This window comes from Lissotriton vulgaris, chromosome 2_1, assembly GCF_964263255.1.
Source record: "Lissotriton vulgaris chromosome 2_1, aLisVul1.2, whole genome shotgun sequence".
Classification (NCBI taxonomy): Eukaryota; Metazoa; Chordata; class Amphibia; order Caudata; family Salamandridae; genus Lissotriton; species Lissotriton vulgaris.
The window spans coordinates 1,908,300,276-1,908,588,633 of NC_141687.1; the positions used below are offsets into that span (position 1 = coordinate 1,908,300,276).

At 45.0% G+C, this 288,358-nt stretch overlaps 1 protein-coding gene across 3 annotated transcripts; it reads left to right on the plus strand.

The window, feature by feature from the left end:
* The first annotated feature begins 35,238 nt into the window (after positions 1 to 35,238).
* On the plus strand, positions 35,239 to 198,249 carry FAM174B (family with sequence similarity 174 member B). 3 transcript variants are annotated; one of them, XM_086958090.1, is made up of 3 exons: positions 35,239 to 36,074; positions 149,383 to 149,520; positions 195,201 to 198,249. In XM_086958090.1, exons 1-3 carry the CDS (start codon positions 35,764 to 35,766, stop codon positions 195,202 to 195,204), a joined length of 453 nt encoding a protein of 150 aa, XP_086814216.1. In that variant the 5' UTR covers positions 35,239 to 35,763; the 3' UTR covers positions 195,205 to 198,249. The 3 variants fall into 3 exon arrangements, with proteins under 3 accessions (XP_086814216.1, XP_086814219.1, XP_086814218.1); XM_086958093.1 differs by having other exon boundaries at positions 35,253 to 36,074; positions 149,383 to 149,514; XM_086958092.1 differs by lacking the exon at positions 195,201 to 198,249 and having other exon boundaries at positions 35,633 to 36,074; positions 149,383 to 149,524.
* The last annotated feature ends 90,109 nt before the right edge of the window (positions 198,250 to 288,358 follow it).

Consider the following 288,358-nt stretch of genomic DNA (forward strand, 5'->3'; position numbering starts at 1 on the left):
TTAAAAAAGTTTGTTTTGTGAAACATTATTGGATCAATGATTGTAAATAGCAATGATATGAATGAAAGTATGTATGAGAGTGCTTGACTGAGATCTGTAGTGATAGTGAGTGCGATTGTTTGGAGGGGAATGTTTTATTGTACAGAATGTTTTTCATATATTGTATGTCATAAGTTCTTTTGAAATGTAAAAATTTGATAAAAAAATGATCTAAAAGTTCAAATGAAGTAAAATAAAATAAAACTCAGGATTGATTCAAGAAACTAAGGTCCCCTCACTTTATGTTCCAGTGAAAAGTAAGATGAAAAATAGACAGTGAATTGAGATAGGCAACTTCTAAAAGTGGCATTTCTCCACCAGTCACCATAAATCTGCGCACACCATTGCGCAGCATTTATCCTCACTAAACTCGATCCTGCACTCCTCTCCTACCAGGAATTACCATGGACACACGTATTCCACATGCATTCCTATGGGAGGGCAGGCCAATCTCACCACACGCACTGAGAGAGCGCACGCACTTTCCACTGGACCACAGAGCTAAAGCTGCCCAGAGGCCTAAAACCACTACCGCCATGTCAGAGCTTAAGGCAAAAAGTTCAGGGGTGAACCTGCCAAAAAGGGCCAAGTCTAACACAGCCTAATAGAAATCCTAGTGCTAGATGACCTCAGAAAGACTCCAGGGTCTGATGAGGTAGGTAGAGTTAGGTAGAGGGACTGTGGCTGTGGATGAGGACAGAGCAGGAAGTGAACACTTCTTTGATCTGGACTCAGCCACTGGCCAGGATGATCAAGATGATTCTAACCTGGACAATCCAACTTTGCCTTTTGGTTGTGGAGAAGGCCTCAGTGGCCCTCTCATTACTCCCCCAGGAAGGGTACAAAGTTTACCTAGAAGATCAAGATGTAGGAACCTCTGCGTCTCATAAAAAAGAATCCTCTTATGATAAAAATAGCCAATTTCTTGACTATGAAAGAGCTACGCTCAGGATCAAGAAGGAACAATTGGCCTTAGACAGGGAATCCTTAGAGCTCCAGAGAGCTTCCAGAAGGATGGGGCTAGAGCCCAATAGTGGCAGCAACAGTGTCCCTAGACCTAGAGAGTATACTCATGATCATAGGAACCCGAACAAGATAGTCTCTCCCAATCAGAGTGGGCATGACATCTACAAATGGATAACTGCACTGTAAAGTTCAGAGGGTCCCTCAAGAGCAGTGGGCAGCTATCTTGTGGCTCTCCTTTGCTGACAATGTGAAAGACAAGCTTGTCACTGTAAGAGAAGAGGATGCAGACAATTACTCCCGAAAAGTGTTCTCATAGATGGGTTTGGCTTAACCACTGAACAGTACAGGATTATGTTCAGAGATACCCAGAAGGCACAGACCCAGGACATGGTTGACTTTGTAGATGTTTCTACTAAGGCTCTGGAAGGCTGGTTACTTGGCAGTAAAGTGTGTGATTTTGAAGGATTGTACAATTGGATTATGAGGGAGCAATTCCTTAATAACTGTTAAAACCAGTTGTTGCATCAGTACCTGGTGGACTCTGATCTGACCTCTCCCCAAGAATTGGGAAAGAATGCAGACAAATGGGTCAGAACCAGGGTAAAGTAGAAAGCTCAGAACCAAGGTGGTGACTCTAAGAATCAAGATTTTAAAACCACAGATAAGGGTGTGGAGAAAGGTAAAGGCCAGAAATCTTCACAAGGGCCACAAAAGTCTTCATCTGGTGAGGAGTCACAATCAAACAAGGGTAAAGGCAAGAGGAAACCTTGGTGTCACATCTGTACACAGAACACACATTGGACAAATGATTGTACCAAATCCCTGGAATCTACTCCAGCCACCACTGCCCCTAAGGCAACTGTTCCCCTCAGTTCAGTCCAAAGTGGTCCAAAGTTGGTCAGAATAAGGGTATAGTAGGGTTAACCCTGGGATCTGAGATGGATTCTGGCCTAGTCAGAATTCCAACTCAGGCTATGGTAGTCTGTGATGGAGGCATGGATATTGCCTCCTTATTTGTCAGTCCCAGTAATCTGGGCAAATACAGACAGCAGCCGTTGATCAATGGTAAGGAGGCCATGGCATTAGGGGACACAGGTGCAAGTGTCACAATGCTGACAAAAGATCTTGTGGCCCCTGAACAAATCGTACTTGGTGAAATGTACCAAGTGACCAATGCAAGCAATGTCAAGATAGGCCATTTCTTGGCAGTTGTGAATTTCACCTGGGGAGGGGTAACTGGCCCTAAGACGGTTGTGGTAAGTGCAGTCCACCCTGTTGAATGCTTATTGGGCAATGATTTGGAAACTGCAGCCTGGGCAGAAGTGGAACTCAGGACACATGCAGAAATGTTGGGCATCCCTGCAGATGTGTTTGCTATGACTAGGTCACAGGCACAAATGTCTTTCACTGAACAGACCCTGAATCCTGGAATAATGGACCAGATGCCTTCCAAGAGAAGGAACAGTAGCGGTAAGGCAGTGTCTTCCCTACTGCCTCAGAATACAGATCAGTCTCTTGAGGGATATTATCTTAGTCCTGAAGAAGGAACTGTCTCAGAGGAACTTGAACCGGATCAGGTTTGGTTCTTGGGGACAGGGGGGCCTTCCAGGGCAGATCTGAGCTAGGAGCAGCTGAGCTGCCCCTCTCTTGAACCCCTCAGACAACAAGCTGCTGCTGAGGCTGCTGGGAGTGCCAGTGGGTCCCATAGGATATACTGGGGTGATCGACTTTTATACTCAGAGGGTAGAGAGCCCAAGTCTGGTGCTGCCAAGAGGTTGGTTATACCTCTGAGGTTTAGGAGTTTCCTATTGACACTGGTACATGATATCCCATTAGCAGGTCACTTAGGCCAAAACAAGACTTGGGACAGACTTGTTCCTCACTTTCATTGGCCACATATATCGGAGGACATAAAGGAGTTTTGTCGCTCCTGTATCACTTGTCAAGCCAGTGGTAAGGCAGGTGGTACTACAAAGGCCCCCTGATACCACTACCTGAGGGTTGGGATTGACATTGTTGGTCCCATCGATCCTCAAACTGCATCTGGGCACAGATTCATACTAGTGGTGATGGACCCACTAGGTATCCAGAGGCAATCCCTCTTAGGACTACCACAGCTCCTGTTTGGCTAGAGCCCTCCTGGGGATATTTTCCAGAGTGGGGTTTCCTAAAGAGGTAGTGTCAGACAGAGAGACAAACTTTATGTCTGGTTACTTGCCTGCTATGTGGAAGGAGTGTGGAGTAAATTACAAATGTACCACCCCTTATCTCCCCCAATGCAATGGGTTAGTTTAGAGATTCAACAAAACACTCAAGGGCAGGATTAAAGGTCTCCCTGAAAAGCTCAGGCGTAGATGGGACATTCTTTTGCCCGGCCATCTGTTTGCCTACAAAGAGGTTCCTCAGAAGGGGGTTGGTTACAGCCCTTTTGAACTTCTGTTCGGGCATCCAGTTAGGGGTCCTTTATGTCTAGTGGAGAAGGGATTGGAGTTACTTCTCATACCCCCTAAACATGATATTGTGGACTATGTACTTGGTCTCCGCTCCAGGATGGCTGAGTACATGAAGAAGGCATCCAAAACCCTTGAGGCTAGCCAGGAATTGCAATAGGCCTGGCATGACCAAAAGGTTGTGTTGACTGTTTATCAGCCAGGACAGAAAGTATGGGTGTTGGAGCCTGTGGCCCCCGCAGTCCTCGAAGACAAGTGGAGTGGCCCTCAAACAATCATTGAGCAGAAGGGAGAGGTTACCTACCTGATGGACCTTGGAACTCCCAGGGGACCCCATAGGGTGCTCCATAGGGTGCTCCATGTGAGCAGGCTCATACATATGTTGGTAGGGCAGACATGGGCTTGCTCATGGCTACGGATGAGGGACAGGAGGAAGAGAGTGATCCAACCCCCTGACCTGCTCTCATAAAACCCTGATGAGGGTTCAGTTGCTGGTGTAGCCTTGGCAGCAGCAAACTGATTGTAGGCAAGTCCTGAATCAGTTCAGTCATATGTTTTCATGGACTCCAAGTCAGACTATCTGGTGAACTCATGAAGTGGACGCAGGTGACAGCCTGCCTGTTAAAAATAAGATTTACAGGCAACCTGACCATGTCAGGGATTGCATCAGGACTAAAGTCCTGAAGATGTCGGATTTGGGAGTAATTGAGCCTTCAGATAACCCTTGGGCTAGCCCAGTAGTCTTGGTACCAAAACCTCACACCCAGAATGGCAAGAGAGACTTGAGGTCCTGTGTTGACTACAGGGGTCTGAATGCAGTCACTAGGACTGATGCCCACCCAATACCCAGGGCAGATGAGCTTAAAGATACTGCTGCCTCAGCCAAGGTTCTGAGCATATTTGACCTGGCAGCTGGCTCATGGCAAATCAGATTAGCTGAGGATTGAAAGCCAAAAACGGCATTGCCAACCCCTAGTGGGCACTACCAATCTGTGGTGATACCCTTTGGCTTGAAAAATGCACCTGCCACTTTTCAAAGGTTGGTGAACATAGTCCTTACTGGTCTGGAAGCCCAGAGTGCAGCATATCTAGATGATATTGCTGGGAGGATCACCTGCTCCCATTCTGCAAAGGCCTGGCTATTCCAAACAATTCATTGTTCAAACTGATGCATCCAAGTTGGGGGGTAGGTATGGGCTGTGTTATCACAACTGAATGAAGAGGGTCAGGATGAGCCATTAGCTTTTATTAGCAGAAGGCTGATCCCCAGAGAGAAATGTTGGTCAGCTATTGAGAAGGAAGCCTTTGCTGTGGTTTGGGCTCTGAAAAAGCTGAAGCCATACTTGTTTGGTACTCACTTAATTGCTCAGACAGACCATAAGCCCCTCATATGGCTAAAACAGATGAAGAGTGAAAACCCCAAAGTTTTGAGGTGGTCCATTTCCCAATAAACCAAAGGAGAGAGTGAGGGAATTTGTTCACAAAGGTGAACGGAGAGTACTCCTGATCCCCTAGGTATCAATAATAAACAAAACAAGAGAGGAGTACCATCAGAAGTAGCTTAGATAAAGCGGTCTAAATGGAATGAATGAGAAGAAAAAGAAGAGAGTCCTTCCTTTTTAAGAAACCCCTCACTCACCGACCTAGTCGGTGACATGCTTCATCATCGGGGTCCACCCTGACAGCCGAGTGCCATCAGGGTGTGCTGCGACACCTGGACTACAGTGGAGCGGGTATTTTGTGTGTGAAGTGAAAAAATGTTAAAAATTGTCCTGGTATACTTGTGTAGAAAGTTTTATTATCAAGAACTGGACAATATTAAAAGTATGTGTGTGGATACGTTTAGGTATTATGACCGTGTGTATCTCTTATGTGTGAGGTCTATATGTTTCAACCCGTTTGATGGAAAAGTGCCGGGTTTTCGTCAGGACCAAAAAGGAAAATGGGTGGTCAGGACACACTAACGCCCTGCCGGTCCCTATTTCCCTGTGCACAACTGACAAAATAGGTCAGAGTGAAAAAGCTCATAAACAACAATGGTTGAGCTGAAAAGCAAAAAGACTCCTATTTAGGATCTTTTAGGCATCACGGGGTGGAGGGAAGGTAAAACCACGCTGCCATATTAGTTCAGTTGGTCACAAAGTTCTAGGTACCTACTCGCCTCTCCCGGGGAGGCACGGAGAGGCGAGTAGGTACCTAGAACTTTGTGACCAACTGAACTAATATGGCAGCGTGGTTTTACCTTCCCTCCACCCCGTGATGCCTAAAAGATCCTAAATAGGAGTCTTTTTGCTTTTCAGCTCAACCATTGTTGTTTATGAGCTTTTTCACTCTGACCTATTTTGTCAGTTGTGCACAGGGAAATAGGGACCGGCAGGGCGTTAGTGTGTCCTGACCACCCATTTTCCTTTTTGGTCCTGACGAAAACCCGGCACTTTTCCATCAAACGGGTTGAAACATGTAGACCTCACACATAAGAGATACACACGGTCATAATACCTAAACGTATCCACACACATACTTTTAATATTGTCCAGTTCTTGATAATAAAACTTTCTACACAAGTATACCAGGACAATTTTTAACATTTTTTCACTTCACACACAAAATACCCGCTCCACTGTAGTCCAGGTGTCGCAGCACACCCTGATGGCACTCGGCTGTCAGGGTGGACCCCGATGATGAAGCATGTCACCGACTAGGTCGGTGAGTGAGGGGTTTCTTAAAAAGGAAGGACTCTCTTCTTTTTCTTCTCATTCATTCCATTCAGACCGCTTTATCTAAGCTACTTCTGATGGTACTCCTCTCTTGTTTTGTTTATTAGTGGTCCATTTCCCTACAGGGGATAGATTATACAGTGGAACATAGACCTGGGAGTAACCATGCCAATGTAGATGGGCTCTCAATATATTTCCACTTAGAACATGAAGACTCAACTGGTCAAGTTTAGTTTAATGTCCCCACATTTGGAGGAGGGGGTTATGTAGGAGAGTAGGATGTGCTTCCTATAGTTACCCCCACGTTTTGCTGATGCATCACTGTTTTCGACTTAGACTGACTGGGATCCTGCTATCCAGGACCCCAGTCAAGCAGATTTCTCATCTAAATTGATTGCATGTACCTTAGGTACACTCCAGATTGAATACTGGGGTATCCCTAGTGTATGGTACACCATGTACTCAGGGCATAGGTAGCCCAGAGGCGTCCCAGGTGTGCATGCGCCCCTTACATAGCTATAGGTTACCTATATCTCTTCTAATCACTGTACATATGAAATGAAAAGGAGTTTTATAACGCGCAAACTTAGCCCCAAAGGGCATCAAGGCGCGAGAAAACAAACATAAAATCTCAGACTGCTGAATGCAAGGCCACTAGTACGCCTGAGAAAAAAGCCAGGTCTTTAGGAGTTTCCGAAAAACCACCAGAGAAGACTGACTGGAAAGTTCCGGAGGGAGGGAGTTCCAAAGTTTGGGGGCCAGGGTGGAAAAGGCTCTACCTCCCCACCCTGCCTTCACAAATCTTGGAACCGAAAGCAGCTTCTTGGAGGAGGAGCGGAGAGTTCTACTGGGAGTGTAAACACACAAAAGGGACATGATACCCTCTGACCCTGAGCCATGTACAGCTCTGTGGGCCAGGCAGAGAAGTTTAAAGGAAATCCTGGAAAGTATCAAGAGCCAGTGGAGATCCTTTCTGGCCTGAGTTACCGAAGCTAGCCTAGGAAGGTTCAAGACCATCCTGGCCGCGGCGTTCTGCACCATTTGGAGGCGATGGATGGAGCTCTTTTTAATGCCGCTGTAGAGGGCATTACAATAATCAAGCCTAGATGAGACCAAGGCAACTGTTGCTTGTCTCCGTGCTGCATGGGACAGATACGGGGCAATCTTCCTCAGAGTTCTTATGATGGCACAACAGGTGGACACCGTTCTGTTGACCTGAGAGTCAAATGATAGAGGTGAATCGATTAACACTCCGAGGTTTCTATCGGAAAGAGTAGGATGAGGGCATTCCCCCAAGGAGGGAGGCCACCAGTCCTCAGACCACAGGTTCTGATTTCCGCCAAAAATCATAACCTCCATCTTTTCCCCATTCAATTTTAGGAAATTTCGCACCACCCATTGGGAGACTGCCTCCATGCATGCTCTAAATTTGAGGGCTGAATCGCTTGCCGACTGAGTGATGGAAATCATAATCTGGGTATTATCGGCATACGGTAGCACCTCAAAACCGAAAGATCTCACCACCTTAGCGAGTGGGGTAACATAGATGTTGAATAATAGAAGACTCAACGAAGAGCCCTGCGGTACCCCACATTGCACTGACTGAGAGGAAGAGAGAAAATTACCCATCTTTACTCTCTGCTCTATATTATGTAAAAAAGAGGAGAGTAAACTGAGAGCAGTGCCCTCTACACCAATCCCCTCAAGCCTGGAAATCAGGATAGACGGGGACAGGGTGTCAAAAGCTGCTGTGAGATATAGCAACACCAGCAGAGTCGAGTGTCCCCTATCAACCTCAGAACGGATGTTGTTAATCACAACCGTGAGGGCAGACTCTGTGCTGTGTGCGGTACGAAACCCGTGTTGAGAGATATCCAGCAGGTTAGAACTTTCCATAAAAGTGGAGAGATTTTGATTGAGGTGGGCCTCAAGTATCTTGGCCGGGGCTGAAAGTAAAGAAATAGGACAGTAGTTTTTTAAGACTCCCGGATCCAGAGAGGCCTTTTTGAGCAGAGGTTTAACAACAGCAGTTTTCCATGATAGAGGAAAAATCCCCCTGCTAATAGCCAGGTTCATGACCTCTAATAAAGGTGGAAGAATAACCTGTCAATTGACAAAGGCTAAACGCCGAAATGCGACTTTGATGTGCTAGAGGTTTTTAAATAAACTTTTGGAAAACCCATCCCCGTGAGTGCCGCTCATCTGTAGAGGCGTAATCCTGGTGGACGATTGGAGCTGAATATATATATATATATATATATTCACTGAAAAAACCATAGGTTATAGACCATATATAGTTAGGGATTAGCATTTACAAAACCTTATTTTACTCGCACAAAACCATTGAAATTCGCATATATAGTTAGTTGCACTAACTATATATCGCGCACCCGCAATCCACTGCTGATCATGTCACATATTACATCATTCATGACATGGTCAGTGACATCACTGATGACATCACTGATGACATCTCAAATGACATCACTGATGACATCACTGATGACATCTCAAATGACATCACTGATGACATCACTGATGACATCTCAAATGACATCACTGATGACATCTCATTTGACATTACTGATCACATCATTGATGACATCATTCATGTGATAATACGATGAACCTCTTCAGACTCTAATATAACCTTAGATACACTCAGTGTAAACAGACACTCACAGACTGTCACTCATCCATGGAGTTACTCACACACCTAGTTAGTCATGCAAAGAATCAATCACACCTCCATTTCCTCAACTATACAGTTATACACACCTTACTTATTCAAACATATACTAACACATATTTACTCTCTTATACAATCACTGATACAAGTTCACAATGATCCATATAGCCACTCACACATTCACTGGCTCTTATGCACAGATTTTTATATATGTCAACTCTCACATGTACTGTGTTTTACATATGTACTTACTTTGACATGTAGCACTGAGATATCCATTCACTCCCCAATACACTCATGCACATAGTCAACCGCCCATACAGCTGTTTCCACATGCACTTTTGAACCCATACATCTAGTGAATCAACTGCTCACACATCTATGCACAGAGTCATACACCTCCCAGCCACCCACACACACACTCAGTCTCCCATACAAATACTTGGGCAACCAATCAATAACCCATATAGTTACTCATATAGCTACTGATCAACACATGCAGCAGTTTACAGAACAACAGACATAATGATGCACAAATTAAGACAGTTTAGTCACTAACCCATGCAGTCAGTGAGACACATGTAATCACTCTCTCATACAGTCAGTCATGCACCTACTAAATCCTTCATCCAGACACTTATACATCCACTCATTCTTCAAAATGTAAGACATATTTTAACTTTACAGAAACATACAGTCACTGGATGATGTAATCCGTGATGTCATCAGTGATGTCACTGACCATGTCATGAAAGATGTAATATGTGACATGATCAGCAGTGGATTGCGGGTGCGCGATATATAGTTAGTGCAACTAACTATATATGCGAATTTCAATGGTTTTGTGCGAGTAAAATAAGGTTTTGTAAATGCTAATCACTAACTATATATGGTCTATAACCTATGGTTTTTTCAGTGAATTTTCAAGGTTTTGTAAATGCTAATCCCTAACTATATATGGTCTATAACCTATGGTTTTTTCAGTGAATTTCAATGGTTTTTTAGTACCAAATATCAAAACCTGTAAAATGTATTCTTATTCTAATTCAAAAATATATTTTATATTTTATTTTTTAAGCAAAGGACCCAGATGCATTTACAGTTTATCACTAACAATGTTCCAGGCTAATGTATTTTCACGGGAAATTAACAACTGTCCTGCAAGTAAAATATTCCTATTTTGAGAAAAAGGGCGTTTCTTCGTCCCATGAGGGAGCCGTTGAGCAAAAGAGGCTCGGCCTGCTGTCTTAGTCGCTGATAGGCCTGAATATCGGATTCTTATCGATCACTTTATGTTGCAGGAGTGGAAAACACAACAGCCCTTGCCCATTTATCTTTACAGCATTCCTGCGTATTATACCTTTTAACAGTCATGTAATCGGGCTGCTTTATTTCACTTGCCTTTTACTGATTCGAAAACAGTGGCTATTATTCAAAACTTTACCAATCTAGGTACTACTACCATGTTTTGTTTTAAAAACCTTTATTGTGAAAATGTCAGTATACAAATACGGGCATATAACCACGTGGGCCGGCCACGGAGCAAACTGGAATCGTATATGATGAGGGGACATTTACACTGTAGAAGAACGTAACGGGCGGGCCATTAGGTTGCAAGAACTAAGGTGTCTAACAGTTGCGTAATCGGTAGACGTAAATTTTATAATTAAAGTACGACAGGGCCAGTTACAATAAAATTATCTAGATATACATTTGCGGGCAAGTACCATGGGTGACGTTAATTCGAACTTTCAATAGTACAGTAATCAATAACACATCAGAACTTAATATCAATAGGGATGTCCAAATGTTCAATCAGTACTCGTCCCTGCCCGCCATGTGCTTCAAAACTGCATACGTATCTCGTGATATCAAGGCTGGGCAACCAGTACACAACAAGGAGTTGCGAGTCCCATTTATACCGGCGCCATTTTGGGCGAGGCCGAGCAGGTCCAGGATATAGTCAAAATGTCTCCGCCAACCAGCGGTCGGACCAGAACACCTTTCGGCAGTCAAAAAAGGTTCCGTTAAATGACAACAGAAGAGATAGGCAACAAGAACCATCAGTCAAAAGAGGCGAGGGCAAGTTCTTCCCTACCGGGTCACGTTGGGGCTCCACCGGAACTGATCAAATTGGTAGTCTACAGTGTTTCTGGATGTTTCAGACTGAAGCTGGCGTCAGCATGAGAGCACCACCGTCTCGTGGCTCCGTCGTGGCCATTCCACAAGCAATCATGGCAGCCGCTCCCCACCGGAAGCCTGCGGGAGTCGGAGGCCCCGGTGACTTTTGTAGAATCTTCAAGGCTGAGGGGATGCTTTCGGGAATGGGGCCCATGCCCTAGCAGGCAAGCGTCCGAGTTCCAAGGTGTCCCAGGGCCATTTTAGTGGACCAGGCCCAAATCCGAAGGATCGGCCGCCATTTTGAGAGTCCTGTGGCAGCCGCCTAACGCTGCACCGCAAGAGTGGGCGCAATTCAGCTGGATGGTGGGCGAGACGCTGTAGCCGCAAGAGCGGGCGCAACTCAGCTGGATGGCGGGTGAGGCACTGTGCCGCAAGAGCGGGCGCAACTTAGCTGGATGGCGGGTGAGGCACTGAGCCGCATGAGCGGGCGCAATTCAGCTGGATGGTGGGCGAGACGCTGTAGCCGCAAGAGCGGGCGCAACTCAGCTGGATGGCGGGTGAGGCACTGTGCCGCAAGAGCGGACGCAACTCAGCTGGATGGCGGGTGAGGCACTGTGCCGCAAGAGCGGGCGCAACTCTGCTGGATGGCGGGTGAGGCACTGTGCCGCAAGAGCAGGCGCAACTCTGCTGGATGGCGAGTGAAACGCAAAGGGGCGCCCAACTGCAGCTGAGGAGCCTCCACCTGGGGAGGCGGGGGAGGCCCGTTCGCGCCGCCTCCCCCCCCGGGGCACCCCACGCCGTCTTTCGGCGCAGCATTGTAGGATGGCCAGACCAGTGCAGAAACTTGCTGGACACCACCTCGGTGCCGTCCGGATCTCGGCGCGTTGTGCTGCCTTCGGCCTATTCGCACAACGGGCCGCTACTGACGCCGCCTCACAGGCCGACGGATTTGTGACGCGCGCGTAAGCGCGACGTATCACGTTACCGCGTAATGCGTCTTATGACGCGCCGCGTTAGCGCACCCGGAAGCGATCCGGGGCGCGGCGCAGAGCGCATAACGTAAGCATAACAGGTCATGTGACTTGTTTATAAAACTTTTCATTGGTTTGTTTTACGTTTGGTTTCCTAATGATGGAAGGCTTGGTCATATGACCTAAAAATAACACTTTTCATTGGTTTAGAACATTTTTTTTTCCAAAATGATGAAAGCCCCACCTTTTTTTTTCTCACTCTGACTTGTAAAGCAAAGGACCCAGATGCATTTACAGTTTATCACTAACAATGTTCCAGGCTAATGTATTTTCCCGGGAAATTTACAACTGTCCTGCAAGTAAAATATTCCTATTTCGAGAAAAAGGGCGTTTCTTCGTCCCATGAGGGAGCCGTTGAGCAAAAGAGGCTCGGCCTGCTGTCTTAGTCGCTGATAGGCCTGAATATCGGATTCTTATCGATCACTTTATGTTGCAGGAGTGGAAAACACAACAGCCCTTGACCATTTATCTTTACAGCATTCCTGCGTATTATACCTTTTAACCGTCATGTAATCGGGCTGCTTTATATCACTTGCCTTTTACTGATTCGAAAACAGTGGCTATTATTCAAAACTTTACCAATCTAGGTACTACTACCATGTTTTGTTTTAAAAACCTTTATTGTGAAAATGTCAGTATACAAATACGGGCCTATAACCACGTGGGCCGGCCACGGAGCAAACTGGAATTGTATATGATGAGGGGACATTTACACTGTAGAAGAACGTAACGGGCGGGCCATTAGGTTGCAAGAACTAAGGTGTCTAACAGTTGCGGAATCGGTGGACGTAAATTTTATAATTAAAGTACGACAGGGCCAGTTACAATAAAATTATCTAGATATACATTTGCGGGCAAGTACCATGGGTGACGTTAATTCGAACTTTCAATAGTACACTAATCAATAACACATCAGAACTTTATATCAATAGGGATGTCCAAATGTTCAATCAGTACTCGTCCCCGCCCGCCATGTGCTTCAAAACTGCATACATATCTCGTGATATCAAGGCTGGGCAACCAGTACACAACAAGGAGTTGCGAGTCCCATTTATACCGGCGCCATTTTGGGCGAGGCCGGGCAGGTCCAGGATATAGTCAAAATGTCTCCACCAACCAGCGGTCGGACCAGAACCCCTTTCGGCAGTCAAAAAAGGTTCCGTTAAATGACAACAGAAGAGATAGTCAACAAGAACCATCAGTCAAAAGAGGGGAGGGCAAGTTCTTCCCTACCAGGTCACGTTGGGGCTCCACCGGAACTGATAGAATTGGTAGTCTACAGTGTTTCTGGATGTTTCAGACGGAAGCTGGCGTCAGCATGAGAGCACCACCATCTCGTGGCTCCGTCGTGGCCATTCCGCAAGCAATCATGACAGCCGCTCCCCACCGGAAGCCTGCGGGAGTCGGGGGCCCCGGTGACTTTTGTAGAATCTTCAAGGCTGAGGGGACGCTTTCGGGAATGGGGCCCATGCCCTAGCAGGCAAGCGTCTGAGTTCCAAGATGTCCCAGGGCCATTTTAGTGGACCAGGCCCAAATCCGAAGAGCCGGCCGCCATTTTGAGAGTCCTGTGGCAGCCGCCTATCGCTGCACCGCAAGAGTGGGCGCAATTCAGCTGGATGGTGGGCGAGACGCTGTAGCCGCAAGAGCGGGCGCAACTCAGCTGGATGGCGGGTGAGGTACTGTGCCGCAAGAGCGGGCGCAACTCAGCTGGATGGCGGATAAGGCACTGTGCCGCAAGAGCGGGCGCAACTCAGGTGGATGCCAAGGGGCGCCCCACTGCAGCTGAGAAGCCTCCACCTGGGGAGGCGGGGGAGGCCCGTTCGTGCCGCCTCCCCCCCGGGGCGCCCCACGCCGTCTTTCGGCGCAGCATTGTAGGATGGCCAGACCAGTGCGGCAACTTGCTGGACACCACCTCGGTGCCGTCCGGATCTCGGCGCGTTGTGCTGCCTTCGGCCTATTCGCACAACGGTCCGCTACTGACGCCGCCTCACAGGCCGACGGATTTTGTAGGCTTTTTATAGCCAAAAGCCGACTAAAAGACAGCCCAAAGCAGCCCATTGTTGCTACTCCTGGGAGGGAGGGGCAGGGACAGTGTCAAGCGGACGGTGAATGCTTTGAGATGTATGTTGCAGCAGGCTGCCATGTAAATAGTTGTTTAAAATGTTTTTTTTTAACGTGTTTACTTTGTTGGAGCGTTGTATATATTTATAAGTTATTAAAGTGTTATAATCCTACTACTTTGTTGCAGTGCTATATATTTGTAATGTGGCAACAATCACAAAGATGTTACTGTATAACCAGAAAAAGACATAGTCCAATTGTGCGTGATCTAGTCCAATCTGGTGACGCCGATAGTCGGTATCAGCAGACTTTCATTTGTATAGGGTTTGTCGGTTATTGGGCGGGGTGGGTTGTAGGGCAGACATGCTTAGGCAGCGAGGGCGGCGGAGCCGAACTACCTCGTGGCCATCCCGACCGCGAGCTTGACTCCTCCCCCTGGTTTCATACTTTTGCGGAGGGCTATTTCCTGGTGTTTCTTGTTTTAGCAGGGTCAGAAAGGATCCTATCAGTGGCCTACTGATTTTGTTCGATTCCTTTCGTTTTGCAATAATTTGCTAGGAAGGTACCGTGGCTAATCCGTATTTTATATATATGTCCTCTTTATTAGGGGTGCCCTCCGGTGGGGCCGGAGGAGCTACCTCTAATAAATGGTCCGGGTAGAACCAATTACCAATCAGTGGGGAGAAGATAGGCATTACAGATTACAAAAGGGGGGACAAGGGTCCGCACTACCTATCTTACAGTGAGAATCACCATTGCTCCCCCCCCGACTGACACCCTCCTTTGCTTCAGCTTGGATCATCATTTGCTAAAGTGTTCGAAGACCCCACCGTGAGTATAACAACAACCGGGGCCTTACTGCACACCCTGAGAAAAACTACGCAGCAAGACAATCTCTACCTTCTCCCTTTTCCATGTTCCAACGCTTTGAAATGAACAATATATTTACTCGCAGTGACAAAATGGCGGTCAACACTTCCTGATTTCCTTTGAATCGAACGTTAACAGACGTCACGCAGCAAAAAAAAAATTCCGCTCACGCGCAGCCGCTGGAAGACATATATCAACATATATGAGCCTCCTCAGCCACCCTCAGAAAACCTAGGGGGTCAGGATACGTCTCCCGTGCCCCCTCATACCCATTTCCCACATTGTTTTTCATCCATCTTGTGATTTAATTAAAATGAAACACAAAATGGCGAACTCCCGTTACGCTACTGGTGAGCGACCCGGTTCGCGTACCGGGAAGCACTTCTACCGCGAAAAATCAAAAATTTATTTTTGCCCCGCATGACCCTTTAATAACACCAACATCATTCCTAGGGGGTCAAGAGGGGTCTACCTTGCCCCCTTTCATTAAATTCCCCCTTCGTTTTTCTCCTCCTCTTGTCTCTCAATCCTACCGAGAGACAAGATGGCGGCCGGTCCGGACTGTTTAGAATGTTGACAGACACCGGAGAGCCAATCAGCTTCGCTTCGCGAAGTTCCGTTACGCGTCAGGTACGCGAACCGGGGCGCTAACCGGGACGCTGTCACAGATATATATATTTTTTTAAACGTTAATTTCTCAAAATCCACTGGAGCACATATATTGAGACATAGCAAAGGCACATCGGGCTAACAGTCCCTACAATTTTACCAAGTTTCATGCAAATCCATTCAGCCGTTCGAGCTAAAAGTGAGGCCAACCGCCCTATGGAAATTAACATGGGAAAAACGCGTTTTGGGACCCCCCTTTTTTCTGGGCCCCCCCCCTTGACTAACCCCCCCAAATTTTCAGGGGCTGCTCAGAAACAAAATGTGCCATTTTCCTGAAAATTTCAGCCAATTCCGTCCACAAACGCCAAAGTTATTAGACATAGAATTTTCAAAAATCCCATAGAGAAAAAATCCTAACTATATATACCTACTGGTGACCGCCAGTAGGTAATATATATATATATATATATATATATATATATGTAAAAAATGTAAACATGGTAGAAACACTTACCTGTCTATTCAGGTCGTTCTTTACTCGCAGCGCATCATGTGATAAAGGCCGCAGTTCGGTGGCCGAAACATGTCATTTGGACCTTGTAATGTTGAAATAAACAATCTACTTATCTAATCAGAGTCTGTGCCCATGTGTTCCCCCAGTGCGGCTGAACCTTGGGATTTTGCTTTGGATATATATATCCAAAGCAAAATCCCAAGGTTCAGCTGCGAGTAAACAACAACCTGAATAGACAGGTAAGTGTTTCTACCATGTTTACATTTTTTCAACTTGAGTTTAGACCAGGTCCCGAGAATCACATGACTCATTGCTGACACACAGTTCTGTCCAAGAACATTGTAGACAGACTAAAGGAGTGAAATCAACACAACACAACCTGTAACCAAATGTAACGAAATGTAACAGGCTAATACAATTGTTTACAATTCAATTCACACAAGCAATATTAAATGTGTTTAGGAGGGTGAAACATACCAAGCCCCAGAAGGATAAACAGTGGAAAGAATAAAACCGGACTAATGTGTCCTAACGATCTTCCAAGATCTAATATAAAACACTTAATACAAGACAGCAATTGATTGCATATTAAGATGAAATATAAATGCTGCCATTTAGTGGATTAAGGAATGAGACTAGGAGGCTAGGCATAGTAAGAAAAACTGGTAAAATGAAATATCAAACGCACAAATGCGAGGCATACATGTCAGAGCTGGCTCCAGTCAAGCAGAGTTTAAAAAAGGTAGAGCATAAATGTATAAGGCAAAAAAATGCAAAAGTGCTCAATGGTAAATAGCCAAGTTAAAATGTGCAAAACTCACGCAAAGTGCAATTTAATGTGGGGAACTAAAACCAAAAAATACATGTGGGCAAATATAGGTTACCTGTGTGGATGTCACAAAATCAGGAAAAACCCTTCCAGCCAGAATAAGTTGTATACAATTGTACAATTAAAGTGTGATTACAGTACTACATTGAAACAATGGATGTACCATGAAAACATGGGAGAGACCAATCATGAGGAAGAGAGCCATATAGCTTATAACTGCTTAAATGCAATGCATATGGAGAAAATAGTACAACCAGGACTCGGAGACACACAATTGAAATTGCTTCATATATAAGGAGAAAAAAATGAAAGAAGAATATGTATAGAAGTATTGATACAGAAAGTACGAATCGAGAACAAGACTCAAGAATAAACAAAAGCCACTTTACAGATGTCAATAAAGCCTCATATTGAGTAGCACGCTGAACCCAGAGCAACAGAGAACTTACAGGATTCTATAGGTAATTGTGTAGGTCTTCACTCATGTTAAGACCTGCTGGTGATTTCGTGTTAAGCTCCAAGAAGTAACGTGTTTCTAGTTGCCTAAGCTTTATTTAACGGTTACCACCACGTCTGAGTGAAGGTACACTGTCAATAGCAAAATATTTCAAATGCTCTGAGTCATTGTTGTGTACATCCTCAAAGTGCCTTGCTACTGGGTATGCAGGGTCGTTATTATCGATGGCACGCAAATGCTGTAAAATGTGCAGGTGGACTTGAAGTTTGGTGCTGCCAACATATCTTAGAGCACAGCTACACTGTAATTGTAATTGTAATTGCATTTATATAGCACTTACTACCCATGACGAGGCGTCAAAGTCATTATTCGGCAGCTAGCACGCTACTCCGGGACCCATAGAGGATTAGTGTTGAATTAGTATAGTGAAACATGCAAGTACATTTTAAGTGGTGGATAGGTTAGTCAGTTATTTGGATTTGGAATGATCGCAGAAGGATAGAGGAAGAAAAAAGGTTTGTATTTATATAGCGCTTGTTACCCTAATGGGGTGTTGAAGCACGCTATTCAGGAAGCCCATAAAGGATTAGTGGTGAATTAATATGGTGAAATATGAAAGTAATTTCAGTGGTGGATACTAGTCAGTTATTTGGAGTGAGAAGGATAGCGGAGGGAAAAAGGGGAAGAGAGGTTTGCATTCATATAGCACTTGTTACCCCTGATGCAAGTTGAAGAGCTTTTCTGGCGAGTAGCACGATACTCGGGAACCCATAAAGGATTAGTGTTGAAAATTAGTACAGTAAAATATGAAGTAATTTGAGTAGTGGATATGTTATTCAGTTATTTGGGTAGAGAAGGGTAGGTGGCGGGATAGTGAAGGGAAAGAGGTTTGTATTTATATAGCGCTTGCTACCCCTGATTAGGTTTTGAAGCGCAAGTAGCACGCTACTCGGGAACCTATCAGGATTAGTGTTGAATTAGAATGGTAAACAATTAAAGTAATTTTTGTGGTGGATATTTTAGTAAGTTATTTGGATTGAGAAGGGTTGGGGAGGAGTAGAAAAGAGGGAAGAGTTTAAAAAGTTTTGTTTTGGGGGATCGGTATAGTAAAAGAGGTGTCAGATGATGCAAGGAAGGGTAGAATAGGAGACAGTCTAGAAAGGGTTATTTTGGGGATCATAGTAGTGGTATGGGGTTTGGGGTTAAATGAGGGAGTGGATGTAGAGGATATATTGAGCGAAGTATAGGCTGAGAAATGGGGAAGTGCATTGGAAATGCTAAATTAGAAGAAAGTGATAAATAAATCCATAAGTACATTCAAGTATATAGATGCATAACGGAGGTATGTATATTAGGCAGCATTTCTGGCACTAGCCCATATCCTGGTCAGTCTCAAGCATGCTCAAACAGGAAACTGCCCTTGTCCTCTCCGCCCTTTACAGGCTCAAACAGGCAACTGCCCTTGTCCTCTACGCCCTTAGCTGAGAAGCCCTAACCCTGGCCTTTCATAGCTCTAGTAATCAGGTGACCCCTGCAGCCAATGGGAACCCTAGCCCTAACACTATCCAATCACAAAACTAGCCCGAAAAATCTAGAACCAATAGGAGACCAGGACCTTACAGCCAATCTTAGCCCTAGTCCAAGCACCCAATCCGTTCAAAAACCCAGACCTCTATGTCCAATAGAGGCACTAGCCCTACCAGTAGTCCCACCCCAAGTCCAAGCAACCATGGCACAGGATGCCCTAGTCCCTACTTCCAATAGAAAGCTTAACCCTACTCTTAGTCCCACAACCAGTCCAGCAACCAATCACACCAGAAGCCCTAATCGCTACTTCCAATTAAAGGTCTAACCCTTGCTCTAGTCCCACCCTACTCCCAACAACCAATTACACCGGGAATCCACACTTTGGACTTCTGCAGGTAATGGCCTCACTAGCTTGAAATCTAACAATACTGTTTGAATAAAACGTTACTCCCTCTCCTGGCCAAAAAACGAAGTGCACAGTCCCTAGTAAATACAGTTTAAACAGCTCACAGAAGCACCCTCTGATGTAGAATATCCCTGTTGCTGGGGGGGGGGGGGCAGGGGGGCTGGTTTTACTGGCTTGTGAACACAAAATGGTGGCTGGGGGTGCACTATTTTAACATACAGGTCTTAGCACAGAGCAAATGAGAAATTTGGAGGGAAAACTAAATAGTCACCATGAATGAGAGTGGAAAAACTACAGAGTTTGGACTGCAAATCCCACAATTCAACATGTTAAATGGAAGCAATCATGGACAGGCAAAACCACAAGTTTAAAACACAGAACAGGTGATAAAATATGCAATCCCAGGCAGGTTAAAACTAACATGGTAAACTGTACCAACCACAGGCAAAGACAGTAATCACAGAAAGGGAAATCGTTATTTTTTAACTTTTGTTTTGGGGAAGAGACAGCACTAGTCTGCCTCCTTACCACTTCCTGGACTCTGCTCACTGCAATCTGGGGCACAGGAGGGTGCAACTCACAAGATGGAGGGGAATGATTTGGGGTGCACCGACCAAGGCCTTATGGGGCTTGGGCAAGTGTGAGGGGATGGCTCAGAGTTGCCTGGTAGTTGAATAGCCAATCCCCAGTCCTGGGTCTAATGGCCTGGGGGGCGGGGACTGGGGAGCTGCTTTTCTTGTTCAGAATCTCTTAGGAGTCAGACAGGCTCAATCCACACTTTGGACTTCTGCAGGTAAAGGCCTCACTAACTTGATATCTAACAATACTGTTTGAATAAAACTTTGCTCCCTCTCCTGGCCAAAAAACGAAGTGCACAGTCCCTAGTAAATACAGTTTAAAAAGCTCACAGAAGCACCCTCTGATGTAGAATATCCCTATTGCTGGGCAGGGGGGGCAGGGGGGGCAGGGAGGCTGGTTTCACTGGCTTGTGAACACAAAATGGTGGCTGGGGCTGCACTGTTTTAACATACAGGTCTTAGCACAGAGCGAAGGAGAAATTTGGAGGGAAAACTGAATAGTCACCAGGCAGTGGCGGCTGGTGACATTTGAAAGTAGTGAGGCGTAAAAGTTTGAGATGAGTGCTTGGTGGCTAGTGAGCCTAGTAAGTGAGTCTGACTGCCATAAGGTGGGTTTGTGGGGTCCTTCTTGCCATTTTTGTAATCACACTGACTATCCCCAGAGCTAAACTAACCCAGCCTATCAGTATTCAGATGCTTATGTCGGCCTGATGATGAGCAACAATCCATCACTGGTAATGCTTAGCCGTTTTCCCCACCTTACAACATTTAACTTAACTAGCTCCCAACAAAAGAATTCAACAACACTCTGCTATGTTATCCAAAGCGACTTCATCCCCCCCTTCACATAGTTTCCACTAGCAGTGTTCAAAACTAGAAAAAGACAAAAGAGACTGTTACAAATATCGTAATTTCTGTATTACAATGCTGGATATTAGATATCTGCAGAACTGGACAGTGCTCCAGGAAATGGACTTTCTTTTCTCAGCTGGCCGGCGTTTCATTTAATGCCACTTTACTGTCTATCTGCAACACCTTAGGCCTTGACAGGCCTTCTTAAATTAAGTATCTCCTCCATAATTCTATAAAGACACAACCTTCTCATTCTGTCTCCCAGAAGATCCACCGCATCGGTGCTGCAGCACACCTCAGCACCTCAGTGGGGGATCCTACTCTCGCCCCCGCGCTCACCTCCGCTCTGATCTCGCATGCATCTCTCTGTGCCCCCCAATCCCAAATGTGCACATTGCACAACCGTGCCCAAGGCCAATGTCATATTTCGAAAAGGCTAAAAAAATGCCTTGTGCAAGTAGGCCACACCATGGACTGTGAATTACCACATACCCGCACAGCACAAAAACCTGAAGCCTCGCACCCTTCCGGCCTCCTTTAATGCACTGGCAAGACATTTGACTTCACAGCTAGCACAAGTCTTCGGCAGGGCCATGCTTCCCTCTTCTGAAGAGGTGGGGGCCCAAGTCGATGAAACTACTATGGCCCGGATGGAGGGGTGCTATCACTCTCCTAATTTAAAATTACACTTTCTTGTAGGGCATTTTCACTACAGCTGAATTTCTTTTAAAGCTGGCAGCGGCTCCTGAGTACTGTCCAACGTCTTTGAGAAGACCGAAGCGCGGGAGAACTGGTTACAGCATTAATGAGGCCCCCTCATTACATTTTGCAGAGGACCCCCTCCCCACTCCCGGGACTCCCCCCACACACACTTAGCTCTGCGGCCCCTACGCAAGGGCTGTATCCCTTCTACATACCCAAACGAAAATAATATAAATAAAATAAAATAAACTTACTTACCGCCCATAGAGACTCCTTCCCGACTCCTGCCGTCCTGGTTCAAGTCCTGCAGGCAGCACGTCATCAGGAAGGCGGCGCGGCAGGCAGCCTCCCTCCCCTCCACCGCCGCGCCGAGTTTTTGATTGGTGCGGCCGGCTGCCCCAGGCTACGTCATTTTCTCTCTGTGTGCTGCTACTGCAGCATACAGATAGAACAGGGAGAGTTACTCGAGGGCAGGGGGGAATGGCTCGGGGGAGTGGCTTTCCCACTGTTGGTAATACTGTCTGTTTGGGCGGCCTCAGGCTGCCCAAACAGTCAGTATTAACAACAGTGGGCAAGCCACTCCCCCAAGCCACTCCCCCCTGCCCTCAAGTAACTCTAAACCAGGAAGTTAGTTCTGATTTCTCGTCGTGCGAGAAGGCAGAAGCAAATGGTAGTTATAAATAACTACCATTTGTTTCTGCCTTCTCGCACGGCGATAAAGCAGGGGGGGCGACGCCCAAACGGATGTATGACGTTACAACGCATACTTTTACCACGCATGCCTTTACAACGCGGTATTTACAACGAAAACCTTTACAACGCATAGTGCTTTGGGGGTGCTGGATAGTGAATAGTTTAATTTACTATTCCAACTCCAGTCCCCGTGGACACTAGTGAAGGTGTTGGATAGTAAATTAAACTTATTCCCTATCCTAGAGCGCCCCCCCAGCGCAATGCATTGTAATGGTTTGCGTTGTAAAAGTTGCGTCGTAAAGGCACTGCGTTGTAAAAGTTGCGTTGTAAAGGATGTTTCCCGCCCAAACGCCCCCATGGAGGAATCGCCACTGTCACTAGGAATGAGAGGGGAAAAACTAAAGAGTTTGGACTGCAAATCCCACAATTCAACACGCTAAATGGAAGCAATCATGGGCAGGAAAAACCACAAGTTTAAAACACAAAACAGGTGATAAAATATGCAATCAGAGGCAGGTTAAAACTACAATTTTGATGCCCAATTTAAACGCTCTGCAGCTACTGCATTTAAAGAACTGCTTGATGTTAGTGAGCGAATTAGATTTAGAGATTATTTCTGGGCTACTCTTAACCAGCGCATCATGCATAGAAAAAGCGCGTCGGTTTGTGATTCTTGGGCGCTAAGCTACAAGGGCCCCTAAGACTGCATGCCTGTCAAGTATCACACATTAGTATACACATCAGACGTGACTAACGCATTTCAGTGTGGTGTTCAGCATCACCGCACTGAAATGCATTGTCACGCATTTTAATGCCACTGTCTCACCAGCGCTAAAACTGACTTACGCCAGGCTGCTAGTGTACGCGCCGGTGCCTGTGATACCTGTGCGCCGGCTCTGCAGCTCCCGGCAGACTTGCCAGCAGGCTCAGTTAGGTTGCATTGCGTAAACAGTTAATGATCTTGTCTGCAGTGGCTGCTGAGTGCTTCAATGTTACATCTCTTTTAGGATGGCTGCTGCCATTGAAATTCCCGCCCGCAGCGTGGCTGTCAATACCAAAACCCGGGGCGGGGGCTTGCTCTCAGCAATGGTTGCATACTGGCTGGCACAGCGGGGGGAATATGACCTCTCATCCTTGAGGAAGTGTGGTCAGATTCAGGAGTGGCGGGGGATTCAACTTACTGCCACTGGAGTTGTACCGTCTGCGTCCCAGCCGGCGTTCACGGCCCAGGCCACATTAACTCTCTCAGCATCATGGCCCCGCATGAGAGCCTCGGACGCAGGGGGCAGCTGCAGTCTGGCAGTGCTGTGCGGCTGCGACCCCAGTGCGGCTCATCATCTGCCTGCGACAGGACCGAACTGGCGCTCAGAGAGTGCCAGAGGACTACTGACTACATAACAAATAAGTTGTACTAGTACTTTGGCCAGGCAGCCTGCCCAGTGGATGCCACCATTGACTTTAGTAAAACTTCAAGTTGTTGTCACACAGAGCCGGTCATGTGTCTCACACAGTAACACACTAGTGCCCCGTGAGTAACCATGGTGTAGACGATTAGTGATGCAGAGGCAGCGGTGTGTTCGGTAGTTCATTACACATTATACAGTTTGCCGGCTCAGGCTGCGGCATCGCCGGTCATTCGCATCGGACGGTGGAGCCTGCACTGCTGCAGAGCAAGCACTCACAGTCACTGCAAGATCATCTGATGCATTCATTTATTTCAGACAGTGCTGCAGACAGGGCTGCTCTGTTTCATCTCATCATCCTGCTGAGGTATATGTTAAGCACGGGGAACAGCTGCGACACTTCATCATGCAGGTGGTCAAGTGCTTAATGTGTGCATGCCGGTTCGTACTGTAGTTAATTACCACCAGTTGCAGGGTATCACATGATGATACTCTCAGCTCTCTATAACTGATTCCTGGCCAGCCAGTTCAACCAACGAAGTGAACTACAGCACAATCCAGCCAGATACAGCTGACCGAGCCGAGGAGAGTCGTGCACCTGCAGCTGCCAAGGTGGCGCCCGGAAGACCCATTCCCGACCGTGGAGAGAGGCCCCTGGATTCAGGGGGATGGTGGACAGACGTGTTGACAAGGGCCACTGTCCTGTGTACGATGTGCTTTCTTCTCTCCTTGAGGAATCTGGGATGGGCGGGGTCATGGGGGGGGACTCTGTTGAGGTGTGAGGCAACAACGGAGATTAGAGTATATTAGATTTTTGAGGGCTCATGAGGGAAGGGTTGTAGACTGGTGATGTCTGGTTGAGCACTACTGCAACTGTTTGTGTTGCATCCCAGCCTTACGAAATGCCTGTTGTCAGGGTGAATCTGCCGAGTTTCCAGGCCTAAAGTACATAAGAGGCAGCTGTGCTGTGGTGTCGTGCTCTAGTCATGCTGGGTATTCAGCGTCGGCCATTTTAGATGCCGAACGCGTGAGCCCGTGAAACGTTGTTCTCCTGGCGCTCGGGATAGTAAAGCTTGCAACTTAATCTTTACCGAGGCTCAGCAATTTATTCATTACGCCGCGGCCTCCTACAAATTGGCGACGACGCTTAGAGGGGTGCCGCTGCAGATCCACACACGGTGGCGCGCACCTCGTGACCCACAAAGCACCAGCAGCTCTCTAGAGGGCAGCAGAGGAGACGGCCGGACCCTGGAAGCGCACCGAAGAGCCCGCTGCCTGCGGGTGTCGGTGCAGAGTCCCCCCTACCTTCTCAAGCGTCCATCGGCACCAGGAGGACAGGCAGACAGGGCCCCTGGCCCGCGGCAGCAAGAAGGAAAGCACACGTTGTCCCAGAACTGGGAGGGAGGGGTGAGCTGGGCACGCACCGTCCAGCGATTAGGGGTTGCCAAACCAGCAGTAGGGCAAGTATGCGGCAGGACAAGCCAGTGCTGCAGGAACGAGAGGAAGGAGACTGCAACTCCCACACAACCGTGAGTGCCCAGCTAGATACTGCAGTGCCCAATTGCACATGCGAGACACCGCACTGTAAGGGGCGTATTGACCCCATCCAGCAACGGTCATCACACCCCACGACGGGCGCAGAATGCTGGAGCACCAACGCCCAGCCCAGGAAGGGGATAGCAACCCTTCACCCACGCAGGCACCAGAGTCCAGAGAGAGGTAAGCCCCAGGGAGCCCGCCAGGAGCTGCAGAACAACCAACCCCACAGTCACGCAACGCCTCCAACATGTGCGCACAAACTTCCTCCCTCACCAATCTAGTTCCCTTCTTGCCCAAAATGGGTGATCCTGCAATGCCATGGGAAGATTGGGAACGCATTTCTTAAATTACTTATCAGCGCTAGAAGAAGGGGAACGGACCTTCTCCACCTCAAGGAGAAAGAAAATCCTCCTACACAACCTAGGCCCAGAAGGCATCACAGTGTACCACAACCTCGTAAAGAAGTCCAGACCCCCAGAAGACACTGACGAATTCCAACACGCGTTGGAGGATCTAGACTCCCATTATCGCCCAGTAGTATGCACCCAATCGACAGGTGCAACTTCTACCAACGGAAACAGAACAGTGGAGAATCAATAGATGAGTACGTAGCTGCACTACAGAAGCGAGCTGTGACGTGCAAGTTCGGCGCACTACACGAAAAACACATCAGAGACCAGATCATAATGCATACAGTAAACACAGCGATCCAAGAATAGTTATGGGTCAACAGAGATGCTCCCCTCAAGGAAGTAGCGCTAGTGAAGAAATCAGTACTATCTAAGAGGTGCGCAGAAGCAGCGAAAAGAGAAAGCATCAACAGGACCCCGGTGTGCAGAATTTCGGACAGGAACAAACAAGAAGTGACGCAGCAACAGGGGCGGTGGGTAACATTTGAAAGTGGTGGGGCGCAAAGTCATTTTCATCCAGCACCGTAGTGAGTGAGCGCAGCGAGCTCGCCCGAACCCCAAAAGGGGGATTTGGGGGGGTTACCCCCCAAGAAAATTTTGAAAAAAAAGAAGAAAAATCGTGCATTTTCAAGCAAATTTGAGAACGCAGGAAGGTTAATAAAGCAATTGTGAAAGTGCAGTTATTACATTAATAGATGGCATAACATAGGTAGCTGCTTATTCAGTATAACCACAGAGCTTCATACATTCCGTCCTATTACGCTCAGGTGCTGAATTCAGACTATAAGACTTTCATGAAAATCTCAGCTCTAAGAGAAGAAGAAGTTACACAGCAGTTGGGAAACAGCCTTCACAAAGCATTGGGAACCACGCACCAACATACAGTTTTACTGCTCACAAACGATAATGTGTGGAAATGTCATCAACTACTGTAATGATGTGTTTTGATCATATTCAAATATTTGTTTTCATCCTAGTTCAGAATTACAAAGAAAATGTGCTTCATTTGTACTTTCCTAATTCCGATATAACATCAGCACAGATAGTGTTTGTTGGGTACAAGAAAAAAATAACATCCTACACCCTCTAGTCTCATATGGGCACTGTGCAGGATTGTCACATAAAAACATTTCTATCACTTTGAAGTCAGAGAAAGAAATGAAACACCAAACTCCCTTGGAAGACAGAGAGTGACATTTGAGCTCTGTCTTCAATGCACAGCAAACGTGACCAGATAAGATTTAAAGGCCTGTTTACAGAGAGGCAGGACTTGGAAGGATCCAGTAAACAAGGGATGGGCTTGAATTAGCTAAAAATGTATATTAACATGCAAAGTTGCCCCTAACTCTGATGCACACTGCTAATTCCGCTGTTTGGCTGATGCTCAATAAAGGGTGATTACCTCCCACCACCTTCCCAATTATAGATTATAGCACGCTGCATACACTTGATTGACTAAGGTTTTGTTGAGTGTGGAGGCTTGAGGTTTCATTCTGTGAACTGCACAAAGTACACTCTGCACTTCCAGGTGTGTACAAATGTACGAAAGCAACTAAACAATAACAAACAGGCGCTGAACCCTTCGCTGAACCCTACAATGTACTGCAACTCTCTAGGTGCTGCACCCCTCTGTGCACTGCCTCTCTGCTCTACACGCAGCGGAAGGTGATCTAGGGGCTACACTGTCAACTAGGCACTTTACGTACACACCACACATGTTATCAAATACAAAGAAACAAGCGCGCACATGTTCCATATTTGTGCCTCACACGAACGGACATGGTTGCCTTCTCCATCCTTTATTTGCTCATCGGACCGGAATCAGCTACCCGCTATGAATTGTTTTATGAAATGGAGGGGTAGGCTACCTAACAATTCATAGTGCAATGCGGAGCATGTAAACTCTGAACGTGTCCCCTGCCCGAAAACTGGCGCATCTATCTGAAAGTCACATGTAAATATCATTTGCGCACTAATGGTGGCAGTTGGAACAAGCTACTACAGCGTTTCACCTAAAAACATGCAAATATGCATCAAAATCCTGCCAGATTAAACAAGAACGTTTTCAGGAAACAATTTAAAGATTATTTGATCAGTCTGGATCTTTGGTTTTTCACCATAACCAGTTCAGACCTACTGCAGCACACGCCATCCCACGGTACAAAAAGCACAAAGCGAACACACCATCTGCCCAGCCAGAACTTGTAGAGATGAAGATCAACAGGTGTCTGCGCCTAAATCTCCCTTTAACCCCCACTCAGTGCAGCTTTCTAAAACTCTTTTCCTGTTGATCACACAAGGTACAGCAACAGCTGCCCTGTCCAGCCAGACTCAATGAAAGAGTCCCTACGTCAGCGGAGATGCTTGTCAACGAGAACAGATGTCAGTTCAGCGCCACCTCATTGGCCCGGTCATTCCTCCACCCCCTTTAATATTTCTACACGTGTACCCTCTGCCTAGAAATTCTGGCAGCAATGCAATGCCTGTGGCTAATCTCTAGAATTGTTGGAACCCTTGGGATAATTTGCAAAATGTCCAACATCTGCGAGCGTCTAAGAAGTCTGCCATCTCCAGCGACACCAGTTGTCCAAGTTTCTCTGGCTCGAGCTGGCCTTCCTTTCATAAACACACAGCAGCTGACTGGCGCGAGCGGTGCCTGCTCCCAACTGGGGTTCCACAATGACGGAGAGCTTTAACCACAATTTAAATACGCCTCTTTACCATTCGGGAACAGAAATACAAACTGAAAGCGTATGTGTAGGCCACTCAGGAGCCCAGTACAAACTGGTGGTTTCCCCCATTATCACCTTCACCAAGCAATTACTGATACCGGGGGATATACTGGTATATCTAGGTTGGCAGGGATGCTGGGATACAAGAACAAGTGAATGGGCATTTCTGCATTACTAATAAGTGATTGTGTTTTGTGCACCATTTATACACGTTTTTGCCAGGCGGGCCTGCGTTCCAATACCTTCGGGTCGAGTTCGCGCTATATAAATATGCAAAAAAAAAAAAAGAAAACCTGCAATCAAAATAGTTCTCATGTACATTACACATATTCCCACTTGAATTTACACGAGACGTCACACATGCATGCATGATTATATACACCAATACACATATTTACAATTGCAGTTGTTAACTTGCAGCCCCCAGACGTGCGTCACGTTAATGCTATTCTATGCCCCTGTGGTGTGGTTGACAATGCACACATTGTTCCACGCTCGGTGGCTCGTGCTGCCTCTCAGCCCCAGGGTCATATGGTCAGATTCCACTGCCTCCTTTCCTCCGTTGCGTTAGCTTACTCAGAAATCACTTTTAAAGCGATTGGACCGCATCACAAATTGTAACTGGAGTGAGGTGCTAAGGACGTCTTAGAACACGAGCTGCCGAGGATCAAGGGCTTGGCTGCAGGGAAGCAGTGAGGTGAACAGGCACGAGCGACACTCCATGACGTCATTCTTAGACTACTTGCCGGGGGATTACTTTCCAAACTCGAGTCTGGGCGGGAAGAGGGGAGGATCCGCCTGTGCACAGAGCTGTTGGGACACGTTACTTTGCCTGACGTAAACAAAACCTTCAGCTTTCAGTTGTTGGGCTGCAATAAACTGAAGGGTGTGGCAAGCAGGCCTGTCAACCATCCTTTCCGAGGAAACACACTACGGCAACAAACTGCGCCACCACACCAGGCCTTTTCTTTAGTTAAATTATTAAACTGATCCTAAAACGATCCAGAGTGCAGGAGGCCTGCAGCACAACATAGGGACTCCAACATAGAAAATATACAATGCACTGACAAAAAACAATAGCTTCCTTTTGTGTTCAGTTAGTGACGATTATATGACATATTATACTTAGCAGAAGCCTCTAGAGCTTCCCATAATCCTCAGAATGTCAAGGGTTATATAGAACAACAAAATACCTGATCAAGTAAAGTAACAGTCTCGAGTCCGAGAAAGGGCACACACAGGCTGGCTCATGCACACGCCGGTCCACACACGAGGCGACTGGGTGGTGACTGGCGAGTAGAGAGAGGCAGACTGGATCTGACGTCAGCAGCGCCGCGCGCCGCAAAATAGCCAATCACTGCATGACTACATGAAGTCACACACAGTGATTGGCCATTATGCAGTGCGTGTGCACCACCCATGCAGGGCATCCAATAATGGATTGCCCTGCCCTGCTGCGCGGTGACCGGCCAATCCTGGCGCTGCAAGCAGCGCCAGGATTGGCTAGGGGGGCTCATGACTGCTCGCCCTGTGTCGCCTTTGTAAAGCGGGGGGCTGCGGCCCGCTTAAACAAGCACCCCCCTATGGGGGAACACTGATGCGCATGCGCGGGCTAGTTTCTGCCCCAAACATCACTTGCGCACTAAGTCAGATACCTTGGCTGACTGTCTGCTGCTGCTGCTGAGTGCGTCACGTGGTCATGGGCTGTCACTCAAGCTGTGCAGCAATCCAGACCAGCCTCCCTGGACTCCCCACTCCTGGATCACTCGGGTGCTTCCCGGATTCCCGGCGGCGCTCGCTCGAACTTTTTTTCAACAAGTCACCAGTTTATTTTATTGCAGCAGCGCGCGTCCATGGGGCTTGTGGGGCTACGCCCCTACGCCCCAATGGACGCACTGCGGCTGCGCAGCAACAACCACCGCAGGCAGCGAGGTACCAGAAGAGATACCCTTCTAAGTTCTCAAAACCCCAAAGACCGCAAGGGGATGGCAGAAATACCTGCTACAGATGTGGTAGCTAGACACACGCAGGCAACAATAAAGGGTGCCCTGCCTTTAGAGCCAAGTGCTCATACTGTTGAATAATGGGACACTATGAAAAAGTATGCCGGCGCAAGCCCAGGAAAGCGGAAGTGAAGTAAGTCACTCAGGTATCGGACAGAGACGAAGAGGTCGCCGAAGAGTAAAGAGAAGAAGAAGTCTTGTGCATAGATGATCAAGTACTAGGAATAGACTGTACAAGATCAAGGAAGCCCGCATTACAAATGTCGATTGGAGGTGTACAGATGACCATGATAGAGGATTCCGGCTCCCCGTACACAATAATCCAACGCAATGTATGGGAGCGAGACTTTGAACCTAGAGTAGTTTCTCACCTGTTTCCCACAGACATACATCCAGTCACATTCACAGGTGAACCTATACCCATGGTAGGATATCGCCCACTGATGTTCGAGTTCAAAGGGCGAACAGCAGAAGGAAAATTGTATGTCTCAGAGAAAGGACCTTCAGTACTAGGGTGGATGATGAAGGAGCCCTCAGTATTCAACTGAACCCGGGGGGCACGACCCAAGTACTCATGACAGACACAGTCCAAACTTATGAGAGAAATGCATGGAAGGAAGAATTTCCAGAAGTCTTCAAAGGCACGATAGGCCGACAAACAAAATTCACCCTCAAAATCTACCTCAAGGCTGGAGCAAAGCTGGTGAGTCACAAAGTTTGCAATATCCCCTTCAGGAGCAGAGAGGCCATGCAGGAAGAACTACATCATCTGGAAAGAAACGGAGTTATCGAGGTCATTGAAAGAGCGGAGTGGCTGGCACCTTTGGTAGTCACGCAGAAATCAAATGGCAAAGTGAGCTTCTGTGTGGACCTGAGGGAGCTCAATAAGAACATAGTGGTGGACAAATTCCCATTACCCCGGATAAACGAAAAGTTGGCAAGTACAATGGGGGTCAATTGGTTCTCCACGGTGGTCCTTACTTTAGCATACCACCAAATTGCCCTGCACCCCTCTTGCAATCATCTAACATCATTCATCACGCCGTTTGGGTGCTACAAGTTCCTGAGGATGCCTTTCGGCCTAGCGTCTGCTGCAGCGGTATTTCAGAAACTCATGCACTGGTTGTTTCAGAAGATAGAAGGAGTGCAATACTTTCAGAATGACATCCTCATCATGGGGAAATCAAAGCTTGATCAAGACGCTAAACTAAAGGCAGTCCTGGCCGTATTGGCACAAAATGGACTCATGGCAGAGTGGGAAAAATGTAAATTTGGAGTGGGATCGGTGACATACTTGGGCCACGAGATTAGAGAAAGGGGGATAGAGCCTAAACGAGCAAAAGTAGCGGCCATCAAAGAGGCGCCCACACCAAAGCAGAAAGAAGACGTTCGTTCCTTCCTGGGGATGGCTGAATTTTACAGTAAATTTGTACCTCACTTCGCGTCCAAGACACACCACCTGCGACAACTCCTGAAAGAGAAGAATACCTTCAAATGGTCGGAGGAAGAGCAAACAGAATTCGATCTCTTGAAGCTAGACATCTGCGCTGCAGTATCCCTCAATGGGTTTGACCAGGCAGCGCTGTCTATTCTGACCACAGACGCCATCGACAAGGGCTAGGCGCGGTGCTAACGCAAAAATCCCAGGAAGGGGAAGTCACCACAATCAGTTTCGCATCACGGTCACTAGCACCCAACGAGGAGAAATTTAGTGTGATCGAGAAGGAGATGTTGGCAGCAGTCTGAGCCATGGAGCGGTTCAGGCAGTTCATATGGGGCTCGAAATTCTTGCTCCGCACGGATTACAAACCGCTGGTGAGAGTCCTGACCTCCTGCGGACACGCACATGCGACAACCTGCATTGCGAAGATGACCCTGAGGCTACTTGATTACGTATACGAAGTGGAGTACCTTCCCGGCACCAGAAATAAGGTTGCAGATTTCCTAAGGAGGTCAGCTGCTATGGAACCTGCGGCGTACCAAGAGCCTACGGAGTGGGAAGAATATATGGTCGCGCTCACGGAAGACTGCGAAGCAGTGATAAGTGCGCAAGAGTGGGAGAAGGCCTACTCGAATTATGACACACTTAATGCAGTAAAGAAATACGTGACACAAGGGTGGCCGGATAAGAAGCACTTAGGCAGCAGTTTGAGGAAGTTTTGGGAAGTCCGAGAAGAACTATCCATAGGAGCCAACCCAGTTTTCCTACTAAGAGGAGACAAAGTGGTTCTCCCCCAGCCCTTGATAAATCATCTTCTTACCATCTTACACGAAGGACAACTGGGAATAGTAAAAACCAAAGCAAGGACAAAGCAGGCGTATTGGTGGCCTGCCAAAGACAGTCAAGTGGAAGAACATGTCAGGATGTGTGAACAATGCAACAAAGCAGACAAGGCACAGGTCATGCTACGCCCACCACTAGGGAGATTCGCTTGTCCCTCCAGTCCATGGGAAGAGCTGTCAGTAGACATCCTGGGCCCCATTCTGGATACAAATGGAGTACCCAAATATGCGATTGTACTAGTGGATAGATACTCCAAGTGGCCGGAAGTAGATGTGTGCGAAGTGGCCGATACGGAAGCGGTGTTGTCCTTCCTCACCTCTACGTTCTTAAGAGAAGGAATCCCAAAAATCGTGACCTGTGACAGCTAACCACAATTCATATCGGCATGATGGAAAGCCTTCATGGAACACAACGGGATAGAATTTAAGCACACCACAGTGTACCACCCAGCAGGAAATGGACTGGCAGAGAGGTTCAATCGAGTAATCATGGGTTCGGTACAGGCAGCGATAAGCGCAGGAAAAGACTGGGAGAAAGAACTCAAGCGAATGCTTTGGGCCTATCGCATCACCCTGGCGAACACTGGGTACAGTCCCTTCAAGATCTTACGCGGGCGTGACCCCTTCACGAGAGACAACTTAGCGTGGAAACAACTCACCATCCAAAGCAAGTGGTCCCCGGCAGTGCTGAGTCGCAATATTCACAAAGCGCAGGCCTTATACACTGAATATTACAACAAACGACACAATGTCAAGGAAGTCACCCTGGAAAACAGCGAGTGGGTGAGGGTGAAACAGGGTGTATTAAAGAAGAAAGGAGACAGTAGGTTTAGTCCACCTTTACAAGTTGTGGAACCATACGCCAGGTCAGCCCTACTAAGTGATGGAAAAATATGGTCACAGGACAGGATGGCAAGATGCAACCGAATCATGAAGTGGGAAAACACTGCAGGAATGAGTCCAAATGTCCCGGAAGGAAGCAGTGCACCAGAAATGACACAGGCACCTGAAGGAGCGACGCAAGGCCCAACCACGCCTAGCCAAGGAAATGAAGAGCTGGACACCCAGGATAGGAGGTATGGCGTGGATGAAGCCAGACAGTCAATACCACAGAGCCCAGGTACCAATGAAAGAGAGAAGTCACAGCAGATCGACGCGACATGGGATAGAAGTCTCCCAGTGAGTGACCAGCAAGTGGACATTGCCCCGACACACTCACGCACACGTTTGGGTAGACTGGTCAAGTTGCCGAAGAGATTTGAAGACTTCGACATGAAGGTCAAGTAAGACTATTGATCCTACCCTCTTTCTTTTTTTTCCTTCCCTTTCCCTACCTGTCCTTTTCCCCTCCATTGTAAAGGGTGGAGATATGTGGTATTGCGCTCTAGTGTTTGGGCGAGGACACCAGTGCATGCTGGGAATTCGGCGTCGGCCATTTTAGATGACGAACGCGTGAGCCCGTGAAACGTTGTTCTCCCGGAGCTCGGGATAATACAGCTTGCAACTTAAACTTTACCGCGGCTCAGCAATTCATTCATTGCGCTGCAGCCTCCTACAGTTTAGACTGGCAGCCAGGTGAGGCAAGGCACATGCTATCACTGTTTTAAAATTGTGTGTTCACAGTTCACACATCTGATCGTCACTGCAGACTGTGCTTTAACTGTCCTAGGTCGCCACAGTTCCATTAAGCTTAAAGGCATGTTTTTCGTAATTAATATTTTTGACTCACATAGAGCATAGCCTAGTCACCCCCAGGCTCTTCCTGCCCAATGAAGGCACCCTAGTTATGAATGGGGTTAAAATAGCCTGGAAGAGGCCAGTACGGTCACATTCTGCATAGGCCCAGAAAAATAACATGGATTTAAAACCAACTGGTATTGGGGCTGAATTCCTTGTGTGCCCAGGTGTTTTCATGCAACAATAAAAATGTCAAGATAACTGATGAATAATGTAGTGCTAGAGCAAGATCAGCGTTTTGTCTAGTGATAGTTTTCACCAAAGAATCGGAATCCAGCATATTCACAAAACTGTATTTTATGAGGATTAGCTGTGAGTTCCTGCTTTTTTTACTACCTTAGTGCCCTTTAATTTCTGGTGCTTTGCAGCAGTTTTAACGGTCTTAGAGTATCGTGTTGCTTCAATGGATGTAATTTCTGATATGTATATGTTTCCCTTTGTCTTCATTGTATGATTTTGCTCGCAAGAAAGTGTCACGCATAGTCGTTGAATGTCACTCATAGTTACACTGAAATTATGACAATGTCACACATAAGCAGTCTGACAGCTTGGCAGCTATGAGACTGGGCCGGACAAAATGATCCTCCAATGTTTGTTGATAGATCTTATGACTCGCTCTTCCTTATTGTAGGTGATGAAGAGACAAGTATTAACCACCCCCTTGTTGGAATCTACAGGGGCATCATTGTCAGCATAAAGCTCGTATGCGGTCTCTTGAAAATGGCCCACTGAGAACGCTGTGTGAAACGTACGAACTGTTTTGAATCAGGCTCGGGGTATTTCCATAAATACTGTGCCATAGATAAGCTAAAAAACACAGCGCTGACGATGCCAGCTTGAAGCCTTGCCTAGTGCTGTGCTCCACACACGCGCTGCTGCTCGGGGCGGATCAGGATGCAGACAGTCAGCTTCCTGCTCCTGTAGCATTGTGTCCTCGGTCTCCTCCCTCCCTCCTCCCCCATAGGCGTCTTTAGATGAATCAAGTGACTCATCAGAGCATGCTGCAGAGAAAACTCTTCCGGGTTTGCAGGCTCATTTCCTGCAACTCTTCCAAGTGCACAGAGCAGCAGGCGAGACCAGAGCGCTTGGAGGACAGCCTCGTCTGTGCAGCACGACACAAGGGTCTGCTGAGCCCACGCCGAATCACAAAGCTCCAGCATGGTTTTCAGCCCGGTGCAAAGGCATACTTCGAAGGGGTACCTCTGACGCCACGTGTTACACACTCCGGTGTTTGCACAGTCCTGACAGCAACTCTGGACACATGACTTCTTGCTAATACTCGGGCTGCCATTCGAGACCCACTGAGAGGTCAGTGATCGGCTGGTACTAAGTTCCATCTTTGAGTAAGCACAGCTGCCGGCGGCGCCCCGCTCTGCCATCACGTTAGGGAGTGAAGGGGGCAGGGCGACTGGCACACCTGTCCTAGAGCCAGCGGCTGGGGCCGTAGATCCTCTGGGGAAGCACTTAGTCTACAGTTTCATCCCACCACTGCACACGGCTTTGGGACCACCTAGTCGCGGACACCTTGCTTCTCCCGGAATAAAGATGCCCGCTTTCTTTCTTGCCCTGGTCTTTGCCCTGCTTGCCCACGGAGGGCAAGTTCGCTCCTTGTCCAGCATTGCGGAGCCTCGGACACTAGCTCGCGGGAACCCTCAGGCGGACAGTAAGCCCGGGGACGCTGATAACACCACCGTCACCGCCTCCCCGGAGCCGCCCTTGGTCGAAGGGGGCAACGCCACCCTTGTGACTCGCATCTCCAGCATGTTCAAAGATCTCCCCACCATCAAGAATGTGGTGATCGCTGTGTGCGGCTTCACGGCCTTCCTCATCGCCTGCCTCATATTCAAAATCTTCAGGTAATTTCCACAATGCACAGGTGTAATGCTTTGGGCTGCCCGGCTTCGTAGCACTACACCTTTTACTACCTCATGTCATACACGGTGCTTTCTTTATTCCTTCCAGATTAACTGAGATGACTTCTTTTTATTACCTGGTTACAGTTTTCTTAATCTTTTGACGCTTGATTGCTGGCACTCTGTGCTGATCACCCGAGCTCACCCACACGCTCTAGTCTACTCTGTTACTAGGTTCACGTACCCCCCTCTCCCCTTTACTGCTTCAGTTCAAGTTGCCCTTTTAATCTTACTGTCTGAGTCTGCCCACCCCTTTGCACAGCTTCCAAGTCACGTCATGTCACAAGCAAGACCATCACACTGTCCTAAGTTTTAGCCAACATCACTTTTCTTTTAGGGGCGTTTGCGTTCTCTTTTAGCATTTAAAGCATAGGGTCTTAACAACAATATACAATGTGGTGGGGAGAAACAACCAAGGCTGACAGGGCCACGCTTGAGGTGGGGCCTGTAGGGAGCGGTGAGTGTGCAGTGCCGGATACTGTCTGAGATCAGGTACTTCAGCCTATGCACGGCCTGTTCTTCCTGAGATCAGATGCCTCAGCGCCGGGATGCTGTTACTTCCTACAGTCATGTGAGTTTCGAAATGTTCGATCATAAAAAGTTTTTTTCCTCGTGCTGTGCTCTGTGTGGCAGTGCTACTGGATAAGAGCATATTTAGGACCCTGTAGCATGTGTGCACCCCCCAGAGGCCCACCCACCGTCCCAGGACTTCTCATCTCTGAGGCAGAAATGTTTGACCCCCCCACATGTTTTGCCGTTAGAGAGGTTATTTTGTGTTACTCCGCTATACCCACAGGGTTGCAGATACTGTGCGTTTTACAATATATTTTTCATTATCACACATTGTCCAATCGTTGAATGCGTGGATCGATCAAGATTAGAGACGGGGGCGTGGGGGGCGCTACTTGGCTAAATATGTTGATTGTTAGCAGTGAGTGGATGAACGGATGGTAATGAATTAAGACTTTCAGCTCCATGCACTGATCAATAGTGGATGGTCTCATTTTCATTTTAACTTTCGCATTACAACAACCTTGCCCCAAACACTGCTACCAACAAATCCTTTTGAACCTTACATAGCCTGGCTGGGCTGTATTTAACAAAGTGCACTGCTTTATTAACTTAAAGAATTAACCCAGGTGCATTCAAGTTTGCTCTAAAATAGGAGAGAGAGTGAGATAACTGGCTGAATTCTAAAATGTGAAATCAGTAAACCTCTCATCAATCCTGGCTTCCACTTGAACTACATTGTGTGATTTCAGGCAATTACTTTTTTCAGAGTGCCTCCTTTTCTTTTGTCATCACGAGAATAACTTCAACTACATCAGTTCAGGGTGTGTGCTGCACAAAAGCAAAAGACTATAATGTTACTCCATCTATACTAAAACCCTTGCCCACATAAAGGGGCAGAACACAGCTGTCTTTCCTCTTAGTTGACTAATAGCTTTTTCGTCAGGGCTGTGGCGGTTGAGGCACAAATGTTTGTAAGATCAGGATTAGAATCTGTCACTTCTAACAAATGCCATTCAATACAATCGTATAATTGAATTTACTTACCCGAAATTAGTTGCAAAGATCACATTATGAAGAAATATACGGTTTTGAATTTAGAGGAGCCCTTATCATATATGTACACGACTCTCCGAGACCAGCAACAACAGACCCCCTCCCCTTAAATCTCTGAAGGCTAGTGCTGCTGGTGGGGACCCTGTAGGAGCCAGGAACCACCCAAATTGTTTTAAAGATCTCTTTAAAAAATATTTTTTGCATGGTTTATTTTTAAAGAGTAGCAGGCAGTAAATGTGGCCAGCCAGTCCCCTGTAACAAAACTGCCCCCCACAGAGTGGATTCTCATTTTATCCATCTTATAAAGATGACATGTAAAGTTAGTCATGCTGAGATTTGAATCAGCAGCCTACCGGCAGGGTTGCTAGAATCATGCGATGTTTGCAGCTGAGGCTTATGCTTCATAATTTATATATTTTCGGCATTTGCCACATAACTTTATCTGCTGGATACTCTGCAGAATTTAACCCAAAAATAGTTTTTGATCTCAAACAGATCAAAAGTTACTAAACTCACAATGATATGTAATGACTGGAACACGAAGAAGTCAAATTAAGTTACAGTGTCTGTGGACCATCACATTATGGTACCCCCTGTTACCTCCTATGATGTATTTGAACCTGTCAGTAACATAACCCACTGAGCTATGCTACCTGTTAACTGCAAGAACCCATTGTACTCCATGTTGTGTTGCCAATACAATTATAATGTGAGTGCAAAGCATGATAGACCACATTTAAAAGATTCCTTTTACGTTCCATTTCCTTGTGATAACCTTAGGGCTAATAGCCCACCCACACCCTTTAACGCTGTCTGCAGATGATCAGCTATTACTAAACTTGGTGATTTCACTCAGAGCAAAAACTATTCTGTCAGAGTAGAAATCCACCACTGAAACCCCATTCATTAAGTGGCTAAATATTGGGTGTCACCAGAAGGGCTTATAATGCGATGTATAAAACATTATATAACATCACACATGCAGCTCGTTGTTTATGGGATTCTTTTGATGCTTACCTGCAGAAGTCCGAACTACCCTAAAAAAGGTCCCGCTATGCAGTTCCAGCGTACAGTCTGATTACTTGGAGAATTCCGTAGACTTTTAATGTGCATTTGTCATTGGACTGCCGTCCAAGCTACACGCTACTGCCATCCCCTCTTCCCTCTACCCTGGTTCTTTTTTTGCTTATGCACTATGCATCTTTTTCTTTGCTTTCTCTTTTCTTTCTTTTTATTTGTTTCACAGTGCACTCACTGCTGTAATTAGGTTTACTACCTTTAAAGCAGGGCTGGCTGGACAGAAGATCTAGTTAGGTGCTATTGGCATACATTTAGGCTTGAGCCCGTGGCTGATGGAGTAATTTGGTTAGAGGGAGCATCTGTATATTGATCAAAATGGAGTCCTGAGCAAAATCACCACTTGGAATCTTTGCATTTGCTTGAAAAGGTGGAAGCGTCAGTTTGTTTATAATCTTCCAAGAAGGACTCGGACCGTTTCAAGTCTACTCCTGAGATACCCACATATAAAAATATGGAGATGGGTGTAGAGTGATTTTTGGTGCTGAACGCTGCCAACAGGTAGAGCAAAATCAGTGTCCTGACTCCATCTTTATCTGTTATTCTGTGTAGAACATCAAGGGTAGTCAAGACAACTAGTTTTGTTCATCTGTATGCATGGAAACTCACTTGATAACTATCCAAGATGATTGTTGAAGAAGTCCTTCTCCATTATTTTGCCCAAAAATGGTACGAGTGATATAGATTTATAATTACTCCGCTCTCCTGGATTTAAAAAATGGCCTTTTCAGGAGAGATTTAAATATTGCTGTTTTCCACAGAACTGGCATAACTCTGCCTAAATAGAATTACTGAAATTTTTTTTGTCAAAATGTTTAGGAAATGAGCTGATTAAAATTTGCAGCCTATTCGCAGGGCAGATGTTGCTCGGAGACCTAAAGGGATAAGAGTTACAGGTGTTAATTAGAGATTGAGCTGACACCAGATGCTGTTGGCAGATACATAAATGGAGGGACCACTGTACAAGCATATAACACATGGTATACGTTTTTAGTATATGGTGCTCAGGAAAGTCGACGGCGTTTCGATCCCACTATTTAGTCATGGGGATCATCATCAGGACATTAGTAATGCCTAAATAGTATAAGCCTCTATAGCCGAACAGTATGAGCCTCCATAGCTGAATGCGCCCAACCAAGTGAGTCAGGGCAAGGTAAAGGGGAGTAGGTTAGATGGCCCGGCAATCGGAAGCCTTGGGGAAACGCGTCAGTGGTGTGCTCGTTCGCGTTTTGTAGAGGGGAAGTTTCCGGGTCAGTCGGCAGAAGTTTCTTCCTATACTAAAAACGTATACCATGTGTTATATGCTTGTAATGGTGTGACTTGAATTTCTGTTACATTACTAATCACAGAAATCTGAAGCTTTTGCTAAAAGCCCTGTTCTGTTTGTTTGTTTTTTTCTTCACCATGCCAATTTGTATATGTTAGGGTACAGGCTTGTGCCCCACTACGGAGAATTGTTGAAGGAATTTCGTCTCTGATTTTTCCAAAAAGTAAAAGATTGGGACCTCTGTCCGGCTGGACATGTCATAACTAATATAGTATCCATTGTGTCTATATTGATTGTTGTCCGAATATTGCTTTATGCATGGGACCACTGTTGTTTTCAAAAATATGTTCCCCGAGGTCCTGTGCTGACTCGTATGGGCACCCTTGTTGACCTTTAAATTTAAAAAAATGTATAGCACACATTTGCAATGTAATAGGTATCCCATTTTTGAGAGTTAAAGCTATTGGCATTGTAAATGACAATGCCTTTTATTTATCGGTTTTAAAAACAACACATAAATAGAGGGAATTCTTATTTACAATGCTAATAGCTTAAACTCTTGTAAATGTGAGACCTTTTGCAGTGCAAATGCTTGTTGGATCAGCCTTCATGGCGGCGCAGCATTAATGTCTGATTGTCGTAAGTGCATTTCTTGAACTTGGCATGTGTCTTTCCGCTCAGTAGCTCATAAATCTTCTCTTACTGCAGCATAGCATGGGTCAGAAAATAGGCCTCTGTTCCAAAATAAAAGTACCTCCTTCTGCGAATCAGTAAAGACCAGCCATATAATTGGTTTGCAAGGCATGGGAGAATGAATGCATTTATGCTTGCTACAGGCTATGCCTGTCGTAATATTAGGAAAATGAACAGTAAAAAACGGCTTTTCAGACCATAAAACAGGCCCTGAAACAGCCAAAAAACAACCCACACACTGACCTGTCAGACCAACCCTTCCGGCACTTCCAGATTGCTCTATTGTCTGACTCAAGTGAACTGGTAGCAGTCAGTGTGAGTTTTTGTCACTGTGCAAACAGTGTAAGATGGAATAACTACCTAGGGAGAGAGCTGCATATTTGACTCCACCAGTCTGTTCACACTGTTATCAGTCCTCCATTATCACATGGCATTGAGACTGTGAGCCATACTACAAGAATTCACACACGTTTTTGCATGGGCTTCTAACCATTTTTGTTAAGTTCGTAGCGCACCCCATGGCCACACGTGGTGTCTTAGTTATGACTGAGCTCACATTCAGTCAAGATTGAGTGCATCCCACCCTTGGGTAAAAAGCCAGGTGTAGTTGTGAACTATTTATGCAACGAAAATACATTTTATCGGTCTGTGTGCTTTGGGCAGAAACCTGGAAAGAGAATGCTCTGTCCGCGAATATTTTTTCACTTGACTCTGAACATTCAACACCGGTTCAGTAGGACAGTAGTCTGCCTTTTTGTTGTTTTTATCACACAGCTTAAATGAGACTGGAAGAAATACTGGTATAGGCAAGGTAAGAAATTATGCCTTGCTCTGTCTGATGGACAGACTTGTTTTGAAGGCAGATGAGTGAGTAATGTGACAGTCCTTGATAGAGGTGAGGATACCCTTTCATAATTCATGTCTCCGGGATATAATATTTCTAGGAGCCAAATTCAGTATGGCATTTGAGAAGAACATTCAGTAATGTCCACGCTCTGAGGAAGGAAAGTCATTTCTCAGCATGCTTGACTCCTGGAGTAAGAAGTTCTTTGAACTAAAGTTTAAATATGACACTGAATATTTTAGGATTATACCTAGGATGGCAAATACTTATATGTAAATATGGGAAAAAAATTTTTTGCGGCTGTCGAATGTAATGCATACAAGCAAGTTAAACTAGATTCAGGTTGCTAAATAGAAAAAATATGTTAAAAGTGTCAGCAAGATTGCTGACTTTTCATTGGCTCATCTCGTTTGGTGTCAGATAAAGATTACAAGGCTTGTCGTCTACACTAGGAGGACAGGCCTGACTATGTCTCCAGCGTTACTCAACATTCTTCAAAACTCCCCTATGAAATCTGTTTCTCCCCCCACCAATGGACTACTCCATGAAACCCCTCGCTTCTTTTCCAGGACTCGGCACTCTCATCATTTCCCCCAAATCCAGTGGGTTGCAAACAGGCCTAGTCAGAGTAATGTGAGCTAGCTAAGCATTCCCGTGGGATAAATGTCGGGTGCTAGTGAAGTCCAGCATAGGCATGACGTCTAGCCTACCCAGAAAAAAAATGGCTGAAAATCCACTTTTAAAGCGCATTTCTGTAAATAATTTGTTACATTGCTACGTTTTACAAATGATTCTTTAGTGAAATGTTGAAGATTTATCACCGTTTCAAAGACAATAACATTCTTTTACAGCAGGAAGTACCTCGATGTATGCTTTTGAATGCTTTGTGCCTAGTCAAAACACTTGTCGCACAGCAGACATGTCCTATTAGGAAAAAAAGTACACACTTGATGCAGCAGCTTCATGCTGTTTTGCACAGAATCGGGATATTATGCAAAAACATATCCACTGCCCCAGGGTAGAAGACTCAAAAAGGGGTCATTTGAACCTTAGGTCAGATTATGTTTTTTTAGTGCAACATAGCTAAGGAAAAGTTCTATTTGAAAACCATCATAGAAGCAACAAATACGTTGAGGAAAATATTTGGCTTGGTAAGGGACTTAGAAAACCCAGACCGTACGAAGCAAGCCATTAAACCTTCACAGGTACTCCGTGACAATCTGAGTTTTTCAAAAACAATGGAGTGTATTCTACCATAGAGTTAAATCCACCCACAGAGGAGCAGGGCTCCAGAGAGACATGAATGAGTGGGAGTCCACTAAAATAGGAAAGATTTAAGGGCTGGAGGAGAACAAGGAATTTAGATCATTGGCCCTGTCTATCTCCTCCGGCTCCGGAGTACCGGATTAAAAACCTCCATCAAGTACAAACAATAGCTGCAAAGCTTGCTCTGAACAAATCCAGATGTGATTTATCCTCTAGCACAATAAGAGAGCTAGGTACATTGGCTTCCAGTCAAAGAGAGGATGACTTGTAAATCTATGGTTGTGGTCTATAAGGCCCTAAGCAAGACAGGCCCACTGGCATTGCAAAGACACTTTAGACACTACAGACCTCAGAGGATTTTACAATCTGCCTCTGCCAAACTGGTCTGTGCCCCGAAATTCTGGAGAGTTAGGTCAGGAGGAAGAACATTCCAGGTAAAAGCAGCCCAACTGTAGAACACACTTACAGCTTCCCTTCGAGGCAGTGCAAGTCTTTCCGGTTTGAGGAAGAACCTGAAAACATGGCTGTTTCTGGAATGGGTGGTAGGGCCATAAATGGTTTACTCGAAGTATAGTGATGCAGAAGTGAGACAACTGCAGGGTTGGAACCAGCAAGTGTGTATAGTGCCAAGATACCTGTCAGGTAAACGTATTTGCTTTAACAAATGTCTGTTACTTACTTACATGGCAGCAACCAAAGTTGCTGCACTGCGTTGTGCAAGGGGGAGGAAGCAGCGCATAGCCATCTTTATTAAAAATGGTCTGCTACTGCTTATTATCCCTATGCTGGTGTACTAATAGGCTGCTAAGCCCCATGTACAGCCTTTGCGTCATAGTGCAAAAGTGTATGTCTAGACACATTTTTAAACATTCCACTCATTTCTGTGTGGTGTACAGTATATCAGACATGAAATACGTGGAATGTTTGGAGAAACATTTCTTCTTATTAGCATCTGCTTCAAGGATGCATTTTTTTTAAGCAATGCATGGTCTGTCTTTCTTTATAGATTGGGCTTTGCTTCAAAAAATATGGGCACCCGCGCTGTTCTACCCAAGTACCAACCAAGTCACACCCCCTTGACGCAAGGCGGCACAAAGCAGTGCAAAATGCAATTTTTGCTGGGAAAGAGCACCTTTCTAGTGCAAAGTACCTTTTGCAATGGAAAATAAATACCCTTGCAAGAATTTGCACTTCTGTCACTGTACATGACCTGGCCCTGGTGCAAAGTCCTAGCAAATCCCTTAAGCCCAGAGAGCCTCAGAAGTTGCATAGGCAACTTCAAGAGGCAGCTAGGATTTGTGACCTCTGTGCTTCCCTAAATTATTTGCATGGGCTCTGTTGTGTGCAATGTAAGGACCACAGCAGAAGTAATTTCCCAGGCTCTGTTGGTGATAAAGCTCATTGGTTTGAGATCTGGCAGTGTAGCTCTCTGTCTTAAAGCAAGTTGTAGGTTTGAAGACCAGGAATGCATTCATGATTCTTCAGTCAATACAGTATGTAACAATGATTTGGTTAATAAACGTCTGTCGATTTTAGAAAGGCGCATTGCTTTTTCAGGCCTCGAAAAATCATAATGTTACTACATGTGCAGGTCTAGTAACTTAAATAATCTTCTCTGCCTAACTGTAATTCTCTTGACACATAAATTGGTTTCAAATTATGTGATTGTAGGTAAATATTTTAATTCACTGAACCACCATTTTCTTCATTATCACATATGAGAGTACCTTCAAAGATGCGAGTTCAGCCTGTCTGCTGGAACAAAAACTTTTGTTTAATTTAATAGACTAAACATTTGCTCCTTATAATAATACAAATCAAGCCACATATAGGATACACGCGACACCTTGACTTGTCTCTTAGTTCATTAAAAGCATTGTCATCAGGGTGGGGGCAGGAATGTTTCTCAAATTATGTTTAAAAGGATCGCTTTTAATAAATGCATAACTAAAGCATGAAGTGGTAGCACACTGTCATTTGCAATCTTTTGTTTGTAGATTGAAATGGCTACAGAATTTCCTACTGACATACAGTTTTACTGATAGAACTATAAAGTGTATAGTGTTTGGAAATTGAGTTTCTACAAACATGTGCCATTTGCACATATCAAAAGTGTCGTTATTTGTTTTGCTCTTTTTAAAAATCTTTGTTTGCATCACACTTCTTAATTACAAAAGAAAATGTGCTTTTGTATATCGTGATATATTTTGAAATATGTATAGTATTCATTTACAAGCTATTAAAATGTATTTGAAAAAAAATGACATCTTACAGCCTTTGTTTCACCATGATTGTCAGACAGCTCACTTGACAAAAACCTCTAACTGTAGTAAGAGAAAGGAAAAATAATGTCTTTAAGTTTTGCCTGCACAGCGCTTGCGCTGTTCTTGTGAAAACTCTTGTATTCAATCTAACTTGAAAGAGGGCTCCTATCATTTCCCATATCCGAATTATTGTACTAATTTGCTTTTGTGTGGAAACTTTTGTGGTTGTTCGCTTCCCCTGGCTGCACACATTTATGATACTTCTACCAAAGCTATTCACTTTTTAAGCCCCATTCACAGTCAAGATAAGATCTCTTCACACGGAAAAGGCGGACCGCTTCTAAAAGTATTATAGAATGCATGCTTTTTATGACTTAGGTGTGTAAAGCAGATGCTTTAGCCTTAGAACGTTTGTGGCATTTCCTAGTCATGCTTCAGTACCTTTCTTTTGCACTTTGTAGGCATTATTGGATTGATTTTGTTCAACTTAATCTATTTGGTCATTATAATCAAATTCTAAATGTTGAAATAAACATTGCACAATAAAAAATAAAGTTAATATACCACAGCTATGCTATATTTTACTACTGAATGGGAAACCACAAGTGTCTTAAGTGTGCAGACAACAGGGCCATGATTTGAATGTTGCTGCAGGTGCAGTAGTACCGGTCCCAAAATTTGTCAGAATTCCTCTAAGCACCTAATATTGCTATAGTTTACTGCTATACAGGCACACAATTGCAGTTATCTTTTAGCTAAAAGGGGCTTGATTTGAATGATGCTGCAGGTGCAGTGGCACCAGGACTAACAACTTTAGGGATCCAACTAAATGCAGAATATTGCATGATTTTACTACTAAACAGTCATTAATGCAGTTATCTAGCAGGCAGTAGGGTCATGATTTCAATGGTGCAGTGGGTGAGTGACACCAGGGCCCACAGCTCTAAAAGCCCCTCTAAAAACCAAATATTTCAATATTTTGCTACTAAACAGGTTGTAACAAGTGCAGTTATCTAGCAGGCAATAGGGCCATGATCTAAATGGTGCAGCAGGTGCAGTTGCACAGGGCGCAAACGTTTTCATAACTACTCTAAACACATAATATTGCTATTACATTCACTCTATTATTTCCTGTTTTCATTTACTTTTTCAAAATCTTGCTATTACTTACCCGCACTATACTACTAGTAACAGCACAATATTTTGCCTTTTTGTACATAAACAAGTCATGACACTCTAGCCCCTCGCTAGAGTTGCCGTCGGCCAACGGCTGACGCGGCCCCGCCCATTTTGCGGAAGTGCCGCACTGCCGCGAAATCGTGGCCGCGGCAAAGAGGTTAACAGACTTTCTGTAACTTATATTGTACAACTACTCAGCAAGCTACAACTTACAACAGAAAACAGCTTATTATTAATCACGTAGGGAGACCTTCATAGCCACTGGGGAGCAGAAGACTTCAACCCCCAGCCTTCTTTGCGATCAACGCCACACTGCCAATGCTGCCAGCGCGCCAGGAGGCGCTTCATTAGCAGCTTGGGGCTTCCACAGCACAGGACGCGCGCGGACGCACCCGGGCCAAGGGCTGCGGCGAGGCCAATGGCTTGCCCGTCCATGGTCGGCAGAGGCTGGCCCTGGGATCTTGGGCCCCTGATGCCACAATACAGCTGTGCTGAGCCCAAGGAATTCACTGCTGTCTTGTTACTCAAGGACAACACTCACCTTCATGTTAGTACTTGCCCATTATCTGTGACGTTGATGTTTTTTGCGACATGTTTTTGGAAGCAAGAGGTTTTTCAAGCTGATAAAGGGCAAAATGGGGAAGAGGAAAGCAGGACCTGTGAGCTTCCCCCAGGGTCCCAAACACTGTACCATTAACTCCTTCTTGGCAAAAGCTTTGGGTGCAATCGCACAAGAAATAGACAGGCGGAGAGGTGCCTTTCCTTGGATACAGGTGGAGCTTTGCTTCTCACGCCGGATGAGACCTTTCGCTCAGTAACTGCTAAATCATTGGATAAATCATTGAATGGCTTATGGGTGGACCTAAAGAGGGTGCAATCCTTTCTGGCCCTAGCTTGAGTAATGCTGCCCCTGGGCACAACATCAGCAATAGGGGTCTAAACGCCGCCCTTTAAAATGCAGATTTGAATGGCCCCCCTGCACCCAACATGTTGTGAAAAGCAAATAAGAAAATAGACTGTGAATTCTGGGGCGGGTGTGGTCAATGTTGACTTGAAGGGCACTGAAAAGTTTTAGGGCCTTTTAAAGCAAAATTTCGTGGAAGTTTTGTCTGGCTTATTTTCTGAATTTTGTAGTGAAATCACGAACAATTTGACAGAATCCAATATTACACTTGGTGGTGTTGAAAAAGTGTTGGTTTCCCTCAAGAAGGCCTCTCCGATAGCTGCCCGCAATTACAAGCAGCTCCACCTGCACACACTCTCCCAGGGGCCCCTTCTGCCGCCCAAATCCCCATAGTCTCCCTTAGTGCATCAGGGTCCTTTGTACAGGACTCTGTTTCCCCCCCCCCCCTCCCGACTACCAAGCATTCTTCAAAGTGTCCTGGCCCGAATTACCAATGTCCTCCCTCACAGCAATAAGCTGTAACTGAAGTTAGCTTATCTTCTCAAAACAGCAATGGCTTACCAGTATTAGACCTTTCACCAGCCTGCTGCCCTTACACTGTGGTCTTGGCAGGGGTACCAGGCCTTCGCACCCTGAGGGATGAGTCTACTGTCCAACTAATTAATAAGGCGAATCATTGGCTGAGTAAACACGCCAAGTTTAATATGGCAGATTATAGGCACATCCTGATGGCTAGGCCGGACTCTTAGATCGGACGTTCTTGGAATACATTTGATGGTGACTGTGTGGTAATCACGCTTAAAATTCTGGAATTGGCTCGCAAGATTTTACACCACACTTCTCACCCATTTTCTTTTGACTGCGGTAGAAAGCCATTTCCAGAGGATTTCTTTTACAGGCCCCCACAAGTCCTACACCCTGCCACCACCACATGAATCTTGAAGCGGGATTATCGATGTCACTTCACCGTTTTGGTCCCCTGAGGGACCGCAACGACATAGATTGACAGCGAGATGGTGTGGGTTGGGGCAAAGATTGCGAAATATCCATTGAGAATTGTGACATAAACGTAGGTGGAAACATAGGCCCCCAACCTAGTCTCAGGTGTCAAAGCTGCAGCTGGACTGGCAGCTTAGAGGGGCCTTTACTGCCACACCATATACACAGACACGGGTCAGTGGGGCTAATTTAAATATTATTTCTTGGAACGGGGCAGGACTAGCTGCAAAATTTTCCGATGGGCAGTGGCTCAATTTTATTAGGCACTTGCATATAATTTGTATACAGGAAACTTGAGAGACGGAAAATACTTTCTTTATTGAGGGATATATAAACGGTCCATTTATGTGTTTCCCTTTGTTTTTTAATTCCTGCCTATGGCCCCCCAGCCTTTGTTTTAATGTTTTAGCTGTTTTTGGATATCTTGTAAATGTGTATACATGGTTGTTATGCAGTCAACATACCAATTTGATCTGTTGCTTCTTTTCTAAATTGTTTCTTTTATGCCCGCATTCTCTGCTGAAATAAAGATTATTATTATTATATAGGCTAAGCCACCTAATGCTTGTACTAAGCAGCAGTTAGTAAAAAGACAAACTGACAATTGACCCCTTTACTTGAACAGACAGCAAATGTTTCAAGATAAAAACAAAATTTAACGGCATCTTTAGTGCTCATTCTCTTTCTGAATGAACAGAACATTGCTCCTTTCCAGCTAAAGGTCACCTACCAGAAAGAACAGACTAGTAAGTGCTAAAAATAGCACCACTTGATAAAATTCAACTGGTAGACTTTTCGAAGTCTATTTTTTACATTCTTTTAACTGGTTTGTGTTATTTTTAGGGCATCAATTATCTGCAGGCCTTTGCCTTATTTAGCAATTGATGGAGTGTAATATTTGCCAAAAACTAGCGCATATCTCTAATGACATCTTCATAATGCCACTAACATCTATGGACTCTGAAACGGACAGACAGAACATCTGCCACTTTTTTTTTTTTTTTTTTTTTGGCGGATGCCCTGCGTCTGCCTCGCTCTAAATAAGGCTCTTTATTTTCAAAGAAGTGTACTTCAAAAAGCCACCTTTTTGATTCAAATTTTAAAAAAAATGTTTTAGAAAAGAGCATGGAATGCACACATTCTCCCTCTAGAGCAGTGGTTTTCCAAGTTTTTTAATGTTGCCCCCCCCCCCCCCCCCCCCCTCTACCCGTGGGGGGAAAAAAATCCCTGGTGCCCCCTCAACAATTATTCTATTAAACTACCAATGTTTAAATATGCCCATACTTAAACATTAGAGTTAAGTTCTGATTTTGAAGACTATTTGGAATCCTTTCTCTTTTGTCACCTCCTCCCAGTCTCTTCCCTTTTGACACCTTCTCCCAGCCAAGATATAAATGACAAAAGATGTTCGTGATGGCCCATCACAGAGCGGCTTACTGGCACAAATTTTTTTTCTGCTGAAAACAAAGCACTGTCATCAGCATAATGGTTCTTTTGGCAACAGCCAGTCCTCCCACACCACCCATCCCAGGATCACTTGAGGACCCCCTAGGAGGGTCCACCTCCCAGTTTGAAGACCCCTGTCCTAGAGGAACGTTCTCTCACCCAGCAGCAAAAATAAAGCTGTTGTATAGAACCTTAGTACTCCATGATCTGAACATCTAGGAATTACACCCAGTACCTAGAACTGTGCAGTCATTCTACCATTCATATCCACAAGAGGCGCTATGTGCTAGTCTAGTCTACATTAAATGTAATTAACTTTATGCTTGCATATGTTGAAGACTTGCGGTTGAATATGGGCATGTTCTGACTGAAACTGTGGCTAAAATTGAGTTGACCCTGTGCACAGGGTCCGTTGCCCCACTCCTCCGATTTGCATTACCACTTTTGTAATATATTTGTCTGGCCAGTAATTAATAGTAATCACTAATTGACAATAAGGAGGAGCAAGTTCTTCTGCTTCTGCTTCTTCTTCCTTCATTGCTGCTTCTTCTTCCCCTTCCTTCATTGCTGCTTCTTCCTCTTCCTTCATTGCTGCTTCTTGATCATCTATGAGATTGTGTTTGGTTAGGTCTCCCGTGAGGCACTGTAGATTGTGTTATAAGGCCTTCATTGATATGTTGCGGAGCGTGTCAAATTTAAATTATTTGTTTGGGAATGGGGGTAATTTCTGTGAGTAGATTTATCTCAAAGACATTTTGGGCACCACTTGCCCTCTGTGTAGGAATTGCAGTTTAGTCAGTGTAGGAATTGCAGTTTAGTCAGTTGCTAGAGCAGGGCTCACAAGGGGTGCCAGTGTAGGTCCAGGAGAGCTGAATCCAGGGCAGATTTTGAAGTCATTCACTTGAAATATATTTTAGAATGAATCTAATTGAAAGCTGTTAAAAAGATAGTGTTTCTCTGAAAAACTCTGCATATCACACTCTTCTGCCGCTTTTTTGTACCTCCTATCCCCTGCATAATATCAAAATCTCACATTTCCCATGAATAAGTAGATCAATATCTGCATTTGTTGCTTGCATATATGCTTTGGGGCCCAGTGGCGAAAGGGGAGGGGGGGGGGAGAAAGCACCGACCCGTGACTCAATGTAAGTGTGATAAAGGCCGCTTTATTGGAAGCAGGTGCATTCTATGCAATAAGATCCTTGGCCTGCGCCGCACAATCTAAACCTCATGAATATGTAATTTCCTGCCTCACCCCCACCCCCTCCCCTAACTGATTCCCACAATCCACAAACAGTACAATTAGCATAACGTCAATTTGCCTCTCCCCCTGGCTAAATACTTTATTGTGCTTGACCTACCCCCCGATAATCCAAACAGTTCTCCTGCTCTTCCCCCATATATTAGGAATAACCTCCCCTACATACAGAATGCACCCCACACCTGCTCCAGCGACATGTGAAAACCCCCCCACCCAATCCATAAAACTCCCCGTTTGCACCAGCCTCCAACAAACACTGCCCCACTTCCCCGTCACCCCCAAAAACCACCGCAAAGGGGGGCTCCCCCGTAAGTAGCGATGCCTGCCCTCGGGCCCCCCCCCCCTCACCCCCCCCCAAATCATGACCCAGGGAGGGTGGGAGGGAAAAATTTGTCCAAAACGCCACCCCCCGCCCGGCGGCCGAGACACCTCACTTAAAATGGTGTCTCTGCCACGTGGCCGGGCGGATACCACAGCCCAGCCAAAGGAAGCCCAACCAAGCCCCGCTACCCAGCCCAAACGCTACCAAACTCAACCTGTCCCCCGGGCGGCGCCATCTCACCCCATTTTCCCCGGCCCCCAAATTTCCCCGGGCGGGGAAGGCCTCCCTTCGGTCCCCCCCCCCCACCCCCCCCCAGGACCCCATTGGGGCCCAGTGGCTAAAGGGGGGGGGGGGGAGAAAGCACCGACCCGGGACTCAATGTAAGTGTGATAAAGGCCGCTTTATTGGAAGCAGGTGCATTCTATGCAATAACATCCTTGGCCTGCGCCGCACAATCTAAATCTCATGAATATGTAATTTCCTGCCTCACCCCCACCCCCTCCCCTAACTGATTCCCACAATCCACAAACAGTACAATTAGCATAACGTCAATTTGCCTCTCCCCCTGGCTAAATACTTTATTGTGCTTGACCTACCCCCCGATAATCCAAACAGTTCTCCTGCTCTTCCCCCATATATTAGGAAGAACCGCCACTCGAGGGACGTGCTAACGGACCTCGACCCCCCCCCCCCTCTAGGACTCTCCCTCCCTTAACCCGGGACGTGTCGCATGACCCAGTCGGCAGGACCACCCCCCAACTATAAGGCGTGCCGCGGACCCCCCTCAAGCCCTGTGCTGTCCGGTCCATGTCTTTGAACCGCCACCGGTCCTCCCCCTTAACCACAGGGCCATGCCCTCCGTCCCAACGTATAGGGTCATGCTCTCCGTCCCCCCGGTATAGGGCCATGCCCTCCGTCACCATCGTATAGGGCCATGCCCTCCGTCACCAAGGTCTAGGGCCAACTGGGGAGACAGACGCTTCACCATTGCCACGGCCAAACTGTGGAACACTTTACCTCTCCATATCAAAACTGCCCCCACACTTCTAAAATTTCGTAAAAGCCTCAAGACATGGCTCTTCTCCTCCTCCTGACCCCCCTGTCTACACATAGCTATCCTCCACCTTTAACTCCGCTGTCACCTCTAAGTGAGTTTTGCGAACTTAGCGCGAGACACCCTTAGGGGTATTTGTTTGCGCTTTAAAAATTGCAAGAAATAAATAAAATAAATAAGTAAATGCCCTCCGTCACCAACGTATAGCGCCATGCCCTCCGTCACAGACGTACAGGGCCATGCCCTCCGTCACCAAGGTATAGGGGCCATGCCCTCCGACACCACTGTATAGGGGCCATGCCCTCCGTCACCAATGCATAGGGCCATGCCCTTCGCCACCAATGTATAGGGCCATGCCCTCCGTCGCCACTGCATAGGGCCATGCCCTCCGTCACCCATGCATAGGGCCATGCCCTCCGTCACTAACTGTATAGGGCCATGCCCTCAGTCGACGTCACCTCGGGGCGTGCTTCCTGGCCGCGGAATCGAGCTCCCAACAGGTATGCGGCACTAACGGGGCCGTGCCCCTCTCTGGCGCCCAGGGCCCCCCCTGTCAACCAGCCCCGAGAAGCCGCCCGGCGCCTGCAGGCAGTCCGCCGAAGCCGGCCGTCCCACCAGAGAGAAGCCCTCCGGATGCGTGTCCCACACCTGCGCCCGTCCGCCCGGAAGAAACCCCTGCCGCAGTACCCAACCCCCCCCGTCACCTACCCTATCCCGCCGCCCCCGACATGGCCGCGGCACCGTTCGGCGTCAGACCCCACCGCACGTTGCGACCCCCTGTCCTCCGGCGGGCGTGCTCCCAGACCACGGAGTCGAGCTCATTACGGAGAATGCCCACACCGACAAGGGACCGTGCTTCCTCTCTGGCGCCCAGAAAGAAGTCCTCCACACAGTGCGTCACCACCAGAGCCTGTCCGCCAGGAAAAAGCCCACTGCAAAGAACGCACCTCTCACCCCGCGCGACTTTAAGTGCCCGCGGCCCATTGAAACGTCAATTTTGTTCGCCGTATCCACCAGTGCAATTTCAGATATCTTGTAAGGTGTTGCACTCTAGGGCTTCAACCGTGAAAATTGTCACTTTTATAAAGTTTAAGAGCTTGCCTCCTTGTTCCCCACTAATAAAGTGGAAGAACGTACCTTCTACCCACGTGCGACTCGCAACGCCCTCGGCCCATTGAAACGTTAAGTTTCTGTTTGCCGTATTCACAAGTGCCTCTGCAGATATTTTGCAAGGTTGTTCACCCCAGGACTTCAACAGTGAAAACCGTCCCTTTACAAAAGTTGCACTTGCATCCGTCTTTCATACTAATAAAATGGTGCTACAGAAGACATCAGCGTGGTACTCCGCAATGCCCCTGCGCATAGAAAAGCTGAGCACTATGTAACTTTAAAGAAAGTATGTATAGAGTTTAGAGCGTGGGATTCTAACACAAAGCGCAAGACCCGTAACCTGGGCCCAGATTTAACATATGGCACTGAAACGAAGGCGCGAAGTGCAACTCCGCCTTGCTCACTAGAACACCGTGGAGCACCAAATTTACCAAGGGTTGCCTTTCAATTAGGTCTTCCATGGCACTCGTGCTAAAACAGACTGTACTTGCGCTACATAAACGCAAACCTTTTTGTCCCGCTACTAGCCTTCTGCTGTCTCCCTGAAACCAAAGAACTCACCAACCTATCCACCACTCGAAGGACCTTAATATTTCACACAAGTTTCCCAAACAATACAGATCAATTCCACCAGGTCATCTCTATGCGGCGCTTGTGCGCTGCACCAGGCTCGAACCGAAAAAACACAAAAGGGGGACAGAAGAGGAGGAGAAAACCGTAAAACAGTGATAAAGAAGGAATGCAGGTACGAAAAGAACCTGCAGGAGTAAAATTCAAGGTGCAGGGAGTGCCCGGTAGGTATGCTAGAGGGATGAAGTGAAATCATAACTATGCAGTCCTGCCATTCGACCCCCTGACATTTTGATAGTGCCAGTCGCTGGCATCCGAGCAAATGTGTGGGCACAGGCACTCTTGGCGTTCCCCATGCTGTGAAGCAGTAGTTGCGCCCGTTTGCAAATAAAAATAGCCCTTCAACATGTACGAAAGGCTTTGAGGTTGCAATGTTAGGAATTACAAAACTGCGATTACCCGACATTCCCCCTTTAAGGAATGAAAACAGGATTTTATGATAGATGTCCTTTTGCTTTACTAACTAAGCCCTGAATACGGACCTACTGAACCCCCAGTAAAAGCAGTGCATTAGCTTCCGGTGGAGTACTGTATCAAACAAAAGCCCGTTGCCTCTCACGCCTGGCTGCATGAAGTAGGATCCGGAGTATATGAGAAACTGTTTCTTACCATTGCTACGTACTCGCCAGGCTGCTCCGTGTGGCAGCACGTAACAACTCAGACAGCCAGGACAAAATGGGCAAATGCCGGCAGCAGCACCTGTGGTATAGAAACTATGGAACGCTCTCAATTCAACCCTGGGAGCTGAGCAGATCCACTAGTGTGTGGAGGTCACTCAAAACGTCAACTGATGACAACTACCAAGCAATGCAGGGCTGCTAACCACAGACCGTGTACACATTGCAGATGCCGGTACTCTATCCGTCCGTGACACATCGCATGAGCTTCACCCTTCCGCTTTCTTTCAATCAATGCCAAGAAGATGCAAGTCTTCCAACAATTTCAAAGCTGCCTTCAACAGGTCACAACTGCCCCGAAAACACAACTGTAGACCACTCCACATAAGACGCAGACTCCCGACCCATCCCTACCTCATAGTTTGGGACTGCTAACACTCTGTAGATTTGTTCGAATGTGTTAAAAGTACGGGCACCCCAAATGTGTAGTCGATGTGTGCGACAATAATAGGAAAGACTCATGAGTTCTAGTCACGCGAACAAGGCATGTAAGAAGCCGGTAGAAACTATTTTGCCTATTCGAAAGCAGCTCCATTTTACATGTTTTAAAACCCACTTTCCACACTGGCTACCTCACCCTTCAATAATGCCTTGAAACTCGCGTGGTCCGAGGGCAAAGAGCACTTTTGGAAGAGTCTAATATTGTTTAATATTTCCCTACATTAACAGGATACAAAAGCTCATTTCAATGTATAGCAGCAGGCCGGTGCAGGTAGCGTGGTGGGGCGGGGCGGGGGATGCGAAAGACGATGTTATAGGATTCAGTTATTTATTCAATTTCCCCTATTCTATTGTCTGTCAACTCGCCTCAACCGCCTCACAGGCGATGCACCGCCATGATCGCGGGCAGTCCCGCAGGACAGTGGCGCACGCCAGGCCGTGCCCGTGAGGAAAGGCGCGAACTGTGGCCATGTCAGCGTAGCGCCGCTCTCCCGCCTCTGGCAAGTGGCCGTCAAACCCCTGCCTCCACCTGGGCGGGCTGACAGCCCGGCGGCACTGCACAGCACGCCCTGCCACCAACTTGCCCCCCCCCGTGCGCAGCCCTAATACGCACCAGCGCTGTGGTAACGCACCTGCCCGCAACCCTCCCCCCCCACCCCCCCACTTTCAGGGATGGGAACCGCCTTTTCAGCCCTCAGAACACACCAAAGTCTGTGAGGGTGCCATCGAACTCCAAACTGGACTATGGGACTGCCACATTGGATGGATACGAAAATTCAGAGCTGCGGGCTGTTCAAAGTGCCGCTACTTGCTTGTGAAATTTGAAAAGGCTTTTGTCCTCTTTTGAAAAGGCTGAGCTGACCCTCTCGGGTGCTTCTGGCTATTAAAAGTGTTTTTAAGCGAACGACGAATGACGAACTGGCACCTTCACAAGTGACGCTCCCCGATCGTGAAGAGCAGGCCGGCCCCTCTGAAATCTGCAGCACATCGCACCATGAACGCCCCCCCGTAACGCCTATTCCTCCACCTCTAACACCACTAATCAGTCCATACCCCCGGCGTACACTCCCCAACATGTACACCCCCACTAAGAACATCATTAAAATACCTGAAGAACAATAACCACATTTCTTGAACCGCAACAATATCTGTACAACCATAAACCACATTGGCAAACCGCAAACAATCCCACGAAGGTTCTTTTAGAATCCCCCCCCCCCCACCCCCTGCCCCAAAGCAGAAAACCCGGCGGCCGTATGGACCCTTCGGGTAGGGGCAGAAAGGACTCACCTAGTCCCACGTTGTAGCCTGACCGCCCGCACTAGTCAGAACAGGCCCATCCGCTCGGTCGTGTGGAGCCGCATGCTGCTCTCCCGAGCTCTTCCTACGTTCAGCGAAGTGTCCCGCGCCGAGAAGTCCTCGTGTCAAGCCCAAACTGTCCCCTCGGAAAGCCTGCAATGTCCCATTGTACACACGCAATCGTGAAGTCCATTCCACTGCAGGCCGCGATGTGTCCCGCGCCGTGAAACTCTCCTTCAAGCCCGGATTGTCCCATCATACCGCCTGCCATGTCCGATCGTATACACCCCCGCGAAGTCCATTCCTCTGCAGGCCCTCCGCTCGATTCAAAAATTTGTCCAAAACGCCACCCCCCGCCCGGCGGCCGAGACACCTCACTTAAAATGGTGTCTCTGCCGCGTGGCCGGGCGGATACCACAGCCCAGCCAAAGGAAGCCCAACCAAGCCCCGCCCCCCAGCCCAAACGCTACCAAACTCAACCTGTCCCCCGGGCGGCGCCATCTCACCCCCTTTTCCCCCCTTTCCCCGGCCCCCAAATTTCCCCGGGCGGGGAAGGCCTCCCTTCGGTCGCCCCCCCCCAGGACCCCATTCTTCGGTGTAAGGCAGGACTTGGGACCCAAGTTGAAAAGCCATCTCTACTGAACTGTTGCATTAGTTTCCCTCCATAAGTGCTTTAATGCCCATGGCTGTAAATAGATGAGCAAAAACTCATGAAAATGAGGCAGATTAAACAATAGAAGGTGAAGAATTTATAGTCGACATTGGGCACTGCAAGAACCCTGATCAGATCAATTTATCTTTGTCCCTCTTTATGAGAGTCTACTAAGAAGCTGTAATTCTTGGTCCATTTTCCTGTGTAATTCCTCGTTGTGGCACAGATTTTCACCTGAGGATTTGGGCTGCTTAAATCTCGGGTCAAACACAAATAAAACATAAAACATTTAAAATACAGGTTCCTGGTCCATTACAAAAGCAGCACAGTGAAACGATAAAAATTACATTCTTAAAAGGAACAGAGAATTTCCTCATAAAAATACTTTAAGAACAGCAATAAAAATCAATTAATATCTTGGTAATATTAAACAAGCATTTGCAATGCAATAGGTCTCGCATTATTAAAGTTTGAGCTATTGGTGTTGCATTATTTAGCAATGCCAATAGCTCAAACTTTAATAATGCAATACCTATTGCATTGCAAATGCTTGTTTTTAAAAACATGCGCACACACGTTACATCACCTATGGCCCCCACCTACCTGAAAACAGAGATGGGACAGACTCATGTAAAGACTTCAGACACCTGCACACATAAGAACACTTCATCCCTACTGTTGCCCACAGCTAATCATAAACATAAGAGCATCATCCATCACCTTTGAATCACTACTGGATTTGCACATAAGGGAAGGGAACCCATAAAATCACATACATCATTAAAAGACCACACCTTCTCCACACAGAAGAGAACAACGCTCCAACCATGGCCTACACAGCCGAGCACTGGTACACTGAACAGAGCCACATACAAGAGCACTTTGCACCACATCAAGCCACAATCCTCAACACACAGAAGAGCATCTCACATCACATATAGGCCGCAATCCTCAGCACACAGATGAAGCCCTCGCAATACCAATGAGGCACAGGCGCCCGCACATAGAAGACCATTTCGTATTACTTATAAAACATATGGACCTAAACACAAAAAAACACACCTCTCTTCACTTAAGAACAACACACTCCACTCAAAAGGGCTGCCAGAAATAACTATAAACAACAAACACATCCACACACAAAAGTACCTCACACCACTGTCAGTACACAGATGAGGGTCTCACATCACGTACAGGAAAAGCAACAAGAGCATTTTGCACCAATAATAGCCAGAACCAATGTCACACAAACGAGCACTTGGAAATACCTGTGTACCAAAAACACCTACGAACATCAAGGTCCTGAACTCAGAAGCAAGTCTCATCATCTGTGGATCTTGGCAGGTACACTGTATGCGAGTAGATGTGTGCGTCGACACTGGAAGGTTAGTGTACTGTTATGGAAACTGATAATTTTCTGTGATTTTAATTATTGATAGAAATCCCCATCGGAGCAACCAAAGAGACCAAAGTTGTATGTTTCTTAAATTGTGGGTAGTAAAACAATTTGTTGAAGGGAGACCCATTTTGTCTTTTAATGAACAAACTGCTTATTTATCTGTGGGTTTAACTTTTGGGTATTGGCATGGTTTTGGGGACTGTAGGTTACATATGGAGGGAGTAAGAGATTGGTGGCCGGACAGGCGGACAGGAAAGCGAATGGATGGATGGATGGATGGATGGATGGATGGATGGATGATTCACAACATGAATAAACAAGGGAAAGTGAAAGAGCACCCGCGCGTTGTAGGCGCGGAGTGAGCGTGCACATCGGCGTGACCTGCAGCTTGTGACCTTGGCAGCGCTTGACTAAGTGGTGCGCGGCTGGTGCTGCCCAGGGAGGAGGCCGCCAAAGCGCCTAAAGCACAAAAAAAACCAATAAAAAAAACAGGAAGCGTACAACTCGGCGAAGAAGGCACTGCTGAGGTTCAGCAGGTGAGAGCGGACTGAGTCAGAGAGCGTAGGCTACGGACCCTGCATCAGAAGGGCACTTAGGTAAGAGCGTGGTCTGAAACACAAGAGGGAGGGAAAGCGGAAGGGGGCGTCTGGTGTGTGTCTCTGTTGTTGAGGGAAACAAGTACTGGTGCACTGGCTGGGGGCGGCTGGTGTGTGCATCTGTGTGTGTTTCTTGTCGCACTAACACTGCAGCGGCCTTGCCTGGAGGGAAGGAGGACTGGAGATGTGCACGCCACGTGGCTGTACATGCGCGTACACCTGAAATCGCCGAAAGCTCTGCGCGTGCCCATCTCCTGTCCCACTTCCAAGGCAAGTCCCTAACAATAGAGCTCGCTGGCGACAGCGCTTTCGCACAGCTTACGCCAGGCTCGACCTAAAAACATAGTCCACACACAACAGTTTGAGTTACACAAAACTGTTTAATGAGACCCTGTAATCCGGGGCAGCCTACGGACTGTCAAGGGAACACTTGGCATGCCTGATCCACATTGCCATTAGAAACTTGGCTGTTCAGAATACGGAAATATGAGATGTTTGTCTGCAGTATTCAGTATGCCTCCATATACTTGATTACTCCCAAGTTTTTACATAGTGGGACTATCCATTTGGATCAAGACTGACTGAACGAGGGGCAGAAAAATAAAACATGCTTGATTGACTCTAGTCCCGCTTGGCAACAGGTACAATTTCCATCCACCCTGTCTCCTGCTTTACACAGTTTACTTTAAAAAGTATTTACCAGTAGGCAGCCATACCTAAACTGAAGGTATAGTTTCCTTGCTAAAGGGGGAACAATTTCTTCTAAAGTGTCCTCGAATTACGATGTTGGTTTAAAATTGATAAAAGCAACCGAAAGGGTGAACATTTAGAATTCAGTGTTCCTGTGGATTTCATAATCCCAATGAGGTTGATGACTCCTGCATGCACCATTGGAATTAAGAGGCCATTTGTAATGACAGCATAGGTAGGAAAGCGCTAGGGAAATTATGCAATACAAAACACTTATTCCATTGTGTGACTGTTCTCAAACTCTTTTAGTTTGATGTTCCTGTTAATGCATTGGTGGCATTAAAGTCGCAAGTCACAAATATGGTAATATGACTATAGCAGTATGAATAGACTTTAGAATTTTAGTTATTTGCTTTCTTGCCTAGAACACACTTTTCTGTAGTCAGCAGATGCTTCCAAATGAAAGGGTCCATTTAACTAAGTCAACCATTGCATCTTGTCAATCAGTTGTTTCTCTGCTCAGTTTCAAAAGAACCAACCGATTGTTCTAGTATGAAGTCATTTGCAAAAGATCCGGGAAACATTTGGGTCTTGCCTTCAGCTGATCCAGAAAATCCTGTCCCCTGTGCAAACTTCTGTTTGTGAAGGGGTCAGTATAAGGATTTGCGCGGAGTGAATGTCATCTGTGATTAATGGGTGCGATAAAGCCTTCGCTGGCACAGTTTGTCATTGGCACGCATTGGCAGATCAAACCTGTCAATATTCACTGCGAAAAATGGCCAAAAAAGACCATATATCGTGCATGTAATGGCCCATTATGAAGAGCTTGACAACCCATAAATACTGGACCCTGGGATATCACATATATCCACTTGTAGTCAAGGAGTTATTGGTAACTGTGGCTCATTTCCTTTGATAACCGTCCGCATGTTGGAAATAGAAGTTGCTCTAATACACTTCAGGTGGTTCTTCATACCTCTTCCCATGGACAGTGTGCACCTGCCAATTGATCGGCTTCACCAAAACACACTTCTTGTTATTGCTGAAGAAGCTCCTCGGTGGATCCCGGTTATGGAATTCTCTTCAGCAAAGTTTTGTTAGAATTCAAACATTACACATAACATACATATTTAAGTTGATAGTGTTCTTCCCAATTGTTTTCCTACTCAAAGTGGCAAAATGTGCACATGCTTAATTAAAAAAAAATACAAAGAAAATGGACAACATTAGCACCAGGACCCATTCCAATTACTCCATTTTGAGAAAATCCATTATTAGAAACCCCCCTTTTTCGAAAAACATTTGACAAAAAGCCACCAAAAAGGAGGTGAACACGGAACAAGAAAAGTTCACAAAAATAGGCATTTAAAAATATATGGGAGGAGTAATGGGAAAAAAAGGGTGGAAAGATACCAGGCTGCAGGTAGGGATATTGGTACGAGGGTATTGGTGGCTATACAGATACCCAAAATAATTGAGTACACAGTGTATTGGGTTAAAGGTAGAAGTTCAGTGTTTGGGTAAAGAAAATCATACCTGAGGTGAGTAATAGATTTGAGTGTAAGAAAAGAGTTTGGGGAGGTGTGCCTGGTAGAAGAATAAGACTGGGAGAAGGAAAAACTGGCTTTACGGGGATTTCCCCTACTCTCCCAGGTAAAAATGGAACAAGGTTCCCATTTGATCCTGGGAAATTGATCTGAAGGGGCCTGTGGAAGCAACAGGATTTACCCATCATCCTGAAATTATCATTCATATGGAAAAGTTTAAGGAAATCGGTTTATGGAAGGTTTTTCAGAACCTGATTCCCTACAAGATGTTTCACCCATATCGCATGTCTGCCTGTATTGTGCCATATATAAGCTTACTCCCAACAAATGTTTGGTGGAGGTTCATTGAACACTTTGAACTTGTTTATGACCTTTAGAACCTGTTAGCAGCCTCTCCATACCGCTGGGTTTTCTGCTGTGTTGCCTCCTAGGTAGCTTTGTGCTACACAAATATCTACACAAATATACTACGCAACATTAGCGTGGACTGATTGCCACTGCAGAGGTTTGTGGGCAACCTACATGCTACAGCTTCAAAATCCTTGCATGGCTGACTCAGAGGTTCCTCTTTGTGGAGTCAGTCAGTTCAATAAAACTTTATTCGGTCTATTACAACAATCAAAGTACATCAGTAAACAACATACCACATAATAAAACCAGGATTTACGGCTTCTAAAATAATCTATACACATCTTAAAACGACAATCCTCCCATCCTTTAAAGGGAGAAAACATTTAAAAACTAGAAGGTTTAAAATTTCTAAAACACAGTTTCAATATAAAATCCTAAAATAAAATCTTTCTTACCACATGATTTTCATTCTTAAATATCTCATTCGCCTCATACACTCAACCTAAACTTCTCGATAGTCATACATTTTAGGAACTCCTTAACTTTTTTTTTTATATATTTCCCCATGGCACAGGCTATGTTTAAATTGACCATTTTCATTAAGAGGTTTACTGCTTGCGACCTATTTTTAATATCATACTTTTTAAAAATCTGGCACAAAAAATGTCTTCGCATTTCTAACAATTTCTGGTAATCCAGTAATCTATGTATGATATTGCATGTTGTTCCCAAAGTGCAGGAGCATTTCCCTTAATTATTTAGCATAAAGCTTTTTACCCATTTACTCGCATAACATGGATTTACCCCAATTCTTAGCCTTAACACTTCGCGCCTTAATTAGCAACTGGGTAGCCTTTCGATATAGGGAAAATGTTTCTCTTTTTGCCACACAGTGACCATATGGAGAATTGATTTTTTCCTAGAGAGATAATCTTGATCCTGTGCTCGAGAGGCTTCAATTCCCAGCATCTTAAACTCTCTCTTGTCAATCTCAAGTTGAGGGGACTGGGGGCTCGATTCAATCTTTAACAAACCACACGCTTTGCTAATAGTGGCTCTGGTTTATTTTGCCCATGTTAAATCACTGTTTGCAATTTCCTTCTGACACCATTGTGAGATTTTAAGGTCATGACCCAAACCCACATGTTGCCAGAAGCCTTGTAGGTCCATGCAATCTCTAATACCCTAGGAGTTGGTTCCCAGCTATAATACCCCATGAGGTGGTTCTTTGTGGAGTCGAAGAAACGTGAACTATGGAGTGAGGCGATAATCACACTGGTTATTGAGAAGAAGAGACTTGACAATTTGTTATCTGCATTAAAGAAAAGGGTGATAGTAAAAATATTAGGGCTGGTCTGCAAAGTTATTCCAGAGAGTAGGTGGTATTAGTCGTTAGGTGTAGCGTCTAGATTTGCTGGGCTAAACCGTATCTATTGATTCAAAACAAAAACCCCTAAATAAATAAAACCTAAAACGTTATTAATTCCACCCACGGTTATAGGATCCAAGCTGAAAAGAACTGGTCGGCAAATAGAATACGCGCGTTAGTTTTGAAAGAAACCCTTCTGTCCGGTGATCGAGCAGGCAGTAGTATCTCAGTGCCTGCATTCCTGCTAAGCCTGCCTTCCCGAGAGCCTTTTGGCGCTGAAAGCAGGCACTTTAGGCGTGCCGCCGCTAGAAGCACTCTTTTTTTCTGTACATGGTACAGAACAGCTTTGTTACATGCCACACCCTAACTATTGCAGCAGCACCGCTTGGAGTCAGACAGACTTAAATAAGTGCGTATTGACATACACTGCAACACACGTTTTAAATTAGCTTCATTTTTACAGGCTTTGCTCCCCTCTCCCCAGCAGAGAATAATGAAACAGAACTTCAGAGCAGGCAAAATAATTCACTATCTCAAATAAAGTTGAAATTGTGGGGCTGCATCACAAAGTATCTAATAGCCGGGGAAGTAGTATAAAAGGAGCACATTTTATGTACTATGACGCGCCTCTGAGGATTGACCTGAAACAGCCAAGTCTTTATTAGTGAAAGAGAGCGCAGTTCTTTCTGTTTGTACCAATTGTATGTGCATATTCACATTTTACTCCCATTTAATGTTTTGGGGTGAATTTACTACTTTAAATACTCCAAAATGCCTTTGTAAGTGAGCCCCTTTGGCTCCTGAAAGTAGCGGAAACATCAGGATGAATCTCTGGGAGATGGAACTCAAGTCAGACCTTCCCACTTGCACTATTAATTCCTTATAGTTAGTTGATGGAGGGAGCGCCCCTTCACTACAGGGGCAAAGACTCCATTATTCTGCATAACTAGTCCTACTTCATAAAACTATTGCATTGGTACACACAAATACATCTGCCAAAATGAAATCTATATACCTAATCGAAGTCGGTCTGCACAGGAGGAAAGGCTAATCCTCAGGGTGAAATATTCTGTTAAAAAACAGAGGCAGCTTGTGGGACTTGGTGGCGTTCAATCCATGCCGAGCAGCACTTGTCATTCTGGGCGATTAGGAATTTAGCCAGGTGCAGTGAGCAGTGCTTTAAATGTAACGTGACATCCATAAGTACGTAGTCAAATTGAAAACCAAACTTGTTGTATCGCGTCCAGTGCATGCTTGTACATTGCTTTTGCTGAGTAAGAGAGAAAAAGGTGTGAAGAGTGATGACATGTTTTGTCAAAACATTGCCCCATGGTTCGTCGGAGCCGCTTCTAGGTCTGCAGAATAGAATGGCCTTACTTCATGTTCTCTTTGACTCATCTTGAGTCACCACTCTGAAAACAAGAAACTACGTGACGATAGTGATTTCTTTCAGTTATAGGATTAGATTCAGGACATGGCATGCTTTTTCGCTAACTAAGAAGTTGCAGCCGACTATCTTCCCTTTTGACAGATACTGACTTCTGAACTGTTAAGGCACTCTTGTTGCCGACATTCAACATCCCCAGAAACAGCAACAAGTGCCACTGGATGTGAAACAGACTATCACCGGGTCACTGTATTCAAAGAGGAATAATCTTCAACGCCATCATTGTCGTATCTGAGGTCAAGCTCTGCGGAGAGTCGGCTCTAACAGAGTAACCAACTTGTTCGACACCAACTCCAGTGTAATTTAAATATATATAATGTACCTTCTCCCTTTCTGTTTGCGGGTGGTGCTCTAAACTGAGAAAGGAGACATCTTCACTTTATAAAATCCCTTAATAACTAATTAACCAATATTTTCATAATCAATCGTTTGTAACAGGTTGAGAATTAACGATGTTCGTGAGCGACACTACCAATGGGAAGAAATCCTAAACACTGAGTGGGTCACTATGGAGTTTTGGGGGAAGAGTTAGGACATTTTTACCAGGAAATGAGTGGGCACTCTTCTGACAGTCACTGCCCCCTTCTCTTTCCTACCCAGGGCACACATACGATTTTGCGTTCATGACTTTAAGAAAGTACATGTATGCGCAAAATTCTAGAACTCTATGGCATTATGGGTAGGCGCTACCCTATTATGGTTGTCCAAATGTCTGACTGAAGTAATTAGTTTAATCGATCACATCCATTTTGTGGTTGATGTATGTATTATATCTAAAACCACTCAATAACACGCATGCCTTCTTGTGGTATGCTTTGCCAATCGCCATCTTCCAGTATAAAAAAGACGAATGTTGCTTCTGGTCACCTTTTGTAGCCATGTAGCCACTGACCTACCAAGGAATTCATATTGGTGCCTTTTCCTTCCATGCTCCTAATGAAGGCAGAATGATGTACATACACCCTTTTCCAAATGTGAGTATTTAATTAAACAGTGGCTTGGAATTACATTGCACTTGTTTAATTGTTTTTTTAAATAAATGTAGTGGATAGCACTGCCGTGGAGGATCAGAGGTAGAAATGGGGTTTTGTCTTCTATGTCCTACAGCAATACCATAACGCAAAGTATTTGAATGTTCCCCCATCCCTTATGTGATTTAGAAAATGAAGCAGTGGTATCAATTACCAATAATGAGGATACTAGTGCTAGAATTGTTTGAGCTTTTGAGGGGTGCTCGTGGCTTCTCTTCCATTATGACAGGCACCTTCTTAGTGATAACTCGTTTCTATAAAAAAGACTAATGCACCCTGCTCACAGCATGTGCTGCGGCACAGTGCAATCAAATGGATACTCTTGTTTGAAGGTTCCACTATATGAGGCATTTTGTCACCTTCCGCCCCCATTCTTGTAATATTAACGCATTTGTTTGCCCATGCTGGCGCTAGATCACCATTCCATCAAAAGTAAAAAATGAAGAGAAGCGAGATAGAGGAGCCATCTCTGACAAAGCCTGCCTGCTTTTCAAATAATTTAATATAACCCTCATTTTAGACAATATTTGGCTGGCTAGGGGGACACACACATGCACGCGCACACACACCTCTACGTACACACACCTCTACACACACACACCTCTACACACACACCTCTATATACACACACACACACACACACACACACACACACACACCTCTACACACACACACACACACACACCTCTACACATCTACACACACCTCTACACACATACACCTCTACATACACACACACACCTCTACACACACACCTCTACACACACACACACCTCTATACACACACACACCTCTACGCAGACACCTCTTTACGCATACACCTATATACACACACACACCTCTATATACACACACACACCTCTATATACACACACACCTCTATACACACACACACCTCTATACACACACACACCTCTCTACACACACACCTCTCTACACACACACCTCTCTACACACACACCTCTCTACACACACCTCTCTACACACACACCTCTCTACACACACACCTCTCTACACACACACCTCTCTACACATACACCTCTCTACACATACACCTCTCTACACATACACCTCTATACACACACACACCTCTATACACACACACACACCTCTATACACACACACCTCTATACACACACACCTCTATACACACACACACCTCTATACACACACACACCTCTATACACACACACACCTCTATACACACACACACACACCTCTATACACACACACACACACACACACACACACACACACACACACACACACACACCTCTATATACACACACACACACACAATTCTACACACACACCTACACCTCTACACACACACCTACACCTCTACATACCTCTACACACACACCTACACCTCTACATACCTCTACACACACACACACACCCCTCCACACACACATCTACCTAGAGCCCGTCTTTTAAAGACCACTACTCCTTTCTTGGGACTTCTTGAGTTTATAAAAAAAGGTTCCAGGGAACTGGAAACAGTCTGAGGGGTTGTTTTTTTCTGTTGTTAGAGGTCCCCTATGTTGTCTGCATGAAAGAGAAAGCAGTTTCTGATTCACAACTGATAATTTTTAGTATATTATTAGCTATTTGTCTGAATATATGACTTCATGCGCGACTGTTGGGCACATGGAAGAACTTGGCAGTCACGACAGGACTGGCTGTTCTGCAAATGCTTCTCAGGAACCTGGGGTGTGTCAACATCCGGCTTCTTCTTCATATGTAAATCTACGCAATGTGTATTTTTTTTCTATTGGTGAACCACAATGCCATAAACAAGAGGACCAGATTTTATTTACCCCGTTTATGATTGCTTTACAAAAATGTGGTGGCTACATTTGTTAACACACCTGGATTACTTTTGCAAATCAAGTGGAAGACCTGGCATCACAATGAAAATTGCTGTTTGCTGGAGTTGGAAATCTGAGCCAGGCAATCGTAGTGCTTTGTATAGTTTTTTTTTCCTTATTTGAATTTTCATATTATATATGTATGTGTGTGTATATATATATATATATATATATATATATATATATATATATATATATATATATATATAGTGTGAACGTTTTGAAAGACCTAATGGAGTGTATACTACATTATAAGACTAGCCAAACGTTAGCAGGTAGAACGACTCACTACTGAACTTGTCATTTAAACCACAGACCTGGCTTGAATCTACTGAACTTTTCTTCAAAAACAACTTCATTCAGATGCGTAATTTTAACAAGTGAATTCCCACCTACCCCTTCCAAATAAAAAGATGTCCTTTTCCCTGCCCACTTTTCTTGTATGAAAAAGCATGTCAAGTGGCACGATGGGAAGAGTGGAGAGCTGTGCATAGACAATCCTACCATGCCTAAAGGTGTCTATTAGCTATTAAAGCATGCTTCTCCTCCACAGAACCACAGGTACTTGCAGGCATTGCATTGGAAAGCCAGTAGCTCACCTTGGGCGAGCTATTGGCTTTGGCAATCTGGTGTGGGTGGTGAATGGGAGATGGGGTGCCGGTGGTGAACGGGTGGGGGTGGTAAATTGGGTAGTGAATAGTAGGGCGTGTGTAGGTGATGAATGGGAGGGTAGGTGTAGGTAGATAACAGGATGGTTATACAGCACTATTAAGTTGTCAAGTAGGGTGACCAGCTGGCATGGGTGCAAATTCAGGATGGCCAGTGTAAAAATTCAGGACACGGGGTCAAACTTTAGGACAAAAATTCAGGACAGAAGGTCAAAATTCAGGACAAAAATTTAGGGCAAAATATAAGTTTTACACTCATCAGAGGAGGTCGCGCAATAGTACATAGGTAAATAGACACCCAAATAAGTATTTTTTTTTTTTTTTTTTATGTCCCAGGGGAACAGAGAACAAGAATAGCTTCCTATTGACAGGGTTTCTTCTTTGTTGAACTGAGTTGTAAACAGTTTATCAGACTTGGAAGGATGAATAGCTGAGCGAGCCCTTGACATGATTCAGACTTGTGTGCTGTATGATCTACGGAAGTCAGCAATGGGAATTTGACTCACTGAGTCATCCTACAGTTTACCCTGATATTGCACATTTTTCCATACTATTTAATAAAGTAGGAAATGTATACTTAGAGGACCATATGATCTTTGCCAAACTCCTTGGTGGCTATCCCACGGCTTGCAATACAGCAGTTGAATATAAATTGCACATTTAGCAGTTTGATCTCTGTACCTTTTTATTTCTCAAGTTTGCTTTATGCTTCTCTCTGTCGCTTGAACTCCTCTTTCACAGTTTGCTCTGTCCCAGACTCTTAGTCTTTCAATAGATTTTCGCGTTCATGAACTTGGTCTACTAATTACCTCTCAAAAACAAAATATTGTGTCATCAGGCAGCTCTAAGGATTGCAGCAATTAACACATCCCAAGCAGCCTTTCCAGCATTTGCATATCTTTGGGGAAGCAGACACCCTGGGCTTATTTCTTTTCAGCTGTCTGCCCCCGCACTCCACCTCCGGAATGAGTACAGGAGACTCCCTTGCACTGTAGCTGGGCAATCTAAATTATGTAAATAAACTTTTGTACTTTAGCTGAGAGGCGAACATTATAGACACTTGCTGTCCGTGAAGACATTCGTCACGGACAACGGGTTTAAGGGCTAATTTACGGACTGTCTATGAAAATTACCGGCGGTTGCCACCCTATTGTCCAGTATTGTCTGAAAATGTCGTGAAGAGGGTCTATATTGTGGTACTCCGTCTTTAAGTATTCTTTAAGTATTGGCTAAAAATGTCATGAACATCCTGCTAACATGAAGAAAGCCGCCAGGGAAGCTTAGGGCGATCTTTCCAGCATTGTGACCGCTTCACACTAAGAGCACAGCATTGCCAGTTAGGTCTAGGGGCGTTGTCAGTCATGATTTGACATGGCCGTTGCCTCGCTAATGATCACGTGACTACGACGCAACATCGCTGTCACGCTGTCAGGGACCTTTACACATTAAATATATTTGGCACTTTCTGAAACTATAATAATGCACATGGTTTAAAAAGCGTTGTAAATGCAATCCGCTTTCTGTTTAACATGAAGGAAAACAGCAGTTTTCTTGCTCATTGTTTGCAGGTCAACAATGTCGGTAGCAACAGGCCCACCCACTTAAGTACCCCTCTGCTGGAAATCTAGTTACATACGGGCACATGCATCATTGTCAATTGCATTCGCAAACGGTGCGAATCGCAATTTTCGGCCGTTTGCGAATTCAATTGACAAAATTGGGATGCATCGTTTTTCGCAATTTTAGAAATCGCAATCATGTTGCGATTTCTAAAATTGCGATTGCATTTAAGAAATCGCAATTTGAGATTTCTTAAATGCAATGCATGAACATTTTCAATTTGCGAATTCTCAAATAGGGCGAGGTAAATTACCATGAAGTTTGCGAAAACTTTCAAAAAAGCACAAAAGTGCATTTTTGAAAGTTTCATTTTACACACACACATGCCCTTGGGACATGTGTGTGTGAAAAATGCACTTAAAGTTATATTTCAGGGGTGCAAGGGGTGGGGGGGTCCCTGCACACTTGAAATTGCATTTTGAATTTGCGATTCACAAATTGCGAATCGCAAAATGAAATTGACTTCCCATTCATTCCTATGGACCTCTAGGCCCATAGGAATCAATAGGAAGGGATTCCTTAATTGCGATTCTCAAATTGTGAATCGCAATTAAGGAAACGTAAGAAACCACAAAAAAAATTGCGATTTCATGGTGCATAGCCGTTTGCAATTTCTTAATTGCGATGCCTTAATTTTCGCAATTAAGAAATCGCAAACGGCAACAATGATGCATGTGGCCGATAATGACTTGTGCGTCCCGCTGCCATACCGCACCTTTTGCTGCAGGGTTTGAAGTGTCCACAGTGCGCCCTGATAAAACATAGGGAAAAATTAACAGGGAGAAACACGAAATGCGTGCCACTCTGCTACTGGTAGTGTCGGATTGGGATCACAAATAAGCCCATGCACTCCCAAAAAACAAGTATTTGCAATGCAATAGGTCTCGCATTTGTGAGAGTGTAAGCTATTGGCATTGTAAATGACAATGCCTTTTATTTATCTGTTTTGCTAATTAACACGTAAATAAAAGTCATTGTCGTTTACAATGCCAATAGCTCAAACTCTTGTAAATGCGAGACATATTCAAAGAAGCGGCCGCCATTGTCCCTTCCTGCTCTGAAAGAGAAAGTGCACACGGCATGCTGAATGTTGCAGAAAAGCATATCGTGCCTGCAGTAGGAGAAACTCATTAAAGAAAATAGTGCTTACAAACTAAACAAGCATTTGCAATGCAATAGGTCTCGTATTACTGATAGTTTGAGATATTGGCGTTGCAAATAATAATGTAATGCCAATAGCTCATACTTTCAGTAATGCAAGACTTAGTGCATTGCAAATGCTTGTGTAGTGACCCAAGAACCAGCATTGTATGTCTTAGTGCAGTACCACAAGCTGCTCCTAGAGGTCCCTAGTGAGGCAGGAACCAGCATTGTATGTCTCGTGCAGTACCGCAAGCTGATCTTGGAGGTCTCTAGTGAGCAAGACACGAGCATTGTATGTCTCGATGCAGTATCGCAAGTTGCTCCTATAGGTCCCTAATTGAGCAAGGCACCAGCACTGCATGTCTCTGTGCAGTACCGCAAGCTGATCCTAGCGGTCCCTAGTGAGCAAGGCACTATCACTGCAGACCACTTTTGGTCGCGTATGGTACTGCACCCTGCAGAAGATGTGGTAAATCCACCCTACCCATAATGCATTGCTTGCAAGACAGTACTACTAGTACATTCAAATAGCTATGTCTGTATATGCAATTAGTAGCTTTAAAATGTGACAAAATAATTAATACATTTATTTCTGATTCCGTTCCACTCTGTGTGGAGCTGATGAAGGGAAATTTATAGACTGTCTCATATAAATGTTAGATGTTATAGTGAACGAAGTAACCACTGCCAGCCTAACTAAGGACCAAGTGTGTGTCTTGCCTGAAACCTTTTAAGAAAATAGTGCTTTAAGGCGGTAATTAAAACATAGGGAGTAATCACACATGTAGCAGAGGGTGTTCTCATGGCAGGTTGCAAGAAGAGACAAGGTGGTACTAAGGAGGGGCTATTAAGCCTATTGACCAATGAAATGCCACCATTTACAAAGGACAGGGAAAGGAGCCAAATAAAAAGATGGGTGGAAAGTAGTCTCAGCTTTATGCCCATATCCCGAAGAGACCGAAAATAAAGTGCAGCAGGAGTGTTGCCAAGCTGTGCCAGAGACCGCCAACAGAAATTGGCCTTCTGTGGCAGTGTACATGGGCATGTAGATACCGGTCAGCACGACATGTACATGCTGAATGGAGTGTGTTGCTGCCACTGGTGTCTATCATAGGGCTCTTCTCCCACAGGGAAGGTACATAAAGGAAACATTTATAACCAGCGGAAAAGCTTCAAGGATGAGGCAGTGTACCATCACTACTTGTGGATAATACATTATTACAAGTAGTGATGCAGTTTTCCAATTTCGTGTGTGCCTCTAGTAAGAACATAACCTAAGGAAGTTAATAGGGAGTAAGAGAGGGAAAGAGACAGATCATAATTAACATACCACTACGGAAATCACAGCTGTGTATGAACAGTATAGCCTGGGGAACCCTTACAGCACAGGGGGCCTCAATCCTTCAAAAGGGCCCTAACCCTTCAAGGGGGCCCATTCAGCCCAAGTTCAGTGCACTTCTGTGAGATATGGGAGACTCAGGGGCCCTCATCACATTCTGCAAGGGAGCCCCATAATGTTGCGCTGCGCCACTGCTATAGCTGACTAGGAAAGACAGTGTAGGAATGGCAAAGATTCATGAAAAATACACAGACCAATCTGAAATCAAGATCCAGCCTTTAAATGCACATACCTTTATGAAATGCGCAGATTTACTTAAAATTCACAATGCCAAATGCACTCTTTCATGAACTGCTCAGCACTGTGTGAAAACGCAAACAACTGTGTGGAATAAACGTAACTGGACAAAGCTGTAGGAAATAGAGAGACGTTTAATAAAACACATACTTGCATGCCATTCCAAACCTATGCATAATGCACAACCACAGGGGCGTCATTAGGCCCCTACTATAGCAGCTTGAGCAGGTGTGAGGGCCACAAACCTTTAAGAACTTGTTCATGGCTCCTTTGACTTAGATAGGAGATACTACTCTTCAAACAAGCCGAAAGTACCCCTGCAAGAGAATAGTATGATGGGGATGTGGAATGGGGGCACATGAGACAAGGGAGCATAAAAGGAGAGAAGGTGTTGACGTTGATGGATGGAGAAAGGAAGAATGGATAGGCGGAATTACAGGCTCGTCGCCCTGATGGATGTGGAGGCAAAACTCTACTCATCATGCATTCTGTCAGATCTACAAGCATGGACTGAGGCAAAAGCTATAATCCCCAAAAATCAAAACGGCTTCAGACAAGGAATGGACAGGATGACAAACTTGGCCGCACCAGCAATTCTCACGGAGAAAACTGCACTAAGGAACATAGGAATTTTCATATGTTTTATCGACCTCAAATCTGCTTTGGACCGAGTTCCAAGAGAACGACTTTGGATGAAACTAAAAGACTGGGGCCTTCCGCAATAATTATTGGACGCCATAGTAGCCCTTCATTCCGAAACTTAGGCAAGGGTAAAGTTGGTAGACAGTAGCATCTTATCCTCCAAAATAAACCTTCATAATGGCCTGAAACAGGGTTGAGTTTTGGCCCCAAACCTTTTTAACTTGTATCTTGCCAACTTGCAACTTTATTTGTCAAATATAAACGGGCTTCCTCCAAAGTTGGCAGAAGACCATATACAGTATCTGCAATATGCAGATGATATTGTGATCTTAAGCCAAACCCTGATCGGCTTACAAAGAGTTATTAACCACCTGACAACATACTTTGATGAGCAAGGGCGAGAGATGAATAAGAAAAAAACAAAAGTTGTGCAATTAGCAGGCTCCAGCCCAGGAAAACGCAGGTGGTTTGCCAAAATGGAACAAATAGAGGAAGTCAGTTCATATAGGTATTTAGGGATACATTTGTGTCGAGGCATGTCATTTAGGGAACCGAAAAGAACAATGGAAGCAAGAGCACAATCACTAATTTTTGCTTATAAACAACTGAAACAAAAACTGAGTTGCCCATCAGATAGTCCTCTACTGAAAGTAATGGCCTAACAATTAATCCCTGCTCTTGCATATGGTTTGGAAATATGGTACAGCGGGAATGTGAAGTCTTAAACCATCTTCAGACAAAAGTGTATAAAGCCCGTTTTCACCTTTTAAAAAGCGCATCACCTGCACAGATTAGTTTGGAATTTGGTCTACAAAACCAGGAAATCCAGCGTCAATCGGTTTTTATAAAATTATGCTGGAAACTCCGTGCAGCAGATCCTGGCTCATTGAACAGCCTTTGCTGGTCCGCAATAAAGGCTCAGTTGGTTTTGCAAAAATCGCACACATGGGGCGAGTTTTTACAATCGGCATTAACAACTTTAGACATACAAGAGGCATGGGATAGTAAGATGGAAAGGACGGCTTTTAATAAAACGTGTAATTGTGCTGCAAAAAATCTGTCCCTTGTCGAAGATAAAAGAGCCTTGGTAAAACGCAAACATTCCTGGTCAGTTATAAACTATTATGTCAAACCAAAACCGCAAGCTTATTTGGAGGCTCATTTTCGATTGTTTTAAAAAAGAGTTTTATGCTGTATCATTTTGGAGAATATGAAACCAAGGATTTGCGACAATCATGGAAAGAAACATTCCCAAATGAAAACTGCTGTTTATGTGGATACCACACCGAATCTTTGTCACCTTATGTGCGTTTGCCCCTCTTTGACGGAAGCAAGAATGAGACTCCTAAAACCAATTTTAAATGATCTTAACATCCGCACCTGTAGACAAACTGTGACTAGTTGGTTGGGGGGGCGCATCAACTAATCTTATTTGTCGTGGGGTTATATTTCTTACCTTGATTAACAACCTCTTATGTAAAGAAGATAAAACAAAATGAACTAGGCTATAAATGAGTTGGCAATATGGATGAACTGTAAAAAACTTTTAATTTTCAAGGATTTTTAATGTATTTTAGTTTTAAATCATGGAAATTTATTTTAAACAAATAATATATCTTTAGTACAATGCTTTATGGTTGTGATAACCAAATAAAGATTTCCTTGCACTGGATGGGCGGATACAAAGAGAGATGACCAAATTAATTGTGAACTGAGGTATGAAAGTCCCCATTTCGCTACATTTTTTTCCCGAAGTCCCTGAGGAAGCAGCCAAATAGGTGCCTGGCTCGCTGACCTCATTCTGAACATGATTCAAATTGGGAGTTATGTATTTTAAGCTGAAGATCTGGACACATTTATGAGACATAGCTTAATGTCTGATGAAACGTATGTTTAGAAGCCGTAGGAGCGCAGATAGCAAACGTTCCGTAATTTTAAAAACATATGTTGCTTTTGACTAATTTATAATGCCCCACGACATGAATGAGGTGCTTGTGGAAAAAGCAATTACCTGGGAGGAGCCGGCTGCCCCATGAAGGCTGTTCACTATTGCAAACACTGCAGACATGAGGGAGCCCGTGGTGACTAGGGCGCATGTGCTGTCGTTTACTGCCGTGTGACAGCGCGTGCAGGCGGAGGGGAGGGGACGTGAGGTGGCGAAACTACTGGTAGCTTACATCAGGGCACACTAGAACAGGTGGAGAAAGCAGTAGTGTCTGACCGCACAGCCACACACTCCACCCCCACCAAATTCTGGAGCCCCCAAGTGGGGCAACGTCAGAAGGCTTTTGTAGTGCGACCTGACCCCGGTGAGGTCGAATGCGGTGAGCATGTATGTTATTGGAGGCGAAGGGTGCGGGGATGGTGATAATCCTAATCCCCACTTTCTTTATTGTCTTGAGATATGTTGCATAGCGCTTGCACTACCCGCAAGCATCAGCGCTACACAAATACCACACAACATATAGCAGGGGAATTAAACTATACTAATGGCAATACACGTGAGCAGCAATCACTAGCACAGCACCTCCCCAACCCAACACGCACATCCCACTTTACACTCAGGAATGTGACCAGGTGCTTCCTCCAAACTTTTACATTAACAGTCTGCAATTGTAGACCACCTTGTACAGGAAGGAGACCGAGCGTAACAACTTATTGCACTTCTGCTTCCGCCAGAATGCTCTTCAAGTTCACCTACCTTATTCTCAACTACTGAAAGTAAAGAGAATCGTGTCAGATCCAGAGCCGCTGACTTCCAGTATGATCCGCATCACAGATAGATTCAAAGACAGAGGATATCCTACCGACATACTTTCCTCATCCACCAGGTCTCCAGCATGCAAACACTGACCACCCCAAAAACGAAAACAACATCAAACAGAATGGTTTCCAAGTTTTCAACAGAAAGCACTGGACTCAAGAAAATCATCCTCAAATACTGGCCGATGTTGCAGTTGGAGCCGACTTAGTCTCTGGGAACCTCACGCACAGTATCTAGCGCCGAGGCGCCTTCAAGCATTTGTTCGCGCTGTACAAATTGTAAAAATAGATAAATAAATAAATTTTAAAGGATTAGTCACAGACACACCACTATTCGCTTATGAAAGGAGGAACAACCTCACCCAGCTATTAAGAGCTAAAAGACCACACACTGACTGGAAACATACAAATGCACTGTTCTGTGCTTTAATTGCTATAAGTGCAATGCCATCATTAAAGGCACCATCATTAACCACCAACCAAAGGAAATAAAATCAGACTTTTCACCACAGCCACATGTGATTCAAAGAATTTAGTGTATCTACTCAAATGTCCATGAGGGTTAGCCTAGATAGACAAAACTGTAAGGATAATCAAATCAAGAATAAACTAACATAAAAGTAACATCTGAAACAGAAACGCCAAATCTGTCCTGGCCGTACACTTCTTGGCTCATAATCAAAACATCAGCCAACTGTTTTCCCTGGACTTGTGAAAGGTGGAACTAAAGGAAGGAAGAGACCACAGCTAATTCCTCATTCAACGCAAAACTTTTGGATTAAGTGGATGAACACTTTGATGCTTCACGGTCTCAATGACCGCATTGAATAGTTATTTCATATAAATTCTGCATCTTACTCCAACCTTATCCTCTATCTCAGGCTTGCTTACTTGGTGAGTGGTCCATAACGATATACACAGTAATAAAATAAACCACCTGATTTGGCTCCATGATTTCTTTCCCTCTTTTTCCTCTGTTTATTGCTTTCTAGAATTGTTTTTTATGGTGGTTTATTTTTTGTACTATCATTTAATGTTTCCCCACTTTCCGTGGGGCTTTATTTATATTTTCACAATTCATTTTTTTGAGGCATACATTTACGAAATGTGTTAATTCCTCTGCAGCACTTGGAATGTATAGCGCATCACTATGGGGTTCGTATTTGTACATGACTGATTGATTAAAAGATTTTTTCCAATTGGAATTTGGTAGTGCACCAAAGGGACGCTTCCCAGTGGGGCAGCACAACAATTTGTCATGTGTACATACGTCCAGGTTCGGAGGACAATACCTTACTGCACACCCACTAAACTGAATATTTGTTGATTAGGTTTGAATTAAAGCTAGGCTAACATGCGAAGTGTGTGATCCACACCCATTGACCCGTTCTGGTCTAGTGGAAAAGTTTCTGAAAGAGCCCTGACTGACCACTTGATCATAGTTATCTTTTTACTGAAAACAAAGGTTGTTAGATTGTTCCAGGGTTTAGCACCCTGACTAGCCAGCATCACACCTCTTGCTTTGATCCAATTAGTTCTTCAGATCACCAACTGACCCCCAAGCCTGAACTATACCACGTGGCCAAGTCGCGGATGCAGGTCAACCGTTTCCTTTGTATCGACAACTGTGCATGCAAAATGTTGGCATTATTGTGCCTTACCAACGTCACTGCTCTAAAACAAAGCATTTTTCAAGCGGGATGAAGATTCCATTATTGCCAAGACTTTTAAAATGATTACCGAAATGACCTTAGGCCTGACTTAAGGTTTATCAGACTGGTTACTCCGTTACAGTGACTTATTAGAAGTGCCATAGGATAGAATTCCCATGTAATAAGGTAGACTGGCTATCTTCCACATCTGTGACGGAGTAACTAGTCTGCCAAACTCTAAATCCATTCCCTTGCTTTATTTTAACCCTTGAGGGTCATATAAGCGATAGCCTTTGAATTTAAAGAGTATTCTGGCATAACAAGGCAGTGTCTGAATTTTTCAGGATCTTAAAATATTATATTAAACAATGACTCTAAAAATTAATTGTAAGGTTAAAATAGGTAGCAGTGCAGAAAACAGCAAAACCGGTTAAATAGCTTCTTCTGATTCATATCCAGCGTGGTTTGAAGCTGTAAAGGTTTCCGTAAAACACCATTCATTTTTAGAGTCATCTGGCTAGCTGTTCTTGTTTTAAAGTATGCGACTTTTACCTCCGCCTTTTTACACAATTCTAGTTTTGTACAGACTTCCTTTCCAGAGGAATTTCAATAGTATTTCATTAGTCTTCTTTAAGTTCTCAGTACAATGTCAGCATATGTTGGGTGCAGCTGCTAACCGTAATATTTGACATTTTAACTAGCTTTGTCCTTCTTTTCCAATATTTGGTTATCAGTGATCAATGTTCCTATAGTTGTCTTTTGCAGAAATGTATAGTTGTCTACTCTAGAATTCACTTACTATTACAACATTAGATGCCCAACTTACTGATGGAAGTGGTTTACTGTGTGCAGTAGTACGATCTTCGTTAAAGGGTGCAATTCTGACTCTATTGAGTATCCATAGACCACAGCAGAGGTTTGAAATGGTTTTATGACGTTACAAAGCATTTCCTTGCAACGCATGCCTTTTCCACCCTCCAGAAGCAAACACCCAAGAAGCATCTACACCACGCCAGGAGAGAAGACAGCGATGCCTGGTGGCCACAGGCTATCGCTGCAGCAGAATGGCGAAAGTAAGAACACCCCACACGAACCAACGATGGTTCTACAACCCAGCACCAGGAAGTGCGAAAGCGCATGACGCAATGCCCAAAGCAGCAAGTCGCAAGAGATCACCCGAAGAGCGCACCCAGTTGCGCACCAAAGCAATTGAACTGAGATGAAAAGGAAATGGTTGCGCAGACAACCAGCAGAACTGAAGATTCAGCACAGAAGCAACCTGACCACTCAGCCTGGTCACAAAGCACGAAGTCGACCAGCCAGATGGTCGCACCAAGAAGCCTACCTGCCGGACATCGGCAGAAGGGACCAGCACGAGGTCCAAGAAGCTCAGCACCACGAATCCTACCTGCCAGACCTCGGCAGAAGGGACCAGCACGAGGTCCAAGAAGTTCAGACAAGGCGCGGTCCGAGGACCTGGACCCACGAACTTCAACCACACAAATTAACGAAAGCAATAGGAAGAAGATGTGAAGGTCGTGACGCTAACCCTGGAAGAGAGTGACAAGAAGACAGTGTCCTAGGACAAGACCAGGAAGACACGTGCAGAGTGCGCGCGCTGCATGGGGAAGCCTGGCCAGAGAAGATGAAGAAAAGGGGACCAGGGTACGTCGCGAGGAGAAGAGAAGAAGAAAGATCGGAGTGGCATGCCGCCACCGAAGAAAGGAAGAAAAGAAGAAAGGAGAAGGAACAGAGTGGCCACCGCCACTACGAAGAAAAGAAGGAAGAAGTAATCAGAGTGGCACGACTGTCAGGTTAAGAAGAAGGAAGAAAGAACAGAGTGGCCGCCGCCACTAAGAAAAGAAGAAAGAAGTCACCCCTGCGGAAAGAAGGAAAGGGACAGGCACTGGAACACCTGAGTGCAATGGAAGACAAACCTGGCAAGAGCACCGGCAGCGCAGAACAAAGACAACCACCTACGAGCCGTCCATCCACATGGCGATCGCAGAAGAGAGCAAGATAGACTGTTGGCGACACCCACCTCTGGGGTTTGAGCGGAAGATTGGATGGCGAGACTACTCAGGACTCCGGAAGTGGAGGACCTGACCTACCTCACACCAGCCCGTGGCAAACCAGTATCAGAAGCCTCGAGGGACTCTGGTGGCAGCAAGTCCCGCACGAGAGACAGACCTACTGAAGCACGTCTGCAGGACCCAAGAGGATGCAAGCCTCGCGAGCAATGAAGATAGTCGACAACTCAACCTTCAGGTGGAACTAGGACACGACGGTGAGGCTCGTGGAGCGCCCTGCTCACGGCCCGAAGGCTATGGTAGAGCAACGCGACCAAAACACCAGTCCAGTGGAAACCTGGCAAAGAGGTCCTCCCGGACATCTTGTGGCAGAAGAAAACCGGCGAGAGGGGCATCCTAGTGAGAGGGATGTTCGCACCTACTCTTTTCACCTGCCAAGAAACACACTGAAGCCTGCCCGGAAACATCACGCACCCAGCATGGAGAGAAGAAGCCGGAAGACGAACAACCACCATGTCATCCATCTCTTTTTAACTATTCGTCACCAAGAGAGCAAAGCAAAATGCAGGGCTGAGAACAGCGGACAGACAGTATAGACAAAGAATGAACCCGCCGAACAACTGCGAACCGTGCCACCAAGAACTGTTAATCTAAAACGCAAGAACTATACTGCCTGCGGCTTGCAAGCAGCGAAAGAGACTCGTTTGAAAGCACAAGTCCAATGTTAAATTTCTGTGTTATCTTTCCCCCACAGGTTTTTGGACTTTTTCTGTTTGGGTTAATTTTAACCAATTTGGGGAGGGATGTAATGCCCAGCATAAGTCAGCAGTCTAGTGCTGAAGCCTGTATTCACACTGAACACCCACCCACCACTGATGTCACTGGTCATGTGACACAGCATCAATAAAAGAGGCCGAGCGCACGTGCTCTAGGCCAGTTGCACCAGACCTCCAGTGTGTCCTCCGTCAGTGTTTGTGTGCTTGCAGCATGAGGGCCTAGGGCCCACCACAGCCCTTTACACTTACAATCGGAATGCCATTACCACGCATATTGTTTCACCACGAAAATGCCTTTACCACGCATACCTTTACAGCGATTTTCGTTGTATAACTATGCATGATAATAGCATTTTCATGGTAAACTGACTGCAGGGCCGATTATTTATTTAAAATCTATAAATATATTTTTATTAAAGCCTAACCTAACAAATTAGTATAATAAAAAAAATATATACTCAGTTTCAATGGATGGAATTCTCCTTCTAACACTGTTTTAAGTGGTCCTATTTAATTTTTTTTGACAATGCAGTACGTAGACGCACGTACGTAATTATGTCGTTAGGAAGGCTCATCCCATGATGGACAAGAGGCACAGAAGAGCGTTTTTTTAGGTAATTTTTTTTTTAAAACCCAACCCCCCTCCCCCCCCCCTCCTTTTTTTAATTCGACCTTTAACTCGCATTCCTTTACTACGTATCTCGTAGTAAAGGAATGAGTGGTAAAGGTTATACGTGGTAACCATGCATGTGTTGTAAAGGATGCATGGTTAGTGTATTTGTGGAAACGGCCGCGTTGTAGTGGCTGTTTCCCGTTTGAAATGCGCAGAGGCAGACAGCAACTTATTGCTTGAGTGATAAACAGTGCAAACTATACTAAAGGGAATGCGGGAAACCAGAGGATTATTTTGGGGCAGTGATAGTATCCAGGTAGTAAACATGAAATATAACCACATTACAAAAATAAGCCCCTCATCATGCCAGTGAATGCATTTCCAGATCTAAACTCGGGAAGAGCACCATTGTTAAGAACTATCCTGAAGGATTTATTGTTACCAGTGTAATACTATGCAATGGGCTGCGAAGCTGCTGATGTTGAAGGAACAGAAATTACATGATTCGACGCCCCTCCCCCACCCCCCCCTCTCCATTCAATACAGAACTACAAGTATTCTTACAAGTTAAATAAAGTCTTTAGCCACTTTCATTCATTTCCTGTTTTATTTGTGTGTTTGAGGTTCTCAAACTTTGTAACAATAACCCGTTTCAGTGCAGAAGGCTCTAGTTTAAGAAACCGAATTGTCATGGAACATTCTTGGAGCCCTCTACATTTAAACTGAAAGTTAAACCTATTTGTCCAATACTTTTTATCCCCTAACTCAAATTTAAAACTTTGATATGAATCCGTGGTAGGGGTTTCTAGAGAAATGTAGAGTCTCCTAAATCACTGTCCCAAATATTATTTCGAGTGATTCTTTTCATTCCATTGGTGTTCAGAAATTATTATACAAGGCTCCAATTTAGAGGTTTTACAGTAAATTAGACATTGTATTCCTGATTTTATAGAGCCTTTGCCAGTGGATCTGTCCTGGAGAGGCCCCACCCTATGCAGGAAGAACAGGGGTGTCAACTTAGAAGGCCTCATTTTCTAGCTGACAAATGAAAGTGCTTTTCTTTGAATATCTGTCTGTACAGGATAGAGTAATGATGTAGACTAAATCTGTTCCTCCGAACATCATTGATTTGTCGTTTAACATGCTGCCCATGGAACCGGAGCAGCCCAAGGTTTCACCACCAACCTATCCTGGTTGCCTCTTGTCTGTGCTATGTAAACCTTCTTTGTATATAACAATTTCTTGTATACTGTAAACAGTGGCATATCTCTCAAGGAAGAGTGAAAAGGGCATTTGGCAGACATATATTAGAATGAAAATTTGCGTGAAGGTGAAAACTCTTGCGAATAAGGCGTGACTCCGCCTGGGCAGGAAAAAGAAACCGATGGTAGAGAACTGAAAACACTTTACTTTCATTGCGTTTTCAGTTCACAGTCTTTAAGATTTTAGAAATAGGGGGATCTTCAAACACTTTTGCTTTACATGTGGTAGTGGTAGGGGGGGGGGGGGGCGGGGGTTGAGAGGAGTGCCTGAAGGAACCCCGTTATCTTTCACACCAGAACCTTGTAAATGTAACATTTATTCTGAAGACTAGATATTGGAAGGCAGAAATGGTAACATGGCATTTTGTGTAGTTGGAGGCTGTACATTCTTGAAATAATTTAAAAAGCGCTCTATGATATTCCGTTAATAGTTAAAGTCTTTTAAAACTATGCATTAATCATTGATGCTTTATGGCAGAAAAAAAAGAAATCACAAGCCGAATTCTCTCTTGGCACCTGCGATTTGAATTGAAGTATTGTCACTACCTCTTCCTATTGTCCAGGGCCAGAGAAATAATGACAACTAATAAATCTGCCGAAAGAGATTTTTAAAGAGCATATGTATGTATGCATGAAGAATAAAAAGACATTCATCCTGCAAACTTCTTCCCTGGCCAAATCCTTGTTGTGTAGAGCCTGCCGTCCCAGGGAGGATAAAGAAATGGTTTAATGACCTGGTGAACGTGGCATCTCAGCACTACCTGGCTATCCGTGGTCCGTTCCAGAGCATATACCTTCTCGGACAACTGTGTGTTCTGTGGGCCATTTTCTATAAGCTGCATCATGAGCTATCTGTTGCAGATGTAAGGGCTGGTGCCAAGGGCAGGGAAAAGCCTGTGTTTTTCATTGGAAAAAATGCATGCTGGTTCATCATAGTCTTGTGCTCCGCACAGCTTCTGTTTTCGAACTTCTCAGCAGCAGCTCCATCTCCAAGCCGTGTTTGATGTTGGCTGCTTGCAAGCAGCGCCCTGCTGGTCCAGACTTTCTCAAGGCCACAAGCTCGCTGAGGCAAGATGCTCCAAAGAATGCGGTTGCGAAGGCCGCATTGAAAAGGTTTCGCTCAAATGTGTCCCTTGCTATTGACCCCAGTGTGTCCATGAGCAGGGTCAATCTTGTGAAGTCTATGGGTCACCTGTTGTCTGTTTTCTCCCCATTTGACCGCTTCAACCCTTTCATAGATCCTTAAATGTGGTGAGAGGCAGTGGGGTCCTGACCAGTGATTATATTAGCAAAGTGTGCTAGTGCTGACCGATGGGCCTGCGCCCAGGATCATTACCTTTTGTTGGTGAATGCCCACTGGATGAACTGCTTGACAGCCCTCTTCGTCTCGTCCGTATCTCCCAGTGTCTGGATTCTTCCAATTTGCATCACTGTTCCTGCGTATTCCTTTTAGCACTTAGCCGCTTCCGGTCTGAGAGCCTGGTTCACTAGTACCGGCTAGTCTGTCCCGCTAGGTCTCTTAACTGCTCTGGGAAGGGGGTTATAACCTGTTCCGCCCCTAGTGCCAAATTCCCTGAATCTTTTCATTTTGTTCTTGTGAAAGGGCGTCTGCCACCACGTTCTCCACACCGGTACATGACGTGCCGTCAGATCTATGTTCTCCTCCAACTGCAATTTAATCATGTGACGCATTAGTCTCAGCGTATCTGGGCATCTGGCTGTGCCTCTGTTGACTGCCTGTACTACCCCTTTGTTGTCCGACCAAAGCGTCCGCTTCATGTTCCTCAATTTCCTCTTCCAGCCTGTTGGGGCCACTGCTATGGGGAAGAGCTCCAGAAATGTGATGTTGTTGGTGATGCCCTGTTTATGCCATCTGTTTGTCCATTGGCCCACATACCACTTGTCACCCAGGATTGCCCCGAAACCTGTACTACCCGCTGTGTCTGGGGACAGGGCTATCTGCTTGGCTGTCGCCGAGCCCTCCCTCCATATCAGGAAATCATTAAACTCCGCTAGGAATGTGTCCCACATGAGCAGGTCCCGCTTGACCCCTGCCCCAGCCTGAAGTAGTGGTGCTTGTGAGGGAGCCCAGCTGTTAGCTGTGTGAGGCGCCTGGCAAATACCCTGCCCGCGGGAATGACCCTGGCTGCAAAATTGAGCTTGCCAATCAACCGCTGGAGCTCGCGTAGGGAACTACCTTACCTTCTCACTGGGCAGCCTGGATGTTCCAGCAACTGAGTCTAGCTCTATCCCAAGAAATTTGAGTTTGGTTGGAGGGGCCTACTGTTTTCTCTGCTGCAAGTGGAATGCCCAACTCCTCCGCTAACTTCTGAAATAAAGCCAAGGTGTCACCACACTCTGCTGACCTGGGGGACCTGAAAACAGGAAGTCATCAAGGTAGTGTAGTTTGCCCCCGAGCGGGGTGCCTGTCATCTAAGGCCTATTCTACAAAGGTGCTATATTGTTGAAAGTATACGCAAGACTGCGTACCCCATTGGCATTGCTTTGTCAAAATATATTGACACCTCCCACTGGAAACCCAACAGGTGGAAGCTAGCAGGATGAACATGGGAGGAGGCGAAATGCGGACTCAATGCACGCTTTTGCCATGTGGGCTCCTTGGCTTGAGGCCCTTACTAAGTTGATGGTGTCATTGACTGTAGCGTAACTCACTGAACATGCCTCAGCATTAATACCATTGTTAACAGACTCCCTTCAAGGAAAGAGAGGTGGTGAATGAGTCTGAACTGACCTGCCTCCTTCTTGGGAACTACCCCCAGGGGGGAAATTACCAATCCCTTCACAATCGGGAGGGGAAGGGGATTTTTCTTCTCTAGTTTTTTGCGACCCTCCTCTGGGTGCTGTAGTGTCGATTTTAAGTTATTTGCGCTACACTGTAGTAGGAGACCCTCAAATGGTATAACAAAACCTTCCTCAAAACCTACCACAAGCAGGGCGGCGCCTTGCTTGTTGTGATATTTGTTGGCTAGATGCCTGAGCTGTTGTGTGTTGATGGGGGACTTGGCTAACCTCTAGTTGTGCACTTCAGTTTTGACTCCCCCCCCCCCCCCCCACCTCTTTTGTCTGTCCTAATGTTTTCTCTTTTTCTCTTTTTTGTCCCCTCACGGCTCTTTCTTGTATTTGCACCCTGCTGATGGATGTCCTCCCCCACATGTGGAGCATATGTGCTGGAATTTGCTAGAGGCTCCCCATGTGCACTTGTTGGAATCGTACTTCCAGTGGATGGGCGCCGGCCCTCTGGTGGCTGGGGTTTCCAATTATATGTTTTAGGTCTAAGAAATGACTTGCCTCTTTCCCTTTGTTAAAAGAATCCCAAAAGGGCTGCTCACTTTTCCCTGTCCATGTTTTAGGCTCTTTCGCCACCATAGTTTTGTTATTGAAATCGGACACGCTCTCCTCATTCCATTCCATTCCTGGGTGTGTCTGCATTTTTAGCCTAAAGCCCTTGTCATATTCCAAACACGCATCCCCTGGGAATTGCCTATGTGCCCGTGAATGTTGGCCATAGGTCTGCCGTGCAACATGGGAACGTCTCAACAATAAGGCAGGCAATGATTGTAAATGCTTTTAACCAGTTATCGAAATTACTTTCTTTCGTCTCCCTTTTCCTTCCCCTCCTGTCCTCATCTTTTTTTATCGCACACCATCTGGTCCTGCCCGTCTACTTCAATCTCTAACAAGGAGAAAATATCAATGAACTCTTTCCTCTATATCCTCTCTTTTACTGTTAAGGTAATGAGGCTCGCCAGACCAGTGGCCCTCTTGGTCAGCCAGTCAGTCAAAATCACTTTATTCGGTTATTCAAAACCGTAAACAGATAATACACAGAATCCATCATAGATAAAATGCATGTCCAAAAATTCGACGAGATATAAAATACATAATACAAAAGAGAGAATCTAGTTACACAGAAGAGACCAGCACCTAATAAGAAAAAAGCTTACATTATAAAATACAAATGGAATGAAGAAGAGACATTTCATAATTAAGAGATGAATATACATTCAAAAAATTCGAGACCCAGGAACCCAAAATCTTGTTATTTCATTTTGTTTCCTTGCTCTGACTGCTGCTACTAGAAAGTTAGCAATATAAAACATTTCCCAGGGGCTGTTCAAGATCTGCAGATATGTTAGAGCCAGCTTGACCTGCAGGAAGCCTTTGTCCTTTAAAATTGGAAAAATAAAACGCTTGCAAATCTGCAGATAGTGGGACAAAACATGACAAAGTGCAAAGTATCTTGCCTTGAAAAACTGTCGCAAGAGCAAGGTCCCAAATCCTCTATCTTGCACCGACCCAAAGGTTCAGCCAATAAAGAATGTGAAAGGTCTCGCCAACAATAAACGGTGTTGAGGCTTGGTGACTATGTCCAAATAGGGCTCCATAAAATAAGAGGTTTTTAAAATCTGGTGAGCACGCACAGTGGGTTTCAATAGTTCTGTGGCCTCTCTTTCTGCGGATGCTAAGCGTAAAAATGAGGTCTTTGCCAACACCAAATCTTTTTTACATAATATTTCTGGGTTATCAAATACCTCTGGGCAGCCTAGCACCCCTGCCTTACTTTTCACATATCTCTGCCATGGGATACTACTAGCCCTATCTAGTGCAATACAGTCTCAAATGATTTCTTGGTTTAGCACTAATTCTGGATTACACCTGATCTAAATCCTTTTTAGAAAGGGGGACATTTTAATTAAATCGGCCACATAGCCGATGGCCACTTATTCATGGAGTATATACGAAGATATGAATTTATATATGCTTATCATTGCATTCGCAGGTTTGGCACCCAACCTCCGGGCAAAATTGAGTACTGGACTTGTAGATCTTGCCATAGCACTCCTCTTCACCCTCCTTTGAGGGGCCCATGAGCATCTGTCATCAAATAAAACACCTAAATACGGAAAGGAGTTGACCCTGGTTAATTCATTACCGTCCCAACCAACCGTTTTGAGTTTACTTGGCTTTGCTCCCATACCTATGGTGTGTGACTTAAAAAAATGTACGTTTAGATCCAGAGAGCCCATGAAATCGGCAAAGGAGGACAGCAAGTGCTGGAGCCCCACCGCTGTGCGCCAGTAGGGCTGCATCGTCTGCATAAAGCAATGCAGGGATCATTTGATCCCCACACAAGGAATATCCTTGGTGGCTACAAACAAAATCGAGTCTAAGTTTTTAATGTAAAGGGTAAATAGCAAGGGATCCAGGATACAGCCCTGTCTGATTCCTCTTATAATATCTATCTTCTGCGTCGGGTTACCCTTTTGGTCGAACCTTACTGCTGCCGAGTGATCACTGAGCATATCAGACAAGAAATACACGATATTCTTGTTGTTAGACCTGTCCGTCTGTGGGTGTTCCCTACCTATTATTTATTTATTTTTGTCCCCTTTCTGACCTCCAATTCCTTTCATTTTTATGTTCACTTGACTTTTTGGTGTTGTCCTGAGGGTTAGGTGCGTCCTTGACCCTCTAAATTCCTCATAGGCCTAGAAGTCCCTCCTTTTCTAAGGGCAAGGTTAGTTACACAAAATGGTGGTTGGTAACTGCCAAAACTGATTACCTCATGGACTGGCCCATAGACACATATGGGGAATCTAGAACCTTCTGGCCTGTTCTGGACACTAGGGGCTAGGGGTATAAAAGGCCAACTGTAAGGCGGCCATTTTGTCATTCAGAGAGGGTCAGCTGGAGTACAGGCTGTGGCACTAGGTGGGGTAGGACATTCAGAGGGTGGACTTCTTTTTAAGGGTTGCCTCCTTACTGTAATCAACGCCCCTATTCCTGCAGACCTGACCCTGTTAGACTGCCGTCCTGTTGACCCTGGACAGGTAGTTGGCTCGAGTAGAGAAAAAGATCCAGCCCTAGCCTGGGGTGAAATTTGAGAGATTTTGACCAGTGGAGGGGTGTGAAAATTGGCCCCACTGTCCAGTATTGAGGATTAACCAAACCCTTGAGGAACTCTGCAAGACTGGTAAAAGGATTGAGGGAATTAATCATTTCCCCCCTCCCCCCGCCCCCCCTTCGGCCACTGTGCCCATCTGCCACCTGCGTTTGACCCCCCAAGTCTCCCCTCACCTTTATTTAGAGGCGCGGCTGGGAGACCCATCCTCCGCTATTGGTGACCTGGGTGAGTAGAATCGAGACCCCTGAGGTGTGTTCTGCCTGTCCTGCAGCCCGTTTCTGACGGGGAGGCCAGGGACGGTTGGGGCTGCGGTAGCGTGGCGAAGCGGAACAGGCAACCAGCTGGGCCTGAGGAGGCGCGATACTGCGCAGGCCCGGTGCAGGGTTAGCTGTCCCTGAAGGGGGTGGAGATCTAGTCAGGAGGGGCCTATGATAGCGCAGGTCCGAAGAAGGGCCACTGTTCGCTTGAGGTGAACGGGGCAGCCTCTGCCTAACGCCGCTACTCTCCCGCGCCTGCGCGATGACGCCGATCACAAGGGAGACTACTGAATCGGCTTGAGGCGGAATTCAACGGAAGAGAAGCCCACGGAGCACAGTCCCAGTGCGACCTCCCCTCGGTGCCGGCTTGGGTGACATTCGGCCTGGCCCACGAGGGAGGCGCTGCTGGGGAGAAGGAGCCTGAAGGTGAGAGCCGGTCCTCTGGGCTTGTGCAGTGTCGACGGACATATCCCAGAACACTTGGCTACAAGTAAGAAGGGAACTGGGGTCTGCTGTGGGTCTGGGGACTATCATCAGAAGGTCCCGGAAGGGAGACTCTTCCCCCGATTATCTAACTGGAAGCACGGAGTTGGCAGGACAGGGAGGATTGAGTCCAGGAAGCCGCTGAGACTTGTATAAAAGGGAACCAGTAAGGTGAAGAAGGGGGACAAGGCGGGGGACACAGCGGGAAAAAGACCTTTGAGCTTTGAATGCTGTCATTTACTGAGTTTATTGCTTAATCTTTCTTTTACAGTGGTGGAAGGGGAAGATTACTTTGAGTTCTCTTTGGCAATCACTTGATGTAACTTAGTGAAGCAGGTTGAAGTATTTACTTTACCCACTGGACCCATATAGAAATCCCCTTTTCCTTTGTAGTCGACAGACTCTGCTTCTTACTGTGCCAAGGCAGTGTAACCAAAGTAATGTCTTTATTATAGAATCCGTTTTGCTGTGCTGTAACGCTTGAGTTAAGAAACAATGTATTGCTGAAATTGAGTGGGGGAGAAATATTTAATGTGAAAAGGGACAAAACTGTCAGATGAGATAAGCAAGAGTATAAAGAATGGTGTAGTGTCATTCTTGGATGGATGGACGCTGAGTTACTGTAAGGGTGTGACGCAGGCTTAACACTTTTGCCTTTGGGGTTAGACCTTCCTACACTGTGCCAGGCTACCCTGTGTGGACTGGTGACGCCAGGTCCAACACTTGTCCATGCCCAAGTCTAGCTACAGGTCCTAGAGCTCGGATCTAATTACTCGTTCAAACGCCGAGGATCGATCCATAAAAGCAAGGTGAAGTGTTCCTTTCATGGCTACTGTATATTTTCCTATTAAAAAATGGAGGTTAAGGCCCTGATCCAGGGTTCCTCTACCTTTCCTGAAGCCGTATTGGATATTTGACAGGACTCCACATTCATGAATCCATCCGGTTAAATTGCTGTGAACCACTCTCCCCAACACCTTAACTGTAGAATCAGTCAGTGATATTGGCCTGTAACACCTTGGATCCCTTCTCTCTTCTTTTTTAAAAACCGGGACAATAATTGATGTAGACCAGGACTTGGGCATTCCCAGTGGGCATACCATGTTTAAAACTTTAGCCAGTAGCTTTGCCAATAGAGGAATATCTGCCTTGAAAAGGTCGATTGGGACCACCCCATCTGGACCCAGAGCTTTATTACTGCTCATTTGGGCTATGGCCACAGCCACTTCTTGTTCTGAAAAGTTCAAGCTATGTGCAGCAGTTAGACACGTGGGCCCTGTATTTAACCTGTTCAGGCGAGTCACCATAAATATGTTTAAAATGGTTAAACCAGAGCTCTTCAGGGTTATTGCACTCAACAATATTACCCTCACGTCCAGAGAAGAAAGGTCTGTTTACGATGTCCCAAAATTTTGCGCTGTTCTTAATCGCATCAACAGACAACAGATCGTCCCAGGCTTCTGGTTTGATTTCCAATTTGCTTATATGCCGAACCTGCTTATACCAATTTCTGATGGGCAACTGTGCAGTTGTGATCAAACCACCTCTCTTCCTTGTGAATACCCTCTTTCTTAGGTAGGGAGAGCGCGCTGGCTACCTGCTTACAAATCCTGTCAAAAGCTGCGGCAATCATCACTCCCCCCTGGGTACTATCTTGATAAATGGTGATCACGTTCCCTACAGTATTTAACAAATCATTTGAAAAAAGGTCTGGTACCACTTTTGCCCATTTAAATCTACAACCTTGAGCTCTAGTTTTTATTATGGGGGCTAAGGCCCTAATCTACACCACATTTTTGGTCTTTAAACGCCATCTTAAACTAATATAAATAGGGTTATGCTCATTATAATGTGACCATTTTGCTGCGTAATCCAAGACAAGGGGAATTAGAGTTGTATTAACAAATATATAGTCAATAGTAGAAAACATTCCCATGCCCTTAAAGGAAAGGATGCCTGTGCCAACTTCTGCTGTATTAGGGAGGGCCAACCAAAAGTCAGCTAGCACATCCTCTAAATATCCCCCTTTACAGGAAAGTTCAAAGTGAGTCTCTAAGTTACCTCATGGTCCAAATTCATCAAAGATCTGACATTTTTTATTACCTAGATGAATATTAAAATCACAGAGTAAGATAATTGAAAACTGGGTAACTTGCTTCTCCCTATATAAATCTAAAAAGTGATTTTGGATGCATAAGTGTTCCTTTATTAATGTATTTTCAAACAAATTTATAAAAGTTAAGAACAAGTATTTTCTGAGCATGTGGGGGGTTAATCCCGACCGCTAGACAGTTTGTGGACCCTGTATCCAGTTTACAGTGACTACCCCTCACTTTTATAAAGAGATCAATGTTAGTAGGCCACCCCTCGAGCAGCCAGCAACCGGAGGTCGTGCGGCCTCCATATAAGTTGTGAACCCTTCCAACCAAAATACATTTTAAGGCTCCCGGGTTTCTTGAAATCCCAATATATCATATTCCCTCACCAGGCCAAGCGACACTGGGTCATTACACTTGTTCTTAAGGCCAGCTAAATTCCAACTTAAAATGTTCAAAGTTTCATTCCCTCTTTCTACCACCCTTATAGGGGAGCTCGGGCTTGGCGTGGTCTGACTCTGCAGGACTGAGCCGCTGTAGGTGTGTGACTTGAGTCAATCATTGACGTTCAGCTGGCTCAAAGGGGAAAATCTATTATCCAATTCTAGTATGTTTCCTGATGGTCTAGGACCTGAGGCATTCCAACGTGTTCACAGACCTGTAGATTGTGGGTTTGGGATCTGATTAGGCAAGTTATTCTGTCTTAACAAGTCCGTAGTGTCCTGCCCTATATCTGCCTTACTGAGGAATGAACATGCAGAGATGGAGGGTTCTCAGCTAGGTTTCTCACAGATGGGCAGTAAAAAAAAAACAGGGGAAGCGCTCTAATCTCACCCAACCCAAGATTACCAGGCTATTTAACCAATAGACAGGCTACATTAGCCTGATTAAAGTAGACAACAACACAATCTCCATCAACTGTCTTCACATCCTGTCCGACCCACCCCACTTGCCTAGCCATAATGATGTGTGATGCCGCTTTAGCCTCACCATCTGACGACCTTGAGCACCATAATTTAACTTTGCAAATCAGTTTATCTGGGGTCTCGTTTGTATTGTCTTTCAGAAAACGGACCCCTACTAACCCGGCTGAGAGGGGGTAGCCTCGGGAGGTAAATGGAGCCTGCATTTGTTACCCTGTTCACGTGGGGACTGATTAGTCCGTGCTTTACAGGCAGAAGTAGCTAGCTGTTCATACTGCGGATGGGACCATGTGAGGCTACACTGGGCACCAGGATCTGATGTAACATTATTATTAGCTAAGTTATCAAGATCAGATGTGGGGATCCCACAGTGATGGGCAGTGTTTTGAACCCCATTGGACAGTCCTGCGTGTGTGAGGCCTGAAACAAATTGAGCATCCAAAGCCACCTTACTTGGACCGATGTCCTTATTCTTGCCCTCTATATGATCCCTCATTTTGCTTAAATGCAAGTCTATTGGGGACAGTTTCATTAACATAACCTCGAATGGGTTATTTATACAATTAGGTAAGTCCTCTTTAAGTGTCCCCAGGAAAGTCGCAAGGTGCGTTTGAAAGGAGTTTTCCACAACAGTAGCATAATGGGCTTTGGCCCAGGCTTCCGTGCCCAATGGACTTCTATTCCCCGCCTCAAGCAGAGAGTCAACAGTATTTGCCCTCAACTTCAAGCCCTTACTGCGTTTCTTCTTATTTATAGCCCCCGTTAAGGCTGCGCGTGCAACTCCCCCCCGACTTTCCGCCAGTATCTGCCACGGGATCCTTGGCAGTAGACCGAATATCTTGTAGCACCTCAATAGGGGCTTCCTCTTCCACCTCAAAGTCTAGACCAGTGTTAGCACCATTTTAAAGTGGAGCGTACGCTTTCACTCAGTGTCTCATGCGGGGTATTCTGTAAATTCTTATCCAGTCTAGGACATCTTCCTAATCCAAGCTGCTCCTCGACAACATGGATTTCCTCATTTAACACCCCAACAGCTGTCGTCCGATACGAAATAGTAGAGGCACAGTTTCTGGGAATCTTGGCGTTTTCTCCTCCCCCCCTCGCCCCCCATCAGAATTAGAGGGTAGTTTTCCCTTACCCATGGTGAATGGTGGACGAAAGAGGCCTGGCCCAGTTGAGTCTCTGCCAGGCACTGACTACCGCGGACGGGCCAGCCCTTGGCCCGGGAACACCTGCGCCCGCCCCGCATTTCGAGAGCCTTCTGTGGCTTTTTAAGGCACCTCTGGGCGTGTGTGAGCAGCGTCTGCGGCTGGTTGCCGCAAAGGAGCCTGTGACATGTGGTCCTGTCCCGCTCCCCCTACGGATCCCAGCAGTGGTGGCGGTGCTGGTGACAAAGGTAAGGGCTTCCCGAGCTGCGGAAGCCCTCTGTGGCTTTTGAAGGCACCTCCGGGTGCGTGTGAGCAGCGTTGGTGGCGGCTGGTTGCCACAAGGAGCCTGGGATATGTGATCCTGTCCCGCTCCGGATCCCGGCAGTGGTGGTGCTGCTGGCGACAAAGGTAAGGTCTTACTGCACAAGTCGCTGAAAAGGGTTTTTAAGTTATTCAATGACAGTATGGTATGTCAGTAAATGGAGTTCAATTTGCTTTTCGAAAAGGCTGCCCTGCTCGTCACAGGTAGAGCCGTAAGTTTGCATCTTTCGATTCGACTAACTTCTTAAGGGTATGGAAGCGGCCATATTAAGTGTTCAAACAACCACGTTCTCTCTGGGTCATTAATGCCTGAGCTGGCGATGGCCTAGTGTATGCATCAGGAGTTAGGCCTGATCTAGCTGGGTCGCTTGCCATGCTTGCGCTGGCCCATGCTGCTACGGTTACCCCATTCCCCCACCCATCTCCAGGGTGACCTGCCCCTGCAATCGCTCCTTTCGCACACAGCCGGGGTCTACCAGGTGTCATGGTAGCCCCGATGCCACCCTTGAGGTTGGGTGCCCGCTGTACCCAACCCAAGTGCACCCAAGCCATTAAGCAACAACTGTGCGATTGATTTTAAGCTTTCCTGTACTATTGTACCAATATGCTCACCCCTTGTCACTGTGTTTCTGGCATCTCCGCTAGCTCCTGCTGTCGCTGTGTTGGCTACATGTGGCAGGTCGGTCCTTTGGCCCCTTTCTTGGCCGCCTTCCTCTGTGGTGTTCTCGATATGGCCCTCTGTCTCTTCCTGGGTGCAGGCCTACCGCTATTCTCGGGTGGCTGATTACTTGGCCCTTCGCTGGGATCACAGTCCAAGTGCGAATGTTGCCAACCGGTCCCGTGCACCTCAGATTTTGCTCGAATTTGCCTTAATAAATCCCCCAGCTCTCCTGGTTGCTCCTTTCTGCCCTGGTTCTCCGTCCTGCGTGTCTTTCGCTCACCTCCTCTGTTCCTTCTTCTCCTTATGCACCTAAATCCTTAGGTCCTTGTTGTTATGTTGTGCACAAGTCCTTTTTTTTATTTTCTATTTTTGTTGTTGCTACTGTTGTGTTGTCACCACAGGGGAATGACTGCCTCTTCTCCCACCTGTGTCGGTGAGGAGCAACCTGTTAAAATCAGGCCACCATCCATCCTGCTCCTGGTCCTGCCCTTTCGCCCTCGATTCAGCTCGAATCTCCCCAAGGCAGGGGAGTAGCCGCAGAGCACTCCTGGGGACGCAGCCACGGAGCACTCCTGGGGACGCGACACAGCCCGCCCTCTGATGACCAAGGACACCGCGCGCTGTGATGAGATGAGATGCCTCGTGAAAGGGTGAGACTGCATCAGCGGCTTGCTGGGCTTCCCAAGAAAAGGGGGGGGTCGAGAGAAACCCCTTCTACTCACCGGGAGTGGTCCCGTAAACTCCCGCAGCCGCGCCCGCTGTCCCGACTCCACCCCTTGGGCCTCGATTCAGCTGCCGTTCTTCTACCTGGCAATGAGAGGCAGCGCAGGTGATCCGGTGCTGGAGGCGTCGTTTGCCGCAGGTGTGGGGGCGGTCGGCACGCCCGTAAGCCTGATGAACTGAGCCTGATAAACTGCGCCACAGGAGTTATTTTAGCGGCCAGGTAAACTGAGCAGCCTTCCCTTCTGCCTAAAATCGGATGCCGCTCTTTGAAGCAGATCCTCCTCGCTTCTGGATAGCCTCAGTGCAAACAACGCTGAGCAGCAGTCTGGCACCTTGGATGCTGAAAGGTTCTTCGGCATGCCCCAAGCCAGATGCAGCGCGGGGTAATTCGTAGCTGGTTGTGTCTGGAGATGATAACACCAGTGCCTGTGCAAACCAGGCCCACAGCTATACGATCGAACTCTTCTGTCCAAAGTTCCTCGTCGTATAGGTTAGGGGAGAGTCCTTCTGCTGGCCCGCAGACACTGCTTCAATGCCCTCGCTCCGTGCTCGCAATAGGTAAGCGTAATTCATGAACTACTTGTTGCGCCGCTCCACGATGATAACGAGCTGTACTGAGGGGAGCGGCGCCTTATAACCTCCTGCAGTTTTCCCGCCTCAGACGTGGTTAAATCTAGTCCAACCCCCCCCCCCCCCTTCCCTTGGCCGGGAGGCTTGGCACCTCTGTGGCGCACCATAGGGGCGAAGGGTAGCCCCCATCTACTTCTGGGTGCTTTGCAGCAGCCCGAACCAGATCCTTCCGGCAGCTGTTATGGCGCCGGCCCTCGAGGCCCTGTTAGGGGAGGCCTCAGCAAAACTGACTGCATAACCCAGGCTGCCCTGTTCGAGAATGCACTGGGGCTCCCCATACTTCCGCTTACTTTTCGGTTCCTACCATGCCAAAGTTTCCCCTCTTGTGTGTAGACCAGGTAGGCCACCTTGTATATTTCTGCAGCACTTTTGTTGAGAGGTAGGTTCCCCTTATACAGGCTACGTAAAGAAGGACACACCTCGGAAATCACTGTTTCCCTTGAGAATCTAAAACAAGCATTTGCAATGCGATAGGTCTCGCATTAGGAAAGTTTGAGCTATTGGTATGGTAAATGACAAATTTTTTATTTGTGTTTTTTTTTTCAATAACGTAATTATTAGCTTTGTCATTTACAATGCCAATAGTTATAACTTTCACAAATGTGACACCTATAGCATTGGTAATGCAACATGTTTTGTATTTACGTGACTTACATGTGTTGATATTACAAATAACAATGGCTTTTATTTCTTTTTAATAATTAATACTTAAAAGTGACTCTAATTTATAATGGCAATAGCTTAAACTTTTGTAAATAACTTTTGTGAAGATTTTGTTCAGTGTATTTTATTGTGACGAAAATCCAAGAACAGAAGTGAAATATTAACATCTTTTTGTGACATTTGTAATAAAGCTTGAAACATTGAGAGAACATATTTGAACCAGTGATGCTGTGGTTGCGCTGAGTGATGCTGTGGTTGCGCTGAGTGATGCAGTGGTTGCACGGAAAGTAAAGTGTGCCATACTGCGATTTCTACAATAGTTAATTGTGGATGCGTTAACAATTGATGTGTGCACTGACGGCTGGTGGTGTGTGTGCCTGTAGAAATGGTGCACTGATGGCTGGTGGTGTGTGTGCCTGGTGGAAGTGTGCACTGACGGTTGGTGGTGTGTGTGCCTGGTGGAAGTGTGCACTGACGGTTGGTGGTGTGTGTGCTTGGTGAAAGCGTGCACTGACAGCTGGTGGTGTGTGCCTGGCTAAAGCGTGCACTGACAGCTGGTGGTGTGTGCCTGGCTAAAGCGTGCACTGACGGCTGGTGGTGTGTGTGTTTGGTGAAAGCGTGCACTGACGGATGGTGGTGTGTGCCTGGTGAAAGCGTGCACTGACAGCTGGTGTTGTGTGCCTGGTGGAAGCGTGCACTGAAGGCTGGTGCTGTTTGTGCCCGGTGAAAGTGTGCACTGACGGCTGGTGGTGTGTGTGTGTGTGTGTGTGCCAGGTGAAATCATGCACTGACGTCTGGTGGTGTGTGTGTGGTGGAAGCGTGCACTGACGGCTGGTGGTGTTTGTGTCCGGTGAGTGTGCACTGACGGCCAGTGGTGTGTATCCCTGGTGAAAGCGTGCACTGACGGCTGGTGGTGTGTGCGTCTGGAAGCATGCACTGAAGGCTGGTGGTGTGTGTGCCTGGTGGAAAAGTGTGCACTGACATGTTTAGAAGTAAAGTGCACCATACTGTGATTGCTACAATAGTAAATTGTGGATGCGTTAACAATTGATGCGTGCACTGATGCCTGGTGGTGTGTGTGCCTGGTGGAAGTGTGCACTGCCAGCTGGTGGTGTGTGTGCTTGGTGGAAGCGTGCACTGACGGCTGGTGGTGTGTGTGCCTGGTGGAAGCGTGCACTGACGGCTGGTGGTATGTGTGCCTGGTGGGAGCGTGCACTGACGGCTGGTGGTGTGTGTGCGCCTGGTGGATGCGTGCACTGACGGCTGGTGGGGTGTGTGCCTGGTGTATGCGTGCACTGACTGCTGGTGGTGTGTGTGCCTGGTGGAAGCGTGCACTGACGGCTGGTGGTGTGTGTGCCTGGTGGAAGCGTGCACTGACGGCTGGTGGTGTGTGTGCCTGGTGGAAGCGTGCATTGACGGCTGGTGGTGTGTGTGCCTGGTGGAAGCGTGCACTGACGGCTGGTGGTGTGTGTGCCTGGTGGGAGACCTAAAAAAGAGCCAACAGGACCACTGGGCAAAGTTTCTAGGAGGAATACAAGCATAGCGCCTCGTCAGGACTTTGAAGCGCTATATGGAAGCAATTGCAATATGTGACACTAAGAAGGCATGCAGAAAAAACAACCCTTTTTCCTACGACTCTCTCCCCTTGTACCTGCCCTCAGCGGTGTACGTAAAGATGCTACAGAGTGAAATGTGGACCCGGGACATGGAAATATGACCGCATGGGCAGTGATCACAGTGTGCGGTGGGTACACAACATGGATGCAGAACTTCCGGTCTTCCAAATCCCATAAGTGGGTAGCTCACTTGTTTTCTCTTGGCTTTCTGGGATGTGTAATAGGAGGAGGTGGGGGTTCCAATGGGAGAAGTTTGTGAGCAGTCCGCAGCAAAGCTGCAGGGCAGACAGAATGGGTCAGAGTAGCAAGAAGTGACCACGAGGGGAAAGGTGCAATGGGTTAAAGTCAAAGGAGATTTTCACAAGGCGAAATGGCGAGAGCCATCAGAAAATGGATAGTAGGGAGCAGAAACTGGCGTTAATTAGTACAGATGTTGGGGGGGGGGAGTGGTTTACAGTGTAGGAACACGTGTGACACGGAGAAAGTGTGAAAGTAGAGGTGGAAGGCAACCGTCGACTAAAAATAGTGAAAGTAAGGGGAAAAGGTTGATGGGAGAACGAGAGGCAGAAGGAGAATATGAAGGAACTGATGACATTTGGAGGAAGTGAAACACTAGCATGACGAAAGAAGTAACTACGGGTGACACCTCTTAAGTCCCAATTTCAGTGAATTGTTAATGCTGAGGCACACATTACAGCACGGAGAGGCCTCACAGTTCATTTAGCATGACAGTTACAGTGCCTAGACATAGCCTGCCTTGTCCACACCATCACACCGAAACCCCCCACGTTGCAGCTCGCGAACCCTAGCGCCAGAAACAACAGCATCACCCTGGCCTGCGTGATGCAACCAAGATGCAATAAGGACAGCACAACAAGCTCCCAGCTGTGCCAGCAAGCAGCAGCTACCATGCATGCTCAGTTTAAACCGTGTTGCACTTTTTTTTTCCACTGGTTCTCTGCCAACACATGTTTAACGCGTTTTCCATGCCTCTGTTTTGAAATGTTTCCACGCAGTTTTCTGGCCGGGCGCGCTGCTTTGGGGAGTATCCGGATACACAGATCAGCGGTGCACTGCCACATTCAGAGATGCCAGTGTCACACTGGCATCTCTGAATGTGGCAGTGCACCGCTGATCTGAGCTGCCTCTGCATGTCCTGCAGGGTCCCCTGCCCCAGGGATGCTGGCACTGCTGAGGGGAGGACGGTAGCCCTGCACCACTCTGGATCCGTTAGAGGCTCCGGCCGGGACTCAGAGGAGGCAGCAGTGATTTAAAGGCTCGGGGTCCTTACCTCTTCTGTTCCTGTCCATCGACGGTGCGCCGTGGCAGCCAGCGTCCAAGACCAGCGTCCCTCGTATCACCTTCTCTTCCGTCCTGTGCATCGGAGCATTTCACGGCCACAACTGATGTAAATTTGTACAGAGGGGGGATTTGTCCCGTTTATTTGAAGACCTACGTGCCGGGCGGATGAACCTCAGACAGAGTTACAGCGAAACCGAAAGCAGCTCTCAGGACTGGGCTGCGACTGAGGGCGGGGGCTGCCCGCGCATGCGCGCTCTTTGCTGGAGAGGAAGCCCCGGCGCTAAGGCAGCTGAAGTCCCGGGTCCCGTCCCGAGTGACCACCAGCGCTTTGGAGCTCCCACGCCGAGACACACCCAATGGCTGCCGAGGGAGAGAGGGACACGGACGAGGCAGAAAGAGCACGGTGAGTGGGAGGGGGGGGTTGTATCTCTGTGTGTGTGTGTGTGTGCGCGCCCGTGAGTGGTGGGGGTGCGTGCGTGGCTGTGTGGGGGTGGAGGGGTGGGGTGCATGTGCGTGTGTGGCTGTGTGTGCATGCGCTTGTATGTGCCTGCGTCTGTGTGTGTGCCTGCCTGCGTGTGTGCCTGACTGCGTGTTTAGGTGAGAATCAGAGGCAGGGGATGTGCACGGCGCTGGCTGGGCGTGCGCGCCCACGAGGTGAAATCGCCGATGGAAAGCGCGTGCACATCCCCTGTCTCACATTCATCGGAACACGCCAACAAAAGATGTCTTCGCAGACAAAGCATGCTTTGCATGCTTTTTAGGTCTGCTCGACCTAAAAAGTAATGTCCTTAAGTGAAAAGGAGGCAATAGAAGGACCCCACACACACCTTAACCGGTACAGAGGGGGCCAGTGGAAGCCTATAAAATGAGAAGCATCCAATGCTTCACTCAATTTGCATCAGCTGTCCTTCTAGCAGTGCTTTAAATGGGCCGGTACTCACCGGTATTGAGTACCGGCACTTCTCCGTGTTCTCCCATTGAGTATCGGGACTTCTCCTGGTGTTAAGAGAGTACCGGTACTGTACTCCAGTGGCATGCTGTGGTCAGTCTCTGGTATTCCGGCTCCAGGTTGCGGCTGCAGCCCTTCACTCAGAGCCGGCATTTCTTAAGATAGCGCCTTATGCGGAGAGACATTTGGCGCCCTTGCTGATAGACACTGAAATGAGGCAGCAGGGGGTCCATTGTGGGTTGACTGGTCAGTCACTGCCGCCTGAACCCAAACACCTCGGGACCTCCCCAGCTAATCTAAATCTCCAATAGCTTAGCTGCCTCACGGTGATGGATCTATTGGTGTGTGTCTGCAGGGGTGAACGGTGAAAGGAGCGTGAAGAAAGGGACAATGAGGTGTTAAAACATTGCCCAAAAGCTTAATCTTAAAGGAATGAAACAACTGTAATCTGGCCAATCAGACAGAGGCAGGGACATGAACTAGGTGAAAGGGGTTCTGCTGCTGGTATCGCCTTAATGCGCACGGCAGCTCCGAGCGCCCCTTGGAATACTGGCGCCCTGGGCCCAGCTCACCCACGCTACCGTCCGGCTCTGCTCACACCCTGACAGCGCGACAGGACAGGAAGACAAGTGTGGTTTGCCAGCTAGAGCTCTCTCCATTGGAACTGTCGCGCTGCCAGTCATAGGGAAAGGGTGCAGCGCCATTGTCTGTCAGAGCGCCTCACGCCCTTCGGCCAATTTAGGCACGTGTGTGCAGGGCACATTGGTCCATTTTTGCAGTTATATATAGTGCAAACTTGGCAGGAGGGCATAAAAGTGCTTTACATGAGAAGCACAAGTTCTACAAGAATGCATACGTTTTAGTTTTTATGACACAGGTAAAATCCCTGCGTGGGCTCAACATCCTGTGATCCAGGGCAACTCACTTAAATCTCCATGTGCCATAAAAAATAGTCTGCTTTCGCATAAAGCTTCTGCTTCTCACGTTAATGCCCTTGGGCTAAGTTCACGCTATATATAATTACAACAAACACCAATTAGACCCTGCAGCTACGGGCAGAACTTGGCCAAGGGCACTGGGGCACTTACATTGAAGAAGAAAATACTGATAGTGTACAAGGCTGCCTCGAAGCCACGCCCCCAGACACGCTCCTCCCCAATCAATTTGGTGAGTACCGGCACTTCTCTTTTTCCATTTAAAGCACTGCCTTCTAGCTTGTTTAAATGTGAACGCCCGGTATTGCTAAGAGAAGTAAGAATTGAATTTCAGCACCATTTTCGTGATCTGTTAGGATGCCAAATCCTCAAAACCTCTCTTCCAAACACAGTTAAGAGAAACTTTAACAGATAAATGTTCAGTATGCTGCTCGAAGGGATTGTGTTCAATAGAAAACAGTAAAATCTCTGGCAGAAAGCCATCATCAGAGCAACAAAGGGTTTTAGAGGCCGGTTCAACATCCGTCTCTAGATGCGGTTTAAAACAAAAGCATGTCTTGGAAAAACCTGTTTTTCTGGATGCTATGTCAAAGTGTAGCTCCTGCCCGTAAGCACACTCGCCAACATACCCCGAGGCTTGTGTAATGTGTATAAGCCAGTAGGGAGGGGTGCTGTCTAGATAAATACAGTACGTAAACAGGGCTAACGTGCTTTGCTTGGTGTCCTAGACCAGGTTTTTGTAGGAGGTGGTCATGACGGAAGTACTGGTTAGTCTTATGTGAACAAGAACACCGGCTGAGGTTAGCTGGTATATCCCTAGCCTCCATCCACGGCGTTAGAGAACAGAAGAATTTGGTGTCATTGCAGGTCGAATTAACTAGATGCCGATTTAGGAGGAGTATTGCATGTATGATGAGTCAGATGAACTAGTTGCTTACGAGGAGTGGTACTTGTAGACTTAAGCAAAGGAAAAACAAATAGTGGTGTACCAAACACTCAATGTTCGTGTGAAGATTTCTTCCCCGTGCACCCCCCCCCCCTCCCCCCTCCCCCACAACCGCTCTTCTGCTGCAGGAGGAAGCAAAAGCAGGGATCACGGAAACCTTTTAGCATATGTGACACTCAAAGAAAAAGTGATACAAAAAGTGATTTATGATTTACACAAAGTAGCAGTGAGTGACTTTGTCATGTTAAATTAGAAGAATGCTTGCTTATTTCTGGTTTGCTCCTTTCCGGTTTGTTCAGCTCCCGCTGGGATATGACAAGCTCATGGGTAGGAAAACCTCACTCTTTAAGCCTGGGTGCACGTGATTACAGATACCTAGAAATCAGCAGCCTGGTTATTGCTCTCCCACTGACCGAAGAGAAAGGGCACCATCTGTATATGTGCATTATCTACGAAGAACTCCAAGATAATATAGAACGCTGTAGTTTCCCATGGACCAGTTCTGATGACAAGGTGGTGGTCGCGTTTTTTGTTTTTATAACAATGTTTTTAGGATTGGAAAGGTTAAATCTAAAAGTGAAGGAAAGTTGATTCCCTTAAATATAAACCTGCAGATGAAAAGAGAATTATATTGTATTGTTACTCCAAAGATTAATTGTAAAGTTATGGGAGAATAATGTTAACTTCTACATCAACAAGATGGCTCGGAGTTAAGCTTCTGACATCTGCATGATGTGCATGTCACAAGTTCTAACCAACACTAGACCAATTCAGCCTTTCATACTTCTGAGGTCGATAAATTGTGTCCAATTAGTCTTCCTTCTGATCATCTCTAATCTCTAACTAGTTCCCTAGTCACTGGATGACCTGACAGGAAATCCACTGATGTGTGGTAGTCTCGATTCGGATCTAGACAAGAGTTTGCAGCTGGGATTGGGATTACGAGATGTGTGCATGTTTCACAGCCAGTAGATTTTGCCTTCTATTTCAGCAGGTGCCACCTAAGACCATGGAAAACATTGGATTCGGAATGTCTGATGTACTCAAACAACATTCCCAGTAGCATGCCCCTTTTTTGGAATGCGTTATTCTGAGGGGACTAAAATTCTAAATTTACTTTCTGCATATGTAATGTAATGTAATGTAATGTAAGTGTGTACTTGTATAGCGCGGCTGTCACTCCAGGGAGCATCTTGGCGCTTTTTGCCCGTAGCCTAAGGTGGGAGGCCGGCAACAGTCACATTTCGCACATCTGTCTCTTCTATACTAAAACAAAACTGTGTCTAAACCAAAGTCATACAGACCGTGTCTGACAGGTTGAAGATCCAGGTTTTCAGGGCCTTACGGAAATTATTCTCAGTAGAGATCAGGCGCAGATTGGGTGGGAGTTTATTCCAGGCCTTTGCTCCCAGTGTTGCGAGGGATTTTCCTCCTCTTGTTGCGAGTCTGAATTTGGGAATCCGTAACAGATTCAGGCTTGCTGATCTAAGGGAGCAAGTTGGTACATACCGTTTGAACCAGGGGAGAAAGTATTTGGGTCCTTTTTGATGGAAAGCTCTGAAGGTAATCACCAAGATCTTGAACAGTATGCGCTTGTGAATGGGTAGCCAGTGTAGGGCCTTGAGAGCAGCCGAGGCAGATGACCTCCTCGGCCATTTTAACACCAGGCGGGCAGCAGCATTTTGGACCATCTGCAACTTATGCAGGACAGAGCGATTGAGTCCTGCATATAAGCTGTTGCAGTAGTCCAAGCGAGAAGTTACGAGTGCTACTGTCACCGTCTTTCTGGCTGTCAGAGGGAGGAAATCAAAAAACTTTCTGAGTCCTCTGATGATGTTAAAGCAAGACCCTGCCACTGCTCCAGCCTGCTGTTTAAAAGATAGGGCACTGTCAAACCTAATCCCTAGATTTCGGGCCGTGGCGATAGTATCCGGAGGGGATTCCGCATCCGATGGCCACCATAGGCTAGGGGAAAAGGGGTTTTGGGGGCCGAAAGGTATAATTTCGGTCTTCCCGGTGTTACATTTTAGATGGTTCTCACGCATCCAACTGAAGGTTGCGGTAAGGCAGTGTTTTAGATTTTCCTCTGCCTTTCCATCTTCCCTATCTAGAACCGTCCTTAATTTAGTTATTCTGCATTTTGATTTTGTTTTACTTTCCTACTTTATAAACATTGCACTTGCTTTTTTGTTTTTAGTGAGTGTACTTCTCAAAGCTCATTAAGCAATCCTCCCCCCGCATCCCACAAAAAAAGTGAGCATCAGTGCATTTCCACATCTCAGCATGCAAGGTCTATCAGAGTTTATGCCTGGTCAACATTAACCAGGCTTATTGTTTCTGCTCTGGCAGTTGCGGGGATTGCAGCATCGCCCCCCTAATTCCTAATCTTGATTCTTGCCTGATGTAGCCTTTGGCCTAGTATCGGGAGTCCCGTCAGTTTATTGGAGCTCTTGCATTATCGTGTCCCAGTGTGTGGCAATTGGTGATATACGCAGTCCTAGCGCATCCTCTCTACGCAGCAAGACATTTGCTGCTGTGGCCCATACCCGCAACAAACAACTGTGTTCCTTTCAGGGTCCGAGAAAGGACGCTGAAGGTCTCTCTCCCATCTCGTGTGCAAAGGAAAGCGCTATCGCTATGTGATGCCTGAGGGCGTCTGTGAACCACCTGATTAACTGTCGTCCCTGTCCCATGAAATGTAAGTATTGGATAATTAAATGTGTTGGAGGCTCTCTCGACATGTCACCCCGATGATTGCCCATGCTGCTATTATTGTGCTGTGTATGAGGAATTGACCTGGATGGAGCTCATTGTTCTTCGCCAGAGAGGCAAATGACATAAGTCCAGGTAAAGATCCCTGATGTCATGAATCCCACCAAGTGCTGCAATTCGCGGGCCTTGATAGCCATGGATCCTCTGGGCGTACCCAATAGCGGTAGTGCAGGGGCGTATGTCTTTGTGTGTCGTGTAAGGAACAAGCTTCAGCTGTAGCATCTGTGTGCTACCTGAAGCAGTAATTGCTCTGGATTTCTCTGCCTATGACATGGGTGGAATAGTGCAAGTAGTTTGCGATGTGATATGGGCGGAGAGTCTGTTGCCGTGTCTGATAGTTATCTCTTGGAAAGCCACCGGGCCACCCATTGCAGTTCAGCTGCAAGATAGTAGTGCTCTTAGTTTGATAAAGCGAGCACACCCAGATTCGTCGATAATTGGGATGTGAGCCTAAGAAAAATGTGGTCATGTTAGTGCCTCTTAAGAGCCAGTCTTCTGAATACTAAGAGCCTCTGAAAGATGGTAGTTCAGGTTTGTGACCGAGCAGTAACTCTGAAAAGATTGAAGAGCAGGGCCACATCAAGCCAGTGTCTTTCAGGAGCTAAAAGAACTCAAGTTTAGCTAGTCGCACTGCAGGCCAACAAAATGAAGGGATGATAGGGTAGTGGCTTGTTCAATGAGATAGCACACTGATCCATATGAAAAAGTTGGCACGTCTGGTCTCCCATCCTTCAAACGTCAGGCTAGCGTTTGGGAAAGACTGGTGGACTAAAGATGTAGTTAGTCTGATTCCAGTATTGCATCTTGTAGACTGGTGAGGCTGACTTAGAGTTGGCTACTTAACAGGCTGATGGCTCTTGGAGACTGGTGTGGCTAGAAGGCTTTTAAGACTGGGATGAATTAATTCCCTAATCGAGCCATTTCCCAAGTACACCTACAATAGATGAAGCATATACCAGGCCAAAACCTTACTTCCTTAATGTGTTGGACAGCTAGGTGTGAGAGATTTAGGACTATGACCGTGACCTTTTTGGCTTTTTTTCTTTCTATCAAAGAGGTTTTTATTGGAAATGCTCACTTCCCTGACAATCTGGTTGTCAGACGTAGTCATGGGAATCAAGACAATTAATCCAAAAATGTCAAATATCCCAGTCTCTCCTTTTTAGGTCTCTGCCAAGCGACCACAGACCGGGCCACGAGCAAATTGTGGCTTGTGAACGCGCACGTCCAGCAACGTGCACATCTCCTGTCCCGAGGCAAAAGCATGCAGTTTCACTTTCGCGTACACGTAAACAACACAGCATTCAACATGCAAGTCTTTAAATATTTTAAATGTAGATATATCCCACTTACCAGCAATTGTGGTGACTTAGCGCTGGTCTCTTGTCTTCATCGGCATACTACGTCTGGATCACCGGAGCCCCCTCAAGTTTGCATCGCCGCCACTGTGCACGAGCCGCAGATCAAGCAACAGCGCACGCGCAAGCAGCCCTCGCGCTCCTATCCCCCCCCTGTTTCCTCCCCGGCCCGGATGTGGAGCACAGGTGCCGCAAAGCTTGTTCTAATGTACGGCCTTGCTCGTCACTGCTTATTACCGTTGTCGTCATCCAGGGGAAAAAGCCATTTACGGTAAAGAGATTTTTCCTGATATAAGGGGATTGTTTGCAGAAGGGGGCCTTGAGAGGCGGGGAGCCTCTTCTCCGACCTCCTGCCTTGGATCGGGGTTCGCGCTCAAGATCTGGTTTCTTATTTGGGTATTTAATGCTCAAGTGAAACCTCTGAAGAACCGAGGCAAACGCTGCTTTTACTTAAGGTCGGCACGTTCCAGTGCAGCTCCGACAGGGTTCCCTCCGAGGCTTTGTCCCCGTCTGCCACCGCCTCCCACTGCACCAGTTTAATGGTTTGTAGCGCGCGGTGCGCACTGCAGCGCGCGCCAAGGGGCACAGAGGCTGTCTCGCCGAATTATGAGAAGAGTTCAATTACACAGCTGATCATTACACACAAAAGCAACAGATTAGTTTTCCGGTTGTGTTTTTAATTTGTCTGCGGCATCCTGCGGGCAACAGTGACGTAGATCTAATGTGAGAAAATTGTGAGATTTTTGTTTGCACTCCATGCACTTCCGTGTCTGCCTGGACCTTTCTTTGCCTGTTCCCGTCTAATTCATGTTCACCCACTTATATATGTAAATAGATTTACACATCCATTAGTGTGTGTGTGACTGTGAGCCCCGGGCATGTCCGTTCAGGCTCTTGAGTCTGCATACACTTGTATTCTCTAGGCCAATGTATTTAATGTACAATTTAGAACTTGAATTCCCGTTTTTATGAGGTAAACCGGATAAATAGCAGAGCGCAAATCAAACACGTGTACTGGATTAGCAAATCACTCGTGGACCTGGGAAACATCGTGATATTTCTGTGTACCCGCAGCCCCCTCAGCCAGCAAAGTAGCAGCTGCTACTGACAGTACTGACCATCCCTGATGCCCCACTCACAGACAGTCTAACTCCGGCCCTCCCACCACCATCAACGTCATCGCTCCTCTCACAGTGACAATTACACGCTCAATCCACCTCGGCCAGCGGTCCAGTCACCGAGGCACGACACTCTGACCCTTATGAATATGGCTCGTGCACTTCGCCCTTTGCACTCTTTATTACACTTGCTTGCAGGGTCCTACTGTAGAGCAATTTGTATCTGTTAATCACACCGTTACGGATCGCTAAAAAAAGATATACACCATCCAACAAAAATCCATTCAACAAATGCAGACATCAGAAACAGATAGGTAAACCCGATTTCGAAACCTTAACGTACTGTGTGTGTGTGTGTGTGTGTGTGTGTGTGTGTAATAAAGCCCACATTCACTCCGAATGACATCTTGGGATGGAATATCACTTCCTAAATGTACCCCCCCGCATAATGGTAGTCATTTTATCAACCTCAAAAGTATGAAAGGCTGAATGGTATTGGCTGGAATCGAACCCCTGGGTCAAACACATATTCCCTACAGTGGATATATTAGTCTACAGAGCTTAGATGTGATTTATTTCCTTTTAAACATATTTGCAAACGTGAGTGTTTTATTATGAGATCATAAACCTGTCACGTCCTGATATAGGTAGCTGCGAAACAGCGCGCGAACCTAAGTATCTGGATAGTAGCCCGGCCTTGTGACGTTGCAGAAACACAGAGTAATGGAGCTGGAGATTCACAAAGAAGAAGACAGTGCATAGTGTCTCATGCGGAGACGGGAGGCCCAGCGGAGAGAGTATATGGGGGGGCGGGGGGGGTCTCCATTAGCACACGTGCACGCACACACGCAAGTAATCATGCCTGAAGTACTTCTGCAAAGAAGCCATCACATGACCAGAGAAACAGAGCACATGCTGTCTTCCCTTCATAGCCAATCCGCGGTAATTGCAATTAACTGGAAGTCTTGCAGTCAAAGCAAACATTGTTATGGAGATAATTCCAGCCGATTGCTAATGAGCACTTCACACAACTGGACTCCTTTTCCTGCTATTACTCCAGTAGCATATCTACTATAAGGCCCTCCATTCTCCATCAATGCCCCCAGTAATTAGAATAGACACGCCATGATGACAAGCTAAAAAGTGAATCCGTCAAGTCTTCAGCCTTTCTATCAGCTATTCCTTGTCCTCAGAGCCTCCGCCTGCTGCCAGACCTCTATGGTCCTACCACATACCATCAGCACTACCAGGAGTTTAATCCCCATAGCCCCCCAGTATTCTCTGATCCCCACACACATCACGAGCAAAAGATGTTGCGATGCCATACCAAAGGTATATTATGCGCTAAGCAAGTGTAAATTGTATAAATGTGTATATATATATATATATATATATATATATATATATATATATATATATATATATATATTAAAAAAAAATCATAATATGATTTACTGTGATATAATCTGCAAGACGCCAGTGCCTAAGGTAGAATGATTTTGGTATTTAGAAAGTCTTTTCTCCATGTTCTCTACCTGTCCGGTGACACCTTAGCACATGACTGGTTTAGTGATGTTTTAAAATATGGTTGGGTTCCAAAGCACTGACGTTGAGTGAGCAAGGCGACTGAGTTCGCCAAAACGTGTCTCATCTTTCAGCACATGCAGTTCACCATATATTTGCCTGCAAGGATAACTGGTAAAAGGATTTTTTTGCAATACCGTTTCATTACTATGTGCCTGCTCTCTCTTTGTTCTTCCGTGACCCACCTGCTTCAGGTGTTTCCTTTTATTTGTATTCCCATTTCATTCAGTATGGGCCTGCTCTCTCTCTCTCATTTTCAGTGGGACATCTGCATAAGGTGTTTCTTTTTATCTGTATTCCTGTTTTTTTCGATATGTGCCTGTTTTCTCTTTGATTGTCCGTGGCTCACCTGCTTCAGGTGTTTCCTTTTATTTGTATTTGTGTTTTTTTTTTATATGTGCCTGCTCCTTCTCTTTCATCTTCCGTGGCCCACCTGGTTCAGCTGTTTCCCCTTATTTGTATTCCTGTTTCATTCCCTATGTGCCTGTTTTCTCTCTTTGTTCTTCTATGGCCTCCTGGCTTCAAGTGTTTCCTTTTATTTGTGTTCCTGATTTATTCGGTATGTGCATGCTCGCTCTCTTTGATCTTTCATGGCCACGTGCTTCAGGTGTTTACTTTTATTTTTATTCCTGTTTCATTTTATATGTGCTTGCTCTCTCTTTTTGATATTCCGTGGCCCACTTGCTTCAGGTGTTTCATTTTATTTGTATTCCCGTTCGGTTCCGTATGTGCCTGTTTTCTCTCTTTGATCTTCTATTGACTTCTAGCTTCAAGCGTTTCCTTTTATTTGTGTTCCTCTTTCATTCGGTTTACCCCCTCTCACCCTCACAGCCCCTCACCCTCACACACACCCTCACCCACCCTCTCACCCACCCTCACCCTCACACCCCCTCACCCTCACACACCCTCACACATCTCTCACCCTCCCTCACCCTCACACCCCCTCACCCTCACACCCCCTCACCTACCCTCACCCACACACCCCCTCAACCTCACACCCTCACCCACACACCCCCTCAACCTCACACCCCCTCACCCTCACACCCCCTCACCCTCACCCACCCTCACTCACACTCTCACCCTCACACACAACCCCACCCTCACCCCCCCTCTCACCCTCACACCCCCTCTCACCCTCACACACACCCTCACACCCCCTCACCCTCACACCCCCTCTCACCCTCACACACCCTCTCACCCTCACACACCCTCTCACCCTCACACACCCTCTCACCCTCACACACCCTCTCACCCTCACACACCCTCTCACCCCCTCACCCTCGCACCCTCTCATCCTCACCCTCATACCCCCTCACCCTCATACCCCCTCACCCTCATACCCCCTCACCCTCACACCCCCTCACCCTCCCTCACTCTCACACCCCTCACCCTCACACACCCCCGACACTCCCTCTCACACCCTCACCTCCCTCACCCTCACTCACCCCCTCACGCTCACAACCCTCACGCCCCCTCACCCTCACGCCCCCTCACCCTCACGCCCCCTCACCCTCACACCACCTCACCCTCACACCACCTCATCCTCCCACCCCATCTCACCCTCACACCCCCTCACCCTCACGCACACCCTCACCCTCACTCACCCTCTGACCCGCGCTCACCCACCCTCACACACCTTCTCACCCACCCCTTCACCCTCACACACCCCCTCACCCTCACACACCCCCTCACCCTCACACCCCCCTCACCCTCACAACCCCCTCATCCTCACACACCCCTCATCCTCTCACCCACCCTCTCACCACCCCTGACCCTCACACCCACTCACCCACCCCCTCACACACCCTCTCACTCACCCTCACACACCCTCACCCTCACACACCCACCCTCCCTATCCCGCACACACCTTCGCCCTCATCCTCCCTCTCCTTCACACCCCCTCACCCTTACATGCCCTCACTCTCACACCCGCACCCTCACTCACCCCTCACTCACCCACCCCCCACACACCCTCACACACCCCCACACACCCTCTCACACACCATCACCACTCTACCGCCCTCACTCACTCTACCGCCCTCACTCACTCTACCGCCCTCACTCACTCTACCGCCCTCACTCACTCTACCGCCCTCACTCACTCTACCGCCCTCACTCACTCTACCGCCCTCACCCACTCTACTGCCCTCACCCACTCTACCGCCCTCACCCACTCTACCGCCCTCACCCACTCTACTGCCCTCACCCACTCTACCGCCCTCACTCACTCTACCGCCCTCACCCACTCTACCGCCCTACCTCTATCTTATCTATCGCCCTCACTCTATCGCCCCACGTCCTTCTTTATATCCATGTTCTCTTCACCTGTGCTGATCTGCTGCTCTCTTCCACCCTGCCTCCTTCTTTAACTCTGTTCTTTTCTCCTGTGCTGATCTGCTGCTCTCTTCCACCCCCTTCTTTAACTCTGTTCTCTTCTCCTTACTGATCTGCTGTTCTATACCACCCGCCTCCTTCTTTAACTCCCTGTTCTCTTCTGCTGTGCTGATCTGCAGCTCTCTTCCACATACATCCTTCTGTAACCACACACACACACACACACACATCACCCCACACACAAACATCACCCCACTCACAAACATCACCCCACTCACAAACATCACCCCACTCACAAACATCACCCCACTCACAAACATCACCCCACTCACAAACATCACCCCACACACACTCAGCCACACACTCAGCCACGCGCTCAGCCACTCGCTCAGCCACGCGCTCAGCCACGCGCTCAGCCACGCGCTCAGCCACGCGCTCAGCCACGCGCTCAGCCACACGCTCAGCCACACGCTCAGCCACACGCTCAGCCACACGCTCAGCCACACACACAACCTCACACACATCTATCTATCGCCCTCAAGCTATCTATCGCCCTCAAGCTATCTATCGCCCTCAAGCTATCTATCTATCGCCCTCACGCTATCTATCTATCGCCCTCACGCTATCTATCTATCGCCCTCACGCTATCTATCTATCGCCCTCACGCTATCTATCTATCGCCCTCACGCTATCTATCTATCGCCCTCACGCTATCTATCTATCGCCCTCACGCTATCTATCTATCGCCCTCACGCTATCTATCTATCGCCCTCACGCTATCTATCTATCGCCCTCACGCTATCTATCTATCGCCCTCACGCTATCTATCTATCTTTCACCCTCACTCTATCTATCTTTCGCCCTCACTCTATCTATCTTTCGCCCTCACTCTATCTATCTTTCGCCCTCACTCTAGCTGCCCCAGACCATCAGACAGGCCAGTTCATGGACCTGTTTCAGAAAGAATCTGAAAACCTGGTTGTTTCCTAAGATGGAAAACTAGTTCTTTCTCTGCCTATTACGGGCTGGTAATGTGCGGACCATCACCATTTCTAAAAGCGCCAGGATACCCGTAGGATGACAGTTTTTGCGCTATATAAGTGATTTTTACATTACATCTATCGCCCTCCTTCTAGCTATCTTTCGCCCTCCCTCTAGCTATCTATCGCCCTCACTCTATCTATCGCACCACCACAGCATCACTCAGGAGTACCACAGCATCACTCAGGGGCACCACAACATCACTATGCGCTACCACAGCATCACTGAACGCCACAGCATCACTCGTCACCACCACAACATCACTCAGTGCCACCACAGTATCAATCTGTGCAACCATTCAACAATAACTGGTTCAAATATTTTCTCTCAATGTTTCAAGCTTTATTACAAATGTCATAAAAATATGTTAATATTTCACTTCTGTTCTTGGATTTTCATCACAATAAAATACACTGAACATAATCTTCACAAAAGTTATTTACACAAAAGTTTAAGCTATTGCCATTATAAATGACAATAACTTTTATTTAAGTATTAATTATTTAAAAAAAATTAAAAGCCTTTGTTATTTGTAATATCAATACATCTAAGTCACGTAAATACAAAACATGTTGCATTACAAATGCTATAGGTGTCACATTTGCAAAAGATAAAAGTATTGGCATTGTAAATGGCAAAGCTATTAATTTCGCTATTTTCAAAACCAACACATTATTAAAAATGTTGTCATTTACAAGACCAATAGCTCAAACTTTCCTAATGCGAGACCTATTGCATTGCAAATGCTTGTTCTCGTTCCTTTGGCACCATCTTTAAAAGGTTGTTTGGCCAATTTGTTAAAGTTAGAGGAAAGGGTCTTCAAACAAGAGTCTGTAGCTATTCAAGAAGCAGGTAAGTTCTTTGTTTCGTTAATTCCGGTTGTCCATAATCGTGTGGTTGCTTTGTTAAATCCGTTCTCAGCATTCTGATGCGTTAATTTCATTGTTGTGTCCAAGCCTATGCATTTGTTTGTTATGGCTTTGTTGTATATTTTGTCACACGGCACTGCGTGCTTTTTAGATCGCTTTCTTGGTCCGTCTTCTTTTACCGTCTTTCTTTTTATTTTATGAGTATTGCTCAGGAAATACATTGTAGAAACGAGAGTTTGATTATGGTGGTTGAAGAAAGTTCACTAAAGTTGATTTTCCCTTGCACTACAAGACTTGATCATTTAATCCATGGAAAACATTTAGTTTTCCCCTATTTGATTCATTGCAGTTCATTAAAATATATAATTGTTGTCACCTAATTAGAGGAAGGAAAGATTTATTATAAAGTAAAAGAGAAAGAACTAATCAATGCTAACACATATCATCTTTCCTCTCTTATATACAATACATAGCAAGTCCACAATGCATTGCCCATTATTTGTTATGGAATCAAGATTTGGGCTCCAAATACTCCTTTGGTCTCTCCTTACTCTCCTTCTTCTGGCACCAAAGTTGAAAGTTTGTTGACCAATTTGTTGAAGTTGGAGGACAGGGTCTTCATTCAAGTAGCAGGTGAGTTCTTTATTTAATCTTAGAGCTTTACGTTACAGCAACAGCATGTTGGTCCAGCCAGGGATCCATCCTCTTTTCCTCTTTTCAATGGTCCATATTTTACTAGCTTCCACACTACACACCAGCATTCTGTTACACGGGTTACTCTCAGCATTTCAGGTACCATCTCCATGAGGGCATGAAGACCCTCAGCATGCTACATGCAACACAGCTCCCTTTCTCACAAACAACTTTGTGTACGAAATTAAAGTATTAGTTGAGTGGGATGAAAACCCACCTCAAATAATCACAGTTCTTGTCGGGGTGAACCACTAACGTCACTAAGTAAACCTGCTTTACCATCTGATAGCGTGGCACACAACAGTCAAACTTAACTTGGAGACAATGTGCATTTATGCAGTACTAAAACAGTAATAACCTGGAAACACAACACAAGAATCCCAAACCAATTTATAACTATAGAGGATATTTCCATAAGTAAAATGATACAAAAACAAAAACACCTAGAACAAGATAGATGGATTTTTAAAGTTTGAATTAAAAATAGTAACCGAAATAGCAAAGCGCCAACCATGGGTATCTGGTTGCGCTAGACCGGGTCAAAGTCAAAAGTTAGGGCGCACTGAGATGGAGCGTGGGTGAATGCAGGGACCAGTTTGTCCCTAGTGTAAAGATTACCTTATGATTTAGGAACTTTTATGGCAGAAAAGTGGTTATTGACAAGTCGTCAGCAGGTCAAGATGCAAGCTGGTTCCAAAGTGGGCTCGATGACAGTGGGTCGCTGTGCGGTGTTCAATGAAGTTTAAAATTATGATGACATGAGATTTGCATAGCACACAGATACTCCAAGCAGTGTCCCGGTGCTGGCTACCTACAAAACACAGATTGTCCTGTTAAGCTTGTTGAAAGGGCCATGTTTTAATTTTTTTTGTAATGATGGATTGCTCAGTTGTGGTACGTAGCACCAGAAGCAGTTTTTTCCAGGTGACCGGTCCGAGATGGGAAATGGACCTGCAACCGGTTCTAGCCCGGCAGATTTTTGGAATTCTAGCCAATTGATCATAGGAGGACCATAGGTTTCTGGAAGGGACATTGTAACAAATCCTCTTTTTCAGCTAACCAGCTCCAGTATCGTGCAGTGCTTTGTGAACCAGGACCAGGGATTTAAAAAGGAATCTTTTTTTAATAGGAAGTGAAATACCTTCAAATTGGAGGACATATGGGTTCTCGGGGAAAGATTGAGGAGCATTGAGGCTACTGAATTTTGCACTACTTGAAGTCTGTTAGGAAGATATTCTGGAAGACCTAAGTAAAGTGCATTTCCATAATCTAATCTGGTGGTTATCAAGGCTTGGATCACTGTCTTATCTTCAAAAGACAGTCAAGGAAGACATTTTTTCAAAGTGCGAAGCAGCCTGACACAGGAACCAGCCAGTGCCTTGTTTTGTAGTTTGAAGGAAAGGGACTGAGGCCACAGAACCTGTGGCTATTTCTCTATCTGAGTCCCTCTCCGTTGTTAATCTTGCTCCCTACGTTTCCTATCCTACAAACAAAATGGGCCACACCCTCAACCAGATTTACTCCAATTTAGAGCTTGAAGTAGACCTGCCTCTACCTCTGGTATGGTCCGACTACTGCCTTATCAGCTTTAGGGTGTCTAGCTTAGGGAGGGGCGGCCAGACTCCTGCAAACAAAATGGAAAGAAAGTTCAGACCTTTCCACAGAGTCTCACCATCTGCTTTAGGGGAGGCACTGGATTCTTCCACCCAACTGCTAACAGGTGTTCCTGCTTTTGCCCTGAACTGTTTGCCACCACGGCGCTATCGCTACTACTTGCCGCCCAAAAGTGAAAAGCGCCCCACACCGAGCTACCGCCGCGCCAGGAGACACCAGCGGCAGCGGAGCGGACTCGGTACCCCAGGGGGACCTGCACTAGCGCACGCTGTGCGCGTCATCATCCAGCGCCAGGAGGCGCCTCAAAAGACGGGTCCACCCGACCAGTGAGTGTTCCTGCTTTTGCCCTGAACTGTTTGCCACCACGGCGCTATCGCTGCTACTTGCCGCCCAAAAGTGAAAAGCGCCCCACACCGAGCTACCGCCGCGCCAGGAGACACCAGCGGCAGCGGAGCGGACTCGGTACCCCAGGGGGACCTGCACTAGCGCACGCTGTGCGCGTCATCATCCAGCGCCAGGAGGCGCCTCAAAAGACGGGTCCACCCGACCAGTGAGTGTTCCTGCTTTTGCCCTGAACTGTTTGCCACCACGGCGCTATCGCTGCTACTTGCCGCCCAAAAGTGAAAAGCGCCCCACACCGAGCTACCGCCGCGCCAGGAGACACCAGCGGCAGCGGAGCGGACTCGGTACCCCAGGGGGACCTGCACTAGCGCACGCTGTGCGCGTCATCATCCAGCGCCAGGAGGCGCCTCAAAAGACGGGTCCACCCGACCAGTGAGTGTTCCTGCTTTTGCCCTGAACTGTTTGCCACCACGGCGCTATCGCTGCTACTTGCCGCCCAAAAGTGAAAAGCGCCCCACACCGAGCTACCGCCGCGCCAGGAGACACCAGCGGCAGCGGAGCGGACTCGGTACCCCAGGGGGACCTGCACTAGCGCACGCTGTGCGCGTCATCATCCAGCGCCAGGAGGCGCCTCAAAAGACGGGTCCACCCGCAACGCGGGACGCGAGCGGGACGCCGGGCGAAGCCCGGGCAAAGGGCGGGCCCTTTGTGGCCCTCAGTGACCGAGGTAGGCTGGGCTGGGCCCGGTCCTTTACATTTTTGTTATCACCTCTTTGAACTTGTGTCCACTTGAGTAGGTGGGTGAGTTGATTCGAGTACTGTTATAGCTATACTGCACCCCGGTCCTACTTGGCCCGTCAGGGGCTGACGTCATTCCAGACTTTTATCCGTTTTATATTTCCATATTTCTCGTTTAAACTCATCATTGTGGAAAATGTCTAAAATTCTATGATCAGGAAGGGTAGTGGGAGAAAAACCTGGCCGAAAATTAACTACCACCCGCACAAGAAACAAATCAGTGAACAACCCACCGTTGAAAGGCCAATGCCAGTTATCTGAACTCTGGGATCTATCTGGTTTAAAAAAATCCAAATTTGCGACTCCAGAAAAACCAGATACTAAAGCCCTGGAATTACATTTACCAGCTACTATAGATCCCCAACCACCCCAGGTACAGCAGGGGGCCCCCCAATCTATGGTAGGGGGGTCTCCCTTACGGGACTCCACAGAGGGGAAGCTGACGATTGTAAGTGATCCAGTGCACATACCATCGATCCCTCAGTCACCCATGAATGACAGGCCGGGGGGTGACTTGTCTGCACTATCCATTGATCTGGAACTATGGGGACGCTACGTAAGCCCAGCTAAAGTGGAATCTTTGGAGCAGTTTAAAGTTCCGGGGGGTGCCACCCCTTCTGGGTTACTGCTGTATAGTAGCACCCCTTCGTTAAACAGACATGAAATATCTGACTTGTTAAACACCTCCAAGAGCCCCGATCTTAATCTCCTGGATAATTGTTGCACTGTGGAAGCACGAGAAAAGCCGATCTCTGAGTCCATGATCGCGCTGGAACAACTCCTAGCTTCAATCTTACTGCTTCTAGGGAAATTCGTAGGCAGCTCGGACTGTATTCTTGAATCAGTCACTCAAATTCTAAAGACATTGTTGCAGAAATCGCCGGATATGAGTAAGGCCTCTCCCCCCAAGTCTGAACAATATGTATCTGAGGGGAAATCCAGAGATACTAGAGGGGAACTAGATAGGAAAAATGAAGTGCCTTCTATGGATCCTCATAAGGATATGCCCCGTACTGCAGCTTCTAACTGTATCAAAAATATAGTCCTAGCGATAGAGGAGGAGGATAAAGCTTTGTCTGGCCCTAAAACGGTCCAGGAGTTATTTCCTATCTTTGTACCTGAGTGCGGAAAAGAACCCCTGGCCGACAAACTTGAGGTCAATGAAGAAAAGGGAAAAAATGGTAAACAAAAAATTAACAAAGCCAGCAAAAGGAAACCAATACGAAAATACAGAAAGAAGAAGCAGCGGAGGATTATTTTCCAAAAGTTCACAGAGGCAAGGGAGAATGATATAAGGAATGGGGAACCCTTATCTACTTCCTTAAAGGTGGACATGGACGTGAACTTAACTGCTTTAACCTCAGCAGAGGAGGAAAATGAACAATGTAGTCTTCTTACGCAGGAAGATACACCGCAAATAGGGGGCTCTCTCCCATGCTCTCCTTCACGGAGTGCACTAGGAGTACCAATCTCTTATCCATCTGGGACTCTAAATCCTTTGGCCCCCCCCTTTGCTGTAACACTTGATTCTGAAAACTCTTGTCCTCCGGCCCGTTCTGTAAATATTTTTAAGGCCCCTGTGGATGTGCGTGTATTAGATTTTGTTCCATTATTTGATACTGACCTTTTGTTAAACAGAGCTTGGCTTCTCAAACGTTTCAGTGAGGTTGAAAGTCTCTATCATATTCAGTCTAGAGACATAGAATTGGTGTCTCTGTTGGGTGGAAGTAGGGTTTTGAGTATACGGGTGAAATTTTATTCGCCGATTATAACAAATTTGATACTAGAACAAGCTGAAAATTTTCAGCGTTTAGGTATTGATATTCTCCCTATCTCCAACCCAGGCAAGCCAAATCCTTTATGTAAGCAGGGGTTAGGGGGTGGTGAGCAAAACGGGGTAACCTCTCCCCTGAGAGACCTGAAAATTTGGGTTTCCAGGGGAAAACGCTCAGTGTCGCACGTGAAGCCACTTCCACTAATTGAGAATTCCTCACTCATAGATGATAATAACCGGTGGAATTGGCTCCATAGTGCATTATCAACAAAAACGAAGGATAACCCCAAATTGTTTCACCATCTTTAACACCGCATTAAATATAATTTCCTGGAATGCGGCCGGATTCCACAGCAGCCCAGAGAAACTTGCTTTTTTATCTACTCTGGAGGCTGATATATTGTGCATTCAGGAAACATGGTGCATTGATAGGTTAACTCCTTTAAAAGATTTTTATGTTCTGGAAGTTCCAGCTGCGCCCTCTAAGAAAGGGCATGCCAGGGGGGGGATCGCCTGTTTATTGTCAAATAAATTTCAATGGAGATTCTCCCATTATATTGATCCCAGTAGACTTTTCCACACAATAACACTAGAAAATTTGTTCCATGATGGTATAAAATATCCCATGGTAATTTTTAATGTGTATATACCCCCAGAGGAGTGTTTTAATGATAATTTGCAGCGGGTTCTCCAGTATATGGAACAGATAAAAAATTCCCCTCCTTTCCCTGTAATTTTGCTTGTTGGCGATTTGAATTGTAAAATTTCAAACGCTAGTCTAAAACTCTTCAGGAATAAAGTTAAGGAAGAGGTATATTTTATCCCCCAGACGCTTTTTCCGGAAAACCTGATGACAAATAAAAGAGGGAAGATTCTGTTAAAAGAACTAGCGATTGGGGATGGTATTATCTTAAATGGAAGATTTCCATCTGATGTCCCCGCTAATTATACTCACAAATCCCCCTTTGGGTCGTCAATTTTGGACTATGCTATTGCCGACTATGGCCTGTTTCCTCAGATTCTTGACCTAAAGATTATACCCACGACACTCAGCGACCACAGTATATTGTTATTAACAGTGTCTTTAAACTCTTTGAATACGGCGTCTTGGTCGCTAAATGGCAATGAGGCTACCTTCCATACCACCTCTGGAAGGTGCTTCTGGAACAGTGCCGCCATTAATGGGGTGCAGGACCTATTGGCCGATACCCTTAGGGTAATAAATGAGTGGAACGGCAGCGAATTAGTTTGTTTTGAAGAATTTATGCGAAAGATTTTATTGTACGTAAATAAAACTGTCCCCCGTAGGAAAGGAGAGGTTGTCCCTATGACATTGCGTAATCTGAATAGGGAATTAAATAAACTAATCCGCGAACAGTATGTTGAAAGGGTCCTGGAACGTGGGAAAGATATCGCTAGGTTAAAAAGAAAGAGAAGCAGACTCAAGCTCAAAATTAAAAGGGATAGGGAGGATGAAATATGGATTAAACTGAGGGAATCTGCTGCACATGGTAACATTAAAGACTTTTGGGCAATAATTGGGAAAGGATGTGGTACACGCCATTCCCCTATTCCCATTCCTATCCCAGAAGATCTATGGTCCTCTCATATCCGAGAGCTCTATGCAGGGAACGGGACCACAGGTATGGATAACTTCATGTATGCTGCCCCTGAAGACCTGGTTTTCTTTCCCTCTGAGAAAGAAATCGAGACGGCTATAAAAAATATGCGACCCTCTGGGGCCATGGGACCGGATGAGCTTCCGATGACGGTCCTTAAACAAGATCCCTTAAGCTGGAGTAAAATCTTGTACCCCTTGTTTAGGGCGTGCCATCTTTCCAAATGTGTTCCTGCTTCCTGGAGAGGAAGCATTTTGGTCCCTATCTTTAAAAAGGGTACAAGGGATAGCCCCAGTAATTACCGCCTGATTGCGCTCCTCGACTCCATCGGAAAGGTCTTTGCGAAATGTCTCCTTAGTTCTCTTTCGGATTGGGTCGAGGAGCGCAATATTCTGCCGTTGGAACAGACTGGTTTCCGAAGGGAGCATGGCACGCTGGACAACCTGACTGCCCTTCAGGTGATCACAGATAAATATGTCCAGGTGAGAGGGGGAGTTGTATACGCTGCCTTCATTGATTTCTCCACAGCGTTCGATAAAGTAGATCGTGGAACGCTGTGGAGAAAATTGGCGACGCTGGGTGCCCCTACTCCCCTGTTGGAATTGGTGCGGGCTCTGCACACTGATACCTGGTGCAGCGTCTTAATGGGGGGCGAAAGGGGGCTTTCGGCCAAAATACCATCTCAGAATGGCCTTAAACAAGGCTGCTCACTGGCACCCCTTTTGTTTTCCTTATATACAACTGACCTCCCTGCTGCTGTGTCTGCCAGTGAGGGGATTGCACCGATGATAGGAGGGGCGCCAATATCCTGTCTGATGTATGCCGACGATGTTTTGTTGCTTGACTTGACCCCCACTGGTCTTGCAAACCGGCTACAGGCTCTCCAGGCCTTCGCTGGGGAGCATCACATGAAGATCAATATTAATAAAAGTAAAGTGATGTGTATAGCTGGTAAGAAGAAGTGCCGCTCGACAAATTTTGGTTGGGCTATTGGAGGGCATAGATTGGAGGTTGTAACTTGCTATACCTTTTTGGGGAAAATATTCTCGGCCAATATGAGCGAGAAACTCCATATAGAGCACTGCTCCCGCAAAGCTCTTGCCCATGGCAATGGGTTAAAGTCCCTATACCAGGCAACGGGGAAAAGACACTTTGCTAGCCTTCTAGAAGTGTTTAGAGCAAAAATCCCCGCAACTATCTTGTACGGTATAGAAATAATAGAGGTAAAAAACTGGGACTTTTGCCACAAGATTGAGGGGAAACTCTTAAGATCCCTCTCGACTCTTAACAATGCTTGCCCACTGGCCGCCTGCAGGCTGGACTTTGGACTCAGGAGTTCCTGGGTTCAGGGTCTGTGCGCCCTAATAAGATGGGTGGCCAGTTTGGCCAGAGCGAGAGATGGTACCCTGCGAGTTTTACTCAAAAACGAACTGTTGGGCAATTTTAAGGAGTTCTCTAAACTCGTAAGTAATTTTAGAAGGGCTGTGAAGATCCTTAAACTGGATGAAAGTGCTCTCTTCTCCTATTCTCCCACGCAGTTAAAGCATGTCCTTAAGGAGGCCTCGTGGGAGTTTTGTTTCCTTTCTGACAAAAAATCAGTTGGAGATAAAAGGAACGTGGAGCCGCTCATCTCCTCCTATAGGTTGAAACAGCCACAACCCTATGCCCTATGGAATCTACCACATGGGATACGTAGGTTTTGGTTTTTATTACGCTATGATTTAATCCCACTTAATATATTGCTGTCCAAATGGTATGGCACCTCTGCTTTGTGCAATTTATGTAAATTGAATAACCAGGACTGTATGCATGTATTATTGATTTGTCCTATGTTACGTAATTTGCGCAACCGATGGCTTAAAGTAATCTGTCTCCGCCTCAGCATTGTCACTTTAAAAGATTTTCTTTATGCACTTTATTGCCCTCCAAACGAAATGTTCTGTGCTTATATTTTTAACTTTTTTAAAGGATTTTTAGCTATTTATTAATTTTACTGGAAAACTGTGTCTGCCCGGCCTTGTTGGATTGATTGTTAGCAGTATAGCTATTACGGTTCGAATATTGTGCTTTTTAAACTCTTGTATTTTCTGTGATTGTGTTGCTTTGTATTGCATATGCTTATGTGGCCCTCTTTGAGAGCTAAAACATAATAAATAAATTGAAATTGAAATTAACAGGGAACCCCGAAAGGGATGCACTCTTACTTGATGCCTGTGTGCGGCATAGCACTCATGAATTAGCCCCAATGCTGACACATACTCCTAAGAAAGTCAGACTTCCAGCAATCTGGTTCAATGACCTGCTGAGAATAAGTAGGAGCGCCTGTAAACGCTTAGAAAGGAAATGGCTAAAATACTTCAATTCTGATGATAAACATGAGTACAAACTGGCCTTGAAGTCATTTTACATTAAAGTTCATGAGGCTAAAAAAAATACTTTAAAGACAAAACTGAGTCATCTAGTAATCAAGGCAAGATTTTTTAATTTGGTAAAAGCCTTTTCGGCCCCGTCATCTGTTGCCAGGGTTCTACCTCTCTCTCCTGAACGGAGGCTCCAACTAGCAACTTTCTTTCAAGAAAAAATCTTGACTATTCAGAAGCCTGTCACAAGGGGTTCCCCAGATGACCTGGTAGACCGATTAACTACTACGGCGGATCTTCCATCTGGAGAAATCCCTGTCTTCTTGCAGTTTCCTTGGCTGCAACCTAAAGTATCCCTGCATATTATTAAGGGTCTTAAGTCCGATTCCCCTGCCGACCCATGCCCTGCAAAATTGCTGGCTGTAGTGGTCCCAATTCTAAACCCTGTGGTAAACAAGATACTTAATTCCTTGTTAGCCGCTGTCCATATGCCTGCTATGTGGAAACATGCTAAAATCCTGCTGCTGCTCAAGATGCCCTCTGCTGACCCCAAAGTGTCTGCAAACTACAGTCCATTTCACTGCTGCCAGCTTTCTCCAAGGTTTTGGAAAAATATGTGAATACGGTTATTTTTCGGACTATGCTGAAAAGAATAACCTTCTGCATATTAGCCAGTTGGGCGTCAGAGCCAACTACAGTACAGAATCAGCCCTTCTGGAAGTTTTGGAACATATCCAGGAGCAACTAGATCTGGGTGGTAAAGCCATACTGATATTATTAGACCTATCAGCTGCCTTCGATACCGTTCCCCATGATAGGCTCCTGGCCAGGCTACGAAAACTTGGTATTGGTGGATCTGTATTAGAATGGCTCTCTTCCTTCCTAGAGGATAGAAGTAAGGAGGTGTGGACTCCCCATCACTCCCCGCTCCCCACTACCTTTGCAGCCTCTATCCCCTGTCTGAAAGTCGGGGTTTCGTAGGACTCCATACTGAGCCCCACTCACTTCAACCTATATATGTCCTCCTGGCACCACTAGCGGAAGCATGCAGTGCTAACAAGATTTCATATGCCGACAACACTCCTTCTTTTTACCTCTGATAGGAGAGCGGACTTTGAGGGTGAGAAGATTAGAATCTGCCTCACAAAGGTGTTTAAGTGGTTGTTGTCTAATTAACTGAAATGTAATCCGGAGAAGTCTGAAATTCGGTTTGGGCTCCCCACCTCCGAAAGATTGGAGATGTTGGTTGCCTGAAGATATGTTACCCCCTCTCTCTGCGCAAAAGTCTGTAAAAAATGTGGGCATCATGATGGATGATACTCTCTCAATAAGAGCCCAAGTCCAGTTGGTAGTAAGCACTTGCTTTGGCCTCCTGCCTATTTTGAGAAAGTTTCTTCCCCTACTGCCACTTGATACTAGGAAGACCGTGGTCCAGGCTCTGGTCACTTCCAGACTGGAATATGTGAATGTCCATTTCATGGGCCTTCCTGAATGTCTGCACAGTCGCTTGCAGGTGGCCCAAAACGCAGCTGCCAGAGTGGTTCTTATGCTTAAGCCCAGGACTCACTTATCCCTGCACCTCAAGGCCTTACACTGGCTACCAGTAAACAAGAGGATTCGATTTAAAGCGCTGGTGCTATTATTGAAGGCCCTGCACTTGAGTGGTGCCGGCTACCTCAGAAAGACAGTAGCCCAGTACGCGCCACCAAGAACCTTGAGCTCATCCACTCTGAACCTGGCTTCCGTTCCAGAATAAGCCGTGCCCGGTCGGGCGGTAGCTCCTTTAGGTACCTGGGAGCCCAGGCCTGTAACCTGCTTCCACTGTTTCTTAGAACAATGACCGAGCTCGCCATGGTTAAGGAACTGCTGAAAACCCAGGTATTCTGTCATTGACCTAGCCATCTCCCAGAAGCATCTTAAAACTTGGCTTCCTGCCCAAGGGGTGTCAGTTGGGTTGACGGGGAGACATTTTCGGCCGGGACACTCTTGAAGAGTAGCTATGCGCTATATAAATGTCTTCATTCATTCACTGTCAAAAGTAATTCCTAAATTCTTTACAGTGCCTAGTTGCGTGCCAGAGAGCGGGGTATCCTTCAGTCAGAAGGTCCTCCATAAGTCTGGCAATGTAGGTCCAAAAACACAATCTCTGTCTTGTCATGATTACATTTGAATTAGTTAATGGACAACCAGTGAAACACATTTGAAAGGCAGTTTTTAATGGCTTCTACTGCACTGGTGTAAAGAAGCTGGGTGTCGCCAGCATATGAGATTACCTTGGCCCCCAAGGTCACAGCTAACACAACTAAGGGGTAAGATAAGCATTGAATAAGATGGGTCTGTGTGCCTAGCTTTGAGGCACTCCCACTGCTAGCCCACGAACTGTGGAGAAAAAAATGGGGCATCCAAACTTCTTTCATCTAAGAAGGAAGTAAGCCACTAAATGGCTTTGCCACCATTCCAAGTTCAGAAAGCTCAGAGCATCAATCAATCCGAAATCAGTGCTGAGGAAGGCCTCGATATCGATGGGATGCTGCTCAGCATTGGTCCCACTGAAGCTTCTACTTTTGGATTTAGAAACTTTTCTGGAAGTTAGATCTCCCTCAGCGGAGCAAACCGTCAAGTTGAGATCAATCAGCGATTTAATGTTTACGGCTCGGCTTCAAGAGCAATCCCAGTCTCTGTTGGTTGTCCAGGCAGAGAACTGGCAAAATATTTTGAAGTCTCACTTTTTGAAGTTTGAAGACACGAGGAGTACACCAGCCATGAGCCCAGGACCTGCGGTCACCACTTAGGGCGTTAGAGCTCACTGCAACAGAGGGAATCAGCAGGATTCAGGGTAGATCCAGGTTGAACAGGTCAGCTGGGCAGTTGCAGTAAGAGAGCTCTGTAGAAGTTTGTAGCTCAAACAGGAGGTCGGCCAACAAACCCTTGAAGTCACTTCTGGGGTTCAGGGTTCAAGGGACTCTGTTCTTCTGATTCTTCCCAGTTCCAAGAGTGTTCTGAGTTGAGATTTGAGAAATCCACTTTTATGCCCATTGCCACCCTGAGGGTGGAGGGCAAGCTTTTGAAGCAGTTCTGTTCAGTTCCTCCCTTCCCACCGGGTTTTTGGCCATTTGGCTAGAGCAGGAAATGGAAGGCAGGCCTTGGTGCGAGTCGTCTGCCAGTGACAAGGTACGCTTCCTTTAAAGCTCCTGAAGGGGCTAGGCACAGCTTCCCAGGCCATCCTGTTAAGTGCCGATTCTCCTTCCCAAAAGCCAGAGCCATTTCTCCACTGTCTGGGACCAATATACATCTCACCACAGTAGTGCCATAAGTGGTCACTGGACACTGGCAGAAAAGTATTCTGGTTATATGCAGTAAAATGACAACTTTCTAAAAGTATACTTATCAAAATATTCATATAAATCTTACTAGACCATTAAGTTGAATTATTTAATTTAAATTGAGGACTTGAACTATTTCTCTACACATCCTGAAACTAAATTTAGCACTTATTAAAGGTCATGGAGTAAACCACATCTAACCTTTCCACAGTGAAAAACTGCGTTGGGGATTTTCACTGGCAGCACATGTAAAATATCAAATATACATATCCTACTTTTTAAATATCATGCATCCTCCTTATGTGCTTTTATGCTTACTTTAAGGGTGACGTACAATATTAGAAAGGAAGGTTGGGTCTGGCAAAAGGTGTATTTTGCCAGACCGACACTGCAATTTATATCTCCACTTCCAGGCTACGGTGGCAGACCTGGAGATGTGTTTTGTCGGGCTACTGTATTGAGTCGCAAAGTTAGTGCTGCAGCTTACGAATAGCATTTAATTTGCAGGCCCTGGGTACAGTAGGTACCATATACTACCATAAAAGCAAATTAAATGTTCCAAGCATGAATAAACCAATTTTAGCATATTTAAGACTGAAACCTCGGGCACTTTACTACTGAATAGTAGGAGTTCTACAGCCAACAACATAAAAGTCTCACTACAGGGAGGTCAAATTTCAAACACTGCCCAATACCCATACAGGCACAAAAAGACAATAAATAGCAGTTTACAGAAGCTCAGTGAGAGGTCAAGACATTGGGCTCCTTACATCTCATTTTAACAAATAAATATGACAAGTAGATTGTGGCTACCATTACACATTACAAGATGAGCAAGTGTTGCATCCTCGTCGGACAGGAGGCCCCACCACCACGTCTGCACACTCCCAATGAGACCATACAACATTTATGCACACAGATCATGTAGCTGGATCACACGACGGCCAGGGCACGGAGCCAACTGGCTTCCTTCAATAAAGAATTTCTCTGTAATCCCCAGGACTACACATTCAAGCAAAATAAAAATGGAAACTTTAACCATATATAGTCTTGAATCAAAACTCCCTTGACTAGATTCTAGACAGCCGCCTCACATTAGTAAATTACAAAGGTGACACTGGCCCAGCTCTCACACTTCTCCATCTTCTACAAGTAGTGCACTCAATCCCAGAAGGATAACCTACTTCACTACACACTTGTGGACAAAAGTGCAGCCCAACACACCACACATGCGGTAACATTAACTACCATGACCAAGTGCCAGGCTGAAGAAAACAATCTGCAGCCAATACCATGCCGTCAGGAAAATTGAACCTGGAAAGTTGGGATGTCTTCTGGACACAATGATGACAACCTCCAGTAGATGCATACTGAAATTATTGACCCAAAACGAGTTGAATACTAGAGCAGTGCAGCAATCTCCCCATTAATACTAGACTCCATCAGCAGATGAAGTCCTCACCGATACTACACTACAGGTACATTAAAGATTATCATTCAAACACTACACTGCCAGACTCCATTGCATCCAAACTGAAAAAAATCACTACAACCCCAAACATACTCTGCCTGTATAATACACATGTCCAATCTACCCATTTGTAGAAAATAATGACTCGGGCAAAGCTTGTGGTTTCCACCCACAACACTGTGGGGGTACTGCACGTCTGCCCATTTCCACTCCATGGGATAATTCCCTTTGCCGACTCTTGCAGCATGGTATTTCTCTGTGGCACATTGCACCCATGGGGTATTCCCCATACCACTTCTCACAACTGGGTACTCCACTTCCCATGCAGTGGGGTACTCTCTAAGGCAACTCCTCGCAACAGGCAGGTGATATTTCAACTTCCCATGACTTCAGGGCACACTATACCCTCTAACATCACAATCTCACTTTCACTCGGATATACTTGGAGGTAGTCCTACTTTTATTTCTAAACTAACCCGGTGGCTTTGGGTAGTCTTTCTTAAACATCTTCAAACCTGACCTAATTAAACCTTTGCTTATTACCCCCATTTATGATGTCCAAACCCTCAACTCATCTGGAATCCAAGTATTGGTGAGTCTCTCTCATGAGCACTTTGCAATATTCTGCCCCGAAATACCACACCCTCTTTTTCCAGCTGTGACTGACTTACGCTGAAGTGGAAAGTCCCCATTTACTTAGTGCTGCGCATTGTCACAAAACTTCTGACCATTGCCTTGACCACAGCACTTACAAGAGATTCATCATCTCATTTGGTCACTTTGCGCTGGGCGCCCAAAAAAATGCATAATGCACTTGCACCCTCCAAAGGCACAGATTAGCCTGTTCCATTGTCAATGTAATTGAGAAGGCATTTTGCACACTCACCAGCGCTGCTTCTTGTGTTACTGTTTAATGTATTACTACCTGAAGCCCCATCTGTCATATGCTTCTTACCAGTGCCTCCACAGACCTGTCCTTCTAACACGGTCTCCTTAGCTTTGTTCTTAAGTGTGGACCCTTCACTGGGAGACACCTCTTCAGTTTATAACTCCTCTCAGTTGGCTCTTTTTACTTGCCAGACCTTGCCCTTCCTGTCCAGCAGCTTGGATTGACACAGCTTACTGGTGAATGTGAGGATGGGTGACCCCAGATTAGTCCTCCATAGTCGGAGGGCCATCTTCCTGTTCTTGACAGGCCTCCTCCTCTGCCAGAAATTTCTCCCAACGTCCACAGTCTTACTGCATTTTCATTCGGTGCCAAAATGTTTATATTAGTTGGCAAGAGTTTGGAGCCGTTCAAGTAGGAAGCGAGTTCTTTATTTCAGTTAGCCCCTTGTGTTGCAGCAGTAGCAGGTACGTCCTGGCAGGGTTGCATTCTCTGTAAACTGTTTACATATCCTAGCTTCCACACCACACATCTACATTCTGTTACGTCATCCACTCTCACCATTCTCCACACCAGATACCAAATCTGTATGTATTAACTGCAAAATAAATTAAAGTTAAGGGCACAGCCATACATTTTGGCATTTATGGACCTGACCAATGAATGCATTTGATAAGGTTTCTAGTTCGAAGCCCTGGTTTATTTTGACCGAAATGGGGGTAGAGGATTCCTTCATTTCTTTACTTAAAGAGCTGCATAGAAATGCTTGAGTGAATTCAATCAGTCAAAAGGGTTTCTCAGCGCTACGATCTCCTTTTCTATTCACACTGTATATAAATGGGTTCGGACTATTTAATTGACCCCATAAAAGACCTACCCCTTGTGGGTTTGCGCCCTATCCCCGTGTTGCTGTATGTGGAGGATGTAGTTCTGCTAGCCAGAACTGCAAATGGACTTCAGGACCTTTTAAATAATGTTACTCTTTTTGTGAATAATTGGGCTCTTAAAGTTAACCTTGCCAAAATGTTTATTGTGATCAGTGGTCCAAAGAATACAAAACCACGTTTATATGTAGCAGAGGAGTTTGTAGTGGGGCAGGTTAAGAATTTTACATATCTAGGTATCACATTTAATTCCTCGCTCGGCACCACTTGATTAACGTTAAGTCTCAGCAATTTAACCGATCTCTAAAGGCGCTTTTAAAATTCGCACAAATACTTATCACAAACCCATTAAAGAAATGCATACCTTCTATAGGAGTCCGTGTTTGCCCATTGCAACATATGGCGCTGTCTTGTGGGGATATGATCAATTAGACCAGCTGCAGGAACTTGAGAATATTTTTTTAGAAAGAATGGTAGGAGTCCCACAAAGCTGTTCTACTTGCATATGTCACGCCAAGCTAGGACTACTTTTGTTGTCGATCAAGTAAAGATCTATCTACTTCTATTATGGGTTTCTATGAGGTGGAGCCCGGAGAGGAGCCTTCTGCAACAGATTACAAAAAAAGATTGCCTGAATCTGAATAAGACTCAACATATTCCTTGGCTAGATTTTTTAACAAATGCATGTCATCACCTGGAGTTGCTAGATGTTTTTACCAACCTACATCCATCTATGACCACAAGTAGGACTAGGTTAAAGCAAATTTACAGAGCAAACTTAAAGGAAGGTAGATTAGCACAGGATTTCAGTAAATCCTCAGTTCAGTATCACCTTGATTTACTGATGGGGAGGGCCCGGAACCCTGTCTTTTGATGGTCACTAATCCCCAGCATTGATTTACTTCACACGCTTCAGGCTAAATGCGGTGCACCTTTTGGTTGTGTTTCCCAGCTATGGTACATGGTTTGAAGATCTTATTGAAAGTGCCTGTGACAGTCTAACTTCTCAGAGCACCTTGCACTTTGCTATCTTTTGTAAAATGTCTATTCCCCTCCCGAAACACAATATTTTGCCGTTATTACGGGATCTTAAGATGATGAGGTATTAAGTGATCTTAAGATAAGGAGGTCCAATCAAGCACTCATTGTTTTACAACAAATGACCTCAGAAAATATTCGTTTGAGTATAATTAATTGTATTCAAAGTGCTTCGAATTCAAGGAAACATTGTGGCTTGATAGCATTATGAAGGATGTTTTCTAAGTACTTCGTTAACTGTCCTTGTATAGCTGGAGTAAGATGTAGTTCTTAGCTAATAGTCTTATGTATTGTACATTTTTACTCGATGCGTGTGTGAGATATTGAATGATTCTGTGCACTTTTATGGCTGCTGCTTTAAGCCAAAAAAAGATATTTTGACGGACTGACTTATACTAGGTCATACATGCAGGGAATGGGGACACATAGGATACTATATCAACTTCGACCATGAGATCTCACCTGTATTTTATTCCAAAGACTATTTTATGGCACATCAATGGCCTTTTGCATTCACGACGTCTCAGAGTAATTGGCCATGACTTGCTGAGTTCCATCTTTGAGGATGACTGCTCTGGGGCAGCGTCTTATTGATTTTACAGTTGCCCTACTGATCGATCCATGTGCGGTTTTTGACACTCTACTACGAAAACGCTCTATTTGGGAATAATGGCCGGCTGTGCTTTGTTATTTCCTTCAGACATACGAGTGCAGTAAATCCAGCAACTTCATCTTTTCAGGTTGCTGTTTAAGGCAATTACATCATTTTTGCTGGGACAGTTTACCTACCACATTAGTATGTACCCTATGAATGAATGAATAACGTCTTTGCCAATCCTGATCTGAGAATGTTAGGGTTAGGTCATACCCCAATCATTTGAAGGAAAATCGCAGTATAGCCACTTAACCAAGTATCTCATGAAGTCTGACACTTTACTTTTTAAATTCTCAGAAAACACCCAGTGTAGCACCTCCATACTTTTGTTCGTTCTGTTTTCAAAAAAATAAATACAGGTCCATTGCCAATTTCAGATTAGTCATTTTATATTACACGGCCCACAGGAATAAAGTTTTCCTACAACCTGAGAAATAATTTGCATATTTTTAACATGAAACCACACTAAACCTTTTGCGAGCCCAATCCTTCCAGTTGGGCTCTCAATTGTTCTTACTGGATATTCCCTGTACTTGAACTCGCTCCTTGTAGAATCTTCCTAGCCTTCTAGAGACTCTGATATTAAATTGATGCTTTTGGGTTCTAATCCAAGTGGTTGCTACTGGTTTGCTACCAACACCCTCCCTCTTGAGCCCATCCAGCTTAGCGATCCTTAGGTGTTCCTCTTAAAAACCCTGGCAATTACATTTGGCAAACCTTGTTCTCCAATCTTCACATTGACATTTGAGCTGTTTGCCCTTTACATATATTTTTTTGTACCTTGGTCTACGCTGGAAAGTAATTTGCTGAGTTTCTCCACCCACATGACTACATACATATATTATTATCAGCTGTATTTCTTTCTGTTTCGTTTTGTTAATAAATCTAGATTCAGTGACTTCATCATATATCTTCTTCTCCAGGTTCTCGAAACACTGATCCCACGTACACCAAAGCATAAGTGTTATAACATGTAAACTAAATTGTCATGAATCGCCTACCATCTACTGAGCACTTAGATGTCCAGCTTACTCTTAGCAATCCTGATCTCTGAGTGAATTCCTAATAGCCTTAGTTTTTGTCAGTTCTGTGATTGTCTACTGCATCAAAACCATGTATTAAATTCACAGTAAGTTATAATAATCTGCCTATTCTGCCATCATGAGAAGCGTATTATGGCTTAACATTAAATCCCTGTTGAAATTCATTCTTCCTACGTGCTGATTTAAGAGGTTCTATAGCGATATTGAAAAGAACAGTTCAAGGGGTGGGAGCGCACCAGACACGTCCCAACGTAATTACCTCAAGCATGATGGTTCATGTAGTTCATTATTTCTCGCTCAAATCATTTCAAAGTGTTCATAGCCAGTGGTGTATTATTAGTTTCAATTCGTATCCCTAGACACGAGTTTCATGATTCCTCAATCGTCAGTAGGGAAAAAAGGCAAAGTTCATAGGTTGCAGGGCGTGCTGCCTCGTCTCTCAGGACCAGTTCCACTCACAGCATGAAGGTGCAGGCTCCCGAGCTCGTCAGCTCACAAAATTTAAACCGTTCAAGGGGTGGGAGCGCACCAGACACGTCCCAACGTAATTACCTCAAGCATGATGGTTCATGTAGTTCATTATTTCTCGCTCAAATCATTTCAAAGTGTTCATAGCCAGTGCTGTATTATTAGTTTCAATTCGTATCCCTAGACACGTGTTTCATGATTCCTCAATCGTCAGTAGGGAAACAAGGCAAAGTTCATAGGTTGCAGGGCGTGCTTCCTCGTCTCTCAGGACCAGTTCCACTCACAGCATGAAGGTGCAGGCTCCCGAGCTTGTCCGCTCACAAAATTTAAACCGTTCAAGGGGTGGGAGCGCACCAGACACGTCCCAACGTAATTACCTCAAGCATGATGGTTCATTTAGTTCATTATTTCTCGCTCAATTCATTTCAAAGTGTTCATAGCCAGTGCTGTATTATTAGTTTCAATTCGTATCCCTAGACACGTGTTTCATGATTCCTCAATCGTCAGTAGGGAAAAAAGGCAAAGTTCATAGGTTGCAGGGCGTGCTGCCTCGTCTCTCAGGACCAGTTCCACTCACAGCATGAAGGTGCAGGCTTCCGAGCTAGTCAGCTCACAAAATTTAAACCGTTCAATGGGTGGGAGCGCACTAAGTGGCCAATGTAATTACGCATGTGCACGTAGACACCAGAATGCGTTTGTGTACGAGTTATAACCTACATGTTTATACACATCATGACTTGCGCCTCATTAAACATGCACACTTCATCAAGCGTTCATACACAATCGTCATGACACATGGTGTCCATCTTGAAATGTATTTTCTTAATAGGAACCTCATTCCAAAATTGCATGTGTACTCCTGCATCTTGAGGCATAAACAAGCACTGGCAAAGCCACTATCTTAGCCATTTAAAGCTGAAATCTATTGACTTTGTCAGTGCTTGTTTGTAATTTGGCATACAGGAGTCCAGTGTGCCATGGTGACCAAAGTGTTGCAGTGCTGCATAAGAGTACTGATCATGCGTGTGATAGGCTGTATAGTCTATTGTTGTAAGCTTTGCCTAGTGATTTCCACGCTTTAATGAGATTTACATTTTGGAACTGGAGCTCACACAGTTCTGTGGCTACTCCTGTTCTGTCAGCAAAGCAGTCCTCTTCCACCTAGTTGTACCACTGCTTCATGTGCCACCTAGCTCATCCTGCTGCTCGTGGCACTTCCCCCTGCACTGTCATCTTCCTCCCACTGTTCCCAAACTAGTCCTTCTCTTTCGGCTCTGTCTGTTTCCTGGCTCATCCTGCTCCTTTCTGCCCCTCTATTGACTAACTCATTCTGTCCCATCCTCCACATCCTCTCTGCCCTTCCTCCACATCCTCTCTGCCCTTCCTCCTGCACCGAATCCACTGTTGCCTTTCGACTCCTGCACTCTTTGCCCTACTCTTGCACATCCGGCTGCCAGCCTCTCTCCACCACTTTCCACTGAAGAGCCTCATCTCTGAAGTGCCATCTACTATAATCTGTACCTCTGCAATGGCAGTGGTGTGTTGGTTGCCAACACCCAGAACGGGCAGGACAACCCATCCCAACGAAGAGGCGGCAGAGGGCTAGAAGAACTAAGGTAGAGCAGGAGAGCACCTCCCAAAGAGACATCCTCTGACTCGTCACAGCAGAAAACTCCGGTGACTGAGCAAAGAACAAGGATAGTGGGTGGTGGGAGTGCGCCCCCTGCCTCAGCAAACCAATAGTATACCTGAAGCACACCTGGACAACAAGCGAAAGGGAAAGCGGCCACAGCCGCCAACAGCACCAAACCCGCAAAATCTCCCCGCATGGCTGGTGTATAAAAGGAACCACCACCACCAACAACGACCGAGCACCACACAGGGTGGGAATGAGGAGCAGATGAATGCCTCTCCGGTGGGAAGTATTCAGATTCTTCTTGAGCCTGAGGTGGTTTTCATTTATTACTAAATAGATTGTTTTTCGGAAAATCTGTGAGCAGGGAATGCAGCGTGATAAATGAAAGAAATGTCCCCGCAGCTTTTTGAAAACTAAATCTGTGGGAACAGAGCGATTCTGGGGCATTTTTAATGACCATAAACAAAAATACTCAGTTCCTTGACTCCCAAAATAAACTCGGTCATAAACTGTGTGTCAAGGCTGATGAATCGATTTTTGCATTTCTTCAACCACATGATGTGCTCGAAAGTAGCATAAGGTTGCATGTGACTGGGATTTGAGCAAAACACCCTCAGGTGAAAATAAAAAGGCTCCACAGCATTCACAGCCAAGCTCGCTGTGGGTCGTCTTGCTCGTTTTCAGCACCAACAGGCGGCACGTACTGTTTGTTGGCAATTTATATGTGTGTAATTTTTAGCATCGCATTGTAGAAAATGTCTAGCTATGTTTGTATTAGAAAGGCCGCTTCTTTGGTGTAGTGTGACCAAGAGCTAAAACAAGATGGATGACTGAGACTGCTACCTTGCATCCCTGGGTTAAAATCCTCTCTGCCACGTGCCCTGCATATGAAGCAAGGTTAACAATCACTCACAAAAAACACCTTTTCATCTCTCCCAACCACCCCGTTAATCTGCCACACAAAGGCCACTCACACAGTGCAATCGAACCATTGCTCGAATCTGATGCTCCATGTTTGTCCGTAGCGAACTTGTGGAAAACAATTGTTTATCAGTCAAAATAAGAATAGGATGCTCACCTGCTCACACTGCACACCCACTTATGTCCTCCATCCGCAGATTTACTCCTAGACCACCTCAACTGCCCAGACTCATTCCTGCTTCTCATCCGCTCACGGTTTGGATTGTTGTTGCACGTTCTAAACATCTTGATGATCATATCCTGTTCGCAAGAACTACCAAGGACTTCTCATTGCATCCAACATAAGCAATACAACACTTCAGGTCAATCGAATAACTACCAAGAGGGTATTTTGTTCTGCATGTTACAACATAGAAATAAAAGAGGAATCGTAGAAAAGAGGGAGATCTAAAGTAACAAAATACATGTTATTGATGTTCACATTACTTCTCACAAATACTTCTTTTATGTCGTAACTTCTATAAGCATGCAAATGTGAACAGTACCTCACTTCTTAATTGAATTTCAAGAGTGAGGTCACTACTCACATCTCCAGTGTAGTAGTTTCAAGTTTAATTTATGATGTCAGTGTCTGCTATCAGCAGACCACTTTAAAAACAGCTTCCAAAGCAAAACACATATTGTTATCTAAAAATCTAAAGAGATTCCTAGATTTTGGAATCCCTACCCTGTGAAATTGCTTTACTAGTATTGAGTACAATCTGCTCCCAAGGAGATATTAAGTGCAGTAAATGTACTTAGTTCAGCAATTGAGAACAAAGAACTATTTGTTGTATGTGTTGTAAATCATGAACCAGGTTTTACAAGTCAGTTTTCATAATTAATACACATATCTCATATAGCGAACAAAGCAAGAGACTTAAGGCCCGGGTTAGACTTTCATGGATGGGTCGTTGGTCACGAATGTGACTGATATTCCATCTGCCGTATTACAAGTGCATTATATCCTAATGTACCTGCAGTAACAGCAGGCTGGATATTCCTTACCTTGTGACGGAGAAACCCATCCGCCACGCTCGAAGTCACAAACTAAGGACCGCAGCCAGTGGAGTCTACTTCATAGTATGAATTTCCTCCTAGAAACTGGAGAATGTTCAACTTCCTGTAAACCAGAGGTCTTCAAACTTTTTAATGCTGCTCCCCCCCCCCCCCCCCCCCAGTGAAAAATGTAATCGGCCCCCTTTGAATGTTTCCCATTAATTCCATTAAATTGCCAATGTTTAAATATGTCTCGTTTTTAAAACACAAAACATATTTAAGCATTGCAGTCAAATTTTGTTACAGTTTTACAAATGCAACCAAAAGACATAATTGTCAAATGCGTTATTCTGGTCAGGTAGGCCCTACTAAGGTGTAAAAGTATCTACAGTGTGACTATTAGAAATGGGGATTGTGTAATTGTAAGAATATTTGGAGTGCCTTCCCTTTTAACACATACTCCCAGCTAGGAATAAATGACAAATGTTAGTGATGGCCCATTACAGAGTGGCTTTCTGCCACTATTTTTTTCCGCTTAAATCAAAGGTCTGTTATCAGCAAAATGCTTATTTTGGCCAGAGCCTGGTGGTCCTCCTGGGGTCACTGGAGGTCCCCCAAGCGGGGACCGCACCCAAGTTAGAAGACCCCTGCTCTAAACTGTAAATGAAGCCTCAAGTATTGACATACAAACTGGAGGATGATGGTTTAAACATAAATGAATAAATAAAGTATTCCTGAGAATACATGACCAGCATTGGCAAAGCCAATAGGTTACACTAAAAAAATGCAAAGCTCTTGGCTTTGTCAATGTATTAGTGTACTTTTATATAGACCAGTGCTTAATTTGAGGAGGTGGTTTCCGGTGCTCCACACCTACTTGTCTACACTGGTGCAATGGCAGTCTGCAACATGGTGGTGTTGTTAGGCTAATGTAGAGATGAGCACAACTACAGATATTTATTAATTCATTACACATTAAAAATTACTAATACCTGCTACCCAAACCATTCTTATAGCTTTGGTGGCATGGAATAGCCCTAGTTGTGCCCCTTGTGGGAGTGTGAGGGGTTGCAGTTGTGGTGTTGCTATCATGGGGAGCACTGACCGGGGCAATGTGTGGTGCAAGCTGCAGTGGCTTCCAGACGAGGGCCCTGGCACTTATATATTTTAAGCACTGATGTAGACACATATGTGCACATGCAATGGTAACTTTGAAATGAGTTTTCTGATACAGAACGACTTTTACAAGATGACCTGTGGCAGCACAACGCCACATATCATACCAGGAGCTGTAATTTTTAATATACCTATATTCCAAGGCAGACATCCATTTTAGACCGGTAAATGAAAGTATTAAAAAAAATGCCCGGAAAGAAGTTGCCAGTGCCGCATCAGTGCAGGTGCCAGACCCTCTTAAAAAAGAAATGTATATAAACAAATTTCACTTGGTGGGGGTACGTATGGTGGGTGACAAGGTATAGTGGGTGTAGGTAAGGAGAGTGTGAACGGGGATGAGACGTTATTAATAACCAAGAAAAGGTGAGGGGCAAGGGCGGGGAAAGCAACATGGAGAGGAGGGGGTGGGTAAAGTTAATCCCTACCCTTTTGGTTTAAAGGCTATTTTAACATTCAGTAATCAAAAGTTCCTCGATGGTATGCATAGAGGTGGGCAAGCCAGCAAGTTAATAGGAAGAGCCAAGCCAGAGCAGTCATTCATCTAGCTTTGCCCTAATGGCCGTAGCATGAGACAAGCCATCAAAATGTTCAGCATTTCCGCAACAAAGTTCCTTGAAAAATAAGATAATGGCTGTTAAGAAAAATCAGTCACATTTGGAAGTTTTTCACTTAGTGCATTAAATTATTACTTCGCATTAGGATATGAATCATTATTCTAATGCATTCACAATAAAATTATATCATTGCATTTAGTGACTTTATTAGAAGTGGTAATTTATTAACTTGAGTTTAAGAGCATTCACGATTCCTTTCTCCGCTCCACCCCCGACTCCGACCCTCCCATTGGTGAAACAAGAGAAAGCCAGTTGATGTATGTCACTATGTAGTAAAGTAATTAATTGTCTAGGATCAAACAATGTGGTCCGATAGGGAAGCTGGGATTTGAGCACAGGTTTCGCGGTTACACATTGTCCAATTCAGCCACTGGTTGGATATATCCTTCTAATTACTATATAACACTCACTCCTGTAGAACACTGAAGGACAATGCTTTATGCTTATTATGTGTAATTATTTATGGGGCTAACTCAGTCCACCACGTTACATAAATGCCTATTTCGTGTTAAATCAAGCTGATGAAGAAGATATTATATAAAGAATTAGAAAGTGAAGATAAGGAACACTAGAACAATACATGTTTTCATTGAGGTTACCCTTAACAGAGAGACCTATCTCTGGATAGAAACGACGCCAAAGTGAGGCTAGTTACAACTTTTAGGAAGACTAAGAGTCTCCAAGATGCCCCAGTTACAGGGCTTTACTGAGACTTGTAAGACGTCCAGAGCTGTGCTGTAAACTTAACTTCAATTTACATGTTCTGCTCAAAGCATTCAGGCAGAATAGCCCCCCTCCCGGTATGATGCCGCCCTTGTCTCTTATGCGCTGTGCAGTTCCGGTATATCAACAAAGTGCATTAGGAGGGGTACTGGGCAGTGGCAAGGCTACCATCCTGGTCCTTTTTGGTGGGCCAGTCCCTTGTTGGCAACGGTTGGGCAACATCCATGCATGTGGCGAGCCAGACCAGAGCCCTTCTTGGTCCTCACCTATTGAATGTAATTCCTGGCCAGATGTATAGATATCCCTGTAGGAAGGTGGATACCTGACTATGGTTGCCCCCAACTTTTTGCCTGGTGTTTTGCTGGTTTTCCGACTTAGTTGGCCTGGGACCCTGCCAATCAGGACCCCAGGCCTACTGCTCTCTCTCTAAAATGGATTCCATGTACCTTAGGTACATATCTAATTAGTACTGTGCCACCTTATCAGACCCTGTAACTCAGGGCATAGGTGTACCCAGGGCCTACTAGGGGCTGCAGCATGTATTATACCACCCCTGGCTGGCCATCTAAATCTGACACAACTGGCTGCACGACAGCTGGGGCAAAGTGGTGCAATCACCCTTTGCTGTAGATATAGTATACCTATATCTAACCCTATAATGGACATATAGATCAGTCACTCCTATTGCAGGCCTTGACAATCCTGAAGGCAGAGTGCTTGGAATCGTGTGAGATGGTGCTCTGGCATGAGCTGAGCCCGTTTGCAGCTTGCGGAACCAAGTACTAATAGCTGTTCCATAATAACGCATACCATATACTCATAAGTGCATTATAATCCTCGCGGTTAAATGCCAACTCTGGTATCGCTTTATCAAAACATGTTGAGTAAGGTGTCATACAAATTGGAATACTAACCCCTCGCCAATTCTGGCGACGGGGTTAGCATTCCACCCTTCTAGAGGGACACGACATGTATGTAACTGTGAACCCCGGTTAAAGTTAACTCAAGCCTCAGCATCACAAAATGGATGCTGCCACCACAGACACAAGTCTGACCTCCTGCTGCTGGGAGTCCTTCCAGCGAGGGAGGCTTGGACAAAGGGTTTCCTGTCCGGGGCGGTGCTAGCACCATCCCAGACAGGGTTTTGTGTATCCTGGGTAGGCAGGGCTTTAGAGAAAGGTGACTGCAAGTGGCACCCGGTGCTCACTATGCATAGGCCGGCTAGAACCAGTTCCAGGGGCACACCAGCCCCTGAGCTGGGGAAAGTATGGCATGGGAGAGGGGTGTAACCACCCCCCTTCCTGGTCCCACCCATGGGCAGGACCTAGTCGCGTGCCAGCCCCTTTTCCTAGTATAAAGTTAGGAGCGGGCCCCCTTCCAAATTAGATCATCTTTGAATCCTGAAACTACTTTCTACGAAAGGAACTCTCGACTTCTTCTCAAGATTTCTCTCTTGTGACTAAGGAGTAGTCACCCTGCATCCGCAGGCACCATCCAAGCATCGCGGTCTGCTGTAAGTCTCTCCTCCGGATCAAGACTGCCCAGTTCGACGAGAACCGGCTTCCCTGGCACCTCTGACCTTAACCTACATCTTCAGCTCAGCTGAGATCCGTGGGTGTGACGAGACCTTGAGGGACCGGCCTTCTTCAGGACTGCACAACGCTTGCCCAGCACGACCGCCGAGGGATCCTCGAGTGAGTGCTTTGGGGTCCGAGAAGCCCCAACCCTGAGCAGCTCCAGCACCGAAGTTCAGCCTCCCAGCCTCCACGAGATCTGCGTGGGGCCCTTCTGCCTGTTTGCTGCTCACCGCGTTGTCTGGCTACTAGCCCGCTGGCTTGTGGCCTTCCCGACGACTAACGATGACATCAACACTGCTGGTCTAGTTGCTCCAGACTGGCCCTTGCTCCCCTCCAACAGAGGAGCACCCCGGACCCTCCTGGTCCACTCCAGACGCCATTTTGAGTCCACTGCGTGGGCTTGCATTTGCCAAGACTTGTTGCCCCAATCCTGGGTCCAGCGACGTCGACAGCAGATACCATCGTGGGACAGCTCGCACCTCCATCCTGGTCGCCGACAACGCCTCCTGGTCCGTGAGACTGCAGAGCCCAGCGTCGCCCACTCACCTGGTCGAGGTGACTCCATCCTGGTGCCCATCCAATCACTGGCTAGTGATTCAGAACTTGGTCCCCTCTGCTTACAGGTGTCTTCCATCTTCGATCCAGGCTTGGATCCATCCGAATCTCTTCACTGGTCGCCTGCCAGCAACTTCTTCTTTCAGGCTCCATAGACTGCAACGAGGATTCCCGACGTCTTTCCAGACCTATGCAGCCGCAGCCCCTGGGCTAGGTAACTTCGGCATTTCGGTGCCCCAGCATAGCCTCACTATCCAAGGGTCCAGATCCTTTTTCGTTTCAGCTCTACCTAGTCGGATTCGTCCGATAACACTAACTTTGTAATTCCTAGCAACCATAGACTTTATTCCGCATCCCGCGTCAGAGTGCACACTCTGCACCCGATCACCCTAGGCCTCCTGCTAGTAATCGGAAGGTTCAGTAGTCAAGTCCTAGCGATCCCAAAGCCTATTAGAGTAATACTTACCTGCTAGTAATTTCGCATTCCACTTTTAGAGTATATGGTTTTTCGTGCCCCTCGGGCATTTGTGTAAATATTGCGATTTGAGTAATTTCTTTAAGAGCTTTGTATTGTGCTTAGCACCCTGTCCTCATAAAGAGTCCAGGGTTGTTGTGTTCTAAATAAATACACTTTATTTTCATAACAACTTGTGTGGTGTCCTTTCACTTGGTGTTCAAGGGGTATATGTGATGGTATAACAGCTGGCTTAACACGCCCTCTAGAGTCTAGCCTAAAGACTGCTCTTGTCCATGCTACTAGGATAGCTGGTCTATCGGTTGACTTACAACCAATCATCAATAAGGGTTGTTTGGACTGATACATAGTGATCACTAGAATAGTGAGCACTGCATATCAGGCCAACTTCTCACAATCCCAAGTTTCTATTTCGAAGGCCTTATACAGTGCACAGAGGACCGTGCATTTAATTGTGGACTAGGCTGAGCCCTGGAGGAGTGCTCTTAAGGTGTATTGTGTCGCTTCTGCTTTTTCATGTTGGGCACAACTGCCAGTTGTTGGAGTCTTTCAGTTTGGAAATGGGCATTCCACATACATCACATTAGAGCAGCATGATTGGCCCTAGCAGGGCTCTCACCTACGTCACTCAATGACTGCTTTGAATGGGTGCTAGATATTTCACAGTATGTAATTTGAGAATGTGATGCCCTTGTCCTCTTCGTTTATTTATGGGGGATAGTTTTGTGCATCCGTGCTGCCTCTGGTAATTGAGTCACAGGACTGGAACCGATTTGTTAGTGTGGCCCAAAAACAACTTTTTCTTTTTGATGCCTTTAGGTCGACGTAACTCGCCTATATTCACATGTGAGCATAATAAAGCGTGTTTCATTTTACAGGCCGAGCTAGATCTGAGTGTTTTTGGTATACTTCTATTAACGAGAGAGTGCTCTGGAATCCCAAAGGTGGAGGAGAAAATCCCTACGACGCTTCTCACAAAGCCCTTATACTGGAATAACCCTTAGCCAGAGTGCCCCGTCCCTATTCATGGACTGTGGTTTGGAGGAAGGCTTGGGTCCACTCTGAGCTGGTCCCCGAGTTTTTCATCCACTCTTGCAGTTTTTTATGTAAAATGTCACGGTCCGCAGTGTCATTGGGGACAGAAATGTAACTATATATTCAAGCTGCCGGTTGTCCTTTATGTAGGAAGTTGTGAGGTTCTCTTGAACATTTTCAAGTGCTTTTCTTTCTGCCTGACTACAGGAACTGACAGTCATGAAGTAGTGTCCCACATATTCATGCAGCTGTAGGTACTTCTTTAATTGGTATTTTGCTTGAGTACTGTTTGTTTGAGACACATTGGCATTTAGCTAGCACCTTGAGGTCTGACGGAGATTTCTTCGGGTGGGGGACTGCCCTTTTCATGAGGCTGGTAGTTTTGCCCCCCTTGAGGGATGTGATTATGATTTCCGAGATATTGTTGAGTAATTTCAGCTGTGTGGCTGTCCAACCCCATCTTATCCTTGCGTGATGCTGGGCACTGCTTTAATGGGCCCTGTGTACTCTGTTCTTGTTTACTAGATTCTTCGGCACAGCTGAGGGAGCTGAGGGCCCTGAGGAGGTCGAGCTGTGACGAGTCTGGCTTGGGAAGGGACCTCCCTACACTTAATGCTCCATCTCTTGATTTCAGATCGGAGTCTGCTGTTGCTCTGTTGTCCAGTCGCACTCATGCTCCGCTCCGTAGCTCTTGCGCTCTGTGTCTGATATTTTGGCATTTATGTACAGCCCTAGAGAGGAATAGGCGCACACTCTTTGTGTGGTCACATGTATGAGCGACCTTAGGGCAAATAAAAACGCCTCTTCAAGGATTATGTACACAAGATGAATATTCATGCTGCTGTTTTTGCTGGTGCCACTCCCTATCATTCCCTTGAGCATGGTCCATCCGGTTGGCTGGCATGTGGCCAGCTGAAAGCCATATGTGGAGTCAGCAGTATGCGCCCAACATTCAGATGCATGCTTGGGCCAGCATGTGGGTGGCTGCAGACTGAAATACCTGTGGATTCCCTTGGCAGGAGGATGCTGCAGGCCACTTAGCATTCCGGGTGGAGGGATCCGAGTCATTTTCAGCTCCTGCACCTCTGTAGAAGTGCTTGAACAGCAGACACTAGTTGCTGCAGAAGGAAAAGTCAAGCATTGAAGCTGCATTTGTAACTCTTGGCAAACTTACTTTGGGGTTATGTGGAAACTGAAAAAATCAACTACAGCCGGCATTATCACTGACAATACTTGATATTAATAGTATGTAGATGCTGGTTATACCTGGCACTGGGGGCATTTACAAACTGGCAATACCTGATAATAAGGGCATGTACCTATTACTGGGCTTGTGAAAATTATACTACTTGGATGACTGCGGCTATGTGCAACCTATTAGTACCTGTTACTTTGCACGTGGATATGGGCACAACTGATTATTGTTAGCAAGTAAACCTAGTAACATCTGTTTCTGTATTCATGAATTTCTTGATAATTCGTATTTCTTGAGCCATGTAGACGTTGGCCATACCTATTGTGGACGAATCGAGTCCGGCAGTACATGGGGCACGTAGAAGAGTGTCTTGTCAAGCATTTACCTCTAACACAACCTAGCGCAGTCCAAGCTGAGAGTTCTGGGGTGTCCTACTGACTAGGGTGCTGGGTGATTGATCTGCATTGGAAGGATGGCCTCCAAAACCTTCGTGGCTACCTGGGCAGATGTGGTTAGCACCACAATCGCACACCTGTGGTGAGCACCGCAAGCTGATGTCTGCGCCCAGCATCTCAAGCACATAGTTCATCCTCGTATTCATCATCATTACATTTAAAGGGTACGTACGGATTACATCTTCTGAAGACACTTTGTGCCGGTCTCGCTCACCCATTGTGGCACGAAACCGAGCAGGCCCTTCTCAGATTTGCTGCTCAAGTAGCTCATGTTATGTTCACATCAGCACTAGGAGCTGTACATCTTGGAGCAGGCCTTAAACTGAGCATCTCTTGGTCGGAACAACAAAATGTCACCTTTTGTCCTTGAGAGGCGCATCCGAAGGTCACATGTCTCCAAAGGAAGGGCACACAGCCGTTTATGCCACAAAGCAGCTTAGTCCAGTCTCAAATCAAAGCGTTCCTTGCCGACTCCCACTCATCCCGTCCTCACATCTCCCAAAAAGCTGCACACCTGTAATTCATGACTGCACCTACTACAGCACATTCGAAACTCGCATCTGCAATTCTGCACCCAAGCAGCACGTCCCAAGCTCACGTGTGCCTATAAAACAGTGCTGACTTCTGCACATAAAAAGGCACCTCAGGCAGCCCCTTCCCAGCTCGCATCTGACCCAAAGCGTAATATCAAAGCGACATCTGCCTGGATGCCTACAGCCTAAGCTCATATATAAACACAGGCTTGCATTTGTTCCCGAAATAACAAACGTCGTATTCTGAAGACCATTCGATGAAGTATCTGTGCCAGAAAGCTCTGTTAATATGCAAGTCATTCTTTTAAACTTTCTATACACACAGTTTAAGATAGACTGCTACAGAATAAGCAAAAAAGGATTAAAATAAAATTGAGCTTCCAAAATATAGATTTTAGTAATAACCAGGCTGCCCGTAATGCAATTTTATTTACACAACTGTCCCTTCAAGACCTAGTCAGGGTTAGCAAGGGATATATACATATAATTACAATTCGAAGTACGTACTTCACCGCTCAGTTGTTAAGTCTTCACTGCCACAAAAAAGATGTGATTGTGTCAAGCGTGTGCCAGGCCTAGAAGGTTTCTTAAACAAACAAAACTGTGTTGGTGTAGGCGCTCTCTTTTCCACCCAATGAGGAGAAACATTTCATGAGAAAGGAAACGTTTAAGACTACCAGCAAGGCCAGTAACTTTCACTCTCAGATCCCTTCCTTCCTTTCTGTTTTTCTACCAAAAGATGGAGCACTTTGCAAAGAAGGAATGTGAGAAAGTCCTGATAAACCCGAGCACCCTGCTATGTGCTCCCCGTGACGCTATTGGACTGATAGGCCTGCTGCCCTAGTGCTTCTTAACACTTAGTTTTATCACGGGAGGCCACTGATACACACCGTAACTTTTCACAATTTGACTCTGCATTATTTTTGTCTTTTTATTTGATTTGCTGAGGAGAAGAAGAATACCACTGTGCTGTTTGGGCGTTGTGAACAAGCCCAGCAGGTTCCCTGGCATGAACGCCGTGTGCGACAGTCACATCTGCAAGATCCTGACTCTTTGTTGGAAACAAACGCGTCCTTTCAAGCCCTGTGTGCTTTCGCGTGACAGCTGTCACGGACGGCTCTGGGCCGGTGTCAGAGGGAGAGTGGACATGCCAATCAAACAATCCATTGTTTTCTCTTGGTTGCGTTAACCCTTTAAGGAACATGAGCTACAATTCTTTTTTTTTTTTTTTAGCCCCTTCAGTGAGTGGACACTCGGGCGCCCCCATTGATTAAACCTAAGTCCAGGTGTATGAAGCGTGACAGCGGGAGGCCCATTAATCAGCGGAAGCGGAGCACCCAGCCGCGGCACGTGGAGTGAGTTGTGGTGGGGCAGACAGGCGGAGCGGGGGAGGGGGTGATAAACACCGGAATAGGGATGATTGCAGGTAAGTAAACAATGAAATTAATAAAACTAATTTCGTTCCGTACCCTGCATTGCAAGATGCGATGCAGGGCGCGCTACGAAATTCGTTACGAAATTTAGTTCCGTGCCCTGCATCGCAAGATGCGATGCAGGGCGCGCCCGCCCACATCAAGGAGATGAGTAGTGAGTCCAGTTGCCTGAACACCTTCACCGGGAGAGAAAACTTTGCAGGACATACAAACATAGCAACACGAGCACCATCTTTAAGATGGCCGGTCTGCCCATCAAGGACACCCAGGTCTTTAGTGAGTCCAGCTAAACCACTGCAGAGAGAGTCCGGGGAAGACAAGTAAACCCTGCTGTCCCCATGCATAATACTACAAACACAAGATATAGAGATCTAAATGCTGGAAGTCATTTATAATTCAAGGGGGTCTAGAAGGCCATCCTTAATGGAAGAGAATTCCTCACACACACAATTATACATGACTTCCAGCATTTATATATCTATATCTTACCACAGTTTCCTTACTGCATTGTTCTAGGCAACCTACTTCTGTTGTGTTTGTTTTTCTTTAGTGAGTCCAGTACAATACCCATGTTGAGGCCCCATTGTTGCATCCTGGTGTGTGTGACCATGATCCCCAGGTATCTAAAGTACACCAGTTCCCAGCGCAGCCCAATCTCCTGGAGTCTCACTGCTGTCCCGACCAGCAACATAAGAGGGAATAGCAGAGATTTGGCCCGGTTGAGCCGAAGACCCGATGGGTCTTCAAACTCATCCAACTGGTGCAACAGGATCACCAGCGCGAAGCGGGGAGAGGAAAGATACAAAAAGCATCATCCACTTACATTGATATGTTGTGCCGAACGTTCCCCAATTGCATGCCTTTATCCCACAGCTCCTGGTGCACCCAAACTGCCAGAGGCTCCATTGCAAGCACAAACAGGAGCAGCACGGGCAGGCAGCCCTGACGCGTCCCACAACCTAGATTCCATTTTTTCCAAATTACTCTGCCCCATGCATACTCTGGCACTGGGTTCAGTTAGCCCCAGTCAACTGTGTCGAAGGCTTTTTCAATAGATGGAGACCAATGACAGACAGTGAGGTGCACAGTGAGGAAGTGATCCGAGAAAAGCACAAATTGCATCTGCAAAATAAATATAACCCGCCAAGAAGTAGTTCTATAGTCTTTTTTTTATTTTATTTGTTTTTAACAATTCTGTTAGCTTATTCAGCAATCAGTTGGACTTTTCACTACTGAAGCAGTCTAACTGAAACAGAGGCACCCCTTTAGTTTAGTATGAAAAGCCTGTATGTCAGTCTTTATATACAAGATTGCCTTTCTTTGCACTTGTATAAGCCTACCTGCCTCTCTGCCCATATACCTATTGTGTCACACTGTATTACTTCTTGATTGAATACATGGTTGCATTATGTCCAATGCAGAGATATGTTGAAAGTTATCACAAATGCTATACAATAGGCTTGAGGTTGCATTTCGTCATTTTATGCATTATAAACTAAAATTGCAACAATGCAGAATGCATCTTCTTGATTAGAATTCACTTTCTACTTTAGCACCTGTCCTTTAAATATCCTACCAGGTTAACATTCTCCAATTTGATATTGTGTTGCACTGCATTATATTATTTGTGCACCACTTGTTACCCCTTTGTAGGACATTGACATGCTTATTCACATGGGTAGCACACTACACCATTTGGGTGTATGATTGAAAGATTGTTGTCTTTGATTTGAACCTATTTGGAAAGTGTTTCTATGTCCTTAGTGATGACCACCGAGGTGTGGTTATCATGATATGGGAAATAGTCCTTCGCAGTTTGATAAAATATGTTACGCTGGCAGCACTGATAAGCAGGTCCGTTATTGTGGTGATCATTTTTATTTTAAGTTCTGGATCTGATTTCTTATACTGTTTGTGGCAGGAGGTCGTCCCCGCTATGGTCTTATGGATCCCCAAGAGGTAACTGACGTCGATAAAGATTGAGGAGCAGGGATCCGAGATCTGCTAATGTAGACTGCGTTACAGTTCTCCCTTATAAGATTTCCATATGAGAAGGACAGCTTTATTATTTTCTTTTTTGTTATTACAGTATGTTGGTGCGTAGAGCATGTGACTATTTAAGATCTGCAGGGTGGTCTGTTGCAGAGGCTTCTGTTGACTAGCAGTTTGTGGCAGATCTCTTTGGTGCTGGCAGGCCTGTCTGGTTAGTAGTGAGTGGTTATTTAACCCCTTCGCTGCTCATGACGAGCTCAGCTCGTCATGCAGTACACTGGTCGTGTGCTCATGAACAATGGCATCCTGCATTCTTCAGCACACAGCGGGAAAATACACCGCATGCATGTGGTTAAGCATGCTCGTGTAGCGTGGATCTACCCCATCCAGTTGCCAGGAAGGCTCCACATGGCCTTTCATACACTAGATGCCTGTTCTGTTGACAATAGGGGATCAAGTAATAAACTGGACTGGATCTGTTATGGTGACATGGATTATATCAAATTGATACTGGAAGGAAAGTCAGAAGACCAGAATAAAGTATCCTCCATCCTGTGGTTTGTAACAGAAAATATGGAAAATATAGTTGACTATGTGAGGTCTGGGGGGAAGGGTTTCATGACAAAGTGCCACAGAGAGAGAAATGCGGGGTAGCGTTTTCAGCGGGATGTAGATCATGGCCAGCCATGCAAGCCTATAGCATCTCCAAGATGGAGTACAATTGTGAATGTCATGCTGCAAATATTGAAAGGTGAAGAATGAGCTTCCTAAGACCGCAAATAAATGAAGTGCTAAGGTGCTGGATGTAGGAGAAGTATGCCACCATTCAGCTTAAAAAAGGTCTAATCCCCTCTCGCCTACATGCCAACTTAAAGAGCTTATGTGCCACCTAATGGTTATTGCCACCCTATCTTCACGCTCTCACAGGTCCAGATGAGATGTGTCTCCCCTAGGAAATAATACTTTCCACTGTAATGGGCACATCCTACCCCTTCAAAGGTGGGATATCAACAGTACAGAAATCAATAGCATGCTTAATTTTATCGTTTCCCTTGAATGGCCCCTGCGCCTTGACCCCAAGCAATACATTCCCATAACAAATGTTTAGGTGGGATAGCACATACTCCAGTTAATAACTATCACCCTCCTTAAAATATGTGCAAGGGGACTGTTCACTACATTAAGATGTGACCGTTGCATATGGAAGGTTCATGCAATTTCACAAGAAAGCAGGGTAACGCGCTTTTTAGAAGTTATATTGTCTGTGAATAATTAAAATGTTAGAAAAATTAAAAACGTTTTTTCTGACCTCTGTTTCTAGAAACCCTGGCTCGCACTCACCTTTATAAAATTCCCTTCCTCAGCTGACAGCCACAGAAGGTACTCTAGTCCTGGATACTTTAGTCTCGTAAAGAAATCCATCTCCTTTGGAGCAGCGTACATCAAACCCAAGGGAGCTGCCATCTTATCTAGAAGCCACACTTCCAGATTCAGTACGCCTGGTATCATGGGTTGAGGTGGACTCCTGTGCCTGTTTTCCAAGTTTGTCCACTCCCCCTCAGTCATGACTCATAGAAGTAATAATTGGAAAATATCTCACAATATTTCTTTCCTTAACAATTAGACGATGGAGCCTAAAGCTACTGTCTGTCGGTGCCTGCTTAACAAAACATCATGTTTTATATTTTTACTCGCAGATGGATTCATGTGTAAATATTTTTTTAACAAATCCTTTCCTCCAGTGAAATCCGTTGAAGTTAGGATTCTTTTGAGCATTACTTTGCAGCTAGTGTTCCCATTGATGTTGATGAGTCTTTCACATTATGTGATAGTTTACCGTCATGAGGAAGAGTATGCTTATTCTTTCCAACATTCATGATGATAGAAGGAGCCAAGTGGTTACGTTTTTTGACCCAAGCACAGAGTCCTATGTTTTAATGTCCATAATTCCTATTCCAGATTCTTAACAAATCATTTAATCTCTCTCTGCCACGTTTCTATTGTCTGCATACATTTGAGATTCTGTCAGAAGGGCTAACTTCAGTATTGCAAGTTATAAACAAGTATTGAATTATATTTACCGTCTGATTATGATTGCTACGAACCACTTAATTTGCACAGCCTTAATAAGAATAGTTGAGGGCATTATATTTTTCATAAGACTATTACCCTGATGAAAACATCAGTCATCCAATATTTAATGTCTTTCTTAGGTCTGGTAGAAGGATAAGAAAAACGCGGAAGTATGACATCATCACCACTCCTGCAGAGCGAGTCGAAATGGCGCCTCTGAATGAAGAAAATGATGATGACGAGGATTCAACAGTGTTCGATGTAAAATACAGGTACAGGTAATGTACACACAGGCACTGGGAGGTTGCCTTTAATTCATTATACTCCTGGTGGTGGCTTCTTTCATACTTTTTCATAGATTTTTTAATTTTATTTTTTTAACAACATTACCTTAATTTGTAATCTTTCATTGAGTAAATATGTGAAAATATTGTTTGCGCTTTTTTCTCTTTATAGTCGACCTCATAAGGATTGTAACAACGAGTGTGCACCTGGAGCGTTCTCCCCGCACAATCATCAATTTGACAAGACTCTGGCAAAGTTGTAGCATATGAGGAAAAATCTTAAGGGATATGTTCAGAGTAATTCTGTTCAGCGTGAGAGGATAATAGACAGAGTTAGGCTTACTGAGAATGAGAGCTGCAATCCCCGGCTCTGCGGATTTCATACAGGTTGCATGTATCGGGCAGTGCGGTCTACTGGCATTGTGTCTGTGCCGATTGTCTGTGGAAGGATATTTGCCAACTTGGGAAAAGTGACATTTTGCACCAATCACCTAGTTCCTCCTCCCCCCACTCTCCCCCTCCCCCCAAACAATACATAGGACAACACTTACTGCTTGTGGTGGATTTCCGACACCCCATGATCGCAGCAATCAAGGCAGCTGCCTTTTAGAATGTAGCATTTTTTGGGAAAAGGTTGTTCTCAGTCCTGCTCACTTCGGCTTAGCCTTTGATTGTGTGAATGCTAGACTGAAGACCCATTCCTTTGCCCAGGTCAGAAAAATAATTTTTCTGTAATAAAAGTGGATTTATTTTGAATGGTGGAATGTGTTTTCTGAATGAATGCATTATCTTTTTTCATATAAGCTTTGTGCTCCAGGACAGCAACACTAATAGAAGACTAAATTGGATGCAAAACACGCAACAGCTCTTAAATGCATAGTGTAGGAATAATATGTGTAAGGTTGTTAAATGGGATGTCTGAGAATTCTGTAAACCTTAAGTAAAGACAATGCTGAATGAGCAAAACATTGAGTGAGGTTGGAAAGATGGAGTAGGTTTAAGAAAAAGAGGTAATACTGAAACCACTGCCTGATCCGTATGACTGTATGAAAGAATGATGTATCTGCTTGCTTGTATATTATAGGATTGTGCATTGTACTTCTTACTCTAGCTGTGGCTGGCACATTAATAGTATTTTAATATTTTATATTTGTAATCAAGGATACGGCAAGCAAATTGTTCCAAAACGTATTGTGCAGTTACATTTGTGACCAGTTTCACAATTTAACTGATTTTAAAATTGTGAAAAATGCAATTGATCAAATTATACTAGTTTGCCTCCAAACACACTAATTTGTCATTGAAAAAGAGAGAATATTCCTTTGGATTTAATGTTTAATGAACGTTATTATGACAAGTAACACACATTGTTTTACTTGAAATTTTCAATTTCACACAAAGGTTGTAATGATCAAAGGCTTCTTGGCCCTGTCCATGCAAACGACTATGTACAAGGAAACATTGTGTAGGCACATCTACAGCACCATCTACATGTACTTTAGACCTTCACTCTAAGGTGACGAGATTCTAAAAAGCGAAAGCTGTGAATGACCTATCAAAAACATGAGTCTGATTACAGTTTTTCAGCGACAGCGGGACATTATTGCTTACTTGAAGACACAGTCCAACATAAAGAACACATGGCAGTGAGACACTAAAGGGAATTAAATGTTGCTTTTCCGAATAGTATCAGCAAAGTTAAATTGTTTTGTGTACGTGAAGACGTGCATCCTTCGGTTAGTTGACTGTTGTGACAGGAGTTGGAAAACGGGGACGAAGGCCAACCTGGGACGTCTGGTCACCCTGCTGAAAACAACAAACGATCCATCTTTTTAAAAACTGGTAAATATTCGGTCGGTGCTCAGTTACCCCTCTCAAAGGTTAATCAAACGATATGCAATTAATCATAACAGCCTGAGCAAATGCTATAAATCTAAGACCCAGTACTATCGTGTACCGGGGTCCGGTAATGACGACATAGAATTAGGGTGGACATGGCATGCAGCATTGAATCCAGTGTGATTGCTCAGTGCTGTCTTTCAGTTCAGGCAGTCAGCCACTGCTGCACTACCTCTGGTCACAGGAGGACTGTCCTGGCGGTACAGATCTAAGACCCAGTTTGAGAGCTGCCCTGCCTGCTGCATGCTGACTTATTAAACCACAGGCAGAAGCTCGGAGCTGCTCAAAGCTTTCTTGTGAGATAAACCAATCATCATTGCACAAATAGAAGCAGGGGCAATGCACAAATCCTGACACATTGGGAAACAATTGACAACTCTTCAGAAACCTTGGCAAAAGGTTAAACACCAGTGCCCAGATTCCTATACTTGGGCAAACCATTCTTGATACACCCTGATACTTTTTAATATTGTCATCTGATTCCAGAACTTTCAACCGTGCATTTCTAGTCACTGCGTCTTAGTCCTCCAATATGTCATCCACAAAAGCCTCACACACTCGACATCCTCTTCTCCATCTGCCTCTCTATCAAGTTCCAGAGGCATCCTAGAACAGCCCTACTTTTCTTTCCTCCTGGAATGTTCTAAGAGGTAAATGACTACCAACCTGACTAATGTCAAGGAGGACTTGCCAGTGCCACTACCATCCAATGTGCAAATCAAAGTCTTGTGGTCAGTAAAGATCTCAAATTCTGTGCCCAGTGAAAATGGTCCTTACTTTTCATGCTTTAAAGCAGGATGCTAGGGCAAAAGGTATGCATAAGCATTTGAACACATCAAATGGTGTTACAAAGGTGATCAAATCATGTGACTCTTCTGCTAAGGGAATCTGGTTATAAGCCAACCGTAAATCAATAAGCAAAAAGAATCTGATTTGTCCCAAATTAACTAAAAGCTCATGCACTTTGGATAGGGGGATTGTGAAGGTGGGTGTGCAGCGGGCCGGAAAAGCAGGCGAGGAGGCCGTATATAGTGTGCTATAGTGGTTGTTTATTTGCAGATAGTCACAGAGGTAGGACACAAGGAAAACAAGGATGACTTCAGGGTACGGGATCCACTCCGGGTCTTCGTTGTAGCTTGCGGTCTTCGGTGGTTCCAAACGGCGGCTCCGGTGACGTGGAGGATCCACGGAGGGCAGGGAGCAAAAGAGAAAACGAGGGACCGTTAGTCCTATCCTAGTCTTAGGATCTCTGCAACATTCACCGTCACCCGGGACATGTTGGGGAAGGGACGGAAAAGAGACAGTGAGGGAAGGAAGGTATCGGGAGGAAGGAACACGGGGCGGTAAGAAGAAAGGGTGTTCGGTCGGGACGTTAAGGAAATGGCGGGGCGCGCAGTGCGGTGCTATACAACTATAATATAGTGCAGGGGACGTGATTCTAAAGAGAAGGGGAATATTGTACAGGGACTTTACAGGGGACTCCTAGCGAGTAGACAATGGTAAGGTTAAAGGCACTCACGCGGTCCGCCGTAACTCTCCCGTTGAGTTACGGCCGCTCTACAGCCACCTCCTGTGGACTCCACCACTCTTCGGTCCACACGTCTGCTTCACCCGTCTGCTCTCCGTCTCCAGCTTCTTCTCCTTCACGACCACCAGTCCGAGGTTCCTGCCACAAATCTCCGACGGCTTTCACTTCCTGGTTCTCTCTTTTATCCTGTGCTGTCGCTGCCATAGGGGCGGAGCTTCCGGGGTCCGCGAGATTTGAGTCCGTCTGACCCGGTGTTCTGGTTGGTCCCTGTGGGGAAAAGAAGGGCATGACTCTCTGGGCTCTTGTTGGCGTTTCGGGTCTGGTCCTTATGCTGGCGTTATGAGGCCGGGGATACAATCCCGGGGGTAGCGAAGGAGGTAAGTTCGGGGAAGGGCGGTGTTCGGGTTGGGGTTGCCGGGACGTCGTCTCACAGGGATGGAAGCCATTAAAGTTTTAATTCAGGGTGAGAAGATCCGCACATATGCAAATCTCCCTAGATTTTTCCGCACAATGACAATGTGGCTTCCCATTCTTAAGAATCAGTTGCTCTAGTATTTCCATGAGGCGTCTATTTATGGAATGAGGTCGTCCCTCACACTTAATGGGCCAGGGGTCATTTTATGTACCTCCGGCACCGCATTAGATTTGAGTTTGATTTTATGCTCACATTTTTAATGGGACCAATGTTGCTAAAAACTTTCTGAAGAATTGCAAAGGTGGTGTTCACTAAAGCAGAATCAATTAAAGAAATGAAAGCATCCGCTGCCACGACCAATGTTTCAGCACAGGGATTGAGCATTAAGCCCAAATTGGCAAAATCCTCCAACCAAAACACATTTCCACCCTTTATGGCTACATAAACTTTGGAAATTGCCATTCTCCCCAGACATGTTACAGACCCAACAAAATACCCTAGCAAATCGAAACTTTTCTCCCCCAAAGCAACTTTGGGATGTGGATCCGGATTTTGAAGTGAAAATTCCTTAACCCAGTGTTGATAAAAGTGCAAATCAGATAATATTGTTATTGGAGCATCTGAATCAGCCATCATGTTTAGAGAAATCTTACCAATAGTCTGGTCACACCAAGGTCCTTTGACTTTGCCATTCACACCAATGTTGTTAGTATCACAATCTGGACAAAAATTGCTAGGTATGGTAAGAAGTATTTTGACAAATCCTTAGTACTTTCATCCACTTCAAGATCCATATTGGTAACTGTAAGTAAAGATTTACCTTCCTTGCAGACACTTTCAAAGAGGCCAATTTTCTTCCACTTATTGCAGCGTTTACCCAAAGGAGTACAATTCAAGATCCAACATAAATGGGACTTTGACACACATCGATATCATACATTTTGAGCATTTTTAGACACATTTTTAGCAAGCTTATCTTTCACTGATATTGCAGTAACTGGGTGTTACTCGAAACAAGAATAAACATTAACATGAGAAGTAGTGGATTGTTCCAAAGCCATGAATTTTTCATACTATAGCCCGTTCAGTGGGCTTGACCGCATCAGTTACTTCTGCAAGAGTGGGGGCTCTGCAGCTCTGCAGCCGCTCTTGTATTTTCTTAGAGTAACAACGGAAGACAAACTGGTCTCTGATGTAAGTGTCCAGTGGCTCTCCAAAGTTGAAGGTGGAAGCGAAGAATCTTTGACCAGATGCTTTCATCAGCAGATTGTTTCCTCTTAAAGAAATGAAATCTTTCCAGAAGCATGTTAAGTTGTTCAGAAAATGTATTGTGTATGTGGCACTGCTTCTGTATACTGCCTGTCTTGCAGGTTCAAATTTTGAGGCATCAGTGGCCGCTAAATAATTTTTAAAAATGTGAAGCCTTTGTTTCCAGGAGATGTTTTCCTAGATTCTGTAGAAATAGTGAAATGTGGCCAGGATACGGAGTAGTGACCATGGTGGCAGTGAAGGAGTAAAGTGCTACCAGGGGCTGTATTACATAAAGTGCCTGTGGGCATTTGCGCCCGCTTTGAGTGACCCCAAGGCACTTTGATATTACAGAAGGAGTCACAGATGCTTGTATGGCCCCCTTCTGTAAAACTGATTGCGCTGGTGCACATGTAGAACCAGTGCTATCGAGCGAGGGCGTGCCCTAATTTCCAAATGAGGGAATCTCTTTACCTCTGCACCTATGACGTGTTACCAATGTGGTTGCATAGGTTAACATGCCCTGCTACCAAAATGTGGTGCACTGCCAGTGCAATCATCCCCCCCACCACCCCCTGAGGGCACTTCTCTTGAGGACATCGCTGACATCACACTGTAGGTGGGTGCAGTCACTCATTGCACTCGCCTGCAAGGGAATTTATAATCGCTTTTGAAAGTGGAGGCGGGTTGCCTCTCGCACAGAGAGAAACAGAGCCGCTTTTTAAGAACTGCTCCGTATGTCACTTGAAGCGCGATTTCTTGGCTGCCCTGAGGGCAGCACATTCTTCATAATTGGGTGCCCTTTCCCTATTTTCACCTGGCACAGATGCTTAAAGGTGCAGCGTTGCGCATACTGGTGCTACCTGATAGCTATAGAGGAGATGGGCTGTGGACTTCCCCCTCTGCCGTCACCTACCCAGCCGGACTTTGGGCAGACTCTCCCTTGTCTCTCCATCCTATTTCCCTCCTACCCCTTTACCCTACCCCCTCTCCCTTCTAAACTCCTTTTAGCTAGTCTTTACGCTCTTGAAATGTTTTTCTAGTAACTGATGGAACTGATGCAATTTTGTAACTTTGTGGAACTTTATGTAAAGCGCTCTGATACCTCCGGGTCTAGCCAGCGCTATATAAAACTCAAATACATTTAAAAAAAAAAATTTACGACAGCAGTAACATAATGAAAATGTGGATAATGGTTATACAGATAATGAAAATGCGGATAATGGTTATACAGATAATTAAAATTTGCTTTTCAAGTGCGGAGCTCCATACCGGTCCGGGTGACGCAATGTAACTATTATGGCAGATTTTAAGCCACTGAGAAGAATGGTGGAATAGCACACCTTTGTTTCTACAAACCTGTGTGTGTTTAATCAATACTACTTATGTTTAGTGTGCTCGATGGTTGGAAGGGAGCGTGCCCCACCCCCCCAATTAGAAGAAATACCTAGTATGAGCTCAGGGAAGCCCTGGGCTACCAAAGGCACAACTTTTAGGGGCCAGATGGCCTCACCAAGTTAATCAAACTGTAAACTTATTTATATTCAAATTTAAACCCATGGTTTATTTTTATTTGTATTTTCATCACATGAGAGACAATGATGTTATTACTCAAGTCGCGTTATTTTGGATGAACGGTGCAGCCACAGTGAGACCGGTGAGTTTATTACTCTCCCGGTCATTTTTAGAGCGAATCACTTTGTATCTTTAGCTTATACTAACGGAAACTTTTCTGTTTCCAGAGTACAGTTCATAACCCTGATGAACTACTTCACTTTCCCCGTGAGGGTAAGTCCTTATTTTCCTTGAAGGACGAGTTAAGGTTTCCTAAACTCAGGAGTAGTCATTTGTCTTATACTGCGCTTGTTCGTATCCTTACAGGCTGGTTCAGTGTTGTGCTAGAGGTCCGTTTGTTTCGACTTGCCAGTTACAATTTTTTGGCTGAGATACCCTCATTTGTGAAGGACGGCTCACCTATTTAATACTCAGGCAATGGTGCCACTTAAGATACAGATGTCTCTGATGACTTAAGTCTCTTCCTCAGTCCATGCTGACCACTCATGGTTTTGTCCTAGACCTGCCTCGATCGATCTGCAGAAACAGCCACTTCCACCTAGTTCCCCAGTGGGGACCCGGATTGGTGAGACACTTTACTTTTAGTTTAATCTTACCTTTGGGAGTACTGACACTTCAGTACACATGGGGCCACTTGGTCCGCATGTCTTGATTTATTCATCAACAAGCCTTGTGCACCTTCTAAAGGATTAACAGTTTGCACATTGCATGTCACACATGTACTTTGGTATTAGACACGCATCTCTCGTTTTCCTCAGTATCATTTAGAGGAGTTTTCACTATAAGCCTTTGTCACTTTCTCCTTTAACTTTGCATTTTTTGATTATTTTTCAGGTGAGCACTGGTTCAGCGTTACTCCCCAGTCTCGTTTCCCCTTATGCTTGCATGTACATCTTGAACATAAACATGACATGTGTTTACATATATGTGTACTATTGTTGCCTCGTAGGTCCTGCTACGTTGTACCTCAGAACAGTGACCTCGAAAGTGGTTTTGAAAATATTGTTACCAGAACATTCACTGACTTGTTTATGATATTTCCCCTGACGAAGGGTTCTGCATGAACCCGAAATGCATTGGGAAACTATGTTTGGAATTGAATACATGTGACGTAAACATATATTTGACAATCTGAATGCTTTTATTTTTTACCTACAGTCAATAAGCTTTTGAAACTTTGAACATGTGTACAAAAACAAATTGTATGGAGATGTATGAACATTGAGTACTAACATCATTGTCTCTCATGTGATGAAAATACAAATGAAAATAAACCATGGGTTTAAATTACTAGAGATTTTAAGCCACAGGCAGCAACGCAGGCAATTTACATATAAATGCAAATATGTTGTATTTCCATGATAGAGCAGGGCTCACTGCGAGCAGGAACCTGGGGTTTCCTTAGTACACTCCCCACCGCAATTTCATAATCTGGAGGGTATGAATCCTCCCACAGCACCTTGTACATCTATGGTTTATCACTTCCCAGTCTGCTTTGGTATACTGAAATTTACTTACATCAGGCACAGGGAAAGCAAAAAGCTGACTGCATGGGTTTGCTAAGGACATAGAGAGATAAGAGCCATTACACGTAATGAAAAGAGCTTAGAGATGAGGAAGTAACAGTGTAGTGTCTTGTAAATAAAGAAATGCTGAAACCCTTTTATTTCCCACTGTACACCGTAGGCCTTTCACGTAAGCGTTGGAGGGATGAGTTGAAGACAGGCTTAGAATATAGAATTTTGACGAGTATTAGGGTCCGGCAGTACGCTATAACTGGGGACGAGATAGGGGATACAGATCCCATACCCTGTAAGTGCTCTTCCAGAGTTTACTGTGTTCCAATAAACTTATTGTGTGCGTCACATGTGCTGCAGTTGAAATGCCGAATTGATGGTGGCACTGGTGCAGTCTGAGCTACGCTAGCCTGTGTAAACGCGTGAAGATGAACTTTAAAAGTCTACATGTCGGTGGCCAGAAACTGAATGAAATGGCCTCAAATAAAAGGTACTGAGCCTTAACTCAAATCAATGCCATACGCTTAACGGAGTAAGGACAGTGAAAGTGGATGCAACCAGGTTCCGAAAGCAGTGCACTGAATAGTTCAGTACAGATTAAACTGAAATTGTGCTACGAAGAAGAGACTAACCCGGTGTTAGTGAAGAAACATTTATTCGCAAAGCTGATCAAATATCATAAACATCTGCTGTCATGGATAAGTATTGTAGAAGGTTTATCTACTTACCAAAACCATTCACGAATCCTCGTTCCATAATGTGCTGCAGAACGGCCCCAGAAGGAAGGTAACAGGGGTTGAGTTTAACAGCTGTGCAGCCCACCACCAGAGGGGCTTAGAACAACTCCTTAGACCGCGCCCAAGTAAGGAGCTCCAACGGAGAGACCGGGCGAGATCCAAGCTCCAAAAATCATTAAAGCTGACCCTGAAGCTAGTTTGTCGCAAAGCGACAGAGTATCTCTGCCTGATCGAGTTCCACAAGAAGTGCATGAGAAACCACTACTGTCCACCAACATGTATACAGCTGCTGCTTTTTTAAAACTGTCATCTGCATTTGATACTGCCAAGAAACACACTATTGGTAATAGATGGACTAATAGAGACTCTTAAAGATTTCATAGATTCAATAGATAAAAAAAATCAGAAAAAGATCATAAAGTATCTGAAGAAAATGTCCGGTGAAGAAGTGAAAGAAGGTATGAAAAAGATACCACAAGAAGGTGAAGTGACACATGATCAAATTAAAACAACCTTGAATGTCAAATTTAATCCTGTGCCAAATGTAGATAGTGAAAAATCCATATACAGTAAAGATGCCAGAAACCAGGGGAAACCATCAATGAGTTTGTTGAGAGACTGGATGTTCTGGTGAAGCATTATAGGTTCAATAAGTTTAACAATGAGGATGCTACATGCCTCAGAGTAATTGATAGATGTCTGTCAGATTCCTTTTTACGACAAATACTGAAAAACTGAGCATACAACAAGTCCTCGAGGCTACTGACGCTGAATAACGTGCTCATCATCAAACAACTGACATGGAGGCCGGAGGCACCCAAAGTACATCAGTTATAAGTGTGAAGAGTAAGCCAAAGTACAAGGCTGAGGGACACTAAGTGATGTCCCCACAGAAGAAAAAAACATGTTACAGATGTGGACTGTCCTTTCCACATGAAGGCAAATGCCACCAATTGGACAAATATTCATCAGCTGTGGTAAAGTAAACCATTTTGTGATGACTGGCAAGGTGAAGAGAAAAAAAAGCGAGTTACAGCATGAAGACAAAATGGCCAACCAAACACTAGGTTATTGACGTACGATGCACCCCCACATGGCCAAGCGCTCACACCAACTGAGGCAAAACAACACCAAACGAAGTCCATTGTCTAAATCATCGACAAAACGTTCCTCAGTATAATTTTCTAGTGAAAGTGACAATGACAATTGTGCAATGTCGAAGTTTACTTCTGCAGATATGGGACTAGTCGGATGTGAGGAAAAATTTAAAGTAAAGAAAAATCGACACGAAAAGGCACCACAAACATTCAAATACTGTACGAAGATCACTCTAAAGATAAATAGATGTTTGTTACCATTCATAATTGACAGAGGTGCATCGTAAAATATCATGCATGAGGAGAAGTATCAAGAGTTATCTCAGCTACCTCAACTTACGAAGTCAGAGACTAAAGTATACTCACGGGCTGACTCAATACCCCTAAAGAGTCAAAGCTCATTTGTAGCTACAATGAAAAATTTGAAAACTATGGTAGAAGCACCTATTCGTATACTTCACGGAACAGCCTCAAGCCCCTGTTTGCTGAGTTTTAACACTGAGCTGATATGGGACTGATATCCGTGAACTACTATATTAACGCCTATCATGAAATTGTAAGTCCATTCACTTCATTATTTCATGGGTCAGTAAAACTCAAAACAATAAAAATGAAGTTACATATAAATGAAGATATTTGTCCTCTTGCACAAAGGCACAGACAAATTGTGTTTCACTTGCAAGAGGCACTTAAAGGGGAACTAAATCCATTGCTTAAACATGACATCATTGAATACTCCACTGGTCCAACGCCATGGGTTTCTCCCATTGTAGTAGTGCCTAAAAGAGACAGTGAAGGAGCAGTATGAGCTAGAGAGACATCAAGGCCACACATAGTTGCTATTATAACTCAACTGAATGGTGTGGAGTTCTTCTCCAGACTAAACTGAACTAAAGGATATCACACTTGAAGATAAATCTTGGTACATTACAACCTTTTCTATTCATATGGATCTGTTTCTCTACAAGCACTTGAGGTGTGATGTATCCTCTGCTGCAGAACTTTTCCAAGATGTAATTCGACGTGTCATACAGGCTGTAGTAAATACATTTAATTATAGTGCCAGCATATTTATTTTCAGAGCAACACAGAAAGAGCATGACAGAACTCTTTTAAACGGATCACTCCCCAGACTTCAACCTCGCTGAATGGCCCCATTCACCTGGCGCTTCCCTCCTTATTCGCTGTTGGACCCTACCTTCAAGGCAGAGATGGTACAGGCAATAGAAGAATTATTCATTGGCGACAAAGACTCAGTCAGCAGTTTGGGAAACTCTTTTAAATGTATGTTGTTTGCTTAACTTTGCAGGTTTAACTTCAAATGCTAACAAATGTGAATTCCACAAAAATACTTGAAATTCTTTGGCCAATTATTTTCCGATGTGGTCCTAAAACCTGATCAAGCTAAAATGGAATCTGTTGGAAATGGCCCTTTTTGCAGGATTATCCCCAAACCTTTTGCTTCTTCCTCCCTTGTTTTTCCTGACCCGTAGCTGTTGGCAATAGGACTCTGGGCACTTTACCACTGCAGATCAGTGCTGAAGTGCATATACAAATTCTACTAGTGGGCCTGCAGCACTGATTGTGCCACCCACATGAGTAGCCCTAAAATGGGGTCTCAGGCCTGCCACCGCAGTGCCTATGTGCAGTCTGTGAACTGCCATGTCCTCCTGGTCAGTGTCCCCACTGACCAGGCCTAACCCTTCCCTTTCTGTACACATTGGTCACCCCTGTAGAATGCCCAAGGTACCCCCTTGGGCAGGGTGCAGTGTATGTGAAAGGTAGAGCATGTACTAGTGAAGGTGACATGCTCTGGTAGTGAATTACAGCCATTTTCGTTTTTCACTATTGTAAGGCTATCTTGCCCATTGGCTATCATGGGGAATGCTGGCTACAATGGTTACCAGCATATCTTCCCATAGGAGCAAGGTAGGACATAAAAGTCTGCTATCCCTGAACTCAGAATTTAATAACACATCTTTTGGGAAAGGTAATTTTTAAATCCTGTGTTTGAAAGAGGCACTTTTAGAAAGTGTCTGCTTTCTTGTCTGACCTTTCTGTGGGCCTTTGGCTGTTTGTGAATTGACTGTCTGGTTTGTAAGTGACAGGGCTGGGGGATTCCAGGAGACCGAATGAGTCTGCCCAGTGGTGAATAGAGAGATCTGCATCTAGATGGGAGGGATGAGTTGCACCTGGGACCTGAATAGGACTGTACCTGCCTCCCAGAGTGCTGGCTCCACCCCCTGTGGTGCGTCTGATGTCTCTGCCCTGCACTGTGAAAGGAGAGAAGTAATCATGTCAAGAAAGTGCTCCAGGGCGGTGCTTTCCCTCCACAATGCTGGCTCCACCTCCTGCTCTTCACTCTGAAAGGAAAGGAGAAGCCAGGAAAACACAGTGCTCCAGGAACACCCAGAACTGGTTCAGGCCGGGCTCAGAGCCCTCCTGCACAAAGGGAACAAAGACTTTTAGGGGTATAAGTACAGGACCCCAGACTACAGAAAATTAGATCATCCTGGAATCAAGAAGGAACCTCTGCCACGGAGAAAGCTAGAAGAATGAAGAAGGAAGACTGTCCTGCTGTCGCTTTGCTGGACTGACCTGCAGTTGCTTTGCTGCCAAGGAGAGGGGAAGGACTTTGCTTGTGCTGTGTCCCCTTGCTTGAAGGAATCTCCAAGGGCCTGAGAAGAGATGGCTCCCTGTTAAGAAGTCCCAGGAACAAAAGCACTTCACCCCCAGCTTCCCTGAACTCTACTAAGAGAGTTCTATCCTTCCTAGAGTGCTTGGGCCAGTTGTGGTGCCTCTGGAAGTTGTACCTGTGTTGGGAAGCTGGAAACCAAGATTTTAAGAACTTTCTGCAAAGTTTAAGACATCGCTCGCTTGCGAAGCGCATCCCCGACAGTGCGAGGAAATTCCCGCCACTGTGAATGCCGAGATCGTTGCAGCGCCTTTTGCCGCTGCCAGAACAGAGTTGTCGCATCCTTCGCTTGCAGGACGCACCAGACCGGTGCGGAAAGATTACCATCGCTGTGAATATCGTCGCAGAGCCTGTCGTCGCTGGGTGAGATTGCCGCACCGCTTGCTTGCAGATCGCATCACGTCGCTTTGAGAGTCGTTGCAGAGCCATCACATCGAGGGGCCGCTAGAGGAGAAGATAAACGCTGCGCCGCGCATCGCAGCCACACATGAGATCGTCGCCGTCCCGTAGATCGTCGCATCGTACCTTTTGCGAGCCGCTTCCACGTAAATCTGCACACCGGAATCCACGCAAGGTATCGCATCCCTCTCCATACAGACTGGAGTCATCGCAACACGCCCGCTACGTCCAGCGGGGTTTTCGCAACGCCTCCCCAGGGTCTCAGGAGTGACACATCGCTTGCTTTTCAATGCTACAGCTTTCACTTGGAACTTTTGTCGGATCTAAAGGTATTGTTGGCTAAAACGTGACGCAACTGTGGATTATTTTAACACAACCTTTAGAACTCTTTTGTAACCATGTTCTTGAACTGTGTATTTTGGATTCTTGTTGTTTTGGTCTTGTGTAGTTTAGATTAACACCTTAGATGCGGCGCAAATATCCCTCCCCAGTGCTGCGCTGTCCATTGGAACTAGTGCTGAATGGACGTCCAATGGTCGTGCGCAGCACTGGGGAGGTAGTGCTGCCGTCGGCCAACGCCCCGACGCAGCACTTAAGAGGTTAAAATACCTTTATTTTTCTAAACTGTTGTGTAGTCAGTTTGTAGTGTTTTCACTGTGTTACTGTGAGTGTTGGTACAAATACTTTACACATTGCCTTCGATAAGCCTTGAATGCTCGTGCCAAGCTACCCAGAGGATGAGCAGAGGTTATCTAAGAGTGTTTCCTCCTTACCCTGACTAGACGCAGGGGTCCCTATTTGGACAGTGGTACCTACCCCTGCCAACTAGAGACCCCCAGTTCTAACACAAGCACTGTCTACTGCCAGCCCCCCTTAGGACATTTCTATGTTACGATCATTTCTTAGAATGGGCAACTAATGTTCTAGATATATACAATACTTTGCTACACACTACACACTGTTACGAGAACTGACAACAAATAATGTGTCTTTTCGTTGGTCATGTAAATGTGAGAAGAGCTTCCAAAAAAATCAAACAAGCTAATGAAAAGCCACTGAGATGGCTTACGTTGATCCCAAGTTTCATACAGATGTAGTTGACGCTAGCCCTGTTGGGTTAAGTTCAATTCTGGCACCAAGGACAGCTGAATGCTTCGAGACATATTGTGGCATGCAAAAGCTTGTCACCAACAGAACATGCTTACTCTCAACCTGAGAAAGAAAGTTTGGCAGTGGTCTGGGCTTGTGAATATTGCCATATGTTCTTGTACAGAAAGCCCTTCATATTGGTCTCTGATCATCAAGCACTGTTGGAGATATTTGGCAATCCCAAAGCACCTCTTTGAATTTTGAACGCTGTGGTTTGAAGTTGCGATAATACAATTATACAATTCTCCATCATCTAGGGAAAGATCAAAATCCTGCTGATTATTTTTCAAGAGTGCCATTGCAGTGTCCTGGTACATCATCTAAGACAACAGAGGCTTGCATCAATTTTATTGAGCACACCAGATGCCATGTCTTAAGATCAAATTGGCACTGCCACGAGCCAAGATAGTGACATGTTAAAGTTAAAACATTATTGCTCATCAATCAAGGTACCAGCACTCTAGACCTCTCACTAATGACAGTGAGTACTTGAAGTTCAAAAATGTAACAGATGAAATTTCAGCGACTCAAAACTGCCTCATTCTGCGAGGTACACAAATTGTGATTCCCAACAGTCTACGACAACCAGTGATGAACATCGCCCATGAGGGACATCAAGGAATAGTTTCCACCAAGAGAGCTTTCCGAGACCGAGTTTGGTTTCCATATCTCGATGAAAGGGGTGAGAATTAACTAAAGACTTGTCATATATGCAGCTGTCTTTCGTCTCAAGTCATTCAGCACCCTTTGAATTTGTAAGAATTGCCACATCATGCGTCGGAGAGAATAGGTATCAATTTATTTGGTCCTCTTGATAATGAACATCATCTTATAGTCATTGTTGATGACTACTCCGGTTATTCATTAGTAGAAGACCTTTCATCCACTACACATGAAAAGGTTATTTAAAAGGTAGATGGTATCTTTGCGACATGGGGTGTACCTTCAATCGTGAAATCTGACAATGGCCACCTTTTAATAGTCGAGAGTTCAAAGACTTTCTGAATCGCCCCCAATATTTAATCATCAAAATAGCACCCTTCTTTGAACTCAGGACAGTGTTCTGGTAGAATGGTTCAGGAGTACTCTATTCAGCATGCTGCATTAGAGAAGCTCAACCTCAAAGGTGTTTTGAACACTACTCTTTGAGCTTACTGTTAGATCTCTCAGTCAACGACAGGGATAACTCTAATGTTTGGAAGAGCCATGGCGACCAGGCGGCCCCAATGGACCAACCTCATAACCGAGAATGAAGGAGACATTCATACTATGGACTTTTATCGTAAACAGAAAATAAAAATATATGCTGACAGATGGCATCATGTAAGAGACGTCATCTTTACAACAGGAGTTGGAGCGCTTGTCAAACAACACAGAAAAAGAAAGTCTGATGTTCCTTTTGAGGCTGAACCGTTTGTCGTCACTAATGCCAAACGCACATGGTCACTGCCCAGCATCCTGTGAAGTATCTTACGAGAGACTCCTCTTACTTTTGACATGCGGCCCGTCACTCACCAAACATTGATATCCATGTGGAGACCGGGTCCGGTCAGGCTGTTGATGACTCTGTATCTGCTGATTATTCCACCTCACCTGCACAGATCACTGACACTCAGACTGCCATTTCCCGGTTTTCATTGACCTTATCAGAACGTGTGATTCAGGTGCTACGACGATTAATTGAAGAATTATAATTGCCTGTTTATCTATAATCATCTGAATTTATTTGTGTATTTATTTAGCTATTCATCTATTTTTAAAAGTTATAACTTTTTATTAAACAAATCTAGAGATGTAGTGTCTTGCAAATAATAAAATACTGAAACTCTTTTGGTTCCCACTGTACACCGTAGGCATGTGAAGTAAGCGTTGGTTGGAGGAGTTGAAGACCGGCTTAGAATGTTGAGTTCTTACTTATCTGCAGCAGATAAAGAAGTGTACAACTATTCTCCATGTGTGGCTTGGTTATTAGTGTGTACCTGGGTCTGGCAGGACACTGCAATCAGAAGTGCAAGGAGATCATACTTTTGAGCCGTGAGAAGAGGGTTGTGGATGAGAGCAACAAGGAAAGGAAATACAACACAAGAGTTAGAGAATTAGGCTTGGGGCATGAGTGGCTCCCTTGAGAGACTTCCGTGCACCATACCCTCCAAGCATCTTACCAGACAGTGGTGAGATGTCTTCAACGTTGTCTTGATCTCCCCTGCCGCATGTGCCAGCCTTATGGAAAATGTAATGGAGACCATAGATTCTGTATTTATGCCAAAGGCATTTAAAGCACAGCCTCCACCCTAGGGCGGCTTTCCCCAATAGCATGTAATGGTTTTACCTGTCGGTGGGATTAAGATTCCTCCCAGCCGATCTCCGGATACAGTCAAGTCATGGACTTCTAGTCAGTGACCGGTCTTTGCACTTTTCCCACTGCGGTTAGAGTTCTTTCGTATATTCTCTTTGTTTGTGAGCTCTAGAGTGCCATAGCTCGGCTTGTGTTTATCATAATTTTATTGCCTATGTGTCAGTTTGACAAAATAGGTATTTTAAGTGCATGTTCCTAACCGAAACCAACATGTCTTGGGCAATAGGAATCCATCACAGATCTCGTGAGCTACTCTTAGGAGTCTGCTCAGGTAATCGGTTTGACCTATGGCTAAAGTCAACTTGATCATAAAAACATCAGTGGGAAGTAGATCGCATACGACCCATTGGAAGATTTGCAGGCATAGTCTCAGAGGTAGTAATACTTTCTGCTTATCAGGTTCTAATTGTTGAAGAGTAGTAAACCCTAACGACAGCTAGGGTGGAGGTAGCACTCTAATGTAATACATCGAAAAAGAAGCTCCCGCTTACCTTGGCTTCCACTTACTTTGTTGGAAGAGACACCTCCTTCTGTGTATTCAAGCCCATACATACATAGAATAAAGACCTGTGGGTGTGCGATCTACGTATGACCCAGATGCTCTAAAAAACCCTCGGTTTAAGGCTGCAGACTACCTTTAGTAGATGTGTTTGATACATTCAGGATATAACCTGTAATGGTGCAGCGTGTGCACTATTAAAATAGAAGAAAAATAGGGACTGTTTTTAAGGCCTACTGTATGGCATATGATGGTGCATTTTCAATCCGGGCACTCTGGACTCTCTACAGATATATTAACATAGTCCTATTCATGATTTAAAAATCCGTTCCCTATAGCTGTAATTTTGAGCTCAACAAATGGCACTTACACCACTGGGCCCTGTCACCAGAGAATATTTCTGACTATGCACGTTTGTCATTATGTCGGTCTGTAATAAGGTCCCACTGTAAAATTATGCATTTAACATTTGCATAGTGAAGCAGTTGGGATTTATCTGCTTGGGGATTTTCAAATACCTGCTTTTGAATTAAGCCTGGAACCACTTTGATAATTAAATAGTGGAGACCTTTCCTTTGATTCAAATATGATTGGTGGATCTGGCAAGTTTTTAGAGGTACTTCTAGAAATGTCATGTGGCTTTTCACAAAAGATCCTATGCTACTGCGTAGTTCTCCATAGACATGGAGGGCATTTGCAGGAATTAATAGGCCTTAGGAAACTGCCTTTACCAAGGAGTGTGGGTGTAAGCACACAGGCTTCTTTAGTTTAGCACTGGAATTCTTCTTTGGATCGACACCTCTGTAAATCAGTCTTTAATGATAAAATATTGCATCAATCATTTAACTGAAAAAGAGTGTTGATATATTACGTTTTGGTGTTTTTACTTAAATTGGTTAAATAATCGGATGGTAAACTCTAGTTACGGAGAGTAGGTAAACCACATAGGGCACGTTATCTCCTGTAGCCTTGCTTACCAAAAGTAGTAGCTATTTGTGTTGAAAGTAATCATTTGAAGTGCAACTGGAAAACTCACAACCCTTTAAAGCCTGGAAATTAATTTAGTGATGGGATTGGTGAGTCAGTTGACAACTGTTGAATTTTACAACCACAGCTATGGACTGGTTTGGCAAAATGAAATATTTATGATGATATCAAAATCTCACTTTGTCACTGCCTTTTTGAATTCCCAAAGACTGATACCTACTTCTTCAGCCTTGCTTCCAATTTGAAATCCTTTCTAGTTTGTACTTTTGAAGGGATTTTATATTTTGAAAAATTAAGAATAGGTTTATAGATTTATAGTTTATAGATTGGGCATTTCTGGTTTGATCTTCTGTTTCTTCAGCAGGTTCAATACGACCACTGAACTGAAGGGAAATTAATTATATAGAAAATACATTAAATTGGCTTTTCTTATCCAGAGCCCCATACGTTTTTAGTCAATCCCTCTCACAATACATTTTCCTTCTCTCTGACCCATCCCTGAAGTCATATGGCTTGTAAATGAACAGTAATCAAGAGAAGTACAGCATTCTGTAGGAATGATGGCATGACTATCAAGCATCTTGTGCCTGGATAATTAGAATTCTTGTACAGTTTGTAACATCAGCTTCTGTATTTTCAGGCTGAAACAAATGCGATTGAACAGATGCTAGTAAAAGATTAAACAAAGGCATAACTGTTAATAGTCTTACATGAAAGAACGTTTGATCAGAAGGTAAAATGGCCACAGCACAGCAGTCTGTTAAAGCACAGGGCATCTTTTGTGCTTTCGACTTCCCCTTCATAAGTCTATAGCTGCCAGGGTTATAGGATGCCTTTCTGCAACAACCGTCCCCGTCAAACCTCCCCCCCCCCCCCCCCCCCCCCCGCTCCCCTCCAAAGAAAGCCAGGACGTTCAAATTGAAATTTCCATTAAATTAGCCACTTGTGTTGGTCTCATGCCGGGGTATTCTCTGTCGAGCCTCTTGGACCCTCGAAAACCTAATGTTGTCAAGCCACTGCCTTTTACATGTCCGGATTGAAAGCGTGGTAGAAAGGAAGACGCAGAAAACCTCCTTTCCGTCACTGCCCCAGCCTAGATCACCAAGTTACCAGTCATTAGTATCCTGCTCTGTGTCCTTCCCTACCAATATGTCTCGCCTGCCTCCCTAAAGTGCTCTTCCCTTGTACTCTGTCTTTGCTGGGAATAGTGAACAAGTATGGGCATACTGGTCAAGTGCTGGAGATGCAATAATAATTGTGCTGTTGTCCAAATTACCACATCAAAACCTCACCATATCCTGACCTTTTGGGGTATTGCAGTTCCATCATTTATGTGCTTCTTTAGTTGATCAGATTTTGATGGACTCTTCGTGATTCATATTTCATTCTGCCATTGTCTTTCAGTATGGAGGTGAAAATTGATTGCCCATTTATTTCATTCAGAATGCCCCTATATTTAACTTTTTAACGTTGCGATCATTCTTTTTCTATAAAATAATCCTCAATGCTCACTCAAAAATCATAGTAAGAAAATCTCAGTATTAACTGTAAATCATCCAACAAACATATTTTTAAGGAAATAACTAATTTCACTTGGTGGGGGTTAGAGATTTAATGTTAATCGATTTACCAATACGTTCCCTGTTGACTGTAGTATATTGCAGTACAAGTTTCTAAAATGTTTTTCTGACGTTGAACTGCTGCACACATTTAAAATACCTCCTGTATACCGCCAAATATATAGCAATGAATTGTCAGAATTGGCTTCCTAAAGTTATTTATTATTGTATTAAGTGTACTTCTTAAAGGAATCTTGCACATATGTGCCATAGAGCTTTTTACAGAGATGTTGGAAAGAGCATTAACAGAACCAATTTATTAAGCAAATCTCATATTAAGGCAAAAGTTGGTATATTGAAGTCAATCATGCGGATGGCAATGATCTAGAGAAATTCTGGAGCTCTGCAAGGGTAGTAGAGGGTGATGCAGGGATTTGCTGCTGGGAGGAACATCCAAATTACATCTAAGAACTTAGTTTAGAGTCTTAAGGGTTGATTTAAAGCGGACAGTAACTGTTAATCCACGTATTTTCACAGAAAGTGATGAATATTTCAAAGTAGAATTGCCCACTTGTGGAGAAGAAATCCACTGAAGGAGATTTCTCTTTCAGTGGAGACTCACCTGGTGAAATCACATCCATAACAGTGATAGAAAGGTGAAGGGAAATCCTTTAGTTCTGCTTCAAGGGTTCAACTGTGCCTGGTACTTGGCATTTTGTCTCTGCCTACCACAGACTACCACCATTTGATTTCTTCAGAAGACTGTCACACACTGCTTCTGCATGCATCAGACGTCTTCTACACCAGTGCAGAGTCACAGAGCACATGTCTCTCCCATCCACCTGCCACTGCCTGTCCATCTTTTGCAAGAAGGTTGAAGTGAGAGGACTTTCTGTGGCTCTCCGTCCCTTACAACATTTAGGGGTACAGTAGTGACCGATTATAAGACACTGGCTTCACTGCCACACCTCTTTAAATCTGTGCGATCCTTCTAGTGCTTTCCTAAAGCCACAAACCCTCTCTTTGTGAAGGCAAATAGAACAGCTCTGTTGGCTGACATACCACTCTACTCTTCCTTGAGGAGAAGTGTGGATTTGTATGCAGCCGGTGATGATCACCGTTACATAAGCTGTTTCCAACTTATGTAATGGATTCTTACATGCACCAAGGAATAGGGTCCTATTTGCATGCTGATTGCAGGCATGCAAATAAGGGAACACTAATCCATGAATGTAGTGGCACTCGAAAAACATCCCTGCATTCAGAGTTACAGATGGAGCCTTCTGATCCATCTGAAATTCCACTGTGCTCTGACTATGCATTTAACTGCAAAAAAAATTGACGTGTTTGCTTTACCTGGTCTGCATGCAGCATGTATTCAGAAGCTTTAAGTACAAATGAAATGTTGTGTTTTTCCAAATGCTATTGGGGCTTGTGCACACTGCACTGGAGTATTGACTATGGATCAAAGTACCTGATAAAATGACCGTAGAATGTATTTACTTTCCTCCAAGTACTGTGAGTGCCCTCTTATCGCCCCCCCACCCGTCCACCCCACCACCACCTTCCTCTCTTCAGGTGCCTGAGAATAGGTGGACTTCCTTGCAAGGGCACAAACAGTATAGCTGCTCCAATATTCCCTAGCCACTGCCTTTTTACATGTCCTGATTGAAAGTGTGGTAGAAAAGAATTGTCCCTAATGTGGCGCATTAATGGTGGTACATTTTTTAGGGAGAGCTGGGTCAGTGGGTGTCGAACACTGATGCTTAAATATGCATTGCCAACACACGCAGAGCAAAACTGAAGCTACCAATGTGATTTCACATAGGACTCAGAACATTAGCCCAAGGACCACTGATGGTTGAGATTTACATCTGTGAAGGTGAAAGTCAAAAACGTCTAGTACACTTCCAATCTAGGTTGAGCCACCAGAGTCCCGAAATGAGTTAACGTTTTTAGGGTTTATTGGTGGGTATGGAAATTGATCTTCTTACTGTTTACACCATTTTGTTAATAGCAGTCCTGGGGGCATAAAGCTTGGAACACTTTGAGGCCTATTCACAAAAGTAAATATATATCACTTTGAGTGTAGATTTATGTCTAGGTGTAGACTTATAAGACTCCATCCCCTCCAGTTAGAAAGGTGGGCCCTCCTACAACAGGGTTTACAAGTGTAAAGTTACTATTAGTAAACATGGATGGAGATCGCCACCAGATGTATGGAGTAAACTATTAAAGTTTATTATTCCAAAATATTTATTTTCTCAGTTTTTTAAATAGTTTATTTTGCCTTTAAACTAAGTTTTTGTCCACTTTAAAAATAATATATCTATTTAATTGTATATTTGAAATGTCTAAATATAATTTCTTTAATGTTATTTGAAAATGGATGTTTTTATTTCATTGCCTCTATTGGTTTTTATTGGAGCGTATTGGAGTACCTTGGTAATGATTCACACATTAACAACTCTCCACTATCATTATCATCCTTGTTGCTAGGCTTTTTCATTGGCAACCTCAACAAACAGTCCGCAACTACATTCTTTTTGCCAGGCATATGCTCCATCATATATGAGAATTCCAACATCTTCCGAACTCAATGCAAAATTCTGGACGAAGTTTGACACATCCCTTTATTAGTAACACATCAACCAAGGGGTGTTGATCTGTGTGAATCGGATAATCTGTTCCCTATACAAATTGCCTGATACTATTTGCTCCCCACCAACACGCCAGAGCTTCTCTTTTGATGGTAGAATACGTACACTATGCACCCCTCAGTGGTCTTGAAGAGTAATCAGGGGTGACTTCCTTCCCTTGTCTAAGTTGGAAGAGCACAGCACCCAAACCTACGGCGCTAGCATCCATACACGCAATGCTCTTATAATGCACATCACAAGGTTTGAATCCCAGTCGCAATGTCCTTCTTCAGTTCAAACTTTCGCTCACACCAGTCAAGTCTGCCAATCCCTGATATTAATTTACTCATGCACTCAGATTTGTCCACAAACACATGGATGAACCGTGAATAATATTTACCCAATCCGAAGAAGGACCTCAACTGATCTTTTGGTGCTGGAGCATCTTCAGTGGCCTTCACCAGCTTCAACTTTGGTATACTCCCTTTTCATCTAACCAGTGCTCGAGATATTCAACACCCCTGACCCCAAATTAAAATATTAAAATGTTTCCAACTTTATAGTCTTTGTTGTAAGGTCTCCAACACCATGGATAACACTAAATCACGTTTCTCCTCACTCTATGCAAAAATTATGCCATCTTGGAAGTAGGTTACATGCTCTGCCCCTTGAATAGATGGCGCATCGCCCTCTGGAATACAACAGAAGATGATGCCAGACCAAAGGGCATACGTTTGAACCTGAATGCTCCTTCAGGGATAAAAAACGATGTAACATGTCTTGAGTCAGGGCACAATGCAGATAGGCGAACGACAAATCCAAGGTTGAAAATAGTTTTGCTCCTTTGATTGGTGTCAGCATCCCACCAATATTGGGTGAAGGATGTCTGTCCACCCAAATAGCCTTATTAAGTCAGTTCGATCTACACACATACGTAACTCTCCAGTAGGTATTTAAGCCAAGACCACTGGGGCCAACCATTCCGAAGCCTCGATTTCCTCAATGTCCGTTTCATACAGATTTTGCAATTCTTCCTTTAAAGGCTACCTCTTTATCAAAGGCACACTGCAAGACTTGTGCACCTTGAGACAAACACATTGTTTTGAGACAATCTCATGAACAAAACCTTTGAGCAATCCTAATTCACTTCTGAAAACATTAGGAAATGTATATTACCACTTCTTATCACACACCACATTCACATCAGTCCACCTGAGTCTCTGAACCTTCCCCACCAATGAGATCCCCTTGACATACCTCCCGTCCCCTTTGCAAACTCTAGCAAAATGCCCTTTAATCTCGCACCTCCTGCACACCTGACCAATAGGTGGACAATTAGGATCGGTAGCTACGTTCCTCCCCAACCCACATTTGTAATATGAGTAGCTTTTCTCACTACCCACCCCTTTATTTTTTTAATGAGCCACTGCTTTGATTTGTTTTTTAACAGTACTGTATGATTTTCAAACCACATCCACTTTTCCCATTTTGCTAAACACCATTTCTTTTAGTCCTTCTTCAGTATTTTCTATTCTACATTTTCTGCTTTAGAAGGTTTTCTTGTGAGTTTTTCAGCCTTTCTCATCGCCAGTGAAGAAACAGCAAAAATACAGGTAAAACAACTTTGACGTACAGCTCAAGATCAGGCGATTAAAATGAGGGAGCTGCAAGCCAGCACGTCAACCGTCCATCTTCCTCTCCAGAGTTCCACCGTCTCTCTGACCACCCCATCCCACATGGAATGCAGGAAGCATTCTACACATACTTGGCTAGAGAAAATGTCCCCAAACCACTCCATTTTAGGAGTAAATCGTTTTCATTTTCCAGGCACTCTCCGTTGCTTTTCACACAGATACTAATGAAAGGCTTACGTCTGTGTGTAGAGTTCTGTGCGGAAAATGTCATAGAGGTTTTGGTCTCAGCCAATAGGTTTGTGAATTACATTTTGTACTACATGAGCAGTACTACTTTATGTATTACAGAATGCAATCTGAGAGTAGATCTAACATGTTAAAAAGATCTATAAAACTCACTAGGCATTACCAGCTGTTAAAAATTGGGTTTCTAGTTTGCAGAGGTTTGCACCCTGTCCAAGCAGGAACCACAAACCTAGTCAGAGAAAGTCACAACGCACCCTAAATTACCTGTGCTCACCCTCTGTTATCTTTGCAAAGAGCAGTCAGGCTTAATTTAAGAGGCAATGTGTAAAGTGTAAACAGTAGCACAGTGAAAAAACCACAAAGACCCCAAACCAGGTTAGAACAATAGAGAATAATGTTATAAATAACACAAGACCAACATGACAAAAACCCTATAACTAGAAGTTGTTGAGCTATGAATTTTTTTAAAGAATAAACTGAAAAATAGCGCTTAGAAGCAATAAGTGCTTAAGTGGGCTATCTGGTCACACCGGACCAGGACAAAGTCAAAAGTTCAGGCTGACCGCGATGAAGCGCGCGCCAGAGAAAGTGATCTAGTTTGGCCCACTGAACAAAAGTACTTTGATATGTACTAGGTTTTTATTGACAAAGATACATAGTGCATCCAAAGTGATGTCAGTGTTGAGTATGCAGTGGATAAGATACAGTGATTTTCTCCATGCAACTGTGCCGATGCATCAGTTCAGAATGCAATGCACTGGTTCTGAATGTGATGCGCTGCTACTGCAGCAGAGGATGGGTTGGTTGCGGGGGCAATGCATGGGTTCTGAAGTTGATGCACCGGGTCCGCTCCACGATATGATGAGGAAGCACCGGTTCCAATCCATGCAAAGGTGAACTTGCCCCGGTTCAGAGTATCTAAAGGCAAAGAACCGCTGGTTCTGATGAGGATGCATGGGTTGACTTGAAGAAGCCCTTAGGCCTTACTACCTTCCAATGGTCCAGGACTGGGCTGGCATCACTTGGCAGGTTAGACTCGCAGATGACAGAGCCCATGTGCAGATGCAGGTAAGATGGAAGTCTTGCATGTCCCTGAGACTTCAAATGTGGAGGCAAGCCAGCGAGCCCTTGGAGTCACTCTGAGGTCAAGTGTGGCATGTTCAGTCCTTCTCACCCAGGCAGGGAAACAGGAGGCAGAAGGGCAGCCAGGCATGAGTCCTACAAAGCAGCAGTCCAGCATAGTGGGAGCCCAGCAGTTCTTCTTCCTGTCAGGTTGGTCACACACGAGAAGTGTAGTGAAGTGGTGGTGTAATTATTCCACTACTTCTACCCAGTTGAGCCTTTGAAGTGGGGGAGGCTTCAAAGAAAGGTCTTTGAAGTGCACATAGGTCTTTCCTTCCTACCCTGGGTTCAGACCCACTACAAGGGGCTATGCAGCCCATTATGTGGGGACAGGGCACAGCCTATTCAGGTGTGTGAGGGAGTGCCCTGCTCCTCCCTTCCATCCTGCCCAAGAGGGGTCATCAGGATGGTAATGGCCCATTAGTTGCACCTAACTTCCCTTTGAGTGTTGCTGTCTAGAAGGAATACACAAAGCCAAGCTGTCACCCACCCCAGACGTGTATTCAGAGACCGATAGGCACAGAACGGCTAACTTAAGAAAATGCCAACTTTCTAATAGTGATTTTTTTGGGGGGGGGGGGAGTTTTAATTTAAAGTCCAACTTCACCATCAGTTGGGACTTTAAATTGGGAGTCCAGACACACCAAACTTGAAAAACCAATCTCGTCACAATTTGAAATGACACTTAAAAGATGTAATGGGGTAATCCCAGTGTGATCTATGGGAGCGATAGGCCTTGCAGTAGTGAAACATGTATTTGGAAGTAGAGTTTCACTACCAGGGCAGGTAAAACTTAAAAGTACATGTCCTGCCTTTTAAATACATTGTACCCTGCCCTCTAAGCTACTTAGAGTCTACCTTAGGGTTGACCTATGCGTATAAAAAGGGTAGGTTTAGGCCTGACGGGGTTTATCTTACCAGGTCGAAATGGCAGTGTAAACTGCACAGTCAGGCTCAGGGCCAACTCTAGGGGGTTGTGACCGGTGCCACCGGACCGGATGCTGGCTTCAAGGGGCACTGAGTTTGCATATTTATTTTGGTTCTAAAAGCACCTGCTAACGCGTTCTTTGTCGAGGTTTTGAATGATCATAAAATAGCACAAAGGATTAACTTGCTTGCTGCAAAGAACATGCACCAAGCAGATCACAAAGTGCATATAATTGCAAGAGGTCAGTGAGTTACTGCTTTCGTAAAAGACATCCTTTTGTTACTTGCAGTTTATAAGATAAAATCCTAATATAGAACAGTGAATTATTAACCTTCATCAAAGAACTGCATGCACACTGCAAAGTATTGGAGCATAGATTAATAATTTTAAAAGGGTTCATTTGGGTAGAAATTGATTCTTATTATTAAAGATAACCCCTAACTATGGTGATCCGTTTTCAATTCTGAATTTGTGCTTCTCTAGACCAAGCACTCTTTAACTATACTGTCTACCAGTATGGATGACATGTCACTCCTACACCTTGTAGTCCTCTGGCTTCTGTAACATTTCCTATATGCTGATTTACACATGCATGATTGATTGCCTCTGTGTACTGTGTGTGTGATGCAAAGTGCTCTGACACCCCACACTGGTATGAGGGGTGCCATATAACTAATTATATGCATCTGAAAGAGAGTGGTTATGGAGCTTTGAGGGGCACTGTTAAAAGGTGGGGTTGAGGGAATCCGTGCTAAAGGTGATCACCACCTCCAACATGGATGGGGTGTCCCGACAAAAATTGTCACATTGGGTGCCACCAATGCTCAAGCCAGCCTTGGTGGGCTTGAACCATGGTTGGAGGACTACTTAAGTGGGTGGTACGATGAGTGCTGCAGTCCCACTTGCAGCATTTCATTTACAGACCCTGGGCTCATTTAATGCACTTTGCTAAGGATTTAGAAGTAAATTAAATATGCTAATTGCAGAAGAGCAAATATTACCATGTTTAGGGGAGAGAGCAAAAGCGCCTAAGCACTGTTTAGCAGTTGTAAGGCGCACAGAGCCCTAAAGCCAGCAAAACTAAGGTCACAAAAATGGAGGAAAGAAGGCAAAAAGTTGGGGGAAGCCCACTCTAAGGCTGTGAAGTCTAACACACACTTTGAAAGGCACAATCTTCATTTATTACAATGCCGATCAGTGTTGAGAATGAGTCTTTTTTTTTCTGGCAAAAGATGTAGTAGTTTTCCCTCACAGTCCTTCATAAACACTGCACCCGGATTGAAAACCGGATATTAATGCTTTGGCCGAACAACCAGCTTTCAGTCATTTTCCTGGCTGTAAGTCAAAGCAAGGAGGACATTTAAAACCTGCTGCCAGGTACATGAATACTTAGCTCAGCTTCAGCTGCTAGAGAAAGAAACTCAAGATATATAGGTGTGTTTTGGATCAACACACACAAACCCGATAATCTTTTGTTTTAAATGCACCTTTGTAATTAGATTTCTTAAAATTATTATTTTGGTGCCCAGATTAAAGAATGGCCTTCTATGAATACCCTTTCTTTCCCTGGCAAGCATTTTTTTCTGTGACATGATGGTTTCTCTGAACCTTTTCAGGTAGCGAGCAGTTTACTGCCAAGCAGGAGATGTTAGGCATATTATCGCTTAGATGGCCTTGAATAAAACTCTATTGGTCGGTCGTACTTCATCCTGGCGAGGAATATATTGTACGTACTCAAATAATACACTCGCTGTTCCACTATATTCTATAATGTGAGGTTTTGAGAGCTTTGCAGATTAAGCCTCTAGTACAGATAACTGTTCAATTTACAAGTCGCATCATCACTTCAGACTTTCCCGTCTCTTAATGTGCTTAGCACGATTGAATGAGTGAATGGTATGTATAAAGGTCAGAATCTTTACTCTATGTTCATAAAACCATTTTTTAGTATCCTTATGTATGTTTTTTTCTGGAAAACAGGTGTCTTGACTCTGCTCTCTTCCTAGGGTATGACTACTAAACCTAAAAGACTCTTTAGCACATCCTAACAGGACCCATAATAATAATAATAATAATAATAATAATAAATCATTTGTAAAGCGCCTGGCTACACAGAACTGTGTGTCCCCGCGCTAACTGCTGATACAATACAGAGATCCAGTGGTAGCTGTTAGAAAAAAAGGCTCAGGAGAAGTTTACATATTGGGGAACAGGAAAGTTTTCAATTTTCCTCAATCTCCTTTCAGATGGCTCCATCCGCAGGTATAGCTGGAGCGCATTCCAGTGTTTGGAGGCTAAAGGAGCTTCCTCCCATTTTGGCCCTAAAAATTTGAGGCAGTTTAAATAGCATCATACCAGATGATCTTAGGTTCCGGGTAGGGCGGTGTATAGTTAGGAGGCTTTTTAAGTATTCAGGACCTTTGTCCTGAGCGATGCGATGAGCATAGCAAAGGGTCTTGAATTTGATCCTCTCCCTAACCGGGAGCCAGTGAAGTTTGACCAAGGCAGTTTTTACGGGGGTTCTGCGTGAGAGTCCGAGCACAAGGCGTGCGGCGGCGTTCTGCACACATTGCAGTTGATGTAAACCTCTCTGACTGAGCCCAATTTATTTATTTATTTATTTACGTAATTTTTATAGCGCAACAAATACCCTGGGGTGTCTCGGCTCTGTGGAGCTACTGGGGTCAGTCATCCTCTCACTGGTTAAATAACCACGTTTTTAAGAGCCTGCGGAAGCTCATCAGGTTCGGGGCAGTTTTGATGGAATGTGGCAGAAGATTCCAGAGTTTTGGGGTGGCCACCAAGAAACGTCTATCTCCCCAGGTGGCCGTTCTTGTGCGTGGCACAGTGAGGAGGTTGGTATTGGCCGATCTTAATTGCCGTCTAGGAGTGTATGGCTGAAAGGCTTCCGTCAGGAACCTGGGTCCTATGCCGTGTACTGCCCTATATGCAATGCAGAGGGCCTTGAATTTAATGCGGCTCTCTACTCTCAGCCAGTGGAGTTGACGAATGCCAAGAGTGGTGGAGTTGCGGCGAGGAATGCTCAGGAGAATCCTGGCTGCCGCATTCTGGATGGATTGCAGCTTTGTTATAACACGCTTCTGGGTATGGAGAAAGAGAGCGTTTCCATAATCCATTTTGGAGAAGACTAAGGTAGAGACCAGAGTCTTCCCAGCTGAGGGAGGGAGATAAGGCAGCAGCTTCTTAATCTTTTTCAGAATAAAGAAAGAAGACGACACAACCTTGTTTGTATGAAGGTCAAATACCAACTTGCTGTCAAAAATGATTCCCAGGTTTCTGGCTTTTTCCACTGGGACAGGTGGATAGCCGAGCTTTTCCGGCCACCAGTTAGAAGACCATTCTGGAGAGAGTTTTCCAAAGGTCATAACAATGAGGAGGGCATTCCCGTAGTCCAAATGGGGAGTCACTAGCGCGTGGACAATGGTTTTTCTGGCTCCGGTAGGAAGGAGAACCAACACCTTTCGCAGAACCCTTAGTATGCCAAAACACCTTCCCGTTACCCTGCTGACATGGGTCTTGCCAGAGAGGTCTGAGTCTAGCATAACGCCTAGGTTTCTTACCGACTCCACGGGAGTGGGCAGGTTACCCAATTCGATAGGCCACCATGAGCGAGACCAAACAGAAGTTGCTCTCCCGTGCCACTCTTCATGTTCCCTCCTCAGAAAATTTAATTTTTCTGACAACCCAAATGCTTTCTTTTGATATTGGATGTCCATGAGGTTTGGAAAGTAATTTTCATATATGCATCCTTTCTACGCCCAACTATTTGAACTTCTTATACATTTATCTAATACACAAGTGGACTATTTTCAGAAAGTGACTTCAGTTCAGCTGTATCTTTTATTAGGAGTCTCATTGACAAGTTTGTCGAGGTGATGAAGAGTTAAGTTTCTCTCATCTAATTGTTACAAAAGCCTTCCCAAAAAGCTACAACAAGCAGATAGAATCGGACTTCCTACTGTTAGAAACATCACAAAATAAATCGGTGCTCAGGGTGTTGAAATATTTTAAACACTCACCCCCAGCCACAGATCTTGGTTTAATCCGTTGTTATTTTGCTTGCCATGTCACCTCAGTTTGGAACCACCCTGACTGATTTGCATATGGCTGGGTTTAAACTGGAATGGTCGGCCAAAAACGATGTATTTAGGCCCTGATTTCTGTACTGGGGGGTCAATATTTGACATTGTTCATCATTTCGTCCATCAATTGTTCTTTTTGCACAATGTTAGAGCAAGGTACAAGTATAATTGACATTTGCTTAAGTTCATGACCCCCATCCTTTGGCCATCTGCTGAAACATCTGCGGTCTTAGTAAAAATGGCGCTGATGATGTTCAGTGCACAGTAACTTAAATGTGAGGGTGCTGCAGAACGTGGGTCTTAGCTATGCTAATATTATGGGTCTTTTAATTTCTTTCTCAAGCCCCTGCTTTGCCTGTACGGTCAAGATTGTCAATGGTGACAGATGTTTTTTTACCATCCCTTCAGGCTAGGTTAATAAGGTTAATTTGCATACAAACATAGTCGATTTACCCCCGACTGCTTTCTTGCTTGTATTCAGCCATTATGACTTTGTTCGCTCACTCCGGGTGAAGCTGGTACTGATAGGAATTTTAAGTGAGTCTTTGTCTGGTAGACGCGGTCTCCCAGATTACACCCAAATCCATATTTTTCACCATTATTATTTGATTTGGTCAAGTATCAGGTGGAAAATGGGAGACAGGGACAGTTCATTATAAAATATAATGTAAATCTGGCTACAGCCATGACATCAAGATGCTTTATTTTGAACTGTTTTATTTTGAACCGTGATTATGAAAAGTTATGTAGATAAAATGCACATCTACAGATACATAATATTAGGCACCAAATAGCTCAGCAGAAGTCTTCTCATCATTATAGAATTGATTACGAATATTTTTGGAGAATCAAGAAGGTTTATTGCTAGATAGATGAAACCGCCTATACTGTTACCTAACACTTTCTGATCTGACGTCAGCATTTTCAGTTCCGTTGCTCTGAATGCAACTCAGCATGGTGTGTTTCCATTTTGTCTTTTTAGAAACGAGCTCGATCCTTGTGAACTCATTTTCTATCTGTGTAGTTTTACAAGCGAGACCCCGGTGGACTCCTGTTTTTCCCTTCGCCCTCTCTCCATTCACACAGTGTGCAATTCTACACTCAGCCTTAGCAATATCTATTTCTTAGTTTTTATATTTTTTAATATATTTTTTTCCTGTTCAGTATCCGTTATCTTTCCCTAGCCCCTCCTGGACTTTGTTGGGACACATCCATAGATAAGCCTGGTGTATTTCTAGTATACTGGTATTGGGCCTTCAGTCAGCTTCCCTCTGTCTTTGCTTTGAGACATTGTCACATTTTGGATCTGCACAGATTAGTATACTACTCACCTCATGCTGTCAACGGTATGGTGTGTCATTCTGCCTCCCGGCAATAGGTTTCATTGCTATGAAGGTGGCCCTTTATATCCTTTATATCTATTTTCCATTAGGTGCTTTCATCTTTTTATTTACATATGTGATTAATTCAATGTGTTGCTCCCTAAGGCACAGGGCCAAAGGGTTGTTTGTTTGTTCTCTTTTTATCACCAAGGCCGTGTGACCGAAGAAGCGCCTGTGGTGGAGCTCCTGACTGTCAGAAACACACAGGAAAGTCTAGCAACAGAATTACCATGCCAGCCACCACAGGTGGACCCTTTGTGTGTAGGCTCGTGGGCGGTGTGTGTGGAGGTCCTCCTTTTCTCCCCGCACCTTCTTAGATGTTCTACTAACTGTAGTGCCAACTGTACATTCTGCTACCCCCCCCCCCACCACCTGCCATTTTTGGCACGCACACACTAAATATTATTTTCGGGTTCAGAGACTTGTAGCGCACTAGCCTGGTTAGAATAGCTCCCCAACTTTGCAGGGAGCAAAGTAGCAGAAGTAAGCTGAATGGCAAAGACACTGCATCAAAATTCGGTTCCGTTAATATTTCTCTGCTAACTCCATACATTACTCATCATAGCACCAGTTTCCAGTTTTAATATCCTTTTAAAATAATTAGCAGACGAATCCTACCATGCTTTTAAGAAGTTCTTTTTTTTCTTTTTCGGACATATATACAGAATGTCAGACGAAGAAAAAAACAAACTGATTTATCATCATATCTTTCTATAATTAAATCTTAAATGTTTATTCAGCTGTTGTCTCGAAGCAAGTGTATGCATTTGAAGGTAGCAGTGGGTACATGGGTCACCTGCCTGGTAATGTGACCGACTTTTGTACAATCCTTTTATCTCCAGGAGACATTCGTTTGCAAAGGCCACGGTCTCCTGTAAGCGGAGGCCAAAAGAGTCGCAGCATTCTCAGAAATTACCGCCCCCGGAAGCTTCTAGAAAGGTGTTCTCAAGAAACTTTTGTTTTAAAGCTCCGTGTGCTTGCTGCAGTTCGGTTTTTTGTGCATCTGAGCAGCTGCTAAGGAATGTTTAGAGCACAATCGGGCGTGCTGAGGTGATTAATCCTTTTAAGAAAACAATAATTCCCATGAGCAACTAAACATCTTAAGTTGTTTTAATTCTTACCTCTTTGAACAAGGCTGATGGTCCAGATTTACGAACCTGTTCTCAATCACGCCCGGAACTGTAATATAAGGGCGAGTATTGTTTGACCATTTCAAAGAGATTGGTCGCGGTTTATGAGTTCTAAGGGAAGTTTCTTAACTCCTTTAAAGAGTGGGTGGTTGAGGAGGATTGCGTATGTATTGCGTGAGGCTTGTCACAAAGTAAACATCATTTTATAGGGTTGTTGACCAGACTTGAAAACCATGATAGCATCTGGTACAACTTTATATGGTCCTTTGTGCATTTTTTATGCATAACGTTTGTGTAGCGTACATTACTTATTGAATCGTCTCGAGGCATGCAAGTCAGACATTTAGTACAAGTCCCAATGAAGGAAGCAGAGACCTATAAACATGGAATTGGCAGCTACTGCAGAAAGGATGTGCAGGGAAGGTCCAATCAGCAAGTCTTTTGGGAGAATGTAAAGAGAAAGATATTTCCTGAGAAGGTAAACTATCAAAGGTGCAGGCATAATCATTGATCAGCAAGAGCACGTTTTGTCTATCAGTATGGAAAATAGATAATCTTTTTAAAGGCCATATAGTTTGCTGTTAATTTTTAGGATGCCTCAGAAATATTTTATTTCCCCCCCCCATCACCGTATTTTGTAGCACCTTGATGTTCTGGATCGATAATTTCTATGGTGGTTTACAAAATACTTAGTGTAAGTTTCTTCCTGCAAAGTGGACATAGAAGAAAAGAATTTGACTGCACAGCATCTGTGATCATCTCATCCACACCAAACATTACTCCTCAATCTTTGGCATTTGAAACTTACTTCATGCAGGAGTGGTTAGTTTGCCCCCAAACTAATCCCTAATGGTATCCTTAGCCTACACTACTATTGCCAACCTGCACTAGTTTGTATGCATAGCCGGTTGCCTCCGTTCCGATTGCCATCAACACAAGTCTCCATTTCTGGGCTACAACCAGCTGAGGCACTGTTTGATGAACTGCATAGGGTCCTTGACATCCTTCCTCACATTTTCTTTCCCTATTTCTTGGAGACATCCTCTGTGATGCCAACGTCTATCCCCGAAAACTCCAGCTGTGGGTCTTCATTTGGCATCATACCCTTATCAGATCCCTCTGTGTTCTTGTCAGTTTCAGCAAGAAATGCAAACCTGAAATGTCCTCTTTATGACCTAAGACAACCACCTCTGCTCTACACTGATTCTTCATGACTTCCCTACTGTCACTGGTTCAGTTCTCCTTTTTCTAAGTGCCACAAATATTTTGTGACTAAGGGGTCAGAATAGCTTTACATCTTTCTCTACTTTTTGGTGAACTTCAAGGGCTGCGTTCTATTGGCCTCTGTCTGTTCATTATCTGTGCCCTAGTTATCATCCACAGATTTGTCTTCCTGGATTTTGCCTTTCGCCTCTTATCAGTTGACACACAAATCTCCTCTTTCCATCCTCCTCCTTCCATCACACATCTTGAACAGCAAGTGATGAACTGCATGGTTGCTGTTTGGAACTGTGAGACTCGGCACTACTAGGCTGTGCCCCAACAGAAGTCAGATTCTTCCCTGCAGATCTTGATAATTGTTTGTAACATTCCTTCTGCCATATCAGTTGCTTGTCAACGAGTAACAACCACCCTCCTGCTCAGTCAGAAACACTTGGTTCTAATTTTACATTTAAATGCTATTAGAATGACTTCCTAAAGAACATTCTTCCCTTCACATTACACTTTTTTAAAGCCCTACTACTTGGTTTCTGAGCAAGCTCTACTACAGCCTCCCTCATTACTCCATCTTTTTCAGATTAAGATGCTTTATTAAGGTTTTAAAACAATGTAAAACATCATTACAGAGCCAAGAAGAACAGGAAACTAATAACATGGAAATAAATAAAAAAAGGCAATATCATATAATATCCTTATGAAATATATCTGTACAAAGTGGAAAATGCATTTTTAGAAAAGTTTTTGAAAAGAGTAAAGAAAAAAGGAGAAGAGGGAAGAGAAGAGAAAAAAAGGAGAAAAGGATCAAGAGGAGTCCAAAAAGCGAAAATGAGCAAGAGTTATCAAAATCTTGAAGACAAAAATTAGAGTACAGTAAATAACATTGCAAAAGATAATACCGATAACAGTTAAATTGACTTCCGAGATAAAAAGTTGGTTAAAGGTAACCAAAGTAAGTCTCTTTTAATCATTAAAGGAGTGGATGTAGCGTAAGCTCTATCCATTTTGTGATGATGACATAATAAATTCCACCATGCTTGAAAGGAAATTTTTGAGGTATCTTTCAAATTGGAAGTAATAATCTGAAAAGTAATAGCTAAAAATAAATTGATAAAATTACCAACATTTCTGTAATTGACAAATACAGGGGAAAGACTGCCAAGAAAAATACGTTCAATGGAAAAAGGAAAATCTGACAGAAGAATATCATTTAATTTGGACCAAACATTAGACCATAAGTTATGTATAAGGGGACAATGGAAAAACATATGAATAGGATCTCCCAAAACATGAGGGCAGGACCAGCAATGAGGCGAATCAAGTAAATTAAATCTGTGAAGGTCGCTGGGGGTAACAAAAACCTGTTGTAAAAATAAAATAGGGTCTGTGTCATGCTAGAAGAGCGAGATGTACTATGTATCTTAGACCAGAGAAGGTTCCAAGTGTCTAAAGAAAGATCAAGACCCTAATCCTTTTCCCAAAGAAGTTCCAAAGAGGACTTTATTCTATGAGAAGGGGAGTGGGAGATAAGCTTGTAAATGGCAGCTGCTTTAAATTGGGTGGAAAAATCAATAGGACTGGAGGATGGAAGGGAAGGAGCGGAAGAGGAAGAAGAAATAGGATTAATAGGGTTAAAGAAGCAGGTAAGGGTATCTTTGAGGATACTATAGTGAGAGGCGTGGTGAGGAGAAATGTCATATAAGGATTGAAGCTCAGAAAAGGATAAAAAAAGTATCATCCTTCCTCAAATGCTGAGGGGAAATAATGCCTTTATCTATCCATTCCTTCCAAAATAAAGTGCAATTATTAATCTTAAAGTTCTTGTTACCAAAGAGGAATATCAAAAGATAGGGCGGTGGAAGGGAAATGCGCAGTAAATGAGGGGAAAATTAAAGCCTTGGAGTGGACGAAAGTAGGAAAGGACATGCGTTTCGTGGGTGAAGTGAGCTGGATGGCTGAGAGAAGAGAAAATGGAGAACATTGGGCCAGTTCAAGAGCGCTCCACGCAGTGCATGGTGAGGCGGTAGAACCTGAAAGAAAAGTCCAAATTTGTTTCAAAGAAAAAGCAGAATGATAACGCCTGAGGTTAGGAAAATTAACACCTCCTAGATGTTTAGGAAACTGAAGACGGGCTAGTGAAATTCTGAGCTTCCGAATATTCCAAAGGAATTTGATGAGCAAACTATTAATAGTGTGAAAAAAAGTGTTAGGAAGAGAGATGGGGAGCATGGAGAGATAAAAATTAATAATGGGGAGAAGAATCATTTTAATCGTGGCCAGCCTCCCCCACCAAGAAAGGAAAAGAGGAGACCAACTGTCAGTGAGGGCTGTCATTTTTGTAAGCATTTCAGTATGGTTGAGGTTATTACAATATAAAATACCATGCCATTTAATGTGAGATGGAGCCCAATCAAAGCCAGAAACGGTACACATTGAGGGGAGGCAGAATTTATTTAGAGGTAAGATTTCAGATTTGTCAACATTCAATTTGTATCCCGAAACACTAGAATAGGACTTAGATAAAGAACATAAAGTTGGTAAGGAAACAGTTGGGTTGGAAATAAAAAGGAGAATATCATTGGCATAAGCAGTGAATTTGATGTCGATAGTTTGGAAGTGAAAACCTGTATCAATCAATCAATTAATCAATCACAAGAATTTGTAAAGCGCGCTACTCAACCGTAAGGGTCTCAAGGCGCTGGGGGGGGGGGGGATAATCTTTAGAACGTCTAATGGTCTCTAAAAAAGGTTCAAGAGCTAAAATTAAAAGAAGGGAAGAAAGAGGACAGCCCTGTCTAGTACCTCTGAGAAGAGGGAAGTATTGAGATTGACAACCGTTTACCCAGAGCGATGTAGTAGGAGCAGAATATAGAATTTTAATGAAATTAATATTAGTGGGGCTGAAGCCATGCCATTTTAAAGACCCAAAGATAAAATCCCAATTAACTCTATCAAACACTTTTTCAGCGTCACAGGTAATAGCTGCAATAGGGGCGTCGGATTTTGAAGCTATGTATATGATATTGAGAAGAGTGCGAGAATTGTCTGTAATAGAGCGTCCTTTCACAAAACCAGATTGGTATATATTAACTAATTTAGGAATTACCTTGTTAATGCGTATGGCAAGAAGTTTAGCATACATTTTACAATCGGTGTGTATTAAGGAGATTGGTCTAGAATTCTTGCACAGAGAGGGATCTTTATCTTTTCTGGGTATTAAACACAACATTGCTTGTGTAAAAGAACCATGTGACTCACTTGAGTAAAAAGGAATTGATAAGTGACAAAAGATAGGGGATCATGAATGCTTTGAAATGTAGGAAGAATCGAACAGAAAAACCATCTGGGCCAGGAGTCTTATCTTTAGGTAATAAGGCTATAGCTTCCAAAAGTTCAGTAGCAGAAATGGGAGCATCAAGGGAAGTGAGATCGGGAATGCTTTCAGGGGATTTAGGGATGCTTTGGAAGAAAGAATCAATAAGATCAGAAGATGGGTTAGTCTCGGGAGTATAAAGAGAGGAGTAATCTTTTGAAGAGCAATCAAGAATGGCAGAATCAGGGAAGTGAAGAGTTCCAGAATCATCTTTGATGGCTGCAATCTTAGATTTTTGTTTCTTAATCTTAAAATAATTTGCTAAAGATCTGCCTGCCTTATTACGACCACTATACATTTTAGCATTAAATTTGAGACCGACATTTCTGCCCGAATCCCATGAAATTTTATTGTATTGCATTTTGGCCTGAATAAGATGAGGTAAAACATCATGACAGTTAGAAGTAAAGTATTTATGCTCCAGGGCTTTAATTTGTTTAAGTAGCGATAGTGAGTGTGAAAGGGCCTTCTTTTTTTCCGGGACACAAAGTCAATGATAAACCCCCTAGCAGAGGCTTTGAAAGCGTCCCAAATACCGTGAAATCGAGAGACTGAATCCAGGATTAGTTGAAAAAACTCCTTGGCAAATGAAAGAAATTGATCAGAGAATTGGGTATCAAGAAGAAGGGAATTAATAAAGCGCCATCTCTTGGAAGCATGGGAAGGAAGAGGATAATCCATATCGATAATTACAGGGGCGTGATCAGATATCAGTATAGAACCAATATCGACATTAATCATGAATTGGAATGCAGATTGTGTGAGAAAGATGTAATCAATCCGAGAATGTGATTTGTGAGCGGGGGAAAAGAAAGAGAATTCTAGAGTATCAGGGTGAGAGGTGCGCCAGGAATCTATTAAACCTCTATTGGTAATGGTTTTGAAAAAACCTTTCTGCATCCTATACAGGACATATCTGGTCTGGGATTTCCTATCAAGGAAAGGATCCCAGAGTTGATTACAATCCCCACCCAAGATTAAGTGCTCAGCTGTATGTGAAGAGAGAAAAGTAATTCCAGAAAGATACATCCACTTCATTGGGACCGTATACATTGCAAAAGGATAACTAGGGATTGTTAACTAACCTCTAAATATAACTATCTGTAAGGAGCCAAAGGAATTTCTGCAGGAGGGCCAGGAACCAAAGTCTAGCCCAACCCGTCCCCCCTACACCACTTGCGGCTATCAAACACTAGAACGCAATGATGATCGGCAGGGAAAGGAGGGAACAAAACAAGGTAAGAGGGGAAAAGACACTGGACTTCTTGGATGGCTCTCTCTCTGGATGCAGCGGGTGCTGGTAAAGGAATGGTAATTAATACATACAAAAGCAACAAACATTACTCATATTATGCTGTATATACTTTACTGATTACCTGATAAGGAATGGGAGAGTACTGGGATACTAAGAATAAATCTGTCCTCCTAAATGTCCACAGTGAATAGGTACCACGAAATGCCTGTCATGGATAAATGTTTGTAACTAGGGAATGTGCCACTTGTCAATAAACTATTTTATGTAGTGATTTATAGTCTTGCCCCTTTAAGCAATGGGCTTAACAATGTGGTAGACTTATAGAGCTGACTAAAATAACAGCAAATACAGTTGGCATGTTAATCATCAGAACCCTTATGAAAGAAAATGGTAAATAATAAAGGTGCGCTACAAGCGCGTTACCAGGTTGTCTTTTCCCAGGACTGTGACGAATGCCAACATCCAGGAAGTGAAGCAAACTCCAAGTAATAGGGACTGGGATAAATAACAAAATAATAAAGGGGAGTCTCTCCAGTCGGACCACAACTCCCAGAATCCAACAGTGGACACCAACAACTTGCACCTCGCAAGGCCGGCCGTCTGACGGAACAAAGTCCGGCCAGAAGGCGGATCTGCAAGTAATGCAGCCGAGGGAGCCCTCTCCAGAACCCTTAGAGGAGACAGCCGGCACTGGGGAAAAGAATGGGTATCAAAACAAGTAAGGGAAAATCGGAAAGGTACCGCGAATAAAGCTAAGCGGTAATTCCGAAGCTTTAACCTCTAACATCGAGGTTCAGGAAAGCGATTATAGCAACAATAGCGGACTTCACAAAGAGTCTAAGGTAGCTAAGATCAAAAGGAAATCTTCCGGGAAACGGTACGGGACAGAATAGCCTGAAGCTACATCAGGAACCAAGGAGTGAGACGGGCGAGGCGGAAGTGGCGCGCCGCAAGGAGCGACGTGAAAACTAGAGTGCGAAGCCCAGAGCAGCGGGGAGATCAAGCTTTAGTATCCGGCCCGATCTCCTCGCACATGCGCAGAACCTCGTGGCCATCTTGGATTGGTCTCTCGTTGTCTGCTCGGTCTGCGGCTTCATGGAAGGGTTGGCAGGCGTGACACTATCTACCATCAGTGTCTGAAAATTTGTTCCGTAATACAACGTTTAAAGATTTATGAAACAAAATAAGCACACCATTCTTATTATTAACAGCAGAAGAACAAAACATTTCACCAACCTAATGCTTACGTAACATAGATAAATCTTCGAGCTTGAGATGTGACTCTTGCAACATTGCAATTTGACAATTCAATCTAGCAAGGTGTGATAACACCCTTTGACGTTTAACAGGATTGCGCAATCCTTTAACATTCCATGTTATAATACGAAGTCCTTTCATAAAATTAAGAAATAAAAAGATAGGAAGTTGATAGGAAGTTTAGAAGGAAGAAAACCGTTAACAATGAGTGTCTGGAAAATAAAGAAAGAAAAGGCTGGAAAAGTAAACTGAAGGAGTTAGAAGAAATAAGAGAGAAAGAAAAGGAAGAGTTGGAAATGCAAGAGATAACACAGCAGCTTATAGGATAGAACATGGTGGAAAATAAAAAAGAGACAAAAGAGTCTGAAAAATAAAAGAATAGAAGAGGACCCAAAAAGGAAGGAGAAGAAAAAAAGTGAAGAAAGTCGGAAAAGTACAAGGGGGGCAAAGTCCCCCAGAAGAAAATAGCAGAAGAAAGATGACAGAAAGCCAAATAGCTTTAGTCATAAAGGACAATTGAAGAAGAAACATTAATGTGGGAGGGGGGGCAACGAGGAGCAAGACAATTTCTCGAGAAAGAGATAATGAACTGACAAGTCGCTATATAGAATGAACAGAAGAAGAGGTAAATAAGACTCAAGGCGACCAAATGAAACAAATGAAGGGAACTTACCAAACACTAGGGGAAAACAGCAGCGGGATGGAACGTACATTACCGACATTGGGAGAATATGGAAGGAGACCACCGACAACACGCCACACAAAGGAGAACCTGTAAAACAAGAATAAAGATGAACAGGTACAAAATGACCACAATGCACATATGAGAATCAAATAAAACAATACAATACAGGGAGACATTAACAAAATAATCAGGGCTTGCTCAGCTCCATAAATTCTCCTCTGTGAGTATGAATGAACTTCGGTAGATCAGCAGGATCATCAAAACTAAAAGATCTGTCTTTGTAAGTCACTTTGAAGAAACAAGGGTGGATTAAACCGTAGCGTGCATTGATGGCTCTCAACGCGGGTCTAAGGTCGATAAATTCTTTTCGGCGAGAAACAGTAGGTTTAGAAACATCTTGAGTGAAAAAGACTTTATGACCAGACCAAAGCATCTGCTTATGTTGTTTAGCGGCATGAAGAAGTGTCATAAGTTCGGAATATAGGAGGAAGTAGGCAATTATACCTCTGGGTTTAGATGTAGAAGATGTTGTCTTCGGTCCCAAGCGGTGAGCTCGTTGTATGTTAAAATCCGAAGACTTTGGAAGACCAACAATTGGAAGAACTTGAGTTTTCAAAAATTGGATCAAGTCGGACCCCTCAGAACCTTCCGGAATACCCTAAATAAGAAGGTTGTTGCGCTAATTGCGATTTTCCAAGTCTTCCGTGACTTTTTTGAGTTGACTGACTTCTTTGGTAAGTGTATCAACCGTGGCAGCAACGTCTTGAGCATCACTGATTTTTTGTTCAACATCAGAGAGTCTTGTGTCAAGGTTAGACCATTTGTCATCCAACTTCTGAAGGGTAGCGGCAGTGTCTGACATGAAGGGACGGATAAGACGCAGTTGTTCCATAATGTCCTCCAGAGTGATAGGCAGAGGCGATTTGGAAGTGGAAGGTGGATCTTGTTTGAGGCGTTTACCTGCAGAGGCAGTAGGCTCCTTACGACCTCCTGCTGAATTTCCATGAGGTTTATTAGAATGCATGGGATCCATCATGAAAACGCCAACCAAAGAAAATTGCAATTGAGGACTAGAGGAAGAAAGCCAGCCAAACAAAGTACCAAAAAAAAAACATTAAAAAAAGCTTAGATGAACTAAGAGAAAGTGTAGTACAAATGTTCCATGGAATAAGGAAAAGTCAAATCGCAAACAAGGCATAGCGGCAAAATGTGTTGGAACGTGAGGTACTGGAAACGTGCACCGCTCAAACAGCAGAATATCAATGAAAAAAGTAAAATTCCAGCAACACTGAAGTGAGCAAGCGACAAAATAAAATTAGCACTATTGAAACTATACGGCAGGAACACTGTGTACGAAATGCACGCAAAACACTCCTCACCAAAATTGAGGGAACCTTTGAGGGTATAGCAAGGAAGACATTGAAGAGCAGGAAACGAAAACTAAGAAAAGTGGAGCCAAAAGAGGATTAACAAAGTAATGTCTGCATAGAAGAGGAAAGCTCCATCCATAAATATGTTGAAAAACTTCCAGGAATATCAGGCAGCATCAATGGTAAATGAAGAGGAAAAAAAAACTCTGCGTAGAGGCAGAGACAAAATGGCAGCCACTGTCAGAGGCAGGGAAGAAAACAGCAAATAACATGCCAAACAGTTCGTATCAGGATCGGGAAACTTGCCATAATGAGCCTTGATATTTCCAACGACCGTAACTGCAGTTTTTTCCAGGTGGCGCTGCGAAAAAGGGAGCCCTTCGTCTAAAAGCTTACTCTAACGAGTGGAGCCCTTCAAGTTGCGGCTATCTTGCTTCGCTGTGCCGCGCGCTCTGTTCATCCTTTGTCAACAGAGAAACTGTTTACGTGTTTTCCTGCTGCTGAGCGTAGTCTCAATTGTATCCCTGCTGTGCACCATCATTTAACCCAGCCCATGATGGAGAAGCACGAAGGAGGTCTCAAAACAGTAACAGAGATATTGTGTTCCTTTGGTGATCCCTGCTGTGTTAATTGCTATGCAGACAACAGCAATCTTGCTCTCTGTCTCCTGCGCTCAATCCATAAATATGTTGAAAAACCTCCAGGAATATCAGGCAGCATCAATGGTAAATGAAGAAAAGAAAAAAAAAACGCTACGTAGAGGCAGAGACAAAATGGCGGCCACTGTTCGAGGCAGGGGAGAAAACAGCAAATAACGTGCTAAACAGGTCGTATCAGGATCGGAAAACTTGCCATAATGAGCCCCGATATTTCCGACGACCGTAACTGCCGTTTCCTCCAGGTGGCGCTGCGAAAAAGGGAGCCCTTCGTCTAAAAGCCTGCTTGAACGAGCCGAGCCCTTCACGTTGCGGCCATCTTGCTCTGCTGCGCCACGCGCTCCCCTATTACTCCATTTTTTATTCCTAGAAATATGTTCTCAACTTTGCCATAGATCCCTATGCAATTTTGCAGGCACCCATTGTTCTTCTCATTAGACGCCAGACTGCCTGGTTCTCAAAGCACTGTATTACAGATTCTTAATCCTAGTTTTTAAATTGCTTCAAGGGCTCGCCTCTCCTCAAAACTAGTTTTGCCTATACCTTGGTCTGCCACCTTCAATTTTCCAAATATTTTAGTCCACACCAGACTTTCTTATTGCCTTCCCATTATCCCTCTATTGTAATGCTTCCCTCCTTAACATGAGGACCGCCATTCCCTGCAATCTCTCAAATAAACAATCAAGAATAGGATCCTTCCTTGTGTAAGTCCGCAAGAAGATCATATTTAGATGGACTGAAACCCTCCATTATACTTGCAATTGACAGATACAATTTGCCAACAATAATATATATTGCTTATGCTCATTCCCTAGTCATGGTTTTTATCCTTCACCCCGTAGTGTGTTTACTTTTCTACCGTGTTCCGATTAACTTTTGCACTATTTGTAGGCAAGTTCTCAATAAGTACAAAAGGGTTAGAAGATGAGTGCATAAGAGCAAATGGGGATGATACATGGATGAACATAAGCTTCCAGTATGTCATTTTCACGGATTCTTTTACTGTACTTCCATTATTTGACTGAGTCTGTTGGTTAGTTTTGTCATTAAGATACCATTTGTAAGCGTAACCACTTTGATCAAAAGGTATATAAAGATGGTTTTGCTGAATTATTCTATTTAGTGTTTGGCACTTGTGCCATTCTGGTTGTACATATTGTATTGTATATTTACTGTAAGGAGCTTTGGTTCAGCTTCATTCAGCCATAAGTTTCTTTTGCTCTATAACCCTTCCCCATTGGCTTGGGATGTTGTCCTTCACATCCTGGTCAGCCCATAGGAGTATGCTATTATCACAATTTTTCTACTGGCCATTTATCGTGTCCCCTCTGTCTTAACTCGAATGCATGTGGGACAATTTTGCAGGTAAAATCATTCAATATTCATTTGGCCTAGTATTACACAAGAGTGAGCTGGGACAAAAACATCATTATTTTTCACATGCCTTTTCTGAACTTTAGTGCGTTAGGCTTGGTTGTCTGTACTCACACACACACATACATACATATATATATATATATATATATATATATATATATATATATATATATATATATATATATATATATATATATATATATATATATATATATATATATATATATATCAAATATGTCGACTTTGCCAATTATTGCTTGTATGGTATATAACATATCTCTTGATTTAAATGTGAATAAGACTTAAAAACTGAATAAAGGCTGACATGAAGCTGATGTATAGTTTACATCATTAAATGTTTTACAATTCGTAATTAAATCTCTTTGTAAAATAGGAATAACAGACTTCAGATCAGGTAATTACATTTTTGAGTCACTAACCAATTTCCCTCTCCTGTGCTTTGCAATCTCTATATCTTTGCCCCCATCAACCTTTTCTGTCTTGCAGGATGTTGGCCAACCACAACTTGTATTGTTGAAGAAAGGGAATTAAGTTAAATCGTTAGATGAAATACCTCTGTATATGTTTTGTTTCTATAGTATGTATATTTTTGTTGGAATCATTTAAACTTTTATCCTAATCATTGCACAGTGAATCAGCTGCCTTAATTGTGTTCTTTCATGCCAGGTAATCGCCATCGTTTTCTGAACTTGTATCAAAGATGCCTCATATATTGGATTTATTTTTTAACTGTATCTTTACAAGAATAAAAACATATTGCTGTGTGGCTTCAATACTGTGACTTAACTTAAATGATTTGGAGAGCATAAACTCAGTTGAACTCCTGATGCACAAGACACCGCCCACATGTCCAGGTACCACGCATTTGGCAGTCGACACCAGAAAAACTGTGTTATATTTCATGGCGTTTGTGAGGTAATTCTTGGTGTATGGTGAATGGAAAAGAGGTGGCCCATGGCAGAGTGCTCACTGGGTCATACGTGAGCTAGTTTTTGCATATTAAAGCACCAGTGGCACCTGGAGTACACCTAGGTCTAATTCTGGCACTGGCAACTTGCTAGTAATCATTGCCATAAGGTGGACTCTCATGACATAACGCTTGCCATGGTATTCTGGAGATCATTCTTGACACATGGGGAGAAGGTGTGGGAGGCATCCATATGAAACTGTGAAGAAAATATGATCAACTCCTAGGGAGGTACAGGCTTATCAGACACACACAATAAATGTACTGTAGGGTAGTATTTCAAGAGTGCCCTTTCAGAACCTAAGGCTTTTTAGCTATTCTATATTAAATTGTGCTTTAAAATGCCCTGTTTGATCCTGTTATTCAAAACTGTTTCCGGGTGGGGCAGAGTGCTATCCCCAAACCCTCCTAAAAATAGTTTAATGTGCTTGCTTTACTCCGTTGCAGAAATCTGAAAGTGAAGGAGCACAGTCCCAGTCCCAAAGACCACCAGTAACCACTGGGTGTAATATTTCTGTGTCCTCTAATGAACGCTACATGATTGAGCTGTTAAAGTATTACCCGATCTTAATGACAATGGTGCCGCTTTAGGACATAGAAGTTAATGTCCTTTTTAATCACTGTATCATCTGTATCTTCCTTTCTTGGCAGGTAAACCAATCTGGCACAGCTATCACTTCAGGAAACGTGGGCGGCCAGACACCATGAGTCGTTTTCGAGCCTCAAGAAAGAAGGTGGATAGACTTCATCATCCCTGTGGCACCCAAGCAAAATAAATATATCTCCATACACTGTTATTTTAATGAAAAGAATCCAAGCAGCCATCAGGTCTTCAACTACTAAGACTGTTTCCAGGTGACCTTCGTGAAGACCCTACTTACTATAGCTCAGATGTCTTGCCTTCTATGAACTCTGTGTTTTTAAGAGATTGCAATACAGCACACAAACATACATTCACAGGCATCTATACACATATATTATTACATGTATATAATCTATGTGTATACTCGCATATGTGTATCTACTATATTTAGCACTACAAGAGAGCTTGGAAGGACTTGTCTTAAACTGAAAAATATTCTGTCGCCACAAAGACCATGAAATAAAGAGGTCCTTTGCTTTTGTACCAACTAGGCGGTAATAACACTAATTACCAGGAAGGGTCTGCAAAAGAATTAACATTCAACAGATCTGCTGTATTCGTCCTGACTATAGCATGAAAACGCTCTAACCTATTTTAATAAATGCAAAACTTAAGATTGTAATGCTGCGTTTCAGAGAGCTACAGTGAATTGTTTTTCAGTTAAAAGGATTTTGATGTTATTTATTTACCTTCCCCTGAATGTTTGCCTATTATTTCCCTTACTGCTGCCTTTAGCAGTTATTTTTTTCTATTGAAGCTTAGAACTGTTTTCTGTTTAGCAAACAGTTTTTTTAAACAAAAACCCTAGAGTAGATGAAAAACATTGTGGAATTTGATGAAAGCATATACAACAAAAGTCTGCATCAATATGTATTTATTATAACCTGTTGTCTTAATAAAGGAGCACAATTTATAGGAAGTGTGGACAACTGAGTGACCTGGGAACCACATCTTCATAGTAATTCATTTCCACTTTAATGGTCAAATCTTTCACCAGCATTGCTTATAAGAAAGAAAATAACACTCCAAAGAATGATAGGGACTGTTGCACTAGAGACTGAACCCCCACTGCCACATAACAGCAGTTTACCACACACAAAATCAGGCATTCTGAATCAAAGGGCGCTAGGTAACGTCAAGGCGATTTCCCATAGGGCAGTTATTGGGTTTCGACCCGAACATGTTGTGCTCTTTAAAGTTGTTTTTTGGACAATAATTTTTTTGTTTTGTGCAGTTGAGATAGTATGTGATGCCTTTACTATTTTATTATTCTTACGGTTTTTTGCTTTTTAATTTTATTTTCCCAAGGACTTTAGTTCATCAGGTCTAGGTTTTTTTCTGTAATAAACTAGTAATGGGCTTCGTTCCAGTTCCAATAGAACTACCTTGTTACAACTAGAGTCAAAATGCGGCAAAGCCGTACTACATCTGCCCTTGAGCTTGATTTCACGAGTTCCATTATTTGAGTCCTGTTCACTCGCCATGTGTTTTTTGGCTATTCTTTTTATTTTTATTCACCCTGTGCACAAAGATAAACCAAAAGCGATGTAGGTTTAATTTAATGAGCTCTCCTGGCCATAGTGTGTCCACATTATTGGTCTATTGGGTATGTTTCATAAAGAGGCTTAACCATCTACAGTTGTTTTTTGTTATGCCATTTTCATTTATAAGCTATTGTATTCTGATTTTGGGAATTTGATGTGGTGCACATCTACCTCATTACATACTAGATGTTTATTGCAGCAGATGATGTACAAACAGTGGTTTATTTGCCGGGTCTAATTGCAACCAGGCTGTGATGGAGAAAGTGGCAAGACCGTAGAATTGGGAGTGAACAAGACTGTGGCTGGTTTTCCGCCTATTTACAGTTTGAGTCAGAAGATCATGAAGTAGTATGCTCAGTCTCACAAGATTGGCTATAATCACGTACATCTTAAACTTGCAAGAAAAACATCTTAAGCACTAAAATGTATCTTCTCCTTCAACCAGCTCATAAAAGTACTCTTATCATTAACAGAGAAATGAGCCATGTGTCAAAACCTGGGACTGCAAATCGTGCTGCCCCAGGAATCCTTTCACCTATCACATTTACTAGTGTTTGCACACATTCAACAGTGCCAAGTTCCTGTTCAGTGTAGTTGGGCAGGTTTCGGTGAAAGTTAGGCCAGAATCATCTGATGGAAATGCCTACCTTCGTAGATGTTCACATGGAGCTGATAAACACCAAAATGTGCAGCTGATAATCCCTCTAGATGTACACATGAAGCTGCCAAACTCCATAGATGTACACGTGGAGCAGTGCACTAATTTGATATTTTCATTTGCAAGTTTCCATGATATGTATCCATCTCAGTACATTCAGACTCCTCAATATGTGGGAAAGCTTTGGCCATCTCCGTGGGTCTCCATCCTAATAACTTTTAAAACCATTGGAACCCCGCTTAACCCTTGAAGACTACTTGGCATTTGTTGAAATATTGGTCTTTTAAGAGCAGGTAAAAATCTGAATTCTTTCCATATCTTGTAACTACATTTCAAATAAAATATTTTTTAAATTCTTTTAATTTGGCAGTTGTGGGGGGGTCTGGGATAGATTTTCATTCGAATCTGCTCTACAGCTTGCACCTGTCTTTTTTCCTGTGCAACTAGCTCGGCACTGTGGGATGCTCATGAGACTTTGTGCTGAGATTGTATACTGATCATAAACATGTCACACCTACTCAATCCCTTCCCTTTCGTGCTTGAGAACTGCTGACCACATGAAAGTCTTGTGGCCTGGTCATGTTGTCACTAAAGGCTCCAAAAGGCAGGAAACCCACATTTATCTTGAATTACAGTTTGAGTGTTGTATAGAAATTATCACATCTTAGATCAGTCATTTCCCAATGTGTTAATGAAAATGGTAAGAACTGCCAGATTGTTTAGTTGCCAATTACAGCCTTCAGATGTTGTTCTCGCCATTGTTTATCTATCATGACTGCAGGTTCTGTTTGTCAAAATGTTGTTGAGAAATTGTCAAATAATTAAAGAATAGTTGTTGAACTCAACAGCACCATATTACTGACATTCTTGTCTTGATGTGTGACTCAGTAGCCATCATGAGAATCATAAGGCAGAGACCTGACTTGTTTAATTTACTACATAATTTCCAAGACCAACATATAAGGTTGGTCAAGTTGGTGAGTAACCCTCATGACATGCTTGAGTGCTCTGATGACTAAAACATGCAAGGAAGTTAGATGGAAGAGTAGTTGTAAAAGATGCATTGTATTAGCTTACGTCCGTTTTGCTGTAGTCTTAATTTTTTTTTGGGTGGGTTTCACTTTTTGTGCTTTTTTATGTTTTAGTGTGCTTTTTTCACGTGCATTTTATGTTTTTTACATAGCTGACTCTCATTGCGCTTCAAAAAAATCTTAATGTTAGAATATTTAAGCCTTCATTTAATTACTATTTCTCTCTTAAATAATTCTGTAAATTGTACAAATATATGTTCTGGATGTTTTCCACACAAAAGGGGAAAGAAACTGGAAACACAGTTAGGATACCCAATTGGACTTTTGTAGATTGGCTTATTTATACGGGTCAGAGGCATGCCTTGAAACTTATTCGAACTTGTGTGTTCAATTTTTCTTGCAGAACTTAGTCTGCCATTGAAACTGAAATTTCATGACTAACCTGGAAACAAATGAAACTTTTCCATTTTAAATTCCTTTTCGCAGTTTGACCTCAAACTTAAAAATGTGCCTCCCCGAGGCTTTTGCATCGGCAGTATAACCCATGCTTCAGTTTCGATAGTCATTTCTTGGAGCTTTGGACTACGATATGATTTCATTTAATATTGTTAAAAGCATTTATGCTGAGCAATCTCTTGAAAGGGACAGTAATCTTGTTTCCAGGAAATTTTCATTTGTATGAAGGTTTAGCAGTTCAATATGAAATGTACACGTTTTGCAAAGTGCATGTATATTTTGTGTGTTAATGTGACCAACAAAGACAGAATTCGAATCCCCTTGGGAGAGGATGCAATGCAAGGGCAACAGATAGCATGTTTAAATGTGCATCTTCGAGAATTCTGGCTTTAAAGGTATTGATTTATTGAAGATGTATCCTGTCTTTGAAGGATATTTATCTGGTTGTTGTTTGAGTAAATGCAGCAATGTTTGCAAGTTCGAATTTCAAGGTCTCCGAGTAATTTCATGGATCTATATTACTGGCCCCTTTTAAATGATTTATGCATTTTGCAAAACATTGTGAGGACCACACTGATTTTCCCTTTCTAAATTTAGTAAGATTGGGTGAGTATAAGGAGGTAAATATGAAGTCCTGTTCAAATAAGATCCTTTTTATGCATGGTTCTCAGAGAGCCATTCGCGTGAGTAACTGGATTTTAAATCCAGTTATTCACTGCTATGAAGTAGCAACCATGGGTAACTGAACTTGTTTAATACTGTTGCTACGTTGTAAAGAAATTCCAGGCTTCTCTGGCAGGGCTATCTGAGAGCCTGTCAGAGCAGCACTTGAAAGCAGGGAAGGAAAGGGAAAGCACAGGAAGTAGCGGGGGTGGGGGGCAGGGGGCCGTGTATTATTATTATCATTTTTTTATTTAGGTCAGTAGGAGAGGATATGGTTTTCACCTCTGCCTCCGAGTAGTTGTTGAATGCAGGGTAAGATGATTTTGGGGGCCACAGACAACATAACATTTTATTAAACGTATTACGGGGATATTTTTCTCTGATGGGTTATGAGTGACATCATAGAAAACTTTAGCTTAACTCTCATCTAGGTGATGCCACTCCGAGACCTTCAGTGAAAAACATCCCTTAATTCACTGTTACTCATCTATAATTCTATATAAACTATACTTGCAGTTCATTGAAAATACTTACATTGAGGGATGTTAAAGACAGGAAGTAACAAATGTGAAGTTGATCTGGCAAGTTGCCATAGCATCTTACCTTTCAGTACAAAGCACCCATGTATGGCGAACAGTTCACTTTAAGGAGGAGAGTTACCCTATTTTTTGTGAGCTGTCTGCCTGGTTTTCTGAAGACATATGTAACTTATCGCATACACTGTTGAACTATAAATTACCCCTGTCTGCACTACAGATAAAATTATCCTAACCAAACACAATGACTGTTAGAAGGAATATGTGTAAGTTGATGCTAGTGTATGAAGCAAACATTCATACAACAGTTTACCTCGAAGTATGTATGAATGTTTTACTTGTGTGAACACATTTTCAATTTTTTTATTTATTTTTCTTCTACTTCAATATATTTCCTTAAAATATTCTATCATTTACACACTCCAAAAACATACAAAATGTGTTTTTTAAGGATGTAGCTCTGAATCGTTCATGTGCAAAGTAAGTGAGCTGAAATGTATAGGAAGTGGTTTAACAAATAATTGTGATAATCTACTAAGTTACACCTGAGTGGGTTTCCACCATATTTTTCCGATTTGCCGGACTACTCCACTGACATACTCCTGGGAACAAATGCTAGTGTGACTTACAATACATTTTAAAAGCATTTAAGTTATGCACTGTCGGGAAGTTATGAACATGTAGTTCTCTAACTCACAGTAGTACTAACACTTTATGACTATAGTGTAAGGTACGCAACATTACGTCACACCTGCTAGTGAAAAACTGCCTTAAGGCATAGATCCACTTATTATTCAGGTTTCTATGACTTTTCTTCTATTTCCCTGCAGATATTTTTTAATTGAATATTATGAGCTGTCTGTACACAATTAGGACCTATGGAAGTCTCCCAAATACGTGGGGATGTTATCATAAAACATTACTACATCATTTTTGTAAAGCACATCTATCGCCTTTGAGCAGGCATCTTGGTGCTGTGGTAGGCTAGAAACAGTGAAGTAAAGCGGCACAAAGTAGATGTCTGGAATTATGTGCAATGCCTGATGGAGATGACAGTAGTAATCTCATAGGTGTATCTTGCATGTTATTTACTTCAGCCTCTCTTCACAGTACATGGTTACAATTATGAAAGATTATGTTTCTGAAGACTACTGCTAATCTTGCAAAACAGTATATCTATTGCTGAGAAATGGGTTATGTTTGCATGTTCTCTTTTACAGCATTGCTCAGCGAGCACATAGATTACCATAATGTCAAAAACACATGGCCTCCTACCTTTTACTTTCCTACCTGTGTTTACACGGCTTATGTATGCCTGTTGGTGCTCTCACATGATGTGAAAATGTGCCAGAAGGAATGATTAAGAGTGAACTTGTGCAAAGAAACTGAATGGAAAAACAGAAATAAATGTGCGAAAGCAGCCTATATTCAATGTTTTTTGCTTTTTCTTACTTAGAGCAAAGTTATTGCATATCAAATGTTATTGTTTTCTTTTGAGTCCAAAGAAGTTTATATTGTCTCTTACATTTTCATGCTGATGTTCAGGTTCCTGGTTGGTAAAGCAGTTAGATTTGAGTACCTGCATAAAATATATCTCAATAGAATGAATATAAATCTATATATATATATATATAAATATATTTTTACTAAGATTCTGAAGATAGATTTACACATATTTGCAAAGTCTTTATAAAGCCAATCTCGTTTCTTTATGAAGCTGCAGCGGTTGTTAACCACTAATGTCATGTAAAATATTATATTTTCAAGAAAACCTAAGCTGCCAATTAAACTGCAAAAATGTGATTGTATTGTAAATCTCAATATGTGCTGCTATTTGCATTGCTTCTTTTTTAATATGCTTAATAGAAAATCTTTATTTTACATGTATCGGGGTTCTGAAATAAGATCAAGTAAATAGAAGACATTTTTGCATTAGAACTTTGGTGGTGGCAGGTATTTGTTATGTTACACATTAATTGTGCTAAATGCCCCAGGGCAGGCTTGTTTCACTTACTGGTTGGCCCTGTATGTTATGAAAAGCACCAGAACTGTCGGTTGTTGCATTTCCATTTCCTCTGCCTTCCCCTATGTGGGTTGTTCTCCTAAGTTGCATCACTGATGGTGCATTCTTTTTTCTTTTTATTCTAATCTCAAGGAGACCGGAAAGTTTGATGAAAATGTCTTTACTATTAATTTATATCTACACAAATTGTAAATATTTACATAGATTATATTCATTCTGAACACAAAGTATAATTTCTAAGAAGAAGGCGAATACTGGAACTGAAATGTATTTTATTTTTAAGTGCCATCAGATAATATGTACTGACAATTTCTATTTTCATATGAATAGAGTTGTTTTTGTGAATGTATACAGCATTTGTATTTGTTAAAACATGGTATTACTTCATTACCATATATTGTCATCCTGGGATTTTGTATTAATTTGATCTATGTGTTGTACAAATAACAGTGTAATATTGGTAAGATAAAGTTCTTGCTTGACAGAAGCCTTGAATGATATCGATTCAAGGCTCAAAAGATGTATTAAAGTGAACCTGTTACAATTTAAACAATGTCATGAATCAATCTTTGTCAGATGATTACATTTTGAAAAAAAGGCTTTTTATAAATTTCCATCTGACTTCAAAATTAGTATGTATGGGGTATGTGTCTAGCACATAACTAGCCAAAATCAGAGTACAGAGTTCAAGACAAGGATGCAGTCAAAACGTGATTTGAGAGGTTGCTGGCTTGTAGACTGTTACTGCATCAAGATGTAGTGTTTTTAAAGGGAACTTTTTCACCTCTTTCCTGAATTGGAGCCAGACTGGGGGAGGTACAGGGTGGGGAGGAGTCGTCCTGATGGATATCGGGAATGTAAAATGTTGATTTCTCAGTTGGTGTGTATGCCCATTCATTCACAACACAGAGTTGTGCTACCTCGTAGTATTTAAGTATTTTTGGCGATGCTATGCCCCCTTCTATGTCCATCTTTTTCAGTTTCTTTAGTGCTGTATGTGGAGTGCCTCCTGGCCACATTAATGCTCCGGTGGGGTAGTCTATTTTTTTTATAAAGAAGCAGTGGGCGACATAGTATGTGGTGTTTTGCAGTACATACAAGAATCTAGTAAGGGTGCTCATCTTATACACTCCTGCTTTGCCAAGCAATGACAAGGGGAATTTAATCCAGTACGAGATGTCCACCTCTACTTTGTTAATAGTTTCAGATTGTCTTTATAAAATGTTTATTCGTCCATCGATATCCAGATACCAAGATATGTAAATTGTACATATTTCTACCATAAAGGGCTTAGCTACTGGAGCCAGTGATCACTATTCACCCAGTGGGTATTGTGAAGAATTGTCGCCATTATGCCGGTTTCTAATATCTTCAATAAATGACTGGAACTTGTAAGAGACTTTTTTCTTCGTTGGGAAGATGTGTCTAGAGAGGTTGGGATTCTGTTTTTTAGCCTAAGGGGCAGGAGGAATTATGAAGAAGAGACTGGGTCAAGTTCAGCTCTTCCATTTTAGAATAATGCACATTAAATCACCATGGGTTTGTTTTTTCAGTAAGGCCCCAGGGTAAAACAGTAACTTTGCAATTCTGCTGGAGAAGATGGGAGAATACTGTAGAAAGACTAGCTGTGTTTTGTTAGCTATTATTGCCAATTAATACCACTACTGGGTTCTTCACAAGGCTACTTTCATCGATTCTCCAGGTGGCGAGCTGCTTGGGCTAAAAGAAGGGACAAGACAACTGTTTGTTTTATTTGATTCAGTTATTCATTTGTCAATTAGAATACATAGTGATCCATCAACAGAGCATACATAAAATGTTATATTCCATATAAAATTGTTCAAAGTTAATAGTTAAAAAATGTATAAACCACAAAAATAATCTTTCTCATAAAAACATTTGTAAAGTGATAATGTATTCAAGAATTCAAAGGCAAGATCTCCATGCTTTGCTTCTCATGTACCATATAGCTTGCAAAAATCATGAAATACGAACTACTATGAGGATGCATGTGTCCTATTTGCAAATTCTTATAGTCTCCTGGTAGTGTCTTATTCCTTGAAGCAAGCAAAGGGGTTTATTCAGTTCTGATCAGTCTATTGTGAGCTGGACCAAAGAATAAGAAATGCTCCTTCGTTTCCTCCAACCTTTGGCAAATAGGGCATAGCTTGCTTTAAGATTTAGGAGCCTGCCGTACACTCGTGAGGAATGCCAGTGAAAGTCCCAACCCTGAAATTTCTATACAGAGTTCTACTCCGAGTAATGCTAATGATTACCAAGTATTCTTCAAAACCATAATCGTATTTCAGGAATAAAAAATAATTAGCCAATCTGTCTATAGCTGTTGATTTCATTTAATTCTCTATAGCACAGGACCCGCGCTCCAGAACGTCTTTTACATTGTGATGCGCATTTGGAATGATAGATTAGGTGTCAGCCCGATAATTACCTAGCCCAAGATCTGATAGGGTATTTTTGGTGTATTTCAACAATTTTAATTGTTTGTAGTCTACTTATAACGTCAAGTAGGTCCTCCTTGTATAGTTTGAACTCTTTTGTTGACCAAATTCTAAACCAGTACAGGATGGGCCTCAACTTGGCATAATACAATATTGGTTTAAGGCCAGATCTAAAAGTAACAGCAGAAGTGGTGTGCTCTGAAGAAGTCTTAAGTGCGATCAAAAGAAAGCTTTCTCAAATTTACTAAGACAATCTACAACAGAGTGCCTCCAAAGCTCGGAGTTCTATTGAGCAACACTAACTGCCTGGGCTCTGTATATCGCTAGGGCTAGCGACAAGGTTAAATTGATGCCCATAGTACAAATATAACTATAGCAAAGGATCTGTGTGTTAATAAATGTGTGATTATTTAAATTTGTCTGTGCCATAGATGGGAGTCTACTAGCCTCACTCTAAGATAATGTAACTCTGTCATTCTCTCTAACACATTCTCACCCAGCATTATCTTACTCCTAAAAAAAATTTGTAAGCATTAAGTCCAGTGAATCCATTTTTTGGGACCTTAATCTATAATCCATGGCTAACAAATTTTTGGGCAGCTAATACAGGTGACTAATGTCTGCATTTGATAACAATATCAGCACACCCATTAATAAAGAGAAAAAAAGAGTAGGAGCACATCCCTGGCTGAACACTTTACAAACATCTATTGTTTCAGTAAATTTGACATTTAAACCCCGATGGATCTAGGCAAAAATGTCCGTATGCAAACACATGGTTATTTCTAAAATATCATAAGACACCCATTTGAGAAAGCACTAGCCATAAAAATCAACAAATGCAGCATATTAGTTGCGGAATCCGATTTTCACCTCTTTTCACTTAATCAGTATGTGGCGGAAAGTTGTTCAATAGTGTAGGTCCTTGGTCTGAATCCAGACAGAATTTGGCTCTGGATGTTCTCACTTATCAAAATATTTTCTATGAGAGTTAGAAGTAGCACCTGCTCTTATGGCATTGGAGAGGGTGTTTTTACCGGGAACCGAAATATCGGGCCCAGACCTATATAAATGCAGGAATTTTGTCTAACGTAGTCTCTTTTATTCGCTTCTAAACATTAATAACTACCTGTTTCTCAGAAAGGGAGAAAACCGTTGCAGATTGGAAGATTTGCTTTTTCTCAGTAAAAGTACAAGTTTTAGATGGTTCTCTAAATTACAATTTTCTGGGGTAGCGATATAGATCGTTACACATCTGCATGCTTATATATGGTCTTAGGGTCTCGTAGGTGTATGTGTGTGAGACAATATGCCAACGAGTTCATACGTCATTACTTTTGACTGCTTCTAATAGATTTCTCCAGTTTTCAAACTTCCTAATTGCTTCAGACTTTTTCTGTAAACTATCCTATATACTGTTATTTTGTCCCCATCACCCTGCTTGAATGCATCTATACGGTGTGTCTTGCTTTCACAGGAATTGGAGTTATGCAATTCCTATTCTTTTGGACCTCAAGCCTCCACTTTGTAAAGCTTCTGTTATATCTTGGGGTCTCTAGTTGGCAGAGGTAAGTACCAATGTCCAAATAGGGACCCTTGCTTCTAGTCAGGGTAAGGGGATACACACTTTAGATAACCCCTGCTCAACTCCTTGGTAGCTTGGCACGGGCAGACAGGCTTATCAAAGGCAATGTGTAAAGTATTTGTACCAACACTCACAGTAACACAGTGAAAACACCACAAATGGACTCCACACCAGTTTAGAAAAATAAAGTATCTTTAAACTACACAAGAACAAAACAACAAAAATCCAACATACACAGTTCAAGAATATGAGTTTAAAAGACTTCTAGGGTTTGTGTCAAAATACTCCACAGTTGCGTCACTTTTAGCCCAAAGTACCTGTAGATGCGACAAAAGTTCCAAGTAGAAGCTGCAACGTTGAAAAACAAGCGATGGGTCACTCCTGAGACCCTTGGGAGGTGATGCGACAACCCCGCTGCACGCAGCGGGTGTGTTGCGACGAATCCGGTCTGTATGGGGAGGGATGCGATACCTTGTAAGGATTCCGGGCGCAGTTTTCGTAGGAAGCGTCTCGCACAGGCACGATGCGACGATCTTCGGGACGGTGACTATCTCCGATGCGCCGACGATGTGTGTCGCAGCGTTGATCTTCTCCTCTTGCGGCACCTCGATGCGTTGGCTCTGCGACGATGTTCGCAGCGACGGGATGCGATCCACAAGCGATGCAGCGCTTTCTCACAGGGACGACAGGCTCTGCGACTCGCAGCAACAGGAATTTCTTGCAGCGGCAACAGGCGCTGCGACTATCTTTGCAGCAACGGGAATTTTCTTGCACAAAAGATGCGCACCGCGAGCGATGCGTGCAAATTGTAGATCTTCTGGTCTTCTTTTCCAGCTCCCCAAACAGCAGGCAACAGCTTCGAGAGGCCCTACAAATGGCTCAAGCACTCTAGGAAGGGCAGAACTCACACAGCAGAGTTCGAGGGGAAGCTGGGGGTGAAGTTCTTTTGTTCCTGGGACATCTTAACAGGAGGCCAGCTCTTCTCAGGCACGCAGGTTTTTAAGTGGAGGATGGAAAGTCAGGTGCAATATACACCTTTTAGCACTGTTTAGGGTACTAAAACAATCATGGGAGTTATCCTTTGCTGTAGATGGGACACCGAGTAGCTAGGAAAGATAACATAAAAGCTGTAAGAACAACTAATCATTCTGTATATCTCAGAATTGTGGAAGACTGGCCTAGTAAAGGGGCAAACCAAGCTTCTTTACTAACAGGAAAGGGTATATCCAATGAATATATCAATAAGTCATAGTGCTCACTGTGTTCCCTTGCAGGACTGACCGAATTAATCATGTGGAATGTTGCACTGAAGTGCACTGCATAAGTATGGTAGTGCAGCGGTCAATCAATCAGTCACTATTTGTAGAGCGTGGCTACTCACCTGCAAAGGTAGCCAGGTGCTAAGTTGATGGGCTCAGTAGAAATGCCGGGTCTTGAGTCTTTTCCTGAAGTCCGTTAAAGAGGGTAATTATTGGAGTTGGGAGAGGGCGGCTGTTTCAGGATTTTTCGGTAAGGTAGCCGAAGGAACGGCCTTCTCTGTGGCTGAAGCGAATACGAGGTGTCTTGGCAAGAGAGGCGGAGCGAAGATCTCTGGAAGGTTGGTGGAAGTTCAGGCAGTGGTTGATGTATGATGATCCTTGGTCATGGAGGGCTTTGTAGGTTTGTACCAGCATCTTGAATTGGCATCTTTTCTGAATGTGGAGCCAGTGGAGGTTCCTGAGGTGGGGGTGATGTGGGTCCACTTAGGCAGATTGAGGATGAGCCTGGCTGCTGAATTTTGTATTTATCTGGAGTCTATTCTGGAGTTGAGTGGTTGTTCCCACATACAGTATGTTGCTGTAGTCCAGCTAGCTGGTAACTAGTGTTTGAGTGATGTTTTTTCTCGTGTGGATTGGGAGCCATTTGAAGATAATTCAGAGCATGTGGAGGGTGTGGAAGCAGGCAGAGGCGCCTGCACTGATCAGTCATTTCATAGTGAATTTGCTGTCCAGTTTGATGCCAAGGTAGTGGGCGTGGTCTGTCGGAGTGGATCCAGTTCAGCAGGCCACCAGGCTTCGTTCTACAGATAGGCGTTGTTCCTAAAGATAAGCACTTTGGTCTTGTCCGTGTTGACCTTTAGACAGTTGGTCTTCATTTAGTTGGCGACGTTCGTAATGCAGTTCTGGAAGTTGGTTCTTGTGGAGGAGGAGGTCTGCTGAGAGTGAGAGGATGAGCTGGGTGTTAGTATAGGATATGATGTTGAAATTGTGGGTTCTGCCAATGTTGGCCAGGGGCGTCATGTACATGTTAAAGAAGGTGGGGCGGAGGGATAAACCTTGAGGGATGCCGCAGATGGTGATCTTAAGTTTTGAGGTGAAAGGTGATAGGCAGATTCTCTCCTTTCATCCGATGAGGAAGGATGCAATCCATTTGAGGCGTCTCCCTGGATTCTAATGTATTGAGTGTACAGTGGGATTCGATGTTGTTCACTCCGGAGAGGTCGAGGAGGATCAGGACTGTCGATTCTCTACGGATGTCAGTGGTGGTAGCGATCAGGGAGGTGTCGGTGGTGTGGTTGGCTGGAAACTAGATTGTGAGGAGTCTAGCAGGTTGTTTCTTTCCAGGTGTTGATTGCCTCCTCAAGAACTTTGGCAGTGAATGGAAGAAGTAAGATGGGACGGTAGTTCTTTAGTTTGCTGGGGTCGGCGGATTGCTTCATGAGCAGGGGTCTGCCTTCTGCATGTTTCCGTACGTCAGGGAAGGTGGCTGTGGTGATGGATGAGTTGAGAATGGTGGTGAGTTGGCAGCTGATATCCTCGCTTCTGAGGTTGAAGAGGCGGTGGGGGCAAGCGTTTGTGGGTGCTCCTGCTTGGATGGAGCTCATAATAGCTGTAGTGTTGTATGTGGTGAGCTGTACGCATATGGTAAGTGGATGATCAGGGTGGTGTGTGGTGGTGACAGGGGGCTGTTGAGGTCGGTGGCTTGGTGTTCAAAGTTCCTGTAAATAGTGAATATCTTGTTGTGAAAGTAGTTCGCTAGTGTGTCACAGAGTTCCTGTGAAGGTGAGATCGAGTTCCCAGTGGCTGCTGGGCAGGAGAACTCTCTGACATTGCTGAAGAGTTCCTTGGTATGGTAGGCGCTTTCTTCGATGCGGTTTGCCAGGGTGTCTTTTTTTTGTGTCTTTGAGGTGTTATTAATTGAGGGCTGGCTTGAAGGTGGCTAAGTCTGTGGGGTCTCTTCTGGTGCACCATCTTCTCTCCAGTCGTTTGCAACTGCTTTTCATTGTCCTGAGTTATGGTGTGAATCAGCTGACTTGTTTAGTGGGTCTGCAGCTGATTTGCTGGCTTGATGGGGTCGACTCTATTGGCACAGTTGGTGATCCAGGTGTTGAAATTCTAGACGACCTGTTCCCGGTTGGTTGTGAGGTAGGTCTGGGTCGAGTTGAGGGCATCCGCCCATTGGGTCTGTGTCACTTTGTTTCAGCTGCTGAGGGAAGAAGGGAGGCCTGGGGGCGATGCCTATGGATCAAGCGATGGTGAAGTGGACGATGGCATGGTCTGTCCAGGAGAGTTCTTTGACATGACTGTAACTCGCTCGCTGGCCATGAAGATCGGGTCAAGCGTGAGTCCTGCTCTGTGTGTGGGGTCTATGACTACCTAGGTGAGGCTGATGTTGGTCATGTGTTCCAGAAGGTTAACAGAGTTGGTTTCCGTGGGGTCGTGAGATCACTGAGATGTAGTGCTTGGAGTCGATGGCTAGTCGGGCGTTGAAATCGGTGACAGCTTCACCGAAGTCTAGGCATGGTGTGTAAATGTAAATGTAGGTGTATTTATATAGCGCAACCTGTCACCCAAAGGGCATCCTGGTGCTTGCTTAGGGAACCCGTCCTGGTATTCCCCTGTGAGAGGCCCCGGCAGGGTGTCCACAGGGTGAAAGCCAGGCATCCCGCAGCGAGGGGCCGTTGTGGAGATTAAGCAAGCTATTGCCCAGAGTTGCAGAGTGAGACCCAGTGAGTCGAGTAGGCACCGGAGCGAGAATTGTCGAGGCCGTGGAATTTTGAGCCCGAGACCCGCTGAGGCGGGGAATCGAACACTGGTCCACGGTCGATCCCAGCTTCCGGGTCTACCGCCTCTAACCACTGAGCCACACTTCTCCACTATGGGTCTGTAGGCGAGGATGCCTCTGATGGTCGTTTTGCAGTCTGTGTGGAGTTGGAAGTTAATGTGTTCCATGACCGGTGTGGTGCTGCCATCAGTGGTGGTGCAGCGGATTGTATCTTTGTAGATGATGGCGATACCTCCTCTGTGTTTGTTGGTGCGGTCATGGTGCATCATCTTGTAGCCATTGGGCACTGCAGTGGTGATGTCGGGTGGAGGAGGGGTTGTACCAAGTCTCTTGATGAAGATTACATCAGAGTCGAAGGTGATGGTGTCCCAGATTTTGGTAGTGTGTTTGCAGAGAGATCAGGTGTTGAGCAGGAGGCGCTGAAATGTTTCTGGGCTGGTTGAGGTAGATAAAGTGAGCGTGGTGCAGGAATCTGAGAGGGCAGGAGGTCCTGCATTGCAGTTGTAGAGACAGTGGTAGTAGGTGAACGGTCCAACAGTTGATTGAGGAGATGTGGTGCAGCGTTTGTTGTTGCAGCATCTGGGTTCCTGGTCTCAGAGTTCTGTGGCAGACTATTTGTGGGTGGCCGGACAGCCAGGGTTCCTTGTGCCCGGCATGGTCCAGGCAAAGATGGGCTTGCCTTTGGTGCGCTGTGGCCTCTGTTACGTAGGTCCTGAGAGGGGGCGGGGCACTAGGTAGCTGGCACACTGGCTAGCGGTACAATCACAGACAAAAACTGGAACAAAGCTTGTAACCATGACAAAATCAAGTTGAAACAAGTGGAGCAGGATAAAGCAAAAATGGTAAGAAATCACATGAGTACAATGAATGTCTAAACTAGACAGGAACAAAAAGGCCGACTGATAGCAGGCGCTACGCTATGCTAACAGGAACATGCATGCTATGATAAGGAGCACATAGAACAATACTGAATTGCGGCTGCAAGCCAGGGAAGAGTTAAAGTGAGCGCACACAATGGCACATCAAGGCAGAGTCAAGATGCCTGCAGCGTGGGAGGCTGGCACAGGACCCGCTCACCCTGACGGTCAACGTGCCTCAACTCTTTGGTAAGCATAAACATATTTAAAGTACAATATTGACACTATTTAAAGAAGTCAGCCACTATTTACTTAATGTTTCATTATTCATATCAATCAACTCGTCCACTAATTCATTCTTCTATTCATCTACCAATCCACCTGTAGACGCATCTGTCTACCTAATCATGCACCCACTTATTCATTCATGCTTCTACTCATTCACCCATGCACTCTTTCTGCCACTAGGAACTCACCCACCAACTAATTCATATGTCCTTTTGCTCATCCATCTCCATTCTTATCCATCACACATCATCCATTCCATCAAAACAAAACTCTTCTAACCCATTATCAATTCCATCGAAACAGCTGCCATTCATCTATTTATTGGTCATCGACCTACTGAACGACCTTACTCCTACCGCTCGAACTCCCACATATTAATTCAGTTAATCACTCTTACATTGTCTTGCTGACATAGCCGCATAATAGTACATCGATCAGACTACCTAATCTATAATCTTTTGAACAACCTACTCAACCACCATGAACCTAATTGCCAATCTAGTCATTCACCCAAATTCATTACACACTCATCCTTTTCCCTACTACCTCATCCATAGTCAAAATGTTCACTTCTCCACCATAAATCCTCTCACTGATCCACCAATAAGCTACTCACATCTCCATCCACCTAACCATGCATTTGTCTACCTGCTTACCTACCCAACTACCCATTCAGCTCATGATACGCCTACTCACTAATGCAGTCACCAACTACCTCATTCACCAACTCTCATACTCTCACATATATTCAGTTGCTATCTAGCCATTCATCCAGCTGTTCATCCACTCACCTGTTCGCTCATCAATTCACCTACTTATTTATGCAACTGACCTTACAGTATTTCACAGTTTTACATTAGAAAGACATACACACTATCCACCTATTCGTCCGGAAACGAGCATTCATCCATCATCTCATTCATCCGACATAGATTTGTCCAACTGCCTACCTGTGCATGCATCCATTTGCTCACTTATACACCTACCTGATGATCCGGCCATTCATCCACTAATATATTCTTCCAATTTAATCATCCACCTACCTATTCAATCAATCACTTGTGGCTTCACTTTCTCATTATCCACCCACTTACCTACCCACACACTCCCTACTCTATTATACTTTGCACAAACTAAAGAAAAGCAAGCATTAGCAAAGCCAGTAGTCTGGTGGGGAATGCCAGCCTTTTGGTTTTCACTATTCCTATTTTGTTCCTTCATAGTTTTTTCAAGGGGGAACTACTTTGTGTGTGGATATGCTCCTTGTGAAACAACAGCATGTCTTAACTCACAGTGAAGTCGGGCAATGGCTGAAGAAGGCCGACCCATTGTCCCATGATGCACTCTGTAGCATGTAGGACAAAAATGTGGATTACACAACAGACTAATGAATTCAGTCTGGCTGAATAGCCCTATAACTAACTGCAATATAAACATTTTAAAAGGTCTTGGCTAACATCAGAATGAAAAAAGCCAGTAAGTCTGGCGTTGGCTGCCAGACTCTTGCTAATGCTGCTGTTGTAATGTTTTTGTAGATCTTTATTACAAATAGAGAGCTTTGAAAAGGTAGATAGAGAGGTTTGTAAAGACTGAATGCAATAGCAAGATATATAGATTGTTTTGATAGTTATATAGATGTAGTTGCATAGATAGTGTTGAAAAGTTTGATATAGAAAGCTAGGGTTGCATAGTTATATTAGATAGATCTGCAAAGATAGATCGAAAAAGAGATAGACAAAGATAGACCGGTTGATAGATAGATGGACAAACAGATTAAGAACAGTAGGTAAACAGACAAACAGGGTTGCAAAGATGGATAGAAAATTAGAATAAAGGACAGATTTAACTAGTAATACAATAGTTAAATATCAATATTAGCACAACATACAAGAGCACTGAAAACAAATATGTAAGCCTTACTAAAGGACATACATACTAAACTAGTTTACAAGTAGAATTTTAGTCCTCAAATTAAAATGCATACCAACATGACATAGAAGAATACAGTTAAATATGGACTTTATTTCGTACATACTATAAAGAGGACAGTTTAAGATGGATACATTTGTTGTGATGTGAAATAGTAGTTGTTCGATAAACAAAGAGCACTCCAAAAGGAATTTATAACTGCATTAGCAGGAGACAGGAACTGATAAAGCTGGAATACACCCTGTGCTAACATAAAACTAACACGGAAATCTGATGGAAAGCATCCTGCTATCGCACCAGGCATTATACACAAAGCCAACGCTAAAGTAATAATAAAGTAAAAACAGAAACACTGGCATTGAAGAGAACAACCTTGTTTGTGGATGTGCTCTTTGTGAAAGGGTACAATGTAGTCACTCAAAGTGAAGCTAAGCCCATGGCTGTAGTTTGCTGACCCATAGCCTCGTGCTGTAGGATGGAGTGGGCGGAAGCAAAATGTGAACGAAACAACACCCGATTGATGGTTGAGGAGAGCTGGCTAAAAGACCCTTGCAGTAAGTATATTGTACATATAAGTTTAGTAAAATCCGAAGGTCCTCGCTAGCACCAGACCTAAAACCTAAGCTGACTTATATGGACACCAACAAGAGGTTTTTGGCACCCTCCCACACTCTGCCTTTAGTTGATCTTGATATCCCTCCGTTTCCTGATCTCCCATAGGTGTCAATTTATGCATGCTTGGACAAGGGACACAATACCAGAATTAAGTGCTATATATATTTTTTATTTTAAAAAGTATTACTGCATGTTTGGAGGGAAACCTTATGGGCCACAAACATGTGTGTGATCATATGTGGCTTGATCTATTGTGATCACTCCACAGACAGCAATGTATTTTCACTTCAATACATTTCCAGTCTGATGTGTTTATGGACACAATTGCATTTATAATGTTGAAATATAGATGCAGCACAAGGGGGTTAACTAGGAGACTGGGCATAGAGAAGAGAGGTAGTCGTGGTCCTAGCTGAAATATAAAACATTGCATTATCTTGGGGGAAAAATTTAAACCAAAGTTAATTGACCTAATCAGTTTGAAAACCTCCAATAGGAGGTAAGGCAAAGCATGTTTTGCAACTTAAAGGTGAGATCTTCAAATAAGAGGAAGGATTGGAGAAAGCAATATTTGAAAGGGAATTCAAGACAAGGGAAATAGCATCCCAGGTGAGCCCATGCCAGGGAAGGCGATGTCTCTTAAGACCAACACTATTCATTAATTAGCAAGCTATGGTCATTTCCAGTGAAAGGAAAATTGACACTAGGGAGATATGAAGCAACTGCCAGATGGTAAACATTGATAGTCAACTAGGAACCAGTGGTGAACTAGGAGAAAATAAATGGCTGAGAATCCCAGGAGACGTTGTAAGGGGGAGGGATCCAGACCCCTTCCCAGGCATGAACAAACCAAGCTGACCAGGAGGACTGATTGGCTCTTCTTGTTCCAAGGTACCAGATTATGGAATTAACTAAGCAGCAAGTCCCAAAAGGCCTGACCATCAAGATGATCCCCAGAGATTTGTCAGGTGAGAAGTCGAGATGGAATAGTAGGACTAAATCATGTGGAAGACCTTTTGGCATCAGGCTAAAAGAGTTGAGAGAAGGTAGTAAACAACAAACTTTTTGTATGTCAATGTAAACATGTAAAGAAAGCAAGCCTGGAAAACAATAAGTGAAAAAGAAATATGCCTCCATACTAGGAGGGCCCCCAAAATAGGCAAAAAGTTGAAAAAGAGATAAGGAGGGAGTTTGCTTCAGTCCTGGAGGCAGACATCCATACTTTGAGCATTGCTGTCTGGTGTTAGGCGAGATCGGCAAGGGCTTTCAATCTAGTGCCAACACTCTTGTTTACATAATGAACTACAGACATGTTGTCCATCCTGATTGTACAGTTTGTTCAGTGTTTGACCATACTCTTGATTGTGAATGTAGCTCCCAGAAGTTCCAGGTCATTGATACGGAGGAGGTGTTCTGGCATGAAACAAAAGCCTCTTGTAATTACTCCATTAAGGTGGGCTCCCCAACCTGAATTGCTGGCATGCGACTCAATGAGGAATTGTGAGGTTGACCCACAATTGGCTTTTCGAGACTCCTACGTTGATTAGCCAGCAGTGCAGTTTGAATTGGTAGTCCTTTTTCAGGATGATGCATTTACCCTGGGACATGGGTATGTGGTTGAGTTTCAGCACTGTAGGTTGTGATAATGTAGAGGGACAGAAAAAATGGCCTTGATTGAGGCAGATAAATTGAGTAATTAAGTGAGACCGGGTTCTGAGGGTAAGGGAAGCAGAAAGTATGGTCAAGCAAAGTTATTGCTTGATTTTGGAAATCTTCTATGGGTGTGTGAGTGCACATGACAATTTGTCTATGATAAAGCCTATGAAGTCCATGGGCTGAAAAAGAGGACTTCTCGAACTTGATCAGAAACCCAAGGTCATGGAGAACGGAGACTATTAATTTGAGATGGCATTTGAAACCTAGGGGGCATTGATGCATCAAAATAGTACTTTCCAAAGAGGTGATGAGACTAATTCCCCTTGCTTGTAAGTGAACTACAACTACATGTAAAACCATGGCGAAACACCATGGAGCAGAGGAAAGACCTAAGCAAGCATTGAAATTGCCACATTTAGTTCACTACTGGAATTTGAGAAAGGGCTGATGCTGGACAGATCAGGACTGTAAAAAGGCATTCTTTTTGCCCGGTCTGACCATCCAGCTACCTACAAGAAGGTTGTTTCACAGAATACATATACCCTCCATCTTGAAGTGATGATAAACCAGCCAAAGATTGAGGGAGTGGAAATGTTTGGCCTGTCTTAGACCCATACATCTTTCCTCATGTGGGAAAAGGTACAGATGCAGCCTTCCTCATAGCGAGACGATATGATAGCGCCCTTTTTGAGCATATCCTGCATTTCCTTTTCTAACTAGGTGGATTCTTTGCAGGAGCAAAAGTGGACCAAACACTTATACAAACCCGTGACCCGTCCTCCAAGTCCAAAGGATTTTGGGTAATAAGTGTCATTTTGAAAAGAAGAATTCAATACAACCCTAATTTTGAGGATGTGGAAAAGGAGTAGGGAGAAAAAAACGGACCTTGGCAGAAGCGGGGTTGTTATTGTTATTTTAGCCATGTGCAGTGCCTCAGCTGGCACTTTTTTGATCTCCCCAGTGGGGAAAGAATAAGTGAAGGACTGACTGACTGAAATATTTATAAAGCGCTCGAATGCCGCGGCGTCTTGGCGCTATAGTACAGAGAAAGCGATGAGGGCAAGTTTAATGCAGAGAGAAAAGCCAAGTTTTTAGTGCCTTTCTTAAGCACATTTTGGATTTTTGTGAACGCAGTGCGGGGGGCAGAGAGTTCCATGATCTGGAAACTTGGTAGGAAAAGGATTTTCCACCCCATCGAGCTCTCCTTATTCTTGGTTGACATACTAAGTCTTGGTTGGCTGATCTCAAAGTGCGTGCTCGCAAGTACCGAGGAAGGAGTTTGTTAAGATCATCAGGTCCCGTGCCATACAAGGACTTGTGGACTAGGCAGAGGGCATTGAACTGTATTCTGCACCTAATTGGCAGCCAGTGAAGTTCACGAATCGCTTTAGAGGCTGGATGACGGCGTGGTAAGTTTAGCAAGACGCTAGCTGCGGCATTTTGGATTGCCTGTAGTTTGGTCAGCTGTTTTTCTCCTATGCCCAGGTACAGTGAATTGCAATAGTCCACTCGGGACATTATCAGGGCACCCATCACCGTCTTTTTTAATGTTGACGGGATGTATGGTAAGACTTTTCTGAGAACCTTGATGGTATAAAAACAGGTGGAAGTCACCTGATTGATTTGCGCCTTATAGGAGAGGTCTTTATCTAGCATGAAGCCAAGATTCCTAACCTTGTCTACAGGAACAGGGCATGAGCCCACCTCAGGAGGCCACCAGAGGTCGCTCCAAATGGAAGGTTTGTGGCCGAACTCAATTATCTCGGTCTTATCCGTGTTTAATTTTAGAAAATTACATCTCATCCAATTTTTTACACAAATGAGGCATGTCTTGAAACGCTCTGCTGTTGCTTCAATTGACTGGGATACTGACACTACAATTTGAGTGTCGTTGGCGTACGACACTAATTGTAGGCCATGAGATTGAATTAGGGCGGCCAGAGGAGTGACATACAAGTTAAACAATGTAGGTGATAATGCCGAGCCCTGGGGGACCCCACCTGGGAGGGAGAATTCATCAGATTGAAAGCCTTCCCAGTGCACCTGCTGAATTCGAGAGTCCAAAAAGGATGTTAAAAGGGTCAGAGCCATGCCGGCAAAGCCTAAGGCTCTCAATCTGCTTAGTAGGGCTGGATGATTTACGGTGTCGAACGCCGCTGTAAGGTCCAATAAAATCAGGGCTGTTCTGCCACCCTCATCCATTGTCCTTCGTATGTTTTCCGTTGCCATGATCAAGGCGGACTCTGAGTGACAAGGTCGAAATCCATGTTGTGAAGGATCTAATAGTTTATTAGAGTCTCCATATCTCATCATTTCTTTATTCAAAGCTTTCTCCAGAATCTTGGCTGGAAGGGGCAGGCAGGATATGGGCCGATAATGCTTGAGTTCGGTAGGGTCCAACGTGTCCTTAAGGATGGGGCGGATACAAGCTTTCTTCCAACTGGTGAAGAATTCCCCTGAGCTGATAACCTTGTTTAACAGGGGAGTTAGGGTGGCTGATACAGGGGAGTTAGGGTGGCTGATACAATCTCTGGAATCATGTGCAGTACATGCAGTGGACAGGGATCTAACGGGGATCCTGATTTCATCTGTTTGATTAGGTCCATCACCTGCGTCTCCTCTAATAGAGGGACGCAGGAGAAGCTGGGATGAGACAGCATGGCGGTCGTACTGTTGTCGGTAAATGAGTCTGCTGCTGAGGTACTAAGGTCATCATATACTTCCTGAACCTTCTTTTGAAAGAAGGTAGCGATACTTGTCACCATGTTCTGGTTGGGACTAAAGACAGTATCACAAGCGGACTTTGCCAGATGGGTGACGGTTTTAAATAGTTCTCTAGCAGTATTGGAGGAAAATTGGATTCTATTTGTAAAATAGGCTGATTTAGCCTGAACTATTGCTAATTTATATTTGTGCAGGGCTTTGGTGTATTCCATTTTGTTTTGATGACTGTAATCTGAACGCCACAACCGCTCTAGTCGCCGGCATTTCAGTTTCAGAAGGCAGGAGTTAGATGAGAAATCAAAGCGCCCATAAAAGGTACAATGGAGGAATGTCCCATATGGAAAAAAGGCAAGACTTGATCCAAAATACATTTGATATTGGTTTGAACTTTCGCTTATGGGGTAAAAGAAGTCTGGTATTTATTAAGAGAAATAATAGACTTATTACTCTTTACATTAGTTAGTATTCCAAAGGATGTTTGCATATTATGCCGCCCTATTATATTGACATAAAATCAGTACAACTCTGTGTTTTAAAAGCCAGAAAAAATTTGATCAGTCAAGTGACAGCTATTTATTTTCACTTCAACTTACTTCATTCTGATATCCTTATGGACACAATGCATTTGTACATTTTAAATAGCGGTAAAGCATTTCAGAAAAGGGTCTGTATATATTAAAATAACACTTTTGGTAACAGAGAGCATGGAGTACACTCTAACACATAAATGTGACAGAGCCACCCGGCTTCCTTTAATTGAGCTCAGGGGCGCTCCCTCACGTTGGGCACTTTTATGACGATGGTGACCTAAGGCCTGAGGTGACTTAGTGCCAAATTTGCCCTAACCGGATGCAAAAGCTTCAGCCTAAGTCTAGCACTTCATTGGGCAGGTGGGCCCCTTGTGCGCCTGGTTCTCCAGCGCAATGATACGCCCAGAGTCCCTCTATCTCCATAACCTGTGTCATAAAGGCATATCATGGCTATATCAATAACTCTTGCAGTTGACTCCTCGCTAACACACTTACGTATTGCAATGGGAGAGTGAGTTGACATCTAAGATATCTAATGGCACCTGGGGGACCATCTGGCAAAGAGCTGGCAAGTGTTTGATTTGCGGCCGCTATAAGGAAAACGTGTATAAGGTTTTGACCCGTTGGTATCTTACACCTGTTAGACTTGCCAAGATGTTATAGGGTTTGAACTTATGCCGAAAGGGGTGCAGAGATAGGGCACCTTTTTGCACATGTGGTGGTCATGCCCAAAGATCCGGACCTACTGGGTTGAAATTCACAACACAGTAAAGACCATAACCAATGTTCACCTCCCACTTGAACTGTTAACAATTCTTTTGGGCAACCCCTGGGCTGACAGAATTTTCCCCAAATCAGCCCCTCAGGGCTGCCTGCTCATCCACCTACTTTTAGCAGCACAACTATGCGTGGCGCATATGTGGAAGCAGCTACTTCCTCCTTCAAATATGTGGTGGGGGAAGTGTGCTCCATGTACACCATGGAACAATTGACCGCTATTAATCTAGGCCCATGACCAAATCCCATGCTACATGGTGCCCCTTTAATACTCACATCAAGCTCCAACAGCGAACAGGAGGTCTTTACATGACGTCTAAAGTTTTACGCACCTCTGACATCCACATTATGTCCTATACCGGCCCTGAGGAGGGATCTGTCGAAATGTAATTTTTATGTGCTTGACCAGGGTGGGATGATATGTTGAACTGATTTTCTTATAACACCTGAGTATGTGTTCTGCTTTTCCTACCTTTTTTGAAACTGAACTATTACTCCTGGTTGAATTGTACCATGTGCCGTATTTTCTTATTTTCTTTTGAAAAAGCAAAATAAAATCGCTAATAAAAATAAATGTGATAGAGAAATTTTGATACCAAATGTGGATGCAGGGGATCAGCTTCTCCATTTAACCATCTGATTAGATCCTAGGCATTGGCAAATCATTTTACATTCTTAATGTTCCTTAATGGATATAAGCTAATCACAATGATACAAGAGATGTAGAAACGTACGTATTTATGCTAAAAGTGACAGGGTAACTTCCTGGAAATGTTTTTCTGAATCACAGGCAATGCCTCCTCAGAACCATTTTTTTATTAATAGTTGTTTATTACTATTTAGCTGAATGTAGCACTCGGGAAGTGGCGTTAGCAGATGGATTTAGCTGCACACTTTACCTTTCTTGAATACTCACTGGCCTTTGCTAACCTGACCGACAAGTTTATAAAATTCACTAAGCAAGGAGTCCAAATTTTAGGCCTGTTTACTGGGTTATCAGTTATTATGGGCTTCTGTGTGCCCTTTGAAACAGAATACAAAGAACACTTGATTTAAGGATTTTTCAAAGTAAATCATATGATTGATGAGCAAGTCACCTTTTTTTCAACAGCTTTTTATAGTCCATATTTCTGGAGCTCAGAGCCTGATGTATGATGATTCCTGCACATTGACTGATATGCGCACCACCTTCTAGTGATTTTCATAGTGCTATCATTCCAAACATTTATGCAGAAATCCTGTTATAAAACATTAATTCGGGGGCGTGGCCAAGATGGCGAACTGAGTGGACGCTAGATCGAGAGGCTCCCCGCTCTAGGTCCCCTCTTGTGGCCCTTTTCTCTGCGCTTAAGCCCCTATGTGGTGAGCATCGAGGCAGGGGGCTCTAGCGCATCTGGCGGCAGACCGGAGGCGAGATTAGAGCGCATCGGAGGCCAGGGAGACGCGACCGCAACATGGCGGCTGCATGGACTGGAGCAGTTGATCGTTTCCCTGTCACCTGAGCGGCCCCCGAGGGGCGCTTCATCTGGGGAATGGCTGCCGGAGGCTGACTCCGATCTGGGAGGAGTGATGAAACGACGAACCGGCTGCCGGCGAGGTTCACAGGAGGGGCTGTCGGTGACAGTGGAGACACCCCGGTTGTGGAAAGCACAAAAATTGAGCCCCAGGCTTCAAGGCCTACGACGAAGAAGCGGCGCCCATCTGCCTTGACGGACTGGCACCCCAAACACGGCGTGGTCGTCCCAACGGGGAATGGTGGCAGAGCTGCCACGCTCGGCTGACACCCAAATCATCAAAAGAGGTTACCGGTGGCGGTGAGGATGCCCGGCTGCGGGCAACACGGCACTTGAGCCCCAGGCTTTGTGGCCCACCACGGAGCGGCGCCCATCTGCCTTGTCGGGCCAGCATCTTATGCACAGCGGGGCCGAAGCAACTGGGAGGAGCGGCAGGGCGACCGCAATTGGCTGATGCCAGAATTACCAGCAGGGGCCACTGGCGGTGGTGAGGAGTCCCGGCTGCAGGCGGTGTTAAACTTGAGCCCCAGGCTTTGCGGCCTACCACGGAGCGGCGACCCTTGGCCTTGCCGTACCGGCACCCAGTGGATATACGCAGTGATACGCCCTTCAAGGAGTGCAGGGCCGCAGGACTGGGGGCCAGACTGCTAAGACGGGGGCGACTGGGACGGAGCTGAGGCGCAGGGCCTAATGCTGCCACACCAGGACACTGAAGTAAAGCACACCGGTGCCCACGACTGGGAGGCCGGAGCTGGGAGTCGGCCGGTTGCCTGCCCTTGCCTGGTGAACGGGCCCTACTGTCTGCGAGGCGAGGAGAGAGGGGGCGGTTGGAGCCACCGGGAACCCACTACGACCTACCCGGGCCTACGAGAGTGTTGATCCTACTAGTGGAGGACTCTTTGGGTGCCATTTTTTACTCTACCTGCGAGGCCTCTGTGGCTACACGGCCTGGCTTGCGCCTCCACGAGGAAGAGCTTGCCTGGACCCCCCAGAGCCCTCCACTCTGGCTGCGAACGGCCCACCTGGCAGGTGAGGAGTCCCTGGAGATTTGAGACCCAGGGGGTGTGGGTCAAGATCTTGACATGCCCAGTGTATACCAAGGAGGTGGGGGGGCTGAAGGACTGTGCACTCCCCCTTAGTAGCAACTGGTGAGGGTGGCATCGTGGTGGTGGTCGACGGTGAAACATGGCTAATACTGGGCACAGAGGCGGGCGCACCATAACTGAAATGCTGGTCAAGGGCACTCCTAAGGGAGAGAAGAGTCCCCCCATCTATATCCTCAGCAGCGGCGAAGGAGACCACGGGACCGGGGGAGGAAGAGATGCCCATCACAAAATCATTTCTTGAGACTCTATTTAACTCCCTGCGTGGGGACTTTCAGGCGCTAAAACAGGAAATGGCTGGAGAGCACAGTGAGTTGCATCGAGATGTAGATGGCTTGGGTGAACGGGTGGCAGAGGTGGAGGAGGCATGACAAGCTAGAAGCGATGAAGTGGACCAGCTTCAGCAAGAAGTTATCCGCCTTAAACAACAGCAAGTCGACCTCCATGCGCACGCGGAGCACCTCGAGAATTGCTCTCGGAGGAACAACATTAGGGTCCGTGGCGCTCCATCCAAAGCAGAAGGGGACAATGTCACACGCTTTCTGCAGGGAATGTTCTGGGAGATTCTGGGGGAAAGCAACAACTTTGCAATCCGCATCGACAGGGCGCATAGAGTAGGCTTAGCGCGCTGGCACCTACAACCCCCACCCGATATCCTGGCCTTCCTGCCTGACTTCCCCTTGAAGGAGAGGATCCTTCGTGAGGCGCGTCAGAAACAGCCTCTCCACTACCAGGGACACCAGGTGGCATTGTATCAGGACCTCTCAGCCATCACCCTACATAAGAGAAAGGCTTTTAGGGTGGCCACGACATTCCTGCGAGACAAGGGAGTCCCCTACTCGTGGGGCCATCCTTTTAGGTTGATCTTTAAATGAAAGGGGACCCTGTACCAACTCAGATCCCTGCCGACACGTGTGCCCTTCTGGGCATTGACCCTCCAGAGGAATCCCAGCCACAAGAAGATTCCCCGCGATCTTCCTAAGAGAAATCACCACGGCCCTCACGAGATGGGTGGCAACGAGTGGGCCGCAGATGATCCTCCAAGGTCAACTTAAAACCGGATCCGGCCATAGTGGCACAGGAACAGGCTTCGGCCATTCAGGAAGTGTCTAAAGACACAGCTGCACTGAACTGACCTAACGGAGATGGGGCTTTCCATGCACTTTGCTTTAGCGGGTCTGACAGGGAGCGGGCGGGGGGCCCAACGGGTCGCCACAACCACTCGCTCCTTCACGTAAGTCACCCCCAAACCAATACAGTTGGAAGACGGTGAAGAGTTTGAGGTGAAGGAAATTCTCGACTCAAAAGAATCTAGAAACCAGCTGTACTATTTGGTAGACTGGAAAGGTTATGGGCCGGGAGAGAGATCATGGGAAAAAGAAGATGATGTGCATGCTCCCAGGTTGATTAAATTGTTTCATCAACGCTTCCCAACCAAGCCAAGAGGGAAGGGATCTGCCTTGTTGGGGGGTACTGTCAGAACCCTTACCCCTCGTGTGAACACGATCACAATGGAACATTCCTTGAAAGAGAATGCAGGGCAAGAAAGAGGTTCTTGGTCAGCATGCACGCGACACCGGCACTCCAAGATGGCCGCCAGAGTCGCGTGGAGTTAGCATTCTAGTCTTCCAGCCTCATCATCACTGCAGCTGAGGTGAGGCGCTGTCAACCGGAGAGCTGCGCACTTACCGCGTATCTTGCCTGAGGTAGAAGCTAATCTAGGAGTTCGTGTGAAGAAAGTATTCTAAGTCCCGTTCTCTTAGTTTTCCCCTTCAGAGTTTCCAGCCCATTTCCCCCGTCAAGAGAAGATCATTTTGAGAACTTACAGTACGATATTGTCTGTTATTCGGGACGCCTTGTCGAGTGCGTTCGCCTGTCACTGACAGCTGAGGAGTCGGCGTTCCGTTTTCTCTGTGAAGAGAGAGAACGGTATTAGACGAAGATAAGTGTGACCTGGAGCATGTAAAAAGTAGACTGTGGGTTACGTAATTCCGAAGCACCTTGTTGTCAGATATTCTCCTGTGAACTTATAATTCTATAGAACTGGTTTGTGAAAAGAAGGATTTAGTCAAGAGACTCCCTATATCTCGATCAATCGAACAGTCAAGCCATGAGAGTTCGTGAGAAGAAAGCCTAAAACTTCAGTCATTGTTTTACGAAAGAAAAGTACGAAGAAAAAGACATTAATAATATCACTCTATCGATACTCTGAGAGAAGGTGTATTCAGCTGTCAGAATCCTATGCACGCTGATGATACAGAAGAGAGGCTAGTTCTGGAGGTTTACTTGGTAGGTCAGAACCCATAGGGAATTTAGATAGGGTAGAGAGGTAGAGTCAGGAGCTAATGTTATGTTTCTCTCTTCCCTCTTTGCATTAGTCATGACAAGATCTGCAGAACGGATCTGAAGACAAGAACCTGCCAGACAGTCTCTTTTCTCTCTTTTGTTATTTTATCCAATCCCCCTTCCCTCGGGATGATGGCTTCGAGACTCATGTTATTTGTGGTCTCTGGGTTATTGTTCAGAGTGGATTTGGGAATCGGCATCTCTGTTCCTGTGCAGTCCAGTACCACAGAGTTTACAGCGATCCTGACAACCAGGAGGTGCGGGACGGGGAATAGTATGAGGTTGGGGAGATGGTATTCACACTGTTATCAGAGCTCTGCGCTTGGCGCTGCAGGAGGGATGTAGCGCGGTTATGGATTTTCATCTGTCACACTGTTTTTCTATTTCAGGTTTGGTCGTGGGCTCCCTCTCCAGGGAGATGACCATATGGATAATGGGACATTTATTCCTTGAGTGGCCCAGGTCCAGGCGCGGGCCAGTTATTGTGGGGAAAACTTGGGTTTCAATAAAGATTTATTCAAAGTTGTGTGGAAAGCGCAGGGCATGCTGTGGAAGGAACTGCTATGTTTATTGAATGGTATGTTGGTGGCTGGTAAGTGCACTGACATTTGGTTGATTCACTTGAGGGAAAATAATATGGTTCGGGAAAAGAGTTTGGAACTTATTAGAAGTATGCAGTGGGACCTGGGGGCTCGGAGAAAACTGAACACAGAAATGGTGAGTCATTGCAGAGAATTGGGTTTTTCCATGATTGCGCATAGGGAGTCAGAGATCGAGTTTTATTGGCTATAAATAGAGTAGGCTTAGCGCTCTGGCACCTACAACCTCCACCCGATATCCTGAAGTTGAAGATGAAGTCAGAGATCGAGTTTTATTGGCTGCAACCAAGTAACATGTGTCCTAGAAGTACGACAGCACGGACGTAAGTTCTCAGGAGACTGTTTGTTTTTACAGAACCAGCCTTCTCCTTTTATACAAAATATTGCACTTCAGGCAAGAATTCTTGAGTTTACAATATGGTCATAGACATATTTACACAATAAAGCAAAAAGCGAAGTCATGACGGCCAACCCATATTTTAGATGTCCAGTTTGTGATAGATGACCCAGCCCAGCCTGGAATTACAATCAGATATCGATGAAACCCCAATAAAACAGGGCACCTCCTTGTCATAAAACTGGCCATAAACAAGGAACATGGACAGGTGTATGTGTGTAGAAAACATGGTCTGTATGTGGTGAATGGTTTATGGCATGTTGTGCTTTGATGATATCTTACTCGGCCACTGGGCGAGGAGCTGCCCAAACAGGTTTGGCTGGAGGCGGTGGAGTCAGTTCGGCCAGGTCATGGGGAAGTCAGCTAAGGTGGACGTGTCCTTTCAGATCAAGCTCGACCTTAATCAATTGACTTATATGAGGGCAAGGCATAAGATGGATGCCGTTTACAAAATGGAGTCCGAGGGTTCAGAACAGAAGCCACGATTTGAGGGTGTTGGCATCGCTCAATCATGACGCAAATGCACAGGGATAATGTCCTAATCATTACCGGTCTGCTGATACCAAATTCGTCATGGTACGACGATATTTTGTGACGCGAGTGTTGGACCTCGATACCATATCACAGCAGGGTCCAGAATTTCGGAACCACAGACCCTCCTTTTGCCCCCATATTAGGCAATAACTCATGCTAATCTGAGTCCAAATCTGTATTAATGAATTCATGGAGATGCTGCTGTAGCATCATTCTGTTGCTCAATTCGTCCCTGGACACAGGCTTCCTTACACATGAAGTAGCACAGAGGCCACATATTGCAGGAGCGCACTGCACGAACAGGCAGAACGTAAACAGAACGGCTAAGATCATCCCAATGAAGATCAGAGTTTTCCATCCCCAGGCAGAGATCAGTTCCCAGAACCACCCTAGCAGGGACCAGTCCCCTTTGTCCACATGAAGGGAATCAGAGATTTTGTGCAGTTTGGAGATGGCCTGATACACTGTCGGAGCATTATCAGAGATGAAAATGCAGCAACTGGATTGGATCACCCTACATACACCACCACGGTCTGCAAGTATGACATCTAGGGCAACCCGGTTCTGAAGAGTCATAAGCCGGTCCGACTGGAGCTCAGCTGTCAAATTACTAAGGGCACCGGCCGTTTCGGTCACGGCGGATTCGACTACCCTTGTTAACTGGCGAAAGTTCCTGCTGTTCACCATAGGCCCCCAAAAGGGCAGAAAACCCTTTGCGAAGTCCCCAAATTCTTGACCCGCAGTGTCGTCTTGACTCACGACACCCCTAACTGTCCTTGTCTGATGGTAATCTGCCCCGGCCGTATAGGTGGGTGGCAGCAGAAACGAGATAAAACATGTGCCCGAGAAGTCAGGGGGCAACCAAGTGTATGCTTTGTCATGGCAGATGAAGTATGTACCCTTGGCTGCCAAAAATGGAGGGAAAGTTCGAGATGCAAACACGTACGTTTCTGTGCATACGCTCTTCCCCAACTGTGCTTTGGGATCCCTGCCAATACCTTGCAGACATAGGTGACCACGGGGGGGGTACTACCCAAACTGGGGAGGATTTCTTCGATTTCAGGCTCTCACTTAAGGAAATCCCATACTTGGTGATGTTCCACCTACTGTATGGGGTAAACTCATCTTTGGGAGTTGCTCTAATTGTGTCAATATCTCTACTCATATTTCTGATTCCTGCCAATAGTGCCTTGTTGTTTGAGTTTTCCCCTCGAACGTACGGTTCAAGGGAAAACAGGAACATGGTCTGGAAAGCCCACAGAGAACCGAAATAACTGAATGGCAGGACGAAGTAGGGGATACCCTTATCGGTTGTGTGTGGCATAAGTCCGCATATCCAACAGTTCGATGTGTTCATTATAGACTGGTGCTGGTGTAGGAGCTGGATGAATGAGTTATTTACAAATTCTAGTCTTCTGGCGGACTCGTGTATAGGCAGAGGGTGAAAGGAGTGTGTAGGAACCGTAGGAGGAGGTGTGGGCTGAGTGTTATTTACAAAGGTAACTTGGAACGTGGATAGAGTAAAGCTAATCAAGAACATCGTTATGCTGCACAACAGTAGAATACTATCAAGAATCTCTTTCTGGCCATCACAGTGCATATTTGCTTTTTAAAGTTCGTGGGTCTAGCAGGTCTCTCTACCCTCGGAAACTCCATCCTCTAGTTGCTGCCCGCGGTGGGAGTTTGATTCTGCCAAGGAGTGCGCTCTGTTCAGTCCGGGGTAATTCCCTCAAACCGACCAGAACCGTTGACCTAGGCGTCCCCAGCTGCACTCCTCAGACTTCAACCGCGGCCCTAGCAGCAGAACCGGATGGCGGTTTGAAAATCAAAAATGAGCAAGCTCCCTGGGCGAGAGAGCTGTAAAATCAAAAATAGTTCTTAGGGGAAAGAGTCGCATAAATTCGCTTTTATTAGTCACTTTTTCTCGACCTCAGATTATATCGTTGTTTCCCAAGTACAGTGTGGTCTTCAAACAATGTTTCGGGTTCTGTAGTGTCCAACTGCATTGACTGTGGCACAAATCCTTGCAAAATACGATCACTCTCTTTTTCTGTACCAGTTCCTTTCAGTCGTGCATCGCTGAAGAGTGCAAAGCGAGGTACAGATTCGGTCTCAGAGTCAGCGATTCCGTCCTGGACCCACCGGTCATATGGAAGAGGCAGAGCGACCCGTTTACAGTGGGTCCCGTGGATCCAGTTCTTTTTTCCTTCCACCCGAACGGCTGATCTTGTGGAAAGAAGGACGAGGTACGGTCCGGTCCACCTGGGCTGTACGTTGTTCGTGCGCTGAAAATTCCGCACCAGCACCCAGGTGCCGGGTTCAATGGAGTGACCTGGATTGTCAGAGGCTGGAGGAGAGGAACTGTGAACCTGTTGGTGTAAAACACGCAATTTAGTTGTCAATTCGTGTAAATAGTCTAGCAGTACAGATGCTCTATCTCACTGAGCTTTTTGGCCCTTGGCTCGCCCCAAATGTTAGCTGGGCGGCCAAACACTATTTCGTGTGGGCTGAGTCCTAATCTAGAATGGACAATCATTCTGGTAGACAGGAGTGCTAAAGGCAGGGCGTCAGGCCATTTAAGACCTGTGCTGGCTTGGATCTTTGCTAATTTCAGTTTTAACGTGCCGTTGTAGCACTCTACTAATCCTGCTGATTGGGGGTGATTTGCAGCGTGAAACTTCTGGTGGATGCCTAGACATTCGCACACTCTCTTCATCACCCGTCCCACGAATTCACTTCCATTATCACTCCAGAACATTCTAGGCATCCCAAACCTAGGGAAGAATTCCTTGACAAGGGCTTTGGCAGTTGACAAGGCAGTGTTGTCCTTGAGGGGATACGCTTCCACCCACCTGGAGAAGGCGCAAACAACATTAAGCACATATTTCAGATTGTTGCACCTCTCCATGTGGATGAAATCGATCTGCAATACCTCAAACGGATACGTTGGAGGCGCAAAATGACCAGCTGGAGTTGGGGTCCCCCTACCGGGATTGTACTTCAAACACACCATACAATTCCTAACCAAATTCTCTGCGCAATTCGGGATACCACTATTCTCCCATACTGGGGCCAACAGTTTACAGATTCCTTTCACACTGATGTGCGCCATTCCATGGGCCATTGTCACCACTGCGAGTACATATGCGTCAGGTAACAGCCATCGTTGCTGCTCTGACAATTCGATCCAACAACCATTCGCTTCCAATCTTCCCTTGCTTTCTCTCCATTCATTCACCTCTCTTTCAGTGGCATCCGCTTGTATGGACTTCACACTTTCAATAGTGTCCTCACACATACCCACATCAGGGATCCATCTAGCAGGACCTACAACATACATCCGACTCATTGTGTTCCTTGCGGTCTCTTTCGCAACTTCGTCTGCAAATGCATTCCCGCGACCAACATCATCTTGAATCTTTCTGTGTGCACTGCATTTTACAATCGCAACTTGTAGTGGCAAGGTCAGTGACTCGAGGAGCTCGTTAACTAGCTGACCATGTTGGATTTTTGCACCATGTGACGTCAGGAACCCACGTTCACGCCACAATCGTCCAAAACTATGGGCTACGCCAAAGGCGTATTGGCTATCAGTATACACATTCACTCGCTTTCCTTTTGCCAACACACACGCTCTTGTAAGTGCAACCAACTCTGCTGCTTGCGCAGAATTCTGGGGGATGCGTGCGGTCTCTACAATAGTGTGCAATGTTGTCACAGCATATGCTGCAGTCGTATCACCATTTGGCAACTTGAAGCATGAACCATCAACCCATAAATTATAATTACATTCAGGAAGGGGTGTGTCCTGCAGGTCTACTCTCCCTTTTGTCCCTTCTTCTGTCCTAAAGCAGCAATCATGTTTTTCAACCACATCTGTCTCTGCCGGAATGGGCAATAACGTAGCGGGATTGAGTGTATCACACCTCTTTATGTGTATGTGGCTCGCTAACAGTGTCAGCTCATAGCTGGACAGTCGAGCACTAGTTAAATGCTGCGTCTTCGTTCTATTCAGTAAAATGTCTACTGCATGTGGGACCATAACGATCAGAGTATTATTCATGACTAACCCAGAAGACTGTCGAATACAGACAGCTGCTGCAGCAGTGGCCCTCAAGCAACTTGGTAATGCCTTAGCTACAGGATCTAGAGTCGCTGAGAAATACGCACATGGGCGCTGTTTGTCTTCAAAGTATTGTGTCAGTACTGATAATGCGCAACCTTCCTTCTCATGGACATATAGCGTAAAAGGCTTGCTGTAGTCGGGGTTGCCCAACACAGGAGCAGAACACAATGCTTCGCGCAACTCATGGAAACTTGTCTGACAATCTTCAGACCAAGGCATAGGATTGGGCGTGTCTTTGCAGAGTAGTGCCAGAGAGGTTTGGCCAATAGGGAGAAATTTGGTATCCATTGTCTACAGTACGATGTAATGCCCAAGAAAGCCCGAACTTCTCTTTGTGTCCTTGGGGCACTCAATCTTGCGATTGCCTATATTCTTTCTGGGGTCAGTCTCCTTCCCTCCTTCGATAAGATGTGACCTAGGTAGGTCACTACTTGTCGGCAAAATTGTAATTTTGAAAGAGAGACTTCATGCTTCATGTCACATAAATGACGCAACAACGACAGTGTGGCTTGCTTACAAATTTCTTCAGTATCTGCAGCGATCAGTAGATCGTCTAAATACTGAATCAGAGTCGCACCATCAGGTAGAACAATCGTATCAAGTTGTGTCTTCAGAGCTTGACTGAATATAGATGGACTTTCACAGTAGCCCTGAGGAGCGCGTTTGAAGCGGAAGCTTCATCCTCCTAAATTGAAGCCAAAAATGTCTCTGCTCTCCTCAGCAATCGGGATGCTGAAGAAGGCGTTCTTCAGGTCAATCACCGAAAACCAAGTGGCTGAAGCTGGAACCATTGTCAATAAGGCAGTAATGTCGGGGACGACTGGAAACTGCGGTACAACGATCTTATTTACTTCTCTGAGATCAATCACAAATCTGTATACAGGGGGTTGTGAAGGATCAGTACGCTTTAAGACAGGCAAAATAGGACTGTTACAAATGTTGCCTGTTGTTTCCTCAATGACATCTTTCTCAATCAGATCATAAATGATCGCTAACAATGCCTTTTCACATTCGCTAGAGATCTTGTATTGGGGAATACGTGGCAAACTAACATTGGCTTTCAATGTTATGACATACGGTGCTATCTCCAAACGGCCTACATCATTAGAACCGGTGGCCCAAAGTATATCTGGAAGAGATGACAATTCGTTTGGAGTATCTTCCTTTGACAAATACATTGGGGAAATCACTTTCTTACCAAGGGTGAGTTGTACTCCCGAAGGAGAACAGTACAAAGTCGCATATAATTTCTTTAACAAATCCAAACCTAACAAATTTTCGGCACAACCTGTTGTAAGGATGAGGGGTGCTTTTAATTCGCATGGGCCAACAGAAAGGGGCATAGGACTAGAGATCGGGTTTCTAACAGGGGCGCCAGAGAAACCTACTGAAATATTCATTTCGCCAGACAAAGGTGCGCCAGGAAGTTTTGAGTGCATAATAGAACTTTTTGTAGCACCAGTATTCAGCAGAAATGGCTCTGACACTCCGGATGTAATCACCTCGACATAAGGTCCATTCTGATCTACTGGAACTGAAACAACTCCCTCTCTTTGTCCATGGCTGTCCTAGCAATTATTACCCTCATTCTCGTTTTCTGCGTAATAGTCATCAGCATAGTACTGAGCTGACCTAGAGGATACATTATTCTGTTGGTCAAAGCTATTCATAGAATTCTGAGGTGGAAAAGAAGTGTTATTCTGGGGGAAATTTCCACGGCCCCTACCCCTAGGAGCCTGTTGAACACCTCTACCTCTTGCACCAGAAACACCAGAAACACCATTCAGACGTCGTGCCAAAGCTGGACAATTATTCTTAAAATGACCCTCTTCTTTGCAATAGGCACACTGATTCGGGCCGTACGGAAAACGCTGATGGGAAAACTCGTTCCCTTGCGAGTTTCTCGAATACTGCTGTGGTTGCTGATAATTGGGCTGACTAGGAGTGCGAGGCGGATAGGCTTGTTGGAGAAGAACTTTGGTCTTTAAATCTTTAGTCTTTTTATCTGCCTTATCTAGCTCGTCTTTGCGCCTATTTTCGTAGTACTGGGCTGTGGCTAAAATCTGCGCTGACGTGGAAACAGCCCAAACACTCTCTGAATCTTTCAATTTATTGCACAGTTCAGGAAGCAAATTATGTACGAATTTGTCTACGAACAATCTTTGACCACCTTCGGTAGCCATATCCTGACCACTATGATCGACGAAAGTCTCTTCAAATCTCGTGAAAAATTCAGACCCATTCTCATCTTTCTTTTGCTTGCACGCAGATAACTTATCCCAATTAACACGCAATTCAGGCATTAAGGTCTTCATGTATGTGATAATTCTACCAGGATGTTCAGCTACTAAAGGCTCGGGTTTAGAACCACCAATTTGTCTAGCATCTGTAGCAGTAATATTAGCCCATGTGTCACCTAGTTCTTGATCATGATCTGTATGACGAATCTTACTCCATAAAGGCTGTGGAACGACGTTCCCAAACAACATGTCTACATCCGCTAAATTCATTATACATGAGCTGGCAGTCTGTGATAATTCCTTATAATACCCTGCGGGATTTTTACGTGGATCAGGTAATGTCTGCTTGAGTGCTAAAACTTCAGATCTTTTCCAGGGGACATGTACCCATACACGCTGGAAATGCGGTGGAACAGGTGGATGCGCATTCGTGTCACCTTCCCTCCAAACTGGAGGAACTTCTCTCATAGGGTACTGTCGCGCCTTTTTCCTACCTGACACGTCATCTTCATACAATGATCTAGAGACATTTCCCTTACTCCTATAGGATAATAACAGATCTATCGCTTTTTCAACATCTGCACCTACAATCATGCCTTCCTAGAACTTAAAACGCATACGAAATAATTCCTGCATTTTGCGCTTTGGATCGTTTGTCTCTAAATCTTCACAAAGATATACACACATCTCTTCAAATACATATCTCTGAGTGGGTGCGTCCCATTGTCGGAAGACTTCCATAACAGACTGAACATCATATCTAACAGTGTCAGTAACCCATTTGCGTGCCAACTCATTTAGTACTTCTCTTTCCTCATAATCAGGCAGTTGACTACGCAACTGTCTACGTCCCGTTTTAGGGGTCGTTTTAGGCGACCCAAAGAAAGGTGAGAACAGACCAGTGACAGTACTTGCCACTCTCTGTTGAACAGAAGGAGAAGCTTGCGGAGAGGCATATGCGCCAGAAAAGACAGGCTGATGTAAAGAGGAAGTCGAAGCAATAGCAGAAGAAGTCGAGGCAGTGGCAGAAGTAGTATCAGGATAAACAGGTGGACCGATAGGCAAAGTTGTAGAAGAAGTAGATGGAGTATGTAGCAAAGGCGGCGGCCCTTGAGAAGGCTGCGCCGGAGAAGTAGGAACCAGCTGAAGAGGAGCTGGTGTTTGTGCAAGAGCTGCTTTTCGTGCGCCGGGGCGCGGTATAACAATACGCTTCGGGGGTCCAACAATACTCGATGTATATGGGGGTGGTGAATTCAATAAATGGGACATTAATGGATCTTTCTCGGATTTTCCCTTTGAATCTTGTCCTTCATGGGGCAACATCGGGTAACATTTATCTACTGCTAGTTTCTTGCTTCTGAGCATTTGTTCACTTTCCTGCTCTTCCTCATTATCCCTGTATGCGATGGCAGCTTGCACCATCGACATACCTCTTTTATTCTTCTTTGCTAGTCTCATTTCTTTCTGTTTGGCTTATTTGCGCCATAAGCGAAAAGAGTCAAACATCGCCGGCCGGGCTTTCTTCTTAAACAATTTGACCTCGAGGTTGTCTAAAACTTCTGAGTCAAAGCTACCATATTGGGGCCATTTTAAAACACCATCCTTGGGGGTGTATTTTATCCATACCTCATTATATGTGATAGGGCCTACTCCGTGCTTGATATATAACTCATATGTTGGAGTTCCAATTGGAGGAACCGGACACTAATCCTCTAATCGGGAGTCCTTACTACAACCAAGACAAAACAAGTTTCCAAGTCTGCTAAGACCAGGCATCTTTGCTCACTAGTCTAGCTTCAAACTTCAAGGGATTATCTAACTATGATATTTCCGTGAATACACGAATCCCTCGGTTTTGGCGCTTGCAAGTTCCAAACAAGGTGTACCTCAAGGATACCAAAGGCTAAGAACCAAACTAAGGACTAGGAGACGCTCCACTTATACTTAACTGAAGTATTGAAGATCGGTGACGTCACTAGAAGACTTGTCTATCGTTTCGCTCTACCAAGGATCACTGGGTCCAAAACAGGGTGATAGTCAGGGCAGCAGTCCTTCGTAGCCGTCGGGACGCGGGGAACCTCGCAGCAAAGACCTTCGGAACCACGTCGACATACAGGGGTCGTTTAAGTGGCTGGCCGTCCTCTGGAATTTTCACACGAAGCTCCTCACGAACATCTGGCTTGGACCGTCACCGCTTGATACCGCCCCTAGTTGGGCGCCAACTGAGGTGTCGGGTTTTTAGGAACCCGGTGGTGCCAGGGGATAACATCCGGGTGTTCTTCCGGGTCGAGGGCTGTGGATGGGTGCCGGCCGATATATTAAGAACGGCCTACTGGGACACAGTGCCCACTCCCTCTCCCAATGGACGAATAGGACCCCCAGTCCCAAACCAGTTCTTTCTCAGACTCAGCAAACGTACTGAGTTCCCTGTATGAGCAAGGTGATATGATCACTTACATCACCTATATATTTTATAGATACTGCTTCATCTGTCAACCAAGAAAAGCTTATACCTAGAAACCTAATTAAATACTCAGCCTCGGAGCAATATAATAGAGAACAGGATCACACAAGCCTGGAAGGTTACCCCAGGACCACGCTGCTTCACAAGTTTACTCACACATGCGACGTCCAACCAATTCATAAGCCCTGAAGAAGTCCCATGTTGGGACGAAACGCGTCGGCTGTTTGTGCTTTTATACTGATTGAAAAATAAAGATTGAAAGAAGAACTCTAAATATCTCTGAGGAATTTTCTTCTGATGGTTACTTTAATATCGTTTATACCAACTGATTCATTTTTTGTGGTGCACCTTTGCTGTTGTTTGTTTTGCATTGTAATTCCCTAGGGAATAGGCACGGTGTTGATGGGTGCCATTCAGTGTGCACACAACCCCTTCAATTAAACTTAAGGGCAAGGATAGCTCATGGGGGTAGAGTAGTCAGGTGCTTATCTCAGGTAGGGTCCATCATTTATTCAGTCTTCCCGATAACATCCGAAGACCTCTGAGTTCTCCCTGTACCGGACCACAGAAACCAAGAGTCTTCTAGATGAAGTCAGAGATCGAGTTTTATTGGCTGCAACCAAGTAACATGTGTCCTAGAAGTACGACAGCACGGGCCGTAAGTTCTCAGGAGACTGTTCGTTTTTACAGAACCAGCCTTCTCCTTCTATACAAAATATTGCACTTCAGGCAAGAATTCTTGAGTTTACAATATGGTCATAGACATATTTACACAATAAAGCAAAAAGCGAAGTCATGATGGCCAACCCATATTTTAGATGTCCAGTTTGTGATAGATGACCCAGCCCAGCCCAGAATTACAATCAGATATTGATGAAACCCCAATAAAACAGGGCACCTCCTTGTCATAAAACTGGCCATAAACAAGAAACATGGACAGGTGTATGTGTGTAGAAAACATGGTCTGTATGTGGTGAACGGTTTATGGCATGTTGTGCTTTGATGATATCTTACTCGGCCACTGGGCGAGGAGCTGCCCAAACAGGTTTGGCTGGAGGCGGTGGAGTCAGTTCGGCCAGGTCATGGGGAAGTCAGCTAAGGTGGACGTGTCCTTTCAGATCAAGCTCGACCTTAATCAATTGACTTACATGAGGGCAAGGCATAAGATGGATGCCGTTCACAAAATGGAGTCCGGGGGTTTAGAACGAAAGCCACGATTTGAGGGTGTTGGCATCGCTCAATCATGACGCAAATGCACAGGGATAATGTCCTAATCATTACCGGTCTGCCGATACCAAATTCGTCATGGTACGACGATATTTTGTGAAGCGAGTGTTGGACCTCGATACCATATCACAGCAGGGTCCAGAATTTCGGAACCACACCGCACATATACATGGTTGCCCCGTGACTTCTCGGGCACCTGTTATATTGCGAATCTGTTGCCACCGACCTTCACAGTTGCCTCGGACTATCACAAGACTAGAGTTGTGAGTGGCGTTATTAGTGAAGAGGACACTGCCGGTCAAGAAGCAGGAGACTTCTTTAAGGGTTTCCTGCCGTTTTGGGGACCTATGATCAATAGTAGGAACCTGAGACAGTTGACTCGTGTGGTGGAATCAACTGCTAATATAACTGCAAGTGCTCTTGGTAATCTGACAGCAGAGCTTCAGGCGGATAGGCTTATGACGTTGCAAAACCGTATGGTTTTAGACGTTGTTCTTGCAGATAGAGGTGGTGTATGTAAGGTGATCCATTCGAGTTGTTGCATTTTCATCCCTGATAACGCTCCAACTGTCTATCAAGCCATCTCGAAGTTGCATAAGATCTCCGAGTCCATACACGTGGACGTAGGTGATTGGACGCTACTAGGATGGTTTTGGGGCCTAATGTCGACGTGGGGTTGGAAGATTCTGATGATCATCGGGGTTGTTGTAGCATTTCTGTTCACGTGTTGTCTTTGTGTGCAGTGTGGTCCTGTCTTATGTGGCCTTTGTGCTACAACGTGTATAAGACGGCCATCTGTTACCAAGGAAGCATTGATGGATAGAATAATGTTGCAGCAACATCTGAATGATTTGATGAATATCGAGATCGATTCTGATATCGACTAGTGCTTGCCTACATGAGGGCAAAAGGAGCGTCTGAGGTTCCATGACAATTATAGTGGTGTTTTCGACTCGTTCGAATATGGACGAGTTTGGTATCTAGAACCGCAAATGACGAGTTTAGTGGGTGTACGCGTTTTTGCTACGCTGGCCTGAACCGTTCGTCTTATTCGTGGGTTTCTTCATCTGAACCCACGGGTTCCATTTTAGATACAGCATCCATTTTGTCTCTTGCCCTCAAGTAGTCAGCGAACGGACACTGTCCGCTTCGTGACCCTGGGATTCCCAAGCTCTTGCGGAAGACACGTGTTCCTTTGAGGGTGTCTTTATGACGAGGGGGATGACACTGCAAAGTCAGATGGCCCAGCTCGAGGCTCATCTTGCCGTGCCGGTCTATTGTTTCAGCCGTGCATGCATTAGGCACGAATCCTTTGATCCTGCAATCGTGTTTCCGATATCGCCCCCTACACTCTTTTTTCAATCTGTTGTCTATCTTTGTCTTCCTTGCACCTGTTTCTGTCTCTTTCCTTAAACTCGTTTACAGCCAGAATGGAATGTACTTAATGGTGGGATAACGTACTTTTACAGTTGGGAACCGGCGATGCTACTGTAATTATGTTCCGGGCTCCTGAATACATGAAAGCAACCCTTTTGAAGTTTACTGTGGGAACTGAGTTGTAACCTTTTGTTCGCCATGTTGTGCTATGACTGAAATATGTATAAAAGGAGCGATCCACTGTTACAATTTGAAGCAGTCTCCTAGAACCTACACATGCTGTACTTCTTGCGACTTCTGTATTCCCTGCAGTAAATAAACCTCGATCTTTGACGCCAAAGGAAGTGTCCAGTGTCTCTGTGATTTGTATGCCGAAACAGGTAACCCACGAAGGTTTCAGGTGTTGTCCCCTGGCACCGCTGGGCCTTAGAATAGCCCAGTCCTTCACTGCCCCGGGCAGTGTGGGAGGGGGAGTGGTGGCCGGCAGCTGACATTTTTGTAAAGTTTTTGGGCTATGTTGGGAATAGCCAAATGCAATTTAATAGCTCAAAGGCTATAAGGGGTTAGCTCCCCCTCTCCCAGCCACCATTTTAGGTTTTGGTGACCTGCTGGTTGGGAGCGTAGCTGGAATAAGTTGGTTCCTTTCGCTCACCCTTTACTTAGGGTTTTTCTTGGCAGGCGTGGCCAGGGAGGTATGTTTAGAGTTTGGCCGTTCTTGTTGGGGACAGGTGCATAGGTTTCCAGTGAAATTTATATATGCTGTCGCTTGAAACTGGTGCTGTGGGGTTGTTCAAAAGTTGGCCATATTGGCAGAAGTTTTTAGTTAAATGTTGGAAGTTTTGTGGGCAGGGCCAGGGAAAGGTTAGGCAGTTAGGATAAGTTTAGAATAGAGGTTAGGTAGTTACAGTTGCAGAATGACTGGTAGGGTTGTGTAATGTTATATTATCGGCAGGGTGGGGGATTCGATGTGGGGATCTTAGGGGTAGAGGTAGGGGTGGAAGAAATGGAGGATCAGTTAATTTATGTATAGTGAGGTTTTAGGTTGTAAGGCAATGGCCTAGGTTGGACATCATTGTATAAAAGCATAAGAAACCAAGATGGGATCAAAGCCATCGAACCTTATTTGAATGAGAGACTGATTGGGCTTGTATATGCATAATAAGATGTTGGTTGACATGATAGTGACGTGCTTGGATAACAACTTTTTCCTGTTTTAAAACCAGGTATATCAGCAGAGCAGAGGTGTGGCGATGGGGGCTAATCTCTTCCCTAGTTATGCCTGCCTGCATATGGGCCTGCGGGAGGAGCAAGTCCTCAACAATATTTGTGCTGACATCATGAGCCAACACATTGTCATTGGTGTAGGTATATTGATGACCTGTTCTTGATTTGGAGGGGCCCTGAAGATCGGACACTCCATTTCATAGAACAGATTAATTCCAATAACCTTAATTTGCACTTTACTGCTTTCATGAGTAGAGAAATAGTCTGCTTTCTTGATGTTGAGGTTTTTATTCGTGAAGGAAAAGTTGAATCTAGAATGTACAGAAAGCCAATGGTTGGGAACACAATACTACACGCTACCAGCCATCATCCCCACACCTTATCCAAAGCATACCATATGGAGAGATGCTGCACATTAAACGCATCTGCAGCACCCCACATGATTGCAACTTGGCCCAACATGAGAGTAGGGAAAGGTTCCTTGCTAGGGGCTATTCCACCAAGGCCATAGATAATGCTATTGCTAAGACTAATAACATTAAGAGGGTGGACACTGTCTATTAAGTCTAAAATCGATGACAATGGCGCTAGTTCTATCAATCCAGTGACGTGAATGATTCTTACATATAACGCACATCACCAACGTATCCGTATAATTTTGAACAAGAACTGGGTGTTGGTGCGTAATGATCCAGTTTAAGGGGACCAGATATCTAAAACCCCTGATGTAACATTTACAAAGCACAATCAATGAGCAACATGCTTATTAGAAGCAGTCCAGAGATGGTGACAGGTAAAACCTGGTTATCCTCCCGTAAGGGATTTGTGAAATGTTCCTCATGCAAAGCATGTAGATTTGCGACCAGTAGAACATCATATACTAGCCCCTTTAAAACAGAAGAAGTGCCTATAACAAAACTGTTAACATGCAAAAGAAAGTATGCAATTTATGTGCTGGAGTGTCTCTGTGGCCTGCGATATGTGGGTAGTACCAAGTTGCAGGTCCACAAGAGGATACTCCAGCACATCAGGGTAATCAACAACTGTGACCCCTCCTACCCAGTCGCAAGACATTTCAAGGATGCACACAATAAAATCCCAGAGTTTTTAAAATACTATGTGGTAGATACCATCCTGCCATTAAGAAAGGGAGGTAATCGTGAAGCCCATCTACGTCAATTGGAAACTGGGTATATCCTAGAATTAGACATAAAGACACCATCTGGTCTTAATTCCATCAAGGACTTTCACACCTGCCTTTAATTTACTTATGATTTCATGTTTGCTCTTTTTGGACATATACAAGATTAACTGACAAGCATTTTAAATTTGCTTTTATGTGTCTTCACTTTTTAGTCTTCTAAATATTTGCACTTAGCACTTTAAGAAACGGTGGCTTTGCTAGGTAGTTCGTTTAGCACTAGCACTTTGATATAATAAAATAAGAATTGAGTCAATGCCCACTTTGGGCTGTATTAATTCGCAACAACATACAATAGATACATTATATCACAATTTTTGAAAGCAACATCGTGCAGGACTTGTTTTAAGTCTCAGATTAAGTTTTAAAATGTTTAGAGTTGATATTAATGTATTCACAGATTATTAACTGTTTATACTTTCCTGTTACTTGTTTGATTGCCTGCCTATCTTAAAAATACGCTTTATATTGTGGTTTTTAGATGAAGTTTTGGCGTAACCTTTTTTAACATATTGAAATTTAAGGATTTTTTTATAATTTATGCCATTACCTGTGCATCTACTGAAAATATTGGTTTGTTGCTTGGTTTGTGGATATATTACTCCTCACTGAAACATGGCTGTCCTCTAATTCTGAGGCAGACATTGTCAGTATGTTCCCCCACGGATTCTGATACAGTTTCACAACAGAACCCAGGGAAAGGGAGGTGGGCTGGCCATAATTCACAGGGATAAGTTCATCTGTAGGACACAAGAGTGAGGAATCTCGGACTGTCAAAGTGTTAATTTCATCCTACAAATTACACCAAATAAATCCTTATCCGGTCTTCTTATATACCGCCCCCCCGGAAGCCTACGGCAATTTGTAGCCTTACTGCTAGAAACTACAATTACCTCCTGTGCCGCGAAACCTAACTTCATTCTACTAGGGGACTTGAACCTTCATTTTGATGACTCCTCCGACAAGATAGCATGCGATCTTAAATCGGAGCTTAATGCGTTTGACCTCCACTTAAAAAATTTTGAGGCTACACACACGAAGGGACATCTTCTCGAGCCGATTTTTTCAAACATCCCCCAGCTAGAAATATCTCCCTCTCTCCCCTTACCTTGGTCTGACCACTTTTTTGTCCCGTTCGCATGACAAACCAACACTGACTGCCCACAGGTTCAGGTGCCTCGCACTCTGGAGAGAGCATGGTCTAAACTCTCCTTTGAGAGCTGGACCCTTGAACAAGAGCACACTGCCCCTCTTGCTGATCCCGACCCACTGAAAGCTAACACTAATTTTACCAATTGCTTGACTAACACCCTTGACTCTGTAGCACCTAAGAAAAAAATGAAAAAGAAGAGCAGGGTCTTTAAATCACCTTGGTACTCTCAAGAACTTAGAGATTTAAGAAAAATCTGCAAAAACCTGGAACGTAGGTGGAGGAAAGATTGGGCCCCCCTTAATAAGGAGAAATATAAAGCAGCCATGAGGATCTATAAATCAGCTCGGAAAACAGCTCAAGCTTTGTTCTTTGAAGAGAAAATTAGAACGTCCTCTAATTCATCTCGAGAGACATACAAAATAGTAAAAGATCTTCTCAAAATCCCGAACCCCCCGATGGTGCAGGACACGTCAGACACCAGATGTAACCAATTAGCGGCCTTCTTTGAGAACAAAATAGTAAACATCTTACAATCCCTACCGCAAAAGTTCCATGCCACTGCGGATCTTACTGCCGCAATCACTGGCCCCTCTCTGGATTCCTTTGCCCAGATATCCAGAGAAGACTTTCAAACTGCTCTGTCCGCCATGAAGAGTGGATTCCCTAATGATCCGGCCCCCATGTATATTCTACAGCATGTGGGACCTACAATCTCCCCTTTGGCTACGGATCTCATTAATGCCTTGTTTGATCAAGGGGTGGTTCCCCCTGGTTGGAAGCAGGCAGTAGTAAAGGCACTACTAAAAAAAAAACAGAACTTGACCCCCTTGACTTTGCAAACCTTCGACCAATTTCTCTGTTGCCAGGGCTTGGCAAGATCGCAGAGAAAATTGCAAATCAACAACTCTCTGTTTTTTTTAGAAAACAATAGGTTGCTTCGCACCTCTCAAACTGGTTTCCGCCCTGGCCAGGGTACTGAGACCGCTCTATTAGCAGTGGTCAAGGAAGCAAGGTGCATCTTGGATTCAGGAGGATCGGCTGTGCTGATCCTCCTGGATCTAAGCGCAGCATTTGATACTGTGGACCATAAGATCTTAGTCCAGCGCCTTTCCAACTTAGGGGTAAGGGGCACAGCATTGCTGTGGCTTACATCCTTCTTGAAGAACAGAACCTTCCAGGTTTGGGAAGGTAGCGCGCGTTCCAAGCCATTTCCCCTCCAGTGTGGGGTGCCTCAGGGCTCTTCATTGAGCCCTACTTTATTTAACATTTATATGACCCCCCTGGAGGATGTGGTCACTCCCTTTGGGATTAAAGTCGTCTCACATTCCCTGGAAAAGGGCAATTCTGAAAACCTGCATAACTGCCTCTCGAAATCTACACATGGATGTGCGACTCTCGACTTAAATTAAATGGCACAAAAACAGAACTCCTGCTTCTGGGCCCGCAAATGACATCCCTTCCCACCTCCATCTGGCCCTTGTGTCTGGGGGATATCCCTACACCAAAGAAGGAACTCAAAAGCTTAGGGGTGTGGCTTGAGCAAGACCTCTCCCTTAAGACACAGGCCAAGAAGACTGCTGGCACCTGTGTGGGCTTACTCCGCTCAGCCCGTAAGATTCAACCCCTACTTCCGACACAATCCAGAAAGTTGCTCATTCAGGGTCTTATCTTATCCAGATTGGATTATAGCAATGCCCTTTTTATGGCCGCTCCAGAATCAACCATCAATATCCTTCAGCGCATCCAGAACTCAGCGGCTATGCTGCTGACCGGCACCCCCGGAGAACATCGGCTAAACCAGCACTCAAGGCCCTCCACTAGTTGCCTGTCCGGGAAAGGATCAAATTTAAGGCCCTGTGTATCACCCATAGATCTCTTCAGGGCAAAGGGCCCCTTATCCTTGGAAAAATGCTCTATCCCTACAAAGCCACCAGGACCCTGCGCTCCTCCCATGGTAACCTGGCCACTGTTCAAAGAGTTAGGAAGGCCCGAACTGGAGGGCGGCGCTTTTCGGTCACTGCTGCAACCCTGTGGAACTCCCTTCCGATTAGTCTTCGATCCGAACCGATCTACTTGAAATTTCGTAAAATCCTGAAGACGCACCTGTTCCCACAAGATCCATAATATCACCCTTTGACCCCCCCAGTTCCCCTCAGATATCCTCTATACTCCAGTGCTGGGACGCTCCCGGACAGCCATGCGCTCTATAAATCCTTTTTCATTTCATTCATTCATTTCCTTTGCTGCTACTGATCTTGCCATGATTGTGAAACAATTCTTCTATGTCTATGTATCATGTGACAAGTCACGTGTGATTGCATAAGCACTTTATTTAAGGGAAGACACTTCGTATGCACGTTATGTGAACAAGACCTCTGGAAGGTCAAAACGTGTCACGGCGGAGGTGCTGGACATACCAATAAAATCCTGAGCACAGATTTATGGGTCCGTTTTTGTAATTTTCCTAAAAATCTGACTTGTACGGCAAATTCTTTGGGTATATATATATATATATATCACAGAAAAAACCATAGGTTATAGTGGATATATAGTTAGGAATTTGCATTTACAAAACCTTGAAAATTCAATGAAAAAACCATTGGTTTTAGGCCATATATAGTTAGGGATTTGCATTTAAAAAACCTTATTTTACTCGCATAAAACCATTGAAATTCCATATATAGTTATAAGCACTAACTATATATCGCGCACCCGCAATCCACTGCTGATGATGTCACATATTACATCATTCATGACATGGTTAGTGACATCACTGATGACATCACTGATGACATATCAAATGACATCACTGATGACATCACTGATTACAACATCCAGTGACTGTATGTTTATGTAAAGTTAAAATATCTCTTACATATTGAAGAATGAGTGGATATATAAGTGTCTGGATGAAGGATTTAGTAGGTGCATGACTGACTGTATGAGTGAGTGATTAAATGTGTCTCACTGAGTGCATGGGTTAGTGACTAAACTGTCTTAATTTGTGCATCATTATGTCTGTTGTTCTGTAAACTGTTGCATGTGTTGATAAGTAGCTATATGAGTAACTATATGGGTTATTGATTGGTTGCCCAAGTATTTGTATGGGATATTGAGTGTGTGTGTGGGTGGCTGGGAGGTGTGTGACTCTGTGCATAGATCTGTAAGCAGTTGATTCACTAGATGTATGGTTTCAAAAGTGCATGTGGAAACAGCTGTATGGGCGGTTGACTGTGTGCATGAGTGTATTGGTGAGTGAATGGATATCTCAGTGCTACATGTCAAAGTAAGTACATATGTAAAACACAGTACATGTGAGAGTTGACATATATAAATAACTGTGCATAAGAGCCAGTGAATGTGTGAGTGGCTGTATGGATCATTGTGAACTTGTATCAGGGATTGTATAAGAGAGTAAATATGTGTTAGTATATGTTTGAATAAGTAAAGTTTGTATAACTGTATATTTGAGGAAATGGAGGTGTGATTGATTCTTTGCATGACTGACTAGGTGTGTGAGTAACTCCATGGATGAGTGACAGTCTGTGAGTGTCTGTTTACACTGATTGTATCTAAGGTTATATTAGAGTCTGAAAAGGTTCATCGTATTATCACATGAATGATATCATCAGTGATGTTATCAGTCATGACAAATGAGATGTTTTCAGTGATGTCATCAGTGATGTCATTTGAGATGTCATCAGTGATGTCATCAGTGATGTCACTAACCATGTCATGAATGATGTAATATGTGACATCATCAGCAGTGGATTGCGGGTGCGCGATATATAGTTAGCGCTTATAACTATATATGGAATTTCAATGGTTTTATGCGAGTAAAATAAGGTTTTGTAAATGCAAATCCCTAACTATATATGGCCTAAAACCAATGGTTTTTTCATTGAATTTTCAAGGTTTTGTAAATGCAAATTCCTAACTATATATCCACTATAACCTATGGTTTTTTCTGTGAATTTCATTGGTTTTTTAATAGCAAATATGAAAAGCTTTAAAATGTCAAGTACGTGATAGATAAAAACATTTTTGTATTTATGCACGCTGATGTGCTTTGAACGCTGCACCCCCCCCCCCCCTCCCCTCTTTTGTCTTAGTAGTACTCTCTCTTTGCAGATACTGAAGGGTAGTTAACGCAGGCCTTTACCCCCGTTGTAATCCGTCGTGCCTGCTTGTCTCTCCATTTGATTGATTGTTGTCCAAGCATTTACTGTTTTAGAATTGGTTCTCTTTGGATCATTCTCTATTTACAAACAAGCACAAAGTCGCAATACTCTGTTTAGTCTTTGCAGATAGTGAAAAATCGTGTAAAAAAATAAAAGTAATCGAGCAAAATCAGTAGGCCACTAATTGGATCTCTTTTTGACCTCGCTAAAATAGAAATATTAGGAACAACCCTTCATGAGAAATACGAAAATAGTGAGATGAACTGAGCTCCACACCATGAGGGCTGCAAGACATCTCGGCTCCGTCACCCATCCCGCCCAAAATAACGACAAACCCTATGCAAATATTAAAAATATAGACAACACACCAGCAAAGAAACAGGGTAAAACATTTTATTAAAAAACTATTTACATAACGTTGGTTTATAAGATGATGTCAGTAGTGGACCGATGTGTGAATAGGTCGAAAGCAGCACAAGGCTCCAAGATCCGGATGGCAAGCTCCTGGATGTTGGGTGCCATAGTTCAAAGTTCTGACTTTGAGCCTTTTTCAATGCCTGTGCTTTGTTGAATCAAAATGGCGGCTTGACACAAAGCTGACTCAAGCGTTGCTACTGATGCTATGCAGACCAAAACTGGTTTTCAGTTTGTACATTTTTCTAGATTTTTCAATCCAAGTTTGGTTGACTTTGTAGAACGATGGCTTCAAATTTACAACATACGGTGTGGTGGCGCTGACTGGGAGGGGGCGCTTCACTCCTGCCCCCTCCCCAAGTAAGATTTTCATACGTGAAAGTACGTTAATGGTTTTGGTCCCTGAGTTGCTTCGATGTCACTGCCATTCTCAAATGGCATAAGTTCTGGATGTTGGGTGCCATAGCTAAGAGTTCTGAGCAGCGCTTGTAACACTGTCTGAAGCTTATTTCCACCTACTGCAACTTCACTATTCTCAAAGTAAGTGAGTGTCGTTTGTGGACCTGACTGCATTAGAAAACAATGTGATATGTTACCTTCCTAAACAGCTTGACGGAGGCCCCTGAGGGGCGGTGTGATGGCCATGGACTCGGAGAAGACGCTTGGCTCCGACACCCTCCCCAAGTCTTATAGCACTGGTGTAGCCTGAGATCGCCCCCGACATAGGCGGCCGGCTCCCGGGGTCCGGCGGAACTTTTTGCCTTTTGATGACTCTTCAATTCTGAACCTTGTCCCATCCAGCTGAGTTGCGCCCACTCTTGCGGCTACAGCGTCTTGCCCACCATCCAGCTGAATTGCGCCCACTCTTGCGGTGCAGCGATAGGCGGCTGCCACAGGACTCTCAAAATGGCGGCCGGCTCTTCGGTTTTGGGCCTGGTCCACTAAAATGGCCCTGGGACACCTTTGAACTCGGACGCTTCCCTGATAGGGCTTGGGTCCCATTCTCGAAAAGCGTCCCCTCAGCCGTGAAGATTCTACAAAAGTCTTGGGGGCCCCCGACTCCCGCAGGTTTCTGGTGGGGAGCGGCTGCCATGTCTGCTCTTGGAATGGCCACGACGGAGCTACGAGATGGTAGTGGTCTCATGCTGACGCCAGCTTTAGTCTGAAACATCCAGAAACACTGTAGACTACCAATTCGATCAGTTCCGGTAGCGCCCCAACATGACCCGGAAGAGAAGAACTTGCCCTCCCCTCTTTGACTGATGGTTCTTGTTGCCTGTCCCCTCTGTTGTCATTTAACAGAACTTTTTGGACTGCTGAAAGGAGTTGTGTTCCGAACGCTGGTTGGTGGAGACATTTTGACTATATTCTTGACCTACGTTGTCGCGTAATGCGTTATATGACACGCCGCGTTACCGCACCCGGAAGTGATCCGAGGCGCGGCGCGCAGCGCGTAACGTAAGCATAACAGGTCATGTGACTTGTTAATAAAACTTTTCATTGGTTCATTTTACTTTTGTTAATTTAATGATGAAAAGCTTGGTCATATGACCTAAAAATTACGCTTTTTATTGTTTTCGAACAATATTTTTTTTTCAAAAATATGTTATAATATTCCAGGCTAATGTACTTTCCCGGAAAATTTACAACTGTCTTGTAAGTAAAATATATTCCTTTTTCGAGAAAAAGGGCGTTTCTTCCTTCCATGACGGAGCCGTTGAGTAAAAGAGATTCGGCCTGCTGTCTTAGTCGCCGATACGCCTGATTATCAGATTCTTATCGATCACTTTATATTGCAGACATGAAAAACACAACTGCCCTTAAGCATTTATCTTTACTGCGTTCCTACATATTATACCTTTTATCCGTCATGTAATTGGACTGCTTTATTTCACTTGCCTTTACTGATTTGAAAACAGTGACTAAAAGTAAAAACTTTACCAATATAAATACTACTACCGTGTTTTGTTTTAAAAACCTTTATTGTGAAAATGTCAGTATACAAATACGGGCCTATAACCACGTGGGCCGGCCACGGAGCAAACTGAAATCGTATATGAAGAGGAGACATTTACACTGTAGAAGAACGTAACGAGCGGGCCATTAGGTTGCAAGAACAAAGGTGTCTAACAGTTGCGGAATCGGTGGACGTACATTTTGTAATTAAAATACGACAGGGCCACTTACAATAACATTTTCTAGATATACATTTGCGGGCAAGGAGTTACGAGTCCCATTTATACCGGCGCCATTTTGGGCGAGGCCGGGCAGGTCCAAGATATAGTCAAAATGTCTCCACCAACCATCGGCCAGACCAGAACCCCTTTCGGCCCTTTATGCTACAAGATGGTGTCTTCCATTCAGAAAATATTGTTGGCAGCATTTTGAAAGGAAACAGAAACAGCCGTTCTCCTAGTGAGTTTCACATTGTTACATTTAGGAAGAATGTTGAAGAGTAGTATGTGGAAAATCTGAAGCCATTTTTCTACAAACTCTCAATCAGACTTGGATGGAAAAAAAAAACCTGAAGAATGTACAAACTGAAAACCAATTTTTGTCTGTATAGCATCAACAGTAACGCTTGAGTCAGCTTTGTGTCAAGCCGCCATTTTCATTCAATCAATAGCGTCCCCCTGCACACATTCAGGGACCTGGTCGTGTCTTCAGATGAAACGGATTGTAGGAAAAGAAGCAGAAAGGAAAAGGAAAAAAGTTCCGCCGGACCTCGGGAGCCGGCCGCCTATGTCATGTGCCACCTTTGGCCACACCAGGGCAATAGTGAAGCTGCAGCAGGTGCAAATAAGCTTCAGACAGTCTTACAAGCACTGCTCAGAACTCTCAACTGAGGCACTCAACATCCAGGACTTGCCATTCGGATCTTGGCGCCTTGTGCTGGTTCCGACCTATTCACACATCGGTCCACTACTGACATCACCTCATAAGCCAACGGGGCACCCCACGCCGACTTTCGGCGCAGCATTGTAGGATGGCCACACCAGTGCGGCAACTTGCTGGACATAACATCGGGGCCATCCAGATCTCGGCGCGTTCGACTCACTGTACCGCAAGAGTGACCGCAACTCAGCTGAACACGCCATCTTTCGGCGCAGCATTGTAGGATGGCCACACCAGTGCGGCAATTTGCTGGACACCACCTCGGTGCCATCCGGATCTCGGCGCGTTCGAGTCACTGTACCGCAACAGTGACCGCAACTCAGCTGGACACGCCGTCTTTCGGCGCAGCATTGTAGGATGGCCACACCAGTGCGGAAATTTGCTGGACACCACCTCGGTGCCATCCGGATCTCGGCGCGTTCGAGTCACTGTACCGCAAGAGCGGGAGAAACTCAACTGGACACGCCGTCTTTCGGCGCAGCATTGTAGGATGGCCACACCAGTGCGGCAATTTGCTGGACACCACCTCGGTGCCATCCGAATCTCGGCGCGTTGTGCTGCCTTCGGCCTATTCGCACATCGGTCCGCTACTGACGCCGCCTCACGTGCCAACGGATTTTCTACGCTTTTTGTAGCCCTATGCCGCATAACAGGTCATGTGACTTGTTTATAAAACTTTTCATTGGTTCATTTTACTTTTGGTTTCCTAAAGATGGAAGGCTTGGTCATATGACCTAAAAATAACACTTTTCATTGGTTTAGAACATTTTTTTTTCCCAAACGATGAAAGCCCCACCTTGTTTCTGGATCATTCAGACTGAAGCTGGCGTCAGCATGAGAGCACCACCATCTCGTGGCTCCGTCGTGGTCATTCCGCGAGCAATCATGGCAGCCGCTCCCCACCGGAAGCCTGCGGGAGTCGGGGGCCCCCAAGACTTTTGTAGAATCTTCACGGCTGAGGGGACGCTTTTCGAGAATGGAGCCCAAGCCCTAGCAGGCAAGCGTCCGAGTTCCAAGGTGTCCCAGGGCCATTTCAGTGGACCAGGCCCAAAACCGAGGAGCCGTCCGCCATTTTAAGAGCCATGTGGCAGCCGTCTATCGCTGCACTGCAAGAGTGGGAGCAACTCAACAACATGGTGAGCGAGACGCTGTAGCCGCAAGAGCGGGCGCAACTCAGCTAGATGGCCGCCACCTGGGGAGGCCCGTTCACGCCGCCTCCCCCACGCCCCCCCCCCCCCGGGGCACCGCACGCCAATTTTCGGAGCAGCATTGTAGGATACCAAAACCAGTGCGGCAGTTTACTGGACATCACCTGGGTGCCTGTCGTACATGTTGTGTCAGCCATGGGACACTGGACACAGTCCCATCAACATCTCAACGCGTTCTGCTGCCTTGGGACTATTCGCACAACAGACCGCTACTGACGAGGCCTCCCCCCGCACCACCCGGGACGCCCCACGCTGTTTTTCTGTGCTGCATTGTAGGATCCCAAAACCAGTGCGGCACCCAGGCGACATCACCTGGGTGCCGTCCAGAACTCTGCACGTTGTGCTGCCTTGGGACTATTCGCACAAAAGACAGCTTCTAACCATTGTTGCTTTTTGAGTTGAAAAATGTTTAAATGTTTTTAGTTTTTGTTCCGTTCATTATAGTTAAAAGTTAATAACGTTTTATAATCTTACTTTGTTGGAGTGTTATCTATTTTTTAAAAAACGGGTGAATAGGGCCTTGAATCGGGTTATTGTCATGTGTGGGCTTTGGAAGTGTGCTGCTGCAGGATCGGACATTTCAAACTCAAATGCACGTTCTTTTTCTTACCTTTCCGAAGCATGGAGCACAATAGCAGGCAGAGAAAGGGTGATGCAAGTGTTGAACACTACCTGACCTGACAAGTTGCTGGCAGTGCCCCCCCGCCCGCTCCTGAAAGAGGGCACACACACACCGCCGCCCCGAGTACTTCACAAATCTTTAAAAGACCATGCGCTTGTTCATGAGGCTTAAATGGTTTATCACCTCTTCTAGAACTCCTGCATCGACCCTCTGACGTTTCCTGGAAAAATTACCATGTAACACAATACCAAGCCCTGTCAGCTGAAACCCCCAAGGAATCGTGGGGCATATTATCAAGAGGGTTTATCTCCGCTTTTTTGGCTTTAAAAGCCATGAAAGCGGAGATAAAATTATCTCCCTATTACCAAGCTGTCGCTAACACCAGTTAGTGACAGCTAAAAGGAGATAGCGACCATCTTGGGCCCCGCTTTGCATGTCAGTGATACTTATCACTAATGACATGCAAAGTGGCGTGCCAAGATGTTAGCGACTGGAAACAGTCCCTAACATCGCTATCTCCTATTACCAACTTTTGGAGATATTCGCGCTAAGCGCGAATATCTCCAAAATGTAACACCTGCCCTGAGCAGTTCTTAGCCATGTTATCCAATGGGAGGTGGATAACATGGCTAAGAGCATTTGCTCGATAATACATGAATATCGCTGACTTTTCTGCGATAATAGCAAGGTTTATCTGCGATAAAAATCGCCGATGTGCAGCGATAATTTTTGTCTCTAAACAAGTTAGAGACAAAAGTTATCGCTAGTTGTTCGTGATATGCCCCCGGATTTTTGCTTGCAGAAATCGGGAGGCGGGAGACTAGCACTGAAATCAGTAGTCACACGCCTGAATCGGGAGGGTTGGCATGTCTGAATTCTCTACAGCTGGGGCCATAAACTACATCCGCAGGGGTAGGTGATAGCCTGGGACCAGCCTGGCATCTAAAATGGCTGCCGTGCACGACAAAATTGTGGCATTGGAAAAAAGGCAAGATGGCGCAGCCGCTGGAAGAGATGTATCAACATATATCAGCCTCCTCAGCCACCCTCAGGAAACATAGGGGATTAGGATACGTCTCCCGCACCCCCTTATACCTAGTAATTTAATTAACGAAGCACAAAATGGCGAATTCCCGTTTCGCTACCAGTTTGCGGCCCAGTTCGCGGCCCGTGAAGCGCTTCTACCGTGAAAAATCATTTTTTTTTCTTTTCCCCACGGGACCCTTTAATAACCCCAACAACATTCCTAGGGGGTCAAGAGGGGGATATCTTGCCCCCTTTCATTAAATTCCCCCTTCGTTTTTCACCTCTTCTTCTCTCTCGATCCTACCGAGAGACAAGATGGCGGCCGCTCCGGACTGTTTAGAATGTTGACAGACACCGGAGAGCCAATCAGCTTTCTGCGTGCAAAGTTCCGAAACGCGAAAAGTAAGCGGACCGGATCGCTGCCCGGAGCGCTGTTACAGATATATATCTTGATTTAAACGTTAATTTCTCAAAATCCACTGAAGCACATATATTGAGACCTAGCAAAGGCACATCGGGCTAACAGTCCCTACAATTTTGCCAAGTTTCGTGCAAATCCATTCAGCCGTTCGAGCTAAAAGTGAGTCCAACCGCCCTATGGAAATTAACATGGGAAAAACGCGTTTTGGGACCCCCCTTTTTTCTCGGCCCCCCCTTGACGAAACCCCCCCAAATTTTCAGGGGCTGCTCAGAAACAAAATGTGCCATTTTCCTGAAAATTTCAGCCGATTCCGTCCACAAACGCCAAAGTTATTAGACATAGAATTTTCAGAAATGCCATAGGGAATTAATCCTAACTATATATACCTACTGGCGATAGGCAGTAGGTAATATATATATATATATATATATATATATATATTCACTGAAAAAACCATAGGTTTCAGGGGTGTTATAGTTATAGTGTTCCGCCCCATCTGGTGGGACAACCATCGTTGCTCTTATTTCACAAGGAGCTAAAAACATGGCTGTTCCTAGAGGCCTACTTCTAAGCCCTGGACCCGGTAACCTTTGGAGACTTGTTGGTTTCGATTCCGCTTTGCCTGGCGCCTTGATGCCCTAGGGCTAAGTTTGCGCCCTATAAATTTTGCTTCATTCATTCATTCATAGGTGGACATTTCACTTGTATAAAACCATTGAAATTCCTCCGTTATAGTTAGTTCTACTAACTAACTCGTGCGCCCGCAATCCACTGCTGATAATGTCACATATTACATCATTTATGACATGGTTAGTGACATCACTGATGACATCTCAAATGACATCACTGATGACATCATCCAGTGAATGTGGTTTGGTTCGATATTTAAATATGTATTATATAGCAATCTGCATTGAACACGGAGTGGATGTACAAGTGGGGGGGTAGAGTAGGGAGGGCTTTTGGGAGTCGACTGGGTGGGGTGCTGACAGGACAGAAACCTCTACATCGCCATGTTCAACTGCCGGCAAGCCAGGACCAGTGGGTGCAGGACAGGGGACAATATGAGGTTGGGGAGATGGTATTCGAACTGTTATCAGAGCTCTGCACTGCAGGAGGGATGTTGCGCGGTTATGTGTTTTCGTCTTTTCGCGCTGTTTTTCTATTTCAGGTTCGGTCAGGGCTCCCTCGACAGGGAGATGACCATATGGATAATGGGACATTCATTCGTGAAGTGGACCCAGGTCCAGGCACAGGTCCATTATTGCGGGAAAAACTTGGGTTTCAATAAAGATTTGTTCAAAGTTGTGTGGAAAGCGCGGGGCATGCTTTGGAAGGAACTTCTGCGTTTATTGAATAGTATGTTGGTGGCTGGTAAGTGCCCTGACATTTGGTTGATTCACTTGAGGGAAAATTATATGGTTCAGGAAAAGGGTTTGGAACTTATTAGCAGTATGCAGTGGGACCTGAGGGCTCGGAAAAAACTGAACACAGAAACTGTGAGTTATTGCAGAGAATTGGGTTTTTCCATGATTGCGCATAGGGAGATTAAGTTTGACACAGTGGGATTTTTTTTAGAGGTGAGGGAGTCCATTTGTCCCGTTTTGGGTATGGATCAATCTGCATTGAAGACTAAGTAGATGTACAAGTGTCTGGATGGAGAATTTAGTAGTGATTGTCTGAGAGACTAATTTAAAGTGTCTCACTAAATATATGGGATAGTGATTAAATTGTGTGACTATCTGTTTCACTGTATCTCTTGTTGCGTAAACTACACTACTACATAAGTTGGTTACTAGCTATGTGAAAGTCTATATTAGTATTAATTAGTTAAGTGATTCTTTATATAGGATAGTGAATGGGTGTGTGGGGTTGGGTAGGAGGTGTGTGACTGTCCAAAGATGTGTAAATAGTTGATTTAGTAGGTATATGAGGTTAAGACTGCATGTGGAAACACTTGTTTGGGTGAGTGAATCTGAGTGAATCTATATATAAGTGTTCACATATGTGTGTAGAGGTAGGAATCACTGAGTGGATTTTTAGAAACTTTTTTTTTAAACCTTTATTTGTCATTTTCAGAAAGAAAACAAAACAGATGCAGTACAACAGCACTTGATGAGTAGTGAGCTCCAACATATAGCACCACGCAGGGTGCGACATCATTCCCAACAGCAGCCATTTGTAAAACCAGTGGGTATTGAAGAGGCAGCCGGCCTTCCGCTCAGGTAATGATGAGGTGGCACAATGCCAACGCAATGTCTGCTCCGCTGGGCGTGACCAGCAGCCAGGTAGGAGCACCAATATCATAGGTGTAGCTCGACGAGAAAGGGAGAGGGCTAAGGCCAGGCAGCCGCCAGCATCGGCGGCCGCCACGGGCCAAGGGCCGGCAGGGAGCGCGGGAGCGACAGTCGCCAGAAGGGAGAACAGGCAGCGCATGTATGGAACAGGAATTAATGGGGAGATTAGGTGTTGGCCGCCACTGCGGCCATCGCGGACCTGGAGCCGGCGGGGAGCGCAGGGGATACAGCACCACTAGAGGAGGATCGGGAGAGGAGATAAGGAACCAGGGGACCCCAGATGTCAACAGGACGCGATTTAGCAGGCATCAGATCCCAAAAGAAGCGCTTGACACTGGCACACTCTGCAAGCCAGTCCGCAACTGCAGGAGCGGGACGGGGGCCCCAGCATATTGCAACCCTGCGTCTCGCCAGCAGCAGGAGCATAGCAATGAGCCGACGGGAGGCGTCTGGACACGGCTTGACAAACCCGAGAAGACATAGCAAGGGGTCTGGGCCTACAGCGGCGCCAGAGATTTCCGATATCGTAGCACAAGCCTCTATCCAAAACCCCTGCACCCTCAGGCAGAGCCAGGACAAGTGTGCAAAGTCAGCGGCTGGCGCCGAACATCTCCTGCAGGAGTCCGCCGGACTTAGTCCCAAATGGTGAAGAAATGCCGGAGTGCGATAGAACCTGTGCAAGAACTTGAAGTTGATCAATCGGAGACGGTAATTTGGGGAGAGCTTAGTGGTCTGATTACAGCAGTACGACCAGTAAGCATCGGAGATTTCCATGCCGAGGTCAGCGCTCCACGCATCCCTCGCCCGGGTTGATGAGATGGGGAGGCCTCCAGCGCGAGAGCATATAATCTGGTGACGAGCTTGCGTGGGGACTCCGAAGTATACACGAAGTCCAGTGCCGGGAAAGGGGGCGGCGGACTCGGGGAAAGTCAGGTGCAATTTCCGACAGATGGCGTGCAGTTGATGGAAAAGAAGCGTATCCATCAAGGAGGGGGACTCAGGAAGGGTGTAAAAGGACTCGTGCGGATAAAGATCCGCCATGGTCTTTAGTCCACAAGATGCAGCATGGCGAGACATGCTGGACGACTGCAAGGGCGGAAAAGCCGGGTGATCGACGATAGGTACGGCGTTAGCGGATAGAAGAGAAAAACCTGATCGTCGGCAGAGTTGTAGCCATGCCCAGGGTAGCGTCTCAACTGTGTTTATCACTGCCCGAGGACGGGCCGCTGGAGCGAAAAGTGCAGTGGAAAGAGGCCAGGGGGAGGCGACATCAAGCTCCCCTGCCACGTGAGGCTGATATGGGTTAGGATGCAACCAAAAATGGAGGAAACTAGCCTGCGCACAAAGAGCGTACAGCTTAAAATCTGGAGCGCCCAGCCCGCCGGCAGTGACATAAGCAGTCACCGAAGACGTCAAAAGAAATAGGAAGTGAGGGGAATCGGTATGTTAGAAAAGAGGTAAAGGAATTTGGGGAGCACCACCATCTTGGCTATGGATACTCCACCCGCCAGGTAAAGTGGGAGCCGACTCCACTGGGGGACCTTAGTCTCAAGCCAGTCCACCGCCTGACCAAAAGTGGAGCGCCAGAGCTCGTCCGGGTCCCTGCTCAGCCAAATACCCAGATAGCGCGTGGGGCCAGCCGCTCATTCAAAAAGATAATCCGGCGTGAATGGGTGAGTGGCATTAGTCGGGGGGAAAAGCACCGACTTGTTCCAATTAATCTGAACGCCCTATAGGCCACCGAACCAGATCACCTCCCGCACCAATGGACTCAGATTGTCTTGAGGGTGCCGGACATAAAAAGTAACATCGTCTGCATACATGAAGACCAGGAGGGATCGAGATGAAAAACCGATACCCCTGTGGGTATTGTGCTGTCGCAACCGGGCAGCCAGGGGCTCCATTGCGATGGCGAAGAGCATGGGCGACAGCGGACACCCTTGCCTGGTACCGCGCGAGATGGCGATAGGGTCAGAAATCTGTCCATTTACGAAGGCGAGCCGTTGGAGCTGTATAAAGCAAACAAATGTTCTGCAGACAATGGGGACTGAATCCCATTTGGGGTAGGACGTAAAAGAGAAAGGGCCATTCCAGGGTGTCGAACGCTTTCGTGGCATCGAGCAGCGCCGCTACAGCCGGAAGATCAGGGTTATTTTGGTGCAGTACAGAAAAGATGGTGCGAAGATTATGTGAGGTGGCCCTGCCCGGAATAAAGCCGGATTGATCGGCAGAGCAATGGTGGGCATCAGTAAAAGAAGATGGGAGGCAATCAATTTAGCGAAGAGCTTATTGTCAATGTTGATGAGGGAGAGGGGGCGGTAGGAATCGCAGCGATCAGCGGGTTTATCGGGCTTGAGGAGAAGGGTCAACGAGGCTTCGCGGAGAGACGGCGGAAACACTCCAGTGTCGAAGGATTCGTTAAACATTGCGGCGAGATGTGGGACCAAAAGAGCGGCGAACGCTTTATAAATAGCAGCGGGCAAACCATCCAGGCCAGGTGCCTTCTCACTCGGGAGGCTGCTAATTGCTGCTAGAATCTCTTCCCTCGAGAAGGGCTCATCGAGAAATTTCCAATGGTAATCCGCCAGCTAGACCAAGGCTATGGATTCAAAGTATTGGTCAAAGTCCAACGATGAGGGGGGGAGCCCGCAGAGTAGACGGTGGAATAAAACCTAGTAAACCGGGTCATGATCTCCTCCGAGGACATGGTGCGATCCGGGCCACCGTCGCTGAGGGTGGTAATATACGAAGCCGCCCGCAGGGGCCGCAAAAGATTGTCGAGAGTGCGCTCAGGATGATCCCCCTCCCTGAAGCGGAGGGCACGGCCCTCCCTGCCCAGAAAGGACAGCTCGCGACCCGCCTCATCCGAGAATTCGGTGTGCTTCTGTCGCAGGTGCGCAATCGTTTCGGGCTGGGATTGAGCAGCAGAGCTGCGTCCAAGTCGCGGATCTCACCCTCCAGACGAGCAAGCGCAGAGCGAATGGACCTGAGAACGCCCGATTGCTTGGAAATGCATTCACCACGAATAAATACTTTAAAGCTCCCCCAGAGGGTAGAGGCAGAGTCGACCGATCCCACATTAAGCTAAAAAAAGGTAGTGATGGGAGACTGAATTTCGTCACAGAATACCGCGTCCTTGAGGGCAGTCGGGGAGAGGCGCCAGGAAAACGACCGTCGCTGAGAACCAGGTGGCCTAAGGAGAAGCTGGACCGGCGCATGATCCGAAAGGGTGCAGGCCATATGAGTGGCATCAACCGCCCCGGACAGTATACCTGGCGAGGCGACCCAGAGGTCTATCCTCGACCAGCAACCCTGTGCCCCGTGATGCAAGTGCCCTCTCTGGCCTCTGGGCGCAGACGACGCCAGACATCCGTGAGCGCATTGTCGGAGAGGACGGAAGACAGAGCGGGTTAGCCCGAGAGGCGCCCAATCTGTCCAACGCCGCTGAGAGGGCGACGTTGAAATCCCCACCCCAAATCACAGCAGCCGGACCACAAGAGGAGATTAAGTGCCAGATGTGGTGGAAAAAATCGGGGTTGTCAGAGTTCGGGCCGTACACCGCGGTGATGGTGACCGGCTCCGCTAGCAGGAGGCCATTTAGGATCACATATCTACCCCCAGGGTCGATGCAGGCCTTAGAGGTCTGCCAAGGAAGGCCGCAGCGCAGCAGAATAGAAACCCCTCTGGTGTAGGAGGAATACGTTGAAAAGTGGGTTTCTCCCCAGTAGCGCGCCACGAGCCTGGACACCGAGCTGGGAAGTAAATGGGTTTCCTGCAATAGACTTACATCCACGCAGTGGCGCTGTAAATGAGCATGGGTCAGGCGGGCCTTACGATAGTCATTCAGGCCTTGGACATTCCACGTCCACTATTTCAGATTAGCCATGAGGGGGCGTGGAAGGGGAAGTGACGCTAGGGGAGCGTAGCAGGGAGACTAACCAGGCCGCACAGCCGGGGATCGCGGGACAGACTGGTGATCCACTGAGTGGAGCAAAGCAGCTTGCAGCGCTATAGAAAACAGGCCACTCCGGGGGGAGGCCGGGACTCACACCTGTGGAGGAGCGGGCCAGTGCCGGAACAGGAGCTCCAGTGTAATGTCGCAGGCAGGCAGACAGAGGGGGTCAAGCCATCTCAACGGTGATCATGCGCCGGACCACATCGGGGAGCCACCGGAGCCCGACAAAAATGATCGGATTTGCAAGCGCAACATGGCACAATTCAAGGAGCAAACCTAGCAAATCAGAGGCAACAGAGAAACACAACAGAGAAACAGTTAGACAGGTCGACCATCCCTCCAGGAAACAACCCCACCCCCAGCCCTCCCCGCAGCATCACAATCACTGAACAGTAGAGGGAGAGCTAACCGTAAACTTGATATAGCAGGAGCATTGGCACATCTGGTAACACAGAGCATCATTACAAAAGCTGCACAACAAGGCCTCCGTACTGACAAGAAAACAAGACAACCAACCCACCCCCCACCAAACAGAAACAACCCCTCACATGGTGGGTCAGGAGCGATCAAGCATGCAGGAGCACAGAGCATCAGTAAAAAAACAAGGCAAGAAAGCCATAAAGGTGGCACAAGAACGAGGCTACCCACACGCTTAGCACAAGCAGAGCAATCCCCCAATTCACCCCCGCACCACCCACTCCAACCCCCCAATCAGGTTGAGAAGCCCCCCCATCCCACCCCAGGGACCCCAAACTTGGACAGGGTAGCATAACCAAAGAGTAGGGAATCATCCCTGGTAGGGCATGGCAGGACTCGGCGAACACCCCCGCGGTAAGGCAGGGTGGCCAAGCTCGAGAGGGACAGCAGCCTTTTAACAATCAAAGAGCTAACAGTAAGTCCACACTGCCCTGGCGCTACAAGCATATACAATGGTAAGGTCTACCTGTGGAGGAGAAGTGTCAGGACCCCAAGCACTCTTACCTGTGAGTTGCTTGTAGGTGGATTTCGCAGAGACGTTATGGACCGACTTCCCAAATTCCTAGGCAACACCTAGTGACTAGTATTAATACACCTAGGTAATTAAATAGAAAATAGGGAGGATGGCCGGATACTGGACGCTACCTGGTTCCTGAGTCGTCGACCTGCGAGGCAACAAAGAGACCTATGTAACTAAAATCCTTATCTCTAACACTCGCCTATTTCTAACAGTTTTCTAGGATGGTTTTTTGTTAAGCTTGTAAAAGGCCTACCTGCGACAACAAGTATCTAGGCGTCGCGTCCGTGTCGTCGTCGAGAAGGTGAAGTGACGTGTGCTCTTGAAGTTGAGGAGTTAGAATTTCAAAAAGGAGAAATCTGTTCTTTCTCCTAAGAAAAGATAAGCACACAAGAATAAGTTACTTCCTTCACTTTTACTTCTCAGTTTCACTCTCTAACTCCCCCCCTTTTCCTTGTACATATCACTCACTTATTGTATTCTTTGATATCTCTTCTCGCCTTCACCTCCTAAATGAGAACAATATTTCACAAGAAAACACAATTTGCAAACACAATATTTCAACTAAAGTCCTTCAAACACCAAATACTTTGATATGTTTCTCAAAGCCTTGATTACGTTATTTTCAGGACATAAATGTCCCCTTCCAGAATGTCTCAAAAGTCTCAGCAATGTTGCCAGGTAAGTTCAAGTCTTAAGTATTTTGCTGCTTGCTTGCGTTGGGCGCCTTAATTTAAAAGTAGAAGTTTTCACTTAGCTTTTGTTTTGTTCTCCTTTCTGCAGCTGCGCGCGTTGAACTCCAAGCGGGAAGACCTTCGGAATCCTTTCAAGTTGCTGCAGTCGTCCAAAGGCAGGAAGAGAGCTTCAGGTGCGTTGTTCTCCGAAGCCTTGCGGAAGACGAAGCATCGAGAAGTCCTGGGTGTGGCTTTTTATAGGTGAGCCACACCAGGGAGAAGAGGACGCCTTGCGCACCATTTCCCTGCGTGCGTGTGCGTCAACCGCGCCCCGCCCGTCCCGACGGCAAACCCTTCCTGATGCTCTTGACGGCAAAACCTTTCCTGCTCAGCACAATAGTAACAAGTTTGAAATGAAATAACAGAGCTTTGGAAACTAAGTTGCATTTAAAGTATACAGCCTAACTTTGAATTTACACTACAGTCAAATGATAACCCTGAATACATGCTACCATCAAAAATGATAACCAAAGCAGAGAAACATAAACCATGTCATCATTTACTAATAAACACCTCAGCAAAATGTTTCTGCACACAAAGCACACACATTGCAGCATTCACAATCTATGGCGTGCTGGGTGCACGGGACAGGGGTGGGTTTTCTGATGGGAATATTACTTTGCTGCTGTGCAAAGGGGGCATGATAGTTGAATCATGACAGTACTCCCCTCTCAAGAGCCCTCCCAAAATCTGAGGTACAGGTCTAGGTTTAGCTGGATTTTGCAGATGAAAACGTTTTAAAATTTGAGGAGCATTCTGCAAATGTGATAAAGGTTCCCAAGTTCTCTCTTCAGGACCGTAGCCCTTCCAATGAATTAGATAAAACAATTTACCTCGAACTCTTTTCGAATCTACGATCTTTAAAACCTCAAATTCAGGGACACCATCTACTTGGATGCTTGCGGGTTTATTCTTAAATCTAGTTCTTGGATCACAAGGCTTGATTAGTGACACATGAAATACAGGATGAAATTTATACCGATCTGGTAACTTTAACCTCACACTAACTGGATTTATTATTTTTTCGATAGAAAATGGTCCGATAAATTTGGGACAGAATTTCTTGCAGGTTCTTATCTTTAAATTTTTTGTAGATAACCACACTTTATCCCCTAAAGAATATTTAGGTGGGGGTTTTCTGTGTAAATCTGAATTTTTCTTTTGTTTTTCTTTTGCTTGTGCTAAATGATATTGAGCCAATTCTTGAGTGTGGTTTATCTTCTTGATATGGTCTCCTAAAGATGGCATATCGAATGGTATTGGTATAGAATCTGGAATGTGTCTGGGGTGGAATCCATAAGTACTAAAAAATGGTGAAAAAGTAGTAGAGGAGTTATCCATGTTGTTAAAGGCAAACTCTAGTACCCAAAGTATATCTGACCATTCTCTTTCTTCTTCCGCTAACGCACAACGTAAGAATTGTTCGATAGTTTGGTTAGTTCTTTCCGTTAACCCATCCGTTTGTGGATGATAACCAGAAGAAGTACGTATGTCCATGCCTAAAGTTTTTCCTAAGTTTTGCCAAAAATGCGATATAAACTGAGGGCCTCTGTCCGAAATGATTACTGAGGGGATGCCATGCAGACGAATAATTTCGTTAGAGAAAACATGAGTTAGCTCTCTGGCTGAAGGTATTTTCTTTAATGGAACAAAATGGGCCATGTGAGTGAAATGATCTACTACAGTTAGAATGGTAGTATAACCTTCCTTAGTCTTAGGAAGTTCTACAATGAAATCCAGTGATAATGTGTGCCAAGGTTGAGGTGGAATTGGAAGGGGAAGCAAAAGACCACTGGGAGCCTGATGTAGTGTTTTATTTTGTGAACAAATCTCACAGGTTTCTATGTAAGATTTAACATCGTTTAGCAAGGCAGGCCACCAAAATTTTCTTTTTATCAACTGACAAGTTTTGGCTATTCCAGGATGAGCTGACATTAAAGTATCATGATGGGATTGCATCACCTTTTTCTGCAACTCTTGTGTGGGCACAAACACTTGGTCATTCATGTACAAAAGATTGTCCTTAATTTGTAACAGAGGATACAAATGTTGCCATTCTTCCATTGTTTTCTCTTGTATTTTCTCTTTTATGTCATTCATCACCTCAGATATTATCACACCTATTTGAAAACAACATTCAGATAACACTGGTTGCACTTCTCTTAGACTACTATCTTTGTCTTCAGAAATTCCTATGCGAGACAGAGCATCTGCTTTCAAATTTTCTTTTCCAGGTCTGTAGGTAATTATGAAATTATAATCATTGAAAAACAATGTCCATCTTAATTGTCTGGCAGTTAGGGCTTTTACGGAACGCAAAAATTGTAAGTTTCTATGATCAGTATAAATTGTCACAGGATGCCTAGCCCCAAACAAATAATGACGCCATTCTTCGAAAACTGCTTTGATTGCTAGTAATTCCTTGTCCGCAATGGCATAATTTTGTTCAGTTGGATTAAGTTTTCTAGAATAAAACGCGATTGGATGCATTTGTCCAGTTTCTTTATGCCTTTGGGATAAAATGCCTCCTATAGCAAGTTGAGAAGCATCCGCTTCCACTATGAAGGGTTGAGAAGGATCAGGATGCATTAACACCGGTGCTGTGGTAAATTGCTTCTTAAGATCTTGAAAGGCCTCCTCAGCTTCCTTATTCCATTCGAACTTTACGTTCTTTCTTAACAGTCTAGTTATTGGAGTGATCATGTGAGAAAATTTACAAATGAAACGTCTATAGAAGTTTGCAAATCCAAGAAAGTTCTGGACCTGCTTTACTGAGGAGGGACTAGACCAATCTAAAACTGCTTGGATTTTTTTTGGATCCATTTCAACTCCATTGGGGCTTAAAATATATCCAAGAAAGTCTACTCGAGTGGTATGAAAAATACTCTTCTCGAGTTTTAGATACAAGGAATTGTCAAGTAGTTTTCGAAGAATAGCCCTTACTTGTTTTACATGCTCGGTGGTATCTTTTGAGTAGATGAGTATATCATCAATATACACTATACAGCAAACATCCAAGAATTCCCGCAATACCTCATTAATAAAAAATTGGAACGCTGCAGGTGCATTACAGAGTCCGAATGGCATAACCTGGTACTCATATAAACCAAACTTGGTACGAAAGGCTGTTTTCCATTCATCACCACTTCTGACTCTTACTAAGTGGTAGGCACCTCTCAAGTCCAATTTTGTATAAATTGTGGCATCTTTCAGTTGGTCTAGAAGAGTGGGAATTAATGGAAGAGGATACCTGTTTTTGATAGTGACATTGTTCAATGCTCGATAGTCGATACAGGTTCGCAACTCTCCCCCCTTTTTAGGAATAAAAAAGAGGGGGGACGACACAGGAGATTTTGAATGTCGAATAAAACCGTTGGCCAAATATTCATCCAAATATTCTCTCAAATGTTCGTTTTCCTTCTCTGTGAGAGCATAAATCCTGCTACAAGGTAGAGTAGCTCCAGGCACCAGGTCTATTCGACAATCAAAGTCTCGATGAGGTGGAAGAGTATTAGCCTTTTTTTTGTCGAACACATCACATAGATCCGCGTATTCCTTTGGAACTCCTTCCAATAACAGAATACTTTTTGAGTTTAAAGGGAAATTACTACCTTGAACCACCCATTCTGATTCTGAGGATAACCAACAAGAAGATTGACAAAAGTCGGAGTCAAATGTCACTGTCTTCTTAACCCAGTCAATCTTTGGATTATGTTTTATCAACCAGGGTACACCTAAGATTAAACGAAATTGGGGTGCATCAATGACATCAAAAGTGATCTTTTCTTCATGTTTGTTTAAACAGGTCATTAAGAGCATTTCCGTGTTGAAGTGAATTAACCCAGATGATAATTCTTTACCATCCACGGCTTTAACTACTTCGGGATTTTCTTTTAACTCAGTCTTAAATTTTAAGTCTTCCAGGAAACAGGTGTCAATAAAATTCCCTGTGGCTCCTGAATCGATTAAAGCGTCAACCGTCCAAACCTTACCTTTATTTAGTACTGACTGCAAGGAAATCTTTATACTAAGATGATGGGATATGATTACAGGGGTAACGGAGGCCAAGCTAGGTAACTTACTCAACAATCTGACCTCTTGATTAGTCGAGCTAACTAGTTTTCCGACTGCTGAACTAAACCTACCTCAGAATTTTTTATCTTGGGTTTAGTTGGACGAACTGGACATTCTTTAACGAAATGCCCAGACTTTCCACAGTAAAGACACTGATTTAATTTTCTCCTTTTGTCTTTTTCTTCCTTACTTAGTGGCCCTTTTATGGTTCCTATTTGCATAGGCTCTCCTAAATCCAACTTAGAAGAAGTGTCTGATTTTACACTAGTGATTCTGTCCTTGAAAGAAAACACTTTATTGTGTTCCGACTTTCCCTTCTCCCCTTTTCGTTCAGTTAAGCGATGGTTCAATTTTACTACCAAATCTATGAAATCCTCTATATCATCTGGTGGGTCTAGAATCTGTGTGACCATGTCCTTAAGCTCATCCTTCAACCCTTTATAAAAGATTGACACTCGCTTATCCTCTGGCCAACGTGCTTTAATCACTAGTTTGTTGAACTGTGATATGTAATGCAAAAGATCTGAAGAGCCCTGTTTTAAATGTAGAAGTTCATGATCCGCAGATTGAACAAAAACATGTTTGGCAAATAGCTTTCTCATGGTATTCTTAAACCGTCTAAGGTCATAAAGAATTGGGTCATTTCGTTCTACTATGGGCACAGACCATTGAGCCGCATCGCCACCTAAATAGGATAGAATAAACGCTATCTCGGAAGAGTCGTCCGGAAACGCAATTGGTTTTGCGATGAAATGCAGCTGACATTGATTCATAAAGATGGAAAACTTATTGTTATCCCCATAAAATCTTTCTGGAGGTGCTAAAGGCACAGGCACGGGTGTTACTACCTGAATCTGAGTGGGAGTAGTGGAAGAATCAGTGCTTGAATGTAAGGTTTGAAACCCAGGTTGAAAGGTAGCTGGTTTCAAAACTGATTTCTGACTGGGGGAAAAACTCCAGGTACTGGGTCCAGATTGTATGTTTTGCTGGATTACTGTAACATCCCTACGTAGCGCTACACTCTCTTCCTGAATAGCAGTCAACATATTGGCGATGTCCTGCAGAGAAATTTGATCAGCAGCATCCATAACGTCTGGGCGAAATAATTTACGTGGGCTTCGTCTTCTGTCAGGACCCCAAGCACTCTTACCTGTGAGTTGCTTGTAGGTGGATTTCGCAGAGACGTTATGGACCGACTTCCCAAATTCCTAGGCAACACCTAGTGACTAGTATTAATACACCTAGGTAATTAAATAGAAAATAGGGAGGAGGGCCGGATACTGGACGCTACCTGGTTCCTGAGTCGTCGACCTGCGAGGCAAAAAAGAGACCTATGTAACTAAAATCCTTATCTCTAACACTCGCCTATTTCTAACAGTTTTCTAGGATGGTTTTTTGTTAAGCTTGTAAAAGGCCTACCTGCGACAACAAGTATCTAGGCGTCGCGTCCGTGTCGTCGTCGAGAAGGTGAAGTGACGTGTGCTCTTGAAGTTGAGGAGTTAGAATTTCAAAAAGGAGAAATCTGTTCTTTCTCCTAAGAAAAGATAAGCACACAAGAATAAGTTACTTCCTTCACTTTTACTTCTCAGTTTCACTCTCTAACTCCCCCCCTTTTCCTTGTACATATCACTCACTTATTGTATTCTTTGATATCTCTTCTCGCCTTCACCTCCTAAATGAGAACAATATTTCACAAGAAAACACAATTTGCAAACACAATATTTCAACTAAAGTCCTTCAAACACCAAATACTTTGATATGCTTCTCAAAGCCTTGATTACGTTATTTTCAGGACATAAATGTCCCCTTCCAGAATGTCTCAAAAGTCTCAGCAATGTTGCCAGGTAAGTTCAAGTCTTAAGTATTTTGCTGCTTGCTTGCGTTGGGCGCCTTAATTTAAAAGTAGAAGTTTTCACTTAGCTTTTGTTTTGTTCTCCTTTCTGCAGCTGCGCGCGTTTAACTCCAAGCGGGAAGACCTTCGGAATCCTTTCAAGTTGCTGCAGTCGTCCAAGGGCAGGAAGAGAGCTTCAGGTGCGTTGTTCTCCGAAGCCTTGCGGAAGACGAAGCATCGAGAAGTCCTGGGTGTGGCTTTTTATAGGTGAGCCACACCCGGGAGAAGAGGACGCCTTGCGCACCATTTCCCTGCGTGCGTGTGCGTCAACCGCGCCCCGCCCGTCCCGACGGCAAACCCTTCCTGATGCTCTTGACGGCAAAACCTTTCCTGCTCAGCACAATAGTAACAAGTTTGAAATGAAATAACAGAGCTTTGGAAACTAAGTTGCATTTAAAGTATACAGCCTAACTTTGAATTTACACTACAGTCAAATGATAACCCTGAATACATGCTACCATCAAAAATGATAACCAAAGCAGAGAAACATAAACCATGTCATCATTTACTAATAAACACCTCAGCAAAACGTTTCTGCACACAAAGCACACACATTGCAGCATTCACAATCTATGGCGTGCTGGGTGCACGGGACAGGGGTGGGTTTTCTGATGGGAATATTACTTTGCTGCTGCGCAAAGGGGGCATGATAGTTGAATCATGACAAGAAGATCCAGAGAACAAAAAGGGTCACACACAGCAATGACATGCCATCCAGGAAAACATTGCATACAATACAGCAAAGAGGAGGGGACCCAGGAACGGCAGGAATGAAAAAAAAAGATGGAGAAAATGCAGGGCTGAACCCGGGCAGCAGGGGAGAAGCAAAGAGCAATAACGAACAAAGAGCACATAATGGAGATAGCAAAACCCATCAGTCATTATCACTCAGCTGGTTTGCGGCCTCGTGTGAAGATCCGGCAGGTGAGTGTCTGGATTCTTTGTCCAGTCACTTAGCAAAGGCGTGGGCTTCCCTCGGGTCCGGTAAAATCAGCGTCTTTGCGCCCAGACGAACCCTCAGCTTGGCCGGATAAGCCAGGGAGTAAGCCACCTCATGCTTCTGGAGAATTTTCTTAGCTGGTTGGAATTCTCTTCTGGCAGCCTGCACCAACACGATGTAGTCAGGGTAGAAAGAAAGTGTTGCCCTGGCGGGCGATAGTGCCTCTGTCCCTGGCTGCCCGGAGGATGGCATCACGGTCGCGAAAATTCAGAATTTTAACCACGATGTGGCGCGGGGGCATGCCAGGACGAGGGCGTGGCCCCAGCGAGCAATGTGCCCGCTCCACCACGAAGAAGGATGAAAGGACGTCGCCAAACAGTTCTCTGAGGAGGTTCTCCATGTAGTCCTCCATCTTTGAGATATTTATGGATTCCGGAAAACCCATCAGGCGGAGGTTGCTCCAATGGGAGCGGGCCTCAAGGTCCTTGTTTTTCTCGCAAATGATAGCCAGGATTTTGTCCATCTGGAGCAGCTTCTGTCTGTCCTGGGTGGCAGCGTCTTCAGCATCCGAGACCCTGGTTTAGAGAGACGAGAAGAAGTCGGTTGTCGTGCGAGTCCACCCTGGCTTTAACCGCGTCGAGACGAGCCGACAGCTGCTCTAGTTGAGAAGCAATGCCGGTAACAGCTGACTTTACCTCCAGCATGATTGCCTTGAGATCGTCGTCTCGGCTCAGGGGAGTCTCCGAAGCGCCGCCATAGTCCGCCGATTCAGGGCCCATGCCATCTTGGCAGGAGGACCTGCGCAGGTCAAAGGCAATTTTGGGCTGCTTGGGATCCGACTTTCCCATGGCGCAGCAAAGCACTGCAGAGCCGGTAAACAACAGAAGAGGCGTAAGGGCCCAAGCTGGAACACAAGAAGCGGAGTGCTCAGTATCGCAGCCAGGGGACCCAGGGCGGAGTTGAGGCTACCAGGCGCCAGCAATCACAACACCACAAATCCACACCATTGAAGGAGAACCAAGCTGATCCGGAATCGCCAGACCCACCAGGCCAGCTGACCCAGGGTTCCGGGGCAGCACAGGGGGTGCGGGGTGAGAGCACAGAAGATTGCCAATTTGGGGTCAGGAAAGGACCTCTGGTTAGCATCCACCCCAATCAGCTCCGGCACAACACCCGGGACAAAGGCCACCAGACCATGCAGGGCAAAGCAGGATTTCAGCACCAGGGACCGTCACCAGAGCAGGCCGCAGGGTCCCCCAGAGCTTTCACAGAGGGCAGAATGGTTGGTCGGAGGGCCTCAACCAGGGGGCCCCATGACCACCGGAGCCGGAAGCCCCAGCCGCACGATAACCGCAATGGCAGGACCACAGCTCAGCCCGGCCACAGTACGCAAGGCCAAGAGACCCGAGCCCCACTAAGGGAGGTGCCGACGTGGCGGAACTCAGGACCGCTACCGCACCGCTCCCGCCGCCCAGCTAGCACCGCGCCCAGGCCGGCCCAGGCCGCCAGGCAACGCCGCAGCCGGGCCTAAGCCCCAGCTAGGCCGCGGCGCCCCAGGAGCGGTACGGGCAGCTACAGCCACCAGCCCGCCCCCAGCCGCCCCCACCCCGAGGAGTGCCACTCACCGGTGGGCGATGGATGTCCCGCCGCAGGCCCCCTCCTAGCGCTGCAGCCTCCGATCTGGCACCGCAAGCGGGATGATAAAGCACACGAGGCCCGATCGTAGCCCCGGGCCAGCAGCCCCGTCCTCGGCTCCAGACCCTCCAGGAGAAACGGGAATGGCGGCAGCCGGCTCCAGACGCCCCTGTCAACAGGTAGGCAGTGTGGGGAGGCAGCAGAGATCCCTTAGGCTGCAGGATTTTGTCAGATGTAAAGCTTGGCCGGCAGAGCCCACTCAAGGTGCGGCCATCTTGCAGCCGGCCAAGCCACGTCCCCGAATTTTTAGAAACTTGTATTGATGTGTCAATGGTTTCATATATGGTACTCCATATTTTATAATGAGTTTTGCAAGGTTATACTAGTGTATGATGAGGTGTATCAGATTGTCACGTGGATTATGTAATCAGTGATGTCATCAGTGATGTCATTTGAGATGTCATCAGTGATGTTACTAACCATGTCATGAATGATGTAATATGTGACATCATCAGAAGTGGATTGCGGGCGCATGAGTTATAGTTAGTAGAACTAACTATAAGGGAGGAATTTCAATGGTTTTGTATGAGTGAAATGTCCACCTAACTATAACACCCCTGAAACCTATGTTTTTTTTCAGTGAATTTCTAAGGTTTTTTAAATGCTAATTCCTAACTATAACACCCCTGAAACCTATGTTTTTTTCAGTAAATTTTAAAGGTTTTTTCAATGACAATTTTTAAATGTATTAATTGTTATTGTTGATAGTGATTTACTAAATTTTTTTTAAGTATTTATTTTTAGATATTTTTATTAATTGCATTATAATTACATTATACATTACATTACAACATATACTTTCTCAGAATAAATTACTTTAGTTTAAATACTTTGCAAATAGGCAATAGACTTTTAAGTACAGTAGTTACAGTTGTTGCAATGGGCAACACAATTTCAAACACAATGCAACATTGACCTCCATGTGAATTTCTAGTTAAATTCAATCAGTTACTTTATGGATTACTTTTCTAACAACAGGACTGGATCCTAGATTTAGTCCTGAGATATCTCCTGTTAAAAGTTTAGTAAAAGCGTTTTGGTTACAGTAGTGATTTTTAAGGAATACTATTATATTTTAAAAGTTGACACTGACATTTTTTCACATAGAATCACCAATGTTATCCTATGGGTGGAAATTCACTTAGCAGGTAAGTAGTGTTATTGTTGCTTTTCCTTACTCAGTGGTGGATTCTGGACCCAGCACTGGTGCATCTCCTGTAAACAATTGAAAGAATGCGTTTAAGTCATACAGGCGATTTTGAAGGAATATTTGCAGTTTGTGAAAATAGATATTGGAAACTTTCCAGGTGAAAACCAGACAATGGATTCCTATGGAAGGAAATACAAGTTACTGGTAAGTACAGTTAGAATTACTTCTCAGGGTCAGTACTGGGCTCAAAGATGCAGCACTGACATCTCTCCTGAAACCAGGTGAGTAAATTGGAATTTGTAGTTTGAATGATTTTAGGTGAATTTTATAAAGTTCGAAAACTCCAACACTTCAAATTGAAACCAGTCAATGTTTAACAATGGAAGGAAATTCAAGTTACTGGTAAGTACGGTTAGAATTACTTCTCAGGATCAGTACTGGGCTCAAAGATGCAGCACTGAGGTATCTTCTGATAACAGGTGAGTAAATCGGAATTGTAGTTTGGCTGATTTTAGAAGGTCTCTAGGATCAAACTAGCTCACTAGATACCTCCAATAAATGCCACAGAGCGGTGTTGCAGAGAGGTGTAAAAAGGGGCATGGCATCTGAACACCTGTCTGCAACTCAGCTCCCTGGCGCATACTGGAGATATCTGTTGGGCTATGTGGCCCTCATGGACCCTCATTATTGAAAGAGAATTAATTCCTCCTCAATCCAGTGGGTCTCTGGGGGCCAACTAGCCCACCACGTACCTCCCAGATGTTCACTGATGTGACAATCAACTGTGTATAAGGGAAGGAACTCGCACATCAACAATAATGTATTTAGGGGGGCGTGGCCAGCAGCATGGCCGGCTAGGACGTGCCTTGCCGGAGCTCCTGCCGAGCTGCATCGAAATCCGACTACAAATTGTACCCCAGGAAGCACAGACATTACCCAGCGGAGCCCAAGACGCACTAACAGCTGGAGAGCGCAGCGGGACGGCGGAAACACGCTGGGGTCACCGGAAAAAAGTTAAATTAAATCAGGACCGGAGAAACCCTGTGAGCCCAAGATGGCGGCCGCGACGCCCGGCTGACACTGAGGCGCCGAGGAGCACACCCGTAGCCCTACGGAGCAGAAATCCGCAAGCAGAGATGCCGCAGCGTCAAGCCCTGCCCAGCGGTACAGTATAACCGCGACTGAGTGCCCGGAGGGGGATCGGAGATTCCGCCGAAGACCGGCCGCCTTTACCAAGATGGCGGCCGGCACGATCGGTACCCAGTGACAAGAGGCGGGGCCGTTCGCTGCCGTCCCCACATTGAAGCAAGGCTGGGGGACGTCGGTAACTGAGAGCGGAGGAGCGGTGGTGTGGCCCGCGGGTGGAGAAGGCGACCAGTGGATACCGCGAGGCACGAGAGACTGGGACACTCACGGCAGCTCCGGGCAGCTACACTAATATGGCGGCGGCGGTTAGAAGAAGCCCGGGGGGGGGGGCGAACAGCAGTGGAGGCGGCCGGCCGGTGAGAGCCTTTGACATCGCCCTCCGGCTTCACCCGTCTCACTCCCACCCCCCCCCCCACCATTGGAGCGCTGCACCAGCAACTGGGCCCTTGGCTGAGGGGACACCCACAGGAATAGCGGGAAGAACGGTTTTTGGAGGGCTTGGGCAGCCGGTGACTGAAAGGGGCAGAGACTGCGGTGCACGGAGGGGCAGCCAGCTCGGCTCAAGCGGTGAAGGGACTGAGATCACGGAATTGTGAGGAGGCACGAGGCAAGGGCCCCTTTGTGTGGAGGCTCAGAGGGACACCATAGTGCACTACACTACGGCTGCAGGACGGACAGCCGCTGCACCCTTGATTGGCCTCAACCACGCCTTGGGCAATCCAGAAGTTGGTGGCCGGCATCCTATTACGGGAGCCCTTCCTGAGAAACGGACAGCCATGGGGAAAAGAGACCCGGTACCTAAATCCACGAAGCAGGGCCCCATAGATAACTTTGCGGCGCCAAGACAACCCGCGGAGCAAAGGTCGGTGACATCCGGAGCGCAGACGGATACGAAGATTTTCCTGGCTGCCATCCAGGTGTCCAGGATTGATATCCAGGAATCGCGGGCGGCCCTGGAGGTGAAGATTGGAGAAGTGGGCTCCGAGGTTACGCTGCTGCAACAGGATTTTCCGAATCTGACGGACAGGGTGGCAGCAAAGGAAACGAGAATCAGTGAAAACGACGCATCGTTATCATCCCTGAAGAAAGATATGGCAGAGCTACAGGCCTCACACCGTCAGTTGCAATGGAAGGTGGACGATGCGGAAAATAGATCGAGGCGCAACAACCTTCGCTTTGTAGGCTTTAGGGAAGGAATTGAGGGGAGGGACATGGCCTCCTTCCTCCACGCCTGGTTGAAAAATACCTTCCCAACAGCACAGTTCTCCACGTGCTTCATCATTGAGAGGGCACATAGGGCTCTTCTGGCCAAACCGCCGGAGGGTGCGAGACCGCGACCAGTCATAGCGAGATTCCTGAACTATGCGGACCGATATTTAATCTTACGAGACGCCAGGAAGCGGGGAGAGATCCGTTTGGAGAATGCAACCATAATGATTTTGAAGGCAAAACTGAGAACCTTGAACATAACGTACGCTCCTTTTCCCCGCAAAGCTCAAGGTGCTCAACAAAGACAAGTCCATATTCTTCTCGCACCCAGAGGATGCGTGGCAATGGCTTGAGGAACGTCCTATCCTGAATAGCAGAGAGGCGGCCGGACGGGAAGCACTGGACAGATCACTGCGGGAAAGGTCGCGCTGGGAGCTTCCGAAACCGCAGCGATGGAAAACTAGGAGGATAAGGAAACCGACACCGGCAACTCCTTATCAGACCCGTGGTACTAGTGACAGGAGGGAAGGCAGATCAACGTCACCGGGAAATGACTCTGTGGCTGGTTCTAGGTTCAGTTGCTTGCGGAATTGAATCCGTTCGGAAGGAGATGAGGAAGACGAGTCGGAGGGCCGCGCCTCCGGAGGAGAAGAGGAAGATGGCGTTGGAGATTCAGTACACCCGCTAGTCAAAGAAATCCAACATTTGGAGCAGGACTCATCAGGACAGGTGCCCACTATGGACACACAGGACTCGCACTCATGAACTATGGTGCTCGGGGACCAGGGAGATTGCAGCTCGACTCATGGGAGCACACAAGTTGACACGCCCTTCAATGTTTTTTGAGTTTCTTTTACTGTTCTTTGGTTTGTGATGGGAGGGAAGTGCGGGAGGGCGACAGGCCTTCTCCCGTGGATAGTTTGGTCCCACGTTGGGATGCGACTGGAAGGGGAGGGAGGTGGGGAGAGGGGTGGGAGGGGGGGAAGGTTTCCGAAATCCCTCGAGTTGGGGCCAGAGAGGGTCAAGGGGGGGAGGGGAGGGACAGTAGAGGAGCAGCAGCAACACACCTTGATACACCTTGTAACTCTTCCACCACAGGGACTCATTAGGGAAAAGAGTTGCGTTACACAATGGCAAGTACACTAGACACCCCGCAATTGGGTGACAAAGGGGTCACCGCCTTAACATGGAATGTGAATGGCTTAGGGTCGAAGATCATGAGGGGCCTGGTGAATGCCTACCTCAAGAGAGTAGCGCCAGATATCATCCTTTTACAGGAGACCCACCTCAGAGGCAATAACTGTGCGTTTATAGCGAGAGGCCGCCACGTAGTACTAGCGCATGCAGGGTACACATCGGATTCCAGGGGGGTGGCGATCCTCATAAAAAAAACGGCACAATTCAATGTCACCCGCACATGGCTGGATCCACAGGGGACTTACGTTGGCGTGCAAGGGACATGGAAAAGGCGTAGGTACACTATTATTTCGGTATATGCGCCTCCAAAGCTCCAGGCGCGCACCCTCAAAGCAATCACCTCCATTCTCATGGATACAGCAGACACCATACAAATAGTGGGTGGCGATTTTAATGATGTTCTGTGTGAAACACTGGATCGGACAGGAACGGCACGTAAAGTGTGGACAAGTTCGGCTTTAGCACGACAAATGAATGTCATAGGACTCACTGATGTCTGGAGGTGGCTCCACCCTATACAAGTGGCCTACTCCTTCTACTCAGGGGCACACAGGGTCTTTTCAAGACTAGACTACATATTCACATCCAGACAGAACCCCACCTCGAGTGACATGGCAGAATACAAAGCGAGGGGGCTATCAGACCACTCTCCACTATATGCACAGTTGGGGCGGGAGAAGGGAAAGGGGGGCGGAATGGCGCCTAGCGGCGTGGGACCTCCAAACACCGGAAATACTGCAGGGCATCAGAGCAGACCTTAGGGTCTACGTGGCTGAAAATGAAGGTACGGTCGCCTCAGGGGTCACCTCCCGGGAGGCGATGAAGCCGGTCTTGAGGGATCGAATACAGAGCAGGTTGGGTGAGGTACGGCGAACACAACAGGCCGAAATAGCTAGCATGGAAACGTCTATCTTGGCACTAGAGGCGGAATACCAGCAATGGAAGTAGGGAGTATTACTTACATAACTGTTAGATGCACAAAGAAATTACAGGGAGGTGGTAGCTGATGAGGCACGTACTCAGTCATTGGCAATCCTCCACCGATTGTATGACGTGGGGGACAAGTCCGGCAAACTCCTGGCTTGGCTTGGCAGGAAAGAAAGGGCGGCGAGGTGGGTGGAACGGATCACATCGGCGGAAGGTAGACAGGTGCACACAGACGAGGCCATAGCAGACGCCTTTGCGTCCTATTTTGAGAGCTTCTATGGGGCCAGGGACTTGGGTACCGGTGAGGAGGCACAGTGTTACATAGGTGACACGGAGATACCGATACTGTCCCCCGAGGCTAGCACGGCTTTAGAGGCGGAGGTGACCCTGGAGGATATATCTGATGCCATAGCCTCACTGAAGCCGGGGAAAACCCCCGGGTCGAATGGCTTTCCGGCAGAGTTTTTCAAACGGACTACTAATCTATTGCAACGCCATTTAAAAACCTTCTTCTTAGAGGCATACCAGGCGGAGAGCCTACCACCGGACCTCGCCGTGGCCACTATCGTCCCGATCTATAAGGAGGGCAAGCCAAGAGACGAATGTGCCTCATACCTCCCCATTTTCCTCCTCAATATGGAGGCAAAGATCTTGGCCACTATTTTAGCTAAACGCCTGCGGTCGGTTATAACGGACCTCATACATGTGGACCAGTCAGGGTTCCTGCCAGACAGGGCGACCAAGTTGAACCTCCGCCGTACACATAATTGGCTGCAGGAAGTTGAGGGGAGGAGTGTGCCTCATTGGTTCCTCTCCCTGGATGCGGAGAAGACCTTCGACGCGGTACACTGGCCTTTCCTAATGGCGACACTACAGAGGTTTGGGTTTGGCCCCAAGTTCCAGAAATGGGTCCGGCTCCTATACACAGCTCCGAGGGCGCGGGTTCGGGTTAACGGGAGGCTGTCCCGCGAATTCCAAATCGGTAGGGGCACACGCCAGGGTTGCCCGCTGTCCCCCCTTTTATTCACACTCACCATAGAAATCCTAGCGATAAAGATCAGACGGAACCCTGGGATTCGGGGCTTTTCCTGGGGAGACTCTGACTCTGCACAGGAAAAAATATCCTTATACACCGATGACGTGCTATTGTACATCACCGAGCCGGACACAACAATCCCGGAACTGTTCAGGGAGCTGGACGGCTTTGGTGCCAGGGCAGGCCACGCCATTAATTGGCACAAATCAGTCCTCTATGACCCACAGGGTCGGGAGAGAGGGAGGTGCCTCCCGGGGCAGCTAATCCATACCACTGAGGGCTTCCAATACCTGGGTATATACATTACTCTAGACAGGGAACTCTCCTTTAGCAAAAATATAACACGAATCGTAGACAGCGAAACAACAGAGATGTACAGGTGGCGGCAGCTCCCGCTCACCCTACTGGGCCGAGCGGCAATATACAAAATGATTATCCTCCCGAAGTTTCTGTATGCACTCCAGACGAGTATTACCAGCTGCCAGCAAAAACGATGAACAAAATTCATGCGGACCTTCGGGCCTTCCTGTGGTTAGGGAAACAACCAAGGGTGGCCCTGTCCACTCTACAGCGCCACCAGTACAGCGGAGGGATCTCCCTTCCTAACCTCGAGGCATACTACTGGGCGGAGCACCTCGCTCCAATCAATGATTGGTTACATGCAGCAGCAGACCACCCTACCTATGTGTTAGTGAGGTTTAAATTGTCCACCAAAAACCTACTGTCGTATCTATACGGGGGGGCGGTGCGGGCATCGCTTCTACCGGCCACGATGATCACACTGAACGCATGGAACAAGGCAACTAGACGCATGGGGTGGGACAAGAGGCCAACCCGACAGACGCCGCTGTTGCACTGCAAATGGTTGGGAGAACTCAGTAAATTGCGACGCTTCAGGAGGTGGGATGATATAGGAATCTCAACAATTGGGGATGTGATTGCAAAGGGGGAACTAAAGTCCTTCCAGGTGCTTAGAGAAGAATTTGGACTGCACAACACTCAGTTTTACAAATATGCACAGTTGAGGCATGCATGGAGGGCACAAAACATCACGCTCACAGATATCCCAGAGTATGCACCGTTGGAGGGCAGGTTGCTTCAGGAGCAGGTCATGAGTCGGGCGATATCCCTAACGTATAAAACACTGACAAACAACATGCTAGGCGACCTGGCAGGGCTACGGAGAGTTTGGGAGGCAGACGTGGGTGGGATGGAAGATTTGGACTGGGAGATTGTACTCCTGCACCCTCGTGAGGTGGCGATTAAATCGAGGCTACGCCTCATCCAACTGAATGTGCTCCATAGAAACTATTTTGACAGAGTACGCCTCCTTAAAATGGGAAGGATAACAGACTCGGTGTGCCTTAGGTGCCGCCACCAACGAGGTGAATTTTTTCCACACGATCTGGGAGTGCGACGCCATTCAAACATACTGGGGGCATATATTCACAGAGCTAGATGAGGTCTTGGGAGTGGCTCTAACGCGCGACCCTAGATTAGCTTTATTAGGCATGACAACCGAGTTGGACTTGCCACGCCCTCTGCTTATCTTTTTGGTACTCGCGCTGGTGGTGGCAAAAAGGGACATTGCAAAATATTGGGGGACAGCGGAAACACCAGATATAGAGGAGTGGAGGAGGGGCCTGGACTTGTATATGGCCGCCGAAAGAGTGACTTCTAAAGCCAGAGGATGCCCCAAGAAGTTCCGAGAGTGTGGGCAAAATGGAGGCAATATCATGGTTTGGAGGGGGGCCAATAAGGGAAAGAGCTGAGGGCCGGGAGAGCCCAAAACGCAATGGTACCTACAGGGGCCTTATGAAAATTGACTATTCAGGCTATGTGAGAGGGATGGAAGGATGCTTTGACTGAGGGGAGGCAAGGTGGGTCCAGGGGAGTGGGGGGGGGGAGAGGAGGTGTATGCTGCTTTTTTAGGGTTGTTTTATATGTTCTTGTTCTATATATACACGTGATACATTGATAATTGTGGAACCAAAAAGTTGCGTAAATAACGGACAGAGGCGGAATGTTGACGCCCTGCCGACTACTGATTCTTTTCATTTGATTATGCTTTCTGATGCAACAATAAAAATAAAAAAATAAAAAACCAATAATGTATTTATTTTAATACTCGAATAAATAAAAGAATCAAATTGCACCTTTTTAAAAAAAAATAAAGATAATAGGGGTTTTGAATGGGGATGTGTAATAAAATTGTGGACAGAAACTGTACACAGTAATCAATAAATATACTTGTTTTAAAAAATAAATACAAAGGTATTTATTTTAATAATCGTATAATAAAAGAGAAAGAATTAAAATAAAAAAACAGCAAATACGTATGAGGATATAAAACAAAACTAAAACTGTTTCACGTTTACAAAAACACATGCGCAAGTTAAACAGTGGAAATGTAACTACGTGTCAACTGAAAAACGTGACAAAAAAATTGGGAGGAGCAGTAAATTGGTTGTGTATAAACCACACCCGTAAAATGATTAGTTTCGTTTTTGTGATTTAATTACAGATGACCAAACTACGAGCAAGATAAAGTTTACGATCGTCTGATTCATCTTCAGTTTAACTTCCATTTCCTCAGAGGGAACATAAAGTTAATGTATATATTGTAGTATATAAAACATTATGTCCCTCCAGAGGAGTTGAATAAATGTCGACAGAAAGAGGAAAGAATTTTAAAGAGAGGTAAATTAATAGTATAAGTTTATGCTTTATATCTTATTCTAATATAAGTATATTATTATGATTCCTAAAAGTAGTGTGTAAAATGTAATTGTACTTTAGAAACAAAATGACGTAAGAATAGTTCATGTATTATCGTCGCGAAATGAAAATTCTACAAAGACGCAGAAAAAAGGTGGTTTGAAATATGTACAAATAAAAAAAAATGATCAAGCAATTCTCTGTTTCTTCTAGAGTGAAAATGGGTTTATCAGTATGTATATTGTGTAGTACTGTGACCTATTTTCACTCATGAAGAACTGGAGGTTTATCGTTGCAAGCAGTAAACATGAAAAAATATTAATGTCAATTAACAAATAATAAAATAATCCTTTTTAACAGTCACAATGCTTTCATAAAGAGTAATTGAAAAGAAATGTACAAAAAAAGAAAGATGAAGTAGTGAGGGAGTGTTTGTAGTAACACTTCTATTCTACATTATCTGGAAGTAAATCAAGCCCTCTTATATAACCCTCATCCCTGCGGAGGATGTGCTTCTCCTGTGCTGGGCCCTAATGTAAATGGGTGTGGTCATGACGAGCTGAGCTCATCATGAGCACAGCTCCACTGTGCCTCATGACGAGCTGAGCTCGTCATGAGCATCAAAGAGGTTCATAAGAATTTAGGGCAACACTTTAAAAAATATTTGAATAGAAAATAGTGTTTGTGGAGAAAAAAGAGATGTATGCATATTTATATAGCGGAAGTGGACCCAAAACTGTATCAGCAATTTACAGAAGCACTGTATTTACAGTACATTTACATTTTCTGGCAGGCTCAGATACGTAATTTCTCCACAATAACACGATGTGGACGCGACGCTGAGCCTCGAACCGAAGGTATTGGACCACTTTACATGAGCACCGTATTTACATTACACATTCAGGCACGGGAGATTAAGTGATTTGGCCAGAATCACAGGATGCGGACGCGACCTCGAGGCTCGGACCCTGGTCTCCAGCACCAAAGTCGGCAGTCTAGTTGACAGACCACATCCTCTCCCCGTATATATATTAGCTGCCCTTCATGTGCCAAATACTGCATCCTAAAGCTTTCACAGCCCTGTATTACTACACTCCACTGAATGTACAACAAACATTCATATTCGCAGAAATGCGTCGTGTCCACCATCTTTTATATGTGCAACTATGAATGAATATAGGGTCAGTTATACCCCGTACCTTCCATGTTAGCCATGTTGTGGGACTTTACAGACATAATGACACATTTGTGTGTAAGACCAGGGTGACAGCAGCACTACAACATGGACACCCGAATCAATGGATTTTTCATATAGCTCACAAAGGAATCACGCCCATAGCTCCGAAGTCATCGTTCACTGCCTCGCGCAGCACTGCCATACGTCAGTCCAGCCCACTCCGCTTAAGCTTCCAGGAAACCACAAAAACGCTACTACATGGCCCAGATTGCCATTGTACTGATTTCTTACTTCCAGGTCTAGTTGTAAGAACGGCGCACACACACACACTCCCTCATGGCTTGTATACACCCACACCACAGCCATCCAGTACATACGTCACTACACACGTGACCCTACCAATAAAAAACATGGGGCGTACGTGCTCCATGCCATTTTAGCGTACCTCCCATCCCAAGCACTGCGATGACCCGTCCTAGTGGTTTGGACGCCTCATGTAGGCCCGAACCACCAAGTAGCGGGGCCCACCACTACGTGCATGGCCTCTTTGGTCACTGAGTTAATGGCACCTGTTATAGGGCTACCGTGAGCCCCCAAGCTGACGAGCTTTTGGAGACGCACCTGCGCGCCTGAGAGGCAATCAAGCCTGTGACGGTTGTTTGGCGGCCTTCTTTGCCACCCCAGAACTTTTCTCTACTGATGAGGGATACTATCCCGAAACACGAGCCATGTCTCGTGTCTAGAGATACTGGAAATATCAACAGCCTGATTCATGAACGGGCCGTTTTGCGAGGCTCAAATAGCGAATCATAAGGAATCGCTATTTGAGACTCGCAAAACGGTATTCATGTAGGAATCGCAATAGTAATTGCGATTCCCACTGATTCCTTATTTGCGATTAGCTAATTGCTAATCGCAAATAAGGAATAACTCCCCATGCATTCCTATGGGCCAAAAGGCCCATAGGAATGCATGGGGAGTCATTCCTCATTTACGATTAGCAATTAGCTAATCGCAAATGAGATTGCGAGTACAAGGGTGCCAGGGGTGTCCAAAGGACACCCTGTAGCACCCCTGCATGGAAATTAACACAGGTGTTGCACACACACATGTCCAAAGGACATGTGTGTGTGTAACGTGCAACTCAGAAAAATGCATTTAAATGCATTTTTCTGAGTTTTCACAATTTACCGCGAGGTTTGACCTCGCGATAAATTGCGGGCCGAAATTGCGATTTTGCAATTGTAAAATGGATGATGAATTACATTTAAGGAATCTCAAATAGAGATTCCTTAAATGTAAATCCTCGCAAATATGCGAATTAGCAAATAGCGATTTTTGCATTTGGGATGTTGAATCCCAAATGCAAAAATCGCACTCGCAAAGGGCCAGATTCTCAGAATCTGGCCCTTTGCGAGCCGATTCGGCCTTGATGAATAAGGCTGCAAGTGCTTACTTGCACCAACCTTGGTGAAACACTAACAAACTTTTTCTCAACTCTTCAAGTCATACGCACTGCATATACCAGAGTGCAGAGGGGCGATCCGGCGGAGAGGCAAGCAGTGTGCTCCCATCGTTGATTCATCTTTCTTTTACTATCTTTAAGATTTAAAGCTTCAGGGTGCATTATGTCCCGGCATGTGGTGAAAGACAACACACCGGTAACAGAAAGGTAAGCTGCGAATATCCATAATTTGTAATCTTTGACCTCATTCAGTCACATCGATCTAATTTTAAACACTTATTTTCATTTTTGTTTTGCAGGTTACCTACTCTCCTTCCATTGGATCCCATCTCACATTTTGTTTATTAAATTGTTATGTTAAAGATTTCTTTCTAGTTATTTATTGTTGTTTTTAAAAAAATGTTTTTATTGAAGAAAACCATGGCAGTTATGACAAGAATTATACACATTACAGTTACATTTCCATTACCAACAATGAGGCACTCTAACCATTCCCAAGGTATTAGTTACACATTACATTTCTCGTCTGAACATTCAGGTCCATTTATGCACTGCATCGCTAAATCTCTTCAATTTCGTCATCTGAACTATCAATGTCCTCCTCCGGCAGCAGCTCGCATATATCCCTTCTGAAAGTATTCCAAGGTGCGCAAATTTTGTTCCATTTACGCGGACTTCCCCCTGGTAGCATATACAGTACGCTCTGTTACCATAATCGGGTCCAAATTCCTGCACCATAACGCTAGCGTGGGGGGGGGGTCTGCCGCACCCCATTTCTGTGCTATATCTCTCTTTGCAATCATAAGGCCAAGTGTACGCCAGGTTTGGCCATGGCGAGTGAGATCAGTGGGGTCCCATATGTTCAGAATACACTTTTGTGGTTCAGGCATGAGGGAAACCTCTAGTGTCTGTGAAATAGTGCTCATGACCGGTTGCCAGTATTCCACTATAACTGGACATTCCTACAGCCTATGAAAAAGCGTGCCTTCTTCCCCGCACCCCCTAAGGCAGAAGGGATGTGTCGCTCGTTGCATCTTATGTAAGGTGGTCCTGGTGTAATATACACGATGCACTATTTTAAGTTGCACCAGTCGGAACTTGGCAGATATGCCCACCTCCCTAGGGGATGCCAGGGCCGCCAACCATTCTGATTCATCCATATCTCCTACTTCCTCCACCCATTTTTCCCGGAGTCTAAGTGTAGGGTCGGGCATCTTGTTGAGTAGCTTTCGGTACGTGAGGGACGTTGTGCGTTGTTGCATGAAATCAGTGAGCAGACGGTCCTCCAATGGCGAGGCCTCTGGGATGTCAGTGTCAGCTGGGACTGCCGTTAGCAAAGCATGTCTAATTTGTACATATCTGTATAGTTCGGTCTGACCCAAGTCATATTGTTGCTGGAGTTGAGCAAAGGGAATCACCGTCCCCTTATCCCACAAGTCACCCACCGTGGAGATTCTAATATTGTCCCATTGTGTAAAGCCCTTGCTATTTCTTAAATGTCCCAAAGCTTTGGAGTCCCAAAGCGGGGTAAGTTTAGTGATAGTCTCTTTCCATCCTAATTTAGTCTGTGCTGTATACCACAACGCGACCGTTTGTTTTGTGGGTCCTATTAGTTTTGCGGTCAAACTTTTATTATATAGCACCGCCAGCATGTTGGTCGTGCCCAACTGCATCCGGTCGGCTCTATATCCTGGGTCATCTTGTGGTGCGTGAATCCAGTGATTGATGGTTTTAAGTTGTGTTGTCCAATAGTATAGCTGTAGGTTCGGTAATGCAATCCCACCATCATACCAGCTCTTATGCAATTTAATTTGTGCTATACGTGCCGGTAGGTTGCCCCATAGAAGGGTCGAGACCTGTGCTGCGACTTGTCTAAAGTACTGTGGCGGTATCGGGTAAGGTGTGTTGTCAAGGGCATAAAGAAATCTCGGCAGGGCCATCACTTTATACAAAGCTGCTCTCCCCAGCAGCGTAAGGGGCAAGGACGCCAAGTGTTTGACATCGCGTTTCAGCCGCTCTAAAGGGGGTGCCAGGTTTTTGTTAAAGAAGTCTGCCGCATCCCTAGTGATGTGTATGCCCAAATACTTAAAGGAGTCTCTTGCTCGGTGGGGAGTGAAGGGTCTGGACCTTTTATAATGTATAGAACCGATTTGGACCAGTTTATCGTGTATCCCGATGTTTTCCCATGTGTATTACAAATCTCGAGGAGCTCCGGTATACTATGGTCCGGGTCCGTAAGGTATAGTAGCATGTCGTCGGCGTAGAGTGATATGCGGTCTTCCCACCTCTCCTTCCAACTAATGACTTTTAATAATGGGGTTTGCACAAAGTAAGGGCGCCAACAGTTCCAGTGCCAACGCAAACAACAATGGCGACAGCGGGCAGCCCTGGCGTGTCCCCCTTGCCATTTGTATAGTCTGCAATATGTGGCCATTGGCTGTCACCTGAGAAACTGGTGCAGTGTATAGGAGTCTCTGTTGAAGTCGAAGTCAGCAAAAATGCACAGCAAAGCCTCCCAATGTAGAATAAAAATGTGGTTTCAATAGCAGTGCAAAAAACGATAAGAAAGACAGTCAGCCAAATCAGTCTGCAAAGTCCTTGGCAACCAATCCAAGAAAGGCACAAATTAAGTCTGTAGGATAAAGATCCAAATGATGAAAACCAAGTCCAAAATAATTGTACTGTGTCCAGTGTGTCCAATGTAATCCAATAGCCAAAAATGAAAAAAAATATATTTTTTTGAGAAATCCAAGTCCAAAACAAAATTCCAAGAGTAGGGGAGTTGATGGTTGTAGGTGCTTGTCCCCAAATAAAGCCTTGACCCTCGTCGCCAGTGATAAAAGCTCTAAACAGGATAAGTTGTAGAAGGAGCTTTATTGATACAACCATCAACAAGAGATCACAGCAACTGACTCTTCAGGAGAAAACATAACATTCTCATAATGATGTCAAGAAGACAGAGCTGGCAAAGTTCCATTAAAGGGACAGTAACCACAACAGAGTCGTATCCAGGCCTGGAATTTAGGGCCAAAGCCCATATGACCCAGGACTGCGAAGAGGTATTGCCACTCTACCATGTCGAACGCCATTTTCGCATTGAGTGACATTATCACTGTTGGTTCAGACAGTGTCAGAGCCCACACCAGTACTCCATGAACCCGCCTAAGGTTAAGAGCAGTGTTTCTGTGTGGCATGAAACCTGACTGATCCGGGTGGATCACCTGTGGGAGGTGGAACATTAGCCTGTTAGCTAATATTTTCGCCAAGATTTTAGCCTCCGCATTTAATAGTGATATCGGGCATTTATTGTTGTTTTAATAAAAGTTAATAAAGAAAAGTATATACGTCTTCTTTTTCTAACAATTTTCACTATTATTCAGTGTGATTATCATACTTACTCCCCCCGCTGCACTTACCCAAGTTGTAATCTCACTTGTGCTCTCCCGTCTGGACTTTTCTAACTCGATCTACCATGGTTTTAGATTTTTTGTTGTTTTAATAAAAGTTAATAAAAAAAGTATATACGTCTTCTTTTTCTAACAATTTTCACTATTATTCAGTGTGATTATCACACTTACTCCCCCCGCTGCACTTACCCAAGTTGTAATCTCACTTGTGCTCTCCCGTCTGGACTTTTCTAACTCGATCTACCATGGTTTTAGATTTTTTGTTGTTTTAATAAAAGTTAATAAAAAAAAGTATATACGTCTTCTTTTTCTAACAATTTTCACTATTATTCAGTGTGATTATCACACTTACTCCCCCCGCTGCACTTACCCAAGTTGTAATCTCACTTGTGCTCTCCCGTCTGGACTTTTCTAACTCGATCTACCATGGTCTCCCATCCTCCCTTACTCACCGCCTCCAAGTTGTCCAGAACCAAGCGGCCCGCCTAATTCATAATATCCCCAGATGGCAATCTGCCAAACCCCTACTCCACAGTCTTCATTGGCTCCCAATAGCCCAAAGGGCAGCCTTCAAGATGGCATGTCTCACTTTCAAAACCCTTCACAGCCCTGGCCCTGCGTTTGTAAAATCTCTTATTAGCTCCTATTGTCCACAGAGTGACCTCCGCTCGGCCCACCATCACCTGCTAGTCACCCCAAAAATTAAAACTAAGAAACTCGGCAGTCGTCGCTTCTCCTATTTGGCCCCTGCACTCTGGAACCCCCTCCCTCTCTCCATCAAATCCTCATTCTCTCTCCTGAACTTCAGAAAACTACTTAAAACTTTTCTCTTCCCTCCGCTCTGCTAGAACCCCGCTACTTTGCTTCCCCTCACCCACTCTGTCTTTCAGCGCCAGGAAGCCTCGGCGTCAGTGCGCTTTACAAATGGCACCTAAGATAAGATAAATTAAATTATGTTAATAACTAGAAGTATGATACTGAGGCTAACTCTTTACAACTCTTTACCAGACTCTGAAACTATCATTAAAGGTTCCTATGAAAAATTTAAAAAACTCCAGCACAGTAACTGTTTCGATTAGGAACATTGTGTGGTGAACTTGTAACCTGTGTGCTCACTTAAGTGTTCCATGAACTGTTACTATGGTAACAGGCAGTAAGCAGTTTGGGGATAGGGTTGAAAGGTACTTGCTGTACAGAAACTGTTACATTTACCCAGGATCCTCTACATTACAGAGAGGAAAGCAAAGTAAAACAGAACCTTTTGTAGCTACAAGCCCCTTGCGCCACTTTCGCGTCACTTTTCCCATATTAAAAGTGATGCAATAGTGGCGCAGTGGATTTGTAAATTTGCTACTATGTACATTATGAGCAAAAGAAGTACACAACTCTTTGAATTGTTTATAGATCACAATTAGACAATGTTGCTTCACGATTCACAATGCACTTCACTAAATACTTCGTGCCTGTTTGAATGAGAGACGGGATTGTCCACATTAGAAAACTTGGTGGCATATTTTCAAGGATGGCGTTAAAATTTTTGCTGCTTTAACGGCAGCAAACTACAACTAAAACGTCGATAATGTACTTCAAAATCCTTTATTATCTCACCGAAAGATTTTTTCATCATAGCTGTTTGCTATGCAGGAGTGAGAGCTGAGGCTCTTGCCCTAACATAGCAAAGTTGGGGGCATATTATCAAGGACAACGTTAACATGTTCTAGTGTAAACCAGGGCTTCTATTTGAATTCTCACGAATTATCAAAAGCCTATCAAGCCATTATGGCCTCTTTAACAACACTTTCCTAACGCTAAAGCGACGATAATTTTAACGCTGTCCTTGTAAATATTCCCCCAATATCGCAAGCAATACACTGATAATTTATGTTCAAAAGTGAAAATCCTATTAATATAAGACTGTAGACTCAACATATCAATCCACCTCTCATATTAAACATGCTTAAGTCTACTTCTGGACAGATGTTAGGATCCGACATAAACCGCAATTAGCAAGAGTTTTGCTGTTGGTCCTCAAATCCAAGGGTGCCTTGTAAATAGAATGCTGTTGTCATACATCCCTCTTCTTTTTTATATTCTCATAGAAACACCTACCTTGCCATTGAGAACACCTACATTGCAACTCATTGGAGATACAAGGCGAACCCTTAGCCATGTCCATTTTCAACAGCTTTATTCGACAAGTTACAGTCATGAAAGCATTTGTAAAAATACAGAAGAATTATATATAAAAAGCTTTTGAAGGAGAAGCATAGCTTAAATAGATAATAAAAAGAAAGGCAGCTCCGATGTCCTTATTTATACAGTTCATTAGTAAAACCTAAGAAGTAAAATACACTGGCCAAGACAGACCCTCTAGGTGGACTTCTAATTTTATGTCTAACTTGTGCTCAATTTACTTATAATAAAAAATTATTTTTAAAAAAAGCTCCTTAAAAAGTTACATCGTACAATTAAGATATATACAAAACACATCACATTCAAAAATACAAAAAGCAATTCACATGACCTTCTTACATTTGGTATTTTATGGGGCATAGGCGTTAGTACTTGCTATCAAGACCCACCCTTCTCATCAATAAGCAGATTAATTCTGAGCGTTTTGATATTTAATCACGCTCTAAGATATCATGCGAGCCCTCAATACCCAAGCCCACCCTAAAAATTTAGCCATGGCTATTGCCAAAGGCTGAGATGTATCAGTCTGCAAGATCCGTTCAGCTTCAGCTGCCCGTCTGGTGCCTAGTAGCTTACAAATTGGAAGCATCCAGACCCGACGCGGGGCAGCATAAGCCGCGCAGACAAAAAGGAGATGGGACAAGGATTCATTACAAGACATGCAACCCGGGCAGGTGATTACTCCATTAGTGGACCATTTTCCAGTAAGTGATCTCACTGGTAGTGAGCCCACCTTAAACTGAAAATACAATTTACGGTCCATTGGTTTTGTGATTAGATCCCAATAAGGTTCCAGCATCGGGCAGTCTTTATGTTCCAGGAATCGGCATGTGAGGGTGAGAGACTCACTTTGCCTTTTATTGTTCTCCCTGAACCATTCCCAATACTTAGCCTTCAGCATCTCCTTAGTAGGAAAGTTTGCGTGTACGGGATCCACCCACATCCAAGCCAAGCCTATAACGGATAAAAGGTCTCTGACCGCTCAAAGCCATTTAATAGGATGTGAAACATCAGCTCTTATTAATTCAAGGAAGCCTTTTGCATAGCCTGAGAGCTCTGGTGTAGACCAGAGTCTCCTCCAATAGAGGATGAGATGAAGTTCGGCTACTGCTGCAATCGGTTTCATCCCTAGATCGATTTGTAGGGGGCTGGTAGGAGTGCTCTGTGGCAGTCTAGTGATTTTCCTCAGAAACCTGTTTTCCGAAGTAGTTGGAGTTGCAACATTTTCACAGCAACCAGCTGCTAACATGCATGAATGCATTTTAGCGTCACCTAGTAAATAGGGCGATATAATTTTCACTGCATTTTTGGCTTTTTTTTTAAAATGGCAGCAAAATGGCACTTGTTAATATGCCCTTAACCCTCCTATGACACAGCCCAAACCTCGGCTCTGCCCTGCCATAGCAAACAGCATTGTCCAGGAGGTAGTCACCCTGAGACACAGTAAGAGCCGCTCCTGGGAGGTGGTGTTCCCCAAGGCTTTCGACTGCTCTAGAATGGAGGCCAGGCGGCCCCCCTCTCAAAATATAAAAAGCCATGGAGGGTGGTAATCCCCGGGTTTAAACGGACCTTTGAGCTCCCTCACCCATTTATTTTCTAGCACAGAGGAATGGCGGTCCCCGGGCTACAGAAGCCCTCGAAACCTGCATCAAATTTAATATTTTAGACCCCAGGATATGGCCCTCCCAGGTAGCTAATTTTTAAACAAGCACAGAAGCCCCCTCTTAGTTTTTATTACGGCGGATCCATACATCCAATGCACATTTCTCCGTTTTTTCAACAACAAAAACAAATGTTTTAGGGACCCCCTGAGCATGTCTAGAGGGTCAAAATATTTCTTACCTGCCCACGTTATACATTTTGAACACTTTTTCCACTAATTTCTAGATCCTTGCTTCTACCGAGGCACAAAATGGCTGCCAACACTTCCTGGATTCGAATGTTGACAACCACTTGACCAGTCAATTAGCATTCAGAATGTGATCGGGACGGTGCGCTTAGTGTGCGCGAAGGATACGCGCATCCACCAAGGCCATAGATATATATGTACTTTTACTTGTAATTTCCTCCGAAACTACTGAACGAATTTACACCATTTAAGCAAAAGGCACGAGATTGAACTGAGGACTACCTCTTTGCCAAATTTGGTGTAATTCCGTTCAGCTGTTCGGTCTGTAGCCGCAATGAACGGTTCCTATGAAAAATTGCATGGGGAAGACACGTTGTGGGACCCCCTTTTTCTCTGCCCCCGCTTCAAATGCAATATTTTAGACCACTGGATTTGTCCTTCCCAGATACCTAATTTTTAAACAAG

Excerpts from the sequence above, each read along its gene's own strand:
- FAM174B (XM_086958090.1), top strand. The coding sequence starts at position 35,764 with ATGCCCGCTTTCTTTCTTGCCCTGGTCTTTGCCCTGCTTGCCCACGGA. Across the intron at positions 36,075-149,382 it reads CTCATATTCAAAATCTTCAG|GTCTGGTAGAAGGATAAGAA; the intron begins GTAATTTCCACA and ends TGTCTTTCTTAG.